Here is a 260,712-nt window from a genome sequence, read left to right as displayed (position 1 = left end):
TAACAGATAAAATGCTGGTAACCACTGATGTAGACGCCTTCTTAGCTCTTTGTCTAATGCGTAGTTTATGAATAAAACCCACAGGGAGCAAGTGCTCTATGAGCCAAGGAGGGGCTTTGAAAGATAGCAGCCACAAGGACCAGTCATTGTTTTCCTAGGAGGGTCTTACCCAGAAAGGACTGTGGAGTGTTGCTCTGATCAGCCTCTGCCAAGCCTGGAGCTTGTCACACATAAGACACACAAATGACCGCCAACCAGGAGCCTATCACACACTAAACAAAAGGGGCCACATTCCTTGTGTATTCCCACACGAGGACACATCCTGCAGCAGGCGAAGAGAGGGATACTGGGAGTCCACAGGGGATTGGCCCAGAATGACACTTCCTCTGCTGAAGGTCTTATCAGCTCTATTTGTGTTTTCTCTCTCTCTCTGTCTTCACTATCTTCATCCTTCAATCCATCTCTACCTCCCACTCTGCTTCCCACTCTCCTCATCCCTCCCATTGGATTTGTGAGGCTTGATCTGCAGCTTTGGTGTAATTTCTGCTGTACTGTAGAGCCTATGGGGAAAAAATATCCAGCAATGCAGATGCTCAGGCAGGTAGTTATTGCAATGTACGGCTGATGCAAAAATCACAAGTGGTTGGTACTCGAAACAAAACAACCATACGACACAGAACTATTGTTCTAGCCCTCTAGAAGACATTTGAGTGTGCGTTCGAATAGCAGTAGAAAACGATCACAGGAAAAGGGGGTGAAAATGAAAAAACAGTATGAGCTAGATGCATTGAAGGAGTGAAGGGGTATAAGAGAGTGGAGGAGGTGGAGGAAGGAGGTTAGAAAGGGTCCTTCTGCCTTATATGGGAATTTACTGCTCTGCTTGTGGCGCAGTCTAAAAGCTGGAGCTGTTTCTGTAGAAAACATGGAGCAAGAGTCATTGGTGCAAAGTAGAACAGTCATAAAATATCTATGCTGAAGCTCAACTTTAACTTTGCTGCATGGTTATCCATAAATCACATCAATATCCCATTCAAATCACAGTCAGGCAAAAAAAAAAAAAAAAAAATACAAAACAAACAAACTTTACAACACTGCAGGAGTGCTGTTAAAAAGCTTGCTTGAGTGGCACAGGAATTGTTGATACAGACTGGGAACTAGTAAATTTGGAGGATAGAGATTGGGAATGACGGGGGAAGATTTTGGGGGTATGGAGAGAAACAGCTGGAGGGGTGGGAGAGAGACTCAGGTGGGCTCAGTCAAGTCCAGAGAGAGGAGTTGGCTCCCTAGAGAACAGGAACACACACAGACTCACAGACGTGAACACATTTCACAGTGTTTCATAGTTCAGCTGTGCCTTGATTCCTCTCCCCATCTTTCCCCCGATTTCCCCACTTTGCAGACACACCGGCTGTTCCGACTCTTTGAAAGCTCCTTCCTTCTCTAAAGCTATGAAATAAACCCTTCCATATAACAACCTGAATTCCAATCAGCTATCCACATTGTACAGGCATGCACATGAGTGCACCTAGACACACAGCACTACCACAATGACATGTTTTAGTTAGCACTGTGACAGATTTGCTTCATACAGAGTGCTTTCTCTCCCTCTGTACCTGTCATGTACCCCCAGAGGGGGTGATGGTACCCGGCCAGAGCCAGGAACGACAGACGGAATAGTGAATAGGGCAATAATGAAGCTGCAGCAGAAACACAGAACTAAACACACACACACACACACACACACACACACACACACACACACACACACACACACACACGCTCTTATTCCCTTGGCTAGTCCATTCCATTCCTTTGGTTCCTTCCACTGAGTGCAGGTAGATACACAAATACTGCCTGGAGAATCTTGCGATTAATGACACGCTTGTCATATCTAAACCCTTTTCATCTTTTTTTCTGACAAGAGCCACTCTTCCTCTCCTTACTTTCTCTCGGCCTGGTAGACACACTATCAAAAAATCCCTACGGCCAACTGCAGCACATGCTGGGGGAATAACGCCTGGCTTACCTGATCCAATGGTTCATTCATCTGTGGAGCCTCTGGAGGCCTGAAAAACACACGCAGCATCCTCGGACGCAAGGCAATCACAGATTTATATGTATGTACACACACACACATACGAGCACTTTAAACTGCAACAGACATGCAGGCCTAGCCCATGCCCACTCCCTTATTCCCTTTTGGCCGTTGCTCTGAACCCACAAACATTTAGAAAACAAGGCTAACAACAACGTGAAGCTCACGTACCATAAGTAACACGTCTGAAGATTTTAGTAGGGCTCTTTTCCACACAACAAATGGGACTTAAGTCCCAGGTGACTGAAATGATAAGAGGAGAGACTTTGCGCCTGAGCCCATTCTAATCACATTATCCAGTGGCTGTGCCTGGCCCACATCACCCCAGCAATGATTAAGACAAACACAAGCAAGAGAGGAGGAGAAATAGACAGCGAGAGACACAATGAGACTGCAGGCAGGCAAGAAGGTGGGGGTGGTCAGACAGACAAGGAGTGAGTCAGACAGGCAGATATCCTCCTACATGTTGGTCCATCAAATAAAAGAGCAGATAATATGCGAGGATCAAGTTCTGCAGAGGCGATCCTTGAGCTTCCTGTGTTCTGGGTTAAGCCCTGTAAGACCTGGGCGTACGGCATCAGCGATAAGGGACTGGGTGTGACACGAGGAATGGAGAAGCGTGCCTGACATCATGTTGTGTTTATAAGAACATCCTCTTCGCGAGGCCACAAAGGGCACAAACAAAGAGACGAGGTGGTGGGTAGGGTGTTCGCATGTGTGACTCAGAGCACTCTGGACACTTTCTGACATCATCCTTTGGAAGCCCAATCAAAGCAGAGAGGGTTGTCCAAGAAGAGGCTGCCAATAACAATGAAGTGTTCACAAGAAGCGCCTTTCTAAACTACGCTTGCCTGGGAATTGTTCAAGAAAGTCAACAAGTTCAACACATAGATGATTTGCTATCGCTGTTCTTTTCTCCCTTGCTCGCTGTTATTTTCTTACACTAAGCCACCCAGCTGTTGCTGCTAGCTCAGACCCACACACTGGGTTTTTTATTATGCCGATCTGACATCGCTGAAGTTGGGAGGGGAGACAGCTGTACTCGTGTGGCCCTGGGCGCACCCGTCATTAGTGCCAGCCTTGCTTCACTCTTCCTCCATCTCCCTCCCTCGTTCCAGACCTTTCTCCTTCTCTCCTACGTTGTTTCTAAAACAACACCACCACCACCACACCCTTTCGGAATATTTCCCGACCCCATCTCTGCCAGTCTTCCCACCTGTCCGTCCATCCTAACAAGACGCTGCAGCCCTCTCACACATCCTCACCTCCCCGCTTTCTCCCTCGAAGATGACAGAAAACAACCTGCATTGTGTTGGTTAAAGGCTGAGTGCTGTGTGGTTGCCACTCAAGATTTTCTTGAATAGATAATTTTCAAATTGATTCAGGCTGGGCTCACATCTAATGGTCTGTGTGGGCTCTAATGTGAACAGGAGATAATCAACACCCTGTGTTTTGGAGCTGTTTTGTCAGTCATTTATATTTCTGTGACTGTCTCTTTCTGCCTTCTCATGTCTTCATTTTCTCTCTCTCTCAGGAGCTTATCATCTCACACTGCCGATTTCTACCAATTCTTTTCCACCTATACCTCACTATCACTTTCTCTCATGCTATCTGAGATGCTTAGAGGTTGATTTCCCAGTGTGTGTCATTAACCTTTTCTCTTTTCTCTGGGTTAAACCCAGGGAGCACTGTTTGAGAAGACTTGGGGAGCATGCTGCTCTCATTCAAGTGGAATGGAGGCTTCATCAGCGATGATAACTACATCCTTATTAGCCTGTAAACTGAAAGCACTTCTGTCTCTTATCATATAACACTTTCCCCTCTCATATAACTTTAATTTTACGTGTTTCCGAGAGGTGTCAACAAAAATTACTCAACACGATACCATTCTCACCTCCTTGTATTTTGCCGTGTGACATAACAGCATGGGGCAGGAGGGTGGGGGCAGGAACGCACATGCCGGATGCACTCAGATGATATAACCTACACTGAAAGAAGTGATATTGTCTCCTTTTAAATATAGCATATTATATTTTGGTATATCTTTTCAATTCAAATGAGTAATTCCTGTCTACATATATAATTCGAGTAACTCCAGAATACATTCCCTGCGTTTTAATCCAATTAATTTTAGTTAATTAAATGTAGCTCAAAATGCTTAAGTATGTTTTTCATAGCCTCCTGCTGGGCCATTTTGCGCATGCGTTAGGACAGGCCACCATTTTGCACGCGGACTGAAGAAGCGGACTCTTTGTGTGCTGCAAGCGGGCTCAAGTTAATCGCACAACTTCATATAAAGGTGGTCTAGCTTCGGTAAGTAAACCTTTTACGGTCGTTTTTGTTTTATTTTTTTTACCTCAGTCAAAGCATGTTGACTCTTTAAGACGTGTGCACATGGAGAAAGAAGTCTAAGTAGTTGTACACCTCTGAACTTTGTCATGAATTTGACTTAAGCTAGCTATGTGCTCTATTAGCTACTGCTCTATTAAAAGAGTAATTGTATTGATGCGTTAAAATGTCATATGTTTTTAGCTTAGTTCTTGTGGCACACTTTGTACTAACAAATTATGGAACGAGGCAATTTCTCTGTAGTTAGCTGTAAAGTTCACTGTACAGTCGCCTGCAGTTTTAAGTTGAGAAATCGTCCCTCCCGCCACAACATTGGCATTAAGGAATAGTCGGGCGGGGGAGGGGGCTTCTGAACGCACCTGCACAGTCAGGGGTGCAGTAGGAAATAAGTAGGATTGGCATTGCACAACGTCTTTTGTGCAGAAAAAAATAATGGTTGTAAACTGTGGAGGAGAATAACTCAGTGGTTGCCAAAAATGTGAGATCAAAAGGCACTGAGAGTGATGTTTGTCAGAACTGAAATTAACTCAGAAAAGAAGTTGCTTCACTTGATAGAACTGTTGAGTGCAAGACCTGTCAGCGGTCTGGTTTAGCATTTAAAGCCTCGCTACATGCTTCCAAACCGCTGCATTTAATCTCAGAGAAAACTAACACAGAGAAGTAAAGCAAGTGTGTAAGTTCATCTCTTTATGTTTGCATAGTATTTCCATGTTGAGCTTAACAACCGATGTATGGAGCCACAGCTGGACTGGCTGTCGGAGTTTTGTATTGAGGGGGAAAGGAAGCGATTTGTTTTATACTTCAGCTAGAATGAAAAAAGACACAAAGCTGGAGTTATTCGGTGTCTTCATGCTGAACAGCTAAAACTTCTTCCCTCATTCTCCCCCCTCCCTCTCCTGTTGCTACTTCAATCATGAAACTGATCGATTATCAGGTGATCGGCTTTTCTGTCGCTAGTCTCTCTCATTTGTTAGTCACCCAGTTTGCGCTAGAAAGAGGAAAACGGCAGATAAACAACAGCAGCACGTTTAAGCTTGATAAGCTGTTGCTAGAATTTTTTTTAATATTACTTCTAGTATCCGCTTATGTTTTCTGGAGCCACAGCCGTAATAGCTGCTGGTCATGATAGTTTGGATATGTGGTGAGAAGGAAACATGAAGGTGAAACCAGGAGAAGTTTTTACTGAATCATTAGAGCTGAACAGGTAATGAAGAAACAGGTTTACATTTTAGGTCACATGAATGAGTTGAAGGGAAGTTATGAACTGTTTATGAGAGACAAATAACACCAGGATCCTTTTCTATGTAGCTGACATCTGGTAACTGTGCAGGGGCGGATCTAGCAAAGTTTTGCCAGGGGGCCAGGTAGGGCATTAACAGGGAAAGGGAGACACAAAGACATAATTTCTTTCTTATTCTCATTTAAAATGTCTAGCTTTTAATAAATAATTATTCTAAATCTTACTACCAAAGTGGTGATCTGGTTAAATGTATAGAGATCCATTATTGTATGTAGTAAATATTAAGTCTAATATATGCCCTAGTAATAGTAGTACATATAGCACTTTTTCCTTTGGGAAGGTATGCTGTCTGCGCTGTCTGCAACTGTATTGAAGAAAAATGTTGAATCAAATTATTATAGAAAAATAATTGATTTCTGTGCATTAAAGTAGATTACGTCAATTAAGCATTATCAGGCGAAGGGTGCGGGGTGGTTTCCTAATATTTTTGCTGGGAGTTGGCAGTCCTATTAGTTAGTTTAATATTTCTATGTACTGTTTAGAATACCTGAATAAGGAGGATGGTGTAAGTTTTTTAGGTTGATCAGTATTGCTGAAGTATAAAATATTTTGGGTGCAGTGTATTTTTTGCATACAGGTATAACAGAATAGCTTTAATGTTTTGTTTTTAAAACTGAGTATGAACTTATACAAAATGCAGCAAAATATTTATAAAAACAGTTTTATTTATTATAAAATACACTATATCGGATTCATATCGGCATCGGCAGATAATCAAATTTATGATATCGGTATCGGACATAAAAAAGTGGTATCGTGCCATCTGTAGTTTGCACAGAGGCACAAGTAAGATTTGTTTTGTTACAAGGGAGTATCATGAAGTAATGCACTAATGGCTTGGAAACGGTAATTGTTTGTCTTTCTAAAGTTTATTTTTTTATTTGTCTTCCTTTTCTGGCAGATTTTCTTCCCCTTATGTGTTACTGTTTATTCAAGAAGATGGTGTTATTTTGGTAAGTACATGCAAATTCCTTACATATTTATCACAACAGTATTTGTCACAGTATTGCAGGGACAAGTTTATCTATCTCATCTTAAGGGTTCTTGTGATTATTAATATTGATATTAATTAATATCAATTAATATATATGATTAAATTTCTTTTATCCAGGACAAAAGGAAAAAAAAAACTTGCGAAAGTGAAATGAAAAACAGGAATTTAGTTCTTGTGAGTTAAGAGGATGCAGAGCATAGGGTTAGATGGAGGTGGATCATTCACTGTGGTGATCCCTGAAGGAAACAGCCAAGAGAAAAAGGATCAGATTGCAAAAAAAAAATGTGGTTTGTTTGCATACATGAGTCTTTACGGTACCCACAGGACTCCTGAAGTATAAGTACTCTGAAGTTTGCAGAGCAATTTCAGAGATGTTTGGGGCTTACATGGCAAGCATGTTTTTAGTTGCACATCTAAATTTTCTCTGCTCTCTGTTGCTGATGGCAGAGTTCTGCCCCGCTGACCTCACAGGTGAGACACTCCCACCAGTGGACAAAGAGCACAGGAAAATGTGTTGCCAACCACCTGAAACAGACAAATATCTGCTTTTTAAAACCCTTTAAACCCGTTAAATGGACTGATGCCATTCATTTCTTCTTTGATTAACAGTAGTAACATCCTTCATGCACTGTATACTAACCCATATGATAATCATGCTTTATGAAGTGATGGCAATTGCATTGTAGCATTTAATGAAGAAATAACAAAATAATCATACCAATGATTAAGCACCAGTCTTCTTTTTTTCTGTGTGTGTGTGTGTGTGTGTGTGTGTGTGTGTGTGTGTGTGTGTGTGTGTGTGTGTGTGTGAGTGTGAGAGATACAGGTAAACGCTGAATTCCAGTGTATTACAACACTTCAACTGGAGATGACCTTCGCGGCACAGTTAGACAGAATTACACCTCAGTTGATGACAGTTTTCCAGAAGAAGGGCGGTGTTTCTGGGCAGAAACTTGCCCACCACTTGCAGATCATGCAAGAGGTAAATCTGAATATTGCAAATTCTATTTGGATTTCTTTTGTCTTAAGTGGCAGGTCACTGGTGAGTCCAATAAGCCATTTTAGGTGACCAGCCAAGCAATCTAAATTTTGAAATTTCATATATAAATTTTATTTACTATGTTTGAACTGACATATGATAAAATTTACTTATTGTGAATGTCAGACATTGTTCTTTTTTCCAAATTGGTTTAATCAGCAACTCTCTTTAAACAGGCTGAAAGTGATGTTAAAGTGAAAAGGGAAGCAGTTCTCAGGGCACTTTGCCTCTACCTTGGTGAAGAGGACGGAAGCCTTATTCGGGAGTTCTTTGTAAGTCATTTAAGTCATTGTAAGCAAGTCATCTATACACACACTTTTTAGATAGATATCTGTGTGTGTGTGTGTATTACACACACACACACACACACACACACACACACACACACACACACACAAACGACTAGATTGGAATTTAATTGTAGAGTTAATTGTTTTTTCTTTTACCTTTTTATTAAATGTTTAGGACATTGAAGGAGATGATATCCAGAGAGACCTGAAGAAGCACACCATGGGCATTTATGTCATCAACAGGGAGGATGGACAAAATGGACATTATGATGACATTGGAATATTTGTTGAAGGGGAGATAGTCATGGACAACATTGGATCTCTGGCCCAAGCTTGTGCATTGATGCTTGGAGTAATCTATGCACTAAACCTAGCCTTCCCCAAGGAATTGAAGGACTATTATGAATTCATTTAGAAAGTGTTGATGGGATTCGATGGTGAAAAGCTCTCCCCCAAAGTCTTTGGGCTGAAGAACAAAATTGCTACTGGATAGGAAGATTTCTAAAACCACACATCAAGAGAATGCTGTTATGTAAATTACCAATGACTGGTGCTCTTGTGAATAGGAGTGAAACTCTTGTACAACCATCATTTGTTCTGTGTTATGTTTCGATTGAACATTTTAACTTTCAATAATGAATGTTTCACGTGTGGTACATTTGAGTAGCTTGAAGAGCAACTTTGTAATTATTCAGTTATAGCTGCTGCCCTGCGTATAATCAGTGTTAACTCAACCGGATAAAAAAAACAAAAAAACCCATTCATGATTACCACACTGCAGCACACTGGTAACACTTTAAAGACTATTAATTGTTTTGAAGCGAGTATGTTAGGTCAGAAAATATGTAAAACATTCAGAATCTTCAAGGAAGGACTAGAATGGAAAGACAGTGGTCAATAAGCAGTAAGGAAAACACAAGTTTAATTTTAAGTCTAATTACCTTATTAAAATGCAATTTCTAAATATGGATCGCAGAACAGCAAGTCTGAAACTGGTTAGTTTGTGGATGCATCAGTTTCTAATTGTGATACATTATACTGCTGGTAGTGTTTTATTCTTTTATGTAAGGAGTTTGTTTGTTTTTTTCTTTTTTAGAGGAAGAGAAACATTGGTTAACATTTCTCTTGTCTGTTGTTTCTGTTTTGTTTGAATACAGCTTTTTAAAGCTACTAGTTCATAGGCAAAAGTTTTGTAATTTGTATTATACAAATTGCAGCAATTTCCCTTAGAGATGTGGATTCTTATTCTGTTTGCAACAAATTTTGCATTAATAAATGATGTGAAAGAATGTTGTAGTTTTCATTATTGACGTTTTTAAAAACTACAAATCAGGGTAAGCAATATTTTTTTAAGTAAACTTAACTTAATTGAAATAGAGAGAAATTAACAATTTGATTGATTTGAATATAAGTTTGGGACATAAGTGTAAAGGAAACAAATTATTCTGGTACATTTAACACGACCTTAGTTGGACTTACTAATAATATTTGACTAAGACGTATCCACAACAGTTAAGTTAAAGTAGCTTAAAAATATATGTTGGTTTTACTCGCTTAAATTAAATTCAGTGTACTTAAAAAATATTTCTGGATTCAAACAAATTTATTTCGTGCAACCACTTGTCATAAAAAAATTGAGTAAATTGAACAAAACATTTTTTTCAGTGTAGTACAGTTCTTGATAAGATGTTTTAAGCCTCCGGGGTAGAGAAAGATCATCATTGTGCATACAATAAAGTCTGTCATCTTCCTCTAACAGTGTGTCTAATCACCATGAGTGAGGTGTAATTAATGTTTCACTCGTGCGCTGTGTATGTGCAGTTGAGGACCGTGGGTGAGAGGATGTAGTGTGCGGTCTCTCTAACAAGCTCCCACTCACCCCAGTGGAGGCAGGCAGGGAAGGCTGGAGTGACTGCGAGGCTGTTAGAGCAAGTGGGTTGCGTTGGACGTGTCCATGTCTGTGTGTCTGCGCGAATGTGTGCGAGTGTGCCTGTCGGTGAGTGTGTGTTGGTGTGTGAAAAAGAGTGCATGTGTGTCCTTTTGTGTGTGCTGTACTGGGATGTGGAAATTGAATGGAGCCTTTCAGTTCTACTGCTCGTCTCCTCGGGGGTGAGAGACTGGTTGCCATGGTTATCCTGGAATCCTGCCGCTAATGGGTGGGAGTTTGTGTAGCTCTGGCAACCTGGCCTGTCTAGGTTGGAGTACGTGTGCGTGCGTGCATGCATGTGTGTGTGTGAGTGAGAGGGAGAGAGAGAGTGGGTGTGGTTGGGTGGAGGCAACATTCTAGGACACAGGAGGTCACACATGTGAGAACACACGCTTTCATTCCTGTGTGCCCCTGGATGGACAAACACAGGCTGGTCATGCATACATGCACTTTATGCCTAAACTGTAGATGCTAAATATTTACTCTACTCCACTTGTAGTGCAGTTTGTTGTAGATTTAACAGGTGGCAGGAAGGCTGGCACCAACTGATGCTGTTTTTTTTTAAATGTAAATCTCTAAACAGGAAATTATAAAATCTCCTACTGTTTTTTGAAACTTAATATATTAGGAATCAATTGGGAGCAAACACTGAGCTCTTAAATTCTAAATTTAGATACCCATATTTCTAATGCAGATAAATGTAACACAACTGATCACACCTGACTTCAGTCCTATATAACAGTTCTGATCAAGCATATGGTCACCTCTTTAGACAGCTCCTCCTTCATACCGACTCATCAAAACATACTTGAAATACAAAAAATATCAAATAAACCTCCTCGTGTGCCCACAAACTCTAGTGCGACTCAGAAGTAAGAGCCGCACTAGAGTAACACAGTGCTGCTGGATGTCACCGTTTTACAGTGAATATAATGTGTCTCCAGACGGCTGTCCACCACTGCAAAAATCTTTGATTTGCTCACCCCACAAGCATGGTGGATCATGATGAAATTATCTTCTTCTTTTACAACATTATTGCATGTGTAAAACATAATGCAGAGAAACAGTAAAACCCCGCTCCTCTTGTCATCCCCATCATCATCCTTTTACCCTCAGGCGAGTGGCACTCTTGACTGGGCACAGAGACCCCACTGAACAGGAACACTGTGGAGAGTGGATAATGAGAAACTCCACACAGAGTAGATTAGTGTAGGCAAAAAGATTCACTGTCACTATGTGCTTCTATTCCTGCACAGTTCCAGATATGATTGTAAATGCTAGTTCACAATAAGTTCCATCTCCCAAATACAGCGCGTGCACATATCGGTACATGCTAATTGGGTTACATTATTCATACTGCATTGTGAATTTGACACAGAGCACTTGGATGGCAGTGAGGCAATTGTGCACAAATAATACACCCATGATATGCAATGTGACCAGATAACCCTGGTTTTCCTATTCCCAGTGTTCTAGTAGGAAGGGATCAGTCTCTACTAGTCACACAGATGTCTTGGCTCCTGCTACTCTTGGAGGACTGATCCATACACTGTATGAACCCCTGTGGATTTAAAGGAACTTGGCTGAGGAATTTTCTCTCTTCCATTCCAGTCATTATATATGGCCGATTCACCGTAGCCTGGAAACATTAGGAAAAATGTTTCTTTTGTATGTCATCCAACAAGCATAAAAATAGAAAATAAAGGCCAAAGCAGTATTGTGATTATGATCACACACGATACTTTGAGCATGTGTTCTGGATGACAGACCTGGAGCCCGAGGACAAAATCATCTGTCAGGAAACTCGCTGCTGACAAGGTCGAAGTGGTTTGATCCTTTTTTTCCCTCCTCTTTTTCATGTTTCACAAAAAGCAGCAAGCAGAGGCTCAAGAATGTGGGCTGGACTTGTGGTCAAACCCAGAAGTTCATGGGGGGTAGAAAAACCTTGTGGATCCACCCCTTGCTCCTTAGCCTAGATTTATACTGAACGGTTACATAATTCAACAAACACCTCCAACTCTGTTGCCAGGGTCCAGCCGTAAGCCATCTAACACCCAGACTACAACATGGTCAGCACTTTAAGTTGTGTTATGACTAACTAATCACAGTTACTGGAAAAAACTGCAATTACATGTTTTGGCTGATGAATTCTGGTTTCATATTCACACTGTAGAAAATGGGACTGGAAGTATATTTCCTGCTTTCAGTCTCTCGTCTCTGTTCACTTTTAGATGACCATTGAACGTTCTTTGTGTTTGCCTTACTGAGTGAGTATCTTATCATCTTATGTAATGCATTCCTTACCACTGTGCAGCAACAACGGCAGGCACTGAACAGTGACAGTAAATGTAATAGATTTTCAGTGTTACAGAACACATCCACATGTACTTTGTAGCTTTCCGACTCTAAAATCCCAGGATCCTTTTAAACAGGTCGCCTTAATAGTTTCCTCTACTCATTTAGTTTGGATGTTCCCTTCTCCCTTCCCCAGTGCTTTATCCTTTTTTGATATTTCCACTCACTAGCCCAGACAGCCTCAGCCTTGACTCAGGGCCACCCAATGCTCTCACTGTCCAACTATTTAACTAACCACAGCGAAACAGCTTTAATTTCAGCTTGCTGCTCAGCCTGTCTGAATGCAAGATCGCTTGGGGGTCTTTCTGGAAAGCCGTGGTATGGGGTCCAACAGGCCAGCCAGGCAAACAAGGGAGAACAACAGCTCTGTGCAGTTAGACTCCAGAGACACATAATGTCAGTCAGAGCAGGCTACCTCAGGAGAAATTCAGTGTGCTGCGCTTTTAAATGCTTCTCTCCACCTCTGGCCAATACCCACAAGGGTGAGAGTTAATCAATAGCCAGCAGTCAGCAACTGGGTTGAAAAACATATTTAGCTATCTCTCCTCATCAGATCATTTTGGTTTCCTTGTTTTTGCACCAAATATATGCAAACTAGAATGGGGGAAAACTGGGTCTGTTCTGAGGACATATAATAACACACCATTAGTGTCAGTCTTAGTTCATCTATCACATTTTACCCATCATACTGTAGTGTTTGGACATGGTGCAATGACCAGTACCAAGAGTGTTGACAAAATACTTTTTTTTTAAATTTAAAAAGAAAACAAAACTTATTTACAAAGAAAAATATCCTCACAAATATCCTACTTTCTCACCAGTACATAAATATGTAGCTAGAGCTCCCGAGCATCATTTAGCATAAGTCAGCATAAAGATGGGAAAAAGAGGAGAAACAAAGGGCATGGCTCTTCCAAAGGTAGCCACATTCACCAACCAGCTCCTCAGTTTTCACAGGACCAGTAACTTTCTGAAGTATTTGTTGGTTGCTTGGCAACTGGTGCTTACCAAGAAGTGATTTGGCACTCTTGCTCATCTCTACATATGAAAATTCATCGTCTGCACCAAAGGGAAAACAATTCCAGTATGGAAGGTTGTCTGGTTTCCGTCACTTTTCAGCAGACTTTGGTTGCATGCAGGTTGACTGTCAATAGAGGAATTGCTTTTGACAGCATACAACCTTGAACCACTGGCTATGGTCTGACGATGATTTCACTTTTATTAGATTGGTTTAAATTTTAAAGATTGGCCAGGGGACTGAACAGGAAGGCTTGGCCTAGATATCTGTTGACTGCACCTGAAGCACATAAAATTAGCAATTGGACCCAGAAGCACATAGTCAGTAGACTGGCCAATGGGTTTCTCAGTTATACTGCTGTTGACTCCAGCTGGTAGCCATCAGTTGTGCACTTATCATTCAAACTTGAATGATCACTTCTATTAAACTATAAGAAAATATTTTATATTTTATTTTCCCATTTATCCAACCATCCATCCATTTTATCCAGACACTGGGGCTGGAGCCCATCCAAGCTGACATGTAGCCAAAGGTCTAGATAACCTGGACAAGTTGCCATCACATCACAAGGCCTGGATTCCAGTGTAAATTTACAAGTATAAACAAACAGAACGAAAAATCAATCTTTTGGATTAGTATAGACACTGTTTTTAAAGCACATCTGATCACTTCTTTGGCTCCCCTGCAAAAATCTGCCATACAGTAACAAGTGTTCTCATCTCTCATCACACAAGTTGCTGATTAACATGTTATTGTAAAAGTAACCACATTAAAAATAATGGCTAGGAAAGTTTTTCTATATTAAATATTCCAAATTGTAAAAAAGGGAAAAAAGGAAAAAAAACTTATATATATAAAATACAAGGAATCAGTCGTCCAGCAAAGGTGGATGTGTGTGTATATTTTTGCTGACACAGTAGACTTTGGATTTGTCTGGATGAAGGGGAATACATTTATTGGTTTTGAGGAGTGAGGGCCCACACCAGTCACCCTAGGGTCTTGTTATCCTCTCCTCTGCCTGTGCTCTTGGGGCGACTTTAATGAACACTCCTGTTCCAGGCCTCTTCTGGCTCCAGTCAGGCTATCTACAGGGCTGCCCCCCCTTTCCCCCGCCCCCCGACTGGCTATACAAGCAAAGAAGGTCCTTCTACAACATGGAGCAATGGTAAGATGGAGACAGTAAGTAGGCTAGGTGATCGAACTGAATAATTGATGTGCAGAGTTCACATAGGAACACCTCAAGACTTGGTGTGAACACACACTAGCCACCATAGTGTATGCACTGGTACAGATTTGAGGGGAAAAGTGCTAAGACGACGTATGAGTTAAAACTTTTTACTCTTAACTTCTTTATACACCTTTTAAAAAAATTGTTTCTTGTCATTAGTAAAAATCAAATCAGCTCTGAGTTCATGAGAGACTATAAATGGAAATAGACAACAAGTAATTCATTCTTGCTGTGTCAACTGATAAAAGACACCAAGTATTTTAAATGTGTGCTACTGATAAGGCCAAGCAACACATGCTGGAATAACTCCAATTACCTCATGGGGAATGATAGCTGACTGTGTAAAACTAGCAAAGAAACATGAGACAGAAACAAGGAGTGCAGAAATGTTTCCACTCAACATCTCCATCTTTTGATGAAAAAGAGAACCAAAAGCTATTTTACAAGTGTTCTCAGTCGAAGTTGTGTACATTGTAGCTGCACAGAGGCTTCATTTATGAAGTCGAGTGACAGATGAAACACCAGCTGTCAGTAAATCTGATGTTGGAATCTTTCAAATCATCCAAAAATTTGTGGAACCAAAATACGAATTAAAGACGCATGTTGATGTAATTGAATCCTTGCCATCGTTAATGGAATGCACACAGACTTTTTCTTTTTTGGGGGGGAACATCTTAATTTTTGACAGCGAGCTCAACATTTCATCACATGTGTTCATCACAGTCCAAAGACAAACACTGTGCTGAAATTCTCTTTCTCAATATAAAACCACACAAGGCATCCTTAGATTAGAAACGTGTGTAACTGAGAGAAATGACATGAAGTGTTAAAGTGATTTCCTACGTAATGCTACAGAGACATGATTTAGTGGTTCTTCTCTTATCCTCAGAAGATATATTGAATAATCCCACATTGTGACTACTCACCTAAAAGCAGCCTAAATGCTTTAAAAGCAGAAGTTTTGGCTGTTTGTTGGTCTAGAGCATTCAGGTGTGTTGAAACAATACCATAATCTTCCCAGGAGTGGACCACCCAGCAAATTCATCCCAAGGTCAGCTAGCAAGTTAAATGTTAAAGTTTTCAACAGTGCAATTAGAAGTAGACTGAACAAATGTAGCTTGTTTGGAGGTTTACCAGCAGAAAGTCTCTTCTCTCTAAAAAGAACATGGCAGCATGGCTTCGGTTTGTTAAACTTAATCTAAAAAATCCCCAAAACTTAATTAGAAACAAACAATCCCACTAAAATTTGGCCAGATGAGAGCAAAGTGAGGGTCTTTGGCTGTAACACACAGCACCACATTTAATTAAAACCAAACTCAGCATATCAGCATAAACACCTCATACCTCATACTGATCACTTTGACTTATTGCTGCTTGATGTGTACTTTCTTTTTCACATCACTGTATGTTATTTTACAATGTGTGCAGAAGCCAAAAGGATTCAAGCTATATTAAAATGATCAAGTGAAAGTGATATCTTCAGAGCTGAGAGTCAGCTATTTTCACATTTTGAACATTGCTGAATTGAAGGCTTTTGTGAATTGTCATGAAGTATTTTTACTTTACAATCTCAGATGCTAAAAGCCTAAATGAAATCAAGTCTTAAATGGGATCATCTCTTTAGCAGAAAGAGAAAATATGAGTCATACAGGAGGGTAGGCAATTATTCTCATTACAACCATTTTGTTCCACCAGCGTATATTCCTTTTAAAATTCCAACCTCTGTAATGAAGTGACACTTTTAACAGGTTTTATAGTCTGCATGGAACAAAACAGTAAGACTAAAGAAGGAAGATGTATCTATGATGCACGTTTTGTGGACCATCTTCAGTACAACAGCAGACCTGTTTTGAATCCATCAGTATTCAGTAGTTGTGTCTGGGTGTGGTCACATCATCTGACCACTGCTGCTGTTGTATAAATTTTCCTTCACATCTTGCCTCGTTGGCACGAGGTTAAGGAAAAGTGATTAGGAAAGAAAACAGGATGCAATATACACTTTTTTTTTCTTTTGTCTTTTTGCTTTTACCGACAATGAAGTCAAAATAACGAACAAAAAATCAGGGGCTCAAAATCAAATAAGATAGTGTAAACTGTGTATATGTGTGTTTGTATGTCTCCAAGGAGACAGACCTAACTTAAAGCCGCTCCTATTTTAACTGACTTTCCTGAAAGCCTTGAAAAAGCCCAGATATTGCGTGGCTATGTTAAGGGAAATATTTTGCTGCAGTCCACTGACTTTTCAATTGTAGCTGGCCTTCCTTGCATAGCAAGTCAAATGGGTATTTCAGCATGTAAACAACCCCACTAGTTGCTTAAGAACCGCATCCCTTTATTTTATAAAAAGAAAGAAAAAAAAGATGCATCCTGAACGTGGGATGCCTGCACTCTTTAGGAGCTATTATTGTAACCAGATTACGAATAATAAGGAGACTTTCGGTTATCACGGAGTTTGGAAGCGTTTTTCCAATCTGAAGAGACACAGCATATGTTTCTGGTTTTTCGTGCCTTAAAAGAGGCTGGTGTCCATTTAACTTTGCAAAGTTTTTGTCAGACTTCAGTGTGCCAAAAAAACTGGCATAATGATAATGGAACTCCACTCAAGAAAGCAAGTGTCACTTCTGTGAGTCCCATGTGGGTCACTAGCTAGCATTAGCTACTACTGGAATGATATAGCTGGAAAGTGTATAAAATGGACTCAACTGCAGTTAGTCAATGAGTCCTGTTGTATGTTTGGTAGGAGTCCTAAAGTAGTGAGTCTTGTCTGTCCTATTTTTAGGGCAAGGTGCCAGTACAGTGTGTCTGCAGACGTACGTGTATGTCTTCAAAAAACGGAGGACGGCTTGGAAAACTAACACTTCTGGAATGCCCCCTGCAGAGTGAGGACTTCAGGGTTGGATGTGTGTTTATGGGAGGGTTTTGGCAGGAAGAGGCAGGGACCCTGTCCAGAATAACGGAACAGCGGTGGAATGCGGTGCAGCGGGGAATATCCTGAGTCAAACACAAGGCAAACCCTGAGGTCTGAGGAGGAGCGCTTTGTGGCAAGACTTTTATAAACTGTGTTTTTATATTAAGACAGATGACACTAAGCGCACTATTCATTTGAGTGGCTGACAACACAACATGGATGCCTGCAATCGGCTTTTTCATTTTACACCACAACTAAATTAGAAGACCATGTCCCATGGAATATCTTTCAAACCTGTGACTCATTCACTGAAAATCTCTATCCAAATGTGAGAGCCTCAACTGTGGCGGTGTTGAAGTCACAGTGAATATGAAGTGTTAGTATTTCTCTCCAGGCTGTGCATTAGGCCGGATGCCACGCACCTTCGCCCACATGCCTCCCACAACCCAGCACCCGTATATAGAGGGCAGAATCTGAGCCCAAGCTGCAAGCAGGCAGATAAAGACAATCTCATTGATGTAGGAGCATCTCACTGGTAAAAAGAGACATCTCTGACACAACCCTGCCTGCGTTACCCTTGCTACAGAATCAGATTAAGTACCGCAAAAAATATTGTGCTGAGGCTTGAAGGCGGAGAGTCAGCTTTTACTTACATCTTAAGCAGTTATGGTGGATCTGTGTATGTGAATATGTGCGCGCACATCCCTATAAACCTGGTGGTTGCAGGGAAATACCTTTAACTGAAACACCGACAAGCAGCTCAATCCATCAGTTCCTTCAGGAGCCACGTCTGCGCCATGTAATGACATAAATAATCACTGTGGAGCCCATGAATGACATGTTCCACCCACAATGCAACCCGCAAACTGCATATCTTATCGCTTTATGGTATTTATTTTCTTACAAGAAAGCACAGGAATTTACAAAGAAAGTTAAAGTGTAAACCTGAACACATCCTTTGGTGATTCAAGGAGCATTTATTTCAGTCGTTTAAAACAAAATATATCATCCGTATAATCCACACAATAAATCTGCACAACCCACAGTACACCACTGTTATGCTGTCTCTTACACTAAACCTGCTCTCAGTAATATTTCACCTGCTTTGTCTGTTTTTATCATTACGAGGAAGATTTGTACGGCGTGAAATCATACGAGCTATGGCTGGACTTGCTTGGTTTGCTTTCCGCACACCCCCAACTCTCTTCTCACCCTCCTGGTCTGTTTCCTCTCACTCTCTTTGTTTTTGCCGTTTTCTCTTACTCTGTCTCTCTGCCAGACCTTTGCTTTACACTCCCTCTTCTTGCTCACCTCCTCCCTGAAACCAACTCCTTGGCAACCAGTTGCAGCGTCTCCCAGAAAGGTAGACAGCCTCTCCGTGGTGCCACAGCAACCCAATGCAACATCAGACAGCGAGACATGCTGCATTATTAACCAGAAACAGCCGAGAGGGGCTGGAGAGGAGCAGATAGCGGGCAGGAGAGACAGAATGAGAGGGAGTGCGTTACAAGTCCCGCACTGCTGGTTGTTGCAGTGTAAACTCAAGAGGAGCAACAACACTTCAGCCTTTGACCTGCCATGCATGACCACATTAGCGGAGAGTAACACATATGCAGACAGTGGAAGTGAGAGCGAAACAGAGAGAGAGAGACAGAGAAAGAGAAATTACAGAGCGGTTACATTCAGCCAAATCCACAGGGGAATCAATAAGGAACATCTGGATCTGGGGTGGACAGGGTGGCTTTGTTTGCAGGGAGTACGCTATCTTGACACCTCACCCAGATTCTCCCTGGGTTTCTACACAGGAGGAGGCAGGGAGGTGAGGAGATATTGCTGGGGGTGTGATCGTACAAGAAAAGGTGTTTGCTTTTCTGCAAGAAAAATGTTTCTGTTCTAAGGCTAAAGATCTACCACGAGTGCTCCTTCTATTGTATTAGTGAGAGAACTGATTCAGTCTAAATTTTCATATAAAAACGTCTGACTGCTTTCAATTTTCAACCTAGACCCTACAATAAAATCAGGTTTGAACCTCTGAATAAAGTGAGGCCTCTCGGTGAGGCCATCACAATAGACTGCATAATTGAGGGTCAAATGTCACATGTTGTAGTGCTATTGCAAACCCCACAGACAAGATATCTTTCAAAAGGAAACCCATCCGTCTATCTATCCTCTTTTCCTTATTTGCAATTCAGGGTCATAGTTGGGCAGGACACTTTCCTGATGTCACAGGGTGAGAGTCGGGGTACATCCTGGACAGGTCACTAACACATCCATTTAGAATGACCAGTTAACCTAACACCATACATGTCTTTGGACTGTGGGAGGATGCTGGTGCATATGAAAACAATATGCAAACACAGAAAGCCCCCAGTCTGTGACTTTTATCTACCTCAGAAAAACTAGCATACAAAAGTAGCAATGATTTAGATATGAAGGAGCTGCAAAACACAGGGAATAACTTTCAATTAACACTTCTAGTATCAAATCAAATAACAGTATGTAATTATTAGACACACAAATCCCAAGGAATTTGGGGCCAGTGGAGATCTTTGACCCTAGTTGCCCATTCTACATAATCCATCTATGGAAGAGACCCACAAATATCCAACAGAGTAAAGACATCACAGATGAGAAAATACTCTGCTCAGACAGACTGTCAAAGTTTAAAAAATTATTCTGAATTATTCTGCTGTTATTTTGAAAAGGAGAAAAAAACTGTTAAAGCCAAGAAAATAAAGTGGATGTGAGGACACAAATGGCAAATACATAACTCAATAAAACCATTTGCATGCTTATTTTTTGACCACAGATGGTTAATATGTTTAAGTGTATGTTTCAGTAAAGGTCTGAATAAAAATAAAAGAGCGGCTGAAAGGATCTCTACAGTGAATTAGCAGGGATATTCATGCAGTATCCTTGACTGTGCTGAACTAGGTAGCTTCACAGAATCACGGCGACAAAAGAGACACATCCTCTATTCTTCATCAGGTATTTGAGTCTCTCAGCCAGCCCCACACCATGTTCCTAGAGATTGAATACGGTCGCCGCAGTCTGCTCCACACTTTGAACAAGAGGAAAATACACACAAATGTTGAAATGGAGAGACAGACAGAGCGCGCACAAATAAAGGCTGGGGAGCGAGGACTGAAACTGAAAAAAAAGTGGAGGAGATGAGAGAGGCTGAAGTGGAGAGAGAGAGACAGGGGGAAACAGAAAGAGTTGGAGGAAGGTTTAGTCAGAGGGGGGGAAGCGCGAGGGGAGGAGAGGAGAGGTAATGAGGCCAGTGACTGGCTTTACACCTCGTCTCTGTGGAAACTAATTGGGAGAGAGCTGGAGGGCACTAATTTGAGCACTCTGCTGGGTAAATGTAGTGCAACGAACTATGAAGGGTAAATCAATGTACTACCTCTCCCTACACCTCGCTTTCTCTCTTTCTCTACCTCGCACCAAGTCACCCACCCCCATTATTGTTTCCTAATAAAAATTCCATTGACTTCAACTATGCTTGTGGGTATAAAGGTATTGACCTGGGTAGATATCATGCGTGCTGATGAGGTACAGAGAGGGTTTCAGCAAGTGAGCTGAGAAAAAGAAATAATGAAATCATCACGATGCGAGATTTCAGTTGAGCACAACTGTGGCGTTAACATGTGGCATTGTTTTTACTGTACTTACTACGAGGTTAGTACTGTATGAACAACAGTGCTCTCCCATGAGCCTGAAGATATGTTTTCTTCCCACAGTGACAGAGTATCACTGGGAGTGGGGGGCAGTGATAGAGGCAACAATGCTACTTGGAAAGTATTGTGTGCAGCATGTGTGTGTGTTCTCTCCCAGGGAGGCATGGCGTCTGATGGGAGAAAAGGAAACAGAATGTATAGTTACCCCCTGTAGAGAGCCCAAGGGTGGTTGAACAAGGAGCCAGAATTTGGGAGGTGTTAGGGGGAATTATCCTCACCCCCAAGCTTGGAGATGTAGCGAGCTTTTCAGCATCCCATAAGAAGAGGGAGCCCTGTTCTCATCGACAAACACAGTAAGATTCAGCAATGGAATAAAAAAGGAAGCAAAGCCATAGCAGTGTGCTTTAATAAATTTATGTGCTTCATAGCTTGGGTAATTATCAGATACAATAGTTGTTCGTGCAGCAGTCGACGTCAGTTCATTTTCTGGAAATCTAAAATTAAAAGGGCAAAAAAAAGTTGCCGCCTCTGAGAGCGGTCGCGCTATGCCGAGTGACAATGTGCGTTTGCCTAACTCCACCTTACACTGTAGTACTTGGAGGATGCTGATTTGCTCCGTTCAGCACCATCTGCCCCCTCTCTCGGCGACAGTGCCTTGCAGCTCGGCCCCCTGGGAAATAGCTGTGGATAAGTTATTCAATTAGAGGGGCATTATTGGCCCGCTCTCTCAGAGGACAGAGCTGATGATGCTGTGATTATACCGCTCTGCATTCCTTTATGGCTGTGTGCGAGTGCGCGCGCGTGTTTTCACAGAGACACTCCCACACACACACGTAAACACACGCTCTTTTTCCATGTGAGCTTCTGAGTATATGTGCGTAGCTGCAAATCAACAAATAATGTTTATAGGGTGAATGGATGTGGAGAGGAGGTGGGGGTTAAAAATAGGGGTCTGTCAGATACGCTTGGGTGATTTTAAATGAGCTCGTCTAAGTTTGAATTGAAATACACACACACAAACAGAAATACACACTCATACAACACATATGGGTTGACCACACATGATCTCAGAGAGGATGGAGATGTGCCCCTTTTGAGTGACTAATCAGTGTGAGATGGAGAGTCTTAACAGCGCTCACTGTCTCTCAATTATTGGTTTATTTTTCAAATGCATTGCAGAAAAGATCTAGGTTGTGACAGATGCATTTCTATACAATTACTTGTCACTGTGAGCTACCACTTGACTGTGGATTTTCAGAGTTTTTGCGGTGGAGTCGGGAGATTTCTTTTGTCATCTGAACTATGGTCGCAAAACGAGACCGTCTCAGACAAAGAAATGGAAGGAGATACTTCTCAGCATTCAAGCACGGAGGGACCAACACTGAAATCCAAACACATTGCCTCTCTGCGGACCAGTGAGGTGGTCTTTAAAGTGCTGCCATGATGGGCTTGCCCTATCTGCCCAGCGCAGACCCACAGATGCCCTCCCGAGGGGACGGGCTAGAGGGGAGCAGGGCAGTGGGCCTGGAGCCTCATCTGCTCTGCCCAGAATACAAATAGGTCAGTGTGCGGTAGGAAAGGAGGGGCTCAGGGACACACACACACGCACACACTGACCATGAACAAGAAGGGGTCTTGCCAGCTGAATTCCTCCATTGGCCATGATGGGAAGGGCCATCTGGTGTCAATGCGGAGAAGTCAAGCAAGCTTATGAATGTGCACACATTCACGGCCACACACACACAGAAGACATGACTTTGTTTTATGGACAAGAGATTCGTGGCTGAACCTGAACATCATGTCAGTGACCTCTTCTACTAGTGCTGGTGTGGACACATAAATTAAACAGGAGGCCGTATGTTGTTAGACTAGCATAATTTCCACTGGTTAGGCAACTTTTGAAATGATGTAATGTAAACCAAACAAAGTACCACTGTGACCAGGATAAATTTCAGGTTATTGTCTTGCTGTTGTTAGTATGTATCATCACTGTATTATTCCCCAAAACACACCTTTGAAACCCAGAGTTTACTTTAAAGGGTACGCCTAATTCCCCGTTTTGACCCCCTTTTTATGATTGCAGCTTAATTCAATTTTGCAGTGAGCTTTCAGATTTCTCCTGTTTTGGAAATTCCTGGAAGTAAGAAAAACCTTAGCTGAGGTAAAAATAGACATTGTTTGACTATGATGTAATCCTGTGGCTGCATTCAAAAATTCTTCTCTCTGCTGTTAGTGCAAGCTCAACATATCGCTGAAAAGGGAAACTGATTTATTTTGGCTTAATATCAAAACCATGGCCTGATGAGGGGAGGCTTGCACAGAGTAAATCAAGTAGAAAATAAGCAGGGTTGAATTATTTTCAAAAGCCAGCATGCTATTAAGCCAGGGCAGACCCGTGGCAGCAGCTCATGAAAAGAAAACATTTCTGGCTTTTCCATCATACAATTCCTTGTTCTTAATATCAGCACCTCTTAGTAGGTACATAAACTTTCAGAAGGACACCGAGAGTTTTATATTAGCTTGATGCATGTCCTTCTAGGTGTTACATGAAAAAATATGTAAGACCTGCAGTATAGTATACCTGCCAAGAGGGATGTATGATCAAATCTGCTCATGCACTCTGTTCTAATGTTTTAGGTGCTAAACTACAAGTTACAGAGACGCATCTGGAAATGAACCTTTGAAATCACATAAACAGAAAGCTCGTAACGAGGAACTGATTTGTCTCCCAGACATTTACATCCTCTCACCACGAAGCTGCAATTGAAATTATTACAACTCGAGCCTCCTCGCGTGCACTTGCATTAGCAAGGTAGGTTCTGTACCATGGCTTGCAAATATCTCAAGCATCCTTGTCTACACCCACCACAGTCTTATGTCTGGAAAAAAGAAATCATTTGTTGTGCAGCAATCTGCCTCTTTTTGATTAACACCCCCATTCTACTTCCTTGGCGTGCCCCCGCCTCACCTCTCTTTCTTCCACCCTCTCTCTCTATGCACATCCTTCTCTATGATTATTTAAACGGGTGCCAGAAAAACACTGTGACCCGTCTAATTTGGGCTGTGAGAGAGCGCAGAGAGGAGAGAGAGGGGCCCTGCGATTCTCCACACTCCCTTTTACCGAGCGGGGAAGTGGCGGGTGAGAGAGAAACTGTTGCCATGGCTACCTGCTGGCAGCTTCTGTCCTTGTGTTTGGAGAGCACTGGCTGTTCCCTCTCTATCCAAACCCTGGGAGGGAGGAGAGGGGAAGAAGGTGAGGGGGGACGGAGGTGATGGGTGTAAGGAGGTGAGGTGGGGGATGTCTGTGGTGGGGGGGTGGAGTGGGGGTCCAGCTGCCAAAGGGGGAACAGCACAAGGTCTCGTCAAAATCAGAGGGCTGCTGGCTGGAAAAAGAGCAACAAAAGAGCAATACTGAGGGCTCTGGTGGCTGATCAGCCCCAGCTAGTTACATACACACGCACCAGTGTTGATGACAGGGTTGACAGCAGTGGGGGGATGTGGAAGAGTGGCAGTGAACAACTGCTTCAGTGCTTCCATACAACGTAGGTGTCTCCACTGCTCTATGATGAGGCTAATCTTTCATCTGTCTTCTACTTAAAACTCACTTTACAAGTCTAGTAAAGTGCCGAAGTAATGCATTTAACCCTTCCACTGATGCATTTGATGTTAATTACACTGTAACAAATTGCCACATTTTTTTCCTGTAAAAATTTGCAGTGACCTGTGTAAAGGTACATCAGTCCAAAAAAAAGGGAAAAATAACTTTTTAATTGTGACCATATTCTCCCATATTAACTTCTCTTAACAGGTTCCCTGTTAATTCCTTAATTGAATTTAAAATCCTTTTCATCACATCACATCATGTGACCCTGAATCTTCCCTGAGTTACACTGCAATAGGTCTAGGCTGCTGGGGGCTTCCTATGATCCACTGAGTGTTTCCTCTTCACTCATCTTTCTCACTCACTATGTGTTTGTACACCATTGAATCATTAGTTATTATTAGTCTCTGGCTCTCTTCCACAGTGTGTCTCTATCCTATCTTTCTCCCCTGAACCCCAACCAGTCGCTGCACATGGCAATCACCCACTGAGGCTGGTTTTGCAGAAGGTTTCTTCGTGTTTTTCTTTCCCACTGTCGCCAAAGCACTTCCTCATAGGGGGGTCATCTGGTTGTTGGGATTTTCTCTGTTTTCTCTGTATTATACAGGATCATTACTTTTTTTCTGTTGTTGTGATTTGATTTCATTTGAACTGAATTGGATTTAACTAGCGTTCAAGGCCCAGACTTTTCTGGAAACACTCCCTAAGTACTAGCAAAGCAGTTGTGAAATGCAAACTGGGAATCAAAATTGTGCCTCAGCGCTGTAACCAACAGAGTTTAAAAGGTGAAACTTTTACTTTAAAAGTATGTTTAATAAGTAAGTTTGAATTGTGACTATAGTTGTACCATTAACTTCTCCTAGCTGGTTCCCCATCTTATATTAAAAGCAGTGTGGCGAATGTTTGCAGAGAAGTTGGAGTGCAAAGTAAGGCTGGCAATCTGCCAGCAACAAAAGCAATGGCAATAAGTTTTTTTTGCCAAGTGGTCAGGGAGTAAACATTTTTCCCACAGGGTCATTGACCAGTCTCTAGGTCTCTACACCCTTAGAGACTGATCAATGACCTGGGTTTTAATAATCATTTTCCCAGCAACTGTCACCAACCACTTGCCAATGAGTCTGGGAATATGCATTTTTTCTTCACAACCAGTGTTGCTAGAGCGGTATCTAGGACTGTGTGTCTACGCTGTTATCATGACTGTGATTCCCTTTCGCCTGTGTGGCCTTGATCTTGGCACTGCAGCTTTCTTCCACAGTTTAAAGACATAGGTTTGGTTGTCAGGTGATTGTCAATTGCAAGTGGGTGTAATGAGCACTCTGTGAATAGCTTTCCCCAAGTCATGTGGGACAGATTCTGATGATCAAAATAAATCAATCAGTCCTGGTTTCTTTCTTTCTTTCTTTTTATTGCTTTGTTTGAAAAATGCATCATCTAATATAGTCCAATCATTTTTATAGTAATGTAAAGATATTTTTCAATACTTAGTTGATAACTTTTTACCAGGGTTAGTGCTGTAAGTTTTCAACAGTGTATATTTTTTCATTATATTACTTGCTGAACTTCTTATTTGTGCATCAGTGAGTCAGGTATTCAGGATGGCTTGAGTATCACAGACTCCACCCTGGTTCTAGCCACCCAGTAAGACGATCCAGGTAAGTGATAGCTGTGGAATGGACATAATACAGAGCTTGCTGTTTTAAAACACACAGGTCTCCTTGTTACTTTCCTAGCAAACCTTTCATTCTCTTAAGTTCAGTAGATATAGTTACTTTGTCAACGAATCTAAACTATTTCCTTGTTTTTGTAGCTATAGTTTCTTTTGTTTTATCTTATTTGCAGGGTAAAAAAAATCTCTTCTACTTCCTTGAATGTGTTCCTATCAACTCGTGCTCGTGTGTTCCTCAGGATCTGCTTGTATTGGTGTTAAAGTTCATTCTAGGGGTGCTTGTGTGTGCAAGCATTGCGGTTGCTATTAGACACAGTGTTCTGAAACCCCAGTGGCCATGCTGATGAAGCTTCCCCCTCCCTGCCCCCTGCCACTGCCACCCCCACCCACCCACTGGCAGGCAGCTGACCTTGGCAGGGCCTGACAGAGAACTGGCCTGGAGGGGGATCCACGGAGCTCCACGCCAGCCCACTGAGCCAGCCCACTCAGTCTGTGCAGGTGTACGGTCGCCTGGAAAAACACACACACATGCATAAGACCCAGACCAAGTGAGGCCCTTGAGCAAGCAGATGTCCTAACACTCTGTTTCTCTGTTACCTTTCTTCTGGATTTATCATTTTCACTGTCATTTTCCTTGTATTTCTGGTTTATTGTCCTTTTTGTTTTTGGTTCGTCACTGGTACTCATTTTCTCCTTACTCTTCCTTTCTGTAACACTATCTTACCTTCTTTACCATGCTTGCAGGATCCTTTCCACTTGCTGCAATAGCAAATACTGAAATGAATGGTACTTATTATTTTCCAGTTGTGGGCCTTATTTGGAATCATTTCTGGTTTCTTGTGTATCTTTTCTGACAAAATAAAAAGCAAACCATTGTCCCAGAACATGCAGTTGAACATGCTTTGAATGAACTTATTAACTAGCTAACAATAGATGCACATGAACGCACGATAATTTACTCCTTATAACACTCTTCATCAGTGATTGCAATCAAGCTCCTGGATCAATGCATTTAAGAGCTTGGGGGTGGAGTTCCCAGTGCAGGCATAAACCTTGGCCACGCACTTATGCACAGTACTGTACATACTCTCGAGTTATACGCACTGCATCCACTCCCACATCTAACCTCTTAGTTGGCATCCTTCTGTGTTTAAATTCAGCAATCTTTTGAAACAAGTCAGAGAAATTACACTGGGGCTTTGAAAAACCTCTTATAGCTAAAATACAGAGAAGACAACTTAAAAATGCCCCAAACAGCCTTTTTTGGTTGTTGTTGTTTTTTTTATAACAATAATTTAAACATGTCTGGTTTGTTGGGACTGCATCAGGTTGCAGAAAGGGACAGGTTAACATTCTATATCATATAGAATATTGTGCTAAAGTCTTGAGCCACCCTTCATATATTTATAATTTTCTTCCAATGAGCTGGATTTTCTTGTCTTCTTATTGTTCTCCAGGCTTTCTGAAGGTCTTTCAAAGTGTTTTGGGCATGACATTTTCAGTCTAGTCCTTGTACCTGATCATTTTTATTTTAAATTGTGTCTTTGGGCACTTTATTACCAGCAGCCTGTCAGAAAAACATATCATTTTTTCCCATTTCTTAAGTTAAATCGATTAAAAATGCCAAACATAACACAATTTGACAGGCATAAAATAGTATTTTTGCAATAACAAGGTAATTCCCAAAAGGCCATTAGCCAAAAACTTGGCATATTTCAGAACGGTGTGCAGTGTATCCTTCAGAAAGTTGAGGAAACTGGATAAAAGGTGCTAAAAGAAGAAATGGGAGGCCTAAAACAATCTACAGCAGAACCCATTTGTGTTCTTCACACATGAACCGGACAGAAAATCAGTGGCAACAGGTTATTTATGCAAATCTGAAACTTTGGGTTGAAATGACTGGCAATAGGAAGTCAAGGGAACTGTATAACAGTGAGTCTCTACACTTTATGATTTGGGGCTACATTTCAGCCAGCGGTGATGGAGATCTTTTCAAAATTATGAAAGCAGAAATGTAGCGTCAGATTTTGATTAACCATGCAATACCATCTGGAATATATCTGATTGGCAATGGCTTCATTTTTACAGCACAGCAATGATACCAAACGTGCTGCCAATGTAGTAAAAGCATACCTGGACAGAAAATGCACACACTGGAACATTATCAGTCATGCATTGGGCTCCCCAGAGCCTGGACCTCGACATTATTTAAGCAGTGTGGGATCATCTTGACAGAGAACAGAACAAAAAAGCAGTCAACATCCAAAGGAGTGCTTTGAATGTCCTTTAATAAGCCTGGAGAACTATTCCTGAAGACTACTTTAAGAAATAACAAGAAAGCTCGAGTTCAAGCTGTGTTGAAGAATGACAGCGGTCATACAAAATCTTGTATGACAAACAAATCTTGAACTGTACAAACCCTAATTTCTCCTCATATACTACATTTTCATCTGTGTTTGCAGATGTTTAAAACAATCCCTATGCACCTATTTTGCATTTTCCTAATAAAATGTTAAGAATGTGTGATAAATAAATGTGTCATATGTGATAGATAGCATGCAAACTTATGAATGAAATACATCAAACACATGCATTGGTGACAAAGGGATAACAATCCCTATATTTATCAATGTTTTGATGTATACAAGCAGCTGCTGTGCATTAAATGACAAATATGTTATTGACATATCCATTAATGTTTTTATTGCTATTGTCACAACCAAAAAAAAAAATCCAATTACTGAACACAGCTGACTCTAACATGTATTATTTTAGGTTAAAGGTTTTAATGTTTCTATATTCTCACAGTATACTGCAAGAAACAATAATGCATGTTATTTTACAGATCTAGCAAGGGAGCAGTTAGCACAGCTCCATACTGTGAAATGCTACTGTGGTTGAATTGAGAACAAGGTTGTGTGCAGGTGTGAAATGCAGTATTTTCTCTGCTGTTCTAACATGTGTACAAGCTATTGTGTAATGTAGATTAACAGTACCATACTCAAATATGAATATTTTTCATCACACATGCATCAGTCGCCAAACTTTTGTCAAAATTGACAACACTGTGCGAGTACTGTGGCAAGCAGACAAATAGGCCGGCCCAATGTACTGCTTCAATTTCATTTTGGAGGAGAGAAAACCTTGATTCGTGAAGCTGAGAGCAAGCGCTTGTCATTTTGTGTAGCCCATTTGTGTTGAGTATTTACAGTGGGAACAGCGTGGGTCTGCAGGGGATAAAGACAGGCTCCAGAGGTGAGCACTTACAAACCGTGGCTGTCTGACAGCATGAATATGTATTTTTGACCATTCCAGTTTCAAGGTTTCAAGCTGATTCTTCTACTTGGAGTCTTCTCACAATTACTCTTTTTTATCACATATTTCTTATTTGTGCCTGTGTTCATTATGCTTTTCAAATCCACGGTGAAATATTTTAAAATGGGGTAGAAGTTATATTTTACAGTGTTCTCTGAGTCAAAAGGAAAAGAAACGAAAGTAAGTGAAAGGAATGTGTCTTTGTGGCTTTGTAGTATTTATTATTATCCTCTCAGCAACCCTCATCCCCTTCCCCATTCCTTCCCGCTTTACTGCGCTGTAACAGGTTGACTTTAGCTTCTTTGCTCCCTATTTCTTCATCTGACACGACTGATCTTTTGAGTCCAGAGTCTAAAGTTTAGCCAGGGAGAACAGGAGGAGAGCATCACATCCCTCACTTGTAGCATTTCACAACACGCACAGATTTTTTTTTTTCCAGGCTTCCTCTGCACGCTGAGATCGCCCGCCCCCTCAGTGTAGACATTTTGTAGTGTGTGACTAAATGATGAATGGTGTTACAATAATTTGATGAGATTGGGTCAGATGATGCAAGGGAGAGGAGTGCAATCATAATGTTCTTCTTGATGTCTTACTGCTTATTATGCTGCATAAATGATCCCCCAGACACCCACGCCTTCTTTGAACTGATCCCACCCGAGGGTGACACGTTAGCAACCTGTCTAGAGCTGGCGTAGCCTTGGGAGAGCTTTTCGCGTCTCAGGTGTTTAACAAGCTCTGCTGGGGCACCACGATGGAACTGAGATTCCCGAATCAAGCGCCAGGCCCCCTTCGCACACCTCCCTTTGCGTGCCTGATTCATCCCACCCCCTCCCCGCAAGCGTCCCTCAGACCATCTCCCATCATCCTCTCTCCCCTTGCTCTTCCTCTCTTCCATCCACACTCCACCTCCTTCCTCCTCCTTCGGAGCGCCTGTGTGCGCTCCACTCTGCCGTCTTTCCTTCAACACATGCCAGGACTCCTGGGGCAGCAGTTACAGAGCAAGGATTTCATTTGAAATAGCTCCTCGGGACGTCATTATAAGGATCATCGCCGGGCCTTACGGCTGATGTTACATTAGTGTTCCATCACACACGGAGGGCCTTCAAAGCACCTAATAGCCAGCTCGCTCATCACATAAATTTATCTCTGAGATTGGCAACGTCACATGAATCTGTAGCTGACCATTCTCATGTGTCAGTGTAATCAAGAAGATGAACAGCCATTAGTCTGTCGTAAAACATGGCACAAGGTCATTGAATGTGTGACAGGTAATGAGATAGTCTAACACTAGAGGGATTTTAGTTGTGTTTTGCAACACTTGTTGCATTGACCTTAAATACAACCGTATCTTTAAACTTGATAATTTCCCAGTTGGGTTTCTGGATAACAGCGTGTCATTGCTGTTATCCAGAAAAAGACACAATACTTAATGTTTTCACCATACATGCATGTTTTCGCATGCTTATACTTTGAATGTCAGAAAGTATGTAACTAGACTAGAGAATTGCATAATTGATATGTAGCTATGCTTTTTGACAACACTAAATACATTGTAAGTCACTTATAATCATTAGGGTACTTTAAGTAAAAATAGCATCAACCCCAACAGGTTTAACCATGATTTCAATAGGCTGTATTATCTCTGGATAAGAACATATAAAGCACTTGTACAACTGATGGAAAAAGTCATTGCAGAGATAAGAAGAGCAGGTCTGCAGCCTGAGATTATATACGGCTACATTTTACGTCAGTGCCACACCGTCCCATCTCTCTTTATTCATTCAACCAACCCCTCCAATAGGAGACAGCCACAGAATTCACCCATATAGCACACCCAGGCCATCCCTTTATCCAGCCTACTCAACCTTATTAGTCCAGTCTTTCTTTCTCTCCATCCATTTCATTCCATCCTCTCATATCCATCCAGCCATTTTATCCTCCATTGATTGCAAACAGAGGACATACAGTATCTGAAGTGAAACAGAATGAATATTAAGTGGGTTGCAGTTGGATCACTGTACTAAAGTAAAGAGTCTTTTTTTCAACGCTCTCTCTCTCGTTCTTTATCATCTCTGGCTCTTTCAGTCAGCTCCACGATAAAGCTGGCACCATGTAAAGTGGCATGAGCGCCATCAGCCATGCAGATGAGTCTGCTTCCTTTACCTTAATTAGAGCTCTCAGGGGAGTGGGTCTGAGGGGTATGAGCATCAGCCGCTCATACCACAGAGATACCTTTCATTAAGCTCAGTTATACCAAGAGCAAAACTGACGTGGTTACAGTGGCTTAGCTGCTTATTATATTCCTGCATGTTATCCAAATCTTTTCACTTTAAGCGAGGGCAGAAATGCCTTTTGTGTTTTACTTGCAGATAGTATAATCCCCAAAAGACGAGGGAAACAGGGGTGCTTTAAAACAGTCTTACACTGTGCGTGCACATGTCTTGTGAGATTTTATGAATTCAGTTGGTTAAAGTGGAACATTGATTTGATAAAGTGATACTCGAATCAACAAGAAAATTATCGTTAATAATCTGGATGGTCACTTCATTTATTTATTTATTTAGATTATTTTAATAAGCGAATATATATATATGGATGCACAACAAGGGTAGCATTAATTAAGCATTAATTACTATTTCATGACATTAAACTGTTAATGAATAAATAGTGGAAGTAATCAATACCGGTGATCATTCAAAGCACTGATCTCTCTCTCTCTCTACATATATATATATATATATATATATATATATATATATATATATATATATATATATATATATATATAAAAATAGATTTTTAGGCTTTATTATGCTAATAAGTGCAATAAATGCAATAAGTATAAGTAGTAAGTACAATAAAAATAAATAAATAATAGGACATATGCTTTAATGATGAGAAGCAAAGTATTCTACACTGCAATATTTTTTCAGTCACAATTCTGATTTATGAAGATTAAGGATTTAAGTCATTTTTGCATCAATAAATGTTCGTGTTCATGTATTAATCTGCCAGTTATTCCCTTGAGACACTGATCGTCACTGAATCAGAGAAGAACGAAAAATTCTCATGTGATTTTGCTGTTTTTCCTTGCTCTTGGATGAGATTTAAAATTAAACTAAATGTTCACTAGTTCGTTTTTCTATTCACAAATCGGTTCACTGACCACATCGGTTCATTTGTATTTATAATTACTGTATCCGTGGGTGTAATTACTAGACGCGCGTGTAAAAACTTTGTCCTTTTAATTATCACAACCCAAACTGATGCATTGCGAATAAAACAAGTTGAACTAATGCACTGTTACCCCCTTCGTTTCCGTCCCCTTTAAACGGGGAGGTGCTCCGGTGCTCACCCCAGCCCAGGACTCTCCGCTGCGCTCCGGGAGGTGTGCACTGGAGGGAGTTTGGACTGGTTTAGAGCGGACGCGTCGGAAACCTCCCCTGAGGGGCCCCATGTAATTCGATGCATGCTGTTAAAGCTTAGAGTATATTGTCTTCCCTTTTGCTTATGAAGCCTCCACCCACCGGCCCACCCTACATTTAGCGGATCATGTGACTCGGGGTAAGTCATTTGCAAGTACAACAGTTCTCTGTGCGCTCTCATTCATTTCCTGAGAACTGCCTGAGCCGAGCAGCTGAGAGGCAGAAGGGGAGGGAGCTGCTCACTCACATACACTCACTCACACTCACACACATTATCGCACACACACTCACTCACACACATACACACGTACATACGCGCAGAGTGAGAGGAGAGAAGAGGAGAGGAGGAGACGAGACAGAGAGGACTGTAGAAAGGAAAACAGTCTCCTAGTCTCCACGGCTCTGCAGCTTCTGACAAGGTCTGTGCAATTTTCTTGTCCTGTTCCTCTGCTGGCTGCTGCTATGTGCTTCATTTGTCACGTTGCTGGGCTTTGTGCTTGTGTTCAATGCGTTTCGTCCAGCTGTCATTGCTCTGTCAAAGCAAATGACAACTCAGATCACCTATAGTATTGTGTTTGGTGTTTGACAGTAGAGAAGGTAGTGGGGGGGGAGACAAGAGATCCCGCATGTAGCTGACTGGACAACTCTTTATTGTCAGTGTCAATTAATAAGCTGTCATAAAAGAGGCCAAAAAAAAAGAGAGCTGATTTTTATATACTCGGGACAACCGGGGACATGGGCAGCATCCACACTTTTGCAGCGCAGGCACCTCCTGTGTTTCAAGTCTCTTATCTCTCACAAGTCCAATGCAACTTCAAACATATCTGCTTATCAGTGAAGGAGTCTTGTAGAATAACACTGACTGAATGTCTTAGTGGGGGATGTGAGTGTGACTGCGCTGCAAAAACTCTCGGCACTTCTCAGTGGAAAAAAAAGTTTGCTGCTTGTCAGAGTTTCGTGCATGTCTTAAGAGAGTTGTGTGCGTGTGGGTGTGCATTTGTGTGCAGCGTTATGGTGTGTGTGTGTGTGTGTGTCTGTGTGTGAAAGAGAGAGACGGGCTTGTTTGTCTACTGTAGCAGCTTAGAAACAGAGGAACGAGGCTGTTAGGAATGGGTTAAACATTGGGAGGGTTGGATAGCGGAGGAAGGACACTCGGGTGTGTGTATATATGAGTGTGTGTGTGTGTGTGTGTGTGTGTGTGGGAGTGTTGCAGGGGTGGTGTCTTGGATGTCATCGCCAGCGCTCTCACTTCCAGGGTAATAGTCATTGGTATTGATGGGTGGCTGTCACAGGGGCAGAGAGCCACCAGGCTGGAGAGAGTGGCCGGGGGCTGGCCCTTGGCTGTTATTTTCAATTACAGGGGACCAGGGCAGAGCTGACAGCAAAGGCATTTGTACATCCAGAGAGGGGGAGGACGAGGAGGAGGGGGGAGTATGTGTGTGGAGAGAGTGGGAGGGAAGGAGAGAGAAAGGTGGTGGTGGGGATGGGGGTGGTAGAGACTCTGGCCTCTGCTCTTGGGTTTGATGTGGAAACTAAGCACTGACCTGTGTGACTTTACCCTAGCGATGTGGAGAGGCCCTACCTTGCCTTTAACTATGCGTCCGGGGTCTCTCTCTCTGTCCATATATATATATGTGTATATATATATATATATATATATATATATATATATATATATATATATATATATATATATATATATATATATATATGTATATATATATATATATATATATATATATATATATATATATATATATATATATATATATATATATATATATGTATATATATATATACACACACACATATACACACACATATATATATGTATATATATATATATATATATATATATATATATGTATATATATATATATATATATATATATATATACACACACACATATACACACACATATATATATATATATATATATATATATATATATATATATATACCCGTGATACCCGTGATCAGGTACCCTGCTGGGGTAATAGGCTGGCCAAAGGAGGAGATAGAAGCCACTGACATAAAGACAAGAAAGCTCCTTACCATGCATGGAGGGTTTCACCCCAAGTCCAGCACCCTGAGGCTGTACGCTAAGCGGAAGGAAGGGGGCCGGGGACTGGTGAGTGTCAGCACCACAGTCCAGGATGAGACAACGAACATCCAAGAATACATTGGGAAGATGGCCCCAACTGACCGAGTGCTCAGTGAATACCTCAGGCAGCAGAAACCCAAGAAAGAGGAGGGAGACGAGGAACCATCATGGAAGGACAGGCCCCTGCACGGTATGTACCACCGGCAGATAGAGGAGGTGGCTGATATCCAGAAATCCTACCAGTGGCTGGACAAAGCTGGACTGAAAGACAGCACAGAGGCACTAATCATGGCAGCACAAGAACAAGCTCTGAGCACAAGATCCATAGAGGCTGGGGTCTATCACACCAGGCAAGACCCCAGGTGCAGGCTGTGTAAAGATGCCCCAGAGACAATCCAGCACATAACAGCAGGGTGCAAGATGCTAGCAGGCAAGGCATACATGGAACGCCATAACCAAGTGGCCGGCATAGTGTACAGGAACATCTGTGCCGAGTATAACCTGGAAGTCCCGAGGTCAAAATGGGAGATGCCCCCAAGGGTGGTGAAGAATGACCGAGCTAAGATCCTGTGGGACTTCCAGATACAGACGGACAAAATGGTGGTGGCTAACCAACCGGACATAGTGGTGGTAGACAAACAGAAGAAGACGGCCGTAGTGATCGATGTAGCGGTTCCGAATGACAGCAATATCAGGAAGAAGGAACACGAGAAGCTGGAGAAATACCAAGGGCTCAGAGAAGAGCTCGAGAGGATGTGGAGGGTGAAGGTAACGGTGGTCCCCGTGGTAATCGGAGCACTAGGTGCGGTGACTCCCAAGCTAGGCGAGTGGCTCCAGCAGATCCCGGGAACAACATCGGAGATCTCTGTCCAGAAGAGCGCAGTCCTGGGAACAGCTAAGATACTGCGCAGGACCCTCAAGCTCCCAGGCCTCTCTGAAAGAAAGAGGAAGGGAAGGTGTGGGCATATATATGTGTGTGTGGATGTGTGAGGATGAGACCCCCTGCAGCTCTGCAGCTCCTTGGTGTTGAGCGAGGGAGATTAGTGCCCATTTAAAGTATCGCTTAAATCCATGTACAATAAGGCCTTCTGCCTGTGCACGAATAAGCAGGCTGATATCACACATGTAGAGCAGACTTTCGACACTGTGTGTACACGGCAAGGAATCACATTAGATGCCTGAAAGTGTCTCTTTACAGCACACAAACATCTGCACGTCTTGATCATCCAAATCACGTAAGTCTGGAATGTCACGGATCTGAAGGCTTATTTGTGATAACAGTATTTATGATCTGGAAAGAAATTTGAAAATAAACTCTTTAAGGTTAATTACTGTAGCACTGAACCACATCTGTGGTCAGAGTGCCATTGTAAGCGCTAGATAATGTAGCTATAATTAGGGGGTTCAGTGTATGTATGAACAGGTCTTCAACAGAAAGTCTTTAAGCTGGATAATCCCTGAGGCAATGGCCACAATAACTGGTTAACATTTTAAAATGCATAACTTTTGCTGTGTCTTTACCCAGCGTTCACAGTACGCCTGGATTATGAAGCAGTGTAGAAAATTCAAGCACTGTGTTTTAGTGTGGACTGAGGAAAACAGAGACTTTGCAGTCCAGGTCCCGAAGTCTTCATCACATGCCCACTTTGCTGCTGATGCTAGAAGCCTTTGTACATTCTGTATTTGATCATGCTACTGCTGCCTGCATGTAAGGGAAGCCTGCACAGTGCATGTGATATATTGTCTTAATCAAGACCATCTTCTTGCTGAAACACAGTCAGAGCCTGTATTTCTGTAAAAATGACTTCATTGACTGCTAAAGTATTAACTTCACTGACAACACTACTCACTTCAGTGTAGCATATAATAATGCGGTGAACTGAGAACAGTTCAAATGAACTGTAGTACATTTGGATGATAACAGAAGAGTTAAATGACCTGTCTGAATGTTTATCATGTAAAGGTCACTTTACATGATAAACAGGTCAGTGTTCCTTGTGACTTAATCCAGACATTCAGATAGCAGTAACAAAAAAAGAAGAAGAAAAAGAAATGTTGACCAGTTAGTGTATATATTTTTAATGTTTACCCTAAAGCAACATGCAACCTGCACTAGCTGGTTTGACAGCAGTATCGAAAGGATGTTGCTGTTTGTGGCTTACTGTGAGGATGTATGTTTAGCTAGAAAAAATGAGTGGGTTAGTAAAAGGTCATGGTTTGGGTTCAAAATGACTGTTTAGCACTTTTGCGTCACAGCAAGAAAGTTTGGGCTTGAACCTGTCGGTGTCCTTTCTGTCTCGATCTTGCGTATTCTGTCTGTGACTTCATGGGTTTTCTCCAGATGCTCTGTATCTTCCCACAGTCCAAAAAGATGCTTGATATAAGTGTTGATTTCAAAGTCGGTTGTACAGGTGAGCGTGAGTGTGAAAGGCTGTTAGGGTCTTTTTGTTAGACCTTTGATGGACTGGAGACCCCAGCAGGCAAAAAGCAAGGACTATAATTCTGTCCAGTCTATGATCTGGAGACCCCCTGGTTCTCCATGAAACTAGCTGGAAAAATGATTACAGTGGATATATTGGTGTCTCTTCAATGCCCTGTTTATAGTAATAACTAAGAGTTCAAGAACAATGATGGCAGTGGCTGTCCGTTAAAAAACTGGGAACTGACACTTGTCTTCGGTGTTCAAATTTACTTTAATCATCCATCCACCCATCGCTGTATGTACTTTTTTTTATTCATCTTTGACATTTGCTTCTGAAGGACAGCAAGCATAACTCTTGCAACTTGCAGAATGCTCTGAAAATTGACTTATTTTGTTTTGGGGTGTTTCCTTATTTTTTTATTTTCTAGTTTTTTGCTTGAAGCATCAGGTTTTCCCACAAATAGACTTTACATAGATATCGGCAGGCTGTACAGATATTTTAATGTCTCATGACTCATTTTAGCATTTTTGTGATTCTTATCGTCTGTCTGAAAGGACGATATACATCATTATTGTGCAAGTGGACAATCATCTCGCTCTTATTTTAAAGGTTCAGTTGTTACTAACCACCTAGCCCCATCCTTCCTGTGTCATGCTTTGCTGGTTTACTGCTGTGCTGGCAAAATTATTCAGCTGCTTTGCTCTCATCCCGGGCATCATCTTGGATGGCAGCTGCCCATATTGGTATGGGGAGATCTGGAGATCCACTGTAAGTTGGAGAGCCACTTTTACTGAGACCTGCAGTATTTGGAGACTGCTGCATGTGTCACTACTACAGTTGGAGCCCATCCAATTGTGGTAGGTGAAAGAAACACTGGAGAGGCAGCTGATTAAAATGCTCAACATGTCAGGTTAAACATTTGCATTTATAAATGGTATTCTTTAGCATACCTGTGCCTGCTTTTGAGCGCACCCAACCCCTGAAACCCACCGCTGCTGTCACAAATAGAATGCAAATCTTGAGAGCACACCGACTATGCCAACATTGACATGAACGATTTGATGTCTCACACGTCTTGCTGTTTTCCTCCACAACTGTATAAAGCTGGTGCTGCCAATCTGATTCCTTCAGTAGCTCAACCCCCACTCCAAGACATGGTCCAAAGGCTTACGATAAGGATCGGTACAGGTGGGGGGGACTCAATTAAAAAGCCAATCACCAACGGATAGACTCTATCTGTCCATCAACACCGCTCTGCCCAGGATATTTAATTGCTCCGCAGGATTCCCCCCTTTAAAGGCAACCTCTGTCAGCCACGTATCAGGACGCACAAATTGGCTGCTTGTTGACAGATCAAATCTTTCAGGAAGATGTGCTTTGCTCTGGTTTGTTCATGCTAACAACACATAGGCTCAAATTTGTATTTAAGAAGATGAAATTTCCTGCATTAGGGCTAATAAACTGGGTTAACTGCTGCCATATTGACTGACTGCTCATTGATCCAAGTGGGTGTTATGGAGTGTATCAGCACTGATTGCAGATAGACTGCAGCGCACTATATGGCTGGATTAATGTGGGTCTCTACTGTAATCCAAGGCCAGGGTGAGAGGAAAATTAGAGAGGTTAGAGTATGGACCCAATATATAACATACAGATCCAGTTTCCGAAAATTGCTTCTCATCTCTCGAGCTCTCAATCCAGGATATGTTGGCACCTTCTTACATCAAACTATCATGTGAGCCAAAAAAGAAAACGCAAAAGCTGATTCAATTAAAGGAAAGAGAAAGGAATCGTTGTGTCGCTTCGTCGTTCATCCAGCGGTGGCTGTCGTGAACTTACTGTGAGCGACATTAAAAAACAAAAAGAAACATCTGTAGGTGATGTTAGTGAGCTGAATTCCCTATACTGGTATTTCATAATCCTAGAAATGACAAAATGTTCTTTCCCTTTGCACATTCTCTTGTGGATTCAACCTTCGACCCGAGTGTCCAGCCCCCGTTTGTTTACCAAATTAAGTTAAGGGTGTACACAGAGTGCAAGAGCATGTGTGTTTAGTGAGCAGAAAGAGAGGGGTGAGAGAGAGAGAGGGAGAGAGAAAGCACGGAAAGTATTGTGCAACAGCCAGGGACTCTGAGGTTGATAGTATAAATAGTGAAGAAAAAAAATCAGAAGGCTCTACAATCTAACATGAAAGATTCCAGCTTGTCCAAGATCATTTTAAGCATTGTTAACCTCATCCCTGGTTGTATACTTATAAGGAGTCTCCTATTGTTAAAGCTATCGTGGGGAACCAAGTTTTTATTTTGATAGAGCAAAAAACGTATTAAGACAGGCAGATTTTTTCAAATGATGTCTGACCGGTGTATTGATCCAAGTTTTTTTTTTCTTTTTTCCTTTTGAGTAATGACACAATCGCTAGAGCAGCACACTCACTGCTTACTGGAAGTGACTCATGTTGCAGAGCTTGCCCCCAGACTCTGATTTGAGGTCGCTCGACATGTTTCCATGGCTAGGATAGAAAGGTATGTCAGTGGAAGGCCCGTCTATAGGCGATGACGTTTCCTCTTTCAAACTAGCGTGCGATTGATTTTAGCCAAATATGGCTGGTTAAAGGAGGAGAGAAGAAAAGGAAGGAAGCCAAGAAAGAAGGATGGGAGAGTATTCAAAGTCAGCATTTTCAGTCTGTTTTGGATCATTTCTGAGACTTTCCCCTTCACAGAATCTTTTGGGAGTTGCTTCTCTCTATCCTCCATGCAGATGGTTTCTACAGACCTGTGTAAGGATGCTGCGTGGATCACTGTGAACTTTGTTTCCAGTTGTACTGTAGGTCAACTGTTAGGAAACGAAATTATGTAAACAGCATGTGGAATCCATTTGGAGGGCTGTGGCATTTCTACACAGCTGAATTTAGGCTCCTACTACAGGCCATAGCTCTACTCAATTAGCTGCTTCAGCCAGGTATCAACATGGCACAGCGTCGGCTTAAAAAGAGAGGAGCAGTAATCGAAGTGAAGGCGTGAGTAGATGAGTAATAGAGGTAAACACAGCTGCTGGCTTTTATTGAGTGTTATTGGAGAGCTGGAATGGGTCAAACCAAGGGGAAAAACTCGGTGAGCGAAAATAGCTGCGCGCATTTGATGTAATAAGTGTCAGTGTGTTGGAATGTTTTGCTTGGTCCGTTGTGCTGTGCGTTGGGGTGGATTTGGTTGTGTCAGCAAAAAGTAGGGTTAGATAGTCGCGACACTTTGTGAAGCTGCATCAGGAGGACTCTGCAAAGGCTATTAAAAAAAAGCCACGAGAAAATTGCCCGTGCGCGCGCATATATGCCTGCATGCAGGCCGCTGTTTGGATGTAAGAGATGGCGAGTGAGAAAAAAGGGCAAAGGAAGACAAGTGAAAAAAAATAAGAGTGTGTGTTTCACTGTTTGAGATGATATTATTTCTACATGAGTTGTTTACAGTAGATACAGTAGTAGATGAGTCACTGTATTGGTGCCTTGGCATGCTTGCATTGTACAGTTATTGTACAACATCTAGGTCGATCTTTTTGAGAATGCACGTGTGCTGTGATGCATTCGGAAGACAGGCCATTGGGAGCAGTATGTACACAGTGCATATGTTGGGGGAAGGGGAATCACATTCAGACATACATGTTGGAACACAAGTACACACACATACGCTACCAGAGCCTAGGGGATAAGAGACAGTAGCCTACACAAAGAATTCGCCATTAGGGTCGAGTGTGCTGGCATCCCTTCGGGCAGGTGAGAGTGGGTGGGGGTGGTAAACATGTGGGTGGTTAGTGGTGGTAGAGTTGATGGAAAGGATTTTTTTTGTTGCTTTTTTGTGAGGGTACTGAACTAATCCATTAGTTCAGTGTGGGAAATTAGAGCAGGGTTTCACCCTTACACTCATTTTCAACATGTTGAAAGCAGCTATAACTTCTTCACGAGCGCTGAGAAATGGCAAAATACCACAAGGTTCACTTGCTTAACACCTTTACAACACTGAGGACGCTTTATATTTCCCTTCTATGGCGGCCTCCCACTGTAAAGCATCAATAAAAATATATTCACCGGTTTTTCATTTTTTATTCACGGTGAATGCTGTACAGAAATGTGCCCGCGATGCTGTTCGGTCTTTTCGAGATGATTAGTAAGTACCGCAGTGTGGTCACCTCAACCAAGGACCTGTGAACTGAAAGTAAATAAGAGACTGGTACAGAGGCACCGAGTGCATCTTATATTGATCCACTGCAGTCAACCAGCCTCACAGTATCTCACTCTCGTGTACAGTTTAGCCGTATGGTGGTATAAACATACACAGAATATTAGAGTATCTTCCTGAAAGGCTAAGCCAAGTGCTCCACACGTTTACCCTGGTTTGCTTGGCTCCACCTCCCCCTCCTTTGGTACAAGTGAGGTTTTTGTGTCAGAGGCTATTTTAGATGCACAGCCACTGACCGTGCTGCATTTACTGAGGTGAGTGAGTGTGTATGCATGTGTACGGTGTTTCTGAGAGGTCAGCGGATTATGCTGAAGCAAGAAGACCTCATAGTAAACTATCTCTTCAGGAGCTGTTTTGTGGTGTCTATTGTGGTTTCCAAACTCGATCCAGCTTTCATACTGAACATTTAACTTATTCTTTCTCACGATTTCATCAAAATGACCTTCAATTGGACATAAATAGTCTAGAATGGTGTCACAAATTGCTTTGACTTGGGAGTCGGAGCTTGCTTGAGTAATGCCACCTCACTTTAGCGCTGTCACGGTCACAGCTTGTTTAGCTGTTTCTCTGCTGCATTTGAGGCACATGATGCAAGAGGATGTCAGACTCTTCTGTTTACCTCTCTCTGGAGCAATGTGGAGGAGTGTGTGTGTATTTGTGCACGGCTTGTGTGTGCATACACTGTAGGTGTGTGTGGGTGGCTGTTTGTGTTGAATGGGCATCCATATTCTTCTTTCATGGGCAGAGCTGCAGAGTTTATGTGCATGCGTGTCTGCCTCTGAATCTAAGATAAATATGGTTCACGGTGGGTGCAGGCAGAGGTCACGAGGTTTGTGAGTGTCTGCGAGCCAGATTGTAGATCAGAAAAGGGGCTCAGGAAGTCAGCTTTATAAGAAGTGCATTTGAGACACAGACAGAGACACAGACAAACCAGACAGCGACCGACTCTTCTTTTCGCTTTGAGTGTTTCCTCTCAGAATAAACAGCTTCTTCATTTCCCACAGTTTCACAAGACCTAGAAGGGACGGAGGTGGTAATGGTGGAGGTGGGGATCTTTCACAATGAAAAAAGTCACTGAAAAAAAAAAAAGATAAAAGATTTCCCTTTTGCCCTGTTGTAACCATATTTTGACCATTTGACTCATTAAACAAGAGGCACTAGGGAAATATCTGGCTAAAGTGTTATTACTTGTGCAACTTGCTTTGGTCTGTCGACTCTTTGGTTTAATTTGATAAGTTTCACTTGATTAAATAAAGCATGTGTCAGTGCCGGTCTGCGACATCTTCTCATTACCTTGAGGAAATTTTATTGTGAACCGCAGATTTGTTATTGTAACCACACTCATAACTGACTTGCTGTATGTCGTGGTCGTTACAAATTATTCTGCCTGTGTGCGTGTGTGCTGGTGAAGGCAGCGTACTTGAGCTGCATCCGGCGACCTCATCCCCCTCATCATGACAGGATTACTGACACAGGATCCCCCTGCCCCTGGCAGAAATAGCAAGGACCCAAGGGCAATTCACCAGAATATGGGAACTTCCGTGGGCCTTACTAGTGTGTGACTCTGTGTCTGTGTGTTGTTTGTGTATTTACATGGGCATCCACTCTATAAATGGAGCCGGTTTCCTCTCAGGTGCTGAGCTGCCTGGCTCAGGGAGGAACACTATGAGTTCACTGCTCTGTGGCTCTCTCTCACACATGGCAGTGTTTCCATAATTTCAGACGTCATTACACTGATTTCTAAGAATTTAATTTGAAGTCTTCAAATGATTTATATCACGGGTACTGCTGTTGCTTCTTTAACTTTACACCGCACAAAGTCGCCAGAGCGCAGGTTTTTCTTTTTAAATTTAATTTGGAACACGACGACTTTTATGGGGAATTTCAAATTGGAGCTTTTCTTGAAGCTGGGTGTAACCATTATGACACTTGGATCAATGAAATCAATACTCATCCTTTGCTAGGCGCAGTCAACCTGTTCACATGCTTTGGGTGTCTATCTCTGGAGCTGTCTCAGGCTACTCTGTATTTGATTTTCCACACATCCGTGCATCCAACCATCCAAAATCCAATTCAGTGTTTTGTGGGGGCTGGACCCTATCCCAGGTGCCATGGGGCGAGAGGCAGGGTGCACCCTGGACCCAATTTGTCACATGGCTTTATTTGGTATTCGGTTTTATGAAATTTTTTTTTAATACACATCATTTTTTTTTTGATAGGCAGCATCTCAGTGATATCGTTTTTACTCTTAATTTCAAGAATAATCATACAAGGATTAGCCATTAGGTGACACCTCTGTAATCGCTCTGTTTTGTTGCTGCTGACAACCTTAATGTGCCCATTTACCTTTTATTTCTAAAATCATTATGTATTCATCCTGTCTCTGAGTTTTTCCTTTAAATTGATAAGGAGCTGATAAGTTCCCCAAGTTTCACAATATGTGCCAGAAATAAATCATCCAACACATGATGAGTGTGTTCTGTCTATTAATAACTGTGTACATAAAGCAAGCTGTGTTTTTCCTCTGTGGAACTGATTTATTCGAAGAGGAAATGGGCGGGGTGTTTTGAGGTAAAAGGCATCAGTTGAGTGCATCTTTGAGGGGGTTTTAACCCTAAAGGGAACTTTTTTCCCCTCTCTCTCTCTCTTTTTTAAACAGGGTAGGGTGTATAAGCTGTAGTTTATTGCCATTGTGCTTGTCTGCAGTCGGAGAAGTCCACGCTTTTATGAGCAAGGAGGTAGTAGCTCTCTGCTCTCTTGAGCCCCGTTCAAAAATGTCCCAGAAGCATCCAAAAGACTTCACTTGCTGCTCTTGCCAAGGAAAATACGTCTTCTGAAATGGAAATTCTGAGACCATTCACAGAGTGCCAGGAATGATTTAAAAAAAAAAAACATGTCCAAAACAGTACATCCAGGCGTGAACCCTAAACACACATACATACCTTGGACAATCAACAAACACCATCAACACTGACGGTGTTTCTCTTTTCCTGTCTGGTGAAGGGATTTTATTTAGATAGGAAGTACCTTAATCTCATTTTCATGAGAGACCTTAAAGGGGAACTCTGCTAATTTCAAACGTCAACTCATCGTATTGAAAACAGTTATTTGCCTTATTTGTTTGTAATCTTTATGTCCCTTCTGTGGCTCTGAAGGGAGTTTTTTTCATATCTATCAACATAATCGGTTTTTCAAACATGATGGAACATTGACGCTGTGAAATCCATACTTTAAAATGGTTTGCGCTGCGCACCACTGGTTTGTTACTGCGCCGATGGCTTGTTGGCATGCTGGCCAAAGCAACGATGTGGCTCACCCGCAGCGCGCTGAGAGTTCAACTAATTTGAACTTTGACCGCTGCGCACTGTGACAAACAGCGGCAGACTACCAATCAGGAGCACGGGAACATTTTCCGGTGGCTTCAGGGTCATTTTGGTCATCAACAGCTATATTGTAGCAAGCAGGAATGAGTTGACTGCCCCCCACTCCCAGCAAAAATCAATGCATCAGGTGCTTTTTTACGGTCTTTTACAGTCGCCAGCAGGCACAGAAGGCAATATGGAGGATAAGCTGATGCTGTGTGTCTGAATCCCTTAAACTCCACTTAATTCCCACACAAATTATCATTTGACATCCTGGAGAAAACCCAGGTTCCAAGTAGACATGTCAGTTGTATGTTTTACCAGCCATGCAATTTGTTGTCAGATATGAATATGAGTTAACACAGCTAAGATTTTCTTTATATACATTCCCCAAATAGCTCTATGGATTTATCTGACTTCTCAGCATCATATCTGGTGTCACTGACGCCTGTGCTGCTGTTCTTCCTTTGAGAGTGCTTGGGTTTTCTATCTATGCATGTGGAAGAGCATGGGATTGAGGTGTGCTCTTCAAGGCTTTTGCTGGGGAGGCCTGAGAGCAGAGCCAAGCAGCCAAGTATAACTTAGTCATCTGCAAATGAAAATAAGAAGTTCTCTGACTAAAGTGGTCCTGTTTGAATTGCATTATTTATGTGGTGTTTAGCTTTGTAGGGCACCACTGACTGGATTGGGTTTAAGATTCAAATGTTGAGCCCTTGACCGCATAAAATGCCATAATTTTCCTGGGCGCAGTTACTCTTCGAGTACTAACTCAGCAAGGAACTATGCACGTAGCTCTCAAGACCAGAATTAGTTCAACAAGATGAGGTCATGCACAGATGCAGCTTAACATGAAGCAGGCTGAGATTGAAAATCAGCTGTGATTCGGCTGATCCGTCTACTCTGCTAGCAAAAAAAAATCAGTAGCTTTATGTCCCAGTGTCTGCAAAAGTATCACTCATCCAAAGCTCTTTGTCTAGCAAGTTTTTTCCCCTCATTTCACCTTCTTTATTGAGAAATTGCTACAGTATTTCTTTACTAGTTTTCAAAAACCTCTGTGCACTGGCTGACTTGAAAGAGAGGAAATGCTGCAGTGTGCAAGTGAGCTAACAGTCGTAGGTTGGTTATCAGGCCAATGTGTCACATTGGGGTGTCCAGGGGCACAGAACAGGGAAGTGAGCTGCAGCGAAGAGGCCAGCAACAGACAGCCTGGGCAAAACACAGGAAATGCTTATTTCGCATCAACTACAGCTCTGTCCCTTTTATCCATAGAACTAGTTAAGCATTTATTTACATTTTTAAATGCATTTCTTGCTTTGCTTTCTTGTTCTCCCTTTTTTCTTTCTCTCCTCCCTTTGGTAGAGGACTGGATGGGAGGGGGGGTCTGTTGGCATTCTTGCACCGTGTGCTTTGCGCTCGACCGGGCCTTGGCTCATGTCCATATCCCCTCTCTCCCCTCTCTCCCTTCTCTGATTCCCTCCCTTCCTCCTCCCCGCTAAACAACCCCCTCCAACCCCTTCAACTCCCCGTGATTGCTTTCCTAACCACTGCTTTTGCCAGTAACTCTGCGCTCTTCAACCCCCCCCCCCCCCCCCCCCCCGCCATCTCTTCCTATCACCTTCCTGAATCCATCCTCATGTAACCCCCCCATCCCCTCCCCCCCATCCCCCCAATTATTCATTACCCCTTCCCTTCCTCTCACCCTTTTCCATCCCTCTTCCATCCCAGCCCGTGGCAGCAGGTCCAGCCTCTGTGACACAGATGCACCCAGTTGCTCTGGGCGTTCGACATGGGAACAAAGCATTGGCGGGGCCCGTCTGTTGCAGTGTGTTACAGGGTGTGTGGCATTTGTGTGTGTGTGTGTGTGTGTGTGTGTGTGTGTGTGTGTGCTAGTATGTCCACATGAGAGGAAAAAGATGAGAAGGGAAGCAAAGATGGTGCACACAGCTAGATACTAAATCTGGTTTCATTAGCTTGTTTAAGCCTCAACTTTTACTTGAACAACAAAAAAATTAGAAATGTTTTTCCGTGCTCTTAGAGTGAACACCCAGAGACAGTATCAAGCACTTGCACAAAGTCACAGTGTTGTTCACCACCAACCGACATGCATCTTTTTTTTTTAATATAATTTTTTTTAGCCAGTCAAGTACTTCCTTGTTAAACTCCATTAATTAACACTGAACAGTTCATAAATAAAATTATTTCATTCACAGTGTTGGCAGCGTGCTAGTAGCACAGGTGTAAAGCTAAAAGACAAGAGTAAGCCACAGAGCTGTTTCTGGCACAGTGGTTTTTAATTTGATATGCTTTCCTTTTGATTTTTTTGATTCTGTATGCAGTGAGGAAATGTGCATGTAAACGAGCGCATGAGGTCAACATTTGGTCTCACAATGTCTGATGTCTTCTAGAGAAGTTTGTCTATTCTAATTTTTAACACTTTTTTTAAGGCAGCCCGCAAGCTTCTTGCTGTTGCCTCAGTGAGTACACAGTCAATAGCCGTCAACAGGGAACTAGGAGATGGTGAACCTCAGGTCATGGATGTTGATGTGCAGTCGGAGTTTCACTTCATTCAGTTAAACGCATTAACAGGCACGCAAATAAATTCAAACAATAAAACAAAGACAGCAGAAAATTCACAAATAGGTATACTTGGAGTATTTCTTCTGCTAGAACTGACATCAATCTTCACCTGCTCCCTTTACCTCCTTTTTTTTTTTACCGAGGGATTGTGGTGGGGACAGGAGGGCTTGTAGGAGGGAGAAATGAGATGCCTCAACACTCCACTGCCCTCCTCTCTCCATCCAACTCCCCCACACACCTGGGATGGCCATTTCATTTCAGAGAGCAGCAAATGGAAAGGTGATCTTAATCTACCCTGTTTCCTTCTAACCCCCCCACCCCTCCTTCTCTCCATCTCCCACACACAGTGCCTCATACCGCTGATGGACAGTGCACTGCTAGTTGCCTGAGCCTGCTGCCAGCAGAGCAAATTTAGTGATACTGGATAGGCATTGGTTTATCACCACCAACAAATTCTTTTCAGTTTCAACTCAGTCTTTGTTCTTATCTTTAATCTTTTTGATTTTTTTTTTTTTGATCTTCAAGCACTAGCTGTTAGAAACAATTCTTTTGTGGGAACAAAAGCGATTGACATTTGACTTCAGTCAAAGGAGTGCGACACGAACTCCTCAACACCCCTCAGTTATCTCATTACTCAGTGTTAGGGCTCCCCGACTGCCGTTAGCTCTTTGGTCATTATCATCACAAGCAAAGGAAAGCAGAGACCATTGATTTCCTATGAATATCCCTCTGCAGGCCAGTTCATTAGGTACTGCTCACAAACCCACTGGATTAAATGGACTTTAGGCACACGGGGAAAAGATTGCTACTTTCAAGAAGTTCTAATTGTTTTGCTTTTCCATCAGCAATAGAGTGAGCATTTAGCACAGTGAAGAAAAATGAATAGAAAAGGAAAAAACAACAACTTTTTGATGTAAGAATAGCAAACCCCTCAGGAAAATAAAGTTTTATCTTAAGTGTCTCTGTCTGGAGAGGTTTGGGTTTTTTTTTCTTTTTTTTTCTCGTGAATGAGGAGAAAGTGCATTTGCCATAACGGTGGTCATCCCGGGGAAAACAAAACCTCACTTTCTGCCTCTCTTAGTGCACTCCTCTCTTCTTTTCCTCCTCAACACATGGCTTGAGGCTGGACCGAGGCTGCAGCTCCACCCGCCCAGTCGTTACCATGGCAACGCTATCTGGGCCTACCAAGACCTGAAGCCGAAGGACATCCTGGACAACAATACAATAGCAGCACAGCCAGGGTACCTGAGGGACTTAGACCTGTGAGGCGAGATCTGGGGGGTTGCAGATTGAGGGAGTAAATCCTCCCTCTTTCTCTGCCTCCCTCACACACTCAACTCACAAACACAGTCAGGATTAGCCTTTCGCTTGAGACTCTGAGAGGTAGAGGAACAATACTTGGCATTAAACAGTTTTGCTGAAACAATTTTTGCATAAGAAATGTTTTCCGATAGCTGTCTTGAGTGGATACTTTGGTGAGTAAAAAACAAAAACAAAACCCAAACGTTTAGTAATTGAGCAGGCCACGGGGATTTTGTGTGATATGCAATATGTTTAGTGTGGTTAGATGGCCAGGACATAAGGTAAACAGAGATAATGTATGTCATTCATTACCGCCTCAGCTTTTATTCCTCAGAATTAGAATGGTCATGATTGCCGTGGTGCTGCTGACTATGAGGACTGGGCCGCAAACCCCGCTGCTGGTGCCAGCAGTGGAGAGTAATAGAGATGTTTAGGGTCTATTTGCCTTGCTTGCATTCCTCCATGTACTGCTGCTAAAATAATAAGAGGGAGGGTTACCTCAGGTCGGGCCCAAGCTGAGGGATACGGAACATGCATTGTTGTCATTGGCTCCATCTGAGTATCGCTCTTAAAGCCACAGTGCGGAGCTGAGGACACGGGCACTGCTGCCCACTTTACAGACGCACCGTGCTCAGAGGCAGAGGGATGGGTGGATCTTAAGAAATACTTCAAATAATAATGTGAATTAATGAATATTACATTACACCTTTAGAAGTGCCACAACTTCAAACGGCGCTCATTGTTTTCTCTATATAAGTGGCTAAAGAGGAAAACTCTGAAGACGGGTTGTGTTCATGCCTTTGCTGTTGATTAACTGTATATGAAGCATGTGTTTGTATTCCATTGAAGTCTTAAGAGGATTTCTTTCAGTATTATTAAGTGTTATTAGCCCCACTGCAGCCCACCAGGCAATTCGAAAATCTTTATTATAAAGAAGAGAGACTCACAGTTTGTGTGCGTCTTTTTGTGTGTGTGTGTGTGTTTGTGTGTCAGCTTCTGATGATTCTGAAACATGAAGTCATGTCTATTTAAAATGTGTTTATTTCTCAGTGGGTGTGAGGACAACATTGTAGATGTCCATGTGTGAATAAGTGAGTGTGGGACCTGCTTAGTTATGCTAAAACACCCGTCTTACACCTCCTCTGTGTTCCTTCACAGGCAGGCTAAGAAACAGGATGTTAATGCTTGACGGAATGCCTGCAGTCCGAGTCAAAGCCGAGCCCCTGGAATCGGAACAAGGGGTAAGAGAGCAGTTGTTTTCCAGACAATTCCTTTTTTTTTTCCTGCTTTCCTTTCCTTCTTTCCTCCTCCCGGCAATGGGCTGATAATCACTCCCAGGCCTAAGCAAGTGAGTGACTGAGTGGAGGCTTAGAGGAGTGGTCGGAGAGCATGGTAGTAAGAAAAGAGAAGAGAAGAACCAAGAGGAAGAGAGCCACAGCTGGAGCAGGAATGCACTGGGGGTCTTTTAGGGAGGTGACTGGAGCCAGCGGAGTCCACGCTGGCTGGCTGGACGGGTGGGTGAGGCCTGTGCAGATGTAGCCTCGTCACTACTCTGAGGAGGAGGAGGGTTGCATGGGAAACTAAATCTTATCTATCTCTGCCTGTTCCTGCTTCTTGACATCTCTCAATTTTCCTTTATCCTCCCTCTGGGGTTTCTCACAAAAACACATGCACACATTAATACAGGCAGACAAACAACACAGCATGCCACACTCCTTCTCTGCACACACTATTACGGCTTCATCTGCTGCTTTGTTGTATCCTTTGCATGCCTCTGCTCTCTCACAGAGCTCCATGTCACCTCCGTGGTGTTTCTACACAGAGTAAGAGCTTGTCACTACAAGCCCATGTGAGCGCAGTTTAAAAATTCCACCAGCAAATCTGTAATAACTTTGTTTACCCAATCGGCTACATAGAACAATTTACTTTCATGAGTTCATTTAAATGTATTGATCATGTTATGTATAACAGAGGCACCTCGCGTAAGCTTTTCATGGCCCACATACAGTATCAGTGCTCTCTGGTCTGACGTACCTAGAAATAAAGTGGTCTTGTTATGGTGAAGCTGTTGCTAGGTTACAAGGGCTCTGTGTTGCTGGCATAGCTGTGTGTGTAGTGGGCGCAGACCACTTAATATTTGTAACCGTGATGAATTAGAATTCACTTATTATTGATTTCCATTCATAACCTATCAATAACATTTTTAGCTCTCTAATAAATCACCAAGATCACTTTGTGGGATAACGGAATAGTTTCTGTTGAGATGAATCTGGGAGCATTAACCTGTGATGGATGAGAAAAATACGGGCTGCTGATAACCCGTCAGGTTATCTCGGAGGCCTTGCAGAGAATTGTTTGGCTGTGGAGGTGGTTTGTGTTGATAAGAATTGAATCTCCACATCTAAGGAATTGGCATAGAGGGAGCAGGTGGTTACTTTCTGGGTGTCCTTTCCTCAGCTGCAGCTTAAGGGTTTGAGAGCTAGGCTCTTGCGCTGCTACCTCATACCTTGGGTTTGAAATCATTCTCCTTGTAATGATGTCAGTCACAGACAGGATGTGAGCACTGCAGCCCACACAGCTTTGAAGTGCACTAAGATCCAATCTTGCCCTAACAGACCGAGCTTCCCTTTAGATGGCAGAGGCAGACAGACAGTTTAGGCTGCTGCAGAAATGTGGTCTTCATTTGGGTGGCGTGGGGCCAAGGGCTTGCTGGAAATGGTCTGCCTCGTTAGACAATTCGCCTGCAAGGGGCTGGAAAATCTGCCCCGCTAACCATTATCCCCTAATAAAGACAATGGCATGAGGACGGAGGCAGGCAGGCAGGTTGAGCGGCTCTTGCTGTATGTGTGTCAGGTTTGTAAGCATGTGTGGGTTTGTATCTGTCAAAGTGAGAGTAGGGGTGGCTTAAGTTTTCCATTTCTGTTGAGTTGTGTTTGAAGAAGAAAAAAAGGCAGAACTTTCGTTTCTGCATGTTTTGTTTATGTATAGACCGTTCTAATATTTTGACGAGAGAATTTTAAATAGAGTTCTTACTTCTCAACATTACGGCAGCACTCACAAATGAATGGAAACAAAAGGTATAATACCAATGGACTAAAAAAAGCAGTAGATTTACTTTTATAGGCTTGTAATAGTGTTGCAAGTATACTTTTCTGTAAGTGGCATGTTTGATGTCTTGCTGTAAACTGAGTTTGTGCCATATGATCATTTATTGTAGTGCAATTTGCTCACTTACCATTTAGTACATTAAGTTACTTTTAACTACTTTATAAATAAATTAACAGATAAGTAAAGTTTTTTTTAAGAAACAGTGTATATGTATTTTATTTAAAAAGGAAATGTCATTGCTAGAGCGCCAACTAGTCTTTGTTTATAGGACACTTTCCAAGTGCACTGTCATTACAAACATACACAAATGCAGACAGAATTATTAGACCTCCCTATGAAAATTTAGTTTTAGTTCAGAAGTATTTCCAAAGTACTGTTAAACAGAGAAAGGAATTTTTAACACAGCTTGTCCAAACAGCCTAGCCTTATTTTGGATGCTTACATTCAACACAATGCCAAACTACCCGGTCAAAATGATTAGCTCCTCTGACGTCAATAGTCAACCGTGTGTACTGTTTTTTTGCTGGTTAACAGCCTGCAGTCGTTGGTTGTCGTTTTCAACAAGCTTCTCTGATGTTTCCTGAGCAATCCCAGCCTGTTATGTGATTATCTTCTGGCATGGACATTGGTCTTCAGTTCATCACACAGATTTTCAGTAGAATTCAAGTCAGGGTTTTGCACAGGCCAGTCAATAATGCTCACGTTGGTCTTCTGGAGGTAGCTCTTCACCGTATGTTTTGGGTCGTTGCCATGTTGAAAGTAGCCAAAGCACTCTAGTTTCATCTCATTAGACCTGCACAGTCCATTGTTGTGCCTGCTTCTAGTTATTGTTCTCCCAAATGGGTTAAGTCATTCACTGGTGCCTCGGTAGTCGTTCTGGAGTCTTTACACACCAACTCTCACTAGTTTTCTTTCAGAGGCTTTGAAATCTTTAACTTCTTACTTCGACCAGGCTTCTTCTGTACTCTGTGACTCTTTCAATTTCTTTTGATTTCTGTTCTTAACACCAGGAAATGTTGTGATAACTTTTTATATGGGTCTTCTACTTTGTGAGCGTCAATAGTCTAAACCAATTTCTTTTGTTTTTCTGAAATATTTCTTGTGACAAATAGAAACAATTTCTGTTTTCCAAAGAAAACTAGTATGTTTAGAAATGCTATGTTGAAAACTCTTTGCTCTTTTAAAAAAGCACTTGGGAAGATATTGCCAGAAAAATTCCATTTCATTGATTGTCCTAAACAATCAACATTTAGGACTGGGGCAGCATATCTGTTTTATTCATAACATTATTCATTCTGCACTTTACCACATGAGATACTTCAATGTCTTTAACTGGTAAGAAGACCTGCTAATACTACATGATTTTAGGAGTGGGCTACACACACTTACTAAGAAAGACACTGTTTTCAAAACACTGAGATTAGCCTCGGTGAATCTAACGGCTTCAAAGCCGACAGGCGGTATAGCTCCGGGCAGACTGTGACACTCGCTTTCTATACACAAAAATGGAAACACAGAGAGACCATGTGCAAAAGCAGCTAGATGGTAGCCCGAGGCTCAGCCAAGAAAGGCTACGTCAGACTGATGCAAGACAAAGTAGAGATGACGGTTAATGTTTAACTCCGTGTGAAATTTATTTAGATAATTTTGTCTTGGTAAATTCTTGATATAGCCACTAGATAGCAGACACTCAACCATAAAAAAATCAAACAAACAAACGAAAAATATAAAATGTGAATTTGAATAACCTAAAGGAGGGACGTGCTTGTTTAAATCTAGACATTGCTAGCATGGAGACTCAACAGAGTGTAACTTTTATTAAGCAAAGCAATGCAAGCGTCATCCGTCTCACTTGAGGTTGTTTGTATAAAAATGATAGGTTTATGTATCCATCTGTGCGTATAAATGTAGCCTGAAGCATGTTTAAGAATACAAGTGTATTCCGTTTCTTTGCCTCTAAGTACCAAAAACGTGTTTTAGAATAGAATAAAATAGAAAATCTCTTTATTGTTATTGTACATGTACATCATCAGCCGTTTGGTTTGGTTTATGCTTTCACACCAGTGGCTCTTTAATTAGCTGCAAATCTAACAGTTGAATACTCAAATAGTATCAAAAAAGTTGTTGTGCGCTGCCCATAACATCCCCACAGTGTCGGAGTCTCTCAGTGGTGCACGGGCTTTATTGTCTCAAACATGCACAGCCGGATACTGATCGCTGTTCTTGCTGATAGAGTTTGTGGCTCTCTCATAGCTTCTCTTATCTTCTTACTCTTTTTTGCACTTCATCACTGCACCATAATTCTTTAACCAAAAAACCAAAACCTTATTTGTAAACTTTGGTTTCATCTTCCTCTTTGCGATGAGGCCCACAAGTTCGATCGTAACAGAAAAGGTAGAAGGGAACCTGTATGACGCTCTCATTGTCGCTGTGCTGGCAGCCTTATGCCACTGTGGATTCGCAACGATCTAAGTTGCTTCTACTGAAGCCTTTACTGATATTTGCTTTAGAATCTCTAAATATTCTATATGTGCCTGTAGGTTGCTCTCGTTCTTTGAGAATAACTTTTAAAAGAGGAGAACTTTATAACGATTCGTCAGCCCCTTTAGGGAAGTGTCTCTGTTTGAATAGTACTGACAAAATTGAAGGAGATGTGATGTTATCTTTATCACAGTACACTAGAACTGATCATGTCTTCCATTTTCTTAATAAACAGCATGATTGAGCTTTTTTTTTGAAGCAATACCCCTGAAGAATAACACAAACGAAATGCTGTGAAGGCTCATGCCTGAAATCGGTGGTGGGTAATGACCCAGACCATATTTTACTGTGGATCTTGACACGACACCAGTGACTCTGAGCTGAACCCCACTGAGGTTCAGAGTTCATCAGAAAGCATTTTTCATGGGGCATGGTTTGTTTTCCAACTGAAGAGGAGTTACGCTGCGTGAAGTTTTTTTTTTTTGTTGTTTGATTCATGGGGTTGTAACACTTCCTGTAGGCTGAAAACAAGTATACAAGTCTGGAGTAAAAATAGTAAGCTACTACATAAAAGAACACCCATACACACCACTCAGAAAAATTCGTAATTCACCGCAGATCGACTCTCAGTCAGCATTACATAAGGAAAAAGAAATGCGAGTCTCTGAAAACAAAAGTGAGCATGAAAACCCACATTAGAGAACATTTTTTCATTTCTCCTGCAGCTGCTATTGGAGTGATTTTTTTTCCATTTAATTTTAATGAGCTTTTCCTGTTTGATTATTTAAAAAAAAAAATCCTGGACGTGCTCACTCCCTGATGGCACTAACTGTGACTCAGCCTCTGAAAGGCTCCACTGTGAGGATCAACACTGCTTACCACACTTTGCAGCACCCACGTTGAGCAGAGTGAGCCGAGATCAGCCGCATCACATGCAACTCGGCTAATCTGACATTAGAACAAAGACCGCGATATCAAGTAAAGGGGCCAAAGTTTGGGAGCCCTAAGAAGCAAATAGTAGCAGGGTGAGCGTCACATTTTCTACCGTGTGTGTTCTCTATTATCTTTTCCAAGTAAACAGGTTCCTGAAACGTGTGCAGACAGATGGAGAGGTTGTGTTACAGTCTGCTTGGTGTTAAGTGAAAGATGTGTTGAGGGATACGCTAAGCCACCAGCATTGGCCTTAGGAGGCCCATTTCTGAGAGACGGAGAGAGACGGTCAGGAAATTGAGCCCATATGATGTTTTTTCACCGTCACAAAGGAGATTTAAGAGAGAGACAAGGGGAGCCAAGAGAGCTGCGTTTGTGTGGGAGTCATGGAAAACAGGAGAAAAAGAGAGAGTGCAACCCAGGGCAGGAGAAGAGAACGAGGGAGCGAAAGGAGGCGAGTTTTAGAGACGTTATCTTTACTCGTGCATTTCTGTGCGTGACATCATGCCAGTTGAAGAGCTTCACGGGAGAAGTTGAACTCTTAAATGAATATTTTGCTCTGTATTTGTGTTTCATAACAAATATTTCCACAAAAACTATTAGAACTTGGATTTCAGCCATAGAAACACTCTGTCTTTTGAGGTTAATGTATTTTGTGGCATTAAACTGAAACATCACTGTCTCTCTTACGCCCACAGTCACCCAAAGTGCGCCCTTACACTGCGATGGACGGCGTCCCCTTTTTCCTCAGCAGAGTTAAACCGGAACCTCCCGAAGACCTGCTCGCCCACGACCTGCACTTCCACACGCAGACCGAGCCCGTCGACCTGTCCATCAACAAACCCCGCCCCTCCTCTTCATCCGCCACCACGATTTCATCGTCATCCCCCCTCAGATCCGCCTTCTCCCCGTCTTCGTTATCGTCGTCATCCTCCTCCTCCTCCTCTCCATCTGTTATCACCTCAGCCTCGTCGGTGCTCACATCAGGCCCTCTGGTTGCCCCGGGAACTGGGATGAGAGGTCAGCCATATTTGCACATCCTGCACTCTGTGCCTCCGCCTCCATCCAGCCCTCTGAGCCTGCAGGGAGCCGGGAAGCTCGCCAGCCATGTTCACCGCATCCCAGTTGTGGTACAGTCACTGCCCCTCATGTACACCACTGCCGTTCGATCACCCTCCAGCCTCAACAATGCCATCATGCTACCTCTGCTGGATGAGGCCAAAAGCCAGGGCAAAGGTGAGACCCTGCTCGCTGAATTTGCTCTATATTTATACAGCTAACTTTGTTCTGTTGGGATTTCTATTAAAGCTCTGTCATTATTTTAATAAGATACACTGCAAAAAGTTCAACTATGATTCAGGTTTTGAACTGCTGCCTTTTTTATTACATTTATATTTACTGAGCAGCCTGGGCCCCTGTGAAACTCTAGCCCCACATCTTGTTTTGGTGTATTTTGCATGTTCTAAGACGTACTTATAAGGAAATGTTGCCCTATGGTGTAACAAAGTCAAAATGATAAACATTTTAATGTTAGATTCAATAAAGAGAAGTTACATATTCTAGCTTCTCCTGGCCATTACATTACAAATACTGTGTAGGCTTACCACAACCTAAATCCACTGAAGGTTTTTGGACTTCTATCCTCTACCTCTGCAGTAGAGCTATATCTTGAGGGGGGGGGGGGGGGGGGACTTTGAGCTGCTCCCTTATTTCCCAAGGGGTCACGACAGCGAATAGATTCACTTGTTTGAATTGGCACCGATTTTACACCAGACGCCTTTCCTGACGCAACCCTCTCGATTATCTGTGATTGGAACCGGCCCTAGGAGTACGCCAGCCTGTGACTCCTCCCGATCTCAAACTGGGGGTCTTTTCACATCTATGGCAAATGTGTAAACCACTGCAACTATCTCTCAACGCCTTTATCACTGAGCTCAAAGTCTGAAAGGCTTGCGTGGATCAATCTAATCACTTTCTTTCTTTCCTACAAAATGAGCTACCTGCGATGCCCTGCAGGAAAAGATAAAGCAATACTTTCATAATGCAATTTCTGTGTTTGGAGCTAGTATTACCACGTTTTTCAGATTAAAATGTATCTCAGGGATACATATATTTCAAAAGTTTCTGAATTGAATTGCGTACTTTTTAAGGTCAATTTTTCTTCTACACCAGTGAGTTTTAATTAGGAAATCACGTTTTTGTTTTATTGAAAATTACAATTGTATTTAAAAATGTAATGGCTTACCACCTTGTTGGCGTGTTTCACCACTGGTGGCCATCATGATTCCTGATCAGCCTGACTGAAGGATGACCACTCACCTCAACCATGTGACCTAGATACTAATCCAGATTGGGTGAAACCTCTAATAGGACATTTAAGAGTTTGAAAGTGCTGGTACCTGTTCTTAGGCGCTACCTTTTGAGAAATATTACTTTTAAATCCGTTAACTCACTTAAAATAGGTTATAATCATAATAAGCTTCAATGTATTCTTACTAAGAGGTGTATGAATAGAGAAACCGCTCGCAGCTTTCTCTGGGAACAATTACAGAAGTTTTTTTGGCTGCACCTGGGTCAGATATAAGGGATGGCACAAACTGACATTTAGCACTGAGGATTTTGAAATGTTAGAGGGGGAAAGCTCAGTGATAAGCTGTGTGGTTTGTTATCTGGCAGGTGTTCTGCTCTGTCTTTAGTCAACACATTGCTGAGAAGGCAGACTGTCATGTCCATGCTTTCAGAATGGCCTCTCGGGCAAAAATGTTGCCCCTTCAGAGGGAAGATAAGGCTTAGAGCTTGAACGCCTTGTTTGTGTTTAACAGCCTCCAGTGCAGGTAGCTTTCCCTCTGTCAAGAAGCAGAAGTCTGGGGTAGTCTGAGAGTTAGACCTCTCCGGCCTTGCCTTGGATGTGTTGTTGGTTTTCTCTCTGGGTGTGGTTTTACTGCCAACCACTGGATGAGACCCTACAGTAGGTGTTTCTGTCCAAGTCTGAGCTGTACACAGGGCAACTGTTGGTTGTAAAAAAAGGTTGCTTCTTTTCACTCCCTGCAGAAGGAATAGACACATTAAGGCTCACACCCGTGCATGTACAGTACGTACAAGCAAACAAGCAATGATATGTAATTAGAGCATGTGCTCAAACAGACACTCGGCCGGCTGGGTGGGGTGGTCCTCAGAGATGGCCGTTTTTTTTTGGTTGTTGTTTTTTTTTGCTTTTTAAAATGCTAGATGTCAGTTCCCAGGGAGAGGAGAGAGGAAAAGAAGGAAGGATAGGGAAAAACAAGACTTGCATAATAGGGTGTGGATGGATATTGAAGATGGGTGGCACTCAAGCAGACGCATCCACACACACATACACAGAGCAACATCAGCAGTGCCCGGCTCTGAACGCACCCAGCACAAAGGAAACGGGGTGAATGAGTGCTGGGTGTGGTGGACGCAGTTACTTTTAATGAGAGTGCAAACGGTTGAGAAGCAGAACATTTGGTTATTTATTGCATTTAATATGATGTCTACAAAATCCAACATTCCACCATCAAAGCCAAATCAAAAATGAATTAAAGCAATAGGAAAAATATCTATATCTGTCTATCCATCTATATATAGAGAGAGTTTTTTTGTTCCTGCCTTATCTGGAATTTCAAGTGTCACTACTGGCCGGTGGTTAAACAAATAAGTTGTTGACATTAGGCAAATCCCGAACTAAATCCAGCCCCCCTCCCACCCCCCACCAAGAAAACTTTAATGCGATTATTAAAGTTCTCAGCGTAGATATGAGGTGCACACTCACTCGCTTTTCACATACATACACAGGTTGGCCATCCTCTTTCAGAGAAGGCGGGTACCCTTTCTTTCACTGCTGTCTCCCTGTCTCCGGTAGGAGGTTGCCATGGAAACAGGGCTTGACTGGAAACAACAGGAGAGAAAGGAAGAAATCCGCTGCTCTGCCCACCTCTCCACCACTCCTCCTTTGTGTCCCTAGTTCAAAATACCCCCACCCTCCAATCCCCATTTCCAAAACGCGATGTATTTCTAGCTAATTACAGGTTTTCCATAGGGTTCGGCGAGCTGGTAACCACTCTGCATGTCTTAGTCTACAACAACAGCAGAAACCTTTAAAAGCAAAAGCTCCAACTGAGTTACAGCATTATTTCTGTGTCCAACCCACCCCTCCAGTAATAACACCATGTCTGCTCCTAACTCTAGACCATTATTATGGGCCATTATGGCCACAGTCTCAGCTGAGAGGGCAGAGAAGGTGAAGTCCTGATAGCTTATAAAAGCACCCTGGCTTACAGTAGATGGGGATGTTGTAGACCTCAGTGGAAAATACTGTATGTCTCCGTATATTCAGTGTTTCCGGTGATTTTAAGCAAGAATAGCCTTTACAGAACCGTTAACAGTGTACATTTTTTTAAGTGCTGTATTAGAATGCCCTGCTGCTAATTCTCCATCTACAGCATGTCTTTGTTTTTTCTTCTGATATTAATTTATTGTGTTATCCGGGATTTTCGCCGCATCTGTCGGCTGAAAGAGAAAGAATGGACAGAATGACTCCAGGCTCTGGCAGCATATCTGATGAGCTGTCCAAGGGACAAGTTTTCACAGCTTGTGGAATAGATGTAACCTTACTGCGTAGCTCAAGAGACAGAAACCACTGAGCTCACTGGCTCAGAGGGTCATGGTTCAACAGCATTGTGGTCTTTTTTTCCTTGTTTTTCATGGTTTTGGTCCATGTTGTCCAAAAGGAAACAAGCACCCACATATACAGTTTGCTTGTTAATTTTCGAGGTTGAAGAAATTAGCAGCTGATCTCTTCAGGTGTTGTGTACAGGTTCGTCGCTATGATGAATAAGATTCTATTTCAGGTGTGCATACTGTATAGAGGACCAGATGCTCACAGTTGCTCTCATGCGTGCACATGTTCTTTTAAGTTGGAAACAGTAACAAATGCGCGAATGTTTTCACACGCTGCTCACAGGCAACAACAGCTAAACGGTGCTCCACCCTGTAGTCTTATCTTTGTGGTTGGAGGCAGATAGAGATTATGTGCACACGTGTGTCCTTTTCGCATGCTACTCTGTAAGTACGCAACCTCTGGGTACAGAGTCACGGTCGACTGTTCTGTCCTCCAGTTAAATGTTTCGTTTGATTGACAGCTCCTGAGAGAAAATACTGGAAAGTACTGAGGCCATCTCAACTCACGCTCAGCTACTGCATACAGTATGCTAAATAATGGCACACAAAAGAATACTTTTGGGGTTATTCGGATGAAATTGTATATAAAGGAGTTACTTCATTATAATTAGAAAGACGCACAATGTGATATGCCTTATAAGTTTACAGCGCCAGCTCCAGTTTCATGTGTCTGTCTCCCATGTCTGTGTCCCATCCTCACAGCACACATAGACCCCAACGGCCTGTCGCCAAGGCAGATCAAAAGTGACAGCGATGACGATGACCTGCCAAACGTGACCTTGGACAGTGTTAATGAGACCGGCTCTACCGCGCTGTCTATAGCCCGTGCTGTACAAGAGTGAGTATATTCATTTTTTTTCTTGAACACACGCCGGAAATCCTGGTGCTGACTTTTTTTTCTTCGCTAACTTTAAAGCCATAAATCAAATGTGGATCTCTGCCATGAGTTGGGTCGGAGTTATGACAACAAGATGCTCAGAAGTATGTGGCTTTGGTTTTTGCGTTCTTTACCAGTGACCGGTGTTAAATTTGGTTACATGAAAGTTTCAGTTTGTTCCACTGGTGCATTATTGTTAGTGCTGGGGAAAGCAAATTTATGCGAACTACTGTTACTTTGCTTTATTACTGAGCCAAATAGTTAATAATGACAGCACAGCAGAGCTCTTTATTAAAATAAGTAGCACTCTGCATTGCATAAAGGGGAAAAAAAACAGCTCACAGAAATAATGCATGAAACTTAATACACGTAAATATGTTTTATAATATAACATCTTATCATGTGTGCACGCATTTATTAGAGGCTTTTATTTTGAAAATTAAATCATCTTCAATGGATTTAATATGGTAAAATTGAAAAAAAAAAAAATCCCTTTAGTCATCCAAGCCAGTGATGTTGCAGTCTTGAATTTCTGAATAGACAGAGCACAGAGTACTAATATGTTTTTGTGACTCCCTGGAGGAGGGCGTCATTATCAGATCCATTGTAATCCTTAGCATTGTGCATTTCCGTGTGGTTTTGTAACCGCTCTTCCACTCTTTGGATGTGTCTGCGTGGGCGTGCATCTATATGCCTGTATGCATATGGCTCAGACATACTTTATGCCCTGTTCGGCCTACAGACATCAACTCCTGCCGTGCCAGTCCATCTGTGTTGAAATGAAAAGTTGACGACAGCGTATAGAATTCTTATCAGAGGGAGGAAATCAGATGCAGAGAAGCATTTGGCTCGGCCCTGTCCTTGTTGCGCTGCTGCTCATAAACCCAGAACAGTCATAATTGCCAGCCTGGGTAGACTCAAGTTAATACCCATCAGACTTTTATTTAGACTAACTGTAAGGAAAGTATTCCAGGACTCCTTGAGAATCCTGCTAATGCCGTAGCGACATTAACAAGGCTGCCGGCACTCACTGTGTTTTGTAATGTTCTAGCTGGCAGGTTTGACATTGTGTACTAGATGTTGTATTGTTTGTTTGTCATCCATTGGCTGTGTGACCATCTACTGTAATTAACCTAAATCTTTTATTGTAGTTCCAAAGTACAGCACATAATAGTAAAGCTGTGGTTCAGGGGTACAAGTATAGGTTGCTGTGCTTCAGACACACACAAGCACACACGCACCAGAGGACTCAGGTTTCGATGCAGGTTATTGAAAGGGACAGGCGTGCCCCTGAGTGCCACACGTGGGCACCGGGTGGTCAGAGGAGAACAGAGGTTGGCAGGACACAACCTTTCACAGCCCAAGCTTTCACTATGGCGATAAATCACCAGCCAGGGTTAGCATTGCCCTGCCAGGGCCTGCCCACACACTCACTTCTCTGTGTGCAAAGTGCAGACTGTGCTGTGTGGAAACTCCTGTGTGCACGCTGTGTATGTGACTGTGACTGTGCGTGCGTGTGTGTTAGTGTGAAAAAAAAGTATGTGTGCACTTCTGTAAGTATTAATCCTCCGGTGTGTGTGTGCGTGTTTTGTACTGTATGCATGCACGTGTTTTCTGCACAGTGGACAGAACAGCTGGTTCCAGAAGGAGGTCAGCCATTGTCAACAGGAACACAGACTTGCATGTTTGTCTGTGAAAAACAAAGCAGTCTGTAGTCTTCTTGAGTTACACGCCGGTTTGGCCGCAGAGAGGAAGAATGTGCGTTGTGTGTTGACATAGCACATGCACTCGATGGACATCTGCACCGCAACAGAAGCCGACTTATAAACATATCAGTCCACTGCGTCGCTATATTGCGTTTCTTTTCATTTAAATGTGTATGCCGCGCTTGTGGAAAGAGCAGCTTTACATAATTTGGCAGCCACATTTACACAAACAGTCACCCAGAGAGCATCAGAGAGGTGAGGTGTAAGGGCGGAGGACGGGAGTGCCTGCAGCCTCCAATAGGTATCCATATATAAATAAATGAGTGAAAGGAGAGTTGGGTAGAGAGCGAGTTTGTGTGTATCATGTGCTACTTGGTCAGCCTCCTCCATATTCATGCGTTTCCCTGGGGATCAGAGGATAGGCTATTGTGGAAGAGTGCGAGTGAAAGAGAGGAAGACAGAGAGGAGAGGTGTGTGAGGCTGGGGGCAGGGGCTTGTGTTGGGAGGGTTGTCTCTGTCGAAGTCTGGCAGGTCCCCAAGGACCTGGGGGGCCAGAGAGCAGGTGGAGGGAGGAGATGTGGGCGAGGTGAGGGGTAGTATCCTCGGACAGGTACAGGAATGCCCGGTGGGCAGTGTTCCAGCGCACACATACACAAACTTGAGCACTCCCTTTCCTGTTTTCTTGATAATTCCACCAGTGCCTTGAAGCAGGTCGTGCTGTTGCTGTGCTCAAGCCGGTGTTGTGACCCCGCTGCGGGTGAGGAGTTAGAAATATGTATTGTGCTTGTATTGTGGGAAATCCCTAATGCAGGTGACACACACTCATTCCCCATGCTCCCCGTCTTTCTGTCGTATGTGTAGAGCCCAGTGGATGATGATGGGAAAAAAAAAAAAACCAAAAACGGGGAAACAAAGGAACAAAAACAGAGGTTAGCGCTGTTTGAAATTATTCTCAGCTGTACTTCCCATTTCTTTCTGCTACTTCGGGAGACACAAACAGACACATTCATACAAGCATTATGCTGCGGTGACTCAGGGTTCAAGGCAGAGTGAGTTTTCCTCTGGGCTCTAATGAGAAAATATAACCAATTCGCGGTCACACAAGAACTACATTATAAGCATGAAAGATCCAAAGAGATACATTTTGTGTGCTTTCTTGCATTTGGGATTATTATTAGATTTTTAAAAATGAGAAAAATTAATTTGTGCATCTATAATGAGGTAGTAAAAGTGAAGACTTCTTGTGCGTTTACAACGCTATCGTTGAAAAGCACCGAATTCCTGCCACTTTTTTTCTTGTTAAATGCTCTTAATTGACATCTATCAGATTATCAAAATAGTCATATATTATATAATAGTAATAATCAGGCAAATCGCATGACTGTACGTGTATTCATTGTGAGTGTGTAGCAGGAGCTTAAATCAGTAGGTCTAGTAATAACTCTGTCACAGTATTTCATATTCAGTTCTCTTTAAGCCTTTAACTTCTATTGCTATTTTTCAATTATGCACTGAATTCTGCTCACTGGCTTTTTTGTTGTGACCCAATTTCCTCACTTGAATCATTAAAATGTCATTTAAGTGGGATTAGAAGTTTTCCACTGTTTACCTTTATGTCACTGGTGAGCGGTGGTGAGCAATGGGCGTTCTTCTTTGAGAACTGGAACATTTCTCACTTAATTTTTTTTTTTTTTTTTTTTTTTTGCAGATGCACAAAACGTCTATAAATACTCCCACTACTGATTACACCAATCTGTCACTGAGCTCTTGAAACGCAGCAGCGTTGTATTCGGTGAAATAATTTATGATGGTTGCTTGTTCTTTGTTTTAGAAGCTGTTGTACTCAGACCTTCCTAAATTATATCATAATCATGAAGTCACTTCATGGATGAAGTCAGAATGTAAACATCCGCCTCATCTGCTCGATGGTCTGAGCTCAGAGTGTTTCCACTGGCTCTTCTCTTTACTTTCCCGGGCAGACACACACGCAGAGTTCTACAGCACTCTAAACGGCCCTCTAAATTTTCATCTAGATTATATGTGATGCGGGAAACTCATCAATCATTTTGAGAAAAGGAGTTTAACTCTTCGTCTTAAATTCTTCATTTGTTTTGTCATCACGTTACAGTGCAATATTCCCTGAGCTTAGAGAGTGAGAGAGAGAGAGAGAGAAATGAGAGGGGAAATGGAGTTCACTTCATATCTGACCCGTGTGCTCATTTCCTGTACAGCTTCAGTTTGGCAGTAAGCCAAGAGTAACAGGTGATCTGTATGCATTCGTGCGCTTCTGTTTCAGTGTATTTATATAGCCTGCGTATAGCTATGTGTTTATCTTTGTTGTGCGTGTATACTGTATCTGCATTTGACTGTGCTTTGGTGTAAGACAGAGAGACAGGAAGTGGGTTGTGTGCGGTGGAGACAGTTCACTGGAGGGCCTGTCTGGCAGCCCCTGTTCCTCTGACATGATTTTAGCAGTTCCTCCTCCCCCTACTCTGCTTTAATTGTACCCACTTCAACCTTTTACCTGTTTCCGAGCCTCACAGCATAAGCAGAGAACCCTGTTAAATATATCCCAAATATATCACTCCTCCCCCCTTTACAAAACAGAGATGTTCTTGTTTTCGCTCAATATCGTATCTCAGTTTTTCTCGCCAGTTTGCCGGCTGCGTGCACGAGTCATGTGTTGTGTAAAAAGGTGCTCACTGTTGCACAGTCAACAATCATGGGCGAGGCATGAACTTCTGACCGCCTCTTGCTGCCTTCTGGATTTCTCTCTGGGTTGTGTGCTTGTGTGCAGCGCTGCCTTCAGAACACAAAGATGACAGTACATTCAGATTAACTACAGATATGATGACTGTACTCTGCAACTGCGCTCACAAACACTGGCAAGTCAGACATGCATGTGAAACCGCACACACATGCTCACTGACACAGGCACACACTTTGCAGCATTGCTTCACAATGACAAATACAGTAGACGGTGATACTGACTGCTTGTTGGAGAGGAAATGCCAAAATGCAATGAGTACATAAATCACTCACACAGAGATTTTAAAAAAGACAAAAACTTCTTCATCTCACCACTTTTGCTTTAACAATAGTATTGGAACCATACGAATATCAGCCCTCTTACCTTACATACTTTTTCAGAGGTACTTAAGTAGAGTTGCACTGCCACCTGCTGGCAAAGCTGCTGCTCTGCCACCTTCAACGTGTCTATCTTTCAATATTCACTGTATACTGTCTTTTTTTTTGCATTTCAAAAATACATATATGTTGATTCCGTTTAGAAACGCACTACTTTTTACAAGAAAGAGATAAAATGGTTGTACTTATTGAGGGCATCAAAATCATCCACAAATCAGAAGACTGGTGGTTTGACTCCTAGAGTCTGACATGTTGAAATGTCTTTGGGTAAGATGAACCTCAAATTGTGTGACTGTGAGCTCTAGATCAAGCGCATAAAGCAAAGTGCTGTATGAACGTCTTTGTGCACTGTGTGCTTCCAGTGTAAATGCGTAGTGAGCTCTCACTAAGCACACAAAAGCACTCTGTAAATACCAGTCTGTCTTTTATCTACACACCTTTTCCTCTCTTAACACAATAACTAGTGACATTACAGCCGGTATGACGGTTATGTTTTATGTTCTTTTGGTTGCATAAAACAAAAACTTAAACCTTTTATTGCAAATCATCATCAGCTGTTCTCCTTGTTACCATCTGGCAGACGTTACAGGAGTCTGCCTGCTCGGACTACAAGACTTAAAAACAGTTTTTATCACCAAGCCATACGACACCTCAACCACAACACTTAAACACACACACTCCACAGGACGCACTCAGAAGCTACCTTGCAGCTTCACAAGTACTCTGTTTAATCTGCACTGGTCACGCCACTTTATTGTTATTAATATTTATATTTAAAAAGTGCAATACTGTAATTTTCTGCTGCTCATTCCTGTGCAATATCCCATCTGCCCTCCCGTCATATTTCTTTTCAAGATTTTCTTATTTAATCACTAGTGTACATATATTTATATTTATAGATACATATATATTTAGTCATCTTTTATCTTTTACCACGTCTCTCTAATATTTTGCTCTTTACTATTTTTCTATTTTTTTTATTATTTTATTTTATTATATTTTATTATATTTTCTTCTACTGTACCATGCTGCTGAGTGACTGCTGCTCGTCAAACACATTTCATTGCAATGTGACCCTGTGCTAACTTGCATATGACAAATAAAACTGAAAACTGAAACTGAAATGGTAAATGGTGCAATAATGCAAGTTAAATAAACACTGCAATATTCTTCAGCAGGTTTTGAATTGAAATGCACTGCAAACTTTAATTAAAATGACTGACTTATTCTTCAAAACTTTCAACAACTGCTCTTTATCACGGAAGAAGACAAAGACATCATCAGACTCTAATAATGTTATCTGTTGCTACTTTTTGTCCTCCTTGCAGTTCCATGTCCCCGTTCAGTATCGACAGCATACGGCGTCCTCGGAGGTCGGAGTCACCGGATTCCAAAAAGAGAAGAATCCACAGATGTGACTTTGAGGGGTGCAATAAGGTGTACACCAAAAGCTCGCATTTAAAAGCACACCGGAGGACGCATACAGGTCAGTAAATCTACGTGTGAGAACAGTTGTTGTGAAATGCTGTTATTTTATTTTGATGCTGTTAAATGCTATTTGTTTAAGTCTAAGTGAGGTGGCATTTCACATTTTGAGAAAGTTACTGCTGAAAACCACTTTAGAGTCTTGACTCACAGAAGAAGAGCGTTGAGCAGCTAAACTTATTCTTATCTGTCTCATGAACGCAGTAAGACAAGACAGCATACGGCATCTTGGAACATTTTAATTACTTTTTGAGAAGGCTGAATTGTCCTTAACATGATTTATTTCATGAAAAGTGCTAAAACAATTACAGCCGTTCCTACTGAAACGATCTCCCATTGTTGTGGACGGACACTGAAGTTATAGCTTCCTTAAATCATTTCAAGCCTCAGAGTCTGCTTTAAGTAAAAGGTGTATACTGATTGTAAATTGTATGGCTCCCTGGCACAACGTTATAGCACCACACAAGAAATTATACATTATTCTGTTCACACATTGAGAAGAACGTTACTACTCTGCACACTTTTTTTAATGGTCAAGCATTATTTAAAGAATTGGCCTCGCAGTAGAGTCGTAAAAGAAAAGAACTGTGGCATATCATGATTAAGTGCATATACACATATGGAGACCATTTATGCAAATGAAATAAGCATGTTGCGTTCATTACCCCAACCGTGTAGATCTTTGATGATTGTGACACCTCACATTATAAAATCAGTCATTTCTCTCAGGCTGCTGCAAAGCCTGACTTTTCAGCCAGCGCACTAGCTGACAAGCAGTGAACATTAAGCTGTTAGGATAATGGAAAATGCTTTTCCCTGTAAAAGGTCTCTGACCTCAGTCCACAATTAGACCTTTTTTGTATTTGACAAGGTTTCTATGGAAAAAAAAAAGACACATTTTGCCATCTAAAGTCAAAATTTGAGGTTATTCTCTCCAAATTTCAATTTAATTACTTGGAAATTTCAAGTTATTTTCTAAATTTTGAGTGATTTTTCTCAGAGGTTTGAGTTAGAAAGGCAACTTTTTGAGATTTGAAATTTTTCAGATAATAACCCTAAATTTTGACTTATGGGTAGCAAAGGTGTCGGCTCCTGGCCTGTTATAGAATATAGCATATCAGTTGTTTAGCCAATATACAGCAATTTGCTGTTTATTCACTGGAAATCATATAGACTTTAAAGCCAGTTTGAAGTCCAACAGTATAGACTGCTCAGAATATTAAGATAACACTTGATCAAATTCATGTTTCTTTTTTGCCGTGACTTTGAATCCAGGCTTTTGCATCATTTTGTGCTTCCACAGTCTTTCAGTGAAGACTTTCAAATTGAATATTTCCCTGTCGAAATCTGATGCGTGACTTATATGTTCCTGTAATTTTTTTGTGTTTAAATATTTTCAATAATATCTCATCAGACATCCATACCATTTTAGTGAGTTATATAGATTCTTGAAACGTGCACTACCAAAGTGGACATTAGGTTAGCAGTAATTCATGGATTATCACTCATCAAGTGCAGATTTTCCTAATTAATTTGCCGGAAATGCGACTGAACATGGACTGTGTTTTCTGACTTCCTTTCCAGGTGAAAAGCCATACAAGTGTACCTGGGACGGTTGCACCTGGAAGTTCGCCCGCTCTGATGAGCTGACGAGGCATTACAGGAAACACACAGGGGTGAAGCCCTTCAAGTGTGCAGACTGTGACCGCAGCTTCTCCAGATCTGACCACTTGGCCCTGCACCGACGGAGACACATGCTGGTGTGAATCAGACGGAGCGATAAAGAGAGAGATGGAGAGGTCAACGAAAAGACACACACTCACATGCATACACAGGCAGCCAGGGGAGCGGGATCTCCCTGTGAATGTTTTCAGCCGGCCTGGACGCGCACACACACACACACACTATCACACTCACACCCACGCACAGACACAGACGCACACATGCCCTCATCCTTCATAAGGAGAGAAGACGGAGACAGAGAAGACTGATGGATGAAGGTGCACAGAGCTTGAGGAGCACAAAACAGGGTCACTTCTGGATCCTCTTTGGTTTGGAACGAAGAGACGGCAGGATCTTTTTTGTCTTTGCTTGGAGTATAATAGGGAACTGTCTTTTACAGCACTGTTCGTAAATGTTTCACTTTGATTTTTAAGATTAACTCTTTATTTGGACAAAAAAAAGTATAATGCAATTGCAACTGTGTCTTTTTTTGTTTTGGTGTCTTTCTTTTCATTATTGTTCCAAACGGCTGCTTTTCCAGCATTCATAATGTGAAAGACCCCGTTGTAAGGAATGGATTTCCTGTGTGAGCAGGAAGAAGTTTGGCCTCGACTGGATCACGGGAACGGACTTGGATGTACCGGTAGTTGAAGTTACAGGTAGTGTTTTTTCACCACGCCCCCCTGTGTGAGTCTGATTTGTGACCAGCAGGGGGCACCATTTAATCATAAGTGGTTTCATTTTCCTGTTGGCTTCTGCTCTTAGATCTGAGGCATCCCTTGTAGAAGCTAAAAGAAGGTTGGACTTTCACCTCTCTCATCGCCTGCAAACTGTAATCAAGATAGACTCAAATGCCCACAACCCGAAAAGATCAACCTCATCAGCACCTCCACTTTTTCAGTCATTCAATGCCTGTTTTCATAAATGGAAATAGGACTTGCATATCATCGCACCAGCACACACCATTGATGATCCACTCACATGGCCGGACAACTCCAAATCTCATCAGTGCTGTTCTTTATGTTTATGTTGAGCCTCTTCAAAGCATTTATTAGAAAAAGGAAAAAAAAAATCTGGTGGATTTTGAGCTGTGATTAGCAATCAGTAAAGTGCAATCTTAAAGGATAAATATACTTCAGTATAAAAATGTTTTGTTTATTGGGTTTTGCTTCTTTTTTAATGCCTGCTTATTGCTTATGTTTGACTCAGAAAATACAACCCCTCATGTACAGTGAACTGAACAATCAGAGGAGATTTCCAGTATGTGAAAAAATAGAGGCACCTTACAGACTTTTATTGTGTCCTGACATTTCTCATTTTTTAAAAAGAAAAAGTCATTTCAGCTGGGTTTAACAGAAAAAAAAGGAATTTGTGTTGTGGTTTTGCACAGCACCGCAGCACTTGTCCATAAAATGACACTGACACCAGCTGAAGTGTTACAGGGATAGTGTGGCACCTGGTGTACAATACAGAAGAGCAATACATTCTGAACAAAGTGATGGGAAGGAACATTAAACCTCCTCTTTGTTCTGTTTGCTGATGTCAATATCCGAGGAGAAGTTCCCAGCTTGGCCACCTCCTCACGCTCTGTACCGCAACTCCCTCCGTTACTGACTGGTTTCTAATCTGATGTCTCCCAGCTGGTGATTGTCTCCACATTTATCATTTCTATTCCTGTTGTTTGTCTCAAACACAAACAAAGTCACTTGAAATCGCCTCAGACCAGATATAAGTTATGATTTATGTCTGATTTACCTGAGATTTGGTCATGTAAAAAGCAGAAAAATGCAGGAATTGCACACATGCATACACAAATACATGCACACTGTTTTTTTCCGTTCTTTTTTTCTGTGTGTGTGTTTGTATTCACAGCAGGAGTACCTTTTAGAAGCAGTTTCCGGCAGAGATATATTTATTGGAAAGCATCACTTAACCTTAATCAGGAAATTCAATTAAAAATATATTTTTATAGACCTAATAACGGACATTTTTGCAAGTATTTCCAGCGCTCTTTATGCTACGTAAAAGCTTCGGACATAAAATATCAGGCCAACCAATGTTATTCGATAATGCTGCCAAATGCATCTATTGGACCTAGGCCAGTAAAAAAGAAAAATGTTAACCTTTTCGATTACGGTACCTTGAAATCCATACACTTGCACGCTAATGCACAAACTTGGATTCCACATTCTCACTTTCAGTAAAACAGCCAAATCCAGGAAGCAATTTCCGCACGGAAGCGTGCGACGCCCTTCTCGGTTTGTTGGAGAACGCATGTTGTCATTATTTATCTGTATTGTTTGTGCACGACATTATGCCCAGTTGTATTAGCATTTTGGCAAAACCATATCAGCACCTTGTTTGTTTGTTTCGTATGATATTCAAATGATTTTATTTCAGATGTCAATTTATAAGCGAATAATCATCATCGTATTTTATCATCCTTATAATGTATTAGAGCGTTTTTATGATTGAGGGGCACGTCTTCATTTGCATATAAATCTTTCTCTTCTGTACAAAGGACATTTTGAAATGTTGTAATATATGTGATAGTGAAGATAAAACTTATTACAAAGTTCTACAGCCTGTACATACATTGGAAAAATAGGGCTTTTGATTAGTAGATGCAGGAAATACATTTATACATGTAAAGTCTTTTTTCAGAGACTGTAATTTATCTAATTTGATATACAGTGAAATGGGGCTAATGGTATTCATCATGTAAATGATCATATGTGATGTTATAGAACAGTTTGCTTTTTATTTTCTCTTTGGTTTGTGGTTAAACACATTCATGATCAAATCATTTTTTTTCAGTTCCCAAGGCTGAACCAGTGTTTGCTAGAATCGACCAATTATTTATACACAGTATTAAGGTACACAATTCCCTGTGTTGCTATTTTGCTATACCCGACAAGAAATTCTACCGATCAAGCACATATCAGCGACACATGTACTCCTGTATTCAGTATATGACGTTGCATGCCTTAATACACCAATTTCTGAAAATCTCAATTTGACTTGAAGATGGTGTCTCCATAGGACAGGGTGTATTGTATTTCCCTTCAGCATCTCTTTCCTCATATTTTAAAGCATAATTTTGTTACGGTAACCAGGGTCAAAGTTATGCAATAATAATAATGACTAGTGCCTCATATCACAAACTTGTAATATCAGCTGCTCTGTGCAGAGCTTCGATTTCAGCACGCGTGCTTGGATTAATAAATTTCAAACGAGAAAACCACGAATTCTGGGGGGGAAAAAAGAAGCACAGACAACATTATGCAAGTCGGACCTCTAATGTTGAACTTTCTTTTCGCACTGAGCCTTATACCATTGTGTACAATGCAGCATCTTCCCATAACACTTTCACAGGCTGTTTATAGCACACATTATTACTTTGCTTGCAATAAGTCACTTCCTCTAAGGGTAACAAAACCGAGTTACAAAGGTCTCTTGGTGTTTCAGCTTCAACACATCAATTCAACATAGTGATTCCATGGAAGATGATGAGGAATCATACTCACAGGAAAAAAGAAAAAAAAAAGAAAGGAAAAAAAATCCTGTGACTGGGATTCCAGCAGTCACACCTCTCTTAATGAATACTTATCTTGCAGTTTCTGTCAGTTCAATATATATTTTACTTTCTGTATAACATCTGCTTTTGATTTTCCTGGTTTTGAAAATTTAGGTAGTGAAGCCAATGCCTTTGTTTCAAGTTTGCTGATATTACGTACAGTAATCGTTGTTCCTGTATTTATGTAAAGTGAGTGTAGTGTAAATATATTCAGATCTTTTCATTCTTACCGTAAAGAAAAATGTGATATTGCTCAACATCGCTTCAAAAAGGGAGATTCTGCTCATGGAATTCCACATCTGTAACAGAAATTTTTAATCCTGATATTTTTCAAAACTTCAACAACAGATGTACTCTTTTTTTTTCTCCTGTTACACTTTTTTTTGTTTCCTTTTCTCCGAGAGTTGTTTAAGTATCCAGTCAGTGTTTTTGCCTTTTTCTCTGTATTTTTCATATGGATGGAGCTGTGAAATTAAAATAAGTTCAAACATATACATGTATATTAATATGAATGGAGGCATGAAGGTTAATAAAGTTGCATTTTGTATGTAACAGACTGGGACGGAGCCAGTTGCTATCTATGACTGAGATGGGTGGAATGTGGTTTCGGTGTCACTTAGACATCCGAGAACTCCCATTCGCTGGCATTCGGAAAACTAATCTCGCTATTAGGGAAGACGTAGCTGAACAACAGTACAGTGGTCTGTACGCAAAGTTCATCGGACCGCTACTGGAAGCGGAAAAAGACGTTTTGAATCGTCCAACTAAAACATTGTGTACCTCGGTGTAATATCACATGCTTTGTTGTTCTTATGTAGTATCAACAAAGAGTAGTATTTTAAGACCTGGTATTCTCAAACAAGCCTTTTCTGAGAAAAGGTTTCAGCTAAAAGAATGCACCCTGTACTTCCTGTCCTCTGCTCTATTATAACGAGGTCTGGATGAATGTTTCTGTCAGGCAGCAACGGATTGAGATGATTACAATCAATTCCCACTCCACTAAGCATTTTACTGTGCAGGATCTCACCTGAATGATTTATCACTCACTAGAGTCTGAGTTATGTGGGCTTTACTGTACCGTAAGTAATGTAAAGCACTGGGAGGAGGGCTGGGGGGGGGGGACTTACACTAGTAAATAATCCTCAGAAGAGTTCAGGAGTTCCTCTGCACCCAGGACAAGCTCAGACACCTTCTGTGGCTTTTACAGGTTCTCCTGGTACTTTTTGCAAAAGCTTTGCTATGACTCATGTTAGGGACACCTTCCAAGAGAAACCAAGAAAATGACTTGTTTTGTTTTGATTACACCAGATTGTTAAAAAGGAAAGTCATGAATCGGGGTGTGGTCTGGACTAATTAGCAAATTCCAGAAAAACTGGCTCCTCCAGCTGGCAAGTGTCCTTGGGAAAGTTAGACAGACTACAAAGGTGCTACATGAGTTCTTTTTATTATCCTTCTAAAACTATCTGTATTTTCAGCTTGTAACTTAAAAAATAATGGTGTCAATGAGCCACGTTTAATCTTTTTCCCTCCTATTTTGCATAAAAAGCAGAATTTCTAAAGCAAAAACCGATCAACATTGCCATGCCTGTTTTTGTGCTATTTCTTATTCAATACCAGCAAGGTTCACTGAAAGCAAAAGCTGTGGTGTAAAATTATATAATAACGTGCAATATTCCCGCTCTGCAAGCAACAAAAGATTAGCATTAGCCAGCGTTTTCTCCAGATTTAGCATGGAGACATATGGCTAGAGTAAACCTTTTAAATGTTGTGAATAAATTATCAGACATTTCAAAAGTTAATATTCAACACAAAACATCTTTATTTGCACCGTGAGGGACACACAGCTCCATTGGACATTTGATCAGTTTAGGCTACATGTTAATGTTTCAGCTTTGACACAAACCTCTGACCTTTGTGCATATTTATTTATTCAACAGTATTGCAATAATTCGCTGCGCTTCTTTCTTGGCTGGATAAACTCGTAACAGCGTCGACTGTAGCGGCGTAATCTAATCCTTTTTGTACTTTGTAAAACAAAAATAAACAAACCTAATTTATTTTAAAAAAGGAAAATTTTAAACTGTAATACAATCCAAAAGAAATACATGGTTCTTTTTTATTTTTATTTTAAAACAGCAGATACAAAATATATACATCTTAAATAACAGAAACTTTAAAATTAGTTTTTGCTAAGCCATATTCAAATTTGGTCAGGTAATAGAGATTTCTATTAATGTTACATTGTGGAAATTAAGAGGAACATAGTCGATGGTTTTAACAGGCAGGGGCAGCTTCGTTTTTCATTCATTCATTCATTCAAAAAAAACAGCAACAACTAAGCAGTTAAAGGCACTTTCAAAAAGGTGTTTGATATTTGGAGAGAAGTCAAAGAAACCATCAACTTTCATAGATGTTCACACTGAAAACATTAAGTGTCAAATTGTTTTGATTTCTCCACGATGACAACGAACAGGAGAGAGAAAATAAATGTTCCCAAAGATATTGTAAATTGTTTCAGCACTTCGAATTCCTAATATAAAATGAGATCTCGCTGAAAGTTAAACACCACAGTAGTGGAAAGTGTTCACAGAAATCCTAAAATCAAGATGCAACATTTGGATTCATCTGCTGCACTTAGAAAAAAAAAAGACAACCCTCTCTGTAAGGACCATGTGTATGTTACAGTGTCAGAGCACAGATAAAGATCATTCACCGTGCTGGTCATTCAACGCTTAATATCTCATACCAAGTGTCCTCATGTTGTAAGCAATGCAATCACCACATGGCTCACAAACAATGCCCATCACCCCCTCAATGTTTATTCTTCCTGCTACCGCTTCAGAAAACTCTGCAACTTGCTTTCCTGCAACTTTAACTTAAGTGCTTTTACTTTCTATATTACACAAATGCACAACCAACCCTTTGACCTACTAGCTGCAACAACATCGTCCTCCCTCCGGCTAATAGCATACATAGATATCTGCACTTACAGTGTAGCAGTTTGCAGCATACTAAATAAATGCCCCTACGACACGTGAGTGATATGATGTGTACAATGAAAACACCTAAATATAAAATTTAAATTTCAAAATGTTTTTGTGTAGAATTAAAATAAAATCTTAAAAAAGATACATTATAGTTACGTTATTACATTATGTTTTTTTTTTTTTGTTCTTTTTACTAATACCTATGCAAACATCCCCTAAACTGAGGCATTTGTGTGGAAAAAAAATAAGGCAACCATAATATTTGATCTTTTTTACATTATTATTATTCGTATTTGTGGGCCAGCACTGCTAAGATTATCTGCCCCTTTTGGAGTGAGTGAAATAAGTTTCACAGTTTTTAACATGTTTATTTGCTGATATGCATATGATGGTATTTTGTCCAAAAAAAACAAAACAAAACAAAAAACAGGAAAGGAAGATTGATGTTTTTATAGGAAGAGGTTTCTAGCTCTGGTGTCTCTTCATGTGCAGGGCCAGGTGGTCAGAGCGGGAGAAACAGCGGTTACACACTCCACACTGAAAAGGCTTTGCCCCGGTGTGTTTCCTGTAATGGCGTGTCAGCTCATCAGAGCGGGCGAAGCGCCACTCACATCCCTCCCAGGAACAGTGGTACGGCTTCTCACCTTCATCGGGAAGAAGTTGAAGAATAAAGGTAGCCAGTCATTATATATTTAAATATATTTGAATTCCTTCAATATTTAATGTTATGCAAGAAAAAAACCCAAACTACTCCATCCAATTAAAAAAAACAAACTCACACTAAGCCACAACTGTGAGTCATAAATCACACCATGTCCTGTCGTCGTCCCTGCTCTCTTTATGAGAGCTGCGGGTTTATGTGATTTGACAGCAGTGAGATGTGGGCCAGGTCTGTCAGCAGACAGAATGCATCTGCAAGCCAAGTGCAATTTTTCTGCCTGGCAACGTCACCAATTTCATCCAAAAATAAGAAGTGCAACTCAGAACATTTTACCTGTGTGCGTCCGCAGATGAGCCTTTAAGTGAGATGACTTTGTGTATACTTTCTGACAGCCTGTAAAAACAAACAGACAGAGCACATTAAGTACTTGCATTTTATATCTTTTTTAATGTTGACAAAATTTAAACTCAAATTAATTGTTGTTATGGAGACCGAACAGAAGTCTTAACCTGGGACGTCACAGTGGTGAATCCGCCGTCTCTCCAGATCAGGATTATTCCTTCGATTGTACTTAACTGGAGCCGACTGAGCCAACACCGGGGACAGCGGGCCAATACCCGACGTTGTTTGAACTGGTGTCAGGCTTGAACGCTGTACTGGTCCAGAACCTGAACTTTGGATGAATCCAGACGTGGAAATTTGATCTTGGTTTTGGATTGGAGCTATGCTGGGTGTCTGTCCAAGGTCAATGGAATTGTGGGTCTCAAAATTTAACTTAGAGGCGATGCTGGCTTCGTAGGATGGAGGTGGGGAGAGGTTGTGAAGGACTCCTTTGCCCCTGTCTGGACTTGAGGGCTCAGAGTTTGGCGGAGAAGGTGGCAGATAGGTTGATCCTGGCTGATGGCCCACGCGTCGATTAAATGAAAAACATTCGTTCTGCAAGCTGCTCGCAGGTTTCGTAGAATTCGGGACTGGGCCAGCATGAACATTCCCAGTGGGAATGCTTAACGGGGCTATGGGGATGGGGTTCACCTGCGAGCTGTGAATGAGCTGTTCCAGATCAGAGTTCAAAAGCTGAAATAGGGGAACGTCCTGGAAATCTGGCACTTCCTGCTTGATGACGAAGTTACCACTTGCAGTGTCAGCTGCGCAAAAAAACCCTGGGTATTCAGAGACTGCTGGCGATACTCCGCTCCCCTGGCACGCGGGATGCATCAGAGAGTTTGTTGGCTCGGTTTTGATCTGTCTGACAGTCCTGCAAAGGCCTGGGTGCAGATATGTGACATCGGGAAGGAGCAAACTCATGCTGACGCTGTAAGGGGAGGCAAAGTCCTCAGTGAAAGGTGGCTCTAGAGCCAGGGTGCTGTCTCTGCACATCATTTTGGAATTTACTACATCCTGTGGTTGTGAACACAAATAGCTGTCCATCTCAGATTTACCCTGGGAGAGGCAAAACAGAGGAAAATGATCAGGTGAGTCGTAGCAAGATTGTTACTGTGGATGTAAAGACAGCAGAATAGGAAATACAAGTGTTGTGCAATTGATTCAAGCTCACTAATTGCTTAGTTTTAGGACATTTTTCATTCAGATTTATCAAGGTCAGCACTCATCATGCACTCATCTGTTTATATCATTATTTCTTTGGACTTGGAGAAATATTAATTGGGGCAAGAGTTAATGAAAAATCAGAGACATTCAGAACTTCCCATTATTGCCCATTTAAGGTACTAGAAGTCTGACAATAACAAAAGTAACTGACGTAAATTAATCTGGGATGCATGCTGGGGCCTACTCGTGTGCACCCATCCACATCAAAGACGCCCCCACCACCCCCTCCCTACAAGCAGCAGACGCCCTTCTAAAACACTCCAGGCTGAGCTGTTTCAGAATACATGGCTGAAATTAGAACATGCAGTTGCTCTGCACGGCAATGCATCTTCCTCAGGAGTTGTTTCAGGAGCGGGAGCAACGCGTCACATCCCAGCCATGTCCTGTTTGCAATTCCCCCTCTTAACAGTTAGTAAATAGCAGCATCGATGCAGAGGTTAAAAGCCCAGGATTTAGCTGTAATTACACGGGCCTTCCTTCAGTATCGTGGGTCACATCTTTAAATGAAAACAGCCTTTTTTTCTTTCTTTTTTTTTTTTGCTTTGATCAGCAACACACTGTAATCCTGCGTTAAACCTGCTGACACCAGTAAAGCCTGTGATGCTGAGAGGCAGACGGGGAAAGAAAATAATAATAATAATACGAGCCCCTACCAAATTGTAATCGTGGAAGGAGGAAGTTCCCGGGATGGCATCCCTCGTGTTACAGAGCACTTGTCCATGATCTTCACCTCTAAGACCGTCGGATGTCAATGGTGCGGAGGTTTTCTGGAGGAACTGCGCGTCCTGCCGCGGAGCAACCCAAACATTATTATTCCTCACGGCAGCGGCCATGCAAGCAGAGATTCTGGGCAACTATCCGAAATCTTTAGCGAATGAATGCAGCATAAGTGTTCTTTTGTTTCGAAGAAATCTGTAGCAGGAAAACGGCAGCTGTCAAACGCTCATTCTCCCTATTTTGCGCTGGCTTGTCAAATTACGCAACTGCGTGATATCAGCGCGTCTGCAGGGCGGGGCTGAACATGTACAAAATAAACAGGGCAACCAGCCGATCGCGATACACCTAGTGTAATGAATACTGTGGTTGTGTGATGGGGTGAAATGGCAGAGGGTGGAAATAACGCCAAAACTCTTGGGGATTAGTGATTAAAGAGTCACTTGCGAGAGAATAAGGTGTCAAGTGTTTGTGAGCATGAAGGAGCGGTTTACAGACTCGTTGATGGAGTCGGTGCAGAACCCCGCAGGGTCATACTTAAAAAGAATGCTTTGCTTCTTACGCTTTTATAAAAGCTGCAAGTTTTTCAAACTGGACACAGACTTCTGAGGGGAAATATTTTATTATACACATGGTTTTCTTTTCTCTCTCAAATTTCAAAGGAAATTCAGCAATCTTTTTAACTCTAACATCCCCACAGATAGAGTCAAACTGGTGAGTTCTCTGCGTCTCGCTTCGCCAGTAGTTTCGCTCTAATTTCTTCACGCACTCTCTGATTTTGTTCAGAGACAGAGGATCCTGCAGGCTTGTGTCCTGGTGTGGCATGTTAAAAACGCCACTGCAGTGCAGCTGTCTGTCAGGACTGCATACTTGATGCCAACATTCCTGAGCCAGCGACGAAGCCTGCGCGCATATACAGGCTACGCATGTTTCCATCAAAATAGCTCAGCATTTCAATCAAATGCAGCGTACGCCATTGTGCGTTTTAGCACCGATTAACTGTACTGTACTTTAACCTGCAGGTGTTTGAACTTCGTCCTGCGGCAATCCCTGCTAAACTTCCAGTCCTGTATTCATTTTGCACTCTAAAGACTTGGAAATGTGACCCTGGAGGAACTTGCTTTTGTTCTTTACTGTATTTTCTTGGATTTGGCCCAGAAATAAAGGAGATTACAGCCTTCAGCCCACTCGAGATCAGTGACAGCAGCTTTATAACTCAGCTTAACAAAACAGAATTGACTTGTCGACCACCCCACACACACCCCTCATAATACACTGTGTATATTATGCTACCTATGATGGTTCCACGGGAGCATGCTTGAACTGGAAATATGGGTGTGCCACAATTTGGCACACACACACACACACATATATATATATATATATATATATATATATATATATATATATATATATATATATATATATATATATATATATATATATATATATATATATATATATATGAAACCTCAGTGTGTGTTAGGATTTCTTTTAATGTGACATTTATTGCCACTCCCATCCACTTTCACCTTCAGGCAGTTTGAGTCCTCTTATTAAAATGTTGTAACTACACCCATTGCAGGCTTGACTGAACATGCTTTAAATATGAGAATCGCTCGGGTTACATATGGTCATATTTGAAAGCCAAAATATACGAGGAAAACATGTTTCTAATGTATACAGCAATTTTATTTAATATTACACAAAAGTCATATTGACTCTTGCACTTTATTTCACAATTATTAGAGATTTCTTTTAAAGTCTTTATGGTTTTCTAAATTGCCTCTGCTTTTTCATCTTATGGCTTTCTCTTAACTTACAGCAAAGTCTTTTTTTTTTCTTTTAAGAAATCATCTTACCTTTTGCATTTTAAGATAACCATTATCAAAGATTTTTTTCTACGTATATTTTATAAGATGGTGTGATCATAATATTAAGGGTGGCTTTTAAACTCTTACCTACATCAGGATGAGTCACCCCCAAGAAAATGCTTGCAATTTCAGATTTTTTAATAATGAGAAAAGTTTTTTAGAAACATATTCAAATGACTGCTGATCATCCAATTGGGAGCTGACTGATTGCCTGTCATGTGCTGACCTTTAAAAGTGCAATATAAATCCATGGATGTCTCAGCTGCAAGAGGAGCAACTGTCATTCTTGGCTCTTCCTGTACAGTGAATGTGAGCCGAGCCCTCCGCCATATCCCTCGTATTAAAACCTCACAATATGCCCAACAACTGCACAGCGGAGGACAGAGAATGCACGGTATGTGCTTACAGCATCACAACTCCTGTCTCCTTTCACATGGACTAATATGGCCAAGCCAAAATGGGATCGGACAATAAACACATGCATCACATTACTACTGTTGGATTAACGTTTTCGTGCTTTCTTTCTTTTTCTTCCTTTGAAACGAAACAGCTTAATAAGAAATAAATTAGCTGGTTTGTTTTTGTGTAACTGGTATAAATTGTGTTTATTTGTGCTTGTTTCTTGTCTTGAATAATCTGAGCTCTTGTGAAATTTGCAACACAAGAAATACAAACAAATCTAAGTTACCCTCTATATTTAGTCATCTTCAAGCAGGTGCTTTTCACACCCACCAGAGGGCAATGGTCAGCTGCAGTTGGATATCTTTTTTCCTCATTTGTGCATTTACATAGTGTAGCTTTGTACTGCAGAACCATCAGAGTTTGTGTGCTTTCTACGTAGTTTTATATAGTGTATAATCCCCCCCCCCCACACACACACACACGAGTGTAATGGGCAGTGGGTTGACATTTTATGCAGTAAATCCACACTTTAATTTAGTGCTACTAATTTTTTAAAGCAAGACCTTTTCTTTCTTTCTTTTTTAAATCTGGGTGGTTTTTTAACTAGACACGTAAAGTTGATTTTAAATCACTGGTTATTTTCATTGTAAATTAAAAGCTTGACTTGACTGAACTGGTGCAAGGACAATTATGTTTTTAAAACCTGCTTAATGCAAATTCTCTTTGACTTTCTATATAGTCTTTAAAACATGAAGCAGGCACTCTGCATTATAATTCATTTGATGTCAGCTTTACAAAGCCTGCCCTTGAAAAAATACAATCAATAATTTTTTCTTTGGCTTTATTGTTTTGTCTCAAGTTTGGCTGTGTTACAAGCTTGGCTTGTTGACTGTGCACAGCATTTATCTGATCTGACACAGTTTCATTAGGCATTAGTAATCATTTCCATAGCACACAACATTAGAGTACTCCTGTTTGTAAAACAGCAGATGAGGCTAATGCCGTCCTCTAGGGAGAAATTCAATATAATTCGTTAATTAAATGGAATAATTTAATTACAGTAACTAAGAAAGCATTCATCAATATAATTGTTTCTGGAGCCACCATTATAATTGAGGTTTAAGTGAAAACAAGTCCGTTTCTAATGTTGGTAATGTGCTGACATAGTTCTCCCACCCTCCATTTGTTCCTCTCTCTGATCTTCCACCATGCCATTTCTCCACAGTGTTTCTGTTTGATAGCCAGCCATACCACATCAGCAAGACCAAAACATTTATTACAGCCATTTAATTTAACCTCTCTACAGGCACGGACAAGAAGACAGAGATGATAGCACAGCCGCACTGAAAGACTCTCGCTGTTCAGTTTCTAATCTGATCCTCTCTGTTGCCCTTTCATAAAGACACCAGAGTATTACCTTGACTCCAAACATACCTCTGCCATTTAAACTGTCTTAGATTTCACCACAAAGACGGCCAAATAGAGTCCAATTCATTCTTCAGGGCCCAAATAATAAAACATAATTTTCGCCTAATCTGCCTAAAGAATGTCCTCTGTTTGAAGTTGACAGTGCTCTATCTTCTGAGAGGAATAATTGCCTTTTGAGTACAGCAGGAGAGGCCACTGAGGTAAGCCTGTCGAGGGTCTGCACCTTACAGGTGTGCCCTTGGACAGACAACCTCCTCGTTGTTCTTGGGAGAGTGAGGGAGAAAGGGAGAGGGCGAAGCCAGACTGAAAGAATTCATCTGCCAGTTGAAACGTTACGAGGCAGTGGCGGCGGCACAGCAGCAGCAGCAGCGCTCTGTGTTCTCATATCACCGTGTGGCTAAAGTGAAGTGAACAAAGAGACAGTGATCTCCAGTAATTCCTCCTGTCTGGGTACAGCCGACCACTTCTTGTCATTAAAGTTTTATCATGTTGCTTTTTATCACGACCGCTTCGTGAAATTGACCTGGTTGTAATCTGTTTAATTTCGATGACTGCACAGTGACAAAGTTACTGACAGTTATTGTCTAGAAATGTAAACGACACTCCTCTCCGTATAGTGCAGGCTTTGTGTGCTTCCACAGGCAAATTTCAATCCGTCAGCCTCGTCTGGCCACAGTGATTCAGCGCAGCCATTGATTTGTAAGTTAAACATTAATTTCCCAATCATTTCGCTCAAAGTGTGTGCTATTTATCAGTTATGCGAGATAGTTATTTTGTAGCTATCTTTCTAAGACAAACTCAGTCTCTGCTTCATTTGTCAAACTTCTTCCTGGATTTTTAATGGGGGCCTATTAATTGAGCAGAGAAATCTGTCCCTTTCTGAACATGGCACTGAAAGCTGCTGAACAGCTGTCCCAGCTCTGGAGAATCATATGGAAGAATGCATTATCGGCCTTGTTTGAATATTCCCTTAGATTTGGAATAATCAGGCAGCTATTCAGCAATGAGATGGCCATGCACAGATGCCAAAGCACAGCTGAGGGAAGCACAATGGTGTAATGCCGATGAAACACACACTGACACACACACACACACACACACAACCAACGCCATGGAAAACGTGAATAATGCAGGTGCGCTTTATTTCTGTACGGTGTGCTTATCATACATAACAGCAGGACACTTTCTTTCAGCCCTTTTATCTCCTTTTTTTCTCCTCTCTTTCGTCGTGCCTTGTTCAAGGTGATCCTAGCTTTGCATATGGCTGATTAATCTTATTGCACAGTAGCTAACATTGATCACAGAAATGATTAGAAATGCATTAGTCAGCAGACTGTTTGGAGTGGTTGGGTTTAAGTGCTAGTGCCAAGCCATTTTCCATAGGTGTCCATGTTTTTAATTTTGTTATATAGAATTTTGCAAATGGATGCATGCATGCGGCCCAAATACAGCATCAAAGCTTTAATGCTTACAGACATAATTTAATCTCCTAGATGGTAGGACTGATGGGCTGTGTAGAGAAGGCATCCCTGCTAAATTCATTATGCTAAAAGTTGCTAGATCTCACTAGCTGATGAGAGAAACAGAGTAGCAGCGCGTATGTTTGTATTTTTTGCTGTGCAAGAAACTGGCACTGCATTGTCGAAGAAAGCTTTCCCTCTATCACTTTTGTGTTTGTGTGTGTCACGGACTTATTTTAAACTTAAATCTAAGTTTAAAGAAGAACAAGCACATTTTAAAAGTGTTCACATTTATTAATTGCACAAAACAGACTGAAGAACACACTGAGGTGCTTCGGTGCTGTGTCTCTTATGGTATGTGGATTATAATTTACAACGGCTCTGCAAAAGTACAACACCTCCAGAGTTCTTGGACCTAAACAACAATAGCATGTTACTCTTTATGACTTTGAAGCCAGCTGTCACGATGATGACATTTAATTTCCCTTTTGACAATACATTTTCACTCTTGTGTATAAAGGCGTCACCGGGCTGACATATTTTATTGAAAAAACTACAGATGTGAAGCATTTTGTTCCAAATTTTCGAACTTTGCCAAGCCACCCAGTGGGCCGTGTTGATCTGGCTCCCAGGCTGCATGTTAATTACGTAAATGATACCGACTTCTGTACAAAAGCTTCAACTTCTATAGTCTCTAATTTGGTATTTATACCCCATTTCAAATGTTTAGTACTGTTTGTGCTAGCATTAGTAAATATCAAACATGGATCACAGCATAGTTAGACGGTTACACAGCATTTATTCTCATCAATAAATTGTCTGTGTGGGGCACTTTGGTTGCTTTGGCCATGTGTTTAGGATTGTCAGTGGCTGAATGATGAAATGTCATACAGTGAGTTTTGATGCATTTGGCTGAAGGTTAGCACACAGGCTTTACTTTACACACTTTAACGTGCAAGTGGGAAAGTCCTTTTGCTTTAAAACAGTGCTGTTCTTTAAACACTTCAAAATAAAAGTTAAAGTTGAAGCTGAGGATCTTGCCTCTATCCCAACATGTTTTTTTTTTTCAAAACCATTTGTCATTTGTCTCCTGACCTCGCTGACAGCTCCTCCTCCTTCTCGCTCATGCCTCAGATGCCGCCTTTAATCATTAAACAAAGTCCTTCTTCATCCACAACACTTCCTTTCGTCTTGTGATTTCAGAGATACTGGGGGGGTTTAATCTAAATGCCTTTGTACCTTTTACTGTGCTTTATTATGCTGTATTATTATAGAACGTCCATACCCAAACCCAAGGTGGAGTTGCACAAGGTTAGTTTTAAAGGTGATATGTACTGGACAGAGATGAGATGACAAGGAGAGGGTAATGTTTGCAGGTGCAAATAAAATCACGGCTAATAAGTTGCAAAACAGGGCATGAAAGAAGAGAAGTGACTGATATGAATTGAATGACAAATTGTCAACACAGCTTAAGTAAATTGGGTTGTACAATAAAATGGGCTCGATTACTTAGCAAAGGACACTGTTACAATTAACAAATAGCTTCCTTCCAGCAGCATAAGTGCAAGCCATAAGAGTCCCACCAAGACAACTCTTGCCACATGTTCAACACTCCCCATTAAAAACCTGGGAAAATTAATGAGCTTCCATTGGCACCCTCACAACAAAGGGATCTATAAAGCAGCCTTAATGTTCTCAGGGAAACTTTACTCTTCAGTAGTTCCCAATCAACCGGTAGCAGCAGATTTTGTTTTATTTCCCTTGTAACCTACAACAGGAGCTAAAAACGCTACTCAATGCAACTTTACATAAATGTTTTCCCTGATTGAAATTGCTTACAGCTCGCTCTTAATTAACAATTTGTCAATAATTAACCATGTTGGGTTATCAAAAATATAATTGTGTATGAATGCACGCTTTATGTTTAACTAACAGCTGAGCAGCGTGTTTTCAAAAATCTATAAGTCTGCAAACTATTGCCAATTATAGCGACAGTCATTAGTTATTTGCTCTTACCTCTATCATCTGAATTACCTAAATAAATAAATTAAATAATCACCCCCACCCACCCACCCTCCCACCCACACACACACACACACACACACACACACACACACACACACACACACACCCTCCCACCCACACACACACACACATAATGTAAATGAAGAACAAAATCTTCTCATGTTGTGTGTTGTGAGCATTGATTTGTACTTTCTACCTGCTTGTACACAATTAAGAACACTTAGGAATCAAAGAGCGCAGAGGTTTGCAGAAAGGTATTAATTAGAACTTTATTTATGCAGATGCTTTGCAAATTTGCATAAAAAGCAATTCCACAGATGGGTTTATGGCAGTAATGACTGTTCCAGTCTGCAATAAAACATCTGCTTAATCACAACAGAGACAGTCAGTGGCTGCTGTGAAAACAGGCTGTCCAAGTACATCTCAAAGAAAGTAGTGAGGAGAAGAGCTCGTGTGGACAGGTCAGGGGGAAAAAATAGTAAAGCGATTTTAGAAAAAAAAATTGTGAAAGTTAGTTAAAAGAGACACACTTCTCCCAAACATTTCCCGGTGCTGCTTTGAGTGCTCTGATGTCGAGAAAAATACCCTTATCGTGTTGGCAGAACAATCCACTTACTATGTTTAAGAGAAGAGAGAATTTTGTTCCAAGTCAAGCCAAGTCTTTGTCTATGTGTGCCAACTATTTTGAAAATATTCCACTTTGTGTCTTTTTTAATCTGGGAGAGCCACACACAGATACAAGCCTTTGCACAAACACCCACACACACATAGCAGTGTGGCTACAAGGTCACTCCAAGTATTGATAAATCACCCAGCTGTGATTCCCTCCTGACAGCTCAAACTAACATCAAGCTGGATGGGGGAGAACAAAAGACCATCAAGCAGCCCTTTTCCTGACACTTTTATTCAATCACGGCCAGATTGCTTACGACAGCACCAGCAGCTGTTTCGTCTTCATCTTTCCCCATTTGATAAAGCGTGTCAAGTCATATTTCTGTAAGTACTTCACCTCACCCCATACTGTGCAGATCCACAGCGATTCGGCATATGCACATTCCACATGAGGGAATCGTCAAATGGGTCAGGGAGTAATGACACCCCTCTGAAGGTCGCAGCACACTGGCGTGGGGGTGGGAGCAGGTAGGTGGGTGGAGGGTGCGCATGTAAGGGGGTGACGACAAAGCAACAAGCTGAAGGTCAAAGATAAGAACAGCCGCAGAGATATCTAAGATAGCCAGCAGAAATTAAACAATGAAGGAAAGGCAGTAGGGCTTTGATTGTGTGATTGTGTTTAAGAGAGGAGGGGGGGCGTTTGTTGGGATTGTTATTTTGGGATCACCATCCCATTTGGAGCTCTTCTGTTGACCTTTTTCCTCATAGGATGGAGGTTGGTGATAGGACAGCGAAATATTGCAGATGTCTATTGTTTGTTTTTGATCAGACATCAGGGCAAACAGAAACGACATTTCCATTTAGCAACAGCCTTTTAATGTTTACATTTAAATTGCCCTCACAGGCTCTGTTTACTTGTGCAAGTTTCCGAATAATTATTACAGGTGCTTCAGTTTATTGTGAGTAGAGTGAGTGTCATATTTAAAAATAGTGATTACATTCACTGAGAAACTATTCGACACCCAGAGACATTTCGTTAACACCAACTTGAGGGTCATATTTATTGTTTAATTTCTTGAATACAATTTCATGTGTTTCATGGAAATCTGTTGTTATTCAGCTGTTTAAGCGTGGGCGGTTATTATATGGAATACACGCTGGAGTGCCCCAGAGGATTATCTAAAAGCATTAACAATTTAAAGTTGTCCAGCTATTTAATTTATGCTCAACTACTATCAAACATATTATATTTTCATTTTTAAATCTGTACCATACATGTTGCAAATTAGGAAATGCGAGCATGCTAATATGAGAAACAAAGATGGTGCTAACCATTAATTAACATTTAAGATGAATTTATTCGTTAGCATTTAGCATGGTGATGTTGCATGTTGTGCAGAGCTAAATGTTAATAACTGTTGAGCAGGAGGTATGTATTTTAGCTATTCTTTTTTCATTAATGTATCTTACTATAATGATCAACACTATAAACATACATTGTTGAATTTAGGTGTACATTACATGTGTGTTGTTGACATTAACGTATACGTTGTGAGTATGTTGTTGACTATGTGTATATGTTACGTGTACGTTGTTGTTTCTAAAGATGTTTACACCATGGAAGAAAAGCTGGCTACGGTTTCTGTAGAAAAAATTACAACTGACTTTTTTATAACTTCATCCAAATGTTTTCTTCTGCTTATGTCATGAATCGCTGTGTGGCAGGCAAGCAGGAGTGGTGGACCCAAAATGCAGAACTCAGACACGGAAGTGAAACTTAAGGCGCAGCTTTATTGCTGGGAAAAACCTCGTACAAACTAAACTCACCAAAAGAAAACCAAAAGTCAGAACAGAGGAACCAAGGACTGAAACACTGGAAAGAAACACTAAACTGGAGCAGGAGACCAAACACTAGGAACATAGAAGCAGAACACACAGCTAGTTGAGGGTACGACACGACACTGACACAGAGAAACACAGGGCTTAAATACACAGATGGCAGTAATCAAGGGATGAGAGACAGGAGGGGAACACACCTGGGAGAAATCACAGCTGACGAGACAGGGGAAACGTAAACTGAGCACACTCACATACGACACAGACCTTCACAATAAAACAGGAAACTCAGACACATGGAACCAGACAAGACATTGAACTAAACAGACAGATTCACAAACAGATGGGGTGACACCATAGACAGAGACACAGACTCAAAGGCAGACCAAATATAACACACAGAACTCAAACAATAATAATCATCATCATAAACTAGAAAATGATAACTAAAAGCGCTGGGTCACCGACCCAGGACCATGACAGCTTATCCAATTCAGTGGAAGGAGGAGCTGGAGTCAGCTCTCATGAGTACACCCCTGACAGTTCACCGGTATATCGAAGGGCTAACACAGAGACCTATGGCCAATTTAGTTAACCTAACCCAACTAACTGCTTGTATTTGGACAGTTGGAGGAAACCGGAGTACACAGAGGGAACCCTTGCACACACACAAACTTCATGAAGAAGATCCTCAGTTGGCTGGTGGATTCGAACCCAGGATCTTCTTGGTGTGAGGTGACAATGCAGACCACTGCACAACTCACTAATGTTAGTTTTTATTAAGGCTTAAAGTTACATATTATTAGGGACAAGGTTGCATTGCTTGCCAACCGGGCTAATTAAAATGGATTAACTGTACAAAGAGCCTGTCCAAAAATCTGTGCAAAAGATTTGGTGAGTTCATTATTAGAATTCTGTATTTGTATTTTTGCAATCCCCCCACAAAGTCTATGAAAGCACCTTGCTAATCAAACTTGCTAGCTTTAGTGGATAACTTAGCCTTTTGCCTCATCATCCAAATATAGCACTTACAAGATGACATAATAATTGCGCAAATCTTAAAATGGAGACTTCACAAATGGCTAATGGCATAGAGCCTGCTTAATCTTTAACTGCATTACGATGGTGGTAGATTCACTAGTAGTTCTGATTTGATAAGTGTTGTCCTGCCACAGACTTCACTGAGCCTTTTAGTTTTCAATTGAGAAAATACAGGTCCATCAAATACCGCGATGTACAGATTCAAAGGTCTGAACCAAGGTAAGCCTACACCATCTATTAGGGGTCTAACGATACACAAAATTCACGGTTCGGTTCGACATTTTGGTGTCACGGTTCGATATTTTTTTGATACAAAAAATGTTCATGCCTTTTTAATTTGTCATTTATTAAAATTATAAATATATATTTTAACTCAAAAGTACAGTTTTAAAATTTAATGTTGCTGAAACAAAATAATAATAATTAAAAAAAATCTATCTGATCGAGGAATCGCTCATCTTTGGAAAAGAGAGTTTATTACAGAGAAATGGCTCTTTCCAAAATAAAAGCTATACTATACGCTTCTTCTGGGCTATATTCTCAGCAGCACATTAAACATATCAGGTCCCCATAAGGAGAATCATGTGCTAACGGCTGTCTAAATGACTCGGGTAAAGTTTGTAGCATGCATGCTTGTTGTTTTTGTCTGCTTCCACTTGTCTTTGCACTAGGATGATGTTGGTGTAAATGTGTAGTCATATTCGTTGTGTTCCCACAAGTGCTGTCAGCGTTAATCTCGTTAAAATGACATTAACCCCATAACGCGGCAAATCTCCGTTAACGAGTTACCGCAGATCGCCCTGTGCGCGGGGCTGGACGGCATCAACACGTTATCAAGCTAACTGCGCTAACGCACTAGTTCCCACCAATTGAGCATTGCGTGGCACATCCGACATACTGTTTTACTTTTGTCCATGACCATCAGGGTCATGCTTCACAAGAAAACCAAGATAGTTCCAAACGCCAGATCTGAATGAGGGTGGGGGAGGTTCAATTTCGGGTAGCGTTGAGGCAGTTGCCATGTTGCAACGAGCTTAGCTTCTGTCTCGCTAGCTTGCGCTGCGCTCAGTGGATCTGCAGTCAACAGTGCAGCCTAGGCGGAGTAGTCAAACTCAGATTCACTGAGCGCTCAACACAGACAGCATCGTCAGAAGAAAAGTTGATAAAATAAATAAATGTATTGTTCGATACGCGTACCGAACCGAAAGCACTGTATCGAACGGTTCAATATTGATACGAGTATTGTTGCACCCCTACCATCTATATCAAAACAGTATTGTGTATCATTGCAGTTTCACTGCCAAGATTCAGTAACACAGATGTTCAAAGCACTTCTAATAGCTTTTCATCTGAGAATGTACTGCAACTTAAAAAGCATGCAAAGACAATGTCCTTCAAATACAACACAAGTAAACAGTCAAAAACTTTGCTAAATACACACATTGAAATCAGTTACTAGGATTTGCTGCTAGTGACAACAGAAATAAGTTTACCTATATTGGTAGCGCATCTTCTAAGTCACCAAACACACCATATCCCAGCTGGGGTTTCTTTCACATGTAAATGTTTCCATTACCGTCTAGTAAAAGTTGTAGTACTAGATGTTGTAGTAGTAGATCCATTTTTAAAAAAATGTGTTACTCTTTCTGCTTGTGTGCTTGTTTCGTTAAATTGATGAAGGTGTTTTCATAATTTCTTAATGTTATATCTATTTGCACGAAGAAATGTCACACAATTCACTATTTTTGGTCAGGTGCTGTCCTGGCTTGTGTAGATGGTTGCTAGTTTTGTAGGAAAAGAGATGTGTAAATCAGGTGGAATGTTCGCATCAAAAATGGGACAGCTTACTCCACTCAGACTTGGCCTGATTCCCAGGAATGCAGTTAGCTAGCACACAGTCACCGCCTATTCATGGTGGCACAGCTGCTGTGGACATATGTTTCCCACCAAAGAGGAGGACATCAACCAAGCACACCTTGAACAGGTGAGCAGATGAATGGCTTTCGATCCTTTGACAGTCTGCCCTCGTCTTGTTGTTTTTTCCCTTGCTCAACAAATAAGTTCCTCCTCGGTGTGGCCTAAACTTTTCTGTTCATCCATCCGTGACAAACCGAGTGCATAAAATGTGACAGTAACAATATTGATTTTTATTTAGTTGGATAACGTAGATCAGTAATTTTAATCATGTTTGACTATTTTCATTTAAACAGGGTTTTTCAGCAGGACAATGAATGTAAAGGAATGGCAATAAGGAATATTATTAGCCAAAGAGCGCACAAAGGCTTTTTTCCAACCTCTCAGCAAATGACCAAATGTGAGAGAAAAGATTACATTTATTCATAGCTGTCTTTCATCAAGAAGCTTAAAACCTAAACTTCAAATGTAACCCCAAATTATATGCATATTGAGCTGACCTCTTTCACCCTTTTTCTTAAAGCCATAGAGGAGGTGTGATATGCAAAAACCCACAGATCCTTCAGCTCATCATTTAGACGATTTCAGCACTTTTGGTTTTTCAGCCGTCCAAGGGTGATCACGTTAGTCACTAATAGATAAAGAAGAAGCTCCTCCATTAGCATGGAGGTCATATGTGTAATGTCAAAACTCCCAAACCTTGCTGTCATTGCAGTCAGAGGAAAAAACAACGTGACTTACACTTAAAGCTCGCTCGATGCAATGTAAAACACTGAATTGTGAAACAGAGAAAAGCGCCAGATAAATGCAATCCATTCTCACATTATCCGTTGTTAACTCTCATGCTTTTGTCACCCATCTCTACAGCTATGACCTATTAGCTTTAGTGAAGTGCTCTGAGGCCACGGAACCATGTGAAGGTTGTTCACCCATCCAACAGAGCCATTTACAGGAGAGAGACCCCAGAGCCGAGCTGCAGCAGCTCTCTAATGACTCTATCAGCTACACTGATGGGAGCAAATGGCACACACATTCCCTGAGCATGCGTTACATTTTCTCTATGTATTTTCATTATTGTATTGTAATGGTAATGCATAAGTATGCATGTTAGGACAATGTAAAACAGTTAACTCTGCACTACAACAATATCGGTTATATTTTTCCAGAATCCATCACATTTAGACACACAGAGCGAGCAGGTGCAGGTTTCATACAGAAGAAAATGTAGTGTCATTCCACTGCTATCTTAAGTCTCTCGCATGTTTTTAAAGGATCAATTAGCTCTTTAACCTAAGATATGACCTCAGTGTAATTATTGTTATTTCCAAGGGAAGCGGGGTTGATCTAGCACCTCAATCCAACAATTACAGGAAACTTTGTATAAGATAAAAACAGCATACAGTATGTGTGTCCCTTTGTGAAAGACACTGTGAAGTCACAGGAGTATTCATTAAGGCCTTTGTGTCCTGTTTGAAATAGTGCCGTTAAAGGCTTTAGCTGTGGGCATCTCTCTGGAAGAGATATAATGATCCTCCAATTAGAGACAGAATCGTGAGACCTGTTTATTAGTCTTAATTCATCTCTTCTTTGTGCTGAGCATATCAAATACCACAGAGGAAAAAAATAATCAACAATTTACCAACCGTAATTACAAATCTATTAATAGTTTCCCAACAATGACGTGCAACTGTATTCACATCATTTTCGACTGTCATGAACAATACTGCGGCAGCGTCGATGTATCCATTAAAAACTGCATTTCTCTCAGCTCGGTGACATCTTGCATTTCAAAGATGACTCGGAGCCTCTTCAGATAAATTACAGTTTTTCATTAACAAGAATGGTTTGGGTATTATTAAATCTAAATGGAGTTTCAGACACCACTCTACATTTTCAGCTTATCAAACAATAGCAGGCTTTTGTGGCTGTAAAGGTTTTTTCCATTAAGAAGAAGAAGATTGAAGAAAAAAACAAAAAAACAACCTGCAATGCATATTTCAGCGTTTTATTTAAGGAAGTAGAAACATGACAAATTACGTTTATTTCTCCTCATGCATAGAATCATTAGTAAATGAGCCCATCTGCTAACTGGCCAGCTTGACCCTCTTTTTTACTTTTCATGTTAGCACCACAGTACTACAGCTAAACGTAGCCCAGGGGGACACACTGCAGTGGTGCAGTAGAAGCTTAGCACCAACAACTTATAAAGATGATGATTTTATTGATCAGGGAAAACCCACTGAATACACAATTCTAATAACTAAAATTTTAAATAATTTTAAAAAATCACAAAAAAAAATCACTAAAATATTAAAACGCTGCAAAGTAATCTATTACAGTAGATGTTACTGAAGTAAAAAAAAACAACTCACTACAGGAGAATGGTCACAGATTATTTAAATTACTATTACTCATTAAATATAACTATATAAAGATTATTTTACTGTTGTAAATGATCTGTTTGGAGCTCAGTTGTTACTTATTAGACTTGATCTAAATATCATTTCCACTGTAGTCACCAGGAGGAAAGCACAAAGAGAACAAGGATCGGGGTGGGCAGCCTTTTTGGTGGTGAGGGGAAGAGAACACAGGAAAAAACCTTGAACCTCGACAGAACAAAACATACATTTTGGGAAAATAAGTCAAGTTAAAGACATGCAGCAGTAGCAACAAACAAATCTGTAGTGAAAAGTGGGGCGACGAGGAGAAGTGCTCAGTACATCATGCAAGCTCCCCCTGGCAGCCTAAACCTTCAGCAGAATACCTGTGGGATGGTTTGGGTTCTCTTCATCCAGCCCTACCCATATGCTTTATCAAAAACCTCAACTTAAAAGTAAAGTAGGAGCATCTATTGGAGGATGAGATGAAGGCGCTGCCTCTCATAGTATATTGTATAAAACTCAGGAAACTGAAAGCAATAATGCAAATACAAATGCAAATATTTAGGTGTTACTTAAACTAGTCTTTTAATCCTTTCTGGTGGCAAATACAGTTTATATGTTCTATATGGTCAAATATGATTTCTTGAATAAATTCTGTTCATTTGGAAAAGTTTAATTAAATGGCATGAGCCTTCGACTGGTAAGGGATTAAACATCCTTGCTAGGTAGCCAGGTTAACTATTAATACGTCAGCACAGGCTAATTCAAATATGAGCACCTGCTGCACCAACAAACAAATGACTTAAGGTTTTTTACCACCACACTTCCAAGTTTCAAAAACATGTTACTTCGCAATAGAAAGGACCAAGTGAGTTCCACGTTCATTCATTTAAGGCATATTTGCACTACAGTTTCAATAACGTTACGGTGCCAGTTGCTCAGTTTTTGGCATCTGATATAGTTGCTGGTACTAATGTGACCAACCAACATAAAGAATTGGAAAATTTGGCGTGGGGTGCTCTTTATTTACTCTGGATTTTACTCAACCATTAAAAGTGATTAGCTGAAATCACTGATGTTGCCTTTAACCCAACCACATATAACGGTTGAGGAGAGCTTTAGAAATACCCAGCCCTGTTTTGCAGTGACCACTCCTTGTTGGAAAACAGTGCAGACAAAAAACGTCCTTTGTCTACCGTGTTGCACGTATACTAGATAAAAGTGAAGCTTATGACCACATTCACTAATCTGAAGATTTGGAACACTGACTGCCAAACTTGATCCTAGCTACTGGATATTATAAATCTAAAATGATTAAAGTTTTAGGCAGGGTCACCCATGATGTAGGTTCTTTCTGTCACTGGGTTTACCAAGCATTGGATTGTTCACTCACTGATAGTTGACTTGAGCTGGGTTTGACCATCATGAGATACGTTCGTTTGACTTTTCTGTCAAAGTGACCTTGATAAGGGCAAAAAGCTGAAACATCATTCTAACAATAAAGTTGTTATATATACTCTAAGAGTTGCTAAAATATATAACACTTTTGTTGAGACTGTGTCAAAGTTCTGTTAATCCATCCTTGTAACTCATCATGCTTTATTGGATGTTTCTTTTTCCACTGCCAGCAGTGACACTATCAGCTCCTTCAGAACATCAGAATTTGGGGCTGAGGGAAGGTTTCTGAACATTAAAGTTATAGACGGTGATAACAGCCAAAATGATTGTTGAGCAGTTAATGGTAGTTTTTTCATTGCACTTGCATGATAAAGGGACAACTACGGTAGATTATTACGGTATTGGTAAATTTACTATAGAATTGTAATTATGACAGAAACCAAATTATCGTGTCACGTTCTTACTACCGTAATGATTTACAACCTAAGGACTTCCAGCTCTTTAATCATAGTGGCTACTGATTTGGTCTGAATGTAAATGTAGATTGGATCATGGACAATCTTTGCATGTGTTAACGGAAAGTCATTCATTTATATGCAGCCATTCCATTTTCCCTGCTGTTTTTCTTCTTTTTGTCTTTACCGTTTCCTAGGATGGACATGCTTGTGATTGTTATCTGAATATGTAAAAAAAAATCTACGTATATTAGTGTAAAAATACAGCGAATGCAAAGCTTACAGCATATACAATTAAATTTATGTGTAAAAGGGAGAGCATGCTTTGATTTTGTAGGGTTTAGGATTTTTTGAGATGTCAAAATACAGCACTTCTATCAGATAAAACAAAATCATACTTTAAGACTTCACCTATAGTAAGCAACACTGTAAGTACCACATTAAACACACTTTACGTGTTCGCAAGTTAAGGTGTTAAAATGTGCATCTTTTCCTGAAGCTTTGAAGAAAGGTTAATATATCTGTTGTCTTCCGGTTAATTTTTATGGCTTATAATACTGTAATACCCAGAATCTTTAATGGAAAAAATGTAGATAATATAAAATATTCAGCTGACAGCCATCCATTTGTAAAGGTGCAGACTGGTTAAGATGCAGTTTTTGTTAAGGGCAGTAAATGTGAATAACTGTCTTCATAGACGATGTATTTAATACAGTAAATACAGAAAAATAAGATTAGCTGTTTTTACTTTTACAATGATTTTTAGTATAGGGAATTAAAAATAAACAAATGCATGTGCTTGCTGGGCATCTAAGTGAGACGCACTGAGGCCCTGCTGTCTTTTGGGACAGGGCAGCTCTACTTTGGACAAATTAATCTCCAGTAAAGATGACTTAGATCAACTTTGAAAAACACTAAGATGAAAACCCATAAAATGATTACGAACGGCGGCCAGAATGACAAGTATTATCAACAAAAATTAATCAGGTGCATCTTTTCATGAACTCAATTAATAATGTGCAACAACGGGGTCTTTTTTCCCTGGAATGAAAATTAATTAGCAGGGGAAGGTCACTCGGAGATGCTGACATCACTCATCAGGCCGCTGTGGCAGTTCTAATTATTTGTCTTCCAGGCTTGGCTGATCAAAAATTATTGCCATACCTGAGCAACATTTAGAAAAAAAGCTTTGTTTAAAGCGCTTTTAATTAGACCTGCTATTTGATTAATGCAGTGTAAGCGCTCAGGATCGGCCCTCTTATCAGCATTTCTGACAAGTTTGCTGGGTATTGTTGTGTGAAAGACGTTTTACTGACGCTAAGCGACTGTTTAGTATCTAATTCGTTCACTTTAGTTGCAATTAAAAAGCTATTTACTGCGAGAACACTTGTTGATGTTAATATAGATGTTGTAAACTTTGACAAAGCACTGTGTATCAATACTTGAAATATGGCATTAAGCGATAATATTAATAAACTACAATAATATGGATTAGATCAAAGAGTAGCTTCTGAAAAACTTGCAGCGTTACACTCAGTCATTTTGTTTTGCTGTGAATTGCGCAATGATTGCCCAGGTCGCTCTCTGCAGATCCTTCGAGAGAGCAAGTGTAGCTGCAAGGTCCTGCAATTTATTGTGTTTCAGTCAGACATAATTAATACGAGAAGACAAAGGTCACACACAGCCAGCACGATTACCTAACCCCCGCCTGATAACATATCTAGTCACCGCTGGCTCCCTCGGTCACGTACGGAGAGGACTAGAGTTGGGAAAAAGGCTTTATCGAGTTCTTGCGTTTTTTTCCGCAGACGAGTTTTCCCCTTACGTTGTTATCGTGTTGACTCGTCGTCTGAACTATCTTCAAGCCTTACTACATCAATTCACATTACCTGCAAATTAGCAAAGTTCTACTTTCAAGCTCTCAGTACATTTGATCCAAATAGACTCTAAATGCCATTTCTGTTCCTATTAACCTACGGATCGGTGTGGCAGATATTTTCATGAGGTTGCTGGGGAAAAAACATGAGGCTAATGGCTTGGTTGTGACAGCGCTATTCATGATGATTTATGATTCTGTGTTTAAGTTGATTACTCCACTGCTGACTCGGAATACTATTTCAATTAGTGCACTGAAGGTCACTCCACGAAATCCCTCCATAATCTATTCCTATTAACACTAATGCGCCGAGTATCCATATCTGTTCACCCTTGTTGATTCAAATCATCCCCACTCCTAACGGCCAGCTTGTTTACCAGTTTACTGGTTTGGACGTATCCTAGATGGTAATTTTCTCTCCTCCGTGTATCATTAATGTCTTCAGTCTTGACACATGGCTAGGAGGGACATCTCAATAGAGCTTGGGTGCATTTTTATGGCTTTTATTATTTCTAATTTGTTTTACAGATCAAGTGATATTTATGCTGAATGAAATTGATCCTGAAAGCCCTATAGGCAAACATGGTAATATTGTGAGGTTAGAAAGCAACAACGTCCTATTACTTGTCATCATGAGAACCAAAATAGCCGCGGCGTGATCAAAATTTTAGAGGTCTAAATTAATTTTACATCACTTTCATTCATACTCCCACTCACCCATGCAGAGGAGGAAATTAGCTACCTGTATTTAATCTAATATGTTCCCACTGTAAGCGCTGGTGGACATGTTAGACTTAATCATTTCGCACTGAATCAAAATGCTCACCAGACAGTGCTTAGCGATGAACAATGTATTAACTTTTAAAGACAAGGTCTCTGAGTTTACCTCCTGAAACAGCGGCCTACTTCATATAACACAGGATACATTACAAATAGAGTGATGTAGCTGGTCTGATTGCTCGTCTTTGTTTTAAAGCTACGTCTTTAATAAACGGATGAAGACCTATGATTAAAACGGTGAAAACTTTAAGGGTTCTTATCAGCCACAGCAGGCCCGTAGGCCCGAGGACAGGAAACATCCTTTTTTTTTTTTTGTGCGAGAAAGGTGAAAGTGCTGACATTGTCACCACTTGATGGGACTCTATCTAAGGGATAGGTGAAAACACTTGGGCACAGTGACATCAATTTTCAAGATGATTTAACTCCATGCTCCTGTGTTGGAGGAAAGAAACTTCAGAACCCTGATTTACCTCCGATGACAGCCACGCGGTCCCCGAAACAATGTTTCCAAGGCTACTAGCGAATGACGAGTGGTCACGTCTGTACAGCCGTCCCCATTGGTTTGATTTATGTGACCAGGATCCAATAAAAATGGCAATCAAATCAACCCAGCCACTTTACAGGTAGAGGGCTGTCTGATTGAGTTGTCGAAGGCATGGCTGAGGCTCAGAATGATTATGCTAGGAAACGGAGAGGGGTCCATCTCTTCGCGCCCAACAAGGACACCATACATCTCCCCATGCAGCTTTCCTACTCCACTGTGAAATGTATCCAAAATAACTGCACACCTACTGCTTGCCTGCCTCCTCTCTCTGAAGGTTATTTGTCGTCTGAAGGACTCTCCCTGTCAGAGTATGATGAATACCATGTACACAGACAAGAGCAGCGTCAGGTCCAGGATTAGCCGGAAAACTCACTGATCTGTGAATAACCTAAAAAAGAGGAGCTGAAGATTAGCAATGATGCTTTTAGGAATGATCCATCAAACTCAACTACCTCAGTCACTCAAATGAATCATCGCACTTGATTCTTTAACCCAGGCGAAGTACGAGTGACTGCCGCACTCCCTGCAGGTCACAGAGATCATTTTGAGGATGTTTATTAAATCAGTGCTATCAATTTTCTTACTGATCATCTTTTATCTGTCCTGTCCTTGGGGATGATTCAAGCACACAATGATGTTAAAGGTTGCGGTATTCAGCTTATGGCTTTCCCATTCAACCTCCAGAGTTCCGCCGGCAGTATTGAATTAGAGGCAATGCTGCAAGATAAAAACCGATACCTGAAATATCCCCCATATTTAGAGGGCTCACGTTAGCTCACTTCTGTTAACAGAGTTACTGTACAAAGGAGAGCAAAAAAGAGCAAACAATAATCATGTGAACTATTTACCTTGGCTTTGAACTAATGACAACTTAGGCAGGCCTGTTTACTGTGCATGAGGAAGCACACATTCAGGAAGTAAATTGGATCAAAGTACAAGCAGCTGCTTAAGTACTTACTCGCTTCGATAAGCAGAGTGAAATCACCATCATTGTTGCATTAGAGTGACTTGCCTCAGTCACCGGCAGGAAAGCAGGCAGGAAGAGGAGAGGGGAGCTGATAGTACCAGCTCCATGTGTCATGAAGGAGCTGCTGGCTAACAGCCAGCCCCAAAGAGAACAATTGAACATCACTGTAGAGTCTTTTTGTGTTGGAAACACAATCACCTTGTTGGAGAACAGAAAGCATTGTGCAACAGGTACAAACACATCCTCTAGAACAATAGGTAAACATGTGGAATTTAAAAAAAAGAAAAAAGAGCCCACACATTTCAAGATTTTTATTATGTTTTTCCTTTGTGGTCGTGATGGCAACATGAGTGTTATTTAACTCTTTAAAAACCAAAAACTCTGTCTACCTTGAACTTTAAAAGATACGATAAGCTTTCGATATTTTCTCTTTAGGGCGGCTGTAGAGAGGTAAAAACAAAAAACCCTCCAATCCAAGGCCAATTTGAAATGACATCATCTTATGTTTCCACTGAACTCTGAAGACCTTTCCTCTCCCGCGATGAGGACACAAGGAAAGTTCAAGGATTGAGCAAGTCAGTTGGACTAACATGCCACGGAACAGGAAATAGCCATTCATTGATTTTGTGTGTGTCCAGAAAGATCAATTTTATTCTTCCTTTGTTTTCAGACTACAATGCACTAAAGCTCCTGCAGCAGCAGGATGTTTTTCGTACAAGCACGGCCCAAATGAAGCTATAAATCAAGTGTTGGAGCAGAAACACATAATGTCATCCCCCATAGACCCCGCTATAGTACCACACCTCGAACTCCTTCTCCCTGCTTTCAATCCGTCTGTACAAACAGTCAGAGATCGTCCAACAGCTGCATTAATACGACTGCTGGATTAAAGAAAAGGTAGCGCGGTGGAGTTCTATTGCGAGAAGTTCATGTTAAGACCGCGTTGTTACATTCACTCCTTTATGAGGGTTCGACAGGCGGTTAGCTGATTAAGTGTGTGTGAATGTGCGCACAAGTGTGTGTGCCTAAACTGACACTTTAATTGTATTGCACTCCTGCTATCTGGTGCCGGAGTTAACTCGTAAAAGTGAAGTCTCAAGCAGATTCCCAGCATCTGCCTATTTAAGATTCATAGAAAAGACCATCCACCCCAATCAATATCTACTTGAGATTTAAGTTGCATTATGTGTCCCTTTCATAGGCATGATTTAAAACATCAGCACAAAGTATTCTTAATTTTATTGCCTGTCGTAAATTAAAATTAATGACGCTGACATCCACAATTAACAATGAAAAATGCAGATTCTTATAATTACTTTAGCAGTAATATTGTTTTCTAGCTCGGGCTCAAGGTGCTCCTCACACGCTCCTCAACATTCAGTAAAACACAAAAAGACAGCTTCATTACATTTTATTTGCTATAGGAAACCAAAAAAAGGGTCTAACAAAAATCCACAGCTCATTTGGGAATATCTCGCCATGCATAATTAAGCAAATTTGATTGGAATTAAGCATGACTTCTTTTGGTTGGGTTTTAATGAATGCAAATCAGGCATCTACATCCCTAAGATTAATTTCAGCCAATTAAAAAACAAAGCTTGTTGGAAAGTGTAAAAGTGTTCAAAGCAGGGCAGCAAAGCAGTTTCTCTCTCCCTCTCCCTTTCCCCCTCTCTCTCCTCATCTCATCTTCATAACTTGCACTCAGGAGAATCCCACCCCCCCACCCCCAACTTTGATCATTAGCATGAAGTTACAGGCAAACATTATGAATTCAAATGTGGCAGAAACGCACTGCCAAGATCTTCGTGCCTTTTTTAATCTCAAAGTTGCACCCCTTAATAGTTTTTTTCCCCTCCACGGTGATTGTTTGAGGACCGAGGCTTTAACGGTGACAGGACATTTAGGATTAGCATTTTTGAGAAAGTATACAAACACATGAACCTGAGCATACTCAAATCTGAATTCATTTCTCGCCTGTGACGCGAAGGCACACTTTAGAGCATTAAATATGTCATCGTCCTGGCTTTTGACAGCAAAAAATATGATAATTATTCTGCATTAGTGTGCCCACAATAATGTTGGCAGAACCTAAAATCAACCTTTATCAGCGCTCAAGAGCATTCAATCCATCTGACTTAAGCACTCAGGAGATCTCATTGTGGCATTTTCCATGTGAAAGCACCATTGCACACCAGACCAGTGACAAATAACACAGCTCACACCAATAATAAATGCCAGTGTCAAGCAGAGTCTGTGGCTTAGGTAGGTGTCATTATGACAGCCTCACACTACCCTTCATCTCAAATGTCTTCAAATGTTTTCTTCTCTTTCTATTTTTGCACCTACAACGTCACTGAGTACATCCTGATTATTTAGAGAGTTGCACGTAAACGCTAATGATTGAGTGTAAGCAGGCACCTTCGGGCTAATGCTAATCTGCCTGCACATTGCTCGGAGACAGGCGTGTACATTGATTTGATCTCTCACATCAAAAGACAAACAGCGGTGCAAGTCAGCACTTCCCCAGTCAATGTCATTCCTTGAAGTGATTCCCCCACACGTGCATCTTTATGGGCCTGGGGAGGAAGGGAGGGAATAGTGAATTAGGCAATCAGATCTATTGGCATTTCTTTAAAGGAGATTCATGGTGAGAGGAAAGGGGGAAAGTGAGGAAAAGTGTTTCCTCGTTCACCTGCTAGCCAGAGCCAGTTCTGAGAGGCTTGCTGTGTTTAGATTGCATTAATCCCTCTGTCTCTACCTGTTACAGAGCTTTCATTAATGTTGTCTTTTAACATCAAGTCTCCTGCAGAGTGGGGAATAAGTTGCGAGTGCTCAGAACTCTGCAGAAAGTTCAAAGCGCCACAAGAAACCCTTTATGTGTTCCCTTAATCATTCAAAAGCCCATCCTAGTATGCTACTTGTGTAGCTCCTCCATATGACGAGAAGAATTAATATTTGGCCTCTGATGCATTCTTTTTGAAAGAATAAAGGAATGTGAAGGAAAGCATTATCTATTCAAGGAGCGCAGGGAATACTCTGGCTGCGTCTCAGTTCTGTTGTAGCTGCTGCGTCTCATTTTGTCTGTGGCAGATCACAGGGCTGCAGACTGCTACATTTCTGAGGGAGAGTGGAGAGCGGGAAATTGTACTGTTTTATTAGAACCCTGTGGGAGAGTTTTGTAGAGGCAAGCATGTCATTGAGCCCATTTGCATCATGCCAGCAGTGAATAGATATCACAATATTGTGATACTTAGAATGTGATAGAAACACTCCCACTAAAGTGTGATGATTTTATTCTCGGAGTAAAAGCCCCTGGCGCAACTGCTCGTGATATTCTTCCACGCCGAGGCTCCAGATTCACCAACTTATATTTGGATCATCGCTTGAGTGCGGAAAATATAAGCCATAATAAGCATTATTTCACTTCCACGCTAATCAGTCGTCCTTTCACTTCTTTGTATTTCTTGTCTGTTCGTCGTCCCCTTCGTTAATGTATTAACTCTGACGCCTCTGGCTTCCCCCCCCCTCTTTTTTTTCATTCAGTAAAGCCTCATTGCTATAGAGCTGGCCTTATGCTTACTTTATGCACCAAGGACCACACATTCAAGTTCACTAGAGCAGACCTACGTGCCTTTTGAAACATTTGGACCGCGTTATTATGAAAGTTTAGTGTTCATACATTTGTAACTGCAATTGCAACTCAGCCATCAGTGTAAAATTTGCCATTCTAAGTTTCCTGAATGCAGCGAGACACAGAGAGAGGGAAAATGTGTGTACCCTTTGTTTTCACACATGATAACACAACCGAGATTATTATTCAGGGGTTAAATCCAGTGAAAGGCTGATTCAGAGCTCTTGTTTCTGACTGTCCTACTAATAAAGAAAGAAGGAAAAAAACTAGAATAATTTGTATTAAGTATTTAAAAATGCCTTTTTTTTAAAGGCATTTTGATTAATTTTCCTTAAATTGCATTGAACTATTTAAAAAGAGGGTACTGTGAAAAAAAGTCTGTCTGATAGATGTAGGGATAAATTGTAAGGAGTGAAGAGATGTTACTAAGAGATGGGAAGCCCAAGGGACAAACAGGAGGACAATGCTGTCTCTTGGGAGAATTTTATGCTGCTGAAGTGAATTTGAATACATAAAGGAGAACTCGGGTAAGAAGAAAAGGGGGGTACAACATAGCCTGTGTTCTCCCGGTCCCTTGTGTGGGAAAAGAGGCAGATTAGCCTATGTGTTTCTTTTTTCCATTCTCTGCCTGGTCTCAACTACTAATTTAGCATTTTTTAGGTCTCCAATTGTGCCATGAGTACTTTAGCTCAAGAGCTGCATATTTAACCCCCACGGACCGTTTTTTTTTTCTCAGATGTGTTGTTCCTTAGTGATAGTTCATTTCTTTCTAATCAGAGTATGCGCTTCTGCTAAGCAACTCTGCAAAAGGAATTATTGCACTAAAAGAGCTTCTACTAAATAAGTTACATATTTCTGCTAAGTTAGAGTTAGAGGGTTGCACTTTTGTCATATAATGACGCCTTATTATACCGTTTACACCCTGGTGATACATGCTAAATTGGAATATTTCCAGTCATTACTGCAGTAAACCCCCCCAAAAAACACCAGATTATACAATACACCAAGAATCAAAAAAGGAATGCCATGTATTCATATCAACACATTTCCCTGCTCAGGCAGGCAACGCCCCGCACATTCTCCCGTCTTAGTTTTCCTGTTTGGTCTGCCCTCTTTACTTTGCCCCTTATCTGAGCATCATTCATTCCTCCTCTGTGATCCTGCACTTGGCTGAGGTCTGTGTGGCTTGGCACCCACCCGTTCTTCCTCTACGCTACCAAAGACACTGATCGGCACCGTTCTTTGTTTTGGGCTAAAAGAAGAGGGATTGGAATTCGGGAGGCCATTAATTGTTAATATGCAGTAAACTCACCTGTTTGCGTTACACCTTTACTCTTACTTGCCTTGGTCCTGGCTCATCCACAGGGATCCAGTGGCCAATAAGCAACAATAATCTAACTTCTTAGTTGTGCCATAAATGCAAATTTCTAGAAACTACTATTGCTCTTAGTTGTTGGTATTTGTAATAAAACAAATATAATTCTGTACTCTATTAGAAACAAAGATTGTGCTTTTGTAGAACACAATCAGGTGAGTGCAATGTTTAATGTGATCATTTTGGGGCTAATGTTACAGTAGTACAAGTAAGCATGAACTGGAATTCACTTGATTTCTTCTATTCCTGTAGAGGTCACTGTTGTGTGGTGTCTTTGTGTCAGACTGGGATACTACCAGCAGTAGTAGCACCTTCCTTCATGAAGCCTCCACTAAGTACTGTGACATTGAAAGAGATCAAGAGAGCATAAGTAAGAGAAGGATTACAAAGTCAATTCTGTTTTCCAAGCCATAATGTCTACTACAAACAACATGATTTTAAAAGGGAAAAACTTATTCAATGCTTAATCTGTGCAGCGTTGAACAGTAATTATTTTTGGTGCCAGTATTAATCACGCTGTACCCGCAGTAAGTTAATTTGGACCAAATAAAGAATCTTATGTACATATGTCTGAAGGCATCTTAGAGTTGTAGGATTATTTCCTCTATGGAAGAAACACATTATGCTAATCACAAAATCCCAATATTTGTGTATCTGGGAGATGATTGTACCAAGCAATTATGTGCAGGATTTATTAGAGAGAACACAAATTAGATACTATGAATGAGTTCATCCCGAGCATTTGTATGTGCCATTTAACTCCCAAATCCATGTTTATTAAACTCCAATTGCACATATGAATCAACTCTTTGGCATTAATCATGAAGTACAAGGGCCCAGATGGTACAGTCTTAGCCAAGCTTGAATTAATACGAAAGGTTGAATCGCTGCTGCATCAAGCTTCTCTCAAGGACCTTTGAAGAATGACATGAATAATCATTGTTGTTGGATGCATAGTTTAAGTCGGCAGAACACGGTGACCTAATGCAAACTGAGAGATATTAAAGAACGTGGCGGTGCCATGCCAAGAGTTTCTGATGTATTGCATTTTGGATACTAAAAAGAGAAACGACTTCTCGTATTTACTCACAAAATACATTCTAATTATTATATCGCACACTGTAGAATCACTGACCCACTGTGAAGCAAACACGTGGACAAAGAAGCACACTTACTGCTACAAATTGCCGATTATTTCCATGACTGATGGCTGTTGATGCTGCTGGACTGGCAAGCAGCTTCTATTTGGCTTGGCCTGCTCAGTGTAAGATGTATTGGTGTTCATGTTAATGACACAATGATTCAGTGTGAATACCGCCCTTAACTTATTGGGCATTAGCCAAACATGATTCCATTAAAAATGGTTTCTTCTCTATTACTACAAATGTTCAGCTGTGTAGTTTTAGCTTTATGAAGCTGTGGGAAATTAGGTAATTTTACACAAACCTAACCAAACCTCATCTTGCATTACACACAAAATAAGTGTAAGTTATATAATGTTTCCTCTCAAACTGCCTGCAGTTGTCTGTTACTTAAAAGACAATTGTATAATTTAACGTTTCTGTCCTATTGTTCATACTTTAAACATTGCACTGATAAGCTGGTTAGTATTTAATATACACTGCTTCATACTAGGACGTTATGCTGTAAGTTTGGAAAAATTACATATTAAATATAATATGTTTAATAAATCTTGGCCTGTATAAGAAGACTCTTCTGCACATTGAGGAGCACACTTTAAAGTTTGACAGTTTCTTAATGTAAGATACAACTTAAAGTGCTGTAATTTAATAAATAATGAGTGTTTGCTTTGATGCAACTGCACACAACAGCTTCAACATGACATTAGTAATAGTTTTAATCTCAGTTAATGCACAGCATTCATACATTTATAGTCCGTCTCTTATATAAGTTTCTGCTCAACTGCTCATTACAGCAAATATCTGTTCTTATAAACATGGTTAATAGGATTTGCTGAAGTTCAGTCAATGTATCTGAATGGGGAAGAAAGGTAATGTAAGTGACTCTGAGTGTGGCGCGGTTGTTGGTGTGCAAGAGCAGGTTGAATATTTCCAAAAACTGATGATCGCCTGGAATTTTCGTGTATGATCATCTCAGTGCGTGGTCCGAAAGAGAAGAAGGAAAAACACGCAGTCAGTGCTGGTTCTTTGGATAGAAACTCTTTGATGACAGCAGAGGTCAAAGAAGAATGGGTAGACGGCTTAGAGCTGATAGAAAGGCAACAATAAAAAGGTATGCAGAGAGGCTTCTCTGAATGCACAACACGTCAAAGCTTGAAGCAGATGGGCCACAGCAGCACAAGACCACACTGTGTGCCACTAATGTCAGCTAAGAAAAGGTAAATGAGGCTATGGTGGGCATGGTTTCAGCAAAATTGAATTAGACCGGACTGTAAAAGTGTTGCTGGTCTGATGAGCTGCACTTTCTCTGTGGAGCCATTCCACCTTGTACCATCAATTCAGGTTGGTGGTGATGTAATAGTTTGTTTGTTTTTTGGCACACTTTGAGCCTGTTAGTACCAACCGAGCATCAATTATTTGCCACAGCCTGTCTGAGAACTGTTCCTGACCATGTCGAGCCCTTTGTGACCACAATGTGCCCATCGTCTGATGGTTATTTTCAGCAGCTGAGTCACGAGGGTCATTCATGTCATACTGTGTTCTTCAACATGACAATGAGTTCACTGTACTTAAATGGCCTCATTAGATCTCAATCTAGCAGAGCACCTTTGGGATTTGGTGGAACAGGAGAATCACATCACGAAGGTGCCGCCCACAAATCTGCAGCAGGAATGTTTCTGGGACTGTTTTTGAATCTATGCCACAAAGAATTAAGGAAGTTCTGGAGGTAGAAGTGGGATCCAAACCTGCAATAGTAAGCTATAAGGATTAGCCAATGAGGGTAAGCTTCTCCATGTATATCAAGTAAAGAAGAAGTAGCAGGAAAGTGGGGAGAATCAGTACAAAACAGAGCAACAAAGGGTCACGTGAAACAGGTGTTTAAATGCTTAAATGGCATATCTGTATAATGATAATATATGTAATGTCATTCTCTTTTTTTTCCACTATATGAACATTCCTCCTCCGGTTTGCTTTGGTGTCTCCCTTAATGTATTCCCGCTTAGCTGATTCCCTGATTCCTGATTCCAAAGGACATTGCATCTCATTTCTTGTCACTTGTCTCCTAAATTCCTAAAGGTACAATTAGCATTTTGTTTGACGAAATGTTGAAAGGTTCATAGATTGATATTTGCAAAAATGTAGCGGGGTGTTTTTTTCCAAATGCAAATTATGACATTTATTAACGTTTATTACGGATGCTCTGTTTATGGATTGTAAAACTCTGCATAGATTTAATGGGAATAAAGTAAAATTACAACGTTTAAATACAATCAGTGTGGCAAACCAGCAAGTGTGTAATTTAGTGTTGTGTGGCAATGAAATGTTTTACGGGCCTTGATTTATGTCCTGTGCATGGCATTTCTAATGAGAGAGACTAACATTGCAGTACGCCTGTGTTCCAGGAAACTACATTTACAGCAGATCTTTTTTCTCAAGAGTGTTTTTCCCCTGTGAAATAATGTCAGCACTTTCCCACCTTCAAAGTCCTTTTGTTTCCAGATCTATTAACAATTCTAATTGTACAGGAACACTTGTTAAGTAAGGCTGGTAAATAAAGCAGGAAACGCATTATTTCCTTTTAGTGCAGATTAAAGGTACAGCTATGCTGGGTTGAAGCACATTAATGAGGTTTTAAATAAAAATGCTGGCAGGGAATTTACACCGCTGACTGGTTTAACTGCAGTAAGCAGTTGATTTTCCTTGATGTTAAAGGGGAACATTATTTTACCCACTAATGAAAAATACATCTTTCCACTTTCCTATCTGTTAATTAACATGTTTGCGTTAAGGGAATTTCAAAAAGGGATACAATTGCTTTCGATCTGATTAAAGTAAGTGATACATAATAGAGAGGTTGTTTTCCTTGGGTCCTTCTGTTAATTGAATAGCTTTGTATGACTTGGAATGTTTTTCCTAGTCACAACAATTTGCTGGGACCTAGCTGCTCGGGATGCCCCTATCTTAATTACGGATCGCTTTCCAAATGTGGTTCAATTTCCTCAGCAGGACAGTTTCTGTTAACTGCTATTTTTAAGGCCAATAACAACGTCAAAGCTAGGGATGATTAAAGCAATTAAAGTTTCCCTTTGTTTTCCAAGCGCAGCGAGATAGGCCTGCCTGTTTGTACAACATTTATTAAACATTTACTAAATGGAATTGAATCTGTCATCGATGAAGTTTTCCGGGACAATTACCTTTTAGCATGGCAAACACTGTTTCACTCAGCTAACGTCTCTCAGCTTATGGCTGTGATTAGCCATTTGATTTCATCAAGCCAAACTAAAAATCCTCCAGCAGGAAGAGAGCGAGAGAGCGCGGGGTTTAAATATAATTTTACCATCGGAATTTCTCAATTAGCATACCACATTTTCTCCATTAGATAAACTGCCTTTAGAGAGCTGGCTGGTTTAATCTGTTTAATGTCCGTGTAAACTATAATCTCCTGATTCTAAAACGAAATCCCTTAAGGACATAATTCGCATACACTCTTCATAAGGCAGTTTTTGAAAGACATGATCGAGTGCGGCTTTTAAAGGGGGATTGAACGGCATGGGTTGTTATGCCTATCATGCTTTTCTTTTTCTCAGGCACACAGATTGTTCAAGTTGTAGTTTCATTTGCACGAATTTGGCTAATCGTTAGTTATTGTGCTTATACAAGCTTGTCCTTGCTCGATTCTCACTTACACACTGTATAGCTTCATGTGAGATTGTTCCAAGAGCGTAACGGTTTAGGTTATTCCTCAGCCGTCAGCTGAGTAACTCTTCTAGTATTGTGTAGTCTGGAGTCAGATGTTGCATTAAGTCACTTCTTGGCATTTCCTGCTCTGTGAAAGACAATTTGGAAGGGATACCTCAGTATGACTGCGGTGCAAACTGTAACCTCAGATTGAATTAAAGTGCAGGCATGTACACCACTGCCAACCACAGTGACGTAGAGCATGTAGATATAGAAATCAGAATTTGTTGTTATCCCGCTGAATGATGAGCAGAGAGAAATCTGAGTGTTTACATGCATATCATTGCTTTCCATCATACACTGCAGGCTGTATGAATTAGGGCCCGCAAACACAGCCTCATTCTCCTTGCATCACGCCAAGAGTCACTCCATTGATTACCCTTCTCCGCTCCCAGGAAATGGCTCATGCATCTCGTGTACATTATAACAAATGTTCTCTTTGCATTACAATTGAATTGTGATTGTTATGTTCAATCAATGGGGAAAGGTCACGGGATCGCTCCTGCCAGCGCTTTAATGGAGAAGTCGATGAGGATTCATTTTAATCACTGCGACTGTGGCAGAATGAGCACAACACTGAGAGACTGTCAATGGGCCGGTAATTACCGCTGTTTATACAGGTTTCTGCTTTAGCAATTTAGATATCCACAAATCTCTGTTTCTTGCACCCCAGTTATATTGGAAGCTGCGTGGCATCAAATGAAGCACTAGAGGATGTGGGCCGTGACTACTCTAATTGTGGTACTATTGGTGGGGCTGGTGCTTTGAAAATGAATTGAGCTCCATTTGCTCCTTTGAGCAGTTACATTACCAGAAAGCTGTTATTGCGCGAAGGAGCATTTCTATTAGCTCGGCTGAGTCCAAACAATTGGGTGAAGAGGTCGAAGACTGCGCATCTACAATGCCCAAACTCTCAGCGCACGTCTGTCAAGGTTAAGTGTACACACAGCTTCTTGCACCGAATTACTTTGTTTCATATTGGCAGTGTTGTTGAAGAAAATTGCTGCAGGATAAAGAGACGAATTCAGTTCACCAAATCCTGGCCGATTGTGACGTTTTATCTTTCTTTTATGACTTTCAGAACTTTTCAGTTTATTTCTTTTATATTTCACCACTTTGGTTAACAATACTGACTTTACCTTCGCTTTATAATTCAATTCAATTCAATTCAATTTTATTTATATAGCGCCAAATCACAACAAAAGTCGCCTCAAGGCACTTCATAGATACAGAGAAAAACCCAACAATCATATGACCCCCTATGAGCAAGCACTTTGGCGACAGTGGGAAGGAAAAACTCCCTTTTAACAGGAAGAAACCTCCGGCAGAACCAGGCTCAGGGAGGGGCGGGGCCATCTGCTGCGACCGGTTGGGGTGAGAGAAGGAAGACGGGATAAAAGACAAGCTGTGGAAGAGAGACAGAGGTTAATAACAGATATGATTCAATGCAGAGAGGTCTGTTAACACATAGTGAGTGAGAAAGGTGACTGGAAAGGAAAAACTCAATGCATCATGGCTTTATACATAAAAGAGAGGTCAAAATAAAATTCTTTAAGGAAATCGTGAAAAAAAGTTTAAAGAGTTTCTATGTCTGATATCTGAACGAGAGCAAAAAAGTTTCAATTTGCTCTCATATAAAACAAACAAAAAGTAACAAATGCACAGATGAGAGGAGCTGAGAAAGAGTTGTGCGTGAAGAATGTAGTAAGTAATACCTCATTTGCACTCCACTGACTGGTTAATGAATGAGCCATTGTAGGTCAAAGGATCATATTTTGCTCTGTAAATGAAAAGTAAGGGCTTCTGAACAAACACTCTCTGATAACTCAACAACTCGACAGCAGGTGTGAAAGTCCACTCTTTCTACATGGAAAGACACTGATGCAGACTGTGCCGAAAATTATCACTCATCCTCCACCATCAGAAAGTGCTCTCTGACATCCCCCCGTTCACCCCAAGTGGCATGTTTGTGTTGGCCGATGTCTATGGATAGATGGGGTCAAGGCAGTATAACCTTGGAGAAAACAAATATTCATGATCAATAAGAGCTTTATTCCAAGCATCTAAATGATTCTTATGTCTGAAGCTGCTTTTCCTCTTCTTATTTGCCCATGCGGAAAAGCACTTTGAAGATTTATGCAGACTGGGTAAAAGGACAGTTTAAAAGACTACACAGTATCACTGCTTTCAAATGTCATGTAATCATAGGTTAGGGGAGAGTGCTGGGCACAGAGAGCTAAGTGATGTTACAGATAATGAATTGCCTCTGAAATATAATACATCGTAAGTATGATTCTTTGTTCCCAGCTCTGTACACCAACTCTGTACAATTAAAGTTATTTATCTTTCTCGTTTTTTTTAAGTTCATCAATTATATTGTGATACACTTAATGTCCATAAGAGGATGATGTATGATTGGTCTAATTATTTCTTATTCACCATGCTTTCTAAAGCATATCAATTTTGTTAATACCATGTAATTAAAACACGTCAGCGCGCTACAAGTTGCTGGCTGTATTAATGACTATGAAAATTATTTTAATTAAATAGCCAATTATAGAAAAATCCTAACCATGAGAATTGACATTTAAATGAATTCAATTTAAATTGCTTTTCAACATTGTTTTATCAAAGCTTTATGGGGTGAATAAATTATTACATCAAACAATATACTGTGTCATTGATCATACACAAGTCCTGTCCCATATCCATACATTTTCAAACACTTTCCTGATGCCATTCATCATACGGGGGGGTGATTACATTTTGACATAGTCATTTGTTTACCGCAATCTCATCCACATGTACTCTACTTCTGTGTACTTTTAGGAAAACTGTGTTAACTGTTTATGTTACTTAGTTAACCAAATATTAGGCCACAGAGAACTCCTTTCATGGGGCTAATTTGAAAGTGTTTCTCCAAGCTGCCAATACTTAGGTCACCAACGCCTAAGGAAAAAGTCGAGACACTTCTTTTTTTTTTTTTCGAGACACAAGTAAACTTTCTAAAAACCATTTCTCAGAAGCTGAGAAATGGTTTCCTTTGAGATTGTGTTAAAATACATGATTTCACATCAGGTAAGGATTTCACTTTTCACCACTTCACGGATATGTTTTTGTGCTATGTGGCTGTTTTCGTAACTGGATACAGACACATCCAGTCTGTTTAAAGGGCCTTTGTATCTAAAACATCATACACATCCGGTGGTGCCTTTTAATACCTATTAGACCACTCAAGCTCATATAGTTTCCCTATTTTTTTCTGCATACTCTTAATGAAAGTCATTTTTCAGACATTACAAGCGCCATGATTTGCAGTTAACCCATGCAAACAAGAGAAATAGTGGGCAAACTGTTGTGACATTCATTGTATATAATGAAATCTTAATATGGTGCATATTTAAGTGAAAGGTTAGCAACATAAAGGGCAAATGGATTGCCTGGCAATGAATTTTAAGCAGCTATTGATTTTACACTACAAGCTACCTCTTCCCTGAATGATAATTTTGAAATGGCACACTGCTTATCTTAAAGCTGATCTAACAGGACACAAGAAATACACAAAATATTAAGGCAAATGCAGACAGATAAGCAACAATCTTTAAGATGTGCAATACATAATAAGTGCTGATGTGCTCACCAGAATGAAACTAACTGAAATCCAACTAATGGGAAATACATTTGTCTCAAAAAGTTTGCGCAAACAAAATAATAAAGCCGTGACATATATGTATAGTATACTTTATATAATTTATCTTACAACCAGTTTGATATTTAGAAATCTCGGGTAGTTGGGAAATGGATTACAAAGAATTTTATAGTGATGTACGCAGTATCCAAATGTCCCAGGAAATCAATAATGGCCTGCCATCTTTTAAATAAAATAACGTCTGATTTAAAATAATCCGTACATGATTTAGTGCCCTGCATAAACTGATTGATTTGTTAGGAAAGGCAGGAAGTCAGGTTTTCCACCTCATGATGTACCTTAGTGGTTGGAAATAAATGTGCAGTTAAGTGTATATGAGCTGCAGCAAGACACTTGCACATGGACTTGACCCTGCACATTTCTGCAGTGCTGTTATTTTCCTCCTCTCTCTTATCTTTCTTTCCTGCACTTCCTGGAGTTTATGGCTTTGTGTTCTTACCGGGTTAACTTCAATAGTTCAGTTCTAAAATATTATAATATTGTTTAATATTTTAAATCTTTCATTTCTGAGGTTTTACCTTTAAGTGCATGAACTTTTTAACCCCTAACCTACATGACATTTTTTTTAATATTCACCTGACTCCTGTGAAAAGTATCATGGGGTTTGAGATGGACAGTACATAAAACTGAGTGGATGCACTTAAAGTGAAAGATGATATAAAGCTGTTGGAAATCAATCTTTACTGTCTGACTTCAATTTGCAAAATTACCAGAAAATATGCTACCTTTATGTAATCTATACATTAACTTTTTAACCCCTAACTCACATGACAGGGTTTATATATATATATATATATATATATATATATATATATATATATATGAATGAAAGCTTTATATGCAATTAACTGCACATATTTCTTACAAAAAAATATTTCACAAGACAAAAAGTTACAGCCACTTTGGATGTGCACATAAAAAGACCAAACATCCTTCCTCACAGATGGAGTCGGCTGAACAGTGATTCATATTGGCGTGCATTCTTGGTAAATATGACAAAAATTACCAAAAATAACGTGCGAATTAAAAGGGTTTTTTTAAGCATTTGAGGGTGTTTTTTTAATAAAAAAAATTTGTTTTAGTATTTGCACGAAAATGAAAGCAAAAGTTAAAAAAAAACATTACCCCAATCTTGATCGCCATAGGTGAAGTGAGCTTTGCATTAATGTTGGCAAAAAGGGATTTAAAAACTATTTGTTTTAAACATACGCTTTTCTTTACAACTTATGATCCAGCATAAACGTATTTACTTTGGGCAATGAAATCATTTAACAGACGTGAAACGTGCGAGCAGTGGCCGGAGCCCAGTTATCTGCTCTTCAAAGGCTCCCACTGTCCCCTAGCTCCTCCCTCTCTGTACCGTGTGACAACAACAACTCATCCACAGAGCGGAGCTGCACTTTTCAGCTCATTTTCCTCCTGTCATTCCTCCTCCTATCTTTGATCATTGTCCCGCCGCTCGCCCCCCTCCCCAAAAGAAAAAACCCTCACTCAGCACGCCTTTTTTTCGGTAGCTCTTTTTACTTTCCAACTTATCTGAGGAGCTAAACTCTCGTGGATTCTTTCATTTAGGGGTATCTCGGCAGGCTGGGTTTTCTACTTTGAACTTCGGCTACTCTCTTCCCCTCTTGTAGGTGACCATGGCCGTACCGGCTGCTCTGATCCCACCAAACCCTCTGGTCCCACCGCCTCCAATCTCGACTCCTTCCGCGACGACGTCCCCGCCGTCGACAACTTCATCACCATCTCCATCCCTGGCCCCCCCATCGGGACCCGGACAGAACCTGTTCAGATCAGAGCTCCTCGCAACCAGCAGCCCGGGCATCCCGACCCCAACCGCGGCTCTCCCCCCGAGCAAACCCGTGTACTCGACCCCGTCGCCTGTTGAAAACATACCGCAAAACAACGAGTGCAAGATGGTCGAGTTGCGCTGTGCCAAAGTCGCCTCTTTCACCGTGGACGGCTGCGAGCTCATCTGCCTTCCTCAGGCTTTCGACCTGTTCCTGAAGCACCTGGTCGGCGGACTGCATACGGTCTACACCAAGCTGAAGCGGCTCGAGATCACGCCGGTGGTGTGCAATGTGGAGCAGGTCCGCATCCTCAGAGGGCTCGGCGCCATCCAGCCCGGCGTGAACCGCTGTAAACTCATCTCCAGAAAAGACTTCGAGACCCTGTACAACGACTGCACCAATGCGAGGTTAGTGGCGAGCTCTGTTGTGGATTTTCCTTTTTCTTTTTGGGGGGTTTAAATGTCCGCACACACGGCCGTGCGTAAAGGCGCAGGAGCTAGAAAGGGGGAGACATTTTGCCTTTGCAAAACAAGCGGTCAGAGTCGTACGATTGTCTTAGCCGAATTTAATAATTGATTCCTACACGGAGTGTGTGAAAATGCGCGCGTGTGTGTGTCAAACTCCATCCCAAACACCGAGGCTGGTGTGTTTGGGCAGGAAGAGACCGGCGCACTTCACCAGTGGTAAAGAGAGAGGGGAAAAGTTAAGTGAAAGTTTTTTAACACGTGCAAGGCAAAGCTGTGCCGTGATGGATAGCCTGTCTCCCTCTGAACAAATGAATCGATAATGTAGGCTACACCCTGGTTGAGTTTCACAGTGCTGTTGAATAAACTTTCGCTATACAGCTGCCACCACAAAGATACAACTACAAATAAGAGCCTTTTCTTTTTTTTTAAAACTCCAATTTCTGTTTAATTTTAGACAGCTTTTAGCTCAATTTTATTTTTTTAATGACTGAAATAAAACTAGGCTATGCCTCATTATTTGTCCTTGCCACAGGGGGTAGCATGATTTCAATTAGAACTTGAGTTTTCAGACAGTAAACAAGAAGGAACCAGAGTATTAAAAAAAAATAAAAGGGCCAGCTTTTTTCTTGTATGATTTTTTTTCATCCCCCTTTAGTATTGATGACATTTCTCAGGGAGGTTACAGTGCACTAATGGAGGAGCTTTCTTTTCTTTTTGCACACTGTAAGTGCTAAGGATAATTCATGAGAGCACTCAGTTATCTGTCTTAATTAAACATACTTGATTTCACTAAATCAAATGAGGCGAGTGTTTAAATAAATACATTAAACCATTTTGACCCATTCAGTTATTTTTGGAGTTTTTTAAAAAAATATCTTAAAATCAGTGTGATTTAAAGCGAAGATCAATATTTGATTAAAAGCCTTTAAAAAAATATTATTGTCCTGTTGCTCCTAGCTTTGATGTATCGCTCAGTCTCACAGGATGGTTCAGCCTGGTCAAATTTACCATCTTACCTGTCAGTATGATTGATTCCATATTGATCTCCTGGCTCTAGAAATGAGCTGGAAATGCAAATATGATGGAAAGGCTCACATCAGTTGGGGAGGGGAGGAGGGGTAGCAATAAACACTTTTGAGTCTCAGTTTTTAAAGCATGCATCCTCTTTTTTTCCCCTATTTTTTGTCCCCTCCAGAAAAAACCCCAACCGTGTGAGGTCGAACTTAATTCAGAGTTTCGGATGCAGCGTGCAAATATTCACACAGACGCGTACACACAAGTTGCTGCGCAAGCATGTTTCTTCTTCTTCTTCTTCTTCTTTATTGCCAGTTTGTGTCATTAAGAAATCCACGAGTGTTAACATTTAGTATATTTGAAGCCTCAAAGTGTTGCTGTAACTAAAAAGGTACATGTGGGCAAAAAAACAGCAGAAAAACAAACAAACGAAAGAAAAAAAAAAAATCAAATAGCACGCACCGCACAGGGAGGAAGTCTGAGAGTGATGTTATTACAGTGACGAGGCTGCTTGTCGTGCACTTCAGATGTTTAAATTTATGTTACAGCATTGTGTTGCAGTCTATGCTATCAGTAAACACCCCCCTTTTATTCTCCCGTATAAATATGCTGCAGTCTTATGTTTCCATCCCACTTGCAGTCGTCTCAAAAATCTCACCTGTGCACTTTGGCGCTTAAGCTTCATTTACATAAAGCGTCAAGAGAGCAGAGCCCCCCCCCCAAAACACACACACACACACACACACTCCAGACACGCACACACACTCCGCAGAGAGAAGCATACAGTGCGGTGATCCTCCTCTCAAGCCTGGCGTGGGGCTTCAGGTGACAAAGTACGTGGTTGAACTCTCCGGGTTGTCAATGGGGGGATGGCCAGCGATGGGGTTAAAGGATAATGCAGTGCCTCGCGTCGCTTTAATGACGCTAAAGTGCTGGGCTATTACAGGCACATGGACAGGACTGTAATTGTCTCTGAAAGCAGCCAGGTTCTCCCTGTGCTGGGCTGAAATCAATCACTCAGACCCGGCCTGCCTGCCTGCCTGCCCCATTTGGAGAATTACATCATGGAAGAGCGAGGCATCCGCTGGATAAAAGGCTTCTGTTACTTAGAAAGAGTTTGATTTTATTTGCGGGGATGTGTGCTTTGCTCTCCTTGTCGTTGAATAGCTAGTGACAAAATGATCGGCCCGAGTCACGGGGACGCGGGTTGCCCCGTAGGTGAGAACAGGTCCCCTCTCCGAAGTATTTGCTCTCGTTTTATTTCTTTATTTGCTGTTTGTGCTCTCTCCAGATAAAAAGACGAGTTCACCGGTTAACCCGCTCAGGTTACACAACAACAGCCCGCTGCCCGAGATAGTTTAGCTTTTCATCTCTCCCCATTACCACGATGTCACTACTCTTTTTATACAGTGGCAGAGTGATAACAATGAAGTGAATAATACTCCTATACAATGGGCCCTACTTTTTCACATGCTGTTTTTCCCCCCTCCCACAGTCTATTGTGCTAAAACAACACTCGTCTCATTTTGTACACAGTGTGAATGTGAATAGCATCACAGAGCACCACTGCATCCCGCTGTTTTAGTTTTGATGTGGACACAAACAAGCTCCAACCAAATTGTTCCCCACCATGCTTACTTTAGCACAACTCAAAAAAAAATAAAAATAAAAGCAGAGCTGTTCACAAAGGCCGTGTTGGATTTCCCCCCCCCTTTTCCTGTGTTTTATAAAAAGATTTAAATAATTAGAATTCATTTTCATTTAAAGTTCTTAGTTTTACAGTGAGTGTTTAAACTGTGTCTGCTTACCCTGTAGTGATTATTGCTCATCTTTAAAGACACTCGGCATATAGCGATTCTCGGCCCCTTCATTTTCTTAAGGACTCTCGTGCCAGATTAGCCATGTTCGCTCTTGCGCTCTTGCTCCCATACTGATGCAGGTTCTGCCATCTCATTCCCCCCCACACACACACCCCCACCTCCTAACCCACCCCAACATTATGACTCTGGCCTCTCCAGGAGCCCTCTGTTTCAGCTACTTGTTTTCCTTTTCATTTTCCCCGCGGTGGGATGAAAAAGGTTCTTATTGCTGTGTGACACTTGAACTCTCTGAAAGGTTATTATAACACGGAGGGTGGGGCGGGAGCGGGACTTTGGGGGGGGGGGGGGGGGGGGGGGGGGTGTTGATATCGCATATCTCTCATTGGTGTGCTTTGTGGAGGCAAGGCTATCCGATGCTGGGGCGCAAGAAATACAGGAGTTAATTGACAATCATTGTCTACCTCTGAAGGTTAACCACACGCCCCAGACGATGTCCCACCGCTGGGAATGCGATGGCTTTTTCACTTACATGCTCCCCTTAAATAGATTTTTACCTGCCTTGTTTCAGTCGAGCAGATCCTCCTCCGAAGTGTCGCGAGTGACAGGTCACGGCGAAAGCCCCTTTTTCCTTTAACAAATGCGTCTAATTGATACTGATATGACAGCGAGTGCTACGAGAGCTATCACCTCTCTTGTTCCTATTTCAAGAGTGTTTATGCCTAAACACACATATTTGCAAATGACGGTAATTGTTTTGTTTAGCGCTCAGTGTGAGCTGCCACTGAGGGTGCCAGCTTGTCTCTCTCCCGCCTCTCTTCTGCTGAGCTCTCTTATAATATATTTGTTTTCTACAAGGCACGGATGTGTTTACAGGTACTCAGGGGAGATTTCTGGATTCCATTCAAATCATTCCCAGTCAGAGTGGGTGCCGAGATACCCGTCACCCAGCAACCACATCCAAGAGGGAGCCTGGGCGATAATAACTTCAAAAACAGAGTGACAGATGCCTGATTAGAGAGAGAGAGTGAGAGAAAGAGAGGGAGAGGAAGAGAAAGAGAGAGAGATAGAGAGATATAATGGTATACAAAGCTGTTTAAAATACAAATCTATTGAACTGCTTTCTTGAAAGCCAAATTGGCCCTCATATTGTGCTTTGCTACTTTATTGAAGTAAAAAAAAAAAAAGAAGAAGCATTTAAGGTTCTTTCTCGTTCTTTCTCTGCTTTTTTTTTTTGCATTTTAATCCTTCAGTGGGGCTCTGCTAAATTTGATTAGGTACAGTACATGTGCTCAAGTCAACTGTGCAGTTGGCAGATGGTGGCAAGGTGTTTTGTTTTTTTTCTTTTCCCGCAAAACAAATAGTCTCCTTGAAAATCAGAATTGCTTTATTGACTTGACATTCACTCAGTTGGAACAAGAGCAAATTAAAACATTTTTTTTTTTTTTTTTTGGGGAGAAGGGGGTCCACGGAGAAGCTCAGTTAACAAAAAAGTTACATTACATCAAGTCCTCACTGCTTTCTGGGATCGTATTTCTATAGCTTTAAATGAAGTGGGAGGCAAGATTGTCGAAACCACAGATTTCACTTGTTAGAGAGGCTTTGTTTGACACTGTCTAATGTCATTTGTGGATTTAGAGGCTATTTGCATGGCAAAGAGGCCTGTATTGTTAATTTGCCTTATTTGCATGCCTTTACTGGAACAGCAACAGCAGTTTGAATTACCAATTAATTCCTTTGCGAAACGAAGTGGCTTAAAATCTCAACGCCGACGTCCGTCAGGTCTTTCTGCATTGATCAGCGCGTGAAAATGATTTATTTGCTACGTTCCTCAACCATAGACATGCATTAGCTTAGATTCCCCCCCCCTAGACTTAAGCTGTTTAAAATCTCTCCATCTATCCACGAGTAATCTTGCACATTAAGCTCGGTTTGATTTTTTCCTGATGATTTCTTTCACCTGTGAGTGATTGTCTAACACGCCAGCAATAGATTTTGGGTCATGCTCATTTCCATTCTCCTCCGTCCTCGGTCACAGCTCCCCAGCTCGTCTTTACTTACGAGCTCTTTCGCATTACAGCGCATTTAGGGAGCACAGCGGAAGTCACAGACGCTCGTACCAGGATGTTAAATGCTACTGACAGAAGTTAGAGGGAGCAGATGAGATTTCCTGATTGGAGGAGGAATGCAGGGCCGTGCCTGGCTCTGTCTAATATGGTCACATAGAGAAATTGATTTTCCTCAGAAATTAATTAATTTTTCATATAGCCCAAAGCTGGAGTTTAAAAAAGAGTGCACACTTGCTGGTTTCCTATTTTCCCTCTTTTTTAAAGAATTATTGCCTAATCATATTAATACTTTTGCCCCAAGGATGAAAAGATAATTGTACAAATGCATTTGGAAATATGTATCACTGAGTATTTATGATTAAATTATGCAAATAACTCCGCTCTCATCCTTCGTGGGCCCAGATTGTCTAATTAGGATTGATATGGCGAATAGATGTTGGGGAATCTGAATACAAGCATGTCCAAAGAGCAGAAAATTGAAAATGACAAGGCTGGAATCCTTAAAAAGTCTGTTGGTTTTTTTTTCTTCTTCCCCCCTCCTCTCTGTCTAATTCAGCGTAGCTGTATCAGGAGTTAATTTTCCCCGGCTTCATTTCTCGTCTGAGCTGACAGGAAAAGGAATCCATCAGGGAAGCAATCTCAGATGGGATTCCACAAATTTCCTCTCCTTGTTTTTTTCTCCCCCTCTTCATTTTCGTGGAGGCTATCGGGGATGAATCTTCTCCTGAGTAAACATGCAGATGTTATTCCTCCAGTGTCAATGTTTTTGGAGCTCTTTTGCTCAATGCAGTACTCCTCCTTAATAATTGGAGGATATTAAGAGAAGAAAGTCCTCCAACAAAAAGCCCTTTGTACTTTTTTTTTTTTTTTGGAATTTCAAGTAATGCTCATCATATTATACAGCAGTTTTTTTCATTACAGTGGGAGTAAGGGCTAAGAATCTGCACAAGCCGTCTTTTGTCCGGCATAGAGCAATTTAAATTAAATTTTCTTTTTTTCGTCTCTTTTGTTTTTTCACGTTTGATCTAGAATTGTGAGGAGCTGGTCAACTAATCATAAATGAATTTCATAACAAAGTTAAATTTCTCAAATTCATGTCTAAATATGTTCAACATCTCTTTAAAAAAATAGGCACACAAAAGAATTGTGCCTCTAAAAAAAAAATCCTAGCAGGAATGCTTAACCGCAGACAGACAGCCACTCTGCAATGACTCTGCTATGAGCCAACAGTTACATGTAATTTAACAACAGCCGTGTTCCTTGCTGGGCTCAGCGGTACATCACAGAGAAGAAACCGGGGAGGAAATGACATCGCTTTCCACTCTTTTTCTTCTTCTGTTGTTAGCTTCAGATGAACAGCAAAGCACAGGAACGGCTCCAGTGCCTCCAACAGTATCTATTAAAGGGCTGATTGTTATCTAATCTTTACCTGGCGCTAGCTGGAAAAGCCCTGAAGCTAATGACACTTGAGACTAGCAGCACATTCTACGGTGGTTCAAAGCATCTGCTCAGTCAATACCTTGCGATTAAAAAAAAAACAAAAAAAAAAAAACATCCCCACAGCTATTTGTGTGAATTTGAATTCACTTAGACACCAGAAACACTTTATGCAGTCAATTTGTTGCATTGAATTATAGCGAACAGTGTGCATAAAATAAGCTCCCTGTTGAGCCAGCAGGCTAGATGCTAAGCTTCTCTCATGGCTCTGGTTTTTGGAGTTTCAGAAACTCTTGGGGATCAGAGTCTGCAAAGAGGGAATGAAGAGTTGTGTTATTTTTACATTTTTAAAAACACTTTTGTCTCACTTGCTGCGATTATTTGCGAGACTACCTTAATATATATTAATAGGTCATATCTAGACGAGACATCTAACAACAGAGATTGATGTGAGGCGCTGCTCGACAGATTGCTCCAGATCTGTCTTTCAAAAGATGAGAGAGAAAGAAGAAAAAAATCACCATAAGCTCGCTAATAAATCTGCCCAATCAAAAAGTGGTTGTTTTTTTTCTATTTACTTAGGGTACCTCTATTCTCAGTTTCAGTTCTCGCCAGTTCAAAGTGAACCGTGCACAGCTCAGTGTGCTGTGAAACAATGAGGTCTGCAACTCTGGCTTTTATCCACAGAGAGAGCCACACCCAGAGCTGCTTCCTGACGCACACCTGTAGAGGTTATGAACGGGGGTATCAATATCTCCAGGTCAACACATTTTCATCTAACACTGACATCTCTCTCTGCCTCGCGCCCCCTCACTCTCTGCCTCTGTGTCTCTCCCCTGTAAGCCTAGTGAGAATATCGGTGGGAGTCTTTATTGGTTGCGGCGCTTGGGTTTCTCTCCTCGCAGACTCAAATGTCACCGTCTCCCTGATGTTTCTTTAAAATCGCCTGTGCCACCACTTGCTGTGGCGCCTGGCTATTATTACCCGCCTCTTAAAGAGTGACAGTCGGGTCCTAAGAGACGTGACACAAACCTCTGTGGATGGAGCTGTAGTGCTGCGTCAAGCCAATGCTCCCGGCCAATCAGATAGCAGGAAACAGAACCACTGTACACCTGGTAATGCTTGTGAGTTTAGTTTAATACTTCATAATAAAAGATTTTTAAAAAAAAGCAAGTTGTTCATCGTTATTGGAAACAAATACAGCTTGCACGTGATTGTGATAACTTCGACCGTCTGAAGCTGTCAAACTCTGCCCGTACGTGTGCTAATCCCTTGAAAGTGATGCGCTGCAACAGTCGCTTGTGTACGTTGCGAGTAATTCCACAGTAGTGCAGAAAATACAGTGAGACACGTTCTCTATGGAAACAAACATGGTTATGATAATAAAGCGGCCCTTGGCTGAAATGGTCTGTCCACATATATTAACCCTGTGTGTCTTTCACATTAGGAGCGTGTGAGCGTGTTCGCCTGCGCGCGAGTGCGTGCTGGGCGCTCCGTTAGAGAGTGTATGTGTATGCAAGACCATTCACATATGAATGGTCTTGTGTGAAAAGGAGGATGAATTGAGTCAAGCTGACATAGCATGCCAATAAGCTTTGTCTCATTTCCAATGCTGTATTCATTTGTGCCACAGAGAGATTTATTGCATGATTGACAATTATGAGAGGGTGACCTAGTTCTTTGTGACGGAACAAAAATGGTTTTCATCAGTTGCCTTTGCTGTCTTTTGCATTGTGTGTGTGTGTGTGTGTGTGTGTGTATGCGATGCTTCTTGGTAAAGAATAGGGATAGCCTCCGTGCACTCAGATACTTTCTCCACCCCCCACCCCCCCCCCAACTATTGAAACTCATGCATTTTTCTAGTAATGGCTTCATATATTTTGCATAGAATCACATCATCCACTATGTCTGTCCCACAGCAGAAAAAAAATGAATTTCCTACCCCATTAAGCAATGTGAGCTGTCCAAATGGATCACGTTAAAGTGACATTTTTACGAATGCTCTTCAATCTCTAACTTTTTTGGGGTGAAAATGAAAAAAGAAAAGGAAGTAAAATTGTTGTAGCTGTGCTTCAACCTCCCTGGGCTGTGTTGTTTTTTTGTTACTTGATCACCCAAATCACAAATATACTCGTGCTCTTTTTTTCTTTTTTACTGTTGCGACTGTCAGTAAAAGGCCTTTATTTGTGCCACACGTTTACCGATTCCTTCCCTCCTTTATGGTTGATTCTACCTGTCTATTAGTTGTGTGTTTGTCTGTGTGTGTAGCTGCGTGCGAGTGTGTGTGTGCCCAGTCAAGCTTAGATTACTACGACTGTGAGGAGGAAGTCTCTGCTCCTCCTGGGACTCCTGCTTGACTGGCCCCACAAATGATACAAGCCAGGGTTTAGTTGGGAGTTAATATCCTGCAAAATTGTCCTGCACAGCCTCGGCAGAATGTGGATGATTAAATGACACAAGCATATCAAAAACATTTTTCTCAGACTAGTGGCTGTTAAGTGTCGCGCCGGTGCGGCCCGTCTCCCAAGGTTACCATTAAAAAGAAAGGAATATTCAGAGGGAAGTGGATGTCATTGAGCTTGTGCGTGTGTGTTTGCGCGTGTGCACCGAGCGGTTGCGTGCATCCTTTAGATGTTTCGTGTAATGCCCTGTTTGAGTGGTAATAATATCTCAATAGGATTTCAGGGTCTCATTGAGAGGTTTGGTAGAAGGTTGAGAGGACATATGCTAATTGTGCCTGAGAAGACTGGTCGCTCTCAGAAACATATCCCACTAGAGTTTTCCTTGTACACTGCACGCCAGACTTCCCCTAGTGACAAAAAAAAAGAGGCTTGAGGCTCCAAAGCGATCCATTTTATCCTTTCTTTTTCAAAGGATGCAATGCTTTGTTTTAACCTCCGCAGGAAAGGAGATGAAAGGCAGCGTAATAAATCCGAAAGGTCTTTCTGTAGTTATCAAATGGCCTTTCACTCCTGACCTTTAAGATGCCACAGTAGGAACTGGAGACAATGCTAGAAATACAGATCGGATTTCAAAGATCAAACACCTCTTTGTATAGTTTTACTTGCGCGGAGAAGAAAGAACAACCTTTTGCAGCACATCATTTGAACTTGGGGAGGGGGGCGAAAAAAATAAAAACAAGAAAATATTTGGGGAAAAGAATGAACAGCCTTGTCAGCACCTGCACAGATCAAACACTTAAGAAGTTTAAGTAGCGCAGCGCTGAATTGAGTTTTGAGGCATTTCTTTACTTTTTTCTTTCTTTATCAGATGCATTTTGTCACAGAAATGGGCTTTGGATGACGAGATTCAGAATCACTCGAGGCTAATCTCTTGAGTGGGTCCGGATCTGTGAGTGTATAACACGTATTTACAATACTCTTTGACGTGTAATGCTTTTTCCACAGCATAGCCATTTATTTTTCCTAGCAATAAACATTAATGACTAATATTATCTGAACCGATGCCTTCCTACAACAATTGTAGAGGCCAAATCAAAAGGCAAGCTTTTAATGCATATTTTTTCCAGAGTTGTACTTACTGAACTCGAAACTTTAAGCGCATACGCAATAATATAATCATCTGCCATTATCACAGACGCGCTACGGCGTTGTGGACATGTGATGCTGGAGGTTTGGGATCAGGTTATTTGAAATGACAAGCTGCTGCACTGCAGTGACAAGCCAACAATATCCACCAGCCCATTTTTTTTAAAATAACAACTATAGATGGGCTGACTACAGAGACTGCTAATCATGCTCTTAGATGTACGGCGTTATCAGGATTCGTGATGGCACCCAGCATTCCTGTCATTCTCGACATTCTGCGTAGGGGCACTCACAGTCTGAGCGCAGAGTGTCAGTGCCTGCGGACCCCAGAGGGCTCTGTGTGAGCGTCCCAGCCGAGACCCCGCTGGGCCGGGCCTGTTGACAGTTCTTTGGCACTGTTGTCTCAGCAGGAAGACATCAGTTGGAGCAACAGAGAGGCTGTGGATGAAGGCTGTCTGGTCAGCAGAGAGAATGGAGTTGGAGAAGATTAGGCTTCACCCACGGGTCATTGTGTTCCCATAGCAGGCCCGAGCCCGACGGCCCCGGTATTGTTAAAGGGAAAGGTCAGGTCCAACGACCAGGCTAAGCCTATTAAGCAACCCGCTCGCCTTCTTCCTGGAAACCTGACTGTGCTTTCTCTTAACTACTGAGCAGGGGGAAAAAATCAGCTTTGAACAGCTGAGGTCGGCCATATCCTGATGTGAACTGGAGACCGCTGCTAATTGAAAAGAATATTACGGTACACTGTTATGGAGACATTGCAATCAGGCTTCTAACACCAGGCAGCAATTTCATACTGGATGTTTCATTTTCTTTTTTTCAAAGTGCCACTAATTGTCTCACAGAGTCCTCCAGTTGGTATGCTGCGAGGCACACGTGTTAGTCGGCTGGAGGTTTGCTGACAGATCCTACCAGTGTCGAACAAATCCTCACATTTATATCCTCTCAGTACTAAATGCTTATGTACTGCATTCATAAGGTCGTCTGAGCCCTAACACACTCCCATAAGTCTCCTTTAGCTGTAGTGATGGCTGGTGTCAGGGATGTCTGCTGAATGAAAGGAAACACGGGCAGATAGCGTTTGATCCGTGATGGAGATGAGTCCACATAGGAGAAGAGCTGGTGATTAATAATGGTGCATCTGGGTAAAAAGGATGTCATCCCCTGGACGTCTAATGAAAGCTCTTGAACATATCTGGGAGAGGCGATATGTTGACAGTGGATGATGCAAATGAGGCTAAATGTGAGAGGAAACCTGAAATGAATCACCCCGCCATCTCGGTGTCGTTTGTGTGTGCGTGCACGCGCCCCGACTAGCAGCCAGCCGTTTACGTCGTACAAAGCTCGGTTTGACACTCTCCCTCCTTTGTCTCAAACTGCTAACTGTATTTAATTTCACATCTTATCGGGCCGGGCTTTGTCTGTCTGTGAGTCTCTGCACAGTGGAGGCGACCCCCAGAGATAAACTCTGTCAGGCTCTGGGGTGATTTATTAAATTCTGATTTCTGTGAAGGACTTTAATGTCGAGGGGGTGGGAAGAGCGAGGAGGGTGGTGGATGGGGGTGGGTGGGTGAGTGGGAGTGGGGGAGAAAATATGTCGCAGGTGTCTCTGCCAGCTCCGGGCACTGTTCTCTCTCCATTACCAGCATTGTTAGGTATAGAGGGGCTGGAGAAAAGAGAGAAGTAGGAATCTATGCTGAATTTCCTGTCTTTGTTGTGGCACTGGGCTTGTTTTTCCCCTCTGTTCCAGGCCTGAACAGCAGTATCAAATCTTACATGTTTGGACTGGAGATGGCAAACACCGTGTGGAACGTGGGTCAGATTCTCCGAGGGCTCGACCCAGCTCCGTTTAACAGTTAGAGTTACACACTGATCTTCCCTTGGACACTTCAAATGGGGCTCTCACCAGCTATACAAATCTATTAGGGTAAATCCTCTGCCCCCGTCGGTCTCCTTATCTCCTCATATATTCGAATAAAGCCCGATGTCAAGACTTGTGCCACATTTTTTTGACGAGTTCAGCAGATTTTATGGACAGCTCTCACGGCCTATCTGGACCCAGAGCTTGGAAATTATAATATTTTCTTCTTAAGCACACTTCACAGGTCAAATGTGACTGTGCTGATGCTCAATGTGTTAATTTTAATATCATTTTATTCATCTCGAATGCATCAGCTCCTCCCTCTTGAAGCCTATTTTACATTTCTCTTTCATATCACCTTAATCTAAATTGATGCGTTATCATACATGGATCTCAGAGGAGGGGATCAAATAATGGCTGTCAGTGGGGCATGGTGAACTGTTTTTGAACATAATTTGGTCCTCTACATTATGGAACATGCTTTCAAGCGAAGTCACAAAGGTGCTTTTCACATGACCCTTCCTTTGTGAGAATTGTTTTTAAACAGAGCTCTAAAAGTGATGTGTTTCTTCCTCTGATATCTCTGAAGCAGTCTGATCAAAAGGTAATATCGGTGAGGGTGCTGCTGGTTCTCGTCGTCGTCTTCTTTCTTTTTTTTGTCTGCGTGACACCTCGGTTCTCAAAAGTGATGGCTGCATGGTAAAGAGTTGTGGATTCTATATATTTATTTATTGCTCGTATTGAAGAAGTTAATAGAAGAATGTGGGCTGTGATGCGTGAAGGGCTGCATGGGACAGGACTTCTCGTCTTAGATGCAGAACTATAGAAAGCCCGGCTGAACACATATATCAAGCCGCACAGACGTGCGGCTGCACAACTACCCACACATACCAGCGCTTTATATCAAATAGTTTACCCCCTCTCTTTCTTTCTCTTCCCATTTTTCTTTTCAAACCGGGACATCTCCCATTCTCAGGGTAGCTATTAAATCAAAACTAGAAGATGAGTTTGCAAAAGCCAGAAACTCAATTCTCAGTTCTACTTGTGCTTCTGCAAAACTAAACCATCAGACAACAGCAGCCCCTTCCTTCTTGAAAAAAACCCCATCTTTGTAAGATGAGTTTAAATACACTTTTTCCTCTCACAGAAGCAGAGTTTGTTTGACCTAGTGTGCAAACCCTGGTTAGCAGGTTTGATTGAGCGGTGCCGGGGATCTTAGGGCCGACTCCTCTGATACCTACATCTCCCTGTCTCCATTGTTCTCTGCGAGTCAGCATCTTTTGTCTTTGCCACTGATTTGTCTTTTGATCTGTGCGAGTGATTTATCTGCATGGAATCGTTTTTCTCTCTGTTCCCCCTCAGGAAATTTGGAATGAGGCTGGCCTAACCTTGCCAGGGCCAAACAAAGCCCGAGAGCTGATCTCATGTATTTTGATGCTGTTTGTGAAAACGACACACACACACACACACACACACACACACACACACACACACACACACACACACTGCTCAGACTTTGAGAGGGGTGAAAAAAAAAGAGGGAAGAGTGGAAAAAAAACCCGCCCCAATGGTGTCCGTTGTTTTGTGTTATTCTCCAACAGATGTAAGTACCTTCAGCACAATTTCCATTTGGAAGTGACATGTTTTTCAAACTCGAAATGATTAAATGGTAGTAAGTGGATTTAAGTGGACACTTCTCATGCAGGCTACTAGACAGCTTTTATACAGAGACCCTCTGGGAGCGCAAACTCCTGCTCGCTGAGGCTGAGATCACCAGGTAGGGCTAAAAAAACGAGCCCCCACTTCAGCCACCCGATGTCTTCCAACTGCAACAGTTTTCCCCTCTGTTTGCCTGGTTAAGAAACGCCAGAGGTTGAGGTGGGGTTTGGGGGTGTGTGTTTGTGGGGGGGGGGGGGGGGGGGGGGGGGGGGGGATTGGAGTTGACAACCCTGAGGGGGTTTGAGCTGTTTTCCTTGTGTGCTTCTTTTTTCTTTTTTTTTCCACCCGCCCTCATGTGCAGCTGTTATAGCCTTCTCCCTCCTCCTACCAGCTGCCAGTGAGAGAGAAAGAGAGAGAGAGCGAAAGAGAGACCAGGAGAAAGACAGGGAGAGAGAGTGAGAGGGTATGGTGGTGGTGGTGGTGGGAGTAAACATAACCACTCAACACCTGCTGCCCGGTGAAGAGAAAAGGTGTGTGCAGAAGAGAAGGGGGGGGGGGGGGGGATAGAGATAGGTGGTTAGGGAGAGGCGACATGAGTACAAAAGCAGAGAATGTGTTAATGTGGGAGTGAGGATTGTGAAAAAACAAAGATTAGAGGAGAGGCAGGTGGTGTTGGTGGTGGTGGGGGGTGTATATGCAGGTAGGCTACAGTATCACAGTCTAAACATTTTCTAAGTGCTCCCTTATGCGTGAAATACGGTTATCTTTAGCGGTTATCTTGGAAAGAACGAAAAAGAAAGAGAGAGAAATATATAAATAGATATCTTTGTTCCAGAGGCATTGCTCCAGATGTTTACGTGCTTTGATCAGCACTGTTTGTGTGAGGCCGGCGGTCCGAGCCCCGTTTTCTCCGAGATCTCACAGAGAGGGGAAACTTTTTTTCCTCCGCAGCCCTTAATTGCTTTTCCATCGCCGCCCCGTCACCGGCGTGAACGCTTCCACGTCCGGGACGGCGGTCGGAGAGCACGTAACGGCGTGGAGAGCGCGGGGTTTGTTGCGAGCGTGTTTACACAGTTAATGTTTCGGAGATAGCTTTCTTCTCTGCGACGGTTTACCTGTAAATTTAACAAATACTATCGGGGAGAGGGGGGAGAGGGCATATCGCTCGGGCGCCGGAGATAACGATCAGCGGCAAAAGTTTGTGCATGCAAAGGTATTTGATTTCTGTCCAGAAAATGCAAATACAGTTAAAACAAATGAAATAAGCAATCTGTTTAATCAGCCATTTTTTTTCTCAGTATCAGACAAGTGCACAGTCCCCCCCCCCCCTCCCCAACCTTCCCATCCCTCACACCCCCCTTGCCCCGTTTCTTCTGGGACCGAATTGTCAATTGGCTGACATTATCTAAACAAGAAATATTAAAACTAATTAAAGAAATGTCTCTGGAAAATCTTGATAAGGCTGAGGTTATTTTTTTCCCCCTCTCTCTCTCTCAGTCTGTGACTGCTGCTCTGTGCTCTGTTAGGAGACTTGCCACAGGCTTGTCTGCGCAGAGGAAGTTATGAAACTCCTACTGCCATATCATTTGCACAAGGAAGTTTCAGCCTGTTCCTCTGGCTCTGTTGACTGGAGTCCATAAAACAGCTTTATTAAAAATGACACCATTCCACTCTGTATTTGCTCAGTGGCTGCTCATCTAGATTAGGTCACATGTTGCTGTGTAGTGTGGACAACAATAGGCAGAGTTTATGACAGATAGCAGCTGTCTGGGCCGACTACGCTGCGATAACATATTGCATACTGTACATCTCTAAATCTGCTGGCCTCTCGTCGAGATAATCTGCTTCTGTTTTCAACAGAAAACTGTCTCGACCACAATTCAAAAGCAAGTCAGCACTGTTCCAATTTCCTGTAACCAACTGCACAGTGATAGTAAATCATGAAGCCGAAGTGACACGGCAAATGCTGTACCAACTCGGCAGCGTTTGAGGCTACTTCTGAAGAATTGATGTAACACCCTTACTTTGGATTGCACAAGTTGAATGCTCGAGTTTGAGAGTGAGGAAACACATCGAGGTTTCTCAACCAAAGCATAGTTTCATCTTGATAAAAAGCCCCAAAAATCTGCACGGTCGAGAAAGCCTTAAGTGCCTGCGACATACGTGCCTGCTCGCAGCACACAGTGGCGCTTGCGTGCCCGTGGATGTATATCACAACAGCACAGAGGGAACGCAGAAAGGGAGGGGCGGGCATTCGGAATTATGTTATATCTGCCTCCTGTTTAGCTTTTTCCCAGAGCCCCAGGCAACTGGAAGGCATCAAGGACACCTGGGTGCAACTTTATTAAAGTATGAAATGAGAGGTCAGTGACGCGACGGTCCCACACATGACATCCTGCTGCTGGCCCTTTCTTCCCTGCCTCCTCCCCTCAGCCCAGGGCTCTGATGACTCCGCTATGAAAGTCTGTTTCATTAATCCCCCTGAGGGACCCCTCAACTGCTCTTTCTGCCGCTGATACAAATTTAATTCCTGATAGGTCTGTTAGATGGAAGCCACGTCTATCAAGGCTTTTAATTAATGTGGCACTACTCTCTGTGTATCGCAGTGTTTATCTGAAATTCATGACCAGGGCGAGGACGGACGGGATTGTTCAAAGATGGCTTGTTTTCCCTTTTTGGTTGAAATGTGAATTTTAATTAGACACGGTTGTTACTCTAAGGGGTTGTAAAAGGAGGCTCTGTGCTTGTTACAAGGAGGCATGTGTGCGCATTGTGTGCGTGCGTGCGGCTATGTGTGAGTGAGTGTGGTGTAGCTGCGTGCTTTATGTATTCACTTACTGTCGCACCTTTCCAGCATGTTTATTTTTCTTTATTAATGCTCAAGTATTTTGAAGGAAAACAATGTTTTGAATAGGTTCTCAGGAAACTACCTACGAAAGTGCAGTCGACTAAATTCTTTGGGCTTCACTGTAAATCCACAGCCTGACAATGGGCTGGCCTGACAACTGTTTGTATTGGCAGGCTATTTCCAGCCTAATAGCCGTACAGTATCATTGTCAGCCTCTTATCATGGCAGCCGCAGCCCTTTCTGACACGCCGACACCTCAATGGTATGTGCGCGCGTGCACGTGTGCGTTAGTATGTACTTGTTTGTTTACGGACAGTGCATATCTGTTCTCCCCCCCCCCCCCCCGTCCAAAATGGGTTTGTCTAAGAAAAAGCAGCGAGGCCCGATAAGTTTTTTTAACCCCCCACACCTCCTGCCTCATGCTTAGCAGGCTTGCCCCTCTCTGTGGAAAAACAAAAACAAACAAAAAAAGAGTCCAGCTCTGTCCTCGTTCTCTAAAAGCATGGGCAGAGATGAGGATTTTGATGGGAGATTATCATTTCTGCTCGTCTTATTACCATTTTCTGTTCCTCCCGAGCCTCTTTCGTGTTAAGGCTAATTTGTATGGTGTCCTTAATGGTTGTGTTTGGGTTAGATCCGACTACCACAAAGCCTTTAATTGTGAGGTTTAACATTTTGCAATTAAAATCTCCCCCGTTATTGCTCTGAGGAACGAATGAGCCCTCTTTGATGTGCTTTAATCAGCCGAGATGTATTGTAGTTTAAGAAGCATAAAGATGGCAGATACATTTCTGATTTTAAATTGACACACTCTTCCACCTTTGAAGATGATAGTTGTGTCTTTTTTTCTTCTTCTTCCTTCTTTTTCTTCTTGCTGGCATAAAGCAGAGAAAGCTCAGTCCCTTGAACCCCACTCTCAGATTCTGGGGCACAGATCTTTATCTGCCGTTCTAAAGTGGCCAAACAGGATTAGGAAGAGGAGCGCCTCTGTTTCACCAGGACCAAGGAAGCGTACACGATTCACAATTCACCAGAGCCTGACTAAAGATCTTAGATGCACACTGTGACTGTATCAGCTGTTGTTTTCTCACCTGTTAGAGGAGCTTTCAGGCATTCCCTGCAAGACATGCAGATGCGATCAAAAGAGCACACTCCAGGAGAAAATTTTCCTCTAGATGTTTTCACTTTCTTTCTATTTTTTCTTTTTTTACTGCTAATTTTCTGTTGCACGTTATAGCAAAAGCTGGAGAATGTAGATTATGGTAGCTCTCTCCTGAGGTATCCTTGTTTTGCTGTATTGTTGTTGAACAAAAAAGCTCATTAGGATGGGGGGGCACACAAAAAAAAAAATTCTTATTCGGGAGGGGCGGGTGGTGGTGGGGAAGAGGTGACAGTTGGATGAAGGCTGATTGGGAGCATCTGGAGGCTGTTTTTCAGAGGATGTAGCCCTGAGTGAGCAACCCTGGCATTTAAGTACGACTCGCTCCTAGAAACTAAAAATCTCCCAGCAAGCAAATTAACGGGAGCAGGGATTTGGTAATAATGGAGGTTCTCGGCTTTTGTTTCACCGTGACAGATGGACAGTGTGTGCTCAAATTGAATTCGGCTTTAATTGCATTGTGGCGTTTATAATTTATCTGCTCCACAGATTTTGTTTACAGGTTTATGGGGTCTTGAAATGCATGTTTGCTCTCTTTTTCTCCTCTCTTCCACTTTTCCCCCTCGTCCCGTGTGCGTGTGCGAGCCCGTGCGCGTGTCCCCGCCTGTGTGTACGTGTCGGCCAGATCCTTTTTCATCCTCCACTACAGCGGGATAAAGGACACTGTAATTCTCTGAGAGTGTGGTGTTCATTACCGTAGCAGTTTGCCCTCCAGGGTGAATGTGTTCAATAAGTGAGATTGTCTTTTTTCCAATATACACTTAAACGGTATAAGATTGCAAATGTAAGCTCTGTAGTGGCCGTCTGCTCCAGTGCTCAGTGTTCAGATTATTTGGATCACTTGGATAGGTGAGCATATTATAATTGTTCACACGGACACCGGAACATACATGTTAGCGGGAAAGAGGGTCACACAGGTGCATATATGTGTATATATCTATATATATATATGTTGAAGTGCATCCGTGTCCAGGTGGGATAAGTGGCTGTTTCTGTCCCTTCTATGCAAATACAGAGACACATTTGTAATTTCTCAGAGACACACCAGCGCTGCAGCTACACATAATATATCAAGTCCGACACGCTAACCTAGACGAGCCCTGGACGTGAATATAAAGCCGCTGCTTTGTCTCATTAATTTGTGCAATCTTTTAGCTTTCTTTCTTTCTGTAGACCTCCTGCAGCGTCCTGCAGTGGCGATAAAGATTATATGCTTGTCTCCTGCTCCATCTAGCTCTTCTCTCCTCTCCTTATCCTAGCCTCTGCCACCCTCTAATTGATGCACCCCTGCCAATTTACACTTCAGCCCTGGCTCTGACCCCTATTAACTACCTGGCCTCACTCTCCCAGGAAAAGCACAGTGTTCAGGGAGAATCCTCCTCCCCCAATCAACTCCTCTTAAAGCGCTAAACACATTTTCATAACCAGCCGGAGAGAGCGCGAGTGAGGGCTCGGTGCTCTCTCGACAACTTTTATCTGGATGAGTGAAAAGGATAAGCCCGAGCTGTGCCGTTTGAAACGGGCTCTCGTCCCCGCGACACAGCATTTTATCACCGCCAAGCCTCACGGCCATTTGACAGAGGTTATTTATTTATTTATTTTTTCCCTCCTGTCCCACTGTCCTAGTAACACCGCACCAGCAACTTGTCACTGTCTTTTTTTCCAGTTGTCCTAGATCGGGAGTATTTTGAGGAATGTCCGCTCTGCTCCCTGTACCTGTCCCAGAAGTCGGCCCGTCTGGCTTGTGGGAAAGACAGAGGAAGTGCTCTGTGCGCTTCAGCAGCAATCCAGCTGCATCTCTCTCCCTCTCTCTCTATCAGCTCAAGCTTATTTATGGCGGACTTTGCCTGGCTTTCCTGTTCCAGGTTTCACTCGACCTGGTGTTATGTCATCGTGAATATCTATCTATCAAGAGTCCAGACTCTGTGCTGATTAAAGGGCCACAGATGATTGTGTGTGTGTGTGCTTGTGTGGGTGGGAACGTCTGATTTTTCCATGCTTATATTTAGATAATATGGCCATTTCAAGCAGAGGTATATTTGGAGAGGTGTACGCTGTGATGTGGACACCTATGAGGGGTTAGTCACGTAGTTATGGTTGGGGTTTTTTTTTGCTGCAGACATGGTATGTGTACAGGGTAATGAAGTAGGGAATCATTCTGTGTTCTCGATTAACAGTAATCACAAAGCAACTGAAGCGTGAAAAATGAATTTGTTTTTTCCAATGCAAAACAGTTTCAGAACATACAGAGCAAACTTATTAATTATACACTGCTGTGGAGCTAGCGCGGTATTAGCACACAGCCTCGTTGTAGGGTATAGCACATTTCTTCCCACGAAAGTTGAAGCGTTTTCTCTCCCCCCACCCTGCACAAGCTTCACTGAGTAGGATTGTGGCTGTTTAGCCACTTTTCTCTGGGCAAATTGTTTTTGTGACCCATGGAATGTTAGAGGAAATGCTTCTTTCTCATTGGCGGTCCCCCGGGTGGGGAGGCCATGGCCCCTGTCATCGGCCCTGCTGCACGCACTCACACACAGACGCACACACGCAAACACAGGATCACTCTTTGCTGGAGGAAAGCAATCTGCCACAAAGCAGGGACCTCCAGGCCTTTTTATAGCACCAGTACTTCCACGCCAGACTCCCAGATGTGACATCACAACAAGCAGAGATAATTTCCAGTGGCATCATCATAATCGCACAAAACACTTGGAAAGACGGCGGCATTCTTTCGCTTGATTTCCCGCCGTATATTTACTCGCCGTCTCCCTTTCTTTTGTGTTTTCATTTCATTTTATGTACAGACTTATCATTAATTAAACCTCTCTTGGTAGAAATAAACAGACTCCAGACAGTGTTATTTTTTTTTCCGAGATCCCTGAAAGAGAAGTTAAAAAGTAATCATGAACAGTCCCAATTCAAAAAGGATTTCCCTAGAACGCGCAGTGAAATATGCTCCTCAGATCAATTAAGTGTTTACAGCCTGTAAGAATCAGCAGCACAATAGAGAAGCTGTCTCTTCTGGACCCTGGAGGCTACCGTAGCAATGTTTCATTAAGTGCACTCACTCCTGTGGCCCCCTATAAACACACATTAATTAAGGCACACAGAAACACAGTCTCTGAGCTTGCACTATGGTAATGATGATATGACCCCAAAAGGAGAGGTGCACCAGGGGTCAGGGAATAAAAGCAGGGAGCGTTTAATGCCAGAGCTTGGCTGATGTGCAGAAACACGGTCTTAACTGGTCCAATTCAAATTAGGCCAAGATTTGCTTAACTGGCTAATTTAGATGTGCATGAATGTAGATTCATTTCCAGCCGTGAGTAAGGCTAGGGTGTGTTTTCTCCTCCCATAAAATTAATGATGAGGGTCAAGATGACAATTTTCTTTATGTCAGCAGTCAACTCCCAATATAATAATTTATACACACAGACAAAATGACTTAATAATAACCATGTGATACTCTGTGTTGTATTCTCATATAAAGGTCCAAAAGTTTATTAAATAGCACTGCCAGTCATAGAATGAATAATCATATAACCATCAAACGGGGCTCTCATAAATTTAATAAAGAGAGAAGCCGAATAAATGTTTTACAAATGTTCCTGCTTTGTGAAATTGATTTATTAAAGCAGGACCTGTATTTAAACCCCAATTCCAACTCGCCCCGTAGTCATGCTGCAGCCAGCCTAAGATCAGTTCTTCCTCGTTCCTTAAATCATTTTAGCCGCAATAGCAGCGCCTCCCACAGACAATTCACGTAGATCTGACAGTGGCAAATGGGTGTCATCAATACGAACCCAAACACTGATATTTTCTATGTTGGGCTAAGTGGTGAGTCCCATCCCATCCTCTCAAGATCTGCAGCTAGAGGCCAGGGGGCTGGTATCCATCTTCGTAACAGCGACTGTGTTGGAGGAGTAGGTGAAGGAAGAGGAGGCGAAGAGATGGAGGGGAGGGAGGCAGCATGTCAATGAGCCTGCCCAGTGTCACTGAGCACCACACAGAACAGCCATCTGGAGAATCAAAGACTCCTACCATCTGGCTGCCTCACCCACTCTCTACCCCCACAGAATAAGAATCAACCAGATACTACATTGCCATAACGCTCATTGGCCTATTGGTTAAAAAAAAAAAAAAAGAAGAAGAAGAAAAAAAAAAGAAAAAGTCGGGTAAAAGTGCATTTAAGTAAAAAAAAGAAAAAGAAGAAGAAAAAGCTAGACCTAACCTTCCTTCTTCAAGCCTTCGTGTCTTAATATCTGACCTGAAAATGAACACAAGCTCATCCTCCTGCCAAACCTGATGTTCACTAATTCCAGCTTTGTCTCACGTGTCCTCTCAGGCTCATTTTCTGGAATGTGCATAGAAAAGTTTTAGAGCAGCACTGTTTAAGATCACCATAGTGCTTTTGCAACGAAGAACCAAAGCAGGATAAAACTCGAACCATGTGTCAGTCTTGATACAACCTAGCATCTCAGTTAGCATCTTATGCTAAGCCTGCCTCAGCAATCCCTTAATGTTGCACGAGGAGACGGAAATGTCTGCCCGAGTCTTCGGTGACTCCTCTCAAGTTCTGCTTAAGAAATTCTCGAAACTGTGACGCGGCGAACACTCAAAGCGAGGTCTTGCTGAGTGGGCCTTCAAAGTCGCGATTTAAATTATGTATGCTCTGTAAGTATGTATTTGGCAGCAATGAGTGAGAGGAGAGGAGGAGGAGGAGGGATGAACACTGAAAAGTCGTCAGCCATATTCCAAAATGCCATTTCCGTGTTGCTGAGGTACCATTGTTTACAGGGCTTTGATGGAGAGGTGCCCTGATCGCCACTAGCTGTTTCTCTACCTCTCTCTTTTTTTTTCCTTCCCCCCTCTTAGTTTGAGAGAAATCTCCTGACGCTGTAAAATGGGCAATGATGACATATGTGGATGCAGGCCTGTTCATATCTTTGTGGGGCCTTTAGGGAAATAAATATCTGAGAGCATTCAGTGAAATGAAGCTCACTCAATAAATCACCATGACACAATAAACACTTCTGGCACATGAGCACCCCCCCTACCCACCATCCCCTGGTGCCTAGCCCCCTCGCACACGCACACACAAGGCGCGCGCACACTCACACACTCGTACGCTCTCCTCTCAGACACCACCTACCTCTCCCCGCCTCTTCTTGTGCTACCAAATGGTGCCTCCCCACAGGCCACTAAATCAAATCCCAGCACAAATACAGTGGGAATTTATTTGGAATGGGCTTTTGTTCTCTTTAACGCCTGATTGTTAGGCCGACTAGGTCGCATGATAAATTTTGAGCAGGTTGTTTCTGTGCAATAGCTGTGTGTTTGCTGCCCCCTGTACCTAACGCCGATCATGCTGCCTGTTAAATGCAACTCTTTTGATCATTTACACGCACTGAACATAATTATTTCACTGAAAAGCTGTAAAGGAAATTACTTCACAAAACCCACTTCTTTAAAATCAATACTGAGACACTGTCCATCTCTGGAAACGATGATGGTGCTTGCTGTCGATCAGCCAAGTATGTATCTGCTTCATAAAAGAATGCCTGGAAATGGTGAAAAATGGATACAAGTGTTTAAAAGAAAGAGACCCGTGACAAAGAGCAATGAGACGAGCCTTCAGTTTTTAGCTAATCATAACACAGAAGAACCGTGTGACTTAATCATACACTGACACTTCCACTACACAGAAGAGACAGAAAATTGTGGATTGTGGACCGATAAGAAGACTCAAACGCTTCCCAAGTTATTACAGTGCAAGCTGACACGTTCCATGTTGTTTTCCACAGTTTGTGTTTCATTCGAGGTTTGATTGAGACTCTGAACCACTTCAGTATGTGTTGCCATCTTCTTCTGCATGAGTAAAACCACTTGACTGGAGAATTAGCACCCACAGGTGTTTAGTTGATACAAGGCTGCTAGATTAATTTCAAAACTTTGGGGACCCAAAAATGCAACCCCCTCCCTACCAAAAAAAGATTTGGAGAGGCCAGGCCCACTATATGAACTGTATCTTCAAACATATGCTGTACTACATATGGTAAAGCACAGGTTTTCCAGCCAGTGTTGGTATGTTATTGGGACTATTTTAGGGGGAAAAATGTAAGAAAAAAGACAAGCAAACAAAATTCAATTCAACAGTAGGATTTAGATACTTGTAAATATTGTATATTTTAAGGTAGAGACCCTACAGCAATCAGATGACCCTCTATGAGGATGCACTCTCATCCGCATGGTGAAAAAAAAAATCCTATTTAAAGTCATTTTTGGAAAAAATAAAGCAAGCAGAATTAAAATGTAAATATTGTCCCATTTTAATGTTAATGTGCCTGCTTTATTTAATCGAATTGCCACTTCCGGTGCTGCTGATTCAGTGCATCCATCCAACAGAAAGCTGCATGAACCAGAATTTTCCCTGGTTGATTCTCATGAAGTGTGCACACTATATTTGGATGGATCTTTGGCTGCAGGCGCAAGAAAACTTTGGGTTAAAGAGGACAGCGCAGTACATTTAACGCGATTAGCTTTTTTTCCACCCCTCCTTCAAATCAAATGATTTATTAAATGGAAATAGAAACCATGGTTCAGGTCTTGGCAGTGCTAACTGCGTGTCCGAACACTTTGTGAGTGACACTGTTAGGAAGACGGAGGGCTCAGCTTTTCCTTTGACTCACACACATCCAGTCGGTCTCCTGTGGCAGCTGCCGTTTATGCAGAGGTAAAATAAGCAGTAACACAACAGACCCTAATTGGTTTATCAGTGTTTGCTATGGCAACCCCCATGGAAACAGGCCCTTAAACAATTATATTTTTAAACTGCTGGCCAGGATATATTTTGCTTTTATCTATGGGTACGGTGGATATGATTGCTCACTGTTATAAATGGCACATAGTTAGTGCGCGGAGAGAAAGACATTGTTTACGCTAGGCCTCATGTGGTGAATCTGTCCAGTGTAAGGTAATCTGCAGTAATAAGCTCCATTTGTTTTGTTTAGCTTTTAAGCTGAGGGAGAGAGGAAGGGAGAGGGGAGAGTAAAGAAAAATCTAATTTCAAATCCTACCCACCTTCTTATCTCTATTTGTTCAGTTGTTTTTAATGCCACATACTGAAAGAATTTCAATGGCTGTTTTGCCATGAAGTCATTTGTTATCCTTCAGCGGGCTTTCGTCTCCCTATTGTGTGACAGCCCCCGAGTGCTCGAATCCTCCAGATGGAGCAGGTCAGACACACACAGACTCGCTTACATACACAAGGATGTACACACATACGCGCAGGCGCGTGCTCGCGGGCAGGTTCACACACTTTCTTTTTTTTTTCTTCGGTGGTTGACATAGATCTCCTTGGCTTGTGACATATACGGAGATGATGATGCCATTTCTTTTCTGTCTTTCCTGTACTTTTCTGTTAGTTGGAAACGTGGTGGTTAAGAGCTGTCTGGCAGTCACGCGGCTCGTGGCGTGTTTGCAAACATTCCAAAATGAAAATATTTCGCAACAGTATTCTGAATTTTTCCGCATATTGTCCGTTTGGCTCGGAGTTCGTGGAACGCGTCGCAGAACAGATGCGTCAGACTCATCTTATTTTGCTATTGCACTGATCTGGTGAGGACTGGGCCAACAAAAGCAGAACACAATGTGAAAGTCTTTATGGCGGAGATAAAACACGTTGGGGTTCCTTTCATTGATTTGCTAAATAGAGTTATTAAGTTACAGCCCTGACAGAAAAATCTGTTTCTGACTTTGTTTCCCTCCCTTTTCTCTCTTTTCACATGTGGTGACCTTGCTCGCTTCCTGTTTGGATCTTCTCATGTACAGGTTGGTAATTTTTATATTACCAAAAATGCAAAAAGCGAATCTAACCCAAACTATCTCCTATTGTAATACCATTTGGTCTTTGTATATTTTAAAAGAACTTAAAAATTATTTTGTCTTTTTTATTTTATTTTTTTAAAGCTACCTTTCCCATACGTTCTACTTTATCTCAAGCTACTCCCTTAATGATTGTTGTAATTTAAAAAAAACAAGATCACTTTGTAATGCAATACTTGTATTCTCTGAAATGTCTCGTTTATACAGATGGGTGACAAATTAAAGGAAAAACCTGAGAGCATTGGGTGGCCTGGTTATCCTTTGTCTGGGAAAAGGGGGCGGGGGCTGTATTTTGCTTCCATGCTTAAGGTCCACTTGTCCACTTCACTGTAAATCACTTAATAAAGTTATGATCACCTTCATGCTTTGATGAAATGTTTCTGTCCCGATTGGTCTCTTCCTGGATGACCATGTAGAGCAATTGGGAAAATGATTCTGCCCTTCACAGTCACCAGATCTCAACCTAATTAAACACCTATGGGGGAGATATTGGACTGACTTGTCAGAGCTCTCCATTGCAATCCTCAAAACACAAAATGAAGGAATATTTTTTGAAGAATTACGTCCCATCCATTCAACAGATGCCCAAGAAAGTGTAGAGTCGAAACCGAGACGCACTATAGCTGTCCCGGTTTTCCAACATCCAATCAAGACACTTTTAGTCTTCTTTTTTTTTTTGGATTTTCCTTTAATTTATCACCTGTCTGTAGCTTGATAGTATGCACTTTTAGTTTCTGCATGATGGTCACCGTAAAGCAGGATGCCAGGAAAATTTACTGTAACATGTAATGTGAAAACAACAGGTGCATTTCAGCGATCGTTCACTTTCTCCTCCGCCAGCGATGGTAATAAAGGTAAGAGCAGGTTCCATAACAAGGAGAACGTAATAACTGTAACAGCCATCCTTAAATGATTTGATTGACTCACGCTAGACCTCATCGCTCTATTTTAAACCTAATGGAGTCTGGGTATAATTTGACCAAGCCTTGATTGACAGCCCCTTTCTCTATCTCAACAGTAACCCCTGATGATGTACATTAGAGTCGGATTAAAGCAAGGTGCTAACGCATATTAAAAAATTAAGCCAAGCCAGTGGACTGGCAAAGCTCCCCCCTTTTTTTTCTTCATTGTCCCTCCTTTTGGTTGGCCTGGCATTAAAATTCAATGGCATCAAGTAGTGATAGGGACTTGTTAATACAGCTGCAACTTGCCCTTGTGCAGGAAATCAAATGACACAGTGCAGCAGGCCACGGAGGAAAGACTGAGAGGACATTATACAGCTTTTACACACAGCCGCAGAGCCTTGCAGTCGAGAAACAAGGCTACAACATCAAATATAGCAATGCAGCCTTCATAACTAGGTGCTTAATTTGTCAAAATGCCTCACTTTTTTTGTGCGGGGCGTATTTTAGTGCGCCTCGAGCCCTTGGCATATTTAAGAGGACCCTGGTAGTTTTTCCTGCGGCAGGATACCAGCCTTATTGTACTGCTTCAGCTGCTGTAAATAGTAGTAAATCCTCAGTGTTGCAGTTATTCTAGCATGACACCAAAGCCTCCCACTCAAAATGATTGAATGTAACTTATTTGATTCTGCTTCCCCTTCATTTGGGGATTTTGTGAAGAGTCTGGTTTGAAGACAATGAACTAACAAAAGATTGTTTTAACAGCTGCATGTCTTTGATTACACGCTTCTTTGAAGTATCACTTTAACTTAGCCTTTGAACTTGGATAGAGATCAGAAATGAATCGAGATTCTTTTTGATGTAAGAGGAGGGGATTTTATTGTTGAAATGTTCATAAACTGCTTCCAACCGTTTAACGAACAAGTTCAGTGTTGATTTTTAAATTGCGGCAGGAGGGGAGGGGAGGGGAGGCACGGGGGGTTTTTTTTGGAGAGAGGAAAGGGAGGGAGGGTGCCGGTTTCGTGTTTACGTGCACCCGATGGCAAGGATAGAAAAACAACTGCTTTTATTCCCCTTTAACGCAATGTGGAGTTCTTAGAGGCGGTCTTCGAGCAGCTCCAAATTCTCAAGCTCTGCCTTTGCTTGTGTGGCTCATTAGGACAATATGCCATCCATATGTTTCTCTAAATGATCATTATATCAGTTCTCCCACTTGTGAAAGAGTTGCACGTGCGCTGAATTTGAAGTCTTAAACCTTCCTGTAGCAGTTATACTTAATCTTCTTGTCGCTTTTGACAGCAATAATAATGCGCATTTGAGGTACTTTGTTGTTTTGGACAAAACTCAAATTCTATTAAAGGATTAAGTAATTGAACACTAATCTAAAGGACTCGAGGTTTCTGTTCTTTGGTAATGCCTTTAATCTTGGCACAGTTTAGGGAAGGCAGTGAAGTAGTGAGTCACTTAGGGAAAAGCAGATTAGTTCAATTTCATGTGTTTTAGGGGAGAACGACACTAGCTTAGATGGATTATTGTTAAATCAGTGAAATGAAATGTAATGACGCAAGAACGCACCTATTTGCATAGATGCGTTTGCACAACAGAAATTAGCAGCGTAAAAAAAAACAAGTCGTGCGGGTCCGCTTCCAAAAAAATGAAGCTTTGTGAAGCTTGACCCCACCCCCCAAAAGAAATACACATTTTTAAAAAACAAACTATCACCTGTTCAGCCATTCTTCGTCATTTACAAATTAACCATGCTCCAGATCCTCTACTATTGTTTGATTTTACTGTTACCAGTAACAATAAAAAAACAAAAGTTGAAGAAAATTCCTTGCCCTACATCTGTCATTGTCACTGAGAGACTGGCCATAATGCTTTATTTATACTCTGCTCCAGAGATACTGTTGTAAATGTTCATTGATTCAAGGGCAGACAAATATAACCCCAATCCCCTACATGACCCACATAGAGCAATATGTGGAATTATTTGAATAACACTACAGGCACAAATAAACCGTATTACACATTTTCTTACCCTTGCAGCTAACTCAAATTACATTTTGAATGTCGTCCACTCAATCTCCCCTCGTCTTTTGTGCTTTCTTTGATATAAATAGGCAGACATTCAGGGGTCTAAAGAGTGGAAGTTAGAAGAATTAAAAAAAAAAAAAAGAGAAGAGGAAATTTAGATATTTTTAAATGATGTCCTACATTTTGTCAGCTAAAATCAGGATATTGCCTGAGCGGGGGAGAAGCCATGTTCTTCAGTTGTCAAAAGGCAGTAAGTAATGATTAAAATAGCAGTGTGAAACGCGGGGAGATTAAAGTGATGCTAATGATAAGTGAGAGAAGAAAAGGGCAAGCTATATTTTAATTCCTGGGAGAATGGTTAATGACTTCTATTGCCTGAGATTAAACTAAACCTGTCTCATCAGCTTTTTCTGCTCGCTGAGGAAAAAAAAAAAGAAAAAAGAAAAAAAAAGCCCCCTGCACTTTAATTTATTAAACTCTTTTAAGGAAGCACATTGATCTACATAGGTTAAACTTTCAAAATTTGGGTAAAAAGACGCCCCATAAAGCTGTCACACAGGGCAAAGCTGTTGAGTTGCTCAAGGCACACTATAAAGAATTCATTATCTCCAAACTGCCACATTTAATCAGAAAATATCAATTATTTAAAAGGGGAGGTTTGCTCCTGTTTAGAGCATCAGGTTTTACTGACACACTGAATTACACTGACACGGTGAATATATTTTTCTGTTGTCACTCTGATGGTGCTGTGAACTTTTCCATTTACAAAACCCCTTGTTAGTATATATATATATATATATATATATATATATATATATATATATATATATATATATATATATATATATATATATATATATATATATATATATATATATATATATATATACATATATATATATATGTATATGTACACACACCTTTGGCTGAGTAAATGTGCATTTGGCCACTGTAATGGGCTTTTTTGTAATCACATCAGTGGAATACTATAATCCAACAAGTAAAATATTTATCTCTTGTTTTCAGCTTGCTGAAAGGGCTGAGACTTGTGCAGTGTACATTTTTCGCATGGCATTAACACCGGCGCACTGGTGACCTCTGTAATGAAATGTATGGTACTGTTGACATGGCATTACAGCGATTCAACGCTGTTCATTAATCTTTGTTTTGCTAGAGTCCGTCTGGCATGTCCTTCGCCAAGGTGCGGAGCAGTGCCAGAAATTGTAAGGCTCGCCACATATTTCTGATGGCAATTAGCATGCATTCCGATCCACTGAGCCCCTCGCATAACAGCCCAATCCTTACAGCGGCCAGAGTCTTTATCAGCAGCCGGGTGATAGGAGTCATTGAACATTCTGCTGACAGCAGATTATTTTTTGTTTTTATACAGATGTCAGGCTTGAGTAGGTGATGTTTTCCACTCTTACTGTTGGTCTATGGGCCCCGCTTAGACTCTCATTTTATTCATAGATGACAGAGCAGTCCGGAGTTTTTACCTTTTCTCACTCTTTCCCTCACTCCGCCTTGTTTGGCCCGCCTTGTATGTTTACTTATCTCAACCTCTGTCATTCCAGGTCTGGAAATAGGCCTGATATTTAAAGCACTGACACTGACTGTCATCCCTTGGAGGACAAATAGCAACACTCCAACAGCACTAAATCCCGTGTCCCCTTGAATTCTCACTGGATCTTTCAGCAGGAAGCAGGCCTGCAATTAATAAGCCGTTTAGGTCTAAAATCACTGATCTTCCCAAAAAAAGAGGGGGGGGCTATTCATACAGATAAAGAGAATTTTCTACAAAAGCCAGGAAGGAGAGGAAGTCCATTTTTTAAAAGTGCCAGCTGATGGCTCATGTATAATCGTAGTAGCCACGATTCTGATCGATATCATCAATGGCTACTGCTGCAGTGCAGAATTTGATCCAGGAGTCTAATGCTAATGTTCACGCCTGTGTCAGACACAATGTAATCTCTTCTTTTGGGATCAATGGCATTTTTTTTTTATGGTGTCATCGCTTTCCTTGTGTAGGTAGTAACACTATTCTTGAACCACATTATCTGTGGCGCGCAAAAGGCTCTGAATACGCTGACAGTTTTTTATCAGCATTTCAACTGTGAGGACTCAATAGAGGCCAGCTTCTTTTTTTTTTTTTTTCCTGGAGTCTTCAGAGTTCATTACACTTACAGAAGTTATCCTTTTTTTTTCCTTTTGAATGTTAACAATTTAAATCTGATTTGCCTGGAGTCAGATTAAAGCATCCCTGTATTATTTTGTTGACATATTCAGGATGAGCTGAGCCCCCCCCCCCCAAACTCTTAAACCCGTGTTGCGTAAAGTAATATCTACGTTTCTGGGGACGCATTACAATAATGCATTAAGAAGTCACATTAATAATGCACATATTTTGTCACATATTTATAACTATCCCCCAGACATCAACATGTCACAGTTGTTGTTAGATCCCCTTTGGTTTCAATTAAAATCTCGCTGAGGCAATAAAAATAGCCAATTAAATTGGAGCAGCCTCTTCAGAGGTACAATTGGTCTGATTAGATTAACCTTGAACATCAATTAGGGTTAAAAATAAGCTTAAATGCATATTAATAACTGTCCACCATATCCAGTGATAAACTATACTGCACTTGCATCACTCATCTCCCCTGTATTGATTCAGTAAGTGGCGTTGTTTTCACTTGATTAGCTATCATTCTCATTCATTTCCTCTCGTGCTTATTTGTAGCTTAATTATTTAGACCGGAATCTTTATTTATTTATTTTAATTTTTTTATAGTGCTCTTGTTGCGAAACATTGTGACTTCATTATCTAATTACAGGAGTGTGTTTCCAAGTTACAACAGACAATGGAGATGTAATGATGTATAACAGGCATCATCCTACGAATCAATCAGCGCTCCAAGTCTCCAAAGCGGGGCCACAATCACGACTTCTATCGCTCACTCTCCTCTCTTTTCACACGCATATTCTCACATATACAAGCACTTCTCTGCAATAGCTGGAGTGTGTCAAGCTTTTCTCACCACCTCCACCACCACCGCTGCCTGGCTGCCTTCAGTCATCCCACCTGGTAAACCGAGAGCGGAGCATCCGCACGCTAAAAATACGCCTGACGCTAATGTCACACCCTCTTGCCACTTCCAGCACCCAGTTCCCAAAGCCCACACTGGTGTGAGGGGAGGGAGCCGAGCAGACGTCTTTGTAATTCTTTTAATAACATGTGTAAATGGGAAAGGGGGCCTATCGGTCTCTATCAGGCCCGGTGAGTGGAGCAGAGCAGCTGATACCTCCTAGGGGCTGGGAAATGCCTGATTCATCTAACGGTTGGCGAAGCTGATTAATTTCACTCTTCCTTAAGAACGCATCTCGTCTGGACTCGACACGGCAGAATCTCGCGGTCATATTTTTGATTCTTCTCCAACCCTTTCTCCCCCCCCACCCCCCCACCGTCTATCCCTTTGCTCTCCTCTCTTCAGCCTCTTTCCTGGGCAGCGTTAGCAGCCGCGGCCACCCTCCTCCTCCTCTCTTAGCGCCCTTGGCAAATGAAAGGTCAAAGACGCTGCAGTGATTAATGAGCAGTAGACTCTGGGATCTCTCTGTCAACCCCCCGCCAGTCCCCCCCCCCCCCCCCCCCCACTCCCGCCCTGCCCTCCCCGTTCCTTGCATTATTTCATCTGCTAATCTCACACAACACTACTTAGTACATTGCAGAGAAAACAACATTGTGTGTCTCTGCTGAGCCGCGTAGACACCGGCCGATGAACAGAGAACGAGGAAAGGGGGAGGCAAGGGCAGCGCTCCCAGGATGATTTTTCGGGCCGAAGAAAAGGTGCTGTAGTGTAAATGCTGGGGCTCTCCACTCAGCTTTTCATCTCAAGATGTTGCCACCGAGTCTTAATGATTTTGGTAGTGTGCTCTCAGCACAAAAAGTCTACTTCAGAAGCTTTGGCAGCTTTTTATGGTGTAATTGAATGTGAACGTCACAGCTCCTTTCACAGAATAGATGACACTCCATGAGCTCAGACCAACTGTTTATTTGAAAAAGTAATGAAATATTTACTCTCCATTGCAGTACAGATTAGCAGCAGTAATTGACTGTGACAGAGGTCTATGCACAAGTATGTGCACATTTTATAGCGACAGGGAGAGGGAGCGGGAGAAAGAGAGAGAGAGGGAGAAAGAGTTGGAGGGCCCCTCGTGTTTGAATGCAGATCTTGAGGGCACAATAGGCCTGTTAGTGAGGCTGAATTTCTGCCTGTCACTTTCTCTCCACATGTTGCTTTTTCTTTCAGAGATAAGTGGGCCTAATGCTGAACAAATAGTGGAAATCAGAAGCCACTGAGAATCATTTGCCTCTCCTTTTCCCATGGCTCCCAAACAGACACCCAGACGCACAGACGGAGGGAGTGACGATGGGAGAAGGGAGAGAAAGATGGAAAGGCGGGGGTGGGACAGAAAAAGAAAAGAAGAAGAAGAGGAGAAAAAAACCTCAATGAGCAAAAACAATTTTGTCACCGCGAGCAGATCCAATTGAAAAGTCTCCTGGATGGGGAAGAGCTGGAGTTGTCAGATCAGGCCACGGCATTGAATAGATCCGAGCAGGCTAAATTGGCATCAGGTGTGGGCTTCCCCTGGCCGGTGATAGGCTCCCACATTGTGTTGGCTAGACATTTAGCCATTTTCAAATATAATGGGAGAAATGAATGCAAATGAGTGAGTGGACTGAAATGTATTTAAATGCAGATTGAATGGGGGGCTCTGTGTAGCGCCTGATAACAAGTTGCTTTAGGAGAAGGGCCACATTGTGTTGGATGATCCCTCCAACCCCCACCGCTCAGATCCCCCACACCAGCAGTCCTGTTCTCTCTCCCTCTGTCGCACTTGTGTCTCATAAGGGGCCATTGTTCACTGGGTAAACTCTCTCAAAACTATTTACATTACTCATTTATTTGCATTTCAAATATTTTGGGTTCTTTCTCTTTCTCATATATAGCCGACGCACATGCCGCCCGCCGCCTTGGGCTGCCCAGTGAAACAGTAATAAAAGGACAGGGGGGCTGTGGCAAGAAAAGAAGCAAAAGAAGAAGAAAAAAACACACATGAAGAAAAAGCCGGAAAAAGGAGGGGTTCATTCATTAATGATAATGTTCCTTATGTCCATAGCCTCATTAGAAGAAGCAGAGCAGCTAGTAGTATGCGTTTCACAAACAAGTTCCCCCTGCCCACTGCCGGCCGACCACTAGCCCACGGCGATCCATCTTCTCAAACGTCTCCTTCCCATATTTAAGGAGCTCTCGTTACAGCCTTTCCCAGACCTGTAAATTTATGGTGCACTCCGAGCGGTTAGCATAATTGCCGGGAATGCAGTCATTTCAGCGGGAATGTGGGAATTAGGGCAGGAGAGAAAAGGAAAGCTGTTGGTGTGTTAATTGAATTTCATAAGAATCCTTTCACAGCAGCAGCTTTGCCTTGTTCGTGGGGCAGCATGGACACACAGGACTCAAATTGAATTTTCACGCTAAACATTTTTACCCCCTAGTACTAATAACAAAAAAAAACCCAAAACAAAACAAAAAAATCAAGTGTTTGTCTAAATAAACCTTAACACTAGGAATTAGAGACGTAGCTTTGCTTTAGCAAACAGTTCATTTTTCATCTCTCTGATCTCACAAATAGAATAAGTGAAGAATAACAAGGGGGGGGGGGGGGGGGGGGGTGTTCTCTGACGGAAAAAATAAAAACAGCTTTTCTTCCTCATCTGCATTTAAAGTACAATTTACATGCAATTAAATTTGATTAATTAGACACACTAACCTCTGCCTGTCCTGTGTGCTCATAATGTATCATGCATTTCAATGTCAACCAACTCATGTTTGCTTCAAAACTTCTTCTTTTTTTTTTTTTTATCGAGAGCCGTAGTTATGTTTCCTTTTACACAAGGGCATTAAAATATTATCCCGGTATTTAACATATTTAACTCTTTGAAGTAATGCAGTCTTGGCTTAAGGGTGCCTACTTGAAGAAACAAGTGCAAGCGTACGCTCTGCACTCTGTTTTTTATTTTGGTTTTTTTATATCCAGAATGGCATTTATGTAAAGTTTGCCCTGTTAGCGTAGAGGGGCAGCTGGGGCAGCGACTGCAGAGATGCTTCAGTGTCCAGAAGTTTCCATGCAGTGATTAATAGGAGAGGTAATGTAGTGGGGAAATGAGTAAACACTCCCTTGCTCCTGGCTTTGTGCTTCAACGGCTTGATGACAAGGGCAGAGCAAGGTGAGAATTAAACAGACCTGCAGAAGAAGAGAAAAAGAAGAAAAAAAAATGGGAAAGAGCAACGGGCTGGAGGGGAGGAGTGAAGCATGACAGACCTGGGCAGTGAGTAGGAGTGTGGAAAAAAAAAGGGGGGGGGGGAGAAGAAGGCCGCCTTGACAAAAAGTAGAAGTGGAAGTTTCTCCTGAAGAAGAATAATTAAAAGCGCTCAAGGGAGGGCAGTTTTAATTTCACATGTAAGGGGCTAAAGATTTCATTTAAAGGCGCGGCGAGCGGAGAGGAGGTTAATAAGATGAACAAAGCAGGGAATGTGAGAACATACAGTGTGAGGAAGCGCGTTGGACTTTCACCTGACACGTTTTTAATTATTGAACCTCTGATATTTCTCTGTTGAAGAGAGAGGGTGTAAAAAAAAAAAGAAAAGGAGAAGATTAACTGATTAATAGTCATAGTGACCAATTACTCACTCGCGAGGAAATAGATTTAACTTCACCGGAGCAACACTTGTCTTCGGTGGCAAACGTCAGAGTGAAGCGCTGCTTCCAACACCAAAGCTAAAAGCGTACTCTGGGTTGCTCTGGAAGTTTCAGTGGCTGCCCACTGGGAACACAACCGGAGCGTTGCATAATGCCTCCTTCTAAAAAAGTGAACTTGCTTCTACAGTCGAATACGCACTCTTGATCACTGAAATCTCACTCCATTAGTGCTATCTGAAGTTGATGTATCCCAATTATCATAATAAGATCGGCTTGGTCCCGTACTCCACGGGACTCCAAACTCTCTTACTGCCACAAAATGATCAAAAGGACTTTGTGAACTAGACCCAGAGTCCCAGCTGTGGGCTGCTTTGTTTCAGTAGTGGTGAAAAAAAGAACTTTAATTGAATACGATGTATTTCTTTTGCTTGTACTTTTGGGCCTAAGCAGTAAGAAGAGATGTGCCAGCTCATCTTCACCAGTTACGCACGTGCAAAAAGGCGCTCCTCTTTTCTCAGATAACCATTGAAGAATATAATACAGTTCGGTGTTTGCCGAAGCGGCACCGCCGGCTGTGGACTTCCTCTCCGTAAAGCCAAACAGTTTGCTCAACAGGTCCCGGGGTGTGTCCACTGCGCTCCTCCCTCTTTATGAAATCCCAAATATTGTCAGTGCAGAGCATGGGAATGACTGTAACACTCCAATCCCAAAATCCCTTTCGCCTCCCGCCACCACGTCACACTGCGCGCACACTGTGTTTGACACTTATGTATTATATGTTTATCAGTCTCTAATGAAACACTGACAAGTTCCCTACACAAGGGATACTGTGTTCCATTAATAGCCCTTAACGAACCTTGGGCACTCACGAAAAGACTGGTCCTATTGCAGCTGACAGCAGTGGGGCCCTCAGCCCCGGCCCCCTGGAGAGAGAAGATATTAAGCGTTAGCAGCGTCTGCGCTCCCTCCTTCAGTCTCCTTCTCATTCCTCTCCCTCTCTCTCCCTCTCTCCTATATGCATGTGTCTCCCTTGGAAGTAAAAGGTGTCTCATTCCATTTCTTCAGGCACACGTTACTTGACCACGGTGTTTAGCGGCGAGCTTGACAAAGAGAACAGTGTCAGTTAATTTGTCAGAGAGCATTTGTGATTGATTTATTCATCTAGGGCTCAACAAATGTTTGTACTGTGATGAATTCCCCGAACCATAATTTACTCTTAGCGCAAATTAAAGTCAGACCTGTGATCGCACACATGCCTACAAACACGTATGCGCCATTTAATTAGAAAGGAATAGTTTATTCGGACTTATTGATTTCAGTTGAAAAAAACAAAACAAAAAAAACGTGTTGAAGAGATTTTTTTTTTTAATAATTTCAGCTTATTGGCAAACAAACTTTAGAGTTTTGTCGCCTAATTGCGAGGTTCTCGTGCTTCTTTTCAAACGTGACAAAGCCTCTTTCTTTTGCCTCGGCTTTGCTCTAAAAAGCTGCGCACATGATGCCTGTGATCTCTCTATTAGAATGTGACAAAACATTTGTTCTCGCTAGAAATAATGGCCTGTAACATCCTCTAATGTGATTCACAGTTTATTTGCAAGTCCATCGCCGTGTTGAACAAGGGGGTTAGAGGCGCGTCACACATATGGATAATTTTAAGCAGATGCATCTGGTGTGGCTACCACACTATGATTAGTTTCCAGAGCGTCTGTGAGTGTGTAAACCATTGCCGACGTGGATGAAATATAGCCCAGGTTCACTGGGAGTGCAGAGAGAAGAAATGTACCCCATCTGTAATACACTGTGTAGACTAATATCAGCTCCTTTTCTGTGATATTGCAGTGAGATATCGATCTGGTAAAATTGTCCCATATTGGAGCTGTCTGTTGTGATATTCATCATGCTGTCACCTCTCCCCAGCACCTACGCGTTATTAGAAACCCGGGTTTGAAGAGGTTGAAGGGTTTTAGTCTCCGAGATGTAGCAAACAATTCATCATGAGAGAGGGAGAGGAGGAGAGCGGGAAAAGAATTCAGGTGAGGTGGTTCTCGGGTAAGATTTATGTCTCGTCAAGCTGTACATTAAGAATTATATCATCAAGCGAGAGCACACCGGCAGCAGCAGCAGCAGCAGCAGCAGCTTCACTGCTATTTGCTGAGTAGGCCTATTTGCTGTCCTGCCAGGCTTAAATGGAGTTTTAGCTTTCAAGAGAAACCCCCAAAGTCTCGAGGAATGTAGCGTCTCGCCCAAACAGAGTTATTTGTGAGGTGCGCGGCACCTTGTCGAAAGCAGTTGTCATGTGTGTGTGGGAATTTCAGCGAGCCTGACGTTTTATTTTGTGCTCCGTGCCAATCACTCGTCAGAAACGACGCCTGTAACTTGGAACGTCAGGTTGGGACTCCGGGTTTGAGTTCTTGTTATTTCCTCTCTCTTCGCTCGCAGTCAGTGATTCTTCCGGAAGGATCACAGAGATGTATACAGATGGAATCCAATTCTTCCGTGTCTTGCAGAGGAGTCAGGCTTTGATTCGTCTTTAACTCAGTACAAATGCTCGTCTGGGGATGTGCAGGCTGGGGGTTCGCTCTGAAGTTGCTTCTCTCTCTCTCTCTCTCCCTCTGTCTGTCTGTCTCTCACTGGTAAGAATGTGTGTGCGTGTGTGTGTGCGTGCAGGCTAGGCTGTGCTCTGTTAGCCACAATGTTATTGCTGTAAACAGCATTTAAAGCACAGCTGGCCAAATTGATCAGGACCTGCGTTGGAGTGAACTTGAGCAGCCAAGAGTGGGGCTGCATAAACAGGGCTGCTTGTATCTAAATATGCAAACACTCTCCCAGCAGTCGGCACTCAGGGGAACAGACACTGTTACTTCTAATGGAGAAACACTGAGGAACAGTGAGAACCAGGCCTGAGCCCTAACCTTTCCATGTGTGCACACACACACACACACACACACACGCACGCACGCACACAGAGGAAAAAGAGTACAGGAACATTTTTCCTGATTATGTAAACATTTCTTTTCCTCCCCAGATCATTTTTGGACTCCTCCAAAGTATTTACTTTTCATTAATTATTGAAAAAAAAATGAGGGGAAAAAAACAGAATAAACAGTAGATAATTTTTGTTTAATGTTTCACACAGGATTCCAATCCTCAGTGCAATTAATGCTAATCACCACGGTCTTCCTGTTTAGCTTGAACGTGGAATGTGTTTGTGAGCCGCCGCTGTCTCTTGTGCTCTGTCTCTCGTTTTCTCTGCGCCTTTTTTCCTCCTCCATCTCTGCCGTTAGCCACCGTGTCTCCTCGTGTTATGATTACATCACCCTTTCTGTCTATTGTGTCCATTTGGACCCGTAATTAATCACATCCGACAATCCGACGGTCCTATTCCCAAAGCTTAAAAGCCCTATATATATATATGTATGTATATGTAGAGATAGAGTGAGAGAGTTAGATGGAGTGCATCAAGTATGTTGGAGGTGCTTACCATTTGTAGAGTACAGTATATTAATTGCTTATCGGTTTTTGATTTCAGAGTCATTTAGAGTCAATCGAACGCATAATTTTCACAGCTATTGTTCTTTGGGGTTTGTTAATTGTCACCCCACTGGCAGAATTAAAAGCAAATTAAAAGCCTTAACTATTGACTCTATCTGAAGTCACTCTCCACAACAATTTCACAAAACAATGGGGAGGATTAATGAAAATGCAGCTTGATTTCTGTTCTCCAAAGCTTTTGCTATGGGGAACCAATTAACTACCCTTCAGGATGACTTTCACTTCTAACTGCTGGTCTGTTCCACTGCCAGAAACTGGGATTAATTCTCAATTAATCCCTCCACCAGAACAACTCTGCCTTTGTCTGCTGGGGAGGACATGAGCATACAACACCGAGGTTACCCCAAGCCTGTTTGGTGGAGGAACTCCACCCCTCCTAAGATTGATACACCCTGTAGACTAGCTCTTCTCAAGCTGAAAATAAGAGCCATTAAAAGGGAATGGTTGACAATGATTTTTGTTTTAGGATTTTGAGCTTTATTAGCCATGCATATTAATGAGTCAATTAATTCCATTCGTCCTCGCGAGTGGCCTGTTTGTGTTTGCCTGACCTTTTATCTTAGATGCGTTCACGCTCCGCTTGGTTTAAGCACTTACTCCATACTGCGTTTCCCATAGCCTCATGTCCAAAAAGGGAGTTTTTATGTGTTTAGCACTAAGATCCCCCCCCCCCCCCCCCCCTTTTGTTTTCTCACTGCAACTCTCTTTCTCATTGGTCCACCCTCCCCCTCTATCTTTTTTTGTTTTTTCTTGAGCTTTCTCCCTCTGTCAGAATGCCTGCTGGATGTATTCTTCTCTAAATGTGACAGGAAATATGCTATTATAGCATGCAGAATATTTGCCTGATGGGATTTGCAATAAAATTACTACATTTCCTTTCCATTAGGATCTTTAAAACCCCTCTCTCTAATTTATGATTACCATGGCAAAAAGACATGTTATATACATAAAGACCAAAGTAGCCTCCAGTCCACATTTAGCCCATCCTGCTTTCAAAGTTAGTTGAGAGGACAGGAGAAATAATTGAAAAGTGCAGCTGGACTGTGTACAATCTTGTAAGGGATGCCTAGAAAATGAGATTAATCAGTGCACAGACATTGTGGGGAAAAGTTTGCAGTGAATGCCTGACAGTCGTGCTCTTTCTCTCATTTCAAATGTTGGCAGGCTAGCAGGCAGCTCCAAGGGAAATGCGCTCCTTTCATACTTGAGTAATTGATGAATTGTATGCAATATGCAAATGAGAATCCATAAATCTTATGAATGACAGCTTAATTTATGTGAGCCTTAATGAATGCAGGATTAGATTTTAATTAAATATCCTCAAAGGCACCCTGACTGGGTAAGTTTTAAAAGCCTTGTTTTGAAGACTTGTTTCATATGCATCGCAGTTCATGAAAAAGAGAGATCAGTGAGAGTGGTTAGATGAAATTTCCTAGCAGTTTGAAGATAAGACCTGTTCTGTTTTGCTAACCAAAGGCACTTGCAATTAATAAATATTGGAGCCAAATCATATCTACCAATCTCATTTAGGCTTTCCTGGAACTGCTCATTCTCATACATTTGATTAACTGCATTTACTTTAAGCGCTATCTGATTTCTAACATTTGGTACAGTATCTTTTTAATTAAGAGAATCATCCATTAGGCATGGAAAAGTCAACCAATTAGGCTTTCCTCATCAGTTCCCGTGATGTAGGAAGTCTGCTTACTCATTATCAGAGTCTGTTCATGTGGTGCTAAGCAATCTTAGACTCTGTAGTTATGGGACGTACAATTATGAAATCAGCTTTTAACATTAATGATGCATGGGAATAATCAGCAGTTTATCGCATTTCAGATCTTTTTTTAGATTCGGTTTCACAACCGAAAGGCTTCAAACGGCTCTAATAGAGAGCGATTACAGGACTAAGCTCTTTATAGCTGCCGTAACATCGGTCTTCTCTCAAAGTCTGCTTGTTTCATTGCACGGGCTCGAGGACAGCGGAAGGAGCAAAACCGGCTCCGAGTTCCCCCGTACCGTCAGACTCTGCGATCGTCTCACCCAGCGTGGTCCTAATCAGGCCTGAGCCCAGACAAAGGCATCAGGAAGGCACCCACTCTCCCAACTACCACTGATCTCAACCCCGCACATTAGTCCACACAGGGATCAGAGCACAGACAGCACTTTAAAAGGGGTTTTAGTGGGATTGATGCTAACTCTCTCCCGCCTTTGATTTCACACCATTTGATCTGTGATATATTGTTCCGTAACAAAGGTTCACAGTTTGCAGGCGGATGCAGCTGTTCCTAACCCTAATAAATAAAAGTCTGTTTTTCTTTCCTTTTTTTTTCTCTTTCCTCTTCTCTCTGCTCGCACTCAAACTCGCTGTAATCCAGCTATCTAGATCAGATAAGTGCCGTGTGGCTACCTGTGCGAGGCGTTGTTTGACAGGTGCAAGGGGGAAGCTGATTGAGATAATCCAAGAATAGGTTCAATGCAAATACAGATACAAGATGAGGGTAAGGATAGATGGATGCATGAAAAAGATGGATGAGCGAATGCATTCCCATGTATCACACGGTGACTCTGAGATTATGATCATCACAACGAATAGACTGCCAAGGTCAGCAGGAAATATAAATCATCTTTTTTTTTTTTCCTTCTTTTTCCCCGTTTTGTTGAAAGCAACATATAGCCCTGTCATTCTCGCTGGTTTTCATTTTGTCAAGTTGCTACGCTTTCTTTGATACACGCACGCTCGATTCTCAGCTAATTTGATTGTAGATTTTGAGAAAATCTCGAGAAATGCTACGCTGCTTATTCACCCAGAGATACTCGGTTTGAGAGAACGGTCGACACTTTTGCTCAAACAGTGATTTCGATGAGCAAATGTAAAATTCTTTATTACTCTTAAAGTTTAATCAACAAACAAATGTAAAATTAAAGAGCACAACTTCCTGTTCCTTCTGCGTTAGCTAGCATTACACTTCTCTTGTCCAGCAGACCAAGTTTTTTTTAACACAACTCATTTCTCAAATTAAAGTTAAGCATCGCACTATTTTTTTCCCAGACAACAATGTTATCTGACCTGTGGGGATTTTAAATTGGCAGTAAGACAGCACAGACATGTTATTCCTATCTTTTTTTAAAAACATAGTTAACCTCTCAGGGGAGTTGTGCGCATATTTTTAAACCATTTGATGAACTGAATTAAAAAAAAAAAAAACAAACCTCCAAAAAAACCAATGCACTCAGCATATTCAGGCCCCTGATGGGTTCAGGGCGTCTGAATTTCTGCCTGACCTGGCACTTAAAAGGTAAGAAACTGCTTTGTTTTATCAATAAGACCTTGTTTTCATGGCTGGTCACCACCCCAGCAAACCAATCAATGGGGCATGCTCTGCTATCGCTGTGAGAGAAATGAAAAATAAACCCCAGATAATCCTTCAGTTAAAAGGTTACTCAGGGCGATAAAAGCTATTTTGTTAATTTATTTACTCTCTGCACTGGAGAGATAAAGAAAAGGAACAATTAGGGAATTCTAGGTGAGAGATTTTAAAAGGGCAATGACATTGGGTTAATATTTTATAAGACCTGATTGGCAGAGACCTGGAGAGGCCTTTTGTTTACACAAGCCCCAGACGAATGATTCACTCGCTTGTTTTGGCCAACCGGGCGGAAATGGAATAAATATCTTCATCCTTAGCTTTTAGAAACGTCAAACAAAAGACTGCGATAAAAGGTTAATGGCTCAATCATAACCACCAGGAAATAATATTATGCTCTTTCTCTGCAAACTCGAGCCACTATTGACATAATCAGGTTGAATTCCTAAAGATATCCGAAGATGGGAGGAGCGGATGACTTCTGTGTGTAACTGAATCCACTAAGGGAGTGTGCTCACTTGGGCTAAACATTACATTTGTGGTTTCAATTGATTTATAACAGATCGTAATCACTGCATTAACAGCGTTCTGGGTAATAAGATCTCAGTCACTGCTTCCGTTGTCAGAAACGAGACTGATGGCGAGATGTCAGAATTTTGCCGTGAGATCAAAAAGCATCCTGATATCTCATTCGATATTATGCCTCTTATTATACTTATCACCCCGTGTTGGCTTCCTGTAAACGGGGTGAGAACGTGAATTTAATTATTGTGCTTTTATTGCATTGTAGTGCTGAAATTGGACTCGTGTGGAGTGTATTGTTGGGCCCCGTGTAATCTGATTGCCTGCGCAGCGTAGTGTGTTGGATAGTATCAGGTTCCAGCCGACTCTGCTGGGTCAACACACGGCCGGGCCATTAAAGGAAGTCTGGTTCAGGGAAAGTTCACCAGTATTTTCTTTTCACCATAGCAGCAAAACAAGAAAAAGGGAGAGAATAGATGTGTAACATATTTGTGGCCCCAGCCCAAAGCTGGTGGGGCCTATTTTGCTTCCTTAATTGAAGCCAGAGAGATATAAGGGGGTCTGAATATCTTAACCATAAATATAAATAAAGCATGAAATAAAATTCTTTCATGATTGACCTCTAGAACAGAAATAAAGTTGTCCAAACAAGCCCCAATTTGGAACTCAGAGGCTCTTATTTCCTGAAACGTTTCGATTTTTTTAAGCAGAGAGAGAGAGAGAAAATTTAAAAATAAAAGATTAGAAAAGACAACAGCGGATAAGAAATGTAGCAAAGGTACACAAATTCCAATCATAAATCCAGTTGTGCTATCTTTTTTTCTGCAATAATGGCCTAGTTTGGAGCTGTTTCTGTGCCAGGCTATTTAGGGAATCAGCATCTGCTGCTTGATAAATAGCCTGGCTCTTTTGTTTGAGGCCAGGTTGAGTTCCTCCCTGGACCCGGCTTATTAGCCTGGATGGTTCTGACCATCACAGATCCGTATGCCTGGGAAAATGTGGCGCAAATCGTTCGGGAACATTATACACGTGCAGTCTTTGGAAACGTTGAGCAGAGGAGCCACTTCACCCCCTCTTTAATAAAGTGTTTGCCATTTCTGCAAATGTAGACGTCTACTAAGCCATAAGGAAAGGAGACAGTAGCATTAATTTTCTGAGAGGCTTTCCTGTTGCTCGGAGGTTCCTCAGTTCAAAGCTCCATTTTCAGCTGGTGTATTGCTTTCATGGCTCGCTGGTGTTATTTGTGTGCAGGCTGTAGATGAAATGCTATCCCTTTAAACACACGGGACAGAATCTCTCGCAGCCTATCCAAACATTACCTTTACTTAACTGGGCCTTTGTACCCGAGTTCACATCCTTTGACATGATCTAAGGTTGATGTGACATTTTTTTGTCCATTTGAGGGTCCTTTTGCTTTTAGTATTGTTAGTAAAAAGCCTTTTACCCATCACATACCCTCTATTGAGGTCTTTCATAAATAATTCAGCCAGAGTACAAGTGAAAGTGATGACAGCAAAACTGTCTGCGATCTCTCCCTCTCATAAGATCAAAGAGGTTCTTCTATAGAAATAGGAATTACGTTTCCAGACGTTCCTAGGTTGAGCGGGCACTCGTTTCTCTTTCCACCTCCCTCTTTTCTCCCTTTCCCTCCTCTCGCTTTCTGCCGCTCGCTCTCCCTCTTGTTACTTCTTTCTATCACTCTCGTACTTCCCCTCCAAAGGGACACAGTTGGGTGAAGGTCTGCTTTTAGTCCTAAAACCTCCAGCGCCACTATATGAGAGAGTCAGCACATTCAGACAGATAGAGTGAGTGCACTCTATTAGCAGGAGTGAGGTAAATAAACCTCGCAAGATATGGCTGAATAAATTTCGACTGGCGTCTGAACTAAAACACACTGCGTCATTCTACAGATACCGCCTTTGGGAAATACAGTGAAATGTACTGTAACACAAACAGCCTAGTGCTTGATAAAGTCTAGAGAAAGACATTATTGTTACATTGATTGAATCTAGATTGTTCTTGCAAACACCTTTTTTTTTCTTTTTAAAAAAATGGTGTAATTCAGTCTTCATATTAATTATGACTGTTTAAGTGTGAACTAACTTTACCTGCAGGAGATGAATGAACAAAGAAATGTCTCGTACCTCAAAAGAAAAAAAAATATATGTATATAAAACTGATATATACATATCACTATCCATCCAGCTTTTCTCCTGTAGTTTCAGAACACTCTGGAAACCTTTTGGTGTTTTAAAAACGAGTCAAACTCACTTCTTGATAGAGAGCGCTCGGTATCCCGGTAAAGCTTGAAATGGACTATTGTATGTGAAATAATGTATGAGGCCAATATGTCACCTGTGTCACGTCACCATAATTCATCTTCAGCTGAGACATCCAGCCCCTTGTTCATAAAGAATATACCTCTATAGAATCTCGGCCCATTACATGCTCATTGTGTTGTTGTTTTTTTCAGCCTGTAGGCTTTTCTTTGTAACTATAAGCCAGCAAAGTAGGTATTGATTGAAACTCGAAGCTGTATTAATAAGTGAATGAGTAAGATGTGTGGAAAGTCAGGGGTGTATCTGCTTTGAAGGCCTTTTCTCCTCCACAGTAAGGTGGCACAGTCATTTATCACGGCTGGATCTGTGCCCCTCGTTTGGTGTAATAAAACTCCCCCATCAGAACCGTCCAACAGGTCTGAATCACTCTGTCACACCACCTTCCAGCTAAGGCACGCATTAAATCAAGCAAGCAGAACATTTCCTAAGGCAGCCATTGCCTTTTAATTTCCTGAAGAACCTTAAAATATCATTCATTACCAGAACTACACATATTTGGTTTTTAAAAGTCTCATAAATCAATAGTGGCCTGACTGCAATAATTATAACAAGTTAACATGTAATTTCCAGGCCGAGGGCCGCGCGCTGGATTTTAGCATATGCAAACGAGGCAATTCAAATAGTGTGGGGATATTAATACGGAGGAACAGGTAACGAGGTACGGGTTATGAATTATGCATCAAAAAGTGGTTGATCTTCAATAAAGGAAATGAATTCACCGTGTAATCTAATTAGTTATGGAAGTCTATTATGTTGAGCTGCAGAAAGCAACTGTCCTTGAAAAGAAATTTATTTACAGTACATGTTAGCTCTTTGGAATGGAATTGCATTCTGGAGTGCTCCAAATGTTAACACTCCCCCACCACCGCCACCACCACAAAGCACCAGACCAGCACTACCCACACGGCCCCTCCTCCTCATTTCTCACCCGACTTCTTCCCTCTTTCTGCCCGGTGTTTCAGCTCCAGACCCGGCCGGCCTCCGAAGAGAACCCAGAGTGTGACATCACCGGAGAACCCCCACATCATGCCCCACTCAGTCCCCGGCCTCATGTCCCCCGGCATGATCCCGCCCACAGGTATGGTTTGGTCTGTATCTCTCTGTCACTGTTGCTAAGGCTCTGATTCCCTCTGTCTAGGTCTCTTCCACACACACAAGCGCACGCATGCACATGCACGCTCAGCCTCCCCACGAGTGGCCTCCCCGCAGCTTGTCCTCGAAATGGCAACCAGTCCAAAGTGACACATGCATCCAACCACCAGACACCAGCCGCTCACTCGTTTACCAAAAACAGATCCTCTGCTGTCCACCACCCCCACCCCCCCCCTCCCCCCCTCGCCGGAAACAAAGAGGAGGAGAATAGATTGGAGTGGAGATCTTTTCTCTCAGATTATTCCAGTAGATGTTGCATTTTGCCTTGAGTGCATTCTAATTAGTGCGATTAAATCCACTCCACTGGTATATGTACATAGGCAGTGGTGATGCTAAAGCAAGCTTATCGCCACAAGAATCAACAACAACCGTTTGTGCCCTAACTTACCCCCGGGCCAAGTCTTATTGCAACTAATGCTTTTGTTCTATTTGTGGCTGGCTTCATTGTGACTGCTTTGATGTTGGTGGCTGTAAGTGCTCTGCTTTGCATATTCTGCTCTCCTTAGTGATACGTCTTTAATGATATTACGCTGTCGAAAGGAGCTTTGTGCATTCTATTTAACCGACTATTCATTTTTTTTTTTGCACTTTTGCAAAGAGATAAAGCACCGCAGCAGATTTTCCATAGTGAACTTGAACACTTTTAATGATCCCACTGAACACATTTTAATTCTGTTTGTTTTCGTATTCGTTTAAGAGCCACCCACTTTGAAATTCACTACTAAACGCGGGTGCCGGTTCAGTGCAGGCCAGTGCTTTGAACTGTGGGAACAGGATGAGGTCACTGGCTATCTGCGCAGCAGTATAGAAGGCAAACTTAAAGGCTGAAGTGAACACAGAGAGGGACAATGATGAGAAAGACCCATGTTATTTAGTGGAACATAAAGCAACAGAAAAGCCTTTTGATATCATCCCCTTTAAGCCCAGAGGGACTCTATGATCTTGACATTTAGTCAGGGTATTCAGGGGGCAGCGATAAAGTAATTGAGGTTTTCTTTTTTTTGGTCTTCTCATAACTGCCTTAAGCTTCCTAACTGTGGCGAGATGGAACTTTTTGCACCAGTTTCTGTGTCGTAATTAAACCATTTATTGTTTTGATGATAGTATTAAGCATTAAACGTCAAGGAAGTTACAGACTTTGACAGATTAGTAATTAAGTATAATTGACCACACATAAGTTAGCATCTAAGTAGGCGACTAATTGATCTCCCTGTCATGTCCAAATGTTCTGATTGATGATAAAAAACGACATTGAGAGACTGTCTTAAATAGTTACACCATCGTGTCATGTCACATTAGTTCATTTTTCAGATGAGTTAGCGCCTGCACAGAAAGACAGAATACGGGCCGACAGCTCTTCCCGAGGCTTCACCAATTCTTCGAGCCGCCCACAAAATAGCTGCGCCCTTTTTCATTTGGGCTGCGGATGAAGAGCGCACAGTGTTTGGTTCACAGTAACATGTCATCCCTCTGCTGATGTTCCAAGGAGATAAGCAGCATTAACAAATATGGTAATAGTGGTTAACTATTGCTCAAACTGGCAAAAAAGTTTCATCTTGAGATCGAAGCAGGGAGTTGTTCAATTATCTCATCTCCCAGCTTTAAAGAGCAGCATGACAGGCACTTAACCGTTTTACAGTTTTCCCTTTTATTTTATTTCTTTTTTTCCTTCTTTTTTTTTTGGCGCAGCTCTTTTGAAGCGTCAGACTTAAGGTCATAGATTTAAGTTCGGTGGCTGTATCGGTCACATGTGAGAAGTGCATGAGAACAAATGTCGTCTTCACTCATCAGGACCAGAGAGTGGATGTGAGACACATTGTTAACATACACCAGTTCCATTTAGAAATGGACGTTTTAATGTGCTGAGTTAGTGCTTAGTTTTACACTTAAGGACATGTGTGAAGGCACACGTGTGTCTGTGTGAGTGCCTGAACGTGTGCATACTTCATGCCCCGAGGAAGGGGGTGTGGGGCAGGGGTTTACGCTGGAGCCTTTCCAGTTGCTGATGCATTACAGGCAGATTGGCCCCCAAATCGGATTATTTGCTGTGGACTGACACCACACTGAGATGACATCTCCTTTAAAGTGGAGAGGTGGCCTCCACTCACACTCTGGCCACTACTTAAGCAGCAGCTTCAATATAATTCATTTATGTCCTGGATATGGCTTCAATCTTTTGAATAACGCAAGAGTACTGCATTTACCATTAGAGAAATGAATGTCACCTACATCTTACCGAGGTGCATCCTGTACTTTGCTGATAAAAAAAAAAAAACCCAACAACAATATTTCCTAATGCCTCCTGGCATTGCCTCGCTTTAAGAGCGACACAGAGAGTTGCTTCTTCTTCTCACGAGTGCTGTAAGTGGAAACATACAGTAATATTTATCCTCTTTCAGTGTACAATTAGCACGTCATCCCCTGCTGCAGAGTGGATCATCTAATCCATCGCCACTTCAAGCTGCTTTAAAATAGATCCAATATGCGCCAGGTAATTTAGTGTCAGTTCTTTGTGCCTCTGCCCCTCCTCTTTGAGTCTGCCGCTTGTCATAAGGTTAGCACGCTCTGTAATTGATACTAAATTTGTCATGATGTGGATAGCACAGTTCAAGTGGTTTAGTGTACCTAAGAGTCGCGTTGTTCCCATCCCCAGTTTGTCATTGCTGTGCTGCCACCAGTCCATGCATAAAATTAGGCGGCCATGCTCATTGACATGGAGTGTCTCTTCCCTATTTATCCTGCTTGCCCGATAAATAACCGGTGTTTTCATTGTTGCCCATGGTGCAGTCCCTAACAGAGAGGAGAACAGAAACACAGCAGATGAGCTCTTGTTTTTTGTTTGGGGTTTTTTTTTTTTTTGAGAGGGGGGGGGGAGTTGCAATCACTGCAAGAGAAAGTCGTAAAAGTCGGTCTTTTGTGTACTGATGTGAAGTTAATCTGATTTTAATTTAATTATAAGAGTTAGTTGCGGAGGGCACAGGCATTGGGGTGTTTGTTGTAAGAATGTTCTGACATTGGCGCAGGTATGGGGCAGCTAGCATGTTAATTAATGATGAAGATCCTGACAATATGCAGAGGCATGACAGCGTTAAGCCAGTCGGCTGCTGCTTCCTTTGCATATTAATAGATCCTTCATTATTATTTAATATGACAGCTGCTCCAAGGGCTACCATCAGACCTTGTCTCTGCTATTTGCTGTTTTGTGCTCCCCATGTGACAGTACCATGCTATTCTCTATTTGTTGAAATGTTCCCCCCTTTCTGTTTCCTTGCTGGTGTGACTCTCAACATGCGACCGTGATGCGCTGTTAGTTTTGTGCTCTGGAGGATTCGGACTCGCCGGCGCGTCTATACGAGAAAAGTGTCTGAATCTAAAGGTGACTTTGAAGGACTATATGAGGCTGGATTGTTTTGTTTGCATAGTAATGAATGCAGATTAGCACCGAGTGGGATTGGTCCTGTTGACGTTTAGACTTCTAGTGGCTTAATAGACTTGTTGTTGGGCGCCAACATCTCCCTGGCTTCCTTATTACACGCGCTGTATTGAGGTGTGCGTTGTGTGGATATGACAATTGATCCGGCGAAATGAAGCAATTATCAGAACAAAGATTTCGATTTATGGAGTGTGTCACTTAGTCAAAGACAGGGGTGGATGTTGCGGGCGAATGATAAATGAAAAATGGAAAAGTGATCATTTCATCCGTTTCACAATGGTACGAATCAATTTCCTAGCCTTTATTTTCTCGCTAAACGTTTGATCAAAACTCATCACCTCCTACTTTCCGTTTCCGTTTTGCTTTAGTGGCTCTACAGTTTAGTCGACTAAAGAAAAAAATTATATTATATATATGTGTTGAGGACAGATAGGCTGCAGTGCAATAAACCACCGTATTCCTACAAGTTAGAGAGCATCAGAAAGCTCCATTGCTGCACTCATTTTAGCAGCACCTGATTTGTGGGGGGAATTTATCACACAAACAGCCCAGAGGTGATTTCAATATTTACTCGGCAGTCTGTTCTGCATACGTCTCATTTGGAAAACAGTTGACTCTTGCCCATTATACACAAATGAAGGCTGACCTTCAGACTGGGCAGAGGCCACATTCATTATGTGGAGAAGTATCACCTTCTTATGAGGCAATGGCTGTTTTCCCCCTCCTCCTGCCCAGCCTATGCATATGGAACAGCAGCCAGGGCCCACTGCAAACGAGAGGGCCCTCGCTGACATGATGTATACTGTACGTCAATATGGTACTGATGTATTTTAAGATGCAAACAAGGCTTTAAATTATATGCACCTCCATGTCAGAGGCTCAGAGTGACTCTCACCATCTGCCTATCAGCTGGGGATGAGAGGAAAGGGTGTCCAGGCCGGTATGCTCTTGTGTGCGTGTTTGTCAGTGTGTGTGTGTCTGTTAGCGCTTGCATGTGCTGGCATGTATCTATTAGAGCCACGTGTTTGATTTCTACCTCTCCTTGTACTTGTGTCTCCCCTCAAATGCATGGCTAATAGCTGCTTTGAGTCCCATCACGGAGACGTGACAGCTTAGCGATGATAAACGGAGACGCCGCTTTGTTCAGCGTCAAACGTAAGGCAAACCTGCATATCAAGTACAAGCAGCACCCAGTGAAAGGGCAGGTGATATACCGTATTGTGGATATGAGTGATTCCAGTAATAGGTACATATCTTTTTCTTGCCATGCATCTTTGATTTTGTTGCTGGGGCTGGCGAGAAGAGTCGTGGGACTCTCCTGAGACACGCCAAGCCTAGAGGAGCTTTAGCACTATCTGTCCCTGCTGTTTGAGACCAGCCTCATGAATAAAGATTTCAGTCACGTTCAATACACCAGAACCCTGGAACTACCACAATGACAGACCAGTGCTTTATGATCTCTGCAGTGTGCTCAGCATATGTATGGCTGTAATATTAGACCTACTATGTCAATCACATCAAGTTCATTTTCATTAAAGTGGATGACCACGTCTAAACTTGCTATTTCGGCATGTATTTTGAGATCACAGAGGGGATTCAGTGATGTCAGTATTCATGTAGTTTAACGAAGCAGCTAACTTTGGCCTCAAGTAAATCCATGTAAAATTCTCAAATACATTCAAATTCAGTTCAATTCAATTCAGTCCAGGTTTATTTATTTAGCGCCAAATCACAACAACAGTCACCTCTGAAAGAGCTGTATATTGCAAGGTAAAGACTCTACAATAATACAGAGAAACCCCAACAATCAGATGAGCCTCTATGAGCCAGCACTCGGTGACAGTGGGACGGAAAAAACAGGAAGGAACCTCAGGCAGAACAAGGCTCACAGAGGGGCAGCCATCTACCACAACTGGTTGACTGGTTCTCTCTTGAGAAGCCTACTAAATAACCCATATCATCTCCGTACAAAAAACCAGTATGAATATTTGAGTATATTTGAGCCAAGCTCACTGCCACTTTTGACCTGTTGCCTCATCAGTTTCGTACTTCTGCAGACCACAGAACATTTTGAAATAAGAGATGATACAAAAGTTCACATATTGCCTCCTTCTTCATTCCTTAGTTAATTTTCACTCATGGCCCTCTAACTATTAAACTTGCTGGTCTGTCTATAGGATTCCATTGTGCCCGATGACTCGCCTTGACAGTGAGAAGAGCCCTCTTATTATGAGGCACGACAATGTATTGCTGTAAGAAACACGAGCAGCACTGTGAGGTATTATTCAGGTCGATTAGCTCTGATGAATGCATTAGACGGTATCACTGAAGTACCCTCCACAATAAGATTCAGAAGACGCAGCTCAGCCCCTATGTCTGTTCACTTTAACCCGCTTTACTTAATGTTTAATGCCTGCCCCCCCCCCCCCCCCCCCCCCCCCATCCCCCGTCGCTGTGTCACACTGCATCACTATTCCTCATTCACTATTATAAGCTGTACACACAAAGTGCTTGCATCATGCGCTGTTATCTTGACTGCATCTTTTTCCATCAAGGTACAAATACATCAATACAGAGCGGCGAGGAATGCCAGAGTCTCTGAAACATTCATAAAAATCATATGCTGCCACACACACGGGGATCCATCTCATCAGCATGATAACCCGCTGTGAAGATATCCCCTGTCAGAAGATGAAAAACAAAGTCGTGATCTCGCAGGAGCTTATTCCCCATAGTGTATAAAATTATTCATTGTTTTATTATTTCAAAAGTCTGCCCTCTGTTTTCTTTTTCCTTCATTTTTTTATTTGCCAAGGAGGCTTTTTGAAAGGTTTCGCAGGTGCAGTGGCTCAGCCACAGCAGACATGTAGCGGTCTGTAAGCGCACTGTCTCCTCTGCCTCTTCTCTCCAGGCCTGACAGCAGCGGCGGCAGCAGCTGCCAACGCAGCCATCGCAGAGGCCATGAAGGTCAAGAAGATCAAGCTGGAGGCAATGAGCAGCTACCACGGCAACGCCAACCACCACGGGGTCGACGGAGAGAATGGAGACCTCAGCTCCAGTGTCGGTGAGGATGCCCTTCATACACGCACACACTGTCACAAATACATCTCGCATTAGTGGGAAAAAAATGCAAGCCGCACACAAACACATGCGAAGACCTGCACACGTTTCAGCACACGCTCAAAGAACTCATAACTGTTCCAAGACTGCACAATTATCCGTTTAAAAAATTAGACAGAAAATGTCCAGAGAGGCAGGGTATTATACACATCTCAATCCTCGGCCGTATAAAACGAGAATCAACACATTAGGGGGAAAAATGCAGACTGGTTATTAAACAAGTTCCATTTTTGTCAGGGTTGTCAGTAAGTTTGAGCAAATTTGCTTTGATTTGCAAGAGTGAAAGCTTATGCGGTTCCATGCATTGTTCCAAAGGTACCCCAGCAGGCAAAAAAACAATGCTGGCAATCAAACCCTTCATTCTCTCTTTACATGTATCCTGCCTCCTTTCTTTCCAGCCGAGGCTAAAAAGTCCAAAATAACAATAATTCCAGAGCAGGTTTAGACTGAAATATGTCAAAGAAGAAGGTCGTTTCTACACCTCGTCATTAAAGCAGACACACTGTTCTTTGTGTCAATGGAGCTTTGTCAAAAGTAATAAAAAGGTTATACGCACACAGAGGCACACACAGACACACAGCTTGCCTTAAACCGAAGACTCGCACGGTGTTCTTTCATGAGATGCTCTTTCCACTGTGCTGCTGCCTTCTCAAAGTTTATAAAGCAATAAACTATTGATTTTAGTTATTTTGTATGCACTGGGAATGCCCGCTTTAGTAATGTAAGTCATGTTTTTCCGAAAGTGTTTTATGTTGAAAGAAAAAAAAACAACTCCTAATAGCTAAGTGAAACTGTGAACACAGTTTCCCAAAGCTATCAGCTTTTAACAAGGTCTAATTGAATTGCTGTGAGAGCTCTGGTTTTTCACTATGTGCCATTTCAATTAATTATTAGCCCTAAAATGCAGAAGGATTTTTTGCAATATCACACACGAGCACTTAGTGTATTAAAGAGAATGATAATGTATGTTAGCGCGGATTCATGAGCCCGTTCCGAATTATAAACCAAGTGTAATCCCCGTAGCTTTGCCTGCTAAATTGAGGTTTTGATTCACTTACTGTAATAAATGGCTTGACTCCTGAACACATTTCGACAATAATACTTGACACCATGGAGCTTGTGGCGTGCGAGATGAAAACAGGATGTGTTTCTAAGCAGATTTAACAATGCGAAATGCATAAAGTGTGAGGTCATCACTCCGAGAGAATGGAGTGTGTAAAAAAAAAAAAAAAGAGAGAGAGAGAGAGAATACGAGCCTGCGAGGTCACGGAAATAAAGATAAATGTGAGTACTAACAGCAAGGCTGTGGCAATGGAGCTAATAAGAAACGGTTTTATCTTTTTACAATTTAAATTGTAACCTTGAGCCCACAGCCAGCCACACAGGCTCCCGGTAGAATCATAATTCTGGCAAGGGGGAGCAGTTCTAGGTGTGGGTGCATGGGCCACAGCATTAGCTCTCTGAGTGAAATATATGGCAGTGACGCCTCTCGGCCCCATCCACAATCAATTGGATTCTTTTCCTTTAATATTTACTCGCAGCGATGAGATGCTCGTCTGCATGGTGATGAACAGTCTGCCACTGGCGTTTGAAGGTGACCTGTCAGTGAGTATGGACAAATCTCTCGCTCGCAGAAATGTAGAAAATAAATCATTAGGGGCAGGCAGTCAGACAGGGGCCCCTCTCTCTCCCTCACTCTCCTCGGATTTAAATCAGCTCAGATTTATGATTTGAATTAATGCTTCGTTTGGTCAAAGGAATGGTCGCAGAGACAAATGATGTTTGGTACTGAAACCATCCTAATATTGATTACTGGGTGTCGCAGCAATCTCTTGTTTATATCAAGCACTCTCCTGTGACAGGGTGGCCAGCAGGAGTCATCCTGATAATACGCTGGAGATATATGGCCCGCTCTGCACTGCAGAGCCATGAAACACAAGCTAGCAGCATGTTGTCTTCTTCATCTAGCCCCAGACTTTGCTTCACATGTTTTATTTTTAATGAAGGCATTTTGGGATTCCACAGTTGCGAGACTTAACAAGGAAGCCTGATTACAGATTTTACTTCAGATTCCATAAAGTGGCTCGCTCGGGTTTGATTTATGAGCTTTTTTTTTTTTTTTTTTTTGCTTTCTTTTTTTTTTGAAGTGCGAATCCCTAATATATCCAGCACTTGAGCCTATTATCCAATAGCTATCGAGACGTATAAATCAGTTGACTGATGTAGCAGAGGGGGAAATGCATTTGGCTGGGGCTTTTGTTGGGACTGGACTGACTGTTGTTCAGAGTGCTGACTGGGGAATGACTTCATGCTGTTTTTAAAACAGACTCAGACCACAGCTGCTCTGAGGAAATGGACTGGCGTTTTATAATCAACCGGCTTAAACTAAGACCCACACAAACAGATGTGTTTACTTACACAAATTATGTTACCATCCACGATAGGAATTGATATGATAATGAGCATCCTTCTGATAATACCACTAAGGACATAGATCCATTTAATCAGAAAAGAGCCACTACATCAACCCGTGGAGGGGAAACGAAAAAGAAAAAAAGCCTCCTCGGGCTAAAATACAGAATACAGGTGCCTCATCTCAGTGTTTGTCTGAAGCAGTTCTTGTATTGTGAAGCGCTTAAAGCAAAGCACAGCAGAGCCAGCCAGTGAAGGACACTCTGTACTGTTTGTAGAGTTGGATTGCCCGCCGCTGTCTTTGTGTTGATGTAAATTGAACAGGCTAATGTTTCTCCCTCACATTAAATATTCATCACAATTAGACCTTCCTGTTTGCATCAATGTTATTAATTATAAGGAAAAAAACAGCCAGTTCAACTCTCTGCCAAAATAACCAAACATCCTGAGTGAGAGATGGAGAGAAGGAAATAGATATGTATGAAGAAGGGGAGGCAGGAGAGAAGGGTAAAAAAGATACGGAGATGGAATGACATCAAAATGTAAAGAGAGGCAGGATGGTGTGTGTGTGTGTGTGTGCGTGTGTGGGGTCTTTCTTTGATTTTCCCTCGCACTCTTTAGTTGGGCAGAGGGAGAGCTCTCAAAGCACAATGTGGATTGTTCCTGCGCCTCTCAGGAAATGCCACAATTACAGATCACAGACCAAGCAAAACACGTGTGGCGCTTGGCCTTGAGGGGGATAAACAGCCTGTCATTCCCTCCCAGTGCATTGACCCCAGCCACAACCTTCATTACTGGGAGAAAAAATATTGTCAGCTGCCCACTAACAAACACCTGCCAATTCCAAGAGAAGGAATTGGGTTTGTTTTTTTTCCAGTTACAGAAGGGGGGAAAAAAGTGTTTCTCGGAGCTTCAAAAAGAACCAACAAAAAATCAGGTTGAGACGATAAGGCAGGGGTTTCACCCTTTGTCCTCTTTTCTCTGTCTCACTTACTTCTCTGTCTTTCACCCTCTGTCTCTCTTTGGCCACTGGGTGCTGCCCTGCCACTCATCTGACTCCTCACCACACAACTCTAATGGAGCTGAAATCCTGTTTGTAATTAGATATGGGAATTCCACTGTCATCAGCCAGATGATGCCACGACATGCCGGCTAAACAACAGCGCGGCGGTAGAAGGAGAAGACACAACTGTCACTGCTAACATAATCTACCAAAAAAAAAAAAAAAAAACCTCTTCCGAGTCCGCACTGTAACATCGCAGCGAAGCTTTAAAAGGAGCGATGCATGAAAACCTGAAAAGCCTTTGTCTCAACATCTGTGGCTTCGGTCCAGGCTGCCTGCGCCCAACAGGGGCGGGTGGGGGAGTGGAAAGCCTCATGCTAGTCTGAAGTTTGGACGGGTGGTGACAGGTACCTGGAGTCTTGCCTGACTGAGTGAGGAGTTGAGGGAAAGAGGTTCTGGGTGAGATGATGAGGAAGCATCATTCTCTCTTTCCAGGGTCATCAGGCTAATTTCTGCAAGCCCTACCCTCACGCTTGCATGTTTGCATGCGTGCGCGCGCGTGTGCCTGCGTGCGTATGTGTGTGTGTGAGAGAGAGAGCGAGGAAGAGGGGGCCTTGGCCCCTGAGAGCGCTCTGTGAGGAGACCACAGCTGTACACTCCCAGCAGCTAATTGGTCCTTATCTAGCTGTCCCATTCATCTTCATTTTTTACCAATTACTGAGCATTATCTGTGTTCTCAGTTGGGTATGGGACTTAATCCTTTTTGGTTAAGCTGGTGCTACAGCTTGCAAATTTCAAATGGAGGAAGGGTGGGTTGGTGGGTGGTGTATTTGGATGTGGGAGGGGAGGTGGGAGGGGCAAAAGTCGCAGCAAAAAACAAACTCCGAAACTTCCCATCATCCCTCACGGGCGAGAAGCAATCAATAAACAATGACATCACATGAAGGGGAAAGGGGGTGGGGAGAAAAAAATGGAAGGGATCAATTATTGGCGTTATAATTCAAGTCCTTGTTTGCAAACGTTGCAGCCGCATTGATTAGGCTGTTCTTGTTGCACTCGCCATTATTGACTTGTTAAGGCCATATTTTCTCATCATCAGTGGTTTTACCTTTTAGGGTGGGCGGGGTCATTAATTATTTAGCATGTATTTATTTTAAAGCGTGGCGAGTGAGAAAAAAAAAATCACCGTGTTTACGCCACAAACAACACAAAGTATAGTACACTGCTCATCCAGAAGGTACATCAAGACGCCGCAGTCTGGGGCAGTTAGCCTTAATTTTCTGAGATCAATGCATAACTAGACTCCTCTCTATATGGGGTCCGTGCTTGGCCATGTTGCAGAGCTGAGTGGAGTCAGGCTTGAGACCATGCACTAATTACTGGAGTGTTCACTGCTCTGTTGGATAGCATTTGTGCAATTTTGGAACATATAAGAGAGTCAGTGTGCTTTGCGATAAGCCGCTAAATAAGACATTAAGATGACAGCGCGTGTGAGTGGAGAAATGATAGTCGTCGAATGTGAGCCGAACACGGGGCTAAAATGGGTAGAGGTGACGTGCACCCGGGCGTATATTTACTGGACATACAGGCATGCGTGTCAGCACACACAGACAAAGCCACGCACACAAAAGCAGGACCCATATAGAGAGACACTGCTCTTGCACTTTGATAGGGATCTGTTTGGTCACATTCTCTGTGCCAGCTGTCAGCCCAGCTCCACTGCTGCGATTTAATTAGTCTGTTTATGTCCTTTCTAATAATAAAGCTCTCTGGGTGGAAGGACACGTCCAACTAGCTAACTACGCGCTCCAACCTGCTAGCTGCATTAGTGCTGGTGGCCCAGCGCAGCTGAATGTGGGCCATGATGGAGGATGGTGGCAACTTCCTGCACCTCTCCTCTAGAACAGTGGCCCTCAGGCTCAGATCTAGTATCACCCCCTACTCAATCCTAACCTTAACCATTAGGGGATAAAGCACATACTGACCTGATATGAGTGTCTAGGGGCAACTTCATCCATCTTCCTCTCTAGCTCTCTTGTGGGAGCCTTTGTCAGCCAAAGCTCTTTGGAGAGACTAGATTGTAGCCATAGGCTGAATGGAATTCATTTCACGAACATATCATAACACCTCTTTTTACAGCGGCAGGTTATTGTCTTGACTAATTTATGCAATTCAACATTTTATTTGGGTTTTCTCCCCATCTTCTTATATCAAGGGTCCTTCTCCAGACAAAACAGGATTTCTTTGACCTGCCAGCGTTGGGCAAACGGGGGCTAGTGGTGGTAAGTGAGCGAGACAGAGAGTGGCAGAGCAGACAGGCAGCCTTCCAGTCTGAGTGAAGAGCTTGATGGGTCTCCGTCGCTCTCTTGGGCTTTGGCCCTCACCATCTCTCTATTAGGCTGCCAGGCTCATGGGAGCCAGGTGACAGATAAGTGAAGAACGACACACACATTTTAATAGACATTTCAAAAGATAAACCTGATAATCATTTCTCTTTTTAATGAAGTCTAATGTCCTCGTTCTAATTCCGGTTGCGTCGGCTGTTAAGCATCAGCGTAACACTTGAATATGCATGATTGGGAAATTGTGAGGCGCACCGATGTAGCTACAAAACACACAAACGCAGACAACGGCAGAAATAGATTACAATAACAGGGGGAATTGATTAAACATTATTTCCGTAATGATCCATATCAAGTTCTATCATCTTTGAGTGGCAGCGGAGTTGCGGCGCTACGGAGAGGAAGAGGCGGCGGCACTCGACAAACCGTCATGGACATATTTGTTTGATTGTCTCTTGCGGTTAGCTCACAATAGCAGGAGCAGAGCTATAAAAAAACAACTGACCAGTCGAGTTGTCATCCCTCATCAACATTAGGCCTCATTCCTCATTAATTGGATAGATTAATTTGGAGCGCTTTGATGCCGGGGTGATGCATGTGTTCGGCTGTCCCCTCCTCACTATTCTCTGTCAGGTTGAATTTAGCCAGGGAAGGGGCTGACCTTTGAAAGTGAAGAGATCAACACAATTTGAAAAGACAATGTCACTTGCTGTAAATGTGATACGTGTAATAAATGACATTCAACCTTTCGGTGATGATGAGCTTTCGCAGGTCGGAGCAATGTGAAATATACGTGGTGTGTGATTGCGTTGGATGCGGAGCCGTTTTCACATGCACAGTTAAGATGGCGCAGCGTTAGAGGCTGGATATCATGCGCTCTCATTTCCCCGTGATTATGTCTAAGAGGAAACATTAGCATAGAGTAATGATATTACTGTGTGTACACAATAACAGTAATGGCAGCGCGGTGATGACAACAGCGAAATGGCGTTCTCTTTTAACTGTGATTGCACTGTAAAAATGTAGCATTGCCCGGGAAGGATTCAAAAAGCGTTTCGTGACAGAAAAGAAAGTTGGTCGTGTTCCGCAAAAGCACTTTTTCCCCCCCTTTTTCTTCTTCTTCTTCTCTCAATTATGATATGGGAACCCTCATCCAAATAGAGCTATCAGCCTTCCTGAGCCCAGACATCTTCACCATCACAAAGCCTCTCCTCTGGGACCAAGATAAAGACGGAGCGCGTGAGCAAGTTCAAACAACGTAAAGGAATTTCACAATCAGCACGCCCTTCAGAGGGTGAACAAACAAAGGAAGGCGTTTCTTGATAAATGATATTTAGAATCTCCAGACAAATAATCAAACAAATATATATCTATGTATATTTTAACATGTTGTCCTCTGCCTCAGTTAAAGTCCACACTGAACTGCATTTCAAGGAAACCTCGCGCTGACAACGGTTGAGCGTTACTGATTTTCTCTCTCGAGAGGTGCTTGTCATGGAGGAAGTGAGAGCGCAGGAGGTAGTGATGCTAATTTTGTAATTAAAACAGATGATCCGATGACCACATGCAAACCGATCCCTCCCTACCACCACCACCATCCACCCCTCAACCCCCATCCCGGCTAAATTGATATGATGGCAGAGTGGGTCGTGATTGATAACACTCGTCAATATATTTCATTTCAGGAGCCTTAGTCAAATGACAACTGGTTGTCATTGACTGAAAGCAATCTTTTTAAAAGGGGGAGCCTTTGCTAAGTATCAGATGAAAATGATTCCTCTGTCTGCTTGGGTGTCACTGTCTGTAGGAGCTTTATTGATTGGGCTTGAATATATTGCAGCCGCAGTAGTAACAGCTGCTAGTAATATCTCTCCTCTCCTTCGCTTCTCCTCTTCTGCTCGCAGCACTTTCCGTGCCACCGCTTATTGTGAGTGATCCAGCGTCGGAGCTCCTGCGCCGATTCCGCGGCGATCCTCGGAGTGACGTGTGGCAAATGTGAAGTGAGCCTGGTTCCGACCCAAATTAGTCAATGCCTCCCGTGTCCTAATGTGTCCTGAAGGCCTGGCTGTCTTGGCCAACTGCACACACACACACATACTCCCGCGCATGACTGCGTAAACTAAAACCCACCATTGTGTCGCCCGCCCCGCACGCTCTGTGTTATCAAGCACAAGGATGTTGGCATTGGTTGGTAAAGGTCATTTACTGTAATGAGATTTGCCACATGCAAGCATATGGCTTGATTATTGCCCTGTTCGTTAACATTTTCAGCAAAGAGACAAATAGACAGCTAAAATGGGAAGGGGGGGGTGGGGGGGTAGCACAGGTGGGGCGGTGGCGAAACGTGTTCAGCACCCCCCACCACCACCACCTAAAAGATAGCGAGAACTTCTTCCACAACAGATCTGTCACGGAGATGATTGATCTTCCAATTTTCATAAGGAATGCGCACTATTAGAGCCGAGGATTTAAATTATCCTATAAAAGTTGCCTGCCTTAGATTTTTATGCGCTTAATGGACAAACACCTCTGTCTGTCTCCTTGATAATTTCTACCACATGTTACACTCCAGCGGTTTGGGTTTGGAAAGCAATTATGTTACCTCATGAAAGCAGAAATGTTTTCTTATCATGTTTTCTTTCTTTTTTTTTTTTGTTACATTTCGTGATTTAGTTCATCAAAAAGTCTATGCCCACCTCAGTTGCGCGTCTTTGCCTTGGCACGTCGAGCGTATTTTGTCTGCTGATGCGTTAATAGCTTGTTATTCATCCAATCGTTACAGCTCTTGGAATGTAAAGCATTTTTCTTTCCCGCATGTGTTTATATGTTCGGCTGGCTTTGCGCCGGCGCGTAACTTTACACAATTATCCATACTGCATCATTGTCTGAGCGTGCGGCCGTGTGTTTTCATGTTTACCTCTCTTTGTTGCTGCAAGATGTATTCGTTTTATGTCCCCGTTTGCAGTGTGCGTGCGTGTGTGTAGGCATACGTGAGTGGACAGCAGGTATTTAACAAAGACAAGATGTTTGCTTTATTATCAGCATTAACTACGTAAACACAAAAAGCTTCAAAGTTTCATTCAATGACACTGAAGGGCTGTGGGTGGCTACATCAAAGCTCGAAACCTTCCCCTCTCCCCCCATTTTAATGAGAAACAGGACTCACCAGCCTTGACTGAACCTGCCATCTGTGTGTGTGTGTTTTCTTGTTTGCCTGTGTGTATATGAATGTGGGACTAGCAAGCACATGGAAGCATGCACTTGTGTAGTCTAAAGTGGCACCACAATTCTAGACGACTTATTTATGGAGGCCGTGTCTTATGTTTGATCTGATGCATACACACCCCCCCCGGTCCACCTCCTCCGTGGCAGGACTTCCTTTTCCCCCCCTTTTTTAAAAAGGGAGATTAACAGTTATAGTAAAGACGACTAGCTGATTAGTGCTATGGAGACCTCTAAATGTCTCGCCGCGTGACAGACACTTTTTCATGAGCCATTCATTTCCTTTTGGGACCAGTGTGCAAATCCTTGATACGACCACAACAAAGACTCTCCTTGTGCGCGCCACCGTCTTTACCTTTGTCGGAGAAATGCATACACAACATGGGGGCATTTTTACAAGCGCAATTAAGAGGGAAAACGGAGATTGTTTTTGCGGCGGCGAGCTGCGTATGGATTGTGCACTGAGTCAGTCCATTTAGCAGCTTTGACTGGAATGGCCCTGTTCAGTTTGACAGATCAGAAGAGGGAAGGAAAAAATATCTCAACACCATGAAAACCAAAGGCTTAGCAGTGAGCAAATCAGCCCTTTGTCTTGTTCAATTCAAATCAAAGGATAACCAGGAATGTTTGTTTGACAACAGCATTTACAATGCATTGTTCTGAAGCCCAGAGCCTCCCAAACAAAGACAGATAGGCTTTAAACAAGTCATTTAATTAGCACCGGATCCCCAGCTTTGGCTGCGCCAACCAATTATACATTCCTGAGGCATGTGCAGGTCCTATTTCACGGGAGTGAGAGGCAGATCCTCTCCAGCCCTGTCTCTTACAGTACATCTCTCCCCTTCCATTTAAGAGAAGGTAAATAGCCCAGACAGACAGCTTCATTAGCCAGCGTCTGAAGAGCGCGGGGCCGATTGTCGCTTAAATAGTGCGCTTTTACTGCAGGCCCAGCCAGCGACCTCCGATCAATTACAGCTGACATTATTGTTTGTCGGGAGCTTTTTTCCTGGACAGAGGGAGTAAAAAACGAGATCAGGCCTGAGCTTTGGCTGGAAATGTAATCTTCCCCCTCTCTTTGGTTCTTTCGCTCCACAAACAATAAATCATTCAGTTGAAGAGATAATAAAGTGCCAAGTAGGAGCTAGTTTAATTTTTGTCAGGGGAAATCTGTCCACAACAGAGTTAAGGGTAAGGGGCCCGGCTGCTTTCTCATCCCATTTTCAATGACAATGGCTTAGCTCCTCTCCTCTTATTTTTCTCCGTAGGGTTAGATGGCCAAAAAGGCTGAAGTTCTGTGTCGATGAGGATTAACTGCGGCACAAATCACCAAAATAAATCACTGCTGGCGTTTTAATCATTTTTTTAAATCGTTCAACAGTCAATCAATCCATTTTTTCCCACTTTTCTTCAAATCTTTTTTTTTAATAAGTAACAAACCTGCCATTAGCCGTGAGGTTTGATTCTGATGTAACAGGTTTTTAATCATGTTGCTACCAAGGGCTGTTTTAATTCATTCAATTCATCCTCCGCGATTCAGATCTTTGCTTATCCATGCGTGAACTCCCAAGCACTGCACGACATAATAGCTGAGCTGTTTATATTGGTATTAAGTGATTTGTAGTTTTAATGATGGTAAATAGGAGTTCACCTTTGCAAGTCCCTCAGGCTTACTTCAGGTAAATTACTCCAAATGCATTGTCTGCCCTTCAGGAAAGAGAGAGGTGGTGGTTGGGAGGGGGGCTTGTGGGAATTCACCTCTCATCAGGTCTGAACTTCTATTTCAGAGATAAACAGAAAACTGACAAATATGTTTCTAACAGTTTGCCCACTGGAATATCTTCACAATATCACAGCGATTAATGAGTCTCTTCATTCTGGTTTTTGAAAAGGACAAAAAAAGAAGCAAAAATCTCTGTTTATTGTTACCTACGTAAAAAAAGTTGTTGCAATTATTCATAGTCCTTTCATTTAAATGAGAATAAAAATCAAGAAAATGAGAAGAAATTGCATATGAATGCGATGAAAACACTCTGTCTTGTGAAAATGCCAGATTCCTTGAATAAATGCATATCCTCCTCACCTGGCTCCTTTCAGCCATAAATAAAAGGATTTGGTGCACCCTTGTTGGCCCGTGGCACATTCCCCTACAGTGGCCTGAATGGGTCTTTATGGGAGAAACATCGCTTTAGGATGGGGTGACAAGAAAGGGGCTGGACGGGCACTGAAAGCGAGACTAATACCCCCTTAGAGCAAACAGAGGTCCTGTGTTTTCGCGCCAGCCTGTCAGTCAGGTGGAGACACATCAATGAAATTCACATGCCATCAAGAGAAAGATATGACAGGGAGATAAGTGGCGGTATGTTACTAACAAAGCGCAGACCTGCGTTGTTTTAAGTGACTTTTCACCTCTTTTTCATACTTTATTGATATGGTGAAAATCTACCTTTATGTGTGTGTAGCTGCGTTTGATTGAATGGGCGTAATAGAGACACCTCAAAGGCAGAATAAGTCTCTTCACTCTGGCCCTTGAGTGGCCTTGAAAGGCTGATAGGTAGCCTAGACCTCTCAATGTTGTCCTACAGTAAGTACCCCCGCAATCAGGCCCTCTGTGGTGTTTTTTAATTGAGCTTAGCCTGCTGAGTGGTAATTGATTCAGTCTGAGCTTCAGCAGAGGCGCTGATACAAGGTGCTGCTTGGCTTCCGCCTTTCTTTAATCTCCCCTGCTTTATATTGTTTGGGAATACTTGCCACTGAGAAACTGCATGCCACCTTTCTTATGGAAATCAATGCTTCTTTTGGAAGGAGGGGAATGACAGAGAGGAGTACTTCTCATGTCCTTTCATTTTCAACCAGTGTCCTTCTCTTTAGAGGCTTCGCCATGCAGATCTCCTTGCCCTTTGGCTACTGATGTTTTGTCAAAAAAAGAAGAGTGGAGTTGTTTTGTGGATAGCTTTCTGTAGTGTGCTATCTTTTTTTCTTCCCCTCCTTTTTCTCTACACAGCTTTCTTTTTTTTCTTTTTTACCTTGAACCGGGCTGCCAAGAAAGACAGAAAAAAAAGGAGTTAAAAAAAATCTACAGAGAGGCTCGATCAGATCCAATAGTGTCTATGAGGTTTTCTTTAAAGCATTTGAGGAAAAGCATCTGAGTGGCGGAGGAATGAGACCAAACTGTTCCCAGTCACTTTTGATCCTGCCAGTTCAAAGTCCCTGTAGAGCACGGGCGGGGGGAAGGAGGGGGGTGCCACGGCTGGGGAGGGGAGGGGGATACAGACACCTAGCTTTGACCCTCTGTCTGTGCTCATGTCCTTTGAAAGTTGGCTTGTTTTCATTAAGCCATTCAGAAGTGCAGTTCAGGGCCACTATTTGACTAGCTACAACCCCCCCTCCACCGCACCCCACCCGCAGTATCTTTATTAGACTTTCTTTACATTTTCTCGCTGCTAATGTCTTCAATTTCCCCAATTAGGCGTCTACTGCCAGACAGCAATTGAATAATTTAGAACATTTGTAAGATATCTCTGATGTTGTAATGGAATAATTTGTGTGTTCGTATAGAGAAAAAAACCCTGAAAATCACATTATTGGGTGAGCTGAATGCGACCTACTCTTTTTTTTTTGTCTCATTCTCTTCTTCTCTTTGTCTCTTGGTCTGCACTGTCGGCGGCTATAATTAGCCTAAAGTCATTGCCGTACTGTAGCCTAGCGCTACTTGTTTGTCATTAGCGCGTTTAACTAGTCATTTGGGTAATGACTTTCAAGATTGCCCTTGTTTTTACCGAGATATTTTTTTATATGTAAATATTGAGAGAATTTCCATAATTTGCCCCTTTTTATTCATCATAGAATAATTGATGCATATTTATTGCAGTGTAAACTTTGGTCTTTGAATGACTGTGTGTATAGTTATCGTCCCCATTTTCTTTATTATTATTGCAGTAGTATCTATTATTAACACGTGCTGTAAAACATTTATGTGTATTGTGTTAACATGGAAAGATACCCGAGACGTGATTAATCTGAATTATTCCTTTCTTTTCCTGGCGCTTGGCTCTGTAAAGCTTTAGTGTTATTGGACACCAATTTTAAAGGGGATCTCAGTGGTGGGAATTACTGATTGCTGAATTAACACCAGCAGGTTCTGAGTTTTCAGCCAAGTTTCCCCTGTGGGTAGCTCACTCATAATATGCATCATTGAGTAACCAACGACCTCTTCCTGTGTCTCAGGCCTGGAACTCCCCTTCATGATGATGCCACACCCTCTGATCCCAGTCAGCCTGCCCCCAGCCTCTGTCACTATGGCGATGAGCCAGATGAACCACCTCAGCACCATTGCAAATATGGCCGCCGCAGCACAGGGCCAAAGTCTGCCCTCCAGAATGGTCACCTCTGTTATAAAGGTAAATTTTTAAAAGAGAAAGCAAGCAATGTCATAATAACAGCTGGCTGCTGTAAACACAGTTCCCTCTTTCTCGTGGCATAACACTCGAGCCTGCGCTGGATATTTATTTTGCATGTGTGGTTTTGTGGCTGTTGGGGTTGCAGGAACGTTTGCCGGACAGTCCCTCCCCTGCTCCTTCCTTAGAAGACCACAGGAGGCCAGGTAGTCACCCATCGTCCCACCGCAGCAGCAGTGTGTCCAGCTCCCCAGCCCACACAGAAAGCTCCTCAGACAGGATACGTACGTATTATATATTGCTTCACAACACATTTATTAACACAAATAAAGAAAAAATAAAGGAAAAAAAACCTCTAAAGGGCTTTACAGATTGTACAGATGGAAGGTTTAAGCTCCTGTCTAGCTAATAATGGTTTGTTTTTTTTTGCTGATTTTTTTATGCAGCCGCACACCACAATGGTCTCTCCATGAACCAAGCCTTGCTTGGCCTGTCACCCAACATCGCACCGGGACCTAAAGAGGGAGACCTGGCCCATGACATGAGCCATGAAGCAAAGAGGATGCACGCTGATAAAGGTGAGTCAAGTCTCAGCCCCGTTCTGTTCAGTTCTATGTATGTACTGCCGATTCATAACAACAGTTGCTTCAAGGCACTTTATATTGTACACAATTAAAAGGACAACCCCAGCAATCAGACAATCCCCCTATGAGAGGCACTTAGCAACAGTGGGAAGGAAAACCTCCCTTTTAACAGGAAGAGAGCTCCAGCAGAATTAGGATCAGGGAGGGGAAGCCATCTGCCATGACCATGGGAGACAAGACCAAACACACACTATAGTCGTACAGTAGTGCAGTAGTGACGTATAAACAGGGGAGGAGTGAAAAGAGGTGAGTGCAGCAAACTAGTCCACCAGGAGCTTGAGAGATGGTTCAACAGGAGAGGGGCCTGAGAGCTGAAGGCTCTGCCTCTCATTCTAAGATTTCTTGTTAGAAAGATTTTTTGGGAGAATGTTAGTCTACAACTACATGCTCTATAAGTGTCTGAACAACTGTTTTTCTAATATACTTTAGACTTGAAGGGCTTCAGTCCAGGCATCTGAGCAAGTGTTGTTTAGATGAGGGATATCTTGGCTATCTAGTTTTTCGTTATCAGTGTTTCTTCTAGCCTGACAGAATGTTTTGGAGGTAGGGGAGGGAACTTAGAGCTAGTGAAACATGCCCATATCTGAGGAAACAGATCAGACGAGAGAAGAGAAACTATAGTGTGTCCACAAATGACAGTAAAAGTAGTATAGTTGAAATGAGTCAAGAGCACATAAAGTAAGTAGAAACACAAAATTCTTATGTTATTTGTTGTTTGTTGGGGTTTTTTTTTTTTTACATATTTTTCAGTTTCTCAATTATGTAATTTAAATTCTCGAGAAAGCTGAACAGTTACAGTTTGAATGGCCACAATCTCGGGTATTTCAGTGTGTTTTTCAAACTTCCTGACAGACATTTTTTAAAAATTTACTTCACACAATGCAGATGCATTACTGGGGACTGAAGGAATTGCAGTGATAAGTCTGAAGAAATTTGCATGAACAGCCAGCAAAATTAAGCAATGTTTACTGATAATATTTAAAGGTGCCATCAAGTTAGTGTGGACCTGTAAATCTTCAAGTCTGATATCAGCATACATTAGAAGAACTAGCAAACTACATACATGCACATACTTACATATATGGGACTCACAGTGGGCTAGACAATGTTTATCCAAAGTTTCACCAAGATCAGTCCACTCATCCAGTAGGAGAACATTCAAATCATACATACATACAATATATAAGCAATACTTAATTATAATATAATGCCAGCGTCTTCTAGGCAAAATTACCTTCCCTTTAGCTCCATCCATTCCTATTTACTGAGATGCAACTAATTTCTATGAAACAGTGTCAACAAAAAGTGAAGAGATTCTCTGTGGATGGGCTTCATTAACACTCTTACTAAACAGACCATTCACTAGTCTCACTAATAAATGGTGAAATCTCTGTATGTGTGTGTTGTGCGGCTTTTGGTTCTTTGCATTTTTCATCAACTGTTCATCAGATTCTCTTCACACTTGGCAGGTAATTGTGGAGGTCGAGGCAGCGCCGTGTGGACTTTTAAGTCGTTGGGATGAGCGCTCCTCACATTTTGAGTAAAAGTTATTTTCTGTTAAAGTTTTACAGCAGTCAGACAGGCAGCTGGAGAACAGGCAAGACAGGCAATGGGCATTGGGCCCAAGGCCATTAGGGAACCCCTGAGGGCTGACAAACTTTACTCCACAGCAATCTCTCAAAATGTGGCAACCGCAGTGACCGCAACCTACTCCCCCTTAAACAAGCAGTTGAGGATTTGCACTGACGTTTCAATAGGAAACCTATCCAGAAGGCCTCCTTCTAGCTATGGCATCTTTAGTGAGCTGCAGGCGGAGCTCATTCTCTCACTGCAGCTCAAAACTCAATCTGTATGAAAGCTTAATTCCACACGATGTTGGGTTGTTTTTGGAATGCTTGGGATGTGCATTTTATCAGCGTAGGTAAAGTATGCAAAATAAAGCCATTAATAAAAATCAAGCTCTTGTTGCACAATCAGGCTAATGTTGGGTATTTTGCATTGAGTGAATGCATCATTAGAGCTGTCCTTTTATAAAATCAGTACTTGCATTGCTCATCTTAGCAGTAATTTAATGCTGTGACATGCATACACAACTGTGAAAAGTAAAGTTAAGTCTTTCAAGGCTATATCATATATCTGCATAGCAGTTTGAGACCAGACTTGCGGAACTGTTGCAGATCAGGTGTGTACAGTATTTTGCTGACCAAACCTTTTCCCCCTGACATGAATGACTGAAGTCACTCTGCTCACTCTGCTGCATATGCCTGTTTTAAATAGGTCATACACTAGTTTGTGTAATTTGTCAAGAGCAGCAAAAAGTTTCATAAACTCAGATTTACTTTTTGTACCAGCAGCAACATTTGCCAGCATTACAACTGTCATCGTTGCACAGATTTCTAAAGAAACTTACAATCCACAAGGGAAAAGTCTGCATGCCATTATCAAAAGAAAAGTGTTATATTTCTAGAGCTTTATGAAAAGGGCCCTAAAAGTCCATTTGAGTCCTTGAATATTGGCAATAAAATTGAGAAATGTTAAACCTTTAATTTAAAGATTGATCCTGCCCTTCATTTGTCATGATGTCAGACTGTGCTGCTGCTTCTATGGCTTCATGTCTCTGTTTAGTGCGCATTGTTGCACAGGCACATAGAAATAAGTTAACTGCACACGTGTTTTGCTTGTTGGATCTCTTTGAAAGTGTCTTTACCTGGCTTTGGACGTTTTACATTTGCAACATCATATCAGCCCCCTGTAATGCACATGCTGCGATTTAATAACACCCCTGGAGTTCTCTTAATTAACTACAAAAACATTTAATAGTGCAACTAAATGTCAGCTAGGTCTGATTTCCACACAGATTTTGCATCTCAGTTATTTTATTTAATTATTTATTTTTAGATATGATATTTGTTGCCACACATATCAATTGTTTTTAATCTTTCCTACCAAAATAAAATGCAGATTTAGCCGATTAGCCTTTACGCTATTAATTGCTTTTATAAATTCATTACGATGTTGTTGATGACAATTATGAAGAAGAGGAAAATGAGAAAAGAAGCAGATAGAAATCTACTAAGCATGGCAGATTAAATACAAAATGAAGCAAATAATAGATTTCAGTATTCTCTGTTGGTTTTAGCGGAGCTGTGCTGGGTGATGCAGGGTGGGGTGAGGTTGATAATGATAATAAAACCACTATGGAAATCATTCGGCTGTATGTTCCCTGTTGGCTAGGCTGACGTGAAGATCAGTGTTAGACCTTCACTCACAGGGTGTGAAGCAGTGAATAGTAATAATTAGCAGGATCATGAGCTGAATTTATGGGTCACAGACCGTCTAACTGCACGTGTGCGAGCATATGTGTGTGTGTGTGTGCGTGCGTGTTCGTATGTGAAACAAGGAGAGATTTGCACTAACGGGGTAACGCAAACAAAGAACGAGGGTTTAACCGAGGATCCGCACACATAAATCAACTGAATGTTTCCTCGGCAGCAGAAATCTTCCTTCTCAGCTGAAGTGCCTCCTCCACACTCAGATAATCAACACAAATGACTCCAATTTCTTCACAATATTAGAGGAGAAAGCAAATGACCGAGCAATCCGCGGCAGTTCTAACTAGTTGACCCGCGCACATCTACTAGCAAACACACGCTGTATTATCTTTGAGATTGTCAATTCCTAATATGTCACTGGACTTGATTAGGATTCTGAGCTCTTCAGTGTGTGCACCAGAGGTCTCGGGCTGTGGAAAACATTTTTATAAAATAACCCATTAATGCAGAGGAGTGCAACTAAATTAGTTACCAATTTGCTGAGCATGAATTAATGAAGAGAGCTTCTCCCGGCTCCCACAGTTGTAATTTTCATAATAACCCCAGACCTTTATTTGGCAGGTTGTTTAGTTTTTTCGTTTGAAGGTTTTCATTAGTCTAATGAGGACTGTGCAAGGGCGAGCAGTCAGCACAATTTACATGAGGAAGCTATCATAATAAATGAGGCAATTTGAATAACATGCACAGGTTTATGCAGCGAGATAAGAGAGATTGTAGCAGCCAAATACAGAGGTAACCAATACATTAGAACCAACTAATAACCAAAGTAATTCCAATAAAAGCTTTAAGTGAAGGGAATAAAATTAATGATAGATATATTGAACTGTAATGATATGATACACGATGCATTGGATTAATAAAATAAATGTGTTCCATTGTTAAAGAGGGGAGAGGCCTCCCCATCCGAAGCTTTGTTTATGGCGAGCTTTTTAATTAGGCCGTTCATCGCATCAGTTTGTTTAGATAAATGAGATAACATTCCAATGGTTTAATGATATCTCTCCACTTGTTTGATCTTTATGATCCTGGCAGAGCATTAAATTAATCTCTTGCAATGCACTCTAAGAAGGGGAGCAGGTTGGCTGCAGAGGACGGATGCAGTGCCCCGGCTCATATGGAGACTATTTAAACAGTCAGACGCCTCAGAGACAGCCCCTATAATGCCTCAGCACTCACATCCTATGAACGTGCCTCATCTTTTTCATGTCATCTCTGGTGATGAAGGACAAAGGCTGTTTGTTGTCGTATAAAACAGACACTTCCCAAAGTTGTGTCACCAAGTGCAGCGCAACCAGATGGTAGGGCTTTTTTTTGCTGTTGTTTGAACGTGATTATTTTTTGTCCAAATTTTGCCAAAGAAGAGAAAAAAAAAAAGAAAGAGATTAGTCGATACGTTGGGGGGAGAAAAAATAAAAAGGCTAGTAGAAAGCTAAGTGTTATCTCACATGTGACTAATTGAATTGCTTCAAACAGAAAGTCTGCGGCGATAGCTTCCGACAAGCCTCTGTCTCGTGAAACAGCAGGTAGCTGACAAACAAGGGGAAATTTGAAAGGTACAGAAGCCTTTTGGCTGTAAACTTACTTTGGACATCAAACACTGGCTATCATTTTATTTCCTTGGGGAAAAGGTGTTTGAAACACAAGCCATATGTACAGTATGTATGTTGAAGAGTTTTCTGTTTAAAAAAAAAAAAAGAAAGAAGAAAAGAAAAGAAAAGAAGAAAAAAAACATGTGGCAGTTTAAGCAATTTCCCATCAACAGCTCTAACCCCCACCCCCAAGTGCAGGTAAACATGCCACATCTCTTTTGCACCGAGCTAAAAATGCCTGACAAGACGTGCAGAGGCAAGTACAGTATGTAAGGCGATTCTGTAAACCATATTTTAAAAGCGGCTGAATCATTAGTAATATGATATTGGCACTTCACTGGTGAATGTTATGTATACTTGTTGACACAACAGGAGATGCGCTCCTAATCTCCTCTCAAGCATAAATGGAAGCCTGTGGTGCATTATGTCACCTAGGTGGTGCATCCTCTCCTATACCTGCTATCATCCGAGCAGTCGGCGATGCACCGTGCACTGGTGTGACCACAATGGACAAAGTTGATTTGTCTCGCCTTTTGTTTGTCAGGACGCTGCTTAGGCGCACTGTCCGCAGCCCCAGCTCGCACTCTCAAAGATCAAACCGAGCAGGTATGAGCATCACAGTCTGTTTCCATACAGCTGCTTTGGCCAAGGACCTGTGGATGCTCATGGGTTCGTGTACAGAGAGCGAGCGAGAGAAAGGGGAACGTAGTTTAGAAAAAAAAAGATGAAAAAAGACAAAAGAGTGATTTCTAGCCTTTGTAGTCTTTGTTCTGCTCCTTCTTTGCATAAGCATTTGCAATGATAAAAAGGCAGGCGGGGGACTCTGGGTCAGGCAAAAGTTTCGGCGTCAGTTTTGTGCTCTTTTCGTAAATATTCCACTGACACCGATGGTATCGCCGTACAGTATCATTAAAAGTTCGAGCTCCTTCCCTCTCATCTCCCTGACTTTTAATGTATAGTGTTTTGCTCAGTACCTCCCGATGTCCTTGGAATCGCGAGCTTCAAACACATGCTGACTACCTGACTTTCCCTAAGTCAGGAGGCAAGATCATTAGCCATCACAGCCCTGAAATGTGACTTGGCAGACAATAATGCTTTATGATCAAACAACTTGTCAGTGCGTCCTGTTGAAATGAAAGAGTGCAAAAAAATAATTCAATAGAGGATCAATCAAATTTCCTCAGCCCGTGTGAGAGAGAGATTGCTGATGGTGCAGAGAGGGGCTATTCCTCGAGGACATGGGAGTTCATTTGGATATTTGTTCTCCCCTCTCATGAATGTTCCATTGCGTGACACCATCTCCTGCTAATCACATTTCACTGAAAAAAGGGGGGGGGGATGCTTTTAGGAACGTTGAAAAGAGAGAGGTTCTTTTTAATCTTTGAAATGCCTCAAAAGTGACAGAATGCTTTCTCCTGCCAAGACGTGAGCCTCGGATGGGGAGATAAATATGCTGTGGTCAGCTAAGTGTATCTAGTGAGCAGAGAGGCAAATTTAATAATGCATTATCATTCACTGGCGAAGGTGAAATCTCCCTGTCCATCAGAAGGCTCAGGCCTGTTTCATGTTACCCTTCACTGCAAATGAACAAGTGCTTTACTCAGCCATACTAGAGATGCACAGTAGGCACCAGTGCTTTACTATATATGCTGCTCAGGACCGTCAGGAAAGCAGGGCCCCGTAATCAAAGCAATCATCTATCTGTCTTGACTGGAGACGTTAATGCTCACGCTTCTTTATCCTGATGAAACTGTTGTTGTTGAACAATAACCCCGTCTTTTTTTTTTCTTTCTGAGAACACAAGGTGCGTTTTACATATCTGAGCATCTGCTATTATGCAGATTATGGGAACATATTTACCTGAATGCCCTTGGACAACAGCACTAAACAATTATGAAGATTATGTACAATGCAGAAAATTTGCGATTCAAAACAATGCCTATCGTAGCGGCGGCAACTGTTGCAGACAGATAAGGTTGACCCTGAATGTGTGTTTCTGCGCTTTCCGAGACATTCTGTGGGGTTGTTTGTATAATTTAATATTTACATGTAAACAGTAATTAAGCGATGCTACCAACATGCCAAGGCCAGGCTCTGCCAAGGTAAACACCAGCCCTAGTAGTTTGCCACAGTCCATCATGTTTACAGACTTGCAGAGCTGAGTGCTGTTTGTGTGCTCTTCCTTGGCAAAGCCCATAAAGCACAACCGATTGGATGCCGAGTGTTCAACACAGTCACTCTTATCGTCTGGCAGTCTGCTCGCAGACTTGAGGACATTGTGAGTCAAACCTTTAAATTTTCACTCGGCGATAATTACGCCGCTATACTTGAGCTTTTATATCCTTTCACTGAGAAAGTAAATCATTCCTAATAAAGAGAGGAAGAATGGGGGGCGGAGGGAAAAGTGCTCGAGGACTAATTCTCTTCACTCCCTCCCTCTCTATTCTGCTTTTTGAAAGCCTTTCTCTGAGTATTCCAGTCACCTTGACTTTGCAGCTGCAGCCTTATAGTCTGTTGCTTATCCTGCCTAACCCCAGCCTGTCAATTAGGTCTTTAAAAATTAATCTCTTTAACTGGAAATACCATGCCAGCTTTCTTCCGTCTGTAAATGAAGTGTTATTAATTCACACAGCGCAAAGCCACTGTTATGAATAATGTTATCAAAACAGATTTCCACACGTTTAACACGTCGCTCCTATTAAAACCCCTTAAGTATTTTTATTACTGTGAAAACAGGACCGCTAATGGATTTGCATCAGTTTTTTGCCGCTTCCTCACCAGGCAGCCGCGGAACAAGTGCTCCTAAGCAAGGCCCTCTTTAAAAGTTTACATTTTCCCATTTTCTCTTTTGTTCTTTCATCTTCATTTAAAAAGAGAAGGGGAAAAAAAGAAAAGAAAAGCAGCTCAGTGTATCCAGTCTGGATTAGTGCCAGCTGTCGTCGACAGTCATTCAGCAGTAGCGGCAGAACGGCAGAGCCTCTCCCTGTAGGATTGCAATGCCAGGCAATGACACCAATGTGTCTCCCCCCTCCCACTACCCCTCCTCCGCTTCCCCACCCTACCCCACCCCTTCCTCCCAAACCCAGCAAAGCTCTGATCTAGCAGCAGGCTATCTGGCCAACCACGCCAAGCTAATACTTGTTCTATTAAAACCTGGTGATTATGGGGGATTTCCTCTCTGTTTGTTTGTTTGAATGCTTAATTATCAATATGTAATTGGCATCTGTATTGTGATGTCGGGCGCATATTCGGTGGCATATTTTGCTGGAATGTAAGTTGCTATCGGCTGGAAACAGGACTCCCCAGTCACCGTCTAAGTTAAGCTGCATGAGAAGTTGCTCTAATGAATTAATAAATGCCAAACAAAGGAGAACTAAACAAAGAGTGAGAGAAATAAATGGCTTGATGATTAGTGGGTCAGGCAGCTTAGCGGGGTGTACAGTACAAATGATCCCCCCTCTGAAATGTGAATGATTTGGGCAAAATAGCCAATCGATAGCTGAGGCCAGTTTAATCTCTGGGATTCTTCTGTTAATAAATGGGCCCGGACAATAGAGGTCAATATGCAAAGACAGTTTAAACACCTTCAAATCTGCTCGCAGTGATGTCCTTCTCCAAGCATTATCTTCTTGACAGTTTGGGCTCAGAGTCGATAGGTGAATTACAGAAATCTATTCAAGTCTCAAGTCAGCCCCCCTCCTGTCATTTCCCTTTCTGAGCCACAAGTTTATTTTGCTCCGCCACCACTGGCCTGACTTAAAACCAAGAGCGAGGATTTTAGCCCCTCAATCTTTCGCCTTAACCAACTCGCTCCTTTCCCCTTTTGTCCATCCGAACTGCGATCGTCTCTCTCTACAAAATGCCATTTTGCCTCCGCTACTGTTCTCTTTAAGAGCTCATTTGAAGCTGTGCGCTGGCAGAAACAAAAGTCCTGTATGCTTTTATGCAGTCATCACAGTCAGCCAAGCCTGTAATCCTCAGAGGTCCGATAATGACATAGCCCCTGCATTTATTACATGGAGGAGAGGAGAGAGGGAAAACGCTGACTTTGAACAAATGAACACTCTGACCTTTATGCAATAAATATGACATGGGCCGCATAAAAAGACAAGATATCTTCCTCCTGAATGGAAGTCAACACAGATCCTGCTCCCTTGCCTCTTGCTCTCGCTGTTTCCATTTCTCTCTCTCCCTGTTTTTTCCCCTCCCCTTCCTTCTCCAAGCTAATAGTTAAACAAAGGACAAAATCTCTCTTAACTGCACCATAACAGTGTAATCTGTGCCATTATGCACAGCGTACCCTCCAAAACATTTTGGGACAAGCACCTGTCAGTATTCTGATCCTTGTGTTGTTTCTTACGTTTGACCACAAGCCGGCATCAGCGACAAGAGCGTCATTGGGTATATTTGTCCCTGCTAGGAGAACACAGTTTTAACAGACAGAATCAACCTTTGACTGTGTCTTTTGTAATCTCGGCGCGATCCCAATCGAGGGTTGCGATCTTCTTCTTTTGTCACCTCAGACCGCCTCTGTGACAGTAAAGGATTTATGGTTATTTCCTCCATGCAGCCTGTCCATCTGTGGCTCTATCTTCATATGGCCTTGAGAATACGATTCAATTTATTAAAGCAAAGCAATGGACTCATTACTTTAAAAAGGTGGCACGAGCGAGCGGGAGAGAGAGAGGGGGGAGAGAAAGCGAGAGAGGGAGAAGTGACACACTGAATTGGTTATTAATGGAAAGGCACAGCCATAGGGCAGTTGAAATTTAATGATATCCTACAAGAAAATATGAGGGTGTCACTCTCCAAAAAGTCATGCTAAATGTCAACATTTTAAGGTCCCGGTGCTAATTTTATGCCTGTGCACAGTAATGTTTTGGAGAGCATTTAGGAAACACGGCCCAGTGGCCAGCCTGATTATCCCACTCACCTTCTCTCCTCTCTCCAAATGGGTTTGTGCAGCAAGCGATTTCATCTCTAAGTGAAGGGAACATTAGGGAGGGGAGAGAGAGCGACGGAGGAAAAACACGCGGTTTGATTTTCATGCTGTGATAAGAGAGTGGGAGCCAAATGTTACCTGTTAATCTAGCCCAAACCGACCGGGGCTCTTGACTTTGTCCCCCAGCAGGGATGGGGCAAACACTCATTTTCCTCTCTCCGTGATGAAAAGGAAATTAGCTTAAATGTGATGAGGGCACATTAAGTGTGTGTGCCGTGCGTGCGTGTAATGAATGTGTATGTCCGCTTGAGAGTTTTGCATACATCCGAGCATGTGAGCCTTTCCTCTTTCCTCGCAGCATATACGGCGTGTCACACACACATATGCGCGGCATATGCAAGGGATAGTCTTCCGAAAGAATTTGTCCTGTATGGCTCGTCAAACACTTTGCTTAGGACGAGCATGCTTGCGAGCCATCCAAATCTTCCTGATCGCAAGCTATCGTGTACATATTTTATTCTGCGAGGAAATGAAACCTGCTTTTATCGCATTTGCAGGGGTTACAGTTGTTAGAATCAGCATACGACATGCTACGCTACCTGTTTAAAACTCTCGCAGTTACAGCTGACTTTTCTTCTTTTTTCCTTTTCTCCAGAGTGCAGACATCATGTGCAAGATCAGCTAAGGCTCATGTTTTTTTCAAGTGCTCAAATTGCATGCAACTTCTTTTTTTTTTCTTTTTTTTTTTTTGCCCAGCTCTGCATCGCCACGTTCGTACGAGAAGACAGATATTTCCCTTGACAAGATTTTTCCGAACCTAGCGCTTTAAGTGCAGCTTGAATAATGCTGTGTTTGCTGCTAATGGCTGTCCGAGAGGTCATAACTACTCCATTTGAAGGAGGCTGGTTTTCTCCGCAGCCCTGGCAGGTCAAATCAAATGTAATTGTGCAGTGAAAAAGCATTGCCTTGCTTTGTGTTTCCTGTGCTGACAACCTCCAGGTTTAGCATTCAGTTCTCCTGCTGGGAGGAACACAGGTTTGCAAGGACAAAGGCTTCACCTGTCAATATATCACACTGACTGGCCAGCCAAATGTACCTCTGCTCTCCCTCTCTCTTTCCCTCTCTCTACTATCTCTCTACGTCTCTGTCACTCTTTCATTCTTCTGTTGCAGCCTCCTCTACCTCAGACCGTGCCTCACCTATCTATCCATCCGTCTTCCGTCTTCAAACATCTATCTCTCTGTTGCCGGCATCCTTCTGTCCTCTTTCTCGCTCACTCTTTTTGTGTGTCTTTTTTCCCCCCCCGTATCTTCCTCTCCTCCTGCTCACGCTTGCCTTCGTGTGAGTACTCAGCTGAAATGTCCTGAGGGACCCAGTTTCAAACACAGAAACCAGAAACATATGGCACATTTTCAACTCCCAAGGTCAATTACAGCTATTTATCCAGAGATTGCAGCTAAATTTCCCAAGGTTTCTTCTAGATTTACCACAGATTGCAATGTGTGTCTGTCACATTTTAAATCAGGCCAGTTTCCTCTGCTTCCCTCCACTCCCTGCGACTTTCCATCAAATGTTTCAAAGGCTTTCAAGTGAGTTTTAGACATGTTTTATCTCTGGTTATCATGTGCCCCATCTTTTTTGCTTCAGTTTTGCGAGGTCCAAGTGCTGCTTGCAACACAAATCTAATAACATGTAAATTGGAGATAAGCCCAGATCCCTCCAAGTGATATTTTTTACATTCATAGTTTGTCAAGTCAATTCCTGGGCCCCTGTTTTAGCAGCACAACACATGAGGAGTGAGAAAATTAACTGGATAGGTGATTCATCATTGCTAGCACACTGTCAAGGACTCCCTCTGCAGCTATTGAGAACAGGGTGGAGGAGGAGGATGGAGAGGGGAGGAGGGTGGCAGCGGCGGTGGTGGGGGGGACACGTTGTTTTAAATTATGGCATTTCATTCAGAATGCATTGTATTTACAGCGTCCCATTTTTATTTGTGGCTCCTATTATCCACCGAAACAGTTGTGCATGAAATGTTATTTGTGACAGGGGTGACCTGCGAGTGTTTTTCCACACAGTATTTCATAGTCGGGGGGCCTTAACTGTACCTTTACCGTACGGTAAGCACAAGAGGCTGTCACAGCTGCTGTTGGCAGCCTTGCTAGTGCAGAAATATCACCTGGAAACAGAGTACTCCATTCCACCGGCCCCCATCACTCCAACGCCTGTCGCTGTAATTAAGTTGAAGTCAATGATTCTGGAGCGATGGTGAGAAATAAACATGCAAACACGTGCCAGCATTTGCAGCCAGGCACAGAGAGAAATGTTGGGTGGGTGGGTGGGTGGGTGAGGGAGTTGGGGGCGCTTTAACACTGGAAGCAGAGGAAACCAGCGGATTTACATCGTGTTCATTGGAATTTACATTTGAGTTTCATTAAGCCACTTTTGATTATATTGATGAAATTAGCCACTTATTAGATCCCCCAAATCCCCCACCTTTTTTTTTTTTTTTTTTTTTTTTTTGTGTGAAAATGCCACTATTTATGTGCAGCTCCTGGTGGAAATGTTATTTGACAAGAGGTGCTGTACGGTAGTTTGAGTCTGTCGAACAAAACACGCTGTTTGCTTTTCCCAGAGCATGACAGGTTGTTTTCCCTGCAACAAAGCCATCAAATATTCTCTGTGATCCAACATTGTGTTGGAGGGGAGGCCTGCTGAGTGGGAAGCCGGAGTTTGTTAAAGCAATGATTTATGATTAATGCCAACACTAAATAAGGGACAAAGTGCCTACAGTACAAATCAATTACAAAGCTACAACAGCAGACCTTTCCCCGAGGTCTACTAACGTCTCTAGTTGTTATGGAGATTTTATTGGAGGTGGGTGATGCATGCATATAATGCACGCAATACATCTATATCAACCTGAGCTGGAGCCAACTGTAATGCTTTTGATCTTTGATTAGTTACTTTATTGAGATAAAATGGGACTTTCATGTCGTGCCACTGTATAAGGGAGGGTGCATTTTATATCTCAACCCAGACGCCCACCTCGGAATGCAGACAGGATTGCACCAAACAAAATAAATTACCGCAGGAGTGGCTTCTTAAAAGTAGGCAATTCATTATTTTTATGAAGTCAAATTATAAACAAATTTTAATCCATTAGGCAACCATCCATTCTAATTAATCAACAGGAGTGAACTCCATCTGAAAAAGGAGAAAGGTTGTTTACTCTCTCCACGGACCAGCGGTGCATATTTCACCATCTTCCCCACTCAGGAAGAGAAGGGGGGAGAAGGGGAAAAAAAGATCTCCAAATTACAAACCTAAACTGTGAATCCTAACACTCGACTTTTGGCGGTGAGATGTTTCCAGGGCATTTGCAGATGCTTGAAATAATCTCCAATGTTTTTGCTCAATCTGCTCTGAGGATGGGTGAAATAAATACTTTAAACTAATTAATGTAAGACCAGCTGTTCCCAGCACTTGGCTGGCGTTGGTGAATATTGATGGGAGGGAGAGGCAGGGCTGTTCAGCTCCGCTCGCTGTTTGTTCAAGATTCAGCCTGCCACATAAACAGATATGAATACTGGATGAGAGCAGAGAGGTGCTGTGCACAACACAGCCAGGGTTCCACATTACAAATAAAACTTTTCCCCCCTTTCATTAAATTAACAATTAAACAGCTGATGGCGCAGGCTTCCTGTGGAGACCTTTTTAGACTTGGATGTGTTTAATAAAGTGTCTCTCTGCAAGATGGTAACACTTAGAAATTCCTGGCTTGATAAAAAGCTCACTGGGCAAAAACATGTGTCAGATCTGATGGGGCAGCAAACGGCACTGTCTGACATACTGTTTTAGTTTGACCAGGCTGTACGTGTTTCTGCCGCTCTGCCTCCTGCTTTCTCTCCCCTCCCTCTAAAGCTCCTCCTTCCTCCTCTGAGGCCCGGTGGAGAGGCTGGACAGCAGATGGCAGGGCCCTACCCTTCTGCCGGTGATGAATGGAGGATGATGTCATCTTAAGTTTGACAGTCACCCATGCGTGCATACATAAAGGAAGCCCAAGCCGCTGGGGTCAAACTGCTGGCCTGCTTCTGATTTTTTGGAGTCCACATGACATCTCTTAAATGGGGGAAGCTGGATTTATGTCCTGGTTGATATTGTTCAACTCCACCATTCAGGCTGAGAGAAGAGGCAAAAAAATATGAAGGAATGTCCAAGGGAGCAATCTGTCCACTATATTTCTGAGTGGAAAGGATAGCTGGGATTGGCTCCTAGAGATCAATACAGGCCCAGCCATTGCTGCTGGTCAACTTGATTCAGGATCAATATGTATTAGCTTACCAACAAAAAAGCTGCTTACATATATGGCCACTTACTTTCAAGTGGAGCAACTTTTAGTAATCATCAATCAGTCTTTGTTGTTACTGTTTTTCTTTGCAGAGGACAACCCAATGTGCACTCCAACAGCAAGAGATAGCTACGAGCGGTTGTCACTGGCTGGACAGACCCTGCCTCCGGGATTCCCTTCACCTTTTCTCTTCCCAGACGGCCTGTCATCAATAGAGACTCTCCTTACCAACATACAGGTATTGTTGCTCACTCGTGTTCTTGTAGTAAACTTTGCGTTGAACCTTTGACCTCAGATATGAGGGCCTCTACGTGGTCAGACTTAAAAAAGCCTGGAAAGGTTTCCAGCTGCACCCTACTAGATCAGCTTTGCGGGATTTATAGTTTTTTTAAGCCTTACTTACTGTATCTCGTCGCGGGCCTTAGTTGAATTCCACAGTTCACCCTCACTGCCTTTAAGAAAGTTTTTCTGATTGGCTGGCCCTTGCAAACTGAACAGTAGGTGGGTGGAGCTTCGATGTTCACAGCTAGAGCTATGTGCCTGGGACAAGCATATTAAGGATGTGAAATTCTTATAGATTTTTAAAGGTACAGTGCGTAAAATGTCACCACTAGATGTCAGCAGATTGCAGTCAACTGAATATTGTTTTATCCCTCCCAATTCAAGTTCATAATCCTAGCTACAGTGACCGCCGTACCACAGTGTTAGCGTATAACCTGCTGTTGTTGTTTAGCCGGCTTGTTGTCAGGTGTCCGGAGACAGGAGGGTCTCAGGACAGTGATAAGTGCAACAATATTAGGAATAAATAAGCACATTTCACAGTTCAGGAGATGAGGTGAAGAATGATTATGAAGTGAAGATGTGAAGAAGTGAGAACAAATTAAAAAAGAAATGATGCAAATACAAATGTAAAAATGTTAAGTGGTCATATAAAGTTTGAAAGAGCAATTTGTCATCTTTAAATTAAAAGTAACTTATAAAGTGTACTATGTACGTGGCAGGTCTAGCTACAGGCAGAAAGGCGATGTACATAAATAACCTCAAAACATTTCTTATTGTACCTTTAAAGCTCTTCACAAAATCTGTCAGTATGTTCTACTGTTTAAGTTTCTCTGCAATATTAAGGCTTCTGATGCTATAAGTCAGTGTTACAGAGTAAGAGCTAATTTCTTTGTCCGAGAAAACTTCATGACACGAAGATTTGAATGGACAGTTTGCAGACCTTAAGCACTATCTGCTCAGAACTCCATTTAAGCTGCAACTCAAACACCCTCAGTCAGAAAGATGAATGTATTTGCCTTCTGTCTGAGTGTAATGATGTGTGTACGCTGCTGCCCTTCTCGTTGCACTTGTACCGTTGGCACCAGAGTCCTGCTTCTCTTTTGGCTCTGCGTGGTAATTAGAAAGGCACAAGTAAACCCACTGCGAGCTCCCAACACTCCTCTAAGTCATCTTTGATAATGATCTTCGCATTGAATATTTATATACAAATCAACAAAATGAAACCAAGCAGAAAATTAAGATAAAGCAACTTAGAATAAATTGGGGTTAGAGGAATCAACAATTAGTACGCTATAGCCCAGTGCATTGGATATAATTGCATGTGGATGGGGACTAATTGTGATGAAAGTGCCACTTCTATACGTGCACAGAACTGTGCAACATGTAATTCAGGACAGTCAGGAGTATATGATGAGTTGCTTGTCATTTTTGTTCGTATTATGAACCCCCGCTGTGCTGTGTAAGTCTGTAAAGTTACAGCAGAGAGAGAATAAGCTGGTGTTGTCCATAGTAATCGTTTACCCTCTACTTAACCAAATTCATCTCAAGTGTTTCCTGTTTTTCTTCTTTTTCTGACAAACTTCCCTTTTCTTAACGTTTGCTTCCTTTAGCTCTAACTTGTTAAAGCTGTCAACAGTTGTATTTCACAGTTTTGACCAAAAGGGGTCAGACATATGCAGCACTCACATCAGTATTCTGTATCTAAAAAAAACAAAACAAAGAAGAAGAAGAAAGAAAATAACTACCCCACACTCTTGTAGATCTGTACCCAGAGCTGTGGAGCAAAAGGTTGCACTAAAAGGCACCGTCATGGGTAAGAGGCTAGTTCAGGTGACAGTCTGACTGAAAGGAAACGTGTAGAAGCAGTCAGCTTTTGGCCCTGTGTTCTGCTTCAGCGCTGTGGGCAGTACAAAGAGCTGCTGTGACATACTTTCAGTGTGGTTTGCTGTCACTTCATCTTGAAGCTCTTAAATAGACCACATCATTCTCTCTCTGCCCCCCCACTCATCCCTTTTTTGCTGTATATCTCGCTGTGTATATATTCATTGGTGTGTGTTTCTGTATGCGTGTGCGTGTGTGCAGGGCCTGCTCAAAGTGGCAATTGACAATGCGCGGGCTCAGGAGAAGCAGGTGCAGCTGGAGAAGACAGAGCTGAAAATGGAGCTGTTCAGAGAGAGGGAGCTCAGGGAGACTCTGGAGAAGCAGCTCGCCATGGAGCAGAAGAACAGAGGTACTGCCTGACGACTGCCTGGCACTGTCAGCCGTGTGTGTGTGTGTGTGTGTGTGTGTGTGTGTAAGAGAGAGTGAGAGCAGGTGGGTGGGCTTGTGCACAACTGTGTACAGTGTTCTCATGTTCAGACTTCACAGGCCTGTGCTCATGTAGATATGATCGCTCCTGAATGTATATAAGCAATTCTCCATGTATGTTTAATGCTTCTGATTAAAGCAGACATAAGCTTCTGTGTGCTTCTGTGGCTGCACATAATGTGATAGCATAGCTCTGGTTTTCCCCCTCTTAGTCTGTTAACATAATTGGAAATACACACTCGATACAGATTTACTCTCAGTCTCATGTAAAATGCATCACAGTCATATGCTAACTGTATCGTTTATGTTTAATGAGAGAAACTCATGAAAAATATCCCAATAAATTTTTCAATTAGCTTTAATTCCCTCTAGCAGTTTACTAAGTCACAGTGAGTATTTACTCAGAATCTCTTCTTTAAGGAAATATCTTTATATATAATAAAATATTTAGGATTAATTGAGTTTCCCTTTTCCATAATAGTGTGCTACACTGACTAAAAAAAAAGATTACCATCTTTCTGCTAGAGTATGGTGATAATCACATTTCATTTGAAAATAAGGCACCGCTAATTTGCCCCAGAGCTCATTTTATTTTCCCGCTGTGGTCTTTTCCTCGTCTTAGCCATCATTCAGAAGCGTCTGAAGAAGGAGAAGAAGGCCAAGAGGAAACTCCAAGAAGCTCTGGAGTATGAATCCAAAAGGAGAGAGCAGGCCGAGCAGACCCTGAAGCAGCCCTCGCCCTCTGACAGCATGCGCTCACTCAACGGTCAGACACTCCACAGTGAGACAGTGTTGCTGTACATGACTACTTAAGTGTGGAATTTAGAGGGACAAATAAGGAAAAGAAATCAAATGCTGGAATTCTTCCCGAGGAAAAGTGATAAAACAAAACAAAAATGATCTATTATTTATCCACATCAAATATTTTTTAGTTGCTATCTCATTTCAACTGCAACTTTCCCACAGTCAACTTATACATTTGCTTTCTGTTCTCATTATGTCCTTCTACTACTATTACAGCACCCAGTCATTTCAATTATCATTTAATCTACCTCTTGATTAATTGATTAGTCATTTAACATGTCTAAAATATCCATGGTGACATATCTTTACATGATTACCTTTGCTCTGTCAGAGGCAAAATACATTACGCTGACTATGACACGCGTTTAGAAGGCTGGAACAGACAACATCAGCATTAATTGATGAACAAAATAGTTCCAAATGATTTATTTTGCTCTCTATCTGCAAGCCGATTGGCTGACGTTTTCAGCTCTAACGAGTACTCTACACAGGGATGTATCCCGGTGTAAGCACACAGACAAGCACACCTTTCCAGCACCTTTGAGGTACAAGTACATTTCCTCAATTATTGATCACTGTGTTTATCTGACAGCTCTAAGCTGGCAGAAGCCTAGTTCCATTTGTAAAAGAAATGTTCACTTCAATGCGTCAGTCATTAATGCACAAGCTCAGCCGTATCAAAGTGGCATTCTTTTATCATTAGTTCACTGGTCTGCCACTAGCGGTGCGCAGTATGGAGTTATTAAGGCAATTAGAAAAAAAAATCAAAACACGACTGTTCATATTAGGTGCAGGTGTAACGTTGCTTTGCTAGCTTTATTTCATCAAGCCACGCTGGGGTTTTTAGTTTAAAAGATTGTTATTTCAAAGTGTTAAATCAAGGATTTCTTTCTTTCTCTCCCACCCTCCCAAACACTGTTGGTAATTAAAGCGAGAAACGGGACGCATGCGGCTTAGATAGAGATTGACATCTTAGTCTCTTGTTTTGAATGAATGATGCTGTGAAAGTGGCATTGTGATAGGTGGATGTCAGGGATGTTTAACGGCGGTGATCCCTCTCTTCTCTCAGAATCTCTGACCCCTGAGATGGAGAGTGACCGCAGCAGTGGGAGAACAGATGCTGAAAGGACAATACAAGGTACAGGGGCTCAGATGAGACAATAAATCTCCCTCTCTTTCTCTGGCTCTCACTTTTGCTCTCTTCCTCTGTTGTCCCCCCACTCCCTTTCTCTCTCACCCTCCTTTGCACACACACACACACACACACACACACACACACACACACACACACGCTGCTTCAGTTTATGAACATTAGTGTTTCTGTGCCTGCTGTTCAGACATACAGCTCACCATCTGGGCCACAGCACTAGGTCAAGATCATTGGTTTTCTGTAGAAATAATATTGTTCTTTCTCTTGACTTATAGTGGGTGTGATGCTTTTAGGGAAAGAGGTAAAACTCGCGTGGGATAGAGCTGGAAAATAGCGAAAAAGCTAAGCTGTAAGGTCGTGGAAAAAAAAAAGACTTTAAAAAAAAGTTGTTTATTTACAACTCAGGCGGCATTAATGAGTCATAAAACCACAAAAAGCAGTGGAATCCCTCCTTTGATAGTCATAAACGGGGCAAATCAATCCATTTTATGAATAAGCCTTGTACATTTTTAATGGTTTGTTTGTTTGTTAGCCTTGGGGGTGCAGTATGTGTTTGGGGAAGGGCGCTCCAGCGATAACCTCTGTAGACTGTCTGCTATCTGTGTTTACCCAGATACAAGACACCTCACAGAGGTTGAATATCCTCATTATTACTCGAACGTAATGCTTTAATACGCCTCAGCTGCATCTGCTCAGAACCGCCCTTATCAGTGGGAGAGGTCCCAATTTATCCAGGAAAATGCTGCACGTAATTTGCTGTGAAAAGTGGGGGAATGTTCAGTTTTGTGAATAAGTTAGGTCCCTTTAACTCTTTAACGTATGATTAGTCTACTTGAACTGATATTTTGTGAAAGGGCAAAAATAAGAGGAAATGTAGCAAGAGAAATAATGACTTCTCCTTAATTAAATGTCATTCAGTCACTGCGGGGATCTGAAACAGTTTGATGCCCCCACCCACCCCACCCGAAAAAAAGAAAGGAAAAAAAAAAGGGAAATCCATATGTCATCATTTAAAAGATAACTTCCAGATACAGCGCAATTATAGCTCTCTATTTCATACCAAATTAGTATATTTAGCCCCCTTTAATTTCTAATATTTCACACTTTCGTCAAGAGCCTGCCTCTTTGTGATGTAATTGTGTCAGATTCAATGTGTTAAAGCTTTTGCACTTAAAAGTGACAGCAGCCATTGTCCTGCTGCGATGTAAAGTCGGGGTCGAAATGATTATTTTTCCTCGTCTAATCCCGGTTCGAAACACCATGATGGGAGCGTAGAGCATATAATTTTTGTGGTCTCTCAATCACTCTGATCATTGCCTCGAAGAGTGGAATGAAGGCGGAAACCGAATAACAGGCTGCACTTTGTGTTTTGTTCAATTAGAGAAGCATTTGTCTGCCACCCATGTCTCCTCTACTCTACTCTGCAAGCCTCGCCGTATAATTAACCTCAAATGGCAAAAAATGATGTTGATAAATTACACAAGCAGAAGGGGGAAAAAAACAAGCCTATCACTCGCATGAAAGCCGAGAGAAATGTGTGGGTATAGTCTCAACTCCAAACTCAGGGAGGCGAACGGGGAGGGAGAGGGAGCGAGAGAGAGAGGGGTGGAAAAAAAAATAATGAGGGCATAATTTTAGAGAACTAATTATTTCTATTTGTCTTTTGTCACACTTCTCTAATTCTGCGATATTAACACAGTCTGTGTTTATTAATTGCTTTTACAGTGTTTTGAATCGGGTCCAAGAGGGAGCGTGGCTCTTTTCACAGGCAGGCGAGCTACTGGGACCGTACCTCGCCAGTACTGCCTGGCAACGGTGCGCACGCGAATATCTTCCCCCAGTATCTTCTCTGGTTCCCTGCCGCTTCCCCACTCGACGTGTTCGGCAAGTTTACACGACCCTGCGCGCGGAGATAAAGTTCTTTGTTGCAAGATTAAACATCAAAACAGTTAAAGTGAAATTAAAATTAAATGAATGAATGTCACTGAAGCAAAAAAGACTGTAATTAATGGATCCCTTAATTGTCTTCATAAAATATTTGCATGGGCATAATTTGCATAATTTACATGTATTAATTAATCTTTCAAAGGAATTTTATGCTGAGAGAAGCCAAAAATTCCCTTTGTTTTATTTAGCATCTAATGAAATATTTATTCTCTTTAATGAACTTTTCATCTTGATTTGAATATAAAAATACGAAAAGTTTTAACATATTTTAATGAGACAGCCTTTCATAAAACAACGTGTCAAGACGTCGCCAGTTTTTCGGGGGGTTTTTTCCCCCCCGTCGCGTGTGTAAAGCAGATGTTTCAACATTTGCGCTAATATCAGCGCCGATTTCAGGAAGTATTTGAATCGGGGAGATTTGTTTGTCGAGTTCCCACCTCCCACTCCCCCCCCCCCGCTTTCGTGATCATTTCATCTGTCAGGAGCAAAACGCCGCGATGTTTAAGCCCCTCTCGACAGTGTATTAAATGTCATCCTCTATCAAATAATCGCATTCTCTTTGTTTTCATTAACACCCCTATAAATTGCTCCAACTGTGAAGCTGGGCAGGCAGGCAGACAGACTGCGAGGTGATGCTTGATCTGCTGTTGTGGGCTTGTGTGCATGTGTGCGTCGAGTTGTGCATACCTAACCCACACCCCCCCACACACACACTCGCACAAATTCAAACACCCCCACCCCCCTCCATCTTTGGCTTTCTGTTCTTGCTACTGCTGCATTCATGCTGTAATGACTTTTACACAGAACTCAGTGGTTGTTGCTTGAATAGAGGCAGCCAGAGTGCAATGCCTTTGAGACCTACAGCAGTGCTGGGTAATTAGCCTGTGTGTTTGTACACCCCTCATCCTCCCCCCCCCCTCCCCAAACACACAGTACATACACACACACACACACTCATACACACAACAAGCTTTTGTTGTCTCCCCCGTCTGTGCACAATTCATAAAACACAGCCTAAAAGGGAGGGCAGGACTAATTGATAAAATATTGATAATGTAATGAGCATATAGATGATAATAAAGCACCCCAAAAATGTGTGTTAAAATAACAGCAATAGGATGTTTTTAATTAGCGGAGGTGAATGCTGTCTCTTCTGTTTCCAAGACATCGTAATCAGCTGCATCCTCTGCGGCTCGGCGGAATAGTAGTCAAGCGCCGTCTCTGATGTCCTGCACGGCTTGTGTCATGTCCGACAACGCGCGCCGCTAAACGCCTTTGTGCGCGTTTCTCTTTAACATTGAATTATTTAGGCGCACTGCCATGGAGAGGTGTGCTTCTTAAAGGCATTACCGTGGCACTCTCCGGCAGAGGAAATGTGAAGGTAATAAACGTCAAACATGCTCCTGAGCTGTGCCTAACAGATGCTTTTACCAGCTCAGTGTCGGAGCAGCGCTGCTCGCTCAGGCGAACACTCAGACAAGAGTGTTTGCCTGAAATGGACAAAGCTCGTTAGGTTGGAGGTGTCTGGAGATAACGTAGCAATGGAATGTCTGCCATTTCTAATAAACACCATTCCAATGCAGGAAATGTCACTTAGTGAGCGCCTTACGTCGTAAGTGCAGGATTATGTTCAACAAGGATATCAGTTTAGATGTGTTAAATATGTGTGATGAGTCTCGTGCGTCATTGTTATAACTGCTTTTACACTGTTGGCATTAAAATATGCATGTACGCTCTGTGTTTATATATCTATGCTGATGTAGCGTGCCACACTTTGTATTGGTGTTTTCCCTCTGATATCACCAAGTTTCTTGTAGTGGTTGGAAGTAATAAAGTAAAAAGTCTGCATGATATTAATCATATTTGTCATGGCTGCTAACTTAATCTTATCCCCAAATCAGTTTATGAATTCATAGCGGTGCCGCTGAAATTGAAAGACTACAGGGCAACATTTCAAAGTTAGGTTTCATCAACAATCGCATCCTGAGTAGTGCTTTTTACGTCAGCGGGATGTTAGCTGTTGGCTAATCTTTGGCTTCTGTGTGTTCTCTGTTGCAGATGGAAGACTTTTCTTGAAAACCACAGTGATGTACTGATAAGGCCACGAGGAGCTGGAGGAATTTAAAAAAAAAAAAAGAGAGAGCGAGAAAAAAGGGGGCGGGGTGGGGAGAAAGAAAGAAAAGAAAACTCACGAAGACTTTCGAGAGCCCTTATCCAGGCAGATTTAGTAGTGGAAGGAAGTCAAGCTGCTTGTAGGAGTTCAATGGACATGCTGTGTTCACCCCAGTGCTGGACAAGGTTGAGTTTGAATGTAGAATAAGGAGTCTTTTTTTCATCGCAGAGGCCAACTATGAAATAGTTTGACGAAGCAGGTTTTGACACAACAGCTTGGCCAACGTGAAGGATAAACATATATATTGAGCACAGTAAAAATGTACCCATGGTACATGGTTGGTAATAACTCATAAATTCACAGCACTGAAGATTTTTATACTGTATCTCAGCCAGCGAGAAAGCTTCAAAAAAAAAAAAAGAAGAAGAAGAAGAAATCCGACTGAAGTTCTGTTTTGTATTTCAAATTGAATTTTGAGAAGCTAACGAGATGAACCTTTGTGTGTGGGCGGGGTGGGAAGGGGGAGGGAGGGGAAACGTGAGTTTATCCATGTGTTCATCAAAAGAAGAAGAAGACGACTGATGTTTGATTTTCATGTTTTCTAAATTAGATGATAATACAATCAAGTTTCCTTTTTACATTTGTTGTACATACGAGATCCGATGATGCTGATAGGAAAAACTCACTCCAGTCGAACCCGAGTGGATTGATAAGGTATGTGTATATAATGTTAAGAGGTATTGTGTATGCAGTAGAACTATTAGGCAAACAATACCGCCATTTATATAAACCTTCAGTTTTTGTTTTGTTTTTTTGTTCTTTTTTTTCCGTTTTGTTTCGTTCTATCTCTGAGCCGTCATCCTTTCCTATAGCTGCCATTTTGGTGAGAAAGCATGCAGGCATGTAAATGTTTGTCCTGGAATTATGATATTTAATAAATCCTATATTGTGCTGAACAAATACTAGGGTTGACTCACTCAAGCCCGGATGATTTTAAAAACATAATTAACAAATGTTTCACTTTCAAAAATGAGGGGTTTTTTTTGTTTTGTTTTTTTTGCTGTCAATACTACTGTAATCTTTGTAACAGAGGTAATATTTCTTGGAATTTACTGTACATTTTTGTCATGAGGCACACTCAGAAATCAGCACCTCTCGATGCGTTTTTTAAAAAAAAAAAGAAGAAGAAGAAAAAAGATGAATTATTGTCGTGTCAGCTTGAAAAACAATCAGTCATGATGCAACCTTTCAAATCTAAACGCTATTTGATTACATTGCTCTAATCCCTGTTTGACCTATACAAATACACTTTTTTTATTTTAGTTTTTTTTATAGTGTTTCAAGATATCCCGATAAGAAAAGATTCATAATTTTACTGTTACTTTCCCTAAAGACTTTTGGAGTTTTGGTGCTGAAACACCTGTGTATATTCTCAAGACATAAACTGATGTCAGTCCTTTAACTGCAAAACAGTTTAGACCTTTTGCGTTATAATCAGGAGAAGAAGAAGGAGGAGGAGGAGGGAGAGTGTCCCATGTTCACAATGTTTGTTCTTTTTTGTTCTCAATGGAGTGTCTAGGTCTGTTGTCACTGATAACTTATATAACTTCTTGAATCATCTCCTCATTGTATTTCAAATTCAAATAAAGTTAACATGTTGATGATAAACCCAATGTTTGTGACACGGTTCTGTGCCATTGACGTGTTTGAAGCGGTTGCCCCACAATACGCTGATGTAACATTTCCAGATTGCACATTGATATTGCTGAAACATAAACACACAGATCTTTACCACTGCGATACCCAAACATGATTTTATGGAAACATGGGGGCATCTGCTTTCTTTGAGGTCGTATAGTTGTGTTCATTTTAGGGACATTTACAATCAGCCTTCAGACTTTTAACTCTTTTCTATGTATTAAGAATGAATGAACATATTGTTCTTTGCTTTTTAAAGCAGTAAAAAAATGTGTATAATCAGATGATGGGAATAACTTCTGTACAATTTCCTTTCTTTTCACTGACTCCAGATGCAAGTGTGAGTGTGCCCTTTGACTTGTGTGTGTGTGTGTGTTTAATGCATAGGCTGATCTTAGATAAAAGACGCAAATGAGGGTGTGACCAAGCTCACTGTAAATAAATTACTTCATGTGTACTTCCGTGTGTATGATGCTAATTCACAATATATTGCCCTAAAATGATAAACAAAAACACTCCCTTTAACCAGCCCTGCACGATGAATGGCCATGCTTCGTAATATCCGCATTAAAAAGCACTTGGGGTCTCGCTGAGCTGTTGAGAAATCATAAAGCTGTTATAGTCGTGCTGCCTTTTTGTTTTGTGAGTGTGATATTGGCAACGTTTCGGCAGCATAATATGTTTTCCTTGTGTGCATGCTTTCTGACGCAGTCGTGTCCACAGTGGAATAATTTCCTTTGCACACTTAAAGTACTAGCTGAGGTAAGCACAAATTCATTAAAAGTTTTTGAAAGCTGTCAAATCGTGAGGCTGCGACGCAGGTTTTAGTCATTAGTCACAATCGGTTACTCATTTGATCATTTTTCACAAGAAAATTAGAGGAAATACAGGTTCCTGTAATTATTTAACAGAAGCACTTCACCTGTATTGCCATTATAGCTCACCTGGTTGAGTAGGTGATCCATATGCTGAAACATCGCAGATGCCTGCGAGGCTTGAGTCTGCACTGGGCTGTTTTCTGCATGCCATCCTCCGCTTGCTGTTTCCTGTCTGCTCTCCACTGTCCTTAAAAATAAATATAAAAATAAACCTAATGACCATGCACTTGCAAGGAGAAACAAAGTAGCTGCGCATACACAAACACACACACACACACACAGTGTACACTCCTACTGTACTAAAAGGGGACCGTTGTTTTACACAGCTCATGAATGGACCACTTTTTTTTAAGGAAACAAAAACAAAATTGAAAATATTATTTAAATGCCCTTTTTATATAATATAACAGAAAATACATAGGTCTTAGTCACAACAGATTATTTATTTACGGATAGGGAAATACAGGTTCCTGTAATTCTTTATTTAAAGTGTTTCACCTGAGTTGCCGCCATAGCTCACCTGGTAACCATATATTGAAAGACTGCAGGGGTGTAGGTTTGAATCTGTCCTGTCCTGTCATCTGTTCCATTTTGAAACACACACACATACACACAAGTACATGCCTACAATACCAAAAGGGAACCGTGGTCATAAGTGGACCACTCTTTTTTGATGTTTTGTTGTTGTTGGTTTTTTTTTTTGGGGGGGGGGTTTGAAGGAACAAATATAAAATGGAAAGCATTAAATAAGGGACTTGTTTAATTAAAAATACCAAGAGGAAGGCAGCAACCCTGGATAATATTTCTTTTTTTATGTGGAGTTGGATATCCTGACACATTCTGCACTACATTTAGTTTTTAGTTGTACGAACAAAAATTCCATGGGACTTTTGTTCAGAATAAAAACAATTAATAGGTAGATGCTTGTACAAGCTTTTCTTGATTTATTGCTTTTGTTTTTGATTCACAACACCTATCCACAGGGATTATTTTCAAGTAACTGTAACAGGTACAGCTCTTAAAGCACATAAAAAATATAAAATCGACATTGAAAGACAAATTTCTCTAGTAAGCAATTCTGAGTGAAATGTGTTGACACAGCATGCTTGGCCCATTCCCATTTTGCATGCTTTTTAAAGCATGGCCATAACACAGCCACAGAGATGAATAATTGACTGATTGCTGCATAATTCAGTGCTGCATTGTAAAAATTCAAGGCCTAAAATATTTCAAGCTTTTCTTCTTTTTATTAAAAATGAGGTTAAAGTTTCAATCAACCTTGAAAGAACAATATGACACACAGTGGGCAATCAATCATGAAACCATGCTTCTCGTGGAGTTCAGACTCACACTGGCTGTCAACGCTCCACTCAGTAAAAACTTAAGTTCACTATCGTTTGAAAGAAACTTACATAACGTCCACTTGATCCATCAAATGACTCCAAGGTTCCTTCTTTGCGCTGCAGTGAAAGATTCACTCTGCTCACCTCCAGTGAGCTTCTGAGATGTGGGCTGTTCTCAGCTATTACTCAGATATTCTGTTTATTTCTCTATCTGATGCATTTTCCTGCACTTGCATGTGAGAGAAAAGGCCCCGCAGCTACATGTTTCATATCACTGCACATTTTGTAATAAATTCAATTCAGTACAAATATGACCATGAGGCACAAAGACTTTAAATACCAAATGTGCATTATAGATGTGCTGTTGCCTTTTTTTCTTTTTTTTTGCTTCAACGTAGTGCGGAAAGCACACTGCTGATTGCATATTCAAAGCACTGAAAGCCTTGTGAGCTGTGTGTTTTACTTACTTGGCTCAATGTGTCGATGCGCTCATGAAGACATCATGAACACATGATTATTCTTGCATGATCCTTTTGGTTCATCCAATGTCACAATGCGACTTGGTTGATGTTTTGTGCTTGCATGGTTAGCTTAAGATCGGCAACAGATTTTTTTGCACTTAAAGGATGAAAAGTTTCACAAGTGAGAAATGAAGCTTTATTTATGCTTCAACGTCGTGTCAACTACATAGTTAACCCCAACTAATTCCTCGCTCATCATCCCAGCCAGGCGATGACCATTTAGTGAAGGCAGTAATATTGCATGTCTCTTGATAACTCAGTGGTGACCTGGAGTCTGTGGAGAGGCATTAGGAAGGTGCAGGCTGATCATCTGAAAGATGGGACTAATGTCACCTAATCAGATAGACCATTATGCATTAGTGAAACTACAAAACAGTTTTATCTGACAAGGGCCAGGCCACATTACCTAAATTAACATTTTGCAAGCATGAACATGGAAGATGACAGAAGCGAGAGGAGGGCTGTAGGACGGCGGCCTGTGCTTAGACATTCGGCAGTAATTATTAATTTATGATTGTCTCTGGTCTTAATGAAAATGAAAGCCAGGAAAGAGAACAGGGAGGGATAATGTGGCGTGAAATTGAGTTTCATTTGTACAGGGGCCACCTTTTAACTCTGCGCTTCTTAGGCGGAAATGAAGCCGAGCTCTTCCCCCCCTCTCTCTAGTGAATGCATTTCAGATTTTTTTTTTTTTAACTATGTTTCTATCATGCCTTCCTTTGAGTCTTCAGTCAAAGCGTGCTCATATCCTCTCATCCTTTTGTGATATTTGGGGCCAACGCGGCCTTTAACATCTCCATTACTCTCATAAGGCCTTTTCAAAATGACACAAGGCTCTTTGATGTCTGATAACTATGTCAACAAGTTTGTTGAATGGAAATGTCTCTACACAGCACCACCTTAATGTCAGTGAGGCGATGGAGAAAGGTCTCAGACCAGGTTGGTAAAAAAGGGTGATGTGCGCAACATTGTATGGAGTATTTTTCTTTATTTTATTTTTTACTAAAGGATTGTGGAGGGCCAGACTTATGTTGTACTGGTGAGGTAATGGGTTAACACCTGGAAAAATAAATAAGGGTTTTTGCTTAAATATGTGTATGCATGATGAAAAAACCCTCTGATGTTGTAAACACAGGAACAGATATTCAAGTCCAACATTTAATGACTGCAGTTACTTTTTTTTTCTTTTAAAGGAAGTCATAATACATCACTAGCTTAAAATTCTTTTGATATTCAACTTAACTGGATACAGGCAGTTACAGACAATGTGCACCATATTAAAAATCCTGGGCTGAAAAATTAAGTCAGTGCAAAACGCCATAAACTACATTTTCTGGAATGGCCACTTGAGGCTGGTTCAGTCAGTTTCCACAGACACTAATGTTAACATGACTGACTTTAGAGCTTGTGTTTACAACCAGATATAGGAACGGTTTCAAAATTATATCACGATATTTCCAAAAAATCTGTGATGATGATGATGATATTTATGATGATGTAGTGTTCTGATGTTTGCAGCTTGCAAGCAGCACCAAATTATAAGTATAAGTAAATGAAGGGCCTTATCCATCCTTCTTTTTAAATGAGCTACTGTCACTGATGACACACTACCTAATTCAAAGTGTGAATCCATTGACACAAGCACAGCATTATAATGCAATAGCTGTGAGACAGCATAGCCTAGTTAGTGTTCTTGAAATTTTAATATAGGTACACTCCTTAAAAAAATGAAAGGAACATTTTGAAAACACACCAGATCACAACAATCGTGTTGAATAGCTATCTTCAAATTGACTGGCTAATGTGTTAGGAACAAAAGGATGCCGCATTGATTCGTGCAAATGAAAATTATTAACCTACAGAGGGCGGAATTCAAAGAGACTCCAGAAAACAAAGTGAAAAAATAATCCTTCTCTCACTAATTTTATTGCAGCAACTCAAAATGGTACTTAGCAGTTTCGATGGGCTCCACGTGCTTGTATGCATGGAGACAATGCCCTCTTGATGCTATTTTGTAATTAAGAAGTATTCCTTTAATTTTTCTTTGAGTAGTACATAAAACAACTGCGTAATACTTTAGTTTAACAATAACTAAAGCAACTTAACCTACTAACAAATCAGTATTGTCACATAGTGAATCTTAAAGATACAGAGCTTTTAAACCACCTGCTAAAGCCATGTTTTCCACCATATGACCACATCAGTAATTCCCATCTAACATCAGCTCATCCTGTTTACTTGTATATTCTGCAAAACTCTGCTTTGTTGGAGTTTGTTGAAGTGGCTCCCTGTTTAGGTAGTAAATCCTTACTCACTGTCAGACATGCCTGGCTCATAGTTGTCTTGTTGTGTAGACATGTTAATGTTGCTATAGCAACGATATCATGATATGACATTTTTATATCATTTTAATGTTTATATCACTGTTATCTTGGATAGTATGATCTAACACAGGCCTAGCCTCGGTTTCTATAACTGATTTACTTGTAACGCGTTACTGTAATCCGATTACTTTTTTCAAGTATGAGTAAAGTAAGGGATTACTATTGCAAAAACGGTAATTAGATTACCGTTACTTTCCTGTAGGAACGCTGCATTACTGCCTTACTAAAACCGTGAATTTTCTTGCAAGAATCTCTCATGACAGTGACGTAAGCAAGTGCGACGTTTGTGACAACAGCTGTGTGCAGATCAACAATGGATCACATATCGATTGTGGGAGAGAGTATGAGCATGCAGCGTTGAAAACGTGAAAGTACTGACCTTACTTTGAGTTTGATTCCATAAAAAGTGACAAAAACATTAGCGTCCGTTGTGCATGGGAAGAAAACTTCTTTTTACAGCGGAAAAAAAACCCTAAACTTCCAAGCAAGCACGATGTAATGGGAAATTCACAGAGAAACTGGCGGATTTTTCAACTGACCGTGGCACACCTGCACCAGGGTAAACCTCCGCCTACCCGACTCTTGCTTTACATGTGAAAATAGAGCAACAGGACCGCTGAGTCTTTGACTTTATTTATTTTCTGCTGTGTTTTACTTGCATCTATTTGAAAGAGTGAGTGTAAACACACACACAAAAAAAAATATTTTGTGTGCTGGAATGTGCAGAAAATAGGTTTAAATATTAAGTCAGAGAATGTTGCATATAATTAAATTTTTGCTTGATGCATAAAGTTAAAAGATTAAAACTAATAAAACAAGTTTTAAAAAGGGACCTTTCCATTTGATTACATTTTGTATGATGGATTATGTAGAAAAAGTAGAATTGGCCTCAAAGATCTATCGCTTTATCACCTAAGGTTGTAAATTGTGTTTTTAAAAAGTAACTAAGTAATTACTTACTTTTGAAAATAAGTAATCAGTAAGGTAACGGGATTACTTTTTGGGGAAGTAATCAGTAATTAGTTACTGATTACTTTTTTCAAGTAACTTGACCAACACTGATGATAGCTATGGGTTTTTATTTTCCTATTTCAATTTGATTAATTTGTGGAAGCACTACGCCACAGGTAGATGCTGACTGGGTTTCACTTTGGCTAATTCAAATCATGAATTAAACTTCCTGACTGTGTTTGTGGTGTCGGTGCCTTTCATAATATAATTTTCTGCCAAATAAGATGTATTATTATCAAAAAAAAGTACAAACAGTCTGTCCAAGAATTTATTTTTTGGTAAGTAAAATTATACTTATGTTATGTAGCACTAATTAGCACCAACATCAGCATCATTAGCACTCTTTTAAGTTTATATCATGGGCCACAATGATGCAAAGTCCAGTATTACCTCTGTTTTGGGGATGGTACAGTGATGTGGTGCTTAATACTGTTGCTTCTGGGTTTAATACAGGATTCTGCCTTTCTTTGTGGACTCTGCATGTTCTCCCCATGTCTTTGTGAGCTGTTAGCAAGTACTCAGGCTGTCCAAAGACATGCATGTTAGGTTAACTGGTGATTATACATTTGGATGTAGGTGTGAATGTGAATGAGTTACACTGGATGGAAGAATGGATGGAAGAAGAAAGAAAATTCTGAAATGCAAAGAAGCTAGATCATTAGAACTGTGGGGATCCTGAAAGAGATGGACAGAGGTGGGTTCTTTAGTTAAAGCCAGTAGGAGTACTAGCTGTCACATGATCCATAGTCAATAGGAAATTTGATTTCTGCCACAAGGAGCATTATTGTTATTCATACAGAGAAATGTGAAGATTTAAATCTATTCAGTATATAAACCTAATATTCATTAAATCTTATATTACCTCGGTAAACATGAATAAATTATTGAATATGTGGCACACATTAAATGATTTGATAGTTTTATGCATTTATTTAACCTTTGTACGCCGTGTCAAAAAAAATATTTTGGTATTGAAGGAAATTGCCAAAGTAATTAATTACACCTGCGGTGACAACAGAAGGTTATTTTTTTCTAATATAAATGGAGAGTGGACCCAACCAAGTGAAATGAGTACTCTGAGGTGTTGCTCCTAGGCTTCCTAAGGTGAGGGACCCTGTCCTGCCCTCAGAGGAAATATAAGAATTGACGTAAGTGGTTCATGTCTTCTGTTGTCTGACTTTTTCACTGTATTTCAGATTAGTACACCGTGGAACTACACAAAAGTCGGCCTCTGCAAGCCTTTTAGCACCACCACCACAGTAGCGTATGATGGACACAGTCATTCCTTTTACTTTAGTTTGTTCCTGTGGCATCATAAAGAAAAAAGTCGGGAACTGTGTCACAAACTCAATATTTAGTTTCAATACTGGGGCCCTGAAAACTTGAAACATGTATCATATGTTGGTGTTTCTGTTCCTAAAATGGTAATATATATGTTTAAAAAGGTTTAATTCTGTAAATACACTGAGGGTTAAAACGTAATTCTAAATTGGTATTCTAAATTCATCAACATTCCCTTTGTGATGTGGTTAATATTCTCAGATGAGAAAAGTAGTAGGTTACCAAAGTAGCTCCAGTTGGTGATTTATGTCTTTAAGTGAGGGAAACAATTCCTAACTCATTGAATTGTTTGGTGTGGCTGAAGCCTTAATACCTATTAGTTTTCATGCTCCTGCATTCATATCATTAATGATTTGGTTTATTTATCTAAAACTTAACATGAGTATCATCTGTCACTGACATAGAGCAAGTAAAGCAAACAATGGGCTTAGAAATAAGAAGATATATTTGCACAAGGGAATTTTTGTAGATCCATTTCAAGTTTATGAATAAATTAGAAATTCGGAAAGTGATGTAAATGATTCACATCTTATCTTGTCTGACTTTTTCACCTGTGTTTTCAGGACATTGAACCAGTATCATTTGTTACTGTGGAATAACGAGTTTTTGGCCCTGGAACAGATACATTTTTTAAGCGGCCACTGTTTTTCCTGAAATATCAATACAATAGTGATTTATATCTGAAGTGGCATCTGCAGGCTCTTGCAAAATTACTCACAGACACAGTATCCAAATCACCAGGGTTGGTTATATTAAGTCAATTACATTTTTACAATTGTGAGCGAGGGATGGTTAATTTAGTTTGACCCAAGAGCCACCGACACTCCCCCAGATAACAGACAGATGAGACGAGTGACCACAGGCATAAGGGAGTGTGTGTCTGAGTGTGTGTGAGCCCACTGGATTAGTCTTCATTTGATGCCTCTGTCATAAGGGAGAGGAAGACTGAACGTTGGCTGGCAGAGCAAAGAAAACACACAGGGTCAGTAGAACACACACAAACACAAGCACACACTATTAACCTCCCCCCAGCTCATCAACTTTATTTTGCAATCTTCCCTCAGAACCATTAGAATACCCCGAAGAAATGACTTTCCAATTAAAGGGGATCTAGAAGACGTTTTTTTTTCTTTCTTTTTTTTTTATATCCTCAGCTCCTGGAGTCCTTTATTCCAATAATTTAAATTGGAATTGATTTTTCAATTTACCCACTGACTGTTATGGACACAGAGCATAGGGCAAAATAGAGCTACGTTGTTAGAATTTGTCATGACAGAGCCAAACATGCAAATTTGCACATTTGTTTCATTCCAAGAAAACAATCAGGGAAGACAACAAATTTAGGCCTTGTGTGATTATAGAATTTACGCATTTATGTGGAAAGGTTACTGTAAAAACGACTCACATTTTTGTTGCGAATTAGCGCGCACGATCGCATTAAGAAGTTCAGATGTATAATTTATTGTAATGTTTAACAGGCATTCTATTAGTGCTCAAAAAGCTTTAGCTCAGGCCAAAATGTGCCCAGTACACCACATTTCCCACAAGCTTCTAGAGTGGAGTAAAACAGTAGTCTGTTCCAGACAGGGAGCTAGAGCCGTACACGTTTAAGTTTGACAAACTATGCCAATGAACTCTGCAACAACAGCAGTTCCAGCTGCGTTCTAATGAGCATTTATTGTGCCTCTACAGCAGCGCTCGCTTTGCAGAGCCTGCTTCAAAGCGAACCAGATTCTACTTGAGCTGTTTTACAGATGCGTCTCGAAATCCGAGGCCGTTCTTCTGTGGACGAATGGTTCTGTCTTTTGCTCCTGACAGCTGTGCGGGCTTGTTGTTCGCTCTCTCCTGAGTTGTTTTAATAAAGTTGTGCTGCAGGACTAGTGAGAGAAGATTAATGGACGCACAGGAAGTGTGGCAGTTGTGAGAGGATGCAGGACAGAGCGGGCCAGCAGCCATCTGTTCCCTCTCCTTTACAGCTCTCTTAATGGAGAAGCAAACCAAACAACATGGATCTGAGCCCTGCAGACATACACACACACACACACACACACACACACAGAGGCAAGCACACACACAGACACGCACACACCTCTATTGCACACAGCTAAACACAAAACATCACTTTATATGACAGAGATGAGAGCTAGGCTTTTGTCATTGTATTCCCCCTTGTTGGATGTGTGCGTGTGCCTGCTGGTACATTTGTGTATATGTGTGTGTGTGTGTGTGTGTGTGTGTGTGTGTATGTGCTTTTTTTCCCCCTACCTTTCAGCGAAATAAAGTTGGGTGTGAGCCACGGCTGTGAGATTTAGATGAAAGACACAGCCTGGATGGAACGTGATTAAGAGATATGTTCTTGAGGCAAAACAGGACTTGGCATTTGCTGAGACAAAACCTAATCAAATTAAAGCAAAACATGGCCATTGTTGTGGAGTGTGTTCTCTGCTTGTGTCACGTTTGAAATGAAACAGTGTAAAATAGATATGGGCTTGTGTCTGCGCTGCATCACCAGCCCAGTGACTTTATTCAGATTTACACACAGGCACTGACTAATGATGGTTGTGCCCAATGATGCCTAAAGCACTTTATAGAGCTGTCTGGGTTATAAAAAATGTTTACTATGATGGAGCAGAATGGCTCGCTGAAAGAGTATTATTGTTTACAAGATATTGTTTTCGATTAATTCACTCAGCAGAATTGTTAAATTCTCTATCCAACAGGCATGCCAACCTCCACTTCCTTCTTCCGTCAGTAAGTAGCCTCCAGTCTTCCTTCCGCGGGCTCCCTCTCTACACCAGTGCTCCATATTTATTATTAGCCTTTAATGAAATCTATAGTCCGACTGTTTCTCATTTTGTTTGTTCTCAATGAGCGCAGGCCATGTCACGTTAAATGACAACATGCATCGTCTCCCTCTTTTTCCCAGTGAAGACATCTGTACGACATGATGAAGTTTCCTCTCTGAGTATCAATCCTGTAATTGAGCTCAGGGAGAGGAGACGTGATGTGCACACAGAGGAAGTGAAAGGCCTCCCTCGCTCTTCATTCCATTCCTTCATCCCTCCCTCTGTTTCTCCCTCTTTCCTACACACACACACACACACACACACACACTATAGACTAATGCGGCATCCTACTTTTATGCACATTTATTCTTCTCTTCCTCTTTACCTGCTTGTACATTCAATTTGTCAGTCAGCTCTCTTTAGATGCACATCAGCTGAAATAAGTGCATTAGCATTAGCTGCCATAATATTGCTTTCTGTTCAGAGAGCCCTGCACTATGGCAAGGAGCTCTGCAGAGAGGAGAGATGCAAGTGGCATCTCATAATAGTGTCTTCAACAAGCATTTCACAACACTACATCCTAAGTGAAGCCGTGTCCTGGAGCTACGGTGTCTTTATCCATGTCTTTTTATCCGCCTTGTAATGTTGCTTTCTCATTCTTCTTTGACAATACCGTGGATCATGCGGAACCCGAAGTGAGACCGGATTAAATATTAACACAACCTGACACAGTCCCCACTGGAGCTCCTATTCCACTTCACCTAATAGAATTAAAAAACTTTGCCATGTGCATGGAGCAGAACAGTGTTGTGAATGTTATTCTTTACAATGACTTTGAACAAATCTTATATAGATCTACGGAGAACCTGACAAGGAGGAGGCCAAGGTTTCCATTCAACCACTTAGCTGAGCTGGGAGTTGGAAAATACACATACATACACACAGATGAGGGCCTTTACATTATTTATGGTTCTTAATGGTGGCTGGCCGTGTGTGTGAATCAGCAATAGAACAGTCTGCTAAAATAGACACACAGATGTAATCAAGGCCATACATTTCCTCTCCTTCTTGTGCTAAATAGAGGGTCAATTGGAGGCAGTTTAGCAGCATTTGAAACTCTTGCACTAGATTATCTCCTTTTAATAGAGACAAAAGACAATGCAGAAGTAGACTGCAGTTGCCAGAGGAAAAGATTACCTCTGAGAGGCTATCCTTGCTAATGTGCATACCTCACACAGTTCCTGCTCTTCATAAGATATGATTGCACGTCCAAATACAGATAAAAACAATAGCTCATGTGCTTAACCTAGTTTTGTCCACAAAAGGAATCCATTAGTCTCATTGTGCAGCCCTTAAGCTCAGTATCGCAGGGGGGAATCCGCCGTTGCACCGCTACATCCACGCACATGTGCCTCTCATTTCCTATGGCAGTCCAGAAGTATCCTTCAACATCCTATTGTAAAGTTTACCAGGGGAGAGGTTCAGCGTATTAAAGTGCCCTGAGAGAAACGCTAAACGATGTAAATGCAGGCAGCTGCTGGCTGCTAATGCCATACAGTAGATGAGGAGGCCCAGCTGAGGCTGGATGTGTACAGTATCTATATAACATTATAGGCCCTCTTTCATGTCCTTGTGCTCTCTAATGGGAACAATATGAAGACTGATGGTATATAGTAAAACTGTGGAAAACATTGCTTCAAACAAAACTGTTACAAAATCCACTAGGCACCTTTGTTTCGGCATTAATTTGAAGTCAGTCAACATTTTATTTTACATTATTTGTGAGACAGTTAAAAAACCCCAAAGTAAACCAAAGTGTTTCGTTTGGTTTGGTGGCTTTAATTTTAACTACTAGTAAATGGAGTGGCAGAAAAAGCGCATTTCCACAACTGAACAATACTTCTAGTCAGCAGTTTGTCCATTTCTCACGTTTTTCTTTACAGCACATAGCGTGCAGGTGTCTCTGTGTGAATATATTTTAGTTGTATTGGAATTTTGTTAATGTTTTAAATGCACAATCTTTCCATGCATCCCCCCCAGGCTACGGTACAACTGTAGCTCTAACTACTCCTTCTTTTCTCCTAATTCAGAGGAGTATTTTCTCCCAGATCTGCTTTGACTTTCAGGATTTAATGGAACACACATGAACACGCAGCATCAGAAACCAGCTCTTTAGAAACACTTTTAATCACGGCACAGATAAATATATAAAAAAAGCACAATCTGAAAAACAAATGCAGCAACACTGTCTCTGATCATCATTTGATAGTGTGCTGACACGCAAACTCTATTAAGCTGTCTTCAAATATGCAAAAATGATATGATTTTACAATGATTACATATTCACTTCCCCAGCTGGCTGGCTCCAAGCGTCTCCATTTGTCATCGACTATTGTGTCCAATTATATGATTAGCTTTGAACACTCCAGCACTTCGAGAGCTCTCGTGTGTTCTGCCGCGCAGAGTGATTCACAAACAAAGTCATTACAACATGTATTCACACATATCAAATAACAAAACAGATGGCCACTGCGCCTGCTGCCTGATTTGTTTTCCACACGAGTGGTGGGAAAAAAAAGAGAAAGGAGAAAAAAAAAAGTATTTTGTGCGAGCTGTGTTTAATGCTGACTGTTTTTATTCCCAAAGAAGAGCAGCTGGCTGTTGCGCTGTTAGATCAGCTCCTATGAAAGACAATCTTGTTTTCATTAATTTCTCTACAACAAAGGCACTTGTTGGGAAGATTTAGAATTACAGCGGGTAAAGCTTCCGGATAATTCATCACAGGGACTTGACAGGAAACTTAATTGTTTTAAATGCCAGTTGCTGTGAGCACTGTGGCTGGTTTGTCTTTGATGTCTAACAGGTGGGACACATAGACAACCCTCTGATGTTTCATTTGACCTTTGACCTCTCCCTTATAAATCCACTTGTAGTCCACCAGCCAATAAACCTATCACCATATGATGAACTGCAGTTCCCAGAATTCCACGAGATTGGAAATTTTGATGTCTGCCTTCTTTTATTTAGGACAGTGTAAATCTAACCCTTTCATGCCATACACACTGGCCTCTTCTTCATCTGAATGCTGTTAACCAATCAGCCGAATGCCACGTGGACCATCAGTGCAGTTTATCCTTTTACTACTCTGAGTATGAATACAGCTGGACTTGCTTGTGAAAAATCAATCAGAACATTAACAGAATCAGGCACATTTTAAAGACTTTCACAGTTTAATGGGGTATATTTAGCCTGTGTTTGCAAGTGATCAGCTATGCAATAACTTTGCTATCTGTGATTGCACCACAGGGTGCTCTTACTGTGTAATCGAAAGCGCCACTACACTGTTACCCAGCTACACTGGCTTACTGTCTGACCCAATTAAGATTGCGTTGTCGCGACAGAAACAATAACTCAATTATTTTAACAACTGGCCACACCAAAATCAATTCTTAGTGATGTTTGGGCTGGACACCTATCAAAATCGTCACATTTCTTCCACTTACAGCCACTTGGCAGAGACAGAACTGTCACGCATTCACGTCTAACTCATTTCCTTGTCTGTCATTTGAGGAAGAAGAAACTGAGAATAAATTACTTTTGCGGCAGAGACCTGACACTGAAGTATCTCCGTGTAGAAAAAAAGGTTCTCTCTTTTAAGCTTAAGGTGGTTTTAAATCTACCGAATAGCCTCCCTGACATCTCTCAAGCATGTTACTGTAAATGCACTCCAAGCGACTGAATCATTTAACATCCAATCAATACAATTCACATTGCACCATAAACACGCTTTGGTCTGATTCCTGTTTCGGAAAGCTGCTAGGACTTCTGTGTAAATGAGGCGCACTGGTTGTTTCACGGGGAAGAAAAACTGAAGTGTTGGCTTTTGTGAAGCTGGATGTAATAAATGAAATCCCCCAATGAACAAAGAAAAAGACTTTTAAAACAGAAAACAAAAATCTTGCACAGTCTGCTTGACAAAAGTCAAGAAAGCACTGTGATGGCCTGCTCTCCTGGGTTGATGGGATCTGTTGTAGCTGTGCCATGCTGCCATCACCTGGCCAATAAATTTACAGCAATTTTAACAAAACTTGTGGTGTGTTGTATGTGCTGCACCACAGGTTGGACTTTCCCTTTTTTCTATGCAAATCTAAATATAAAAGCAGCCGAAAAAACTTTGCTCCTTGTGTGCATGACATCATGCCGCAGCAATGGCAACATTTGCTCACTTCGCCTCTGCAGAAACCGAGGTGCTGCAGAGGTAAAGTTCAAAACACCGCACGATAACAAACCAAAGAGACAATATGTAAAACCCACCATTGTTTCCTGTAAGTCCCCCCCCCCCACCCCCACCCCACCCCCACCCCCCGTGGAGGCTGTCAGTGACGCTGCGAGTAGGTTGAGAAGAGTTTCAATGTTCACGTACAACAAAGCAGACATTGAGATACTGTGTGCTACATCTTAAATGAATGTGAGCTTTATTTTCACCTGCACACATCACACCTGAGACACAGCCACTCGTGCTTTGTCTGCTAAAGCAAAGATGCACAAAAAAAAGAAGAAAAACACCATCTCAAGTCTCATGGGTGAGTCAATCAGCTCTGAACACAGATGTTTTTTGCCACAACAGCAGCACTCCCATACTGTGAGTGTAAATTACACCTTGGAAATTAATTGCAAGTTCTTGATTTAGACTTTGATAATGAACCATGTACACAGCGATGCATTCAGTGTTACATTGTGCAAAAGCGCTCACAGTACGTATCGCAGTCCCATTTTGAAATGACTGTGGCTGTTTCATATCATTGCGCTGGTCATATTGCTCATTGATCTGATGCTGCCTGTGTGCGTGTGCCTGCTCTTTCGTCTCACGCTCCGCAGATAGTTCCTGTACAGAATCACGCTAATCACCCTGTCCTGGAACTGCTTGGAGACGATGTAGTACAGGATGATATCCAAGACTGTGCTTAGGTTCATGAGGAATGTGGTGAAGACTGCCCAAGTGCTATACCCCCCGTCGATGCCGTTCCCCAGCAAACGGACAACCAAACACACATGAAAAGGCACAAAACACACCAGCACTTGGATAATGAGCGTGATTATAATCCGGATGGACTTTTGCTTTACTTTAGGTTTGAGTTTAGAGGTGCGGCCATGAATCAGATTGTCCACAATGACGACATAGCAGCCGATCATTATGCAGATGGGGACGAGGAAGAAAAAGATAAGTCGCACAAAGTTGACGGGGTTGTCATGGCGCATGTGGATGATGTCTTGCATCTTGATGCAAGTGGTGAAGTTAGAGGCCCGGTCAGGGTCCTTCTGGGAGAAGAGCAATGGTACAGAACTGCCCATGGTCATGACCCAGACCCCAACACTGCCCACCACAGCCTTCGGGACGTTTCTCAACTCCTTGCCGTGCTTTGGCTGGACAATGGCCATGTAACGGTCAGTGCTAATCAGGGCAAACAGCCACAAAGCCATGCAAGGGTAGAAAATGGTGAAGGCTGCCATGATTCGACAGAAAAGATCTCCAAAAGGCCAGTAGTCCTGGTGGTGGTATACCATTCTGAAAGGAAGCAGCAGGATGAAGGTGAGGTCTACCAGTGCCACGTTTATCATGTGGATAGTGACTGAGTTCCTTTTCTTTGTGGTTAGGGCAAACACCCATAAAGCTGTGAAATTAACCATGACTCCAATGACGAAGATGAAGCAGTAGAAAATCAGGCCTGAAATGCGGTACTCCACTGGTCCCTGCTCTGGCTTCATAGTTGCAGACATGTTGGTGGAGTTTAGATCCACTGTCATACTGAAAGACAATGGCGTTTGTTTCAGTTGTCATTCATTAGTACCTTTGTTTCAACATTTCGGTTTATATATCACATGTGGTCATGTCTGATGCAGCTGTGGTGCTTTTAATATTCGTATGACACATCCAAAAAGGTTTTGGTACTGAAAAGGATGTACTTTGGCTACCACTTGTGGATCCCTAAAAGTACATCAGCTACATGGAGCTGAATAATTTCAATCAGCTACAAATTCTTAGAGTGACAGTTATGACCAAAATAATCTGTCAAAACAACTCAAAATATAACTTACATATATGGATTGTTTTGAATCTGTTCCTCATCCATCCACACGAGTAAAATCTGAGAAGAAAGACCAAAACATAAAACTTAGAAAAAATGTAAAACTAAGAGTCTTTCCTAACGTTTAGCACGATCAAACCGTCTGCTCTAGACGGGAATTAAAACGACACAATTAGATTTACAGAAGTGACACTCAGTTGAACTGGTGGCTTCTTCTAAATATGGACATTTTTATGTTACAGATGACAGCAGCAGCTGTTAATTTGAATATATATTTTTAAAATGCGGTGCAGCTGTACCATGCGAAACAGAGAGCTTTTCTATAACTGCAGACAACAAAAATCACCCAAATAAACAGAAAAAGAAAAAAATGAAAGCAAATGTTTGATTGAACTGCAATCTGTGGTTAGAGTCAAATGTGGAAGTGTGATTTGTATCCCTGAGAAAGTGATTTAGTATCTTGATAAGAAATCATGTGACTTCTGTTTGACATTTACCCATTTCTTTTCTACTGTACTCCACTCTACGTACTTTTTTTTATTGTATGTAAATAAAATTATAGAATATCTATCAATCTAGATATCCCACAGCAAACTAGACATAATCTAGATGAAAGAAAGATGTAAATGAAACAAACATATCATGTGAATCGATTTTTAGTAGCACCAAAAGACGCATACTGTACAAAGTAGCCATGAAACACGTCTGCCAATACTACAACCTTCAACGCTTAAAAGTGAAACAGATCAGGTAGCTTTGCCTGGACAATAAAAGGCTGCACTTACCACAAAAATCAAACAAACATCTTGACAAGCTCACAACAGCAGGTTTATGAAGCCAAATGGAGCTCATGAAGATGTCAGAATACCAAGCTCTCACGGCCAAAACAGGGAAGTGAATACTTTCTCTCTGAATTTGACTGTAATGGTGGCGAGACAGAAGAGGCTGTAAAGCCCCCTTCACTTCCTGTGTCGCCCGTGCGTTATAGTTTCTGCTCTTTTTTAGATTCCTTTACACTGTCTGCGTGGTTGGAACAGAAATGGACTACAGCTTTCCACAGTCTGCAATTACACCCCCTTAAAGAAAATGATGTGCCATTAGAAGTGGGAGTGTGTTTGGCAGGCAGAGAGATGGCAGATTTAGGGCGAGTTATTGATTGGAAAAGTGGGGTCTGTCACAGCACATTAGTTCTCAGGGGAGTAATCCACAGCAGGTTGCTGCGAGAAGCATCTGCTGCTGGAGAGAAGTAATTAAAAACAGGATGTTGAGGCAGTTGCCATATAAACAGGAAATAAGACGGTGGTAATAGACACTTCACGCTGATGCTGGGAGATGGTTTTACACCACATCGGCTTAATGGATGCAAAGCGCATAGCTCAGGTGAAACGCTCAAGGTCAGCGTGGACCCAGATTGAATACAGATTAATGCGTCTGATTAGTGTGTGTGTGTAAGGTGGTAAAAACTATCAATTGGGACGTTTGACTCAAAGAACTTTGTGAGAACAAAACTTCTTCTGTTCACGTCCTCGCTGGTTCATTCGCAGGGCTTAAAATAGACCGTTTCCATCACTCACCACAGGTTTTTTCTTTTTTGCGGCTCCCACAAAAGGTTTTACATGTTGCCCCGATGCACATTCATAATTGTGCCGTGCAGATTTGTCAGCTTTGATGCTAAACTTCTTCTTATTGTCAGTGGATTTTGGGTTTTTTTTAGTACTGCATTTTGATCACAGCTCATTCAGTCTAATTCTTATTCCTGGGAAATAATTATCTATTGGCTTGTCCTCTTGATGTGTCTTAAAAAAAATCTCGCACCAGATGGTACTTTGTGTTCATTGCAATATGTTGTTATGACAACAGTCTGTGTGATGTTTTCCTCTCTTTGATAGTTGTCATGTGGTTGCGTCAATATTCAACTCTATAGTACATGTTTAATTATTCACCTGTATAAGCAACAAGGAGTGTATTTATGCTTTCTCTATACAGATAACCAGACATCAACTACCTCTCCCCTTCTCCCTTTGCTCTTTTTAAACTATCTATTTTATACTATGCCATTTTTTGTAAAAGCATAAAGGTAATATTTCAATAAAATGATTATTAGGTCCTCTTTTGTAGCTTCCGTCTACATTTAGAATTGATATATGGCCCCTCTGAGAAGCACATTTTATTTGGTTAATCACCACCTCTCTTACGCTGTTTTACACTGCCCTCTAGAGGCTGAAAATAAATACTACAACACACCCAGCCTGTGGCTTATTTATTCACTGCGGAACGTATATATTATTTTTACATTAAAGAAAGCATTATATCAGTATATCATATTTTATTTGTAGTAACTGCTTTCTAAATTTAAGGATTCGCAAACTCAATATTTGTTCAAGGTGGCGCAGAGTTGAAGGGTTTTGTACGCAAACATTGTGAAAAGGTTCTTTCTTTGACCACATTAGTTAGCTGCGCTGTGGTGTAGTGGTTAGCAGTGATAGCTCATACCAAAAAGGTCGATCTTATGATGTACTTTATCAGCTGATGAGTCTAAATGTGAGAGTGAATTATGGTTTGTCTCAACCCTGTCCAAGAAGCACTCTGGCTCCCACATGCGCACTTTCATCATCAGGCCCCCCTTTCAGACCCACTGCAGTGTGCTAGAAGGCCTGTGTGGGACTCCCTGTTTCCCGTTTGGTGACCTTTGGTGTTTCTCGTTTTCACACACACTAAACAGTAATGACGCTCGAGTCATATAAAAGTAATGTTTAAAATTATAAAAAAAAAATCCACAAGAGTCTATAAAATGTTACTTGTGCCAGTTTCATTAGAACAGGGGTGTCAAACTCAAATACACAGTGGGCCAAAATTCAAAACTGCAACAAAGTCGCGGGCTAACGTTAATATTTATTGAAATATATTTATTCCTCCAGATATAAGAATGAATCTTTTCTTATGGACTCAAACACGTTTTGCTGAAAAGCTGAATATGGAACAAGCAAAGCTTAATACTAAACAATATATATATATATATATATTAGCTGTATAATACATGTAGGCCAGCTCTGATAGTAATTTGGTATGGCTTCGCGGGCCAGAGTTTGACACCTATGCATTAGAATATTGTTGTTATCACACACACATGTAAATTAATTTCTAATTCATAAATTAATCATTTTATGTCACAACAACATGCGACAAAGTAACATCAACTCTGTAATTATTAAAGATTAGTTAATATCAGTCATCATGGAGCCTATCCTAGCCATCGCTGGGTGAGAGGCAGGACACACCATGAGCATGTTGCGCGTCTACCACGGTGCTAACACAGAGTAAGAGAATCATTTACACTTAAATTCACACCTAGAGCATGGCCACCACCATGCAGCACCATGCTAAACTTTAACTAAATACCCATTCATTACCTGTCAATTTTCCATGTATTAGTTGGGATTATTATAAAGGTTTGTCTCAAAAACCTCCATATTTAAAATATCTGACCTATGGCCATGATTCTGACATGATGTTCATACTGTCAGCCCCTCCGAGAAATATAAGTGACAGAAACAAAGCACGATGAAGCAGCTGACAATTATATGTGTGAAATATGTGTTTATTGCAAACGAAGAAACCACACTATCATCAAGAGACATGTTCCCGTTGAACTAAACGTACGAAGATAACAGTGTCAAAATGCATATATGTCAATATATGCATATATTCTGACTCATACTTAACTCTTATGTAAATGCAAAACATTCCAGTAACATAAGTTGACCTATGAAAAAATGAACAACAAAACAAGAAAACATATCTTGTTTTGTATAACCAAAGGCGTAAAATCCAAGAAAGAAAGATGCTGTTTTGCATGTACGTATGACAGTGACGTAGATGGTTAACTTAAATGGCTGATTAATTTCTATCTGGTGACTAAATGTCATCAGATAACATTCCAAGTATTTTGTCTAGTTTCAAGTATTTTTACCACAGCTTCACTTTTTTGCTCCTTTTCTCACAGCTACCACACCAGCAAACTTCCTGCAGCTTAGAGATTAAATCAGGTTTGTACAGAGGTGACAGCGAAAAGTTACGTTAATTACTTGTTGGAGTACTTTTAATGTCAGCCTACTCAGAGGAGACAAAACCGTGAGTTCAGGTTTTTATCGTTGTACATCGCTGCTGTTTGGTTTTCAAACAGCACAGCTGACAGATCTGTGGATCAGATTACATCCAGGTGAAGCTATAAACCATGTTCTCGGTGCAGCACCTTCGTGCTAGCTCTGACACTACAACTGCAAATCTGTCTTCAGCGTAACTTACCAGGCTTTATCTAATGTGGTCATGTTGTGATTTGTTAAATGATGGCAGTGTGCCTTTGAAAACTATTGTTTGAGAGCTCAACATCCCCTTTTATATATACATTAAAATGGTGTCGTTTTATCTTTTATCGTTTGATTATTTGTGAGAAATCAAGTGATACAGGAAACACATTGACATTAAAATGTGTAAGTGCAAATGTTTGTGTGACACACTAAATGTGGGTGGTGAATATGTCAGAGGGCTGGCAGCTCTGTAACAAGAGTACCAGGTTTTCTTAATACAAATACTAAGATGCTTTAAGTTTTTCTGTTGATGTTTTGATGTCTTTTATATTTACATACTTGTAAATTTCTTGATAGCAATTCCACCCAACTGCTAATTTTTACAAATCAGTGGCACAGTTTTTGGATACTCTTAGTACCTCTGATTTCTTCACTTAATGGCACTCTTAGCATTTTTTCATATATATAAAATTTTTCTGTAATAAGTGCTACAAACCCCTTGCGTTCCAAAGTTCAAAGTTCTTCACAGTACTGTACTTTGTAAATGGTGCCATGTGTTTTGCTCTGTGGGTTTGCTGCCACCCTGGCATATGTTATAGTGACACATAAGCGTTAAACGCTGCTGAACTTCTCACTAGTTAGTCTTTTTTAAACATTGTGCTCCGTTTCTTTGCAATCGCATATCAAAGCCTCCTTCAGAAATATTCCTTCTGTTCTGCTCTGTTCTAAACACAACAGCCAAAAAAGGCCACTGTTTCACAATCTTAGCAAATTAGATAGAATTGTGCAAGATATGTAAACAAATATAAGATCAAATTCTAGAACTAAAGTTCAAACTGTCTTCAGTAGCTTGAACCGACCAAAAGGCCTGTCACAGTCTCCCAACACATGTGTAATTCAAACTAAAAGCAAAAAGTTTACACCTTTCCAAAATGCGAAGGCAGTAAAAATAAATCCTCGCACATATTTTTTCAGACCTTTTGATGCCAGCTTACAGTAGACGCTCTCTGAAGGTATAAGTTCATGGTGGTGTACTGTTGGGTGCAGGCTGCTATGCAAGAGGTGAGAGTTTGCATTCCACCACACCACTGTTCTTTTTTCTCAAACCTCAGACCAAGCATTTGGCTTACTTAACCAGTTAAATTAGTTAAACTAGTGCTCATTTCTCAATGTCCTTAAAAATATTGTTGGATGCATGCAATATTCTGTTATATTTTATAATTCTTTCTTACCTCAAATATTGAAATTTATACGTGCACAATTTCTGCTGCTTCACTGATAAAACACATCTGTGTTGACTGAATTTCTAATAACCAGACCTGACATCCCTTCATGGCCTTCTAGTTCAGTGGGAAGGTGATGGTGTTGTGAGATAACGTGAAATGGGTGTTAAATCTAAGAACGATTCGTAGTGGTGACTCAATATACTATAAACAGAGCTGCTGTTTGCATCCAGCAAGAAGCGGATATACCCACAATATAAACACAATCTCAGTCACATCCAAAACATTATTAATAATTATTACAAGTCATTTATTATGTACAGTGCTGCATAAACATGTCAAGCATTGAAGTGACAATTGCTCCAAAAACAATGCTGTGAAGAGTTTTCATTTACCAATTATAGTTACACAAGGTGCAGTAAAAAGGAAAAAAAGCATATCAGTATCTGGGCAGAATCGGAATCAGAATACTTTATAATCCCCAAGAAAATGATGCTGTTAGAGCTGCTCCAATAAGAAAAGTAACAGATTGAACTAAAGTAAATAATACAATGTGTTATAAAGTTACAGTCAATTAAACTTAAAGACTGGCAAAGATCAAGGGCCTTTAAAGGTTTTCTAACTATCTTCAGATTTAGCTACACTTTATTTTTTTGTGAATTTAGAGTTTTGCAATGCTTTCCGTTTCTTCGGGTAATTCCAGCCACACATGTATGATGATTGGTCTACCTCAGGCTTTATTGCACTAGTTGTACTTCTAAAATCATACTAAAGAATAAGTTTAGCACCCTTCCAAAAGTACGGTATAATGGTTACATATTTAAAGATTTCTAATGCCCCCAAATTTTTTGTTGAGTACTACGAGCTCGCTCGCAAAGCTAAACAGTTTTATGACTGACTTAACAGATGTTAATCACTTAGCAAACCACAGGGTGAAATGCAGTTTCTGCAGTTTTTCAGCGGTTTTATAAATATATCACTACACATGGCATACAGTTTTATGACGGCCGTTCCTGTGGCCTATTTACATGTGGTAAATGCTGTGTGTTGTTCACACATTAAACCTAAAATATAGACCATAAAATTCAACAAGAAACATAACAAACTGCTGGTGGTGGAACATATAGCACTTGAAACCACTGCGTCTCTAACTCTTGCGCAGACAGAAAATAATAACTATAGAAACAGATCCAGAACAGTTAAAGTTGTTGCAAACGTCTCTTTAAATAAACAACAAACAAACAATAAAAAAACAACCTCATCCTCAAGCCACTAAATAACAATGCATGATTATCCAAACAGGAAAATATTAAATATGTTGCTTTTGCAAACATTTAAGGTTGGCAGAGAGTTGGAATAATCTCTGTCGATTTCCCTGAACTATTACACCTGAAAGCTGAACCGAAACTTGGGGAAAATAAAAGACAATTGAAGCGTGATTCTGTACGAGAATGAAACTTCTGTCAGATCTAATTCATCCTTACATTTCAGTTCATAGAAGTATCACTGTAAGTGAGTCCCTTTGATGTGAGCTTGCTGGTTTTGAATCCAGGCTGGTGCCTTCCAGACCTGTGTGGCTCTATTGGTACTGTGGTTTCCTCCCATTCTCCATGTTAGCTCTGCAACAGGTTCCTCCTTGAATTCTCAGACATTTCCAGAAATGTCCTTTGAGTGCTTTCACTTGTGGAAAACAATCCATTTCCAGTGTCTACAGATGCTGGGCATTTGTGATGATGCAAAAGTCCATTTAAAGGTTAAAACCTCTTTATTTGAGACACTATCTTTGAGAAAAGTCACCCTGAGAAAAACAAAACGAAACAAAAAGATTCCTCTTATTCTGTGCAGCTCTTTGTCCCTTAATTCTTTAGATCAGTCGTGATAGTGGGATCTTCGTTCTGTGACTGTTCCCATAACTGAGCTGTTTAGCTGGATCTTGTTACCGTCGAGGAAATCCTTGGAGGAACCTTCAGGAGACACTCTCACTGCGCTGGAGAATGACATGCTAACGTGCACCTTCAGGATTTTCAGGAGTTTTCTTTTGTAGCCCTTACAGGCAAAGAAATAGATAAACGGATCCAAGCAGGAGTTGAGGTTCATCAGACATACGGTGATGTGCAGTGACACCTGAAAGGCTGTGAGCTGACTGCAGTCGGGTTCCGACACCAGCTTGCGGATCATGTACTGCAGGAGGTCAATGTGGTAGGGGCTGAAGCACACGATAAACACCACGGACACGCAGCAGATCACTCCGATGGCCTTGCGGCTCCTGCCGGACTTTTCTGTTAAATGGTTGTTCTTGGCTGTTAAGTGAAGCTTGGAGCATAAGACAGAATAACACACCAGGATGGTGACGACAGGGATAACATAACCCAAGCCAACAGCACCAATCAGTGTAGTGGCAATATGTGGAACTTTATCAAGGTTGGGGTATTCCATGCAGGTGATGTAGCCATCAGGTTCATTGTGGCACATGTTAATGTAAAGCAGTGGGAGTGTCTGACCCAGGACCAGCAGCCACACGCCAACACAAATGTAGCGCACGTTACTGACTTTCCTGAGTCGGGCAAAACGCAGAGGCAAGACCACGGCGATGAAGCGGTCCACACTGAGACAGGTCATGAAGTTGACTCCCGCATAGGTGTTGATATAGAAGATAAGGCCTGAGATCTTGCACAGAGCTTCTCCTAGTGGCCAGTGGAAACCCAAAGCATAGTAGATGATCCTCAAAGGCAGAGAGAGGGTGAAGAGGATGTCGGATATGACCAGGTTGAGAGAGTACAAGGTAGTGGAGTTTATCTTCTTCAGATTGGGACGGATTACATGGAGGGCCAGGCAGTTACCAAACAGTCCCACAAAGAACACAAGGCTGTAGAAAAGAGGCATGAGGATTTTGGCATACTCCCGATGAGCATACAGGGTGGTACAGTTAGAGGTACTGTTGACGGTTGTGGTTGCGGCGGCAGAACCCATCTTAAATTTATTGAGTATCTGCATAAAAGAAAAAAATACAATCACACTTGGTTTCAATCTAGAGAGTAACACATTGCTTTGAGTTTTTTTCTTATTTTTTGTATGTAACAAATTAAAGGAAAAAAAATAAATAAACTGAACTGCTGAGACTTTCTTTATGATGATATGAAACTATTGTCAACATTGGTGTGAGAACACATAGAGGGTTACAGATCCATGACCGTGTTTCGAAAGGGAAGTAAAAGGAGCATATCTCAAAGTCAATTTCCTCACAGTCTACAAAATTGTTGCGTGAATGGCAGTATCATTAAAAAAAAATCTTAAATGGCAATGCTGACATTATCTTTTAGGTTGTGTTTCTAAACTCTAACAAATTATAAAGTTATATTTTAAAAAAACTGTTGCTATGGACAGTCAAAGCAAGCAAATTGACTATTTTGTTCTTCATGAAAGTAAAACCTGATCTGTCAACAGCAAGAGTTAACAATGAGTTGTGAAACAGTGAACACTGTGAACAAAGTGCTGTAAGGTACAAATAGATTTTTTGCTTTGTAGTGCCATCTTGTGGTTTGAAATTTTGTGCAAACAAAGATACACCTGATATCTGAGAGGAACTGGTGACAGACTGGAACTGCAAAGCACATGTAAACAGCCACACGTATGAAGCCTTGGCTTTCAAACATCACAGTCCCGTCGACCCAGATGATTCATAAAATCCTGAGCCAACCTCATAATGCATTACGAAAAGATAAACGAACGCCTCCAAAGGTTGTACATTTATGTCCCGACTGGCTACTTTTTCGCAGCGTGAGGTTAGCATATTTAGCTTTTAATCTGCATATGCAGCTCTTCTCCTTTTCTATTCTGACAGATGATTGTGGTTTGTTTTTTTTAATATAGCATATTTTCCTTTTCATACATGAAATTGGTTTTATATTTCTTATATTTCTGTCTCAAGTGACTACCAGGGAAAATAGCACAAGTCTCGTTCATTTCCAAACTGTTCCAATCCTTTATTTAAATTTTTGACTCACAGGACGTTTCTGGCATAGCGCGTGTGGTTAAAAGTGCCATGAAGGAAGTCAGTGAACAATGCCTCTGCTCAACGGCTATTCTCAATGCAGCTGCAACTCTGTCACATAAACAGCACAAAAAAAAAGTTTATTAAAAAAAAAAAAGCGGTGTTACTAGCTGGCCTTGGGTATGAGGAAGTGAGCTTCCCCAAGGTACTCTACCCTTGAAGGCAGTTGGAGTGCCACATTGTGTACATTGAGACTGCCTTATCATTCTATCTATCTGTTTGACCACATGGTGGGGTGGAGAAAAATGTTTCCTGGCCCACCAATTGCATTTTGGACAAACCTGCAACAACACTGTTTCCTTCCCACTGTCGTCAAAGTGCTTGCTCATAGGGGGTCTTAAGATTATTGGGTTTTTCTCTGTATCTATGAAGCGCCTTGAGGCGATTTTTGTTGTGATTTGGCGCTATATAAATAAAATTGAATTGAATTGAACACTGTTGTGTTTAAATAGTTTCAAAAAGCTGTTGTATGACTTCACAAATTTGAAGTGTGTGTGTTATAAAAGTGTGTTTCTTAAGATAGTTAGTAATGTGATTGTGGTAATGTCACGTTTACACAAGTGAGCGAGTATTTTGTTTTTCTGAATCTGCCAAATTCAATTACATTAAAGAATAAAGGATGAAGATTGTAACGATATTTAAAAATGTTTATTTAAAAACACTTTTTTGCTTTGGTGTGAGACATTTACGTGGAGTAAATTCCTGACTCTAGTCTATGCCCTGTTTTCATACATTTAGTCCACGTATATTAATCTATATGATCACCTGAAATTGATTTTGGCAAGTCAAAAGAGACACGGTGTTCACCGTTACACTACAAAACAAGTTAAAGTTTGGAAAAAACACAGAGAGAAACTTACCTTACAGATGGAACGTGCTGCTCATCAGACTTGAAGTCCCATTTATTCAACCGACGTTATTTTTGGCGGAAAGATATCACAGCTGCCCTGAGCGCGGTACCGTCACACTGACCTGGGTGAAAATAACAAGACAAAGTAATCAAGATCAGTATCTCCTGCCAGTAACCATAGTGACAAAATATCCTGTTCTAGCGCTCAGTTTCTCTCTCTCTCTCTCTGTTTCTTTCGCACCGTTTGCCCGTCTCTCACTTTTCTCGCTTTAACTCAACTTTTTCAAAAGCTTTGTCTTTAAAAAAAACTCTTGCAAAACACCTACTGATAACGCCAAAAGACGTGCTCAGTGTCACTCGTTACATCAAAATAAAACAAATCATTTCATTGGCATTTGTGGTCTAAAAAGTGGGTGGTGAGTCATGTGTGACTTTTTGAGCGGGGGGGCAAAATGTAGGTTTCATACACATGCTGTGCCCATGTGAGTACTCATGGGAGGATGTTGCTTCAGGTGCAGGAGTATGACCGTCAGCATTTTTATAAAATCATATATGCAACACAGCAATTTTGTTTTTCTTAATGTATTATTGTAAAGAGACTGGCCCACAACAGCACCGCACTTCTCTCCAGTAATCCTCAATTCAAGCTCAGAGTAATTCGCTTCCTTCTGATCAGTTTTCCCCTAGACTAAACAAATGAGTGATAGCTAAATGAGTGATAAACTTCCCCTTCAGTCCAAAGATACATTGGCTTTGATGTTATTAGCTCAGGCTCACTTTCAAAGTTGACGAACCACACAGATCTGAGACGACACAAATATAGTAAAGAATCCCCGCAGGCAAATGTGGTATTCGCAAACATGCTTTGGAGTAAGAGATCAGAGACTGGTTTCACTGTATTATGTGGTTATGCTTTGATATATTGCAGAGAAAAAAGAAAAAATGATTTTACATACCTGTGCTTTTAAATGAGCAGGTTTTCTGAAGGCATCAATTAACTTTAAGACAAAATGCTATTGCTATGCTCAAATTAGAGCTTCAAATTCGGTATACTTACAGCTTATAGCAACAGTTATCCTGTGGTTTTAACACCTTTAAATCACCACCGCCCTTTAGGATACTTTGAATTTGAACGCGCACAACTACAGGATGTGAAGTGTGATGGCAACTGCATAGTGGAGAGCATAAATATCTTTTCTGCACCTTTTGTTTTTCCATTCAGTCATTCAGTTCACTGCTTTTAAGGTGTGGAAGAACTTCAACTTCAAACTTCAAAGAAAAATTAAAAAAATCACTAAGAACATCTATTAAATGCTTGTTAAGGTGGTGGGAAATGGAAATATTTCTAAAAGAATTTCTGTTGTTCTTGTTTTTTTGGGGGTTTTTTTTTGTTGGCCACAAACTTTCTTCCTTCAAAACATGTCTGGTAGTGAGAGAGAGGAAGCAGTTAACTTCCTCATGGCCTGTCCTTGTGCGTCTGACTCACTGGTCTTTAGACAGCTAGAACACGCCCGGTGATGACAGACAAAAGGCAAAGAATTTTACCATTGCTATTCATAGTAGACATATTGTACCAGTGCAAAGGCTAAGCCACTAATAACATTTTTACACTCTGTTCTTGTAAATCTTGGGTTTTTGTTAAAGATATCTGATAGTTTTTTTTGTGACAATAACAACAAAATCAGTTGCGTAAAACAAAGACTAATAAAATGAGAAATTGGTAAAAAAAAAAAAAAAAAAAATTTAATTTAAAATTAAACAAAATTTGTACATCCTGTGCACATGGAAGGAAGTTTTGACAGAGAAACAGTGAAAAGGATTTCCTCCTGAGTTGCATATTATGGCACACAAACATTGTCACCATGGCTGTAAAGACCATGCTGCCACACTGGCAGCATAGAAAAAGTAGTATGATCTATGTGTCACTTGTCAGTGTATTCAAATAGTTCATAATCAGTTCAGAACTGTGGTTTGGTAGTATTAATATATAGGACACGTGAAACCAAACACTGCTAATTTTTAACATTAAGCTAAAACCTTAATTTTGCCCTCATTAAATAAAAAAAACAAAAAACAAAAAACTGTTCATGATTTACAAATGTCACATATTGAATTGGCTGGTCCACTCACAGGGTGTATAGCGTAGTTTTTACACTAACAGATTTTAAAAATGTGTAGAGTTGCTTATCAATAGTGCGATAGCAATCTTTTAAAGGCTGTTCAGCTTGTGGTTCAGTATAGTGCAACAGCAACAGGAAACTCCTGTGGCTATTCATCATACTGCTGAAAACAAGCCAAAAACAAATCTACCAAGTAACAAAATTCCCATGAGACTAAATTGTATATACGGTGATTGCATTAATATTTGAGAGCACAATTTACTTTAATTCATTTATAGGACAATAACAGCTGATGCTGTTCTGGCTACAAGAACTTCAAAACCAAGTTCATATAACTACTTTTAAACATATTTACAAATCATCATTTCAACATTAATGCAATTCAGTGGCCTGTGGACCAATGGGTTCCTGTGATGACAATGACTTTATACAGTTTATTAGCGGGAAGTGGGACCATGTAGAGCAGAGGACATGTCGCAATAACTATGCTCTTGCAATCCTTATACATGTGCCTTTCTTGTCATGTCACAACAGTTTTTCTTACAGTTTTTTCTGATTGCTTAAACCCTAACTGTGATTCCTGTAGCACAATCTCTAAAACTATTCAGACTTATAGCAAAACCACTCACTGAGTTTGCAAAACTAAAAGCACAAAAACTGCTTTGCACTCAGTTTGCAATTTTGTAACACACACTTTGCAAAACTGTAGGCACAATTCACTGCACAACACTCAATTACCAAATTTCCAACACACTCCTAGCAAAAGTATACACATGTATGGCTATCATTAACACTAATTTGCCAACTGTCTGGCACACTTTCACATGTGAAAACTTTTTTAGATAATTAGTTCACTTTGCAATCAGCCTAAGCACTATAATACAGGTAAGCTGTGTGTGCGGAGTACAATGGAGGGAGCAGAAAGAGTGAGAAGTAGAGGAGGCCGAGGAAGAGGACGTGGAGGTGAAGAAGTAGGATGAAGAGGACGACAAGGACAAGGAGGAGTGGAGAGGAAGGGTAGGAAGAGTAAGAAATAGAATTGCTGATGACATCAGAGCTACAATAGTGGACCATGTAATCAACCGTGGAATGACCCTGAGGGTCGGTTAGTACAGTCACTTCGCACAAAGATTTGTAGCACTGCCATATGCCAATGAGAAACACACCAATACCATTGATGTAAAAATACTGAAATTGTTACTTTACAGAATTGCTAGATGACCAGATGCTGGGGGCAGAGGAAGCATGTTCACTGCAGACCAAGTAACCCATATAGTCATTATGGTGATTGCAAATAATCTTATACTTGGAAATAAACACTTGTGTTTGTTTTGATCTGTTTGAATAAACACCAGTACTTGAAGTTTGGATCCCTCTATGCTTATGGATCTATGACAGAAGTATGAGCTCAAACTGACATAGCCTACCTTGTGCACAGAGAAAGCAAAAGCCAGATGTGTTTTGTATTCATACCATCAGTGTGCAGTTGGCGCATTGTGTGCTTAGTAGATGATGGCTTGTGTGTACTGTTTGATACGGAAACACCATTTTTACGAAGGTGTGAAGAGTTAATCTAGCTGTGTTTGCTTTTGCAAGAGAACTACAATGTTTTGATTATTGGGTGACAGGTTTTCTTATTTGTGTGAAGAGTTTTGCAAAATTAGCCAATAGTTAAAAAAAATGTGCTTAAGCATACAGAAAAAACTGTAACTGTATCTGGCCGATTATCAAACTCTCTCCGTCAGATCAGGAGCATCTACCCAGGAGCAGTGCTCTCTTCTGGCAAGTGGAATGCACTGCGGGTTGAGATATTTAGATTATGTTGCAACAGGAGAAAGAAAACGAGAAGGTCAAAGCTTCGCTCCCAACACATGGTACACACAGTACTTGCGTCATAGCATAAAGAAGTCACAGGATGGCAGTAATGCCTTTACAGTTCTTCTACCTGCAACAAAAAGAGATAAATTTCAAGTCAGTGTTGGAATCAGCAGGCCTAAAAGAGATTTATGTCACTATCTGTGCATGCAGGGTGTACACATTGCCCTAACTAGAGGAAATTGCATGGAATTAATAGATAGATATTGAAATTTGAAAACTAAAATTAACTGGTAAAATGTTTAAAATGTTTCACTAAAATCAGATTTTCCCCCATTTTCCTATCAATATACAGTGTAAAGAAATTAGGGCTGGCTCAAGAGTTTTGCACAATTAAGCTAAAGCAACTCAGAGATAATTGACAATTTCAGGAATTTCTTTGAGATCTACGTACAGTGGTTAAGGTAGTTTATCTTACACAAGTACTTCTCTTTAGTATCTTCTTTGACAACAACCTTGCCCAGCAAATTAAATCTGTTTTTCTAACTGATTGAACTGGTCTGATCCCAAAGGTAACAGAATCCTGTGCTGTTTCATTTTATTTCTACTCAAGAATAAAAGTCAAATAAAAAGTCTATTCAACTTCGGATGGAATGGAGAGAGTATGTAATCATAAATCTGTGCGTTCATCATTTGTTTGAAGCCGGCTCACCTCCTGCAACCACTTTTCCAAGAATACGCGCTTCTTTTGCGGTTCGGACTCCTTCTGACATTTCTTTGGAGGTGGAGGAACACCAAAGTAACTGCTTACAGGAGCTTGCTTCTTCGACATCTTTAAGAGTTCTAAACTAATGTCTGTCCTCCTCCAGAAAATCTTATGTACGCAAACACGCATTGCAACTTCTTATCTGGTGCGCGTCTTTTATTTTGACAGCGAATGCGCACCTGCAGACCACTTATGTGCACCCCTGTTTATATTGTTGGAAACCCCACTCTACAGGGACGAGCATTGTCATCTTGGAGGACTGAGGCTCCTGTTAGTTATATTAATAAATTGATAAATTAGCAATATGTCTTGTTTATTTTTCAGACATCAATAATCTGATCCAATAACCAACACCAAACAAGCGTTAATAGCAGAATAAGCTGTTTGACAGTAGTAGAGAAGATTTGACGAGTCTTTTATTGGCGCAAACCACATACTCAACTCAACTCTGCTGCTCAACACACAAATAGATTTTCCTTACACGTGTGGCGAGGTGGCTAAAATGCAGACATTCTGTAATTAAGTGGGTTTAAAAATAATCTTGTAAAAGTTGAAGTACTGTTTCAACTTTTACACTGAAGCAAAAGTGGAGTATACGTACAGGTAAAGGCTCTGAAATAAACTTAAAGTAAGAAAGTAAACAAAGATAACTCTTTATAAGATGTTTCTACCAGCTATTTTTGTCCAAAGCAAACTGAACCTTGTGCTATATTAATGTAATAAAATTATATTAGCGAAAAGACAGAACTCATTTTATTTCTGCCTCCTTTTATTCTTACTATATGCTCAACATAGCAGCACACTGAGTGCTATTCATAAGTAGGAGAAAGATCTTACAGTTTTTCTTGATTGCTTAAACACTATAACCAGTCTCGTGAACCCAAATTTAATAACCATAATGACACTTTCCAAAACGGACACCCACTGTAAACACTGAACTGTAAACACTATGCCCCTGCTTTACCACATGAGTCAGATGTGGTGAACTGTTACTGCAAAACTCTACTCAAAAATCCCTACATTTGTCAGTTCTGACACCATGTGGTCACTTAGAAAGCACTAGCAGTCAATAATGTTCTCACATCAGCACACCTTTAGCTCAATAGTGGAAACACTAGGAGTCAAACTGTATCACAGACCAATCAGAAACTTTGATGGATAGACAAAATGGCCAAAGTCAGCTCATTTAGGATGAAACAATGGATCCAAAAACAAGCAAAGGAAAAGGTCAAGGAGGAGGAGGAGGAGAAGGCAGTCTAGGACACCAGTGAGGAGGAGGTGGATGAGGTAGAGTTGGAGGAACATAATTGACCATCGGGCTACTGTAAATGTCCCTGGTCAGCGTGGAGGGAATGTCACTCTGTGTGCAGCCATCAGCCATGGAGGGATACTCCACCGCCATGCCATTCTAGGACCCTATAACACCATGCTTCTCCTTACTTTTCTTGATGGTCTAAGACAAAATATGTTCCAGTTGGACTACAGGGAACCAGCACAGCCAGAGCACCCTCACTACGTTGTTGTTTGGGATAATGTTAGCTTCCATCGCGCTGCTCTGGTTCATGAGGTTTTCTAACATCTTTCTGCCTTCATAGCCTCCCAGGCAGAACCAAAACCATAGGGTATGGTTTTGGGTGTAGAGCTTCATTTTGACCTCAAAATACGATGTTTGGGAAATTGGGTGAGATGTTATGGATTTGTGTTTTGAGAATACGAGGCATAGTTTCAAAAAATTTGTTTAAGCAATCGAGAAAAACTGTAACATCTAGCTGCACGGTTTTGTACAGCTTCACAGGTACCAATGGAAGTTCAATAAATACCGGGGGGGGGGGGAGTCTCCCTTGGGATCTCAATTTAAAATAAAAAATAAAAAATTGCATTTCAGATTTCACAAAAGTACTTTTTTTTCTCTTTTCCAATGTCTCTTGCTCCATAACTAGCTGTTCTTACCTTTAAATAGAACTCTGTCTTCCTCTCCTTTCCTGTCTTTCATACATCTTGCTCCATCTTTGAGTGACGTGAGCTCTCATTCTTTTCTCCTGTTGGGAAATATCGCAATTGTACCTTTAACTAGCATACAGAGTGTGCCCTAAGCTTCACAGAAACAGTTTGTGTGTTTGCTGATGTTTGTTGAGCTGATAGAAACGCTACATTTGAAATTACCTACCACTTTTAAACAAAAACAAAATGTCACTCTTTGTGCTCATTTCTCTCTGTAGGGGTAGCTAGATGCTGAAGTAAGAACACCTGAATATTGCGCAGTAAATCATGCATAAATTACATGATTTTGTCTTTTTCATTTGCCTTTTTCATGATAAGCCGTGGTGATTGAATCAAAAACATTCAGGATTGAAGGTATACAGTAGCGTGAAATAATAACTCCTCAAATGTCTTAAACCAAAAGTAACTACCCTGTTTTGAAAATGTAAGCAGTAGGAAGTAGAGATATTTGTAAGAAAATAAATGTAAAAAGTAAAAGTAAAAAGTTTCCAGAAAACTAAATACTCAAGGAAAGTAAAGATAATGGAAAATTCTACTTAAGTACAGTAACACAGGATTTTTTGCTTCATTGCTTCCCACCTCTGCAATTGTGCACCTTTTAAGAAGAAATAGGCTTTTATACACTATAGAGAAGACAGATGGCTGGAAAGAGGAGTGAAAGAGACCATCTATGCCCACTGTGAACAAGCATCTTTGAACAGAGGGGGTGTCTTATGACACCAACTCTCTGGCACCTACAATGCAGTTTTGAGATCCCATCCGAGGTGCCTCAACCCCACTCACATCTTGCATCAGATGATCTCAATGGGTCACATAATGGGGCGAGGCAAAGTCTCACAATGGTTTCGCCCAAAACCTTTTTCACACCTTGGAGCATGTGATGAGGCACATGATCAATAGTGGGTCAACGACACTCTTAACAACTCCCACTAGGGATTAAATACCTGGGACTCTTTACCATTTGCTTTTTACCTGAAGAAGCTTCTCAGATGAGAGCTGAAACCTTAAAAAAAAAAAACGTTAAAGAAATCTAATCACTTTCTTTTCTATCACAGATACAAGCAGCAGAATTATTTTCCTTCAAAGAGTGGCTCTTAGAGATAGGGTGAAGAGCTCAGTCATGCAAGAGGGACTCAAAGTAGAGCCGTTGTTTCTTCACATAGAAAGTTGAGATGGTCCAGGTATCGGACAAGGATGCCTCCTGGAAACCTCTTCTGTGAAGTATTCTGGGCATGTCCAACTGGGAGGAGGCCCAGGGGCAGACCCAGGACTCGCTGGAGAGATTATGTCTCTTGAGAATGTCTCAGTGGTGGTTGGGGTAAAGAAAAGTGTGGGCTTCACTGCTCAGATTGCTCACCCTGTACCCAAACTAAATTAATCCCAAATTAATCCATCCATCCACTTTCATAACTACCTTATCCCAGCTTGAACAGGGTAAAAAGTTAATTACCAGCCCATTGCATTCTCACATCCGAGCATCTAATATAGAATATACTTATTAACATAACAAGCTTGTCTTTGTTGCAGCTAAAATAGCAGCAACAATTTCCTGCTAACCTCATTAATTCTGTGCTGCCCATGCACAAACAAACAAACAAACAAACAAACAAAACACAAACACACACTCACTCTTTCTCTCTCTCACACACACACACACACACACACACACACACACACACACACACACACACACACACACACACACACGAGAACTTCTTGTGTTGCACCAGAGTTTGGTACTCTATCTAAAGATCTACATAGAATATCAAACTTGCGGGTTCTTGCCAGATGTGATAAACAATTTATTGCTTAATTTTCTCACACTAGGAAGTGTTTCGTTTGCCTTTGTGGTTACCATGTCTGATGAGCTAAAATGCTGTTTCTAACAACCTCTTTGTTTGATCTGTTACAGTTTTTTCTGAATGCTTAAACCCTAACTGTGATTCCTGTAGCACAATCTCTAAAACTATTCAGACTTATAGCAAAACCACTCACTGAGTTTGCAAAACTAAAAGCTCAAAAACTGCTTTGCACTCAGTTTGCAATTTTGTAACACACACTTTGCAAAACTGTAGGCACAATTCACTGCACAACACTCAATTACCAAATTTCCAACACACTCCTAGCAAAAGTATACACATGTATGGCTATCATTAACACTAATTTGCCAACTGTCTGGCACACTTTCACATGTGAAAACTTTTTTAGATAATTAGTTCACTTTGCAATCAGCCTAAGCACTATAATACAGGTAAGCTGTGTGTGCGGAGTACAATGGAGGGAGCAGAAAGAGTGAGAAGTAGAGGAGGCCGAAGAAGAGGACGTGGAGGTGAAGAAGTAGGACGAAGAGGACGACAAGGACAAGGAGGAGCAAGAGGAAGACGAGGAGGGGGGAGAGGAAGGGTAGGAAGAGTAAGAAATAGAATTGCTGATGACATCAGAGCTACAATAGTGGACCATGTAATCAACCGTGGAATGACCCTGAGGGTAGCTGGCCAACGGGTCCAGCCTAACTCGAGCCGCTACACTGTAGCAAGTACCATAAGGACATCTTGAAATGAGAATCGGTTAGTACAGTCACTTCGCACAAAGATTTGTAGCACTGCCATATGCCAATGAGAAACACACCAATACCATTGATGTAAAAATACTGAAATTGTTACTTTACAGAATTGCTAGATGACCAGATGCTGGGGGCAGAGGAAGCATGTTCACTGCAGACCAAGTAACCCATATAGTCATTATGGCGATTGCAAATAATCCTATACTTGGAAATAAACACTTGTGTTTGTTTTGATGTGTTTGAACAAACACCAGTACTTGAAGTTTGGATCCCTCTATGCTTATGGATCTATGACAGAAGTATGAGCTCAAACTGACATAGCCTACCTTGTGCACAGAGAAAGCAAAAGCCAGATGTGTTTTGTATTCATACCATCAGTGTGCAGTTGGCGCATTGTGTGCTTAGTAGATGATGGCTTGTGTGTACTGTTTGATACGGAAACACCATTTTTACGAAGGTGTGAAGAGTTAATCTAGCTGTGTTTGCTTTTTCAAGAGAACTACAATGTTTTGATTATTGGGTGACAGGTTTTCTTATTTGTGTGAAGAGTTTTGCAAAATTAGCCAATAGTTACAAAAAATGTGCTTAAGCAATCAGAAAAAACTGTAAATGATCATTTTTCTCCTAATTTAAGGATCACTTAGACTTAATCAGGTTCATACAATATACAGTGAATTACTGAGCAGATCTCAAACAAATGAAGCCATTTCCATTAATGCTGCTTAATGTTGTTAGTATTATTGTCTTTATTTATACATTTTCATCATATACGTCAAATGCTTGTGTCCCATATATGAACACATAAAATGTTTCTTAATTTACCTTAATAAAATATGTAAAATCATTCAAGGTAATTCGGATTTACTTAGTAGAACTCATTAACCTTTACTATTCTGATCTGACAATGATGTTGCTTTCTGTTTTAATCATCTTTCATTTTTTTTCATTTCACTGTCTTCCTCAGAACCTCAGAAGACTAGAAGTGGAAAAAAATTGTTTCCTTGTTTGTGTAGCCCGTGTCTTGACAAGTGAATAAATTCCCCAGCAATAAAAAAAACAACAAAAAAAAATTAGTAATCATTCAAAGCAGTTTAATGTTTCTTTATAGAATAGTTTATGCACATTGTTTTCGATGTAAAACTAAAGGGCAACATCTCCAGAAAAACTCAGGAAATGCGAAAGGTTAAATTTAAATATGACACTTTGTGCTATAAACAGACAATGTGCACCTGCGTAAATTTGCAAGGAGCGCACACACAAACACACACACATACACACATAAAATACACAGTGTACCCTCACCACAAGATGTGGAGCCCAGCAGGAATGAGGCCTATGATAGGGGAGCAGGAAAGGTGGGTGAGGAAGTGGTGATTTTCATCTGCGTACTCCCACACAAAACTCAGATGTGGGTATGAAAGAGAGAAGTGTGACATGTTCTCATTTTGTCCTACCCGCAGTTCTTCCATTTTGTGAAATACGTAATACTGCTGGGATCATATGAATAAAATCTTTGATAGCAGGAGCGTATGCTTTACAAATTTGCTCAAATGGTTCCTCTTACAGTGAAAAATTTCACCCAAGACTTGGCTGGGTATGTGCTTCTCTAACAAAAAAAGGAAGTACAAGCTGCTTCCGTGTTGCGTTAATGGCCACAGTATTTTCAGAAAGAGTTTGGAAACAAACACATAGGTTGGAACATTTTCTTAACAATGTACAAATACATAACTATACAAAATCCCTTTTACCACGAAAACATGGATTAGAGTAACTTCCTTTTACGATTACTGTATGACGCTGTTGATACTAGACTGAATACACATTGTAACCAAAAAACAAAATCAAACAAATTAAAAAACTAAACTAAAAAATAATAATAAAGAAAACACATAAAGAAAAAAAGAAAAGGCCATCATATGAACAAAAACAACAACAACAAAACCACTTGGCAATACATACAGTACAAACAAATACTGGGTGCAACACTAACAGCAGAACAAGGATTTAGTTCATTTTTTTACAGCTAAATTAAGGCACATACACTGCATGTGTCCATACACAATTGATATATATTTTAGATGGAAGGGATTTAAAAAAACACATCAGCAGAAGAGACTACGTAAAATAAAGCCCTTTTCTTTTTCTTTCTTTTTTAGTTTAGCATGGGAAAATAGGTCTGTGGCATATGTTCTATATGTGCATCTTGCAGAATCAGCTGTGGTTTCTCAGGTGTTGCTGCTGCTGTTCTCAGCTGTCATTTTGGAGGAGGCGCCGGAAGTATAGAGATAGTCTTTAAACAGGCTCATCACTCTCTTCTTGTATGTCTTAATGGCAAAAAAGTAGATGACTGGATCCAAGCAGCAGTTGAAGTTCATTAACGAAACGGTAATCTAGAAGGTAAGGGTAAATTATGAAAAGGAAAAAAAGAAAGAGAAATGACGGGGACATTTTAAAATCAATTGAAAAAAGAAAACACAGCAGTTCTCACCTGTAAAGACACTTTAAAGGCTCTCAGTTCTTCACAGGTTGGCTGGTGGTGTATTTTTCTGGCCATAAACTGGATGACATTGACGTGATAAGGGCTAAAACATACGATGAAGGTGAGGAGGATGAGCAGAATAATAGTGTTGGCCCTGTGATTCCTCCTTGAGCGACCAGTTACAGAGTTCTTTTTAGCTGCATCTCGCAGTTTAATGTTGATCTTGGCGTAGCAGCACATGATAATGGTAAGCGGGCAGCAGAAGGACACAACGCAGGCCAGAATCAGAAGATACGGAGTGAAGCGGGAGCCCTCGAAGTTGAAGTACTCCATGCAGGTTCGTCTTCCCTGATGCTCATGCAGCATGCTGCGGAACAGCAGAGGCGCTACCTCCAGAAAAACTAGAGCCCAGACCAGGCAGCACACCCTTCGAACAACCTTTACACTCCTTAAACACTGCAGCCGGTGTGGATGCACCATGGCCAGGTATCTGTCCAAGCTGATGCAGGTCATGAAGCCGATACCTGGTGAGAATGTAATGGAAGTGACACACAGCTTCTGCTTATTGCGTTCACCATCCCAGTTGCAATCTGAGCATTTTGTTTTGTTGTTGAACATTTGGAAATGTTTCATGTATTTCAAAAGTTTAAATGCAATGCTTTTTGAGTGTTAGTAGATATATATGTCATATGTGACAGATATGATGTACTGGTCATGTCTGTAATTACTGACATGTTTTGCATGTGTCTTTCTAAATAGAAAAAAGTGAACTAAAACTAGTATAAAGATCTGGCAGCACCTGTACAGACATAGACAAAGACAAGCTCCAAAAGTACAATGACAAAATTTCTCATATTACCTGCATATGTGTTTGTAAAGAAAAGAAGTGTGGTCACTTTGCAGAGAAGGTCACCAAAAGGCCAGTCAAAGTGACGGATGTAGTAGGTAATTCTCCCAGGAAGTGCCAGTGTGAACAGAGCATCAGATAAAGCAAGGTTGACCAGATAAATGGAGGTGGAGTTGAACTTCTGTTTTCTCTGGCAGATGACACGGAGAACCAAACTGTTGCCGCATGTGCTGATGATGAATACCACAGAGTAGAAAATGGGGAAAAGGACCACTGCGGCTCTTTGGTATACAAACACATCACAGCTGCTCTGGTTTGATGGAACTGCAACAGAGTCCAGGGTCATGTTTCCACCAGCCATCTTGCCTGTCACTTTATGAAAATAAGAAAGAATGTCATAATAAATCAACACAGGCAGGAAAATGCATGTAAATACAGGAGCAACAGACCACTGTGCTGCTATATAGACAAAGAAAACTATAATAAGGAATACTTACAGTTAGAAACAGAGTAACCAAGTATTTTTTAACTGTAAATGCTGCAGAGTCTGCTAGTTATGGTTGTAAAAGAAGCAGCAAGGCTTGAAATATCTTTGCAAAGTTTATGTGAAGTGTTCAAATCCCACCTCTCCTTTCTGACATCACACATTACATTTGGGTAAATGTCACACATGAACAACAACAGTAGTTGCATGTTAACATCCTGTCCCCCAGGACATGCAATGCATTAAAATACCCTCATTTAAGATATATTGTACTTGTATCAATTGTCATCCTATTTGCCATTTCAGTTTTTTTAGTATTTTTACTTTTTAATTGGGATGACAATGCTACTTTAAATCACAAGCTGTGAGGCAGGTAGTCATTATGTATTTACATGCATATACATACATATATGTGGCATAAATTTACATACATGCTGAGAACATAACAGTAACATTCATATGTTATTTCTAAAAGTTTATCGTTATTGGGTATTAACACTTAAAGTGTGACAACAAGAAGCCACTTGGACTGTGATGTGTGACTTCAATTTTGTTTTTGTTTTTTTCCTTTATGCAGACAAAATATATATAAACCATCACAGGTTTGCACTGTTTGTGGTGGCAGAAATCTTGTTTGAGGGGAGGGTTTGTGATGCAAACTAAGGGGGAAATCAAATTAATTTAAATTAATTTGAGTTTTTGTTAGTTGCACAGTGGAGTAACTAAAAGATTATGAGATTTGGAAACAAAGAGGTTGTCTACCAATTCACTAGTCAGCATGTCGAAGTACCCTTGGGCAAGATGCTGAACCCTGACTTGGCCCTGAGGCATCCGTCAGCAGCGAGTGAGGGTTTGTCCCTGTGAGTTTGTGTGTGTGTGAGTGTTAAACAAAAAACGATATGAATGTGTGTGATTGGGAGAATGGGATTTGTAGTAGAAAGCATTACAAGTGCTCAAATAGAGTAGAAAGGGTACTACAGTACATAAATACAAATCGTCTTACAATTTAGAAAGAGAAAGATATGACGTGATCTGGGCATAAGGAGAAGATACAATATATCCTATCTTGTCTTATTCTGTCTTGTGTCGAAGAGTATGCACCTCATTTGGGAGCAGGATTGAAAAAAAGGACCGTGTAGGTTGACTAGAACTGATTACTTCTTCTTGTAGAGTCTGAATATATTCAAAAGCAAGACTTACATGCATACCACAGAAGGAGTTGTGATATGATTTGAATTGACTGCAGTTAACATAGGAGTCACTTTCACTGCTGCTGGCAGTGGGTGCAGCGCCGTTTTGAGAAAGGTTAGATGAAGTGATAGAGTGTGAGGTTTTATTACGTTCCCGTCTCTGAGGTTTTTCAAGTTCATACTCTTATGTAGCTGAGGTAAATGCAGAAGGCCTGAGATGGTACTGATGGAAGATATAGCAGGAAGCTAAAGTATTGCTTGATGTGTGAATGAAACACTAACAGTCTGAAGGCAGTTGTGTCTCCATATATATATATATGTGCATGTACAAATCAAAACCACCAACCCGCCTGAAAGATTAAAAACATATAAACACTCTAAACTGAAATACAAGGTGTTAAATTCTGAGAATAGTTATAGCGGTTACATGTGGCAATGTGAATCTGTGTTGGCAAAGGAAGGTGCAACACGAGCTTCACTGCAAACAAAAGACGCAGTGTGCTCATACTACTTCACTGATGGAAATTAGGTGCCCCAACATTTTGGACTGTTTTGTATTTTAAAGTGAAAACATCAAGACGATGAAGAATAGTCCAGTGGCGTTGATGGAGGGAAATCCCCGCTAATTCTAATAAATTATGACTAATTTTAACTGTGTAGCTACAGCTAGCAGTGTCAGCAGCCACCTGACAGCTGGAGTTGCCATTTCCCTCATGACACATGACTGTAAAACCTTTATAATTGAAACTGATGAGTGAAAAAAACAAAAAAGCAAAAAACAAAAGTGAATGCATGTATGTCTTTCTGTCTGTAAATATGTCTGTGCAGGTTCTCAGTCATCCAGGTCACAGTAATCTAAGTAGCTTGAAAAAAGGTATAGAGTGAGGTCATGTTAAAAATCCATTCAAGTTTGGCTTAAATCCACCAAGGTCTTCAAGATAAACTTAATGATTTATTGATCAAAATTGACAAAAAGCCTTAGAACTTAGAAACTATGATTCTTATAAGTGTGGTGTGTATTGTTAACATATAGAAAGTACCATATAAAGATGTCAAATTTGACCTCTGACCTCTCCTTCAAGGTGAAAGTGATAACAGTGTTGGGAAGGTTACTTTTAAAATGTATTCCATTACAGAATACAGAATACATGCCCCAAAATGTATTCTGTAACGTATTCCGTTACGTTACTCAATGACAGTAATGTATTCTGAATACTTTGGATTACTTAATATATTATCATGCTTTTTACAACAACGTGAATGTACTATTGCCGTGTGATTTATTACTATTACTGAAGGTCCGCGACTCCGAGCTGTAGTAAAGGGACCTCTGACTAATACGGCGGGGTCTCTGTCGGCTCGTAGCCGAAAGCTAGCTTTACTTTGTTGTGTGGGTCAACTTTTCTTGCGAGAGACAGAGAGAGGCGTTGAAAGACTGCTCCAACGGAACTTATTGTTTTCGGAGGAAAACACGAACACGGTGTACAGTCGAGTCTTAATAGCTTGGCTGAAGTGGTTATTATTATATTTACATGCTTCCAGCTCCCGTTTTTCCTCGATGACAACTCGTACCTTTCCACTCCCCTTTTTCTCCCTCCTCGCGCTCACAGACCCATAACGTGTATGGCAGTCCATTCTCTCTGCGGACTACACTGCCCATGATGCTACATTCTTTAGAGCTATGCTTGTAGCATTCTGCCTGTTAGCTTAGCACAACAACAACAACAACGAAAAGGCGCTCTCTCACCTAGGAAACACACAGTCGCAGAGAGAGAGCGAGCGTCGCCCTGTAACCATGGCAACCGTAACGCTGCCGCCTGGAACAACAGAACGTAGCTGTCAAACAAAACCCAAACAGTCCTGACCCGCGACAAAATGAAACAGGAAAGTACCGCAGTGTAATCCATTTATTTCAACAAAGTAACTGTATTCTGAATACCACCTTTTTAAACGGTAACTGTAACGGAATACAGTTACTCATATTTTGTATTTTAAATACTTAACGGCGGTACATGTATTCCGTTACTCCCAAACACTGAGTGATAATAATGCTAGATTATGAAGTATTCAGCCATCTTTCACAGCCATAGAACTTGAGTAACATCTTGAGTAACATTCTTAATCCATAAGGTTTGATATGATGTCGGCCAATCCTTTGTAGCTATAACAGCTTCAACTCTTCTGGGAAGGCTTTCCACAAGTTTTAGGCATGTTTATGGGAATTTATTATCATTCTTTTAGAAGCATAATTGGTCAGTCACCGGTCAGACACTGATGCTGGACAAAGAGGCCTGGCTCGCCGTCCCTACTCTAATTCCTGAAGGTGATCTATTGAGTTCAGGACTCTGTGCAGGTCAGTCAAGCTCTTCCACAACAAACTTGCTCATTCATAGACCTTGTTCTGTGCACTGGTCCGTAACCAAGTTGGAATTGCAAGGGACCATCCCCAAACTGTTCCCACAAAGTTGGGAGCATGAAATTGGCCAACTTTCTTTGGCTGGAACTGAAGAACCGAGCCTGAAAAACAACTTCACACCATAATCACCCCTCCACCAAACTTTACACTTGGTACTATGGAGTCAGACAAGTACATTTCTCCTGGCAACAACCAAACCCAGATTCGTCCATCAGATTGCCAGACAGAGTACACGGGCGATGTGCTTTAGAGCACTGCATCTGGCACTTTGCATTATGTTTGGTGATGAAAGGCTTGGATGTAACTGCTCAGTCATGGAAACCCATGCAGAATCTTTCCCCTATGTGCCTCAGCACCCACCAATCCCCACTCTGTTATTTTACATGGTCTACTGCGTCATGGTTGAGTTGCTGTCATTCCAAATCCCTTGCACTTTGTTATAACATTACTACCAGCTGAATGTGGAATATTTATTAGGGAGGAAATTTTACAACTGGACTTGCACAGGTAGCATCCTATCACAGTACCATGCTGGAACTCACTGAGCTCCTTAGAGAAACCCATTCTTTCACAAATGTTTGTAGCAGCAGTCTGCGTGCTTAGGTGCTTCCCACATAGCAAAATTGGTATGGCCCAGATCTGGCCCACACAATGTGCTTACACATGGCCCACATACTGCAAAGAATGACAGCCCTTTGGTGGCCCAGATCAGGTTTGCCAGATGTGGCCCACACATGGGCCAGCAGTAGACACACCGCTGGCTCTGTGCTGGCCCAGAACAGTTTCAGCTCTGGCCGCAGATGTCAGCCTAATGTGTACCTTAATCAAGCCATATAATAAAAAACATATGCCGGAACATGCAAAACACTGCAAAAGTAACATGACAAAACTCTGTTCAGACAGTGTATGGACTGATTCTTTTATAGTGCTTTTCTACTCTTCAGGATTACTTAAATTGCTCTATACAACTTGCCCAATTTCACTAAACTGAGTGCTTCCTAACTACATTCACACTCTTGACATGCAGACTGGAGGAGCCAGGAATCGAACCACTAACCTTTCAATCAGAAGGTGACCTGTTCTCCCTCCTGAGCTACAGCCACCCACTGACAGAGATGAGTAAACCGTCAATAGGTATTGGATAAAGTGTACACTCACAAACCTGTCAAACCTGCATTTGAAACGTTGGCTACCATAGCAGTATAGTATTGCAACACGGCATTTGGGTCTTCTGACTAAAATAGGAGAATAGGAATATAAATATTGCCATCATTGCCAGGCCTGGCAAACATCTGGTTGACATACACCCTGCCATGACACCAGTCAGTCAGAAGTGCCAGCTTGATGCTGGATCCAGGGAAGACCTGTTTTCTATGGGCCTGGGCCACATAAACCAATCCACCAGGTCTGGCCCATATCTGGATGACATACCACTTACCATCCCAGAAGTCATCCAGCAGTGCTGACTTGATACCAGATCTGGGCCAGACCTGCTTGCTATGTGGGTTCTTGTACCAAATGACTGGAACACCTTAATTCAGTGATTTGGATGGGTGAGTAAATGTTTTTGGCAAAATCAGAATCAGAATCAGAATCAGAATGGGTTTATTGCCAGATGTTGAGGTTTACAACATTAGGAAATTGCTGCGGTGCTTCAGTGCAGACAATAAGAATTAAAGTGCTATGTAGAAAGAAAGATATGTGCATGAGATATACATGAGATATATACATGAGAATAAGAATTATGAGTGCTACGTAGAAAGATATATACATGAGTGCAGGTGGTGATCAGTGCCAAACATGAAATGATGCAGTGACACAGCGTAGGGTCATGTGTTAGTGGCGGGGACAATCATGTGGTTATTGTTCATGTGTCCAACAGCAGAGGGGAAGAAACTGTTCTTGTGGCGAGAGGTTCTGGTGCGAATGGACCGGAGCCTCCTGCCTGAGGGGAGCAGGTCAAACAGACTGTGTCCAGGGTGAGAAGGGTCAGCTGAGATCCGGGCTGCACGCCGCAGTGTCCTGGAGGTGTACAGGTCCTGCAGAGATGGGAGTCTGCAGCCAATCACCTTCTCAGCAGAGCGCACAACACGCTGCAGTCTCTGTTTGTCCCTGATAGTGGCTCCAGCGTACCACACGGTGATGGAGGAGGTGAGGATGGACTCGATGATTGCAGTGTAGAATTGCATCATCGTCCGTGTTGGCAGGTTGAATTTCTTCAGCTGCCTCAGGAAGTACATCCTCTGCTGGGCTTTCTTGATGACGGAGGTGATGGTGGGCTCCCACTTCAGGTCCTGGGTGATGGTGGTACCCAGGAAGCGGAATGAGTCCACAGAGGTGATGGGGGTGTCAGTCAGGATGATGGGGGGGAGTGGGGCTGTGTGCTTCCTGAAGTCCACAATAATCTCCACTGTCTTCTGGGCATTCAGCACCAGGTTGTTGTGGCTGCACCAAGACACCAGACGTTCAACCTCCCTCCTGTAGGCAGACTCATCCCCGTCAGAGATGAGCCCAATGACGGTGGTGTCATCTGCGAACTTGATTAGCTTGACAGACTGGTGGGTGGAGGTGCAGCAGTTGGTGTACAGGGAGAAGAGCAGAGGAGAAAGAACACAGCCCTGAGGGGAGCCGGTGCTGATGGTCCGGGAGTCCGAGACATTCTTTCCCAGCCTCACGTGCTGCTTCCTGTCCGTCAGGAAGTCAGTGATCCACCGGCAGATGGGATCAGGCACATTCATCTGGGAAAGCTTGCCTCGGAGATGGTCTGGAAGGATGGTGTTGAAGGCAGAGCTGAAGTCCACAAACAGGATCCTGGCGTAGGTTCCTGGGGAGTCCAGATGCTGCAGGATGAAGTGTAGGGCCATGTTGATGGCGTCGTCTACAGACCTGTTGGCTCTATATGCAAACTGCAGGGGGTCCAGGAGGGGGGCCGTGAGGGTCTTGAGATGGGAGAGAACTAGGCGCTCAAATGACTTCATGACCACAGATGTCAGAGCCACGGGTCTGTAGTCATTTAGTCCAGTGATCCTAGGTTTCTTGGGGACAGGGATTATGGTAGAGGACTTGAAGCAGGCAGGCACATGACATGCCTGCAGTGAGGAGTTGAAGATGCCAGAAAACACTGGGGCCAGCTCGTTTGCACAGTGTCTGAGGGTGGCAGGAGACACACCGTCTGGGCCGGGAGCTTTCCGAGCATTCAGACTCCTAAACTGCTTCCTCACATCTGCTTCATGAATATGAAGAGTTGTGGTCGGAGGAGGTGGTGTGAAATCCTCTTTTGTGTGGGGTGAGGGGGCGGGTGTTGCAGGTGAACAGTTTGAAGGTGGTGATGGCTCTATGGAGGGGGGAGAGGTGGGGGAATGAGTGTCCAAAGTGCCTCTATTGTTGGGGTCGTTGGAGGTGTGAAGGCTGCCTGATGGCTCGTCAAAACGGCAGTAGAAGTCGTTAAGGGTGTTGGCTAAGAGCAAGTCATCAGTGGAGTGGGGGGTTTTAGGCTTGTAGTTTGTAATATTCCTAAAACCTTTCCACACAGAGGCCGAGTCATTCTCTGAGATCTGCTGCTGCATCTTCTCAGAGTGCTGATGTTTGGCAATGTCCACTTCTTTAGTGAACCTGTACTTGGCCTCTCTGTAGCAGTCCCTGTCTCCGCTTCTGAACGCCTTACTCTTTTCCAGCCACAGCTTTTTGAGTTTAGGAGTAAACCAGGGTTTGTCATTGTTATAACTCACCCTGGTGCGTGATGGCACAATGCTGTCCTCACAGAAGTGGATATAGGAGGTGACAGTGTCCGTAAACTCGTCCAAGCTGTTAGAAGCAGCCTTCATTGTGTCCCAGTCTGTGGTCTCCAAACACGTGCGAAGCTCCTCCACAGCCTCGTTGCTCCACAGTTTTTTGGTCCTCACGACAGGTTTGGAGAGCTTCAGCCTCTGTCTGTACGTGGGGATCAGGTGGATCATGACGTGGTCAGAAAGTCCGAGTGAAGCGCGCGGCACCGCTCGAAAGGCCCCGCCTAGTAATAGTGTATTCCTTAAAACTGTGCCAGGCACATTTGCGGGGATTCTAAATATATAATTACTTTGGACATCTGAACTCTTCTTCAAGGTCAAACTTGTATTAAAAATGTCTTTTATCTTTAAAACTATTGTTAAAGTTCTATTGCCTTTGTTTGTATTGGCAACATTTAGTAAATGATACTAGTATATGGGGATTCTAAATATCCCATTATAGTTTGCATCCAAATATCATGCCCCATTTGACAACTTTCTTTCAAGTTGACTCCAACATGTCTCTTTTTTATAACAGTATAAAATTCTTAAAGTACTTTTAAAAAGAACAAAGAAAACAAAATGAATATATACAAAATACTTTAAAGTAAATTCTGCCCAGAGGGCAACCTGCCTTTGCAGAGCTCTGTGGTTTTTGAGTGCTTCTTGTTTTACAGTAAGCTATTTGACGTTCACTGTGGATACACTTAGGAAGTTGCTTTGTGGTTTATTGGTTAATTGGTTAAAAGATCCCCGGTTTGCAACCAAGAGACACAAACCCAGCTTTAGGGAGGTCACAAGCTAGTGTACTCTTTGTGCTGGTCCCAAGGTAAACACAAAAAATAAGTGAGAAGCTGAAAGTACATATTGTGGACACTTATGAAAGGTACAAAAATAAGGGTTTGTTTTACTTTGACAATGCTAACAATAATCCACAAAAAATATCATAACTTAAGCACATCATGTGATGTGAGGGAGAGAGCCTCAGTTTTCGCATCATCAGGGGCTAGCAAATTTACCATAGATTACAATATCTAACTTTGTGATTTATTAATTACTGATCGACGAGAAAGACTTTTACTAGAAGAGGAGGACAGTTAACTGGAAAAAAGAACTCACAATAACCTATAGCAGGCTTCATCCATAAGTTATCTACCTCCTTGTTTGGTATATTGTCTAATAAATATTAATATAGTCACAGAAGGTCAGACGCAGCTGACTATTGTTAATCCACACCCATAAATATAGACCCCTTCTCACCTAATTTTTGGTTCCGTAAAGTATAGTGCAGTAAAGTACAGTAAAAGTACAGTGGAAGCTCTCTGGCTAGTATTTTACTTGGTTATCCACAAAAGATTTCCAGCTTTGCGTAATTGAAATGGATGGCTGCTGGATAGGCAAAAGGTCACTAATTGTCACCAGTCAAATGTGGTTATAATACAGCTCACTTAAGTCACAATAAAAGCTTCATGCAGACAGTGTCACCTGCAGGTTAGGAGCCTGCTGCACTTCAGGCCTAAATTTCATGCTCCATTAATGATATTGTGCCCTGAGTTAAACATCTCATACCATCTGAAAGATGTGCTGGAAAAGGAAAAGACAGTCGTTCGTTAAGCCCTCACTAGGTGTCCTGAGGGTATCTCAGTGTTAAATTCTGCAGAAGCTCAGGAAGACACGAAGGGAGAAGATTATCACCAATCCTACCCATGCAGGGTCTCTACTAAAGCCCCAAAATGGGCTTCAGCAGTACCCACAGAGAGATTTAAAACCTGGGTGTACAAGAGAAACATAATACACAGCACATTGTGCATTTGAATGATATTTTGTGTTCTGACAAACCTGAAATAAAATAAGTGAAGAAAACACCAGTGGCAGCAGCAGCATAAAAAGTTGCACATGGTAGTTTGTAGTAGCGTGCTTGCAGTTCTCTGGGTTGATGGGTGTGTGACATGAAAGGTCTTAGGAAATCGAAAGTGACGACCCAGCATGGAACATGCATGGAAGTCACTTCTCAAAAATGTGACCTTTTTCTGGTTGTTAAGTCAGGGGTGGGCTAAAAAAAAGGAGGGGGTTGAGGAGAGAGGGGAACAAAGTGATTTGAAGAGAATTACACAATACTCAATGGTGCAACTCCAGTCCATAAAAGAACACCCCAGAAGGCATATCGTTTTAAAGGCACCCTCACGGTGGAGGGGAACCAGGGGTGTGTTGGTGAGCCAAACTGGGAATGACTTCTGGTGTCCACAACATGTGTAGGATAGTCAGCGTGGTTCCACAAATGATGCCCAACCAAATTTGGGATGTTTTTTGCTGCCAAAATGAATTGCGTGTGAAACTTGCCCCACTCACACGAGACACACAAAGTGTACTTTATTAACTTCACTGTGCTGCTGTTTATTTGTTTGGCAGCCAAATAGAAGAAATAATGACTGGAAGAAACAGCAGTTTTTTGAAATGTCAAAAAAAAGAAAGAAAAAAGAAAAGAAAAATCTGTTCTTATGTGCAGTGCTAATTTTGGGATAATTGCAATATAATATAAAACCACTAGAGGGTGGGCGAACATTACAAATCCGAAGGATAAACGAACTCATAAGTTAGCAATAAGCAAAAGCTTTAATCATTTTAAAACTTCTTTTTATTAAAACTGTTATGTCTGCATTATTTGCGTTTGCACGGGATCACTGTGGTAGTGTTAAAATTGCGTGCTTGTGTGAATGCGTGCATTTGTGTGAGTGTGTGCGTGCGTGCATAAGCAGTCTGGTGGACATACCGCAGGGGACTCCTGCGTTGTCAGTGGGCCTCATGTGGCTCGTGTCTGGTCTCATCAGTCGCATCAATCGCCGCCTGCCCTACTCAGGCCTTGTCCCCTTTGCCACCATGCTCGCGTGAAGACTTTCCTTTCACACTTTGGTTCATATTTGTCACCTTTATCACTGATGAGTCCTTTGTTGTTTTTCTGGAAACAATTTAACTCCGCTCGCTTCGGAGAGGCGAGGGTGCTACACGACTCTTGTTACTATGGGAGAGTAACGAGACTGAATGAGAGCGTATGTGCGAAAAGCAGCCGTTAGAAGCTGTCACGGGTGTCTGTGATTAGCAGGCCACGATTTCTCTCACATTTCATTCTGGGCCTGTCTTAACGTAGGGGATCACAGCCTGTTTTTAACACGCACCAAACCATTGCGTGTCATCGTTTCACAGCAGTGGACATGCTTTGAACTTACTGTATGTGAACTGTATGCCAAACTCTTCACGTGTATGAATATATAAAAATCAATACAAACTCACAAGAGTTGCAACAAAGCACCAACAAAACGGCCCATCTAACTAACTTAAAAGTTTGAACAAAGTTTAAAAAAGTTTTTAGGTTGCAAAATGTGCACGTGGTTTTAAAACGAAAGGAAATAAGTAAGAAAGCGTGTTTTTGTACATGCTATTTTGCTTTCTAATGCCACTTAACAATATACACTAATCACACTGTAAATAAATGACAATATTATACACACATTTATCTGCAAAGCTACATTAAGCTGGAATATTCAGTTATATTTATAGAATTATAGAACCTCATGTCATGTCGAACCACCCACCACCCCAGCTGCGCAGAAACTAGCACTAGAGGGAAAAGGTATTCAGTGATTTTCTGTTTAACCAGAACAGATCCGTTACCGGAAAAAGGATCTGAGCTCGGTTAACACAAGGTTTGAAGTTAGTGCGGTTTGCAGGGGTTTTCATTTTCATAACCATTACAACAGGAAGCGCGCAGCTGAGCAGCACCATCTTCAGGCTCAGCAATGAAACAATACTTAAGCACTCTAAACTCTGACTTATATGTTCTTCTATGTGTTTTCATATTACCTGGACTGCTGCAGGTGTATTTTCTGATGATTTGTTTTTTGCAAAGAAGTGTATACATTTTAAAGAGGATGTAGTAGTTAGTGAAACTCTGTTTAAAAAAGAAAAGAAAAAAGAATAAAGAATAAAATGCAAGCAGCAGATAAAAGAAACACACACAATTTTACGAAGCAGTAAAAACAGTATGCAAACATGAAAATGCAAAAACGTGAAGGTAGACAATATTATCAATGATATTACGAGCTATTCCAAAAGCTGTGTGTTTATGGAATTCCTTGTCACTGGTCTTCCATCAATATTTGTATACCAAGCTTAAACAAAGCATGCATTCATCTGCAGCCGGTGACTCTGATTGCGTTTAAAGATGTGGCCTTGTTCCGCTGTCCACGCCACGGCCAGTTTTCGGGTCATCTGAGGCGATGTGCATATTTTGGATGTCATCTCGGCTGTTGTATTATTGTTTTATTCACAAAGCATGGACTAATTATTTCAACAGCTCTCTTCATTGGGGAGGAGACTGACAGTTGCCGTCATTGGAGTGATCAGTCTGTTCCTTGGACTCAGCCGAGGCTATTTGATGTATATTAACAATAATTGGTGCCACCGCCACAATGATGTTTAGTAAACCTTTGTGCTATTTTCCAGGAGGATGCCCATGAGGAATTTTTTGAGTAGCTGCTCTGTCTACAGACACGCCTTCAGAGGCAGGACAGATGAGATGACTGCTGTCGTCTGCAGATCAGAGACACCACGACCTAATCATCATTATCACCTTAAAGGGCATAGTATCTCTGTGTTTCTCTTCTGATCAACAGAACCACTAATACCCACTAAACACCACACTAATTCTATTACTGTAACATTTAATTATTAGATCATGCAAAAGAGATTTATAGAATGTGGCACTTGTTATTCTAAATAATTGCAAGATGGCTTTGGAACATTATTTAAATCATTATTTACCCATCTTACAATTGTGACATGCAAGAAAGTCATGAGATTAGGTTTGATTAGGTGTGTATATAAAATAGAAAACTGCTAGCATGAGCTAAAATGATTTTTTGATTATTAAAAAAAATATGTTTCAATTAAAACAAACTGTTTTTGTTTAGTCATTGAAACTTTTTATTGCCTCTGTAAGAAGTAACCGTTCTGGTTATACTTTCTCACTCTTCCTGGAAGACAAGGAATGATTAAAATATGTGTGTTTTGTTATTTTATATCAGCTATCAGATTATTTGGTAAAAGCAAAAGTTGGTTAGTTTGTGAGGATTTTTTATTTTATTTATTTTTGCAATCTGGCAACCAGTGAAGTAACAGTGTCTCAAGTTCCAGCATCTAGCAGTGACTCCAGCAGGTTTTGAGTCTGCCAGATTCTACAAGTGAATGAAAGGCAGATGTGTGGTGACAGCACTATGCTCATTAGGCCGAATCAGCCTCACACTGTGACAAGTGGCCAACTTGAGGCTTCGCTCGTCACTCACTGCTTACTCCGTTCAACCAAGACCAGCTCGGACTGTCCTACACCTAATTTAAAACCTTTAACTGTTCTGGCCTTTTCTCTTTTGCCTAAAACAGAACTCTAGGTCTGACAAACTAATTCAATTTTTACCAATAATCTCCTGCTCAGGCATTTCTTTAACTCCTCAACTCATTACCCAGACCTAACCGTGATCCAAACGGCATCTCTGACTCTGACCACTGGTCAACCCCTTCTTCGCAATCCCAGCTGTGTGGTCAGTGCTGGCCCTCAGGACCTCTATCCCAGGGCTGAAGCTGTGCTATCTATTTCAGTCCACTACAGACCAGACAGCCGCCACTGTGGCTTCAGAGAATTCTCTGGCCGGCGATTGCTGATGGTCACCCTATCCTCATATGCTTTAGTATCCCCTTTGTCCAAACTGCTTAGCATCTGATGGGTCGCTCTAAGCCATTACGGCCAATCTGCAATTATAGATGTGTGGCTGCTGGACACAGAAACAGATGTGCTTTGATCTATTTATGGTGTGGGTGGATGGGCTTGGTGTGGGGTGTGTGTGTATGTGTGTGTGTGTGTGTGTGTGGGGGGGGGGGGGGGGGGGGTTATAACAGCTTACGTCCATGCGTGGGTCAAGTCGTGAGGGTTTTGACGTCTCTTGTCTTTACGTTCACTTGACATGCACTCGTGTTTTTCAATAAACAAGAAGTCCAATGATGAACGATCACTAAGAGAGAGCAGCAATCGCAGCTGTTGTGGTCGTGTGTGCATTTCAGCACATATTCACTAAAGTGTGAATGCTCTGCATGTGTGTATGTGTGTGTGTAGCACTAATCTCAGTATGCCAGCTGTAACCAAGCATGTGCAGAGGTGAGAACTTGTTGCATGGAAATTCAGACAAGCCTGCTACACTAAGTAAAAAGGAACCAGTTTGAGCCCCATCTGTTTAAGCACCGAAATTTACCAAAGGGCAAAATAGTTAGTGTTGCAGTGCATTTTTAACGCCTTGTCTGCTTTTTTTTTTCTCCTCAGATTGAAGTGCTTTGGGTGGTGAAAAATGGAAAACAAATGTACTGTTGACAGCTTTCCTATGCCCAGGGTGTGTGAGTATTTATATCATAAAGGTGCCAACACATCCTAGTTTTACAGGCTGACCATCGCTGCGAGGGGGGTGGGGGGGCAAATGGGGAGCAGGGGGGCTATCCTGTAGCTCATTCTGGTAATTACTAGATCAGTGATGAATAGGCCTTGATAAGCCTGTGACAAATTAGCTTACAACAAAGTCTGCTGTTGCATGAAATTTTTATTCATTTTAAAAGAAGTTTGCTTTATAAAAGTGGGACATCTACAAATGGAACCTGCTGATACCACATTCACTCCCGGCGTGACTACAGTACAGTCTGGACTACATTAAGAT

The 260,712-nt window shown here is 41.5% G+C and overlaps 6 protein-coding genes across 7 annotated transcripts; 2 read left to right on the top strand and 4 right to left on the bottom strand.

Moving 5' to 3' along the window:
* Positions 1 to 33,329: 33,329 nt before the first annotated feature.
* On the top strand, positions 33,330 to 71,857 carry klf12b (Kruppel like factor 12b). 2 transcript variants are annotated; one of them, XM_085373711.1, is made up of 6 exons: positions 33,330 to 33,609; positions 50,344 to 50,426; positions 56,403 to 56,940; positions 61,105 to 61,240; positions 67,461 to 67,618; positions 69,202 to 71,857. In XM_085373711.1, the coding sequence occupies exons 2-6, from the start codon at positions 50,361 to 50,363 to the stop codon at positions 69,381 to 69,383; spliced, it is 1,080 nt and encodes a 359-aa protein (XP_085229837.1). In that variant the 5' UTR covers positions 33,330 to 33,609; positions 50,344 to 50,360; the 3' UTR covers positions 69,384 to 71,857. The 2 variants fall into 2 exon arrangements, with proteins under 2 accessions (XP_085229837.1, XP_085229839.1); XM_085373713.1 differs by lacking the exon at positions 33,330 to 33,609 and having other exon boundaries at positions 48,289 to 50,426.
* A 4,285-nt stretch (positions 71,858 to 76,142) lies between these two features.
* klf5b (Kruppel like factor 5b) lies at positions 76,143 to 79,110 on the bottom strand. Its single transcript, XM_085374588.1, has 4 exons — positions 78,826 to 79,110; positions 77,074 to 78,004; positions 76,898 to 76,957; positions 76,143 to 76,547 (listed from the first exon to the last, which is right to left on the bottom strand). The coding sequence occupies exons 1-4, from the start codon at positions 79,003 to 79,005 to the stop codon at positions 76,369 to 76,371; spliced, it is 1,350 nt and encodes a 449-aa protein (XP_085230714.1). The 5' UTR covers positions 79,006 to 79,110; the 3' UTR covers positions 76,143 to 76,368.
* Positions 79,111 to 114,988: 35,878 nt separating this feature from the next.
* dachd (dachshund d) lies at positions 114,989 to 205,064 on the top strand. Its single transcript, XM_085373971.1, has 11 exons — positions 114,989 to 115,671; positions 161,463 to 161,578; positions 167,997 to 168,149; positions 181,409 to 181,581; positions 181,727 to 181,862; positions 182,025 to 182,156; positions 196,529 to 196,674; positions 198,801 to 198,948; positions 199,648 to 199,791; positions 200,899 to 200,967; positions 204,985 to 205,064. Exons 1-11 carry the CDS (start codon positions 115,115 to 115,117, stop codon positions 205,020 to 205,022), a joined length of 1,812 nt encoding a protein of 603 aa, XP_085230097.1. The 5' UTR covers positions 114,989 to 115,114; the 3' UTR covers positions 205,023 to 205,064.
* Positions 205,065 to 221,795: 16,731 nt separating this feature from the next.
* On the bottom strand, positions 221,796 to 223,140 carry gpr18 (G protein-coupled receptor 18). Its single transcript, XM_085374941.1, has 2 exons — positions 223,098 to 223,140; positions 221,796 to 222,807 (listed from the first exon to the last, which is right to left on the bottom strand). Exons 1-2 carry the CDS (start codon positions 223,130 to 223,132, stop codon positions 221,796 to 221,798), a joined length of 1,047 nt encoding a protein of 348 aa, XP_085231067.1. The 5' UTR covers positions 223,133 to 223,140.
* Positions 223,141 to 230,402: 7,262 nt separating this feature from the next.
* On the bottom strand, positions 230,403 to 233,600 carry gpr183a (G protein-coupled receptor 183a). Its single transcript, XM_085374691.1, has 2 exons — positions 233,529 to 233,600; positions 230,403 to 231,605 (listed from the first exon to the last, which is right to left on the bottom strand). Exon 2 carries the CDS (start codon positions 231,585 to 231,587, stop codon positions 230,487 to 230,489), a length of 1,101 nt encoding a protein of 366 aa, XP_085230817.1. The 5' UTR covers positions 231,588 to 231,605; positions 233,529 to 233,600; the 3' UTR covers positions 230,403 to 230,486.
* An 11,408-nt stretch (positions 233,601 to 245,008) lies between these two features.
* Positions 245,009 to 249,690, bottom strand: LOC146615936 (G protein-coupled receptor 183). The gene is made up of 4 exons (XM_085374938.1): positions 249,531 to 249,690; positions 246,122 to 246,481; positions 245,272 to 245,786; positions 245,009 to 245,173 (listed from the first exon to the last, which is right to left on the bottom strand). Exons 1-4 carry the CDS (start codon positions 249,688 to 249,690, stop codon positions 245,009 to 245,011), a joined length of 1,200 nt encoding a protein of 399 aa, XP_085231064.1.
* Positions 249,691 to 260,712: the final 11,022 nt, after the last annotated feature.

Source organism: Diplotaxodon limnothrissa, linkage group LG16 (genome assembly GCF_057381915.1).
Source record: "Diplotaxodon limnothrissa isolate DT_005_m linkage group LG16, D_limnothrissa_male_GT1.1, whole genome shotgun sequence".
Lineage (NCBI taxonomy): Eukaryota > Metazoa > Chordata > Actinopteri > Cichliformes > Cichlidae > Diplotaxodon > Diplotaxodon limnothrissa.
The sequence above is the reverse complement of the archived record's forward strand: the minus strand, read 5'-3'. Positions and strand labels throughout refer to the sequence as shown.

What these genes read in the sequence shown, in the direction of transcription:
- klf12b (XM_085373711.1), top strand. Translation starts at nt 50,361, where the DNA reads ATGTTAATGCTTGACGGAATGCCTGCAGTCCGAGTCAAAGCCGAGCCC. An exon ending in CCCTGGAATCGGAACAAGGG is followed by an intron (nt 50,427 to 56,402) that starts GTAAGAGAGCAG and finishes TTACGCCCACAG; the next exon opens with TCACCCAAAGTGCGCCCTTA. An exon ending in ATAGCCCGTGCTGTACAAGA is followed by an intron (nt 61,241 to 67,460) that starts GTGAGTATATTC and finishes TCCTCCTTGCAG; the next exon opens with TTCCATGTCCCCGTTCAGTA.
- klf5b (XM_085374588.1), bottom strand. Translation starts at nt 79,005, where the DNA reads ATGGCCGCTGCCGTGAGGAATAATAATGTTTGGGTTGCTCCGCGGCAG. An exon ending in TCACCACTGTGACGTCCCAG is followed by an intron (nt 76,958 to 77,073) that starts GTTAAGACTTCT and finishes TTGTTTTTACAG; the next exon opens with GCTGTCAGAAAGTATACACA. An exon ending in TCATCTGCGGACGCACACAG is followed by an intron (nt 76,548 to 76,897) that starts GTAAAATGTTCT and finishes TTCCCGATGAAG; the next exon opens with GTGAGAAGCCGTACCACTGT.
- dachd (XM_085373971.1), top strand. Translation starts at nt 115,115, where the DNA reads ATGGCCGTACCGGCTGCTCTGATCCCACCAAACCCTCTGGTCCCACCG. An exon ending in CGGCATGATCCCGCCCACAG is followed by an intron (nt 161,579 to 167,996) that starts GTATGGTTTGGT and finishes TCTTCTCTCCAG; the next exon opens with GCCTGACAGCAGCGGCGGCA. An exon ending in TGGTCACCTCTGTTATAAAG is followed by an intron (nt 181,582 to 181,726) that starts GTAAATTTTTAA and finishes TTGGGGTTGCAG; the next exon opens with GAACGTTTGCCGGACAGTCC.
- gpr18 (XM_085374941.1), bottom strand. Translation starts at nt 223,132, where the DNA reads ATGGATGAGGAACAGATTCAAAACAATCCATATAT. An exon ending in ATTCAAAACAATCCATATAT is followed by an intron (nt 222,808 to 223,097) that starts GTAAGTTATATT and finishes ATTGTCTTTCAG; the next exon opens with TATGACAGTGGATCTAAACT.
- gpr183a (XM_085374691.1), bottom strand. Translation starts at nt 231,587, where the DNA reads ATGGGTTCTGCCGCCGCAACCACAACCGTCAACAGTACCTCTAACTGT.
- LOC146615936 (XM_085374938.1), bottom strand. Translation starts at nt 249,690, where the DNA reads ATGGATTACACTGCGGTACTTTCCTGTTTCATTTTGTCGCGGGTCAGG. An exon ending in CTTTACAAACACATATGCAG is followed by an intron (nt 245,787 to 246,121) that starts GTAATATGAGAA and finishes CATTCTCACCAG; the next exon opens with GTATCGGCTTCATGACCTGC. An exon ending in CCTTTAAAGTGTCTTTACAG is followed by an intron (nt 245,174 to 245,271) that starts GTGAGAACTGCT and finishes CTTACCTTCTAG; the next exon opens with ATTACCGTTTCGTTAATGAA.